At 35.2% G+C, this 242,113-nt stretch overlaps 6 protein-coding genes and 1 long non-coding RNA gene across 9 annotated transcripts; 4 read left to right on the plus strand and 3 right to left on the minus strand.

The window, feature by feature from the left end:
• Window positions 1-11,671: 11,671 nt before the first annotated feature.
• On the minus strand, window positions 11,672-69,567 carry LOC101897448 (probable cyclin-dependent serine/threonine-protein kinase DDB_G0292550). Its single transcript, XM_005179347.4, has 6 exons — window positions 68,055-69,567; window positions 55,929-56,084; window positions 16,760-16,942; window positions 16,605-16,687; window positions 13,459-13,568; window positions 11,672-13,378 (listed from the first exon to the last, which is right to left on the minus strand). Exons 1-6 carry the CDS (start codon window positions 68,741-68,743, stop codon window positions 13,154-13,156), a joined length of 1,446 nt encoding a protein of 481 aa, XP_005179404.1. The 5' UTR covers window positions 68,744-69,567; the 3' UTR covers window positions 11,672-13,153.
• Window positions 69,568-73,137: 3,570 nt separating this feature from the next.
• LOC131800817 (myosin regulatory light chain sqh) lies at window positions 73,138-77,384 on the plus strand. 2 transcript variants are annotated; one of them, XM_059118544.1, is made up of 3 exons: window positions 73,138-73,501; window positions 76,351-76,777; window positions 76,843-77,384. In XM_059118544.1, exons 2-3 carry the CDS (start codon window positions 76,358-76,360, stop codon window positions 76,945-76,947), a joined length of 525 nt encoding a protein of 174 aa, XP_058974527.1. In that variant the 5' UTR covers window positions 73,138-73,501; window positions 76,351-76,357; the 3' UTR covers window positions 76,948-77,384. The 2 variants fall into 2 exon arrangements, with proteins under 2 accessions (XP_058974527.1, XP_058974526.1); XM_059118543.1 differs by lacking the exon at window positions 73,138-73,501 and adding an exon at window positions 76,174-76,205.
• A 2,589-nt stretch (window positions 77,385-79,973) lies between these two features.
• Window positions 79,974-83,439, minus strand: THY (thymosin). 2 transcript variants are annotated; one of them, XM_020035332.2, is made up of 4 exons: window positions 83,272-83,439; window positions 81,472-81,615; window positions 81,296-81,409; window positions 79,974-80,739 (listed from the first exon to the last, which is right to left on the minus strand). In XM_020035332.2, the coding sequence occupies exons 2-4, from the start codon at window positions 81,599-81,601 to the stop codon at window positions 80,600-80,602; spliced, it is 384 nt and encodes a 127-aa protein (XP_019890891.1). In that variant the 5' UTR covers window positions 81,602-81,615; window positions 83,272-83,439; the 3' UTR covers window positions 79,974-80,599. The 2 variants fall into 2 exon arrangements, with proteins under 2 accessions (XP_019890891.1, NP_001289027.1); NM_001302098.1 differs by lacking the exon at window positions 83,272-83,439 and having other exon boundaries at window positions 80,600-80,739; window positions 81,472-81,601.
• A 25,126-nt stretch (window positions 83,440-108,565) lies between these two features.
• On the plus strand, window positions 108,566-112,060 carry LOC131800818 (heat shock protein 60A). Its single transcript, XM_059118545.1, has 3 exons — window positions 108,566-108,730; window positions 110,063-111,619; window positions 111,682-112,060. The coding sequence occupies exons 2-3, from the start codon at window positions 110,063-110,065 to the stop codon at window positions 111,844-111,846; spliced, it is 1,722 nt and encodes a 573-aa protein (XP_058974528.1). The 5' UTR covers window positions 108,566-108,730; the 3' UTR covers window positions 111,847-112,060.
• A 914-nt stretch (window positions 112,061-112,974) lies between these two features.
• On the minus strand, window positions 112,975-115,501 carry LOC101897793 (probable ATP-dependent RNA helicase DDX10). The gene is made up of 2 exons (XM_005179349.4): window positions 115,172-115,501; window positions 112,975-115,112 (listed from the first exon to the last, which is right to left on the minus strand). Exons 1-2 carry the CDS (start codon window positions 115,469-115,471, stop codon window positions 113,031-113,033), a joined length of 2,382 nt encoding a protein of 793 aa, XP_005179406.1. The 5' UTR covers window positions 115,472-115,501; the 3' UTR covers window positions 112,975-113,030.
• Window positions 115,502-116,564: 1,063 nt separating this feature from the next.
• On the plus strand, window positions 116,565-117,265 carry LOC131800750 (uncharacterized). The gene is made up of 2 exons (XR_009341521.1): window positions 116,565-116,842; window positions 116,894-117,265. It is a non-coding gene; the product is annotated as an uncharacterized LOC131800750 (long non-coding RNA).
• Window positions 117,266-122,441: 5,176 nt separating this feature from the next.
• LOC131800819 (syntaxin-binding protein 5-like) lies at window positions 122,442-224,599 on the plus strand. Its single transcript, XM_059118546.1, has 24 exons — window positions 122,442-122,824; window positions 175,168-175,425; window positions 175,714-175,811; window positions 175,905-176,093; window positions 185,292-185,426; window positions 185,497-185,560; window positions 185,627-185,834; window positions 185,908-185,983; window positions 186,045-186,199; window positions 186,308-186,489; window positions 186,590-186,754; window positions 186,817-187,125; window positions 187,198-187,337; window positions 188,879-189,056; window positions 196,303-197,125; window positions 221,036-221,152; window positions 221,226-221,348; window positions 221,442-221,564; window positions 222,865-223,149; window positions 223,202-223,310; window positions 223,476-223,562; window positions 223,682-223,777; window positions 223,914-224,038; window positions 224,125-224,599. Exons 2-24 carry the CDS (start codon window positions 175,303-175,305, stop codon window positions 224,379-224,381), a joined length of 4,167 nt encoding a protein of 1,388 aa, XP_058974529.1. The 5' UTR covers window positions 122,442-122,824; window positions 175,168-175,302; the 3' UTR covers window positions 224,382-224,599.
• The last annotated feature ends 17,514 nt before the right edge of the window (window positions 224,600-242,113 follow it).

Consider the following 242,113-nt stretch of genomic DNA (forward strand, 5'->3'; position numbering starts at 1 on the left):
GTCTTAGAATTTTACGCTGATCAAGATTATATATACTTTGTTGGGTCTAATATTATTATTTCAATGAGTTACAAACGCAATAACGAACTTAATATACTCTCCATACTATGTATGGTGAAGGGTATAACAAGTAAAAAAGCAATAAGTTCGGCCGGGTCGAGCTTTAAATACCCTCCACCATTTGGAACGAATTAGAAAATTTTCAAAAAAAGTGAAATCTATTAAAAATTCTGTTAAAATTCTAAAAATACCGAATTTCGCAAGTTGCCGATATATGGGGGATTTCCATTGAAAAATGTGGCTAAAATCATCAAAATACCGAATATTGGGGATACCGTTATATCGGGGCTATACGATATCGTGGACCTATATAAACAATTCTCTTTTAGGGGCTAAAGTACTCACAAAGAACTTCTTGTATAGAATTTCCGGCAATTCTATTGTAAAATGTGGCTAAAATCATCAAAATACCTAATATCGGGGAGTACTGTTATATGGGGGCTATACGATATCGTCGACCTATATAAACAATTCTCCCTCAGGGGGTAAAGTAATCACGAGGAACTCCTTGTGTAGAATTTCACACAATTCCATTGGAAAATGTGGCTAAAATCATCAAAATACCGAAAATCGGAGGTACCGTTATATGGGAGCTATACGATATCGGTTCTAGAACATTCGTTTACATTTTTGATCACTTTATACTGACGCACTCTCATTCGTCATTCATTTGTGCTTTTTCACATGTACTCAATCGAATACTAATGCGATCGATCAAAGCATGACGTGGGATCACTACTCAGAATTGCACGGTTTCCAATTTTTCTTGGTTTATTCCCCAGGAAAAATGAAATAAAATTCTTGTTGTATTTTGTCAAGCAGTATCGTAAATCAACAACCACAAGCAAAGACCTAAAATGGTAAAGACTAGACAAAATGCATTCTGAGCAAATGGTTTGTAGCCATACTATCTTTAATAACAGGCCATGACAAAGGAATGTTAATATAAAAAAAACACAATTATAGAAAAGACTAACAAAAAAAGTTTGAATAATCCAAAAATTTGGTTTCAAAATTCTATTCCATAGGCCTTCCAAATTATTTGTTTATCGCCTTGGCGGTTAAAATCACTTAACATTTGAAACTATGTTGTTACGATATCATAACAACAGAGGTATTTTCACAGGGTTGCCATATTTTGACTCTATCTTGTCCTATCTTTATACTTCCATGTCTTCAAAGACATATAAGTATAGTCTTGTATGGAGGGTATATTAAGTTGGTTATAGCGATGTCTGTCCGTTTGTGGAAATCACTCTAGCTTCCGAACGAATTAAAGTAGAATGATGAAATTTTACTCAAATGTATATTATGTCTGCAGGACTTTTGATATTGAAAATGGGCCATGTAGTTCCACGTTTTGGTATAGCCCCCATATAACGGTACCGCCCGATATTCGGTATTTAGATTATTTTAACACTATTTACCGGAATTGTTTCAAATTTCGTATTTGAAGTTCGTAATGGATACTACAGCCTTAGACAGAAAATTAGCCATGTAGGTCCACATCTTCGTATAGCAAGAAAATTGTCTGTGCAGGTCCACGTTTTATAACCCCCATGGTACCTCCCTTTATTCGGTATTTTGATGATTTTAGCTACATTATAAACAGTTTTTTTTCAAGTTTCGCATTTGAATATTGTAATAGCTTGTGACAAAAGTTGCCTATGCATGTCCACGCCGTCGAATAGAACCTAATATACGGCTACATTCGGTATTTTTAAGATTTTAACAGAATTTTTAACGGATTTTATTTTTTTTTTAAATTGCCAAATTTGTATCAAATGGTGGAGGGTATTCAAAGTTCGGCACGGGCGAACTTACAGCTTTTTTAATTGTTATTTTTACAAATTTTAATAAAATCCGTTTCAGGACATTTGGAGTCGATCTAGTGATGTCCTTCCGTCTGTCTGTCTGGTTGGTGCGCACAATAATTCTCGAAGGGAGTGTCCGATTTGATCCAAACTTGGTACATCGTAATATTTTTATCAAACTTAGATCGAGTTCGGAGATGGACAATATCGATCAACTCCTTCTAGGTGACCTGTTATTCAACATAGTATAGCCACAAGCCTTTTGCTCAGAATGCATTTTTTCTAGTCTTTACCATTTTAGGTCTTTGATGTCTTTGCCACAAGTGACGTTCAGTGTCGATAAGACCGTCTCATTGTGCTTGTTGTTGTTTCATCGATAACGTTTTCTGTTTTGCCCTTAAAGCCATAGCAGAAGGAATACACGGTACACAGAAGGAATACGGCTGAACTTACAGCTTTTTCAATTGTTATTTTTGCAAATTTTAATAAAATCCGTTTCAGGACATTTGGAGTCGATCTAGTGATGTCCTTCCGTCTGTCTGTTTTTTTGCAAATTTTAATAAAATCCGTTTCAGGACATTTGGAGTCGATCTAGTGATGTCCTTCCATCTGTCTGTCAAATTGGTGCGCACAATAATTCTCGAAGGGAGTGTCCGATTTGATCCAAACTTGGTACATCGTAATATTTTTATCAAACTTAGATCGAGTTCGGTGATGGGCAATATCGATCAACTCCTTCTAGGTGACCTGTTATTCAACATAGTATAGCCACAAGCCTTTTGCTCAGAATGCATTTTTTCTAGTCTTTACCATTTTAGGTCTTTGATGTCTTTGCCACAAGTGACGTTCAGTGTCGATAAGACCGTCTCATTGTGCTTGTTGTTGTTTCATCGATAACGTTTTCTGTTTTGCCCTTAAAGCCATAGCAGAAGGAATACAATTAAATCCAAGCCATATGGCATAACGCACCACCCGTTATTTCCTGTCACGCGTCATCGATAACAAAAACAAGCTCGGTCAGTGTCGATAAGACCGTCTCCTCCTTTTCTTGAATTCTGTTTGTATTGTGGTCGAATCATCGTCATCATCGTCGGGAACTGATACCACAATCTCGCTATCCCAATAACAAACTACTTTTTACTTTCGTTAAAAGTGACAGTGTTATTTGGTACCAGCTATTGGCAGATATGGAGTAAAAAGATATACTTATGCTCTGTTCAGAACCTGCAAGAATCTACTTGTTTTGCATATTTTTATTATGGTAAAATAAATTGTATTGATCGAAAAACGAATGGAAGATAGGACCTAGTGTGTTAGTATATAGTTCTATCAGTAGTAACTTTGTAACAGTAAAATAAGCGACAAACTACCGAGATTATTTCTTTAGGGAATGCATCTGCAACGTATCTTTCAAATGTATAATACTTGTTAAAGAGATTACTGTGTTTCAACAACTGTATCCACCAGTTTTGTTATTCACAAAATTGCAAAGAATTTCGATAATTGTCGCTGGTCGAATTAATATATGCGCCGAATAGTATGCTTCGGATAGTGAACAAACATCGATAGTATAATTTTGTATTTATTAACACGATTTTGAATTTTATTAATGTCAATAGATGGCACCATCATATCTTCAACCAAAAAACATATAATATAATAAGATGGGACGGTGAATTGTAACAATTTGTCAATAGATGGCGGTGGCATACAACAGTCAAACATGCTTAATGTAATAAGATGTGATATTAAATTGTAACAATTTGTCAATAGATGGCGGTATCGTAACGATATCGTGAAATGTTATTTCTTGAGTGAAATTAATTTTTTCAGTCGGTATTCCGACTGTTATATACCCTTAGCATTTGACCATATATTTATGTATTTTTCTTTGTGGCCATAAAATAAATATATATTTATTCTACACTATAAAAGTCATTAGTATTAAAAATGTTAATCGTTTGTGCGCAAGATACCGGAAATAGTGGACAGATGTATTCACACTACATTTCTGGTTGGAAGAAATGTTAAAAAGTACCAAGTTTGAAGAAAATCTGTATCATTATACCCTACAGGCCAAGACGGAGTCAAAATATGGCAACCCTGTGAAAATACCTCTGTTGTTATGACGTCATACAATAGAATTTTGAAACCACATTTTTGGATTTTTCAAACTTTTATTTCTCATTTGTTTTTGTAATTGTGATTTTTATGTTAGCATGCCTCTGTTATTCTGTCATGAGCTGTTTATCTATGTATTGTAAACACAAACCATTTGCTCAAAATGCATTTTGTCCAGTCTCTGATAGTGGTGTCTTTGGGCATTTCCACTTGAGATGAAAATTTCCAAACAATATTTGTAAGAATCGGGTAAAATTTAGATATAGCTCCCATATATATCTCCAAGCGATTTCGGGTTAATTGTGCACCAAATGACCAATATCAGGAAATGTATCTATAATTGTACGAAAAGAGATAGAGATAAAATTCTCAAATTTGACATTTAGATTACTGATATTATCTTTGCTTGAGATTCGGCGGTGGTTTGGAAATCCGTACTTTACTCTTACGAAAAATACTAAATGGTACTAAATTTGGTATTGGGTAAAGGAATTGGACCGGAATGCTTAAATTTGATATTGGAAATGTGTATACCACACGAATATACGAAAAATACTAAGTAGCATGGCACAATTACAGAAGATAGAACAAAGCTTCCCCCCCATGGTACAATAAAAAGGTAAGGTAGAGCTACCAGCTGATTACAGTTTTTTCTAAGTGTGCCTGTCTTCTGCCAATTTTGTGTAAGTATTTATTTAAAGCAATTCACCAGTATTGGCATGGTATTGAAAGATAGAACTGTTTAGATCATATTTTTGAAAGAAGATCTAGGAGTACCATTCATTTTGTCACGCTGTTTAACGGATTATAAAAATGAGCAAAAATATCGAATAAATGAAAACAACTTGTTGCATGCAATTTGACAGGAAGCGGGCATAGCCTCAGGGTTGTATTTCTGTGGTTTTACGAAGCTGTGCTACCGCCTTATTGTACCATGCTACCCCCTAAATACAATTTTTTTATTTTGGTGCCCGTATTCTGACACACAGTTTGTATATGTGTATTTATAGTTTTGAAATTAATGCATATTTTCCACTTTATTATTATATGTATTATTTTGGAATGAAACAATATTGTCCCTCCATCTTGGATTCAATTTTGTGGAGAAAACCCAATATTTCATTCATATTTTGTGGATTTCCCCAATATAGTATAACAAATCCAATATTTAAAAATATTTTTAAGACTATAAGACTCCAGTACAGAGTTGCATTTTCCTTGTTTCCTCGAAGATAAGCAACCTTTCTTATTGAGCCATTCTAAGTAGTACAAATTTTGGTATTAGTTGATGGGATAGTGATTAAATTGTTAAATGTGATATTTATAAAACTGTTGTTAGTTGTTCGAAAAGTACATAATTGAATTCAATTTGGTATTGAGTGAAGGGTCACTGCTGAGACCGTGTAATTTTATATTACGATAAATTTTGGTATTGACCTTATGGATAGAGATGAAATTTTGAAATTTGATATTGAGGTCACCACTGTTGGTTTCTAGGGTTTACATATAGAGACGTTGAAATTGTTTTGGACAGAAAATTTGGAAGTGGGTCCATCCTCCTCTATAAAATTTTAAATTACAGCTTGTGAAAATTTTTTTTGTGTGAAAGGTAAATATTTTGTTCCCATTTTTCATTTCTGTTAAACAGAACAAATTGTGTATTTAGCGTACTATTAGGACATTTTAGTACACTAACTTAGGGAATGAATTATGGTAGAAGAATATAGGTAGACGCGTCGACACATCTGCTGGGACAATGAACTGACAAACCAATTTTGGAATTGAAAATGTTGAATGAAAAATTATTTAAATTTGTAAAAATTGTTGAAAATGCGAATTATAATAGCCTCCGAATGACATATAAAAATCTACTTATCAATGCTCCCGAGCGTTGATGCATTTACCTGTATTCTTCTGCCATGAAATGAATCTTAAACCTTCAAGTGGAATTTTTGCTGACGAAGTAGTGGGCACTTGCTAGTAAAACAAAAAAAAATTTGTAAAATTAAGAGGCGTAAAATTTACCACCACGTCATAAAAAATGTCACCTCACTAGTTAAATTTTTTTATTCTAAAAATGGGTCTGTATTTCTGCATCAAAATCAATTGCATTGCTTTAATCCGAAATATACGTTCAGCCTCGGTAACTGCCGTTTCTGGAGAAATGGATTCAGTGTTGAGGCACAAATAAACAAACTAATAAATATTTTTTATTTTGATGTGAATAAATAGAAAGATTTACTTACTAGCATGGTACAATGAAGAGAAGATAGGTCAACTTTGAAAAAATTGCAAGTATAGAGGTCTACCTGTTTGGCTTGTAATGTCAGAATTAGTATCAAAACAATAAAAAATCAAACAACTTGTTGCATTTATTTTGAGTAAATAATTGAAAAACGCGATAACTGAATGGAAAGTCAACACTTCTTTTCAAAATCATGTACTATATATCTCTAAACGATTATTTCGCTACAAAAACTCTAGATTTTGTCGATGCATACGTTGAAATAAACATTTTGAAAACACACGAATTTGAATATTTTCTGAACAAACTTTTTGTTATTGAAAAGAAAACACATACATAAACAAAAAAAAGTTGACATATTAAGCCAAGAAAATAAAAAAATTAAAATCATATGGTATCATAGCCCTACCTTGATATCATTGTACCTTGCTTACTAGGTCTTGCATATTTGGTTATTTTTTTTTTGGACCAATGCATAACTCGTCGAAATGTCTTTGACATAGACGGGAGTCGAACCGAATCGATTTAACATCAATATTTAAAATTTTGCACCACACAACCTTTTCTTCCTCGTTGTTCGGAAAACCGATATTTTTTCTTGATTAGCACACAAAAAATACACATTTTACTCATATTTCTTATTTCCAATTTTATTGCTTTTCATTTAATTCTTTAAAAGTAAATTTTACAAGGGTTTGTTAAAGAGGAGTTTTGGGTAAAAATGACAGCAAAATGCATTGCTTGCTTTAATCCCGTTTAATAAGTTTTGTTATGCTTACTTGATTTTTAAAAAAATTATATATTTAATTATATTTTAATTATTTGTTGTTGTGTACGCCAGCATATGAATGTTAGAAACGAAAGACATCCGTGGAAAGCATTTCTTCACTTCCTCATCTTCTTGTGTCTGATTTTAGTAGCAATGACCATCCATAGATCTGCAATTTGTCGTAGTACCTCTAACAATTTATCTGAAAAAAGTAATAAGTAAAATAGTATCAGTCGGTTTTGCCGACAGATTTATATCCCAGCCTTGAGTTATGATTATTCTAACTTTTCACGCTTTATGGAGGAGGTTATGAAGCAGTTGGCCAATATTGACCAATTCGTATCTGGCCTAAGACTGATAAAAATATTACAACGTGCCAGATTTGGACTATATCGACTACTTCCTATACTTTACATAAGATATGTGCAAATTTTTGGAAAATGTGGAAATATGCGTGAGGTAACAAATATACAGGACCGGAGTCATCCATATTCATACTTTTTCTAATACAGATTTATATCCAATTTTATGCAAAATCATAAATTACATATTCATATCAGATTTCTGGTTAAGAGAAATATTTAGAAATAGCAAGTTGTATAGAATTACCGACTTTCATCTTCACACCAGACTTGGGTTAATAAAAATATTGTGATGTGCATAATTTGTAGACAATCGGACACTTACATCACATTTTATAAGAGTTATAATTATCCAAAATTTTGACGCTTTGTGGGGGAGGTATTTGATGGCGTGGACCGATATTGTCCATTTTCTCCAATGATCCAGCACTGATATTAGGATTCGCAAAGTTGGAGCGAAAACGGATTATCTTTATCCCATCTCCGAACCCGATCTAAATTTGAAAATAATATTACGATGTACCAAGTTTGGATCAAATCGGATACTTCCTTCGAGAGTTATCGTGCGTACCAGCATTTAAACGCATTTGACAACCCACGCAGAGAATGTTGAATTGTTTTAAATTACACTAAATTTTAGAGTTTTGTCTACCATTAATAGTTTAAATGTTATGGTTAATAGTTCTATCGATATTTTATACTTAAACACATATTCCTTTTTTCACTTCTGACTGCAGTAGAAATAATCTCTTAGAGTTCCCCCGTTTTCGCAGTATACTGTTAAAAGACGTTAAGTTATATTACCCAGGATATTCCTAGGTACTCTGAAACGTTTTTAAATAATACTAAAAAGTGTTTAGATTACGAAAAAAGGTTTCAGCTGGATATATCGGCGTCTGTTGATCCTACTAGTGTTTCAAAATTTCACCTTTATATGGGAGGTATACCAAAGACAATTTCTGACAATTTTTATGATGGGAGGTATATAATGTATTCAGAATCCAAAAGGTAAAATTACATCAAAATCTGTTGAAAATATTTGCCAGAATCTTAAAAATCCGTTAAATCGGGAGTATGGGGGTTATACCAAAAACACATTCAATGTTGACAATATTATATTTTTGGCACATTAAGTTGTTACCCTATCCCGAACAAGAATGTTAAATTTCAGCAAAATGGATTGAAAACAAACCCCTTCAAAGAAGAAAAATCGAGGGCAGGGTTCTACGGGGGCTATATTAAACGGGAGCTGTGGACCCATATTAACATTATTTTGTATAGACATCAGGTATCCATTAAGAACACCAGATGTCAAATTTCAGTGCATTTCAATTAAAAATGTACCTAAAATCTTTAAATTTCTTTAAATCGGAGGTCACCGTAACATGGAGAATATGCCTGAACGTAGACAAATCTTCGCAATTTTATGATTACATTATTTTTTACTCATTATGAACTCATCAGATCGATTAGTTGAAATCGGATGAACAATATATATGGGAGCTATAGCTATATCTGAACCGATTTCAATTAAATTTGGCATACTTATTTTCAGGCCTAAATTGGTTGTATGTGCAAAATTCCATTCCAGAATTTTAACAAAATGATAATGTGTATGTTTAGCGTCCATGCAAAAAAAAAAACTTTTAGTTAACTATTTTAAATGTCATAAAATATTGTAAATGTTATTAAACAACCAACATATTACGATAACTTTCCAAGTAAAAACTACCCAGTGACTTGTTAAACATGTTTATTGGTAAAGTATAATGGAGAAGGATATTTGTACGTTTAAAATTGTTCACTTCGTTTTAAAACAGCTGACCAACGTGTCAAGCTTTTACTGAAAACAATTCCCAATAAGAATTTAAAAACTCAGAGTAATAGCGCGGTTTACAAACAAAATCTTGTACAAATTATGGACTATCGTATACGCCAAATATGGCTCAGACTTGAATTTTATTTGTAATCACAAAAAGCCCAGGTCCAATTTCACATTTCCTTTCTGGCGAATTGTTTAATTAAATCGAGTTAATTTGTACATATTCAATTACATTTCGACCGAAGTGTTTTCAATATCGAATGCGATAATTTGTTCCCTGGTAATTAATAAAATCATAATATGATAGCAAAATTAAAATATTTAATACGCATTTTAAATATTTTTACTGCATTTTTCTTTCAGAAACCGCGTAACATAATAAGTCTGTTTAACAACTCTATAATTTTTTACTGAGTCAATTTTCTCAGTAAGAATTTTTAAACTCTCAGTAATATGAAGTTCACATGGTACATAATTCGTTCTCTATTCCTCGTTCGACACTTAACTATGAACGAATCACTTGATTCTCCACACAAAATGTTGAGAGCGAAAAAGGATTTTTGAACTTCGTTTAACTTAGTAATGTAAATTGCATTGCCAATTCACTCTCACTTTGGTATCGAGAAACGTTTTGTAATAATTTGTTCAAACTATAAACAATTATTGAGTTATTGTACACAGTAATATTGTGTTATTTACATTGTCTTGTGAACAAATTCTGATTTGTACCTCATGAGCCCCTTGCCCATACTTATTTGCCCTAACAATCCCAAAGCTCTTAATAACTATTAGTACAGATGCGACTACTTCAATATTTGATCCTCTCTTTCAATGTGTATTAGAAAAATACACAAATAAAATAAAATAAATTTAGCAACGCGTCATAGATGTAAAAAACAATGACAGGCAGAGGCTCACTCGTAGATTGATGGAACTTCACAGAAGTGAATTCTGGAAACGGTTGCTACACGAACCTTTTTATCGAAAATCAAAATCAGGCAAAGAACCGACCAATTAAAGATAAATTGCAATTGTTTAATGCTGCCTCAAATTCAATAGATTATTTGGAAGTGATCTGGTTTGAAATGAATAATTTGAAAACACCCGATATTTTTATCGCCGTTACATGGTCGTCATTATAGATAGATTTTTTCACCATGTTCATTCTTTCTATGGAAAAAATACATACTCATGTAGGTAAATTGTGTGGAAATATTTGCGAACTGGTTTGAAATATTTTTTATCCTTTGCTTGGAATATTCAGGAACTATTTTTGAATGCCTAAAGTAAAAGAAAATCATCATTCGAATTTTTCATTTTTTTCACGTAATTTAAACAACACCAAAAATATAAAAACTCATTTGAAATTGCGTTTTTCATTCGCATTCATTTTCGTATTGTAATACGAAAACATGATTCCAGTACTCGTAATCATATTGATATGATATTCATAAGTTAAGGGATTTCGTAAGGGCCCCGGACTTAGTAAATCACCATTATGCTAATGGTACAATGATATCAAGGTAGGGCTATGCATGGTACAATGAAGAGAAGGTAGGTCAACTTTGAAAAAATTGCAAGTATAGAGGTCTACCTGTTTGGCTTGTAATGTCAGAATTACTATCAAAACAATAAAAAAGCAAACAACTTGTTGCATTGATTTTGAATAAATAATTTAAAACCGCGAAAACTGAATGAATGGTCAAAATTTCTTTTCAATATCATGTTCTATATATCTATTATGGTTTATTTCGCGACAAAAATTGTAGATTTTGTCGATGCATTCGTTGCAATAAGCATTTTGAAAACACCCGAATTTGAATATTTTCTGAACAATTTTTTATTATTGAAAAGAAGACACACACATAAGCAAATGAAGTTGACATATTAAGCCAGAAAAATAAAAAAAATTAAATCATATGGTAGTTCTGCCCTACCTTGAATTCATTGTACCATGGGGCTATGATACCATATGATTTTAATTTTTTTATTTTCTTGGCTTAATATGTCATCTTTATTTGTTTATGTATGTGGTTTCTTTTCAATAACAAAAAAATTGTTCAGAAAATATTCAAATTCGGGTGTTTTCAAAATGTTTATTTCAACGTATGCATCGACAAAATCTATAGTTTTTGTAGCGAAATAATCCTTTAGAGATATATAGTACATGATTTTGAAAAGAAGTGTCGACCTTTCATCAAGTTATCGCGTTTTCCAATTATTTATTCAAAATAAATGCTACATATTGTTTGATTTTTTATTGTTTTGATACTGATTCTGACAGTACAAGCCAAACAGGTAGACTTGCAATTTTTTCAAAGTTGGCCTACCTTCTCTTCATTGTACCATGATTATGCTATTGCGGAGTTGAAAATCCAATTTACAGCGATTCATCTTCCTTTCCACCGATGCGGAAAATTTGTAAAAATTGTAAACCCTGAACATCGCGTCGCATAGAATAACTAAACATGTGTAATGTGATTTGTGTTTTATCTAGTAGTTTTATGAGTTCTGTTTTCTTTTTATTATTCAAGATTTTTCATACATAACTTAACATAAATTTTGAAATTTACAATATTAAATATTGGATTTTTTGTTTTGTTACATTTCTCTTGGTTTATAATATGCTGTAGCTTTTTTGCTGGCTTGTCTGCTTGTGCTCGTCATAAACATACATACAGTTTGTGTATAAATATGTATGGTTGGGTGGTGATAGTGGTGATGGTGGCTGTGGTAATGGTGGTTATATAAATGTACTATATGTTTTGTTGTTTAATATGCAATATTTCGAATATGAATATACGCACTCGATGTATTGCTTCTACGCAATACATTATGTTTCTACTAATATGTATGTTCTGTTTGCATACATACTTATATTCATATACAGCCGATTTTTTGTATGTTTGCTGTTGATATTTTGATTGTTGGTGGCTTGTTTTGGGTGTGGAAATGATCACTGACTCAAAGAGTTAATATCCTGCTTGCCTCTATGCGCTTAGTCAAGTACATGCAATCATGTTGTGTTGGCGGATATATCCGATTTCGGGTTGCTTATAAGTGTTAGAAGCACATATACTCATACGTATTTTGAGTGCAGGCCTTTGTTACTGTCTGTTACTGTTGGCTTTTAAATGCGAATTTTCTTGAATATTTTGCTACTGCTGTTTTTTATGGACGTCCAGAGGAATGAACGAACAAACAGTTGAAAGACGAGACGTGAAATAAAGGAAAGTATTCTTTAAAAATATTTTAATATAAATACGAGTATATATTTATAAAACAATAGAAAAAAACTACTAACACAGTGTTATTTCGTATGTGTGTACATAGAGACCGATCCATTCCTATTTTAAGTTGTCTATATATAAAAAATTACACAACAGGAGTGATAAGGTCATTGTTTTGGAAATTTGCAAAGGGGGTGGCTAACAAAAAATATCATTGAAAACATTCATTTTAATCGATTCGTACAAAGCACTTGCTCGTTAATACGCACATTGATGCATGTCTGGAACGTACGTATCTGTCTGTCCGTCTGTCGGTCTGTCATCATTAGCTTATGTGTATATAATTCAGCATCGGTTCAAATCGACTTGGGTTTCAGCGTGACTCCGTACTAGTTTGCTGATGTTACTGATTGATTGGCTGTTTTGTTTCTTTACACTACTACATCGGTTACACATTGTTGTCATTCTCATTGAATTGGCTATCGCCGTTGACGTTCTCGCAAAATATAGTATATATAATATATAAATAATAAATATGCTTAGTAAAAAATATATTAGGAATATAATATAATAAAGTTTTGTTTTCTATACATAAACAAATAGGCATGCTAAGAGATGCATCTTTGTCGACTTCAACGATGTCAAACTCATGCATATCATCCGGTCGCTTTTTCATCCCCATCACTATCAACAGCATTGTAAAGTTTTGTCTGCGAAGTGTTGCATTGGTTCATTGGATAATACAACAGCCCTTTTTCTTGTTTTTCTTTTCATCTATGACAACATGACTAGCCGACGTAGGTCCAGGTACCACTTGCTTTGAGACTTGAGCTAGAGATGTAACGCCATTATTTTCCGATGGCTTTGCTGCTCCCCCTCCAGTTGCTGTTGTTGCAGCTGGCTGCACCCTATGAGAACCATTTGTACCATTTTGTGCGGACTGATTTTGCGATACCTATAATCGAGAATGGATAGTGTAAACAATAGTTATTTAGTTTTTCTATTTACAAAGTGATATTGACCACTGATACTTACATTGGATTTTGTTATATCTTCGGTAACTACTATTCCATTGCTAGTACCATTACTCTGTGACTTGCCATTACCTATCGCATGATCTTCTGTGGGTGTTATAGGTTTACCTCCTGCAAATAAACAATGTAGGGTAAATTACTTGAATTTGTTTAACTGTTTGGTTTTATTTTGCACGTCGTCCATCATTGTTGTAAGTAAGACAAAGGGTGCACACGTTTTTTGACCAATTTTGTACAAAAATATAAAATAGTTGGAAATGCAAATTTTACGACAAAACCCACTTAAATTTCATTACTCGTTCTATATATTCTTCTAAGTAAAAAAGCTCATTATCTAATCTAAAATGTACATGTCTCAAAAAATAATTGACAATTATATCTAATACTGATAAAATTACGAATGTCATATTAATGAGAGGTCTTAGATCGGCTAAACTGTTTGTTTTTTTTTTAATCGGTTTAAACTCTTAACCAGCCAAGCTTTAACGCTTGAATTATATGTACATTTAATGTTGGATTTTAGAGAAATATTTTACTTCTGAATTGTGGACTTCTATTTTTATTGTCGTGTATTCCAAAAACTATAAATCCCGGATTATTGTAAAATTTTACAGATTAGTTTCGTTCTTTAATCTGTATCAATGCATCTTATAATACAAAGAAATATGTTCACGAATTAAAGACGAATGTACAAGTAAGAAGTAAGAAAACGTTACGTTTAGTCGGTCGCTTCAACAAGAGGTAAAGAGGTATATTCGAAATATTCGGACCCGATCCACTGAACAGAACGTTAATATGAAGCCTATTTTTGTGTATAGAGAATCCACAGTCAATTTTCTGCTCGTCTTTCTATATATTGTTTCAGATACCAAATTAAAAAAAAAACCTGGAACTGCAGGAAAAAGTGGTCATATGTACACAATGTTTAAGCAGGCGGAGATAGGACCCATTACGAACTATAAATGCCGAATTTGAAACGAATCCTTTCGAAGGTGTAATATCAGGAGACACCGTTACGTGGAAAGTTATACGAAAACATGGACCGATATGTTCCCTTTACTGACAGAATTGATTTTAACCTCCTATCTAAAATCGGTTAAAAAGGTATCTTTTGATTACAGCAGACAGACTGATGCTGATATATATAAACTTTTTAAGGTCAATGATGACTATTTCGAGGAGTTAAAAACGGAATTACGAAGTCAATATACCCTCCATATTATGGCGAAGGGCATAAAAATCTGTCTTTGACTAATCGAATACTCCTATTTTTAGATCTCTTAATCACAGCAATTTAACGATTTATGTCCAAAATACTAACTACTTAGGTACATTTTGTTGTATTGGTGCGAGATTTGGATAATTTTGGGACCGCGGAAGGATTATGAACACTATAGCTTTTAATTTGTACAATTTATGTTGCACACTGTGCATTAATAATTAAGATTACTATTTGTTTATTTGTAGACAAATTTAGTCTATGGAAAATCTAATATGCCAATTTCCATTGGCGACGATGCAAGGATTCAGAAAGCGGACTTGAGTAATTAACAATCGCCATGAGTTTCGAGTGGTTTCTTCCGATTGTTACATACAAATCATATACCATAATGTTGGACGGAGGATAAATATTCCACTCCAAAGCCAATGTGGGGCGAATTAGGACATATTTCCAATATAATTCTTATGGTAAGAATGATTTATTAGGGCAGTTTGTGATGTGTATGACTTCAATTTAATTTCAGACTGATCGCATAAACAAAATGCAGGATTTATTTGATATTGATATTGAGCTTACGAATAAAGTGACATATTTAAGAATAAAAAAGGGCACGGTAACACAAGGAGTTGCATCAGGGAAGACAATGGAAATGACCAAAGAAATACAATTAATTAATTAAAATTAAAATAAAGATATTTTCTTAAGATTATCCTACAAAAACAAGAATAATCTTAATAATAAGGGTTCAGTTTCAATTATTTCTATATGTTTAACAAGCTTAAACCTAAGAATTGTGCTTTTAGGCTAATAACAATAATATTCTCTAATGATTTTTGTATGTTCGGCTCCTAATCAATGTAAAATGAATAGCTAAAACTATGGGCTTGTCTTTTAATGGATAAGATGAGTAGAAACCCATTAAATTCCAATCAAGAAATGTGTATAAGGTAATAAGTCCTCTTCAACAATGGGCACTCCAGTCTACATTCTTTTTATTAATTGACACCACACATACAATATACATAAACACATATGTGTTTGTGAGGGCTGTTTTGTTTTTCTTATTATTTCTGTCATCTAACCAAACCCTAAACCTTTGCAAAATATTAAGCAAATCAAAGGCTATTTTATTGTAAAGGTGACCCACTGTGATACTGCATAAACTATATTAATCAGTTCTACGTGTATTTTGAACCCATTGTAAATCAATGTCATGTCTTGTAAAGGCAACGCATAGTGACATCAGCCAACAAGCTTTAAGAGAACTTTAAGGAATTTGCTTAAATGTTTGTACCATGGACGTCTATATTAAAATGGAAAGATGTGTCGTGTATTGTGTCAACTTATAAATGTTTGTATTTTATTCCGCAGGATTAAAATTATAGAATATCGTCTTACACATCCAATTATCTTTGGGAAATGGTAAATTATATAATGTAAAAAAGGTACGGTCGAGACGACCAAGGATTGGAAAGGCTCGGATATTAATTTGCAAAACAATACTGGCAATTGGTAAAGAAACATATTGACTAGACCTGTCTCAAAGATAATAAAAAGAAATCGAGTGATCTTAAGTGGGTGTTTAATAAAATAACGCATTTTTGTATAAGTATTAGCAAGAATTTATAATTAAAATAGTTTGGGTAAGTGTATAATAGATTATCGGGTTTTTGGGTTAAATATGAATCAAAAATTGCTTTCCATTGGTATTAATTGTTACCAGATATTGAGTAAATTATTTGTTCAAAAAAACTACTACATTGACACTGCGAAACCAACTTGAATTGCTGAGAATTAAATTGGACTTCTTCATAGTTTTGTGTATTAAGATTTAAGCAATGTTAACCAAACGAATTGAAAAAAAAAACAACTAGGAAAGCACCAACACATTTTCTGTGCGACCAAAAATTTAAATTTATACTTACCACTAATCATTTTAACAATTTCATCAGCCTCTCTGGATAAATCGCCACCAGGGCGAAATGGATTATCCCAGCCAGAATCAGTACTGTGAACAAAATATACAAGAATGCTCATTAAATTCACAATTTCCAAAGGCAAACAAAACTGTGAAACATACCTCTGCTGTCTGTCATAACCGGGAATTGGCGATGCTGTCGTCATTATGTCGTCTAAATTACAATTATAGTTACTTAAAGAATTATCTAAATTATCTTCGAATTTCGAAAAATAATCGGGAGGGCAAATTTGTTGTGGTTTACTACTTTGATAAATTGACACTCGCACGATAGAACGTTCCGACCTGGAATGAGAACAAGCGAAACAAGTTATTAATTAGTGGTGGCACAATAGTGAGAACAAAAAAACAGAATACCTAGAACATTTTTTTTATTTTGTATGTATACAAGAAAACATTACATGGAAGGTTTTCTAAAAATAGCACGAGCTTTTATTCAGGACTTGTATCAACATGACGACATTAACTAACATGCACCGTATGCATACATACGCGACGTGTGTCAACTTTATATTTTTAAAACTATTAATGTGTGTTCAAAGGTTTAAAATAGAATAAAAACGTATTAGCGGTAGTCTGTAAAAAATAGTTTTAATAGTTGATATTGTCACAACCACTACCAAAGTGTCTAATATGTTCGCAACTAAACAATTGTAAACAAAATACTCCCATCCACTTAGCCTTACGACTACAGGGTGTATTATACAATTTGATAAGATCGCGTCTCTTTGGAAGAAATCCTTTTCGGGACTTTCGAGTCTATCTAATCCTGTGGGTCTGGTGCTGGTTTAAACTTACTTCCTGGTGCTGGTTTAAATAAAGCTAGATACGGCGCGAGAATGGGCACTCTTAACAAATAAAAAAACAATGTTTCGCCAGGCGGAAATGTTGATAACATATACCATTTGACAATTAACGCTACTAAAAATGTGTCTATAGACGCTGAAGTCTTTAAAATGGCTAAAATGAACAAAATATACAGGGTGATATAAAAAAGCCAAACGCCATAATTTTTACATGTTTTAAATGTTATTGAATAAAAGCAAAAAAACCTCGGAAATAGCATCAAATTTTGGAATAAGCTTAGATTTGTTCGAATTGGTCATCTTTAGCACGAATTATGACTGCGGTATTTTGGCCCATTCCCGGCGAAGCGCTTGCTTGAGGTGATCGAAACTTTGGCATTTTTTAGTGTCTACCTTGCTTTTCAAAATACTCCAGACACAATAGTCCAACGGGTTGGTATCCATGGATTTTGGTGGCCATTGTGCGCTGGAAATAAAGCGAGGAACCTCATTCTGTAACAATTCTTGGGTGGCGCGTGCTGAGTGCGATGGTGCTGAGACCTGTTGGAATGTCCAAGGTCTGTGGCCACAATGTTTGCGTGCCCAAAGCTTTAATACACCCTCCAGAATATTATCGCGATAATATTCGGCATTTATTCTGATGCCACGGTCGGTGGACAACGAATGTTTTCTCATCGGAGGAACCCAAATTCGGCCGTTCACCACTTTCGGCCAAGCGAAGCAACTCTTTGGCTCTTTTGAGTCTATTTTCTTTCTATTGCGTTGTAAGTTCTTGCACTTTTTGGAATTTCAATGGCTTTACCCCGAGCTCATTTTTCAATATTTGCCGAACGGAATATTGCGATATGTTCAGCTCACGAGCCACTACGAAGCGGGTTTCGATCAAGTCGCTTCTTTACTTTTCGAAACATTTCTGCTGATGTTGCTGTTTTCTTCCGTCCACATCCTTGGCGTTGGGCGACGGTACCAGTAACTAGCATGGTGCGTGACACAAAAGATTTATTCACATGTAAATGCTGGAGTGCTCTGACGATAGCCACTTGTGGTTTTTCAGCCAAATATAAAGAAATCACACTATCACGCTTGAATTCCATCACGAATAACTTTTTTTTCTGAAAAATTCACACCAAAATGCTTTTGTGCGCTTGTAAACGATATAATGAGCTGCCACTGGAATGATTTTAACAGCTGTCGGACGAGTGGCTTAGAAATGGCAGCAGTCTAAAGTTGGTTGCAGTTTTTTCATCTCACCCTGTATAATATCGTGAGGTATTATATTTGGGTTATATGAGGGTTATATGAAGTCCTGAATGGAAACCTATTTATACATTTTCTTACCAGTAGGTATGGCAACCGTTTAAATAACATATTTAACAATTTTACTGGACAAATTAGCAAAAAAAAGTTGGTGGTAAAATTTTACAGCATAGAAATATAAAAGGTTTGCACTTGCTTGGGTCATTTAAGGATATCAACAAATTCCAGCTAATAAACAAATCAATATTGTCTCAGACCACAGATTCAGAAAAGAAATATAACAAAAAATGTGTGCAAATTTTTCACTTAGAGGTAGATTTTGGAAGGACTCATGTCGATTTAGAAATTATTCCACACTATTTCCCGTACTTCTAACACAAATGAACAAATTTTTTAATATTATGTCCATTGTAGGGTAATATTTTCTGAGGAGAAGTTTCTTAGTTTGTATTTGGCTGAGATTAAACATTTGTCTTCAAGACCGACTGTAACGTTCGTTTTTGTACTTTATTTTTTTTTTTTTGTAAAGCAAAGTTTCCTAGCCAAAGGATTTAGTCAGCTTTATCATTTATAACAGTCACAATCTGCTCATGTACACAAGGGAAATTTCTTTTCAGTGGAGGTAGCATTCTTGAAGCCAATTTAGGTGAACTTTTATTGAACGCTGCATATTAAGAGGTGATATGATATATTGATTGATTTGATTTTTTATTTTGATATATATTTTTTTGCCGCTAAGATCCCTACCCATAATGTAGTTTCGCCAAGTACCTATGTATGTGTGTCGGCAGCAGGCAAACATAAATGTTGTTTCATCTGCATCCATGTTCATACGCCTATCTTTTGGCCACTGATATGTCCGAAATGATATTGGACCACATAACCAGCAATTGCAGTCAATTCAATCCACTCCAGCCACCTAGTTTGAGTATAGTTTGACCTGTTCTCTGCTTCGCATCATGAGATGCCCGAGCAACCTTGAAAGTACCTGATTTGGCAAAAGCAAAAGTGGGTCAAGTTGAACGAATTTTGAGAAAAAAGTAACAAAACAAACAAAATGTACTCTTCTGTCTGTCGATAAACATAAATAAAGCAACGAGACGACACTTTTTCTTTTTGTTTGGTTGAAAAAAAAACAACGAAAGTGAAAATAATTGTATCCAAGCCGATGTGAACGTGGGCAGACATAATGACAATTTATGAATGCGATTTTGGATATCAAAGAAGAAAAAAACATTGTCATAAAAATTTTCATTTGTGTTTTCATAAGGATATTATTTTCAAAATGATAAATAAAGAAATAAAGATGTAAAAAGGCAGCTTTAATACCCTCCAGCATTTGAAAGGAACTTGAAAAATTTCAAAAAAAATTCCGAAAACTACCACTTAAATGAAAACCGTTATATGGGGACTATACGAAGACGTGGATCTGCATTTCGCAGATTTCGATCAAGTCGCTTCTTTATTTTTCGAACCATTTCTGCTGATGTTGCTGTTTTCTTCCGTCCACTTCCTTCACGTCGGGCTACGCTACCAGTATCACGGAAAATTCTCACCAAAATGCTTTTGTACACTCGTAAACAATATAATGAGCTGTCACTGGAACAATTTTAACAGCTGTCGGACGAGTAGCTTAAAAATGACAACAGTCTGAAGTTGGTTGCAGTTTTTAAACCCTCCACCACACTATGGGGGGTATATTCATTTTGTCATTCCGTTTGTAACTCATCGAAATAATGATCTTAGACCCAACAAAGTATATATATATTCTTGATCAGCGTAAAATTCTGAGTCGATTTAGCCATGTCCGTCTATCTGTCTGTGTGTCTGCTGTCTGTCTGTTGTAATCACGCTATCTTTCGAACAAATTGAGATAGGAGGCTAAAATTTTGCACACATGTTAATTTTGCCAGTAAGCAGGTTAAGTTCGTAAATGGGCCATGTAGGTCCACGTTTTCATACAGCCCCCATATAACGGTACCTCCCTATATTCGGTATTTTGATGATTTTAGCAACATTGTTCTCCGGAATTGTTTCAAATTTAGTATTTGAAGTTCGTAATGGATACTACAGCCTAAGTCAGAAAATTGTCTATACTGGTGCAGGTCTTCGTATAGACCCCATATATCAGTACCTCCCTAAATTCGATATTTTGACGAGTTTAGGTACAATACCCACCGAAATTGTTTGAGATGTCGTATTTGACGTTCGTAATGGATGCTATAGCCTATGACAGAAAATTGTCTATGCTGGTCCAGGTCTTCGACAGCTCCGATTTAAAGGTACCTCCATATACAATATATTGATGATTTTAGCTACGGTTTTTTTATATAATGCAGCTTTCTTGAGCCTTTCCGAAATGTCTACTTTTTTAATTTTTTATATATTGCACATTTACTATCAAAAACTACTACCGAGTCTAGAATATAATATACTAGCTGACCCTGTCCGCGTTGCCGGCCCGTAGTTTTAGTCTATTATGCATATTTGTCAAAGCATAATTATTCAAAGATATGACTGTTATAAGTGTTCATGTACTGGTCGATTAATTTTTAGTTTTTAGTCAAATGAGCAGTAATTTGGAATTTACTGTATTTTGTACACCTCATAATTGAGGGCTGAATGATTTAAGAATAGCGAAAGTTAATTACTTTTTTAAACCCATTAACACCTCAGATTGTGCATTAGAGTTCTCATAAGTCCGCCAAAAGGTGGACTTGTGGGGGTACTATTACATGGAGAAAATTCTAAAATTTGTAGATATGTTGAAATTTTTGTGTACGATTTTCACCCGCCCCAAATACACATTTTTAGCCAAATCCTTTGAAATAAGGTAAAATCAGGAAGTACCTTCATATGGGCACTACTGCGAAACATCGACCTACATTGAAAACTTTCTTCACCCCTTATAATCCAAGATGACAAATAGAGGTTAAATCGAAAATATAGCAGAACAACATAGCATGTCAAACTGAAAAAAATTCACGTGATTTAAATAAGTAAAAATAATTTTATCCATCTCATAATTGAGGGCAGACTGATTTCAGGATAATCAAATATAATTACTATTTTACTCCAATTACCGTAAGATGGGAACTAATTTTATTTGTCATTTAAATTGTAAATTGGAGACGCCATAAAGTCCATATTTTTCATCATAGTATAATTCAATGACGATTCAACAAATATTCGGTCCCGTGCTACTTTCTTATATTTATAATTTGTTCTTGTTTTTTCACAATTTATTTGATTTGGGATGTACATCTATATCTACGTTCCCAACCAATATTCTCTTGGGGGTTACAAATTCAATAGAATACAAAATTTTCTTTTCTGACCACACATTAGATGTGAAAGTGGACTTGGGATACTCCAATGTGGGGACTTTACATGAATAAATTTCTATGTGGCAATTATCTGTACGATGGTTCCTTACGCCAGGGTAGCATAAATACAATTTTTTAGTGGTCAAGACCAATATGGGCCCTACTCCGAGAATTTTCTACTCCCTTAGAAACAAAGATGCCAAATAAGGGCCAAAAATAGAAGAAAATGACGAAGACTCCAAAAATAGCTTAAATCATACAATGGTTATTTATGATCGATATCATATATCATATTGCAGGTCATGAAAAAGCGATTTAAGGTATCTTAAATGTTCGGGAAGAATTTTTGGAAGGATAGAAATCCTTTTCTTACTAAAAGTCCCATTCGCTCTACTATTTTGCACCCTTTATATTTGGTACTTTACTCATTGTAGTCCCAAAAATTTTTTGCATTTTGAGCTCTCATTGGACGAATTATTGTCACATGAAAGAAGTAGGTCCACGCTTTGAAATGAGCCCCATTAGTCTTTTTCGGTCATTTTTGTTTGTTTAAATGTCTGCGCATCTTCCAGCTGAAGCACGATGTAGGCCCTGGAGTTGAAAGGTAGATGTTAGTTACAATCGTATTTCGCACTTATTTCATTTTTTGGTGAAAAATTGTATATAGTGAAAAATTATTCTTTATTTCGTTCACAAAAAATCCACTGAATTCAATATGATAATACAAATTGAAAAAAAAATGACAAAAGAATAATAACAAATTGAAAAAATCTTCAACTTGTTCGCTGATTTTTTACAGGAACTGTTTAAAGATCCTTACAAAGTTTGTCAATAGAATGTACTTTTATTTTAAAATTCAATTCCATTGGACATTTTTTTCGATATTTTCCCGTTTTGAGAATTTTTGTAATGAGATCTCTTTTTTCGTAATTTTTTTTTAGCGATTTTGAAAAGGTTATTATCTTCTAACTTTGGTGTGACCGCGTTAAATTATTTCGATATCATCTATTCCGTTTCGCCACCACATAATTCGGTACTACACTTCCATGTAACCCGCCATCAATTTCAGTTCTCAAGAAATCAGGTCAATTAAATAAATTGATATTAATATTCGAATTCAAATTCAAAAAATCATGCAAAATAAAACGTTACTATTGTACATTTCAAAAGTCAAAATGAAAATGTTAATATATCACATTTTTACGTGATTTTTTTTGTATATTATCCTTTTCGGATAGGAGACAATTCCGAATTTGTATGAATCATTAAAATCAGTTCAGCGGTTCTTAAGTTATAAGCGTAGTAACTAACACAACTTTCATTTATATATATAGATTATTCAAAAATATATTTTCCGTGGGAGAATAAATAATTTAGAAATACACAACTTAAAAATGAACCAGAATAGTGTATATATTTTTATTTAGAGATTTATTATTTAAGGCATGTAACTGATTTGCCTGAAATTGGATGACCACATTTAAGATGCGCTGGGGAAAATATTGAACGGTTGCAGTTACCTCCAGGAACATTTGCTGTCAGAAAACTTTTTGCTAAGCTTCTAATGTCCCGTACGTCTACATGGTGCACTTAAAAACGATTTACAGTTATACGCACAAAGGGTGGACATTTTTAAAACTGCAGATCATCGACAACGTCTAATTTTTTCAGTTTTTTTTAAAACCCCATGGAACATTTTGGGCCACTCTGTACTTTGAGTGAACATAACATTTATTCATCCGATCTTGCTATATGCATGATATTACCATTTTTCGTTTAGTCATACTGATGCCAAATATTGGAGATTGCCATATGGGGGGCCCCCGCCTCAAAAAACGACCAAAGTAGAATAAACATTATTATTTTTCTATTACACAAAGCTTCTACACCTAACAAATGATTTAATAAAATTTATTTGCCCCCCCTGCTGTCAGTGCCTAAATAATATTATGAAAGCATAACAAAACAAAAAAACCAAAAAAAATTTAAACAAACCAAGTTGTTTATTGTACAACCCTCAAACACGTATTTTAATCTAATCGGAATGCAAAATAGTCATAAATTCACATGTTCAACACTTTGAAATATCGCAAATAGTTTTAGACAATTGTTTGTGGGCACCGGAGCGTACAACAGCAGAAATCACGATCGTCCATCGTCGCCGTCGTCGTCATTGGCTTCTGAGTTGAATGCTAAACAAAAAATCCCCAATTTGTTGCACAACCACGAATAAAACCGAGTGGTCGGTCATCAAATGGATCGAAACTGCAAAAGAGGGTACGCTAATGAGTGGGAATAGTGCTTGGGGTGTCGGAGGAGAAATTGCATTGTTCTAATGAACAAATTTCAATTAAATAGTAATTCAATGCAGAGGCATCCAGAACTTTCCCATTGTATGTCACTATGCAGAGGTACAGTTGAGTTTTTAAATACTTTTTTTAACAATAATGATTAATTCGGGTATATATTGAAGAAGAACAAGGAAAATGAGGCCAATTCACTACAAACCGACATTATTTCTCATAATCACGATTTTCGACATTGCTATGAACTTCTTATTAGATTTACCGCATTCTACAACTTTGACCGATACATTCCCTACACCTAATTCATTTTGTAAGATTTGTGATGTATTAAAATGTTTATGATTTTGAGGTGGTAAACACCGGTGACCTCACCGCTGAGTAATATTATCGCATCCACTTGACTTCGAACCTTTTGTCGGACAGGAACCAGAAGGATCAGAGGGATATTATTCTATATTTTGCACATGAGAGAACCGAAATATAACATCTTTCACATATTATTTAATTTTGATTGACGTTATTTGAAGAATATCTGGATTTAGTTTGTATTTGATGTGCGGATGTACCAAACGGTGTGGTGAAAATAATATTAGCATAACAAACATGTTATAGTAAAAAAACATGTCATGTTATTAATTTCAATTACTGTAGATTAAATGGAGCCGGATACCACCTATTCCCGTCCTCACCTACAAAATGACAAGATTTTGAATGATAATACCTCCCTTAATGTGGCAAATAATTTCCGATTTTCCATAACTTCATCTCAATATTTTTGTCTATATTGCAGCTAGAGTGAAAATGGAATATTCTTCGGTATCTTAGATATATCTAATGTAAAACGAATCGATTGCCCGATATAGGCCAAACTTAGCCCGTGATAATATTAATGTCAAACTTAGAACGAGAACGACCATAGTTTCGTTAACTTCCCATTTATCCATTAGCAATTTTGAAATTTTGAAAATGTATCTAATTATACAATCAAAAGGGAGCGATTTAAACTTTTCCGAAAAAAACTGAAGAAAATTAAGTTTTTTTTACACAAGTTATTAACGTCTGAAAACCTGAACAACTAATACAAACAAATCATTATCAGAAAAATATAAATTCTCTAAAAAGCCGAACTTACAACTTGTTACCAATATATTTCTATTAATTTTTCTTGATTTTAAATTCTAGTCTTAAATCAGCCAAAAATCATTTATGCGGCCATATGTGCATCTGAAATGGCCAAATGTGTGTTAAGTTAATGGCAGGTCATGATATACTTTTTCGATGTGTCACATTTTCACAACAACAACAAAAAAAGTGTTGTGAAAATTCTCAAGATTTTTCTTAAACAATCTCTTGTGCCGTCCGCCCTCCGAAACTCATACACGCACACACACACACACACACACAGAAGTGATAGCGCACCTTCATTACTCGATATATTGGTGTAGGTTGATTGTTTCGTCAGTGTCAGTGAAACCTAAGGCAAACCGGGTGGAATAAGTGAAGCAAGTGGATTTAGATAAAAAAGGCATGTAAATACCGAACAATTCGAAATGTCACACTTCTAGCCTGGCCTGTGGGTCATCATTCATTGATATGCCAAAAAACAGACACTTGAACATGCACACTGAACGGACAAGTGTGGCCCGGTTGATGGTGGTACTATTGTGGGGTGGAGGGCGCTGTGAAAAAAGGTTTATTATTATCACGCCTCACTTAAGATGGCTCGAATTGGATTGGGTTTGTTTCGATCCACAGTCTATTAGTTGCAAACAGTATGCAGGTCTGTGTCTTGGAGAAAGAAATTGAAAGCGCTATTTTCAATTCATTCAATGAACTAGTTTTTTTTTTGTTTCAGATGAGCAACAGCGGCATCCTCCACCGACCGCCGTAAAATGACAAGTGAAAATGCCAACACGAATATCCGAATTGGCACGAACAACAGTCAAACAAAAAAAAAAACACACACACACACACACAGAATGAAATGTAGGGAAGTGTAACCAAACAACAAACAAATGGAATATATAAGGCATTGCCTGCAGCAACAAAAAGTCAACAAAATATAGGTATGTATATATCAAAGAGAGGGAAGAACAACAAACACACATCTCACAAATGAAAATGATGCGAAAAATGATGTTTTCCTCTTTCGTAGCCTCCGCATCAGACGTTTTCCGCACACAAAAGCCCCCACAGCCCAGTACAATTTTCCGTTCAAATTTCAAATTTTGGAATGGCACATTTTCCCTTTAGCTGTTCATAGCAAACCACCATCAAACATACGCGCGCATACTCTCTCATTTAAGCTTGTATTTCGTACTTCAAGAGTCGGTGTTACGTTATTCCTCATTGTGAAATGACCTCTCTCACTGACACCACTCACCAGCATTACAGCAGCAACTTGCCACCCAACAGCCAACAAAGTAAAAGTAAACCAACTGGGCCAAAATTGTTATACACCAGGAAAGATACCATCCGTCTTTCATCCAACTGAACCGAAGTAAACCCCCAACGAAACGATTGTTGCATGGCATGCCATTATGAAACGAAAAAAAAGGAGATTTACGGAGCGGAGCAGAACGTGCTCGCGTGCTCTCAATGGAATAAAAGAAATAAGGCGGTGGCAACAACGCCACCACCAACCCAACAATGAGGAAGAAAAGCGATGACAACATTAAGCCAGCAAACAACAGTGTGGGAAATTGACATAATCGCACATAAAACAAAAAAAAACAATAACAAAAGTACCGACATTTTTGCGGAAGTTAAATCGTGGGGTTAACAACAAAAATGTTTAAGATCATTGTTGTCAATGTTATGGAACGACTGACTTTTCCAGCGACCCCAATCCAAATATTTTCGCATCCCCCAACGCCACAAATCACAGACCGACAACAACAGAAAATTTCAAATAAAATTTGCTAGGCTTTACTCAACAGCATCGCAAATAAAATTAATTGGCTGCATATATATATCATCACTCTGTAGGCCATCTAGCTGGTCATGGTCACGACCAGCATGTGGAATAATGGGATTGACCTCTAAAATGGGATTGTAAAAAATGTTTTTTTTTTTTTTTTTTTCAATTATTATTTCTTTATGGGCAAGTAGTTTGATTTCGTTTCTGTTTTTAATTTCGTTTGGCAATGGAAAATATGTTTGAATGAAAACACGCCCTGCTTAAGAAAATGCAATATTGGATTTTACCCTGAATGACATTCAAACAGATTCACTTTATTTCCCAACATTCCAGTGAAAATATTATTACCAAATAATGGGTTTGTTATGTACATTTAGGCACCAACTGCATATTCTGCCGTTATTCAATACTAGGTAACATAACATTTAGTCCTATTGGCTGGTGTATTTATAGGAATATCTCATTGTTTTTCAGTTTAGTTGTCAGTATTTATGGCTGGTACTGGTAATGCGCAGAGGGTATGCAATTGTCATTACTACACCTTTTTCAAATGTAATTCAAATATTTTTGAAACTCAAAAAGACCGTTTGTAATTTGTAATATTTCAATTGTAGTTCGAGATTTCATTTGTAATTCATAAGAGGTCAATTTTGAGAATTCCGTTTGTTATTCATTATAACATTCCATTTTCGTTTCGAGTTATTTAATTTAGAATTCGAATTAATTCATTTTAAATTCGAAACATTTCCTTGCATTGGCTTCATATTGGCATTTTCAAATTTCAAATGGAATTAAAATTGAAATGTTTCGAATTACAAATGGAATTCTCGAATTACAAATGAAATGTTACGTATTACAGGTAAAATGTTTCGAATTACATTTGAATAAGGTGTAGTAGTGCTAAAAGTGACTCATGAGATTACCAAATCTTAACTTCGAATATTTTTGATTACTACTGTAAAACTAAATTTAAGAGTATTCCACACATGATATATCCAATATATTCCATAAATGTGATACGAAAAAACGCCTTCAAGAAAACATATTTTTTCAGTTATTTGGCATTTGCAGTGCTATTTTTACAAGTTCTTATATGGACACCGTTCCGGTACAACAAATATGTTTTGCTACTTTTTACTAGTCTAATTTGGCTTCTCCTCTCTTTTACCAATTTTGCTATTGAAAAGGTACGGGAACCCTACAAATGTGTCAATATTTCATGTTGTTATCTTGAAAACTCTTTGTTTGGACGATAATTTTCTTGACGAGTGACCAAAACTCCTTAAAAATATTTAAAGAACGATTGAGATAATATTACACGCTAAATCAAGTTGATCCTGCACCAATCTTTATGCAAGATGTGCAACGAAAAAATATTTTCCGAGTTATCAACTTTTTACCAGAACTCAAGCCATAACAGCCGATGGTCGCTCTCCGCATGTATTAATTTGTTGCAGTTTTTTTTTATCTCATTATCATAAGTAATTTTCTGTCATAGGCTGTAGTACCGATTCCGAACTTCAAATACGAAATGTAAACTAATTTCGGTGAACTATGTCGTTTATAACATTAAAATACCGAATAAAACGAGGTACCTTTACGAATTTATGATAAAAGAGAAATTATAGTAAAAATTTTCACGAGCTTATTTAAATCAAATGTGATTGCTTCATTTGTGAAGTTTCATCTGAATTGAATTTAGGATTAATTCAACTCAGAGCTGGCAGTGCAATTAATAAAACTAAACAAATCCTGAGCACTGGTTCGTTCCGTTTTGATAAGTGTTTCCTGGATCGCCACTATGTTTATCAGACCTTAGATATTACCTCTTTTACCTATTAAAGTCAATACGCCAATTGAAGTCAAATTTGTGTTTACGTGTTTAATCAGATATTTTTATTGCCACTTAACTTGAATGAAACCATGGCAAATATAGGATGTTGTTATGCTCCCCAAAAACCGAGTGTGTCTTTTTTAAATATGTCGACTTGAACTATGGGTTATAACTCGAAGAAACAAAATAAATGTCCTCTCCCCTGGCGGGGAATTTAACTAAGTAACGGCTACTTTTTTAAATTTTGTGTAAATGACAAAAATTACTTTAATTCAAAATTTTCAAAACATTTCAAATTCCACCAGCAACACAAGTGGTTTATTCACCTACCGTTGAGGCGCACGTTGTAGTTGCAAAAACAACGAAATCCAAATGTGGTTTTAATTAAGTAATTATAGGCTTTAATGAAATAATTAAATTAAGACAATTGAGGTCGGTCGCCAGCTGGAATGCCATTTTCGGTAATGCTTCGAATGATTGCGTTATTTGTTTGTGTTTTATCAGAAAAAGACAAATTATATTTAATAAAAGCCTTAATGAAGGCCGATGGAAGGACATTCTGTGTGTGTGATTCATCATTGTGCCCAGAAGAGGGATGTGGTGGGAGGGTGGATTGGAAGAATTTATTTTCCTTTTTGCTTGAATATTCCTCCATCCATGGTGTGGAATGTGCAAGTGGCGACCTTGAAACTAGTCACGAGCAAAGCAACAAGAATGCGAGAGGGTGCAAATGGAGAAAGAAAGCAATGCACACACATAGCACAATAATGCGGACAAGGACAACAGATAAATTGTATGTTCCGTGTTCTGGTGTCACAACTACAACACAACAACAACGCATGCACACAGACGGTCAAACGAATCGCGTTTTAATTGCTGTAAATCCCACTTTCGCTTTTCTTTAGTGAGGTATGATGAGCCGCAACGAAAGACTTTGGGACAGGTGATGTGTTTGTTTTTGTTTTTACTTTTCACTGTAACGTGTTAATTGCTATCCATTCAGGTGGATTTATTTAAATACTCCACACTGTCGGCATTAGAGTGTCTAATATTGTTACTTCTGCTGCTTTTGGCTTTTGTTGGGATGAGCGAATAAACGGGGAGCGCAATCACGCACACACACACTCTGGATACTCGGAGAGACAAACGTCACGATACCACAACAAAATAACAGAAAGGGGGCATTTGTAGAACAGCGCCGCCACCCGTTAACCAGTCGACTACCACCCAAGGGGTGGCGGGGAGGGGCTCAGGCGGATGAACGAACGGTCGGTCAGGCGCTCGAGTCGCTGTAGTATAGATTGTGAGACGGAGCGTTTTGATTATATTTTTTGCGATGAACTCAGCAGCACGGCACTTAACGCTCACACACAATTGCCTCATCACTTTGCTTACCACGGGCTAGCGGTGGTGGTGGTGGTTAATTCGTTCCAACACAAAATTGAATTCAATTTCTTCCTCATTCTGTGTTCTTCTTCAGTTGGTTATTTGGTTTGATTTGTTGAGTTAATAGAACGCCCAAAAATCAATATTTAAACATTAAAGTAAACACAACTAGATATTGGTACATATATGTACAAAATACCTATGTACCTACATACAAGTGTCAGTAGGTACTTACCTAATTGGCTATATGTACACAAATATTTACCTTTTTACGCTCTTATATAGATGGGTAGGTATACACCAAGTGTGTTTGGCAAGTAGGGAAAGAAAATATTCTTCTTTCACTTGGAAACACTCTTGGATATGGCACACATTATATGTATCTATATAATACACTTTCCTGTATGTATTATGTATATATAGGAAGATTCTAAAAAATGCATCTAGAGAAATTGCGCCTTTTGCAAAATACCCATAAACAAAGATTGCAGTTCCAATTCCACCACCAACAACCTCAACAAAAAAATAAACTCCATTCTCCAACACTTACACTGGATTTGTTGTAGGTGTTCTTTCCGTTTCCTCGAAATATTGAAATAACGGTTAGAGGTACTCTCTCGCTCACAACACACTCAAAGTAGTTTTTTTTTTTGTTTTCAATCGCTTTTCTTTTTTGTTTTTGAAACACACCAAATTTCTTGTTTCGCGAAATTTTATTTCAATTTTCCACAATTTGGAAAATATTTTTTGGGCTTTTCTGTACACAGTGAGTGACGTTTGTTTTCTTTTTCGTTTGTGTGTGGGGTAGGTATTCCTCTTCTTCTGCAAGTCGAAATAAAAAGTATCCGTGTTTCCACCAATAAATTGATTACGAACGACGACAAACAAACGACACAATTGGAAAAAGATGCAGAGATGTGGATGTCAATTTTAATTAACTTTTATTGAATTTTATTTGAACTTCGCCTTAATTGGACAATTTGTGATGTTTGTGACCCGTTCGCGTAAAATACGTGTGTTCATCTATTGTGAAAAATACAAAACTGTATGCTGGCATGCCTGTGTCGTTCATTCGTCGTGATGTTTCGTTCTCCCAAATAACAAAACGGCCGCAGACTTTCATACACACGCGTATAAACGGCCGACATGACTACGGCACAGCCACTCTCCGCTCTACTCAAAAAACAAGCAACTCAATGTTGCCAGACTGTCTACGTAGCGCCACCACCGTGCAAACATTTCGATCCGTTGAACGAAGAGAGGGAACACAATAAATAAGTTAAAAACAAGTATTCGACCGAGAAAAGAGGGTTGCTTAGGGCTCCCTCGTAATGCGCGCGACGTACACACAAAACATTGACCAGCTAGCAGAAAATAATAAAACTATGTTGTGGCATCTATTACTGGCTGTGCGACTTGTCCGTCCATCCATGTATGAACCAACGTACCACTTTTACATTTTGTTTTTGTAAAATGCAACAGGGTGGCAACATAAGGCATGACATCACTTTTTTTGCCACAATACACAAAACCTTTGGGCACACACACTTGCTTACTGATTGTACACTCGCATTCATACTCTGCTAAATTGAAAGTATCTCGAAAAATGTAAATAAAGAGAGAGAGAGAGATGGAGAGAAAACGTAAACAATTCATTGCCACTGAGATAAGAAGTGTTGCCTCCGAGAGCATGAAGAGAGAAAGAACGCCTGTCCAACTATCTAATAAGAATCGCTGTGAATGTCTGTGAGAAAACTGTTATAACCTTCTTGAGATTGAGATACATCTATTATCTAAATAAAGATAATGGCCTGAAGTTGTTTACTTCATGTGCACTCTCTATCTAGCACAGTTACAGCTGCGACTGTTTATGTAGCACATCATACGAGTGCACAGTTTCAGTATCTGAAAAAATAAATAGCCTTACAATTTCTTCTCTCGAAAGAACAAGTTAGAAAGTTAAGTACCCCTTATATTGGGATATACAGAGCTATACAAAGTCGTGACTCCGCTCAGCTTATATGATGTAATTATTGATTTTTCAAATCTAATCATCACACTGAGGTTGTGTTCCAGAACCTGCTATCTAGTGCTAATTTGAAAGTCTTTATCTTGAACACTGTTCCCGCATACCAAAAAAAACATACACACACTACTTCCACTAGGTACATTTGGCAGTGTAAAAGATATGTTGATTTGGAAGTTCAGACATTTATGCAATTTTTTCGTTCTCTCGGAACGAATACAACAATTCCCTCTTTACTAATTTTACCGATAACAAGTACGGGAACACAACAGATATAATATCGTGCCCAAGTTTGACATTTTATTAGAGTTATTATTGAAAGAAACATACTATCGAAGATTGTCATATTTTGAGTGGAATGTACGAGAAGGAGTGTCCCGAAATTGTCCCTTTTTGCACCTTATGCGATACTTTTGAAACAACCGAAACTATCTTCACATTATATGAGAAGGACTGAATGTTTGCTCCCAATTTAAGCGTGATGCGAAGTTTGGACTACGTCAAATACTCGCTTTACATCATATACGGTATTTATATAAATCACTTCGAAAAAATTGTGGACCAGTTGTTAAAGAGAGTGTAGCTATGTGCATTTAATTTTATCGCGAGACCTTAAGAGTGGGGGTTCGAGAAGGAGTGGACCGATTGGTGCATTTTCAAAATTTACCTGTACTCATGTCCAATAACATAGATGGACAGACAAGAGTTACTATATAAGGTGCCGCCCAATTTTCTATATCCATTTAATTGTTCCCATTTTAGAGTTGCAAGTTGCAATTGCAGAAAATGCGAATATCATTGTTTTGAGAGGTCTACATGTGAAACCGGGTAAATCATATATATGAGCTCTCGCCGCCCTGCAAACTTCGATCTTATCCACTTTTTCTGGTGCCTCCCCCACAAAAGATCAATATTTTTGCCTGGCCGCCTTGTCACCTCAGTGGTATGTGCCACATTTAGCATTACTGGTAATGACTCCGACATATTTCCTGCAATACCAGTATCACAAAAAAATGACAATAACATTACCAGTAAGTCGAAAAGTAATGAGTTATTTCTACAAAAATTCACAAGTAAAACTCAAAAAATATAAATTTAGCTGAGCTTAGATGGGATTTAAACCGCGGTCCCCGGAGTGCAGCCAACTAAAAGTTGCCATCTCAACGTTCTGAACCATTAACCGGCCATCCTACAGCAGCACTATAACAGATGTATGTATTGGAAGCAATGTAGTTGAAACAATAAATCATCGCCACTAAAATATGCTTTGCTGTGAAAAACATTTGCTCGTACAACTTGAGTCCAACTTGGATTGTTTCTGGTGTTTAATTCGCATATGCATAATCGCAATTGGTGAGTGTGTGGTAATTTCTCTCCGATACTTCTTTTCACTGCAAACTTCAGATCACTAAGCTCATCTCGAAAGAGAAATAAAAAAATAACTCAATTTTAGCGTACCAAGTAATGGCCACACAGAGTGAACCCGTTCATCTTTAATATAACGCTATTTATAAGTAATTACTATTGTCGAAATGCTATAAGTCCATAATTTGATAATATTTTTTTTTTTTTTGCTGGATGGTGTGTCTGACTTCTCATAAGGAGATCCCTAGTTCAACTTCTACATCTGGCAATTGATGGCGGGTTGGTAAGCACTTACTTCCTATGTCATGTACATGTAAAAGTAAGGGGTTATTATGCAATTTTGGCAATAGTCACTGGTGCAAAAATGTACTCATTTTTTAAAGAGATTTTTTGCTGGGAACTCCTAAAATATGAAATTAGTGATCGATTTCCTTCAAATTTCATATTAATGTTTGTGCCAACATAAGATTATCGCACAAGATAATGGGATATACATATTTTAAAATCTAAGAATATTTTTCTTTTGAAATTTCTTTCTTCTCTAAAAATTTTCATTTCGCATTTCCATAGATCACGAAGTAAGTCTCAGAAATTTATTCGGATGACATTAACTGGTCCTACACAGAAATTTTTTTAAATTGTTAATGCCTGCTAACAAAAAATTGAAAATAAACATTTCCTCAATTAATAGACCACAATGCGAAATAATAATGAAATTAGCATGTTCGAACAAACTTGAATTTACATCAATGTCAAGTATACCGAAAATTACTAATCAATGACTCAAGGTGATCTGGAAGGAAACCGGCTCTTGTTAGCGTAAATACACAAAAATTCCTAATTATCTGAACTGAAGAAATAAGACAAACAAGGCGCAAAAATAAAAAAAAAAAACAAAACAGAAAAAAAAAACAAACTCTGTATGAACATATGTATGTAAATGCTGTTGTGGCAGAACAACCTACTGTACAACTACAGCTGCGAATTTTGCCGCTAATTGAATATTATAATTATGTACAAAAGATTTGTGGCGTGGGAAGAGCATCATTATTACGCAAACAAGTACAATTTGCAAAAAAAAAAAAAAAAACACAAAGATGATAATAAATTTATTGATTCGTGATTTGGTTTAATAAACATCAGGACTGGACAATGACTAAGGCGATCGAAAATAAAAATAATATTGACTGGGCATCAACACATCAAAACACGTTCCAGGCGTTTTTATCTGACGGCCTATGTATTTTGAAAATAAAAAATAGATATCAATGTTTTTATTAACTTATCACTTTTGTAAGAAGTCGATTTGTACATCCTTATGGAATTCACGGCTTTTTGCAAGGGACCAGATCAAAACCTTGACTTTTGACAATATGGTAAAGTCCTGTCGACGAAAGCATAAACCAATACAACATTTGCCAAAATTACACGGCCTGTTAAAAATTTTATGAGTTTAAAATACAAAAACATTAACTGTTTAGGTTATACGCAGGACAGTAGTAAGAGTCAAGCGGTTTTTGACTCAACTGCGACAGCATACCAATTTTTTCACGACTATGACTCCATAATCGTCTCCGAATTAATGATGAAACCCATTGTTCAACATCTACGAATTTTTGCTAATTAAAATATTAAACTAAAAAGTATATCCCAAGTCGGCGTGGAGAGTTTTCCTGACTCTGTCTCAGCAATTCTGGTTAACAAAGTTTGAGGTAGTTGTCCGCATAGGAAATCCATTATTAGTCCAAGATGGGATTCAGACCGTTGTATTAAAGTGCATTTCAGGGTTATTTTTTATCTTACCATAAGTCTGAAGCGCCTATTTATAAGTTGCTTGGTCGCAATGTATAAAATACATACGAATATATCGTGCTCCCCTTTACCGATTTTTTGTTCTTACAAAAATTATATACTATTTCGCAAAATCGGAGAACGTCGGAGCAGATATCTCCTCATTATTGTATTCCAACCAAAGAATGGGTCTATTAGGTACATTTTAAATATACAAAAAAGCATGCTATAAAACAGGGAGTGTTTTACAATGGAGTCGTCACAATAAGTAAGACTACCACCGAAAGCCAATAAATTGGATAAAAATCGCTCTTAAAAAAATAAGACTTGTTGTTTGAAGTACAAGGTGGCGCAAAAGTAATCCTCCTATCAGAAAATGCTATCAATTTTACGATTGGCCTCTAATGTCAGTTCTGTTTTGACAGATGTCAGTTTCTGTTTTGATAAACAATTTTTTAAACAATGTTACGTTACGGTTTCGGTCAGTATAAGATTTGAAGATGTTTTCGTGCCAAGTCCAGATGGTGCATTAGCTGTTAGCTGCTGACCATCAATCTCGTCTAAAATAAGCTCAAGCTATCCTTAAGCCCACCAAGAAGAAGATTATTTTTCATCAAAAATAACCATGAACGATGAGGCCCATTTCCATCTTGGTGGTACGTAAATAAGCAATATTTACGCTCTTAGCGCACTGAACATCCGCGTGTAAGACACGAAGATCCATTACACCTGCTCAAAGTCACTGCATATTTTCGCTGGAGGAGTCATCCGACCTTTGTTTCTTCGACGACGTCGCGGTTGCTGTGAATGGTGAGCGCTACAAAGCAACAATCAACAAGTTCTTCACAACTTGATGAGCTGGGATTGGAAAACATGTGGTTCCAACAGGATGGTGCAACGGCAAACACTGGAAGGATGCATTTTCCGGGCGCCTAGGATCCGGTTTAGACAATTTGCACTGGCCAGTCTGATTTGAACGGGGTTATCTCGTCTTTCAGATCTTAAAGACAATATCCGTCAAGAATGTGAGACCTATCGCCTTAAGTTTTGGCCAAAGCGGCCATTTACATGACTTCATATTCTCGACTTGTAGGTATATTAGACATAGAAGAAGAAGATTGAAGACAATTGAAAATGTTGCATTGGTCTTTTTACTGTTATTCGGACCCGTTTCCAATTCAAGTTAAAATCTTCCTTTATACTTCAAAGGAAGAATTATACTACATCTACATTTAATTGTGAGTCTCTAGACAACGGAAATTTGTATAAAAAAGGTCATAAATTTTTGTTGAGAAGGTCATTTGTTGATGGATACTTGATACACGCATCGACCAGTATGTGACGCGTTTCACCGTTGGTTAAGATTTGCTGGACAAAAAACTTTGGGGACAAACGTCGTTAAAGTCTTTACATAGTTTTGACTATATACAAAGGAATTCCCATAGTTTGAGACATATTTCGCAACATTTAGGATAGAGCTGGATTACATCCAGACTCATTGGTGCAGAAAACTTGTCATAGCGCTCCACCCTTTTAAGTAGCCCCATATTAGTTTTGGTCATGCTTTCCATTTCCAATTTTCGCCAAATTTTGGAATTTTGACTTCTCATTATTAAGAAACCCTACTTATAAAAAATATCAATACACAGGGTGTGATGAAAAAACTGCAACCAAGTTCAGACTGCTGTTATTTATAAGCCAACCGACAGCTGTTAAAATTATTCCAGTGACAGCTCATTACATTGTTTACAAGCGTACAAAAGTATTTTGGTGAGAATTTACCAGAAAAAAGTTATTCGTGATGGAATTCAAGCTTAATAGTGTGTTTTCATTATATATTTAACTGGAAAACCACAAGTGGCTATCGTTAGAGTACTCCAGCATTTAAATGTGAATAAATCTTATGTATCTCGTGGCCGAAAAATGACTCGTGAGCTGAACATATCGCAATATTCCATTCGGCAAATATTGAAAAATGAGCTCGGGTTAAAGCCATTGACATTCAAAAAAGTGCAAGGACTTACACCGCAACAGAAAGAAAATATACTCAAAAGATCTAAAGAGTTGCTTCGCTTGGTCAATAGTGGTGAACTGCCGAATTTGGTTTTCTCCGATGAAAAAAATTCGTTGTCCAGCAGTTTGTAAACAAACAAAATGATCGTGTTTACATGCCAAAGAGGTCAGCTGAAAATGTGCACCTTCGGTTGGCCACCAGAACTCAACCGCCAGTCATGGTGATGGTGTGGGCCGCCACAACAGTCGATGGTCGCTTTAATCGACAGTGTCATCAGAATAAATGCCGAATATTATCGCGAAAATATTCTGGAGGGTGTGTTAGAGCCTTAGGCAGGCAAACATTTTGGCCGCAGACATTGGACATTCCAACAGGACTCAGCACCATCGCACTCAGCACGTTCCACACAAGAATGGGAAGAGAGTTATGGAATGTGTTGTACAAAAAATTCCATCGACCCTATTTTATGTCCATAGCTACCATCTCTCGTATTCCAAAATATTTTTGTGAAATTATGCTTTAAAAAGTAGGGTTACGTTTTTAGGTTTTATTAGCTGACATCACAGCTTAATAAATTAAAAACAAAAAAATAATTTAATTTAAAAAAAGAACGCAATTTTGTCATATCCTAATATTATGTTTATGATTTCATATTGAAAATATTCCAACGTTTTAAATGTCCAACATTCGGCGAAGCTAATCAAGATAAACAAACATTTGTTTGGCTAATGAAACTGGATCCAGTGAGATTTTTTTTTGTTTTTTTGTGAAAATTTTCCTTTGAAATCGGTTGTGCAGTTCTGCAAGCACATACATGTGGATGTACACATATGTAGGTATGTACTGTAATTTGCTGTGCACTTATTGATGGATATTTGTATAGGGAACGTATGATTGATGGAATACTTTTTTCTTAATTGCTCATACGTCACAGTCTCCGCAAAGCCAAATGCTATTGAATTGCTTATCGTTATTTGCTACGATATAAGTTCGTTTATCATTTCAAGCTAATATCGACGAAAATTATTTCATCATCGAACAAATAAGAAAAAAAAAACGTACCAGTTGATGATGAACAAAAAGCAAGACTTTAGTATGAATTTGGCTCGCGTAGGTCGATCAAACTACAATAACAATGACAACCAATTCATGCAATTAACGAATCCAAATGATTTCAATGTGATAACGATTTCGATTAACATTAGACATCATTTATAAAGCAAATACGTCACGTTTCGCTTTCATTTGTTTCAATGAAATGAATTATACAATTTACTAAAATGGAAGAAATATGTCGTGATAGCAAAGGAATTTGCGCATTTGTACGACATAAATGCAGTCAGTCATTAAACAAAAAACAAATAATTTATAATCAGATTGTAGAATAGTGTTCAAATATGTTGGCAAAATCCGCAATGGATTCACAGGTAAATCGAAATGGCATATCAGAACTGAGATTAAAAAAACTGCAACAAATTCAAACGTCCTAATTTTTGCATTTTTTAAAATTTTATTGAATGAAAGCAAAAAATGTCGACAATGGCATCAAATTTTAGAATAAGTTTAGATTTGTTCGAATTGGTCATCTTTGGCACGAATTATGGCCTTCAAACGGCCAATGAAACCGTCACGCGCTGCCCGAATGTAGCTCTGCGGTATTTTGGACCATTCCCGACGAAGCGCTTGCTTGAGGTGATCGACACTTTGGTATTTTTTAGTGGCAACCTAGCTTTCCAAAATACTCCATACACAATAGTCCAACGGATTGGTATCCGGAGATTTTGATGGCCATTGTGCGCTGGAAATGAGGCGAGAAACCTCATTTTGTAACCATTCTTGAGTGGCGCGTGCTGAGTCCTGTTGGAATGTCCAATGTCTGCGGCCAAAATGCTTGCGTGTCCAAGGCTTTAATACACCCTTCAGAATATTTTCGCTATAATATTCGGGATTTATTCTGATGTCGTCGATTAATACGAGCGGAGAGCGACCATCGGCTGTTATGGCAGCCCACGGTATCACCATGACCGGCACTTGAGCTCTGGTGGCCAACCGAAGATGCACATTTTCAGCTGAGCTCTTTGGCAAGTAAACACGATCATTTTGTTTGTTTACATCGAAGAAAATCTACCATGGCATCAGAAAAAAATGCCGAATATTATGGCAAAAATATTCTGGAAGGATTAAAGCCTTGGGCACGCAAACATTGTGTACGCAGACTTTGTTGCAGTTTTTTTATCTCACCCTGTATGATCCATTTTCAAAAGCTCTACGAACCTAAAATACATACATACTTTATTTCATTCCACAGGCGACAGAAGATAGAGGGACGGAAAGGTCACATTGGTATGGTCGTATCGACATTATGCGGTCTAAATGCTTATTTCGAAGAGTTCGAAATGGAATGACAACTAAGTCAAAGAGAGAGATGCAACACATCTATGATGTGGAGTATTTGAATCCAAACGGTAAAAAACTGAGTCCTGACCAATAAGATTCGAAATTATCCTTAAACCTCAACTTTAACCACAAGTCCACAATATCATCGATCTAGCTCAAGAATCCAACGGATGAAATCAGTTAAAGCCAAGCACAATCGAAACGAATGAAGCCTTATTAAAATTCACAGGGCGTACGGAATAAGTAGAAGGAGTGAAAGTGAAAACCATTTTCAAATTTCCTAAAATTCATCAGTAAACCTACAATACACCGAATGTTGACACCATTCCCGACGGGTAGTGTTGCTATTGGTGCTGGCGCTAAATAATAATACTAATGAGCCCAATTAATTATTTATGAATAATTGGTTAATGATATGGGGGTGGGATGGATGGATGGCTGGTTGCGTGTGCCTCGGTATGTTTACGATTGGATAATTCACCAATGAACACACACACACATCAAGTTTTGTTCTTGTTATTGCTTTCCAAGCAATCATGATTGATTTCCACCCCAGCAGAGTGGCAATTTGTTTATGAAGTCGTTCACCAGTTCATTCATCCAATGCATTTCTTTTTATTAATTGTTATATTTATATTCATTGAGTCCTTCATTTACAGTTGTCCGTCCGGCTTCTGTATTTCATCCATTCTTAGCTGGTCAATTGAATTGCGGTGCATTGTAATTTATTAATGCACATATTAATTATTATTTATATTGTTGTTGTTGTTGTTGTCTTTATTTCCATTGTAATAGAGCAGACTAACTGCTGAATGAACCAATTGACTGAATGACAGACCAACCTATAGAACTAGAAACGCGCAATTGAATAATGACAACAGAAAACGGGAGTAGGCCACCAAACGAACACACACTGACCACAGCCAAAGGCATTTCGCTTAGTGCATTTCGTTGCCAGGGGCTGGTAGTGTAGCACAAACGGAGATAACGCCAGCTATGACGACGATGATGATGACTATGACACAATATCGGATATCTCACTATCGCCACGCATTCTGGTCTATGCACTTGTTTACATATGTTCGTATGTATGTGCGTGTGTAAAGAAAGCTTCAATGGGCTGGTATGCCAACATTTAGTGAATGCGAGCGACAAGCATGAAAGCACCCTTAGGCAGTGCTTTAGAAATCCACATGAATTGAAATACTTATGCGGAAGGAAATACTGTCAGAATCTTTTTGGCATTTTGATGAGAAAATCTCTCAGCAATAGGTGATGAATGTTCTAAGTAGCTTGCATACCACGAAGGAACTTTATAAGGGGAAAAGGGTAAATGCAGAACCATGATATAAGTGATATAAAATTACAGAAACAATTTTGGAAGATTTGTAGGCTAAACGCAAAACATGTTTATATCCAATTACAATCGGTTCGGCTAAACAGTTGGGAATGTAAAGCTTCTGAGATACACATACTATATCCATATTAATATATCTTGCCACAATGGTAAACAAATGTCATCTTCAGAAGCTGCTTTGGCTGCCCGAATTGTAACTGCAAGGTGCTCACCATTATGAAGGGAATTTTAATCAACTTGCTATAGCTACATCTAAATTGCAGACGTTTTTCCAGACTTAACTTGATCGCATGATCATTAAATGTGGTGAGATAAAGAACTGCAACAAGTCAAACGTAATATTTTTTACATTTTATTGAATGAAAGCAAAAAATGTCGGAAATAGCATCAAATTTTAGATTTGTTAGAATTGGTCACGAATTATGGCCTTCAAATGGAAAATGAAATGTTGCTCTGCGGTGATCGATACTTTGGTACTTTTTAATGCCAACCTTGCTTTCCAAAATACTGTGGGCTGCAAATGAAGCCAGAAACATCATTTTGCAACCATTCTTGGTTGGCGCGTGCGATGGTGCTGAGTCCTGTTGGAATGTCCAAGTTCTGCGGCCAAAATTTTTGCGTGCCCAAGGCTTTAATACACCCTCCAGAATTATTCGCGATAATATTCGGCATTTGTTCTGATGCCAAGGTCGATTAATACGAGCTGAGAGCGACCATCGACTGTTATGGCGGCCCACACCATCATCGAAGGTGGATATTTTCAGCTGACCTCTTTGGTAAGCAACCTAATCATTTTGTTTGTTTAAAAACTGCTGGACAACGAATGTTTTCTCATCGGAGAAAAACAAATTCGGCAGTTCACCACTTTCGGCCAAGCGAAGAAACTCTTTAGCGCTTTTAAATCTATTTTCTTTCTGTTTCGATGTAAGTTCTTGCACTTTTAGGAATTTCAATGACTTTACCCCGAGCCCATTTTTCAATATTTGCCGAATGGAACATTGCGATATGTGCAGCTCACGAGCCATTTTTCGGCCACGAGACACATAAGATTTATTCAAATTTAAATGCTGTAGTGTTTTAACGATGTGGTATTCCAGCCAAATATAAAGAAGTCACACTATCATGCTTGAATTCCATCACGAACAACTTTTTTTCTTGAAAATTCTCTCCGAAATACTTTTGTACGCTTGTAAACAATATAATGAGCTGTCACTGGAATAATTTTAAGAGCTGTCCGACGAGTGGCTTAGAAATGACAGCAGCCTGAAGTTGGTTGTAGTTTGTTTATCTCACCCTATATATCTAAATCCAAACTGAGAGAGAGAGAGAGAGACATTCAACAAAATGTGGAAGATATATTTTTAGTCTGTATGTGATATCTTGTACCAAATATCATTGTTACGGAGCACTATTACGGCATTGGGGGATTTATGCTTAAAATCAGATGAAACGTTATATGAGTACAATATCCAACCAATATTTTTTTTAATTGGGGAGAGCAATTTTGCAGACTCTTACTGGGAAAAATGTTCTCAACCAAATTTAGTTTTCAACTCACTGCTTGGTTTCGCCTTCATTGAAATTTTCAAAACATGGCGAATACATTTTTGGAGAACAGCTATTTTTTGCTGGATTTTTATCAATGTCGTTCGATAACTTTTTGCAATATTCGTATACGAGAGAGAAAATTCTCTCAGAGGTGTTACCTGAGGTGTTACCTATATACAGAAGATATTGTAGTTATATCTGAACCGATTCAAACCAAATTGAACAGACTAACTTCTAGTATTATTTATTTTATTTTTTTTAACTTAATTCAAGATATGAACAACCCTTTTATAATAATGGTTTGCTTTCGCATTCACTTTCGTATCGTCTAACAATTTTAGAGCGAAATATTCTACGCATTCGGTGCATAATAAACCCTTTAAATAAACAAACGAACTGTGAAAAATCTGATCTTGGTCGGGCTGTAAATGCGGATATAAATATTGATAGACGGACGGTAGGACATGCATTAATCACTTTAGAAAATGATGTGTGTCTATCTAGGTTCTTCAGAATGTTACAAAAAAATACACAGACACTGTTGTACCACAATGTGAGGTTGCTGCGGCTACTTGTTTTGAATGAATGCACTTGCAGAAGCTAACTAAAAAATTCACGAAAACTTAACTAACAATAATAAGTGTTATGAAATACTGCATTTTAGTTCACTAATTGCTTTTTGTATGCCATTCAATATTTGTTCAAAACAAAACTGTTTCATCTTACTTGATTGTTGCTGTTTTTTTTTTTTATTCGCTTGAAAATATTGCTGCCGAACCGCAATTCAGTTTTATTGGACTTCCATGGATTGTTTCGCTTTTCGTTAGAATGAATTTCTAATCAGTTAATTAGACAGAAATGGCAAAAACGACGACATACTTAAGCAGTCAGACAAGTTAGGTTGTAGGTGGTATTGAGTATAAAGTGATTCCACAAAGCGTTTTCTTTTTTTGCTATGACTTGCCCGACAGGGAATGTGGGGAGTAACTGAAAAAAGAAACCAATTTTGCCAAATAGACAGGCACAACGACAGAACTCAATGGAGGGGGAGGGGTGGATCAGAAGAACAAAACAATACCATAAATTCATTTGTGCATATGCGTGAACCTCGCCATCCAACTCCAGTGGCCAGCGAATGTAGGCGACGACCAGCGAGCGAGCCAGGCGACACCATTACTCCACTATTTTCATAATTTGCCTATGCGGTAGGGCAGGGTCGAGAGAGGCACTGCCGCGCCACATAGTATTCTGCTGGTGGCAAATAAATGACAAAAGTATTAACCAACTCCAAGTTGTATGCGAGAGTAAACAGGGCTATCAGCTGACATACAGACGGTGCGCGGTCAGGCAAAATGGAAAACTGAAAGCATGACAGCAACTGCCTGCGATGACATCACTAGCGACAAACAAACACGTCGTCGTAGCTCAACAGCACTGAACTTAACTCAATTTGGCTTGAATTGACTTAGGAGTGAACGTTCGCACATTTCGTATTTCTACGCTGATAGATAGACAGATAAAGTCAGCGTGTTTCAAAAAATATGTACATAAAAAGAAATAAACGATTTTACAAAAATATGTAATACATATTTCCGCGCCTTCCGACCGAACTTCGACGACCAACATGCACACAGACAAGCATAGCTGCCGTCATAAATATCTATTCGCTTTGGTTTTTACCCAGATAGAAAGATAGTTTGTAATCTAAGTAAATGTGTGCTAAACATGAACAAAACGTTACAACGAAAGAGCACAACATATACATATGTCTATACGTTAACATACGCACATACATAGGTCTCGTGTATGGAGAGAAATGATTTGTAGCCTTAATCATTTGTCAAATCATATAAAAAAATGTTTAATAAAAATGAGCAAAAATATAGCACAGCTATTGGAAATATACTTGTGTAGTAAAGCTGTAACTTGGCCGGGCTGAGCTTTTAAAACCCTCCACCATTTGGAACGAATTTGGCAATTTTCAAAAAAAAAACCGTTAAAAATTCTGTTAAAATCTTAAAAATACCGAATGTAGCCATTATATTGGGGTCTATACGACGAAGTGGGCCTGCATAGGCAACTTTTGTTATAAGCCATTACATTATTCAGATGCGAAACTTAAAATTCGGTCAATAATGTAGGGAGGTAATATTATATGGTGGCTATACCAAAACGGGGACCTGCACTAACAATTTCCTGTCATAGGCTGTAGTATCCATTACGAACTTCATATACCAAATTTGAAGCAATTCCAGTGAACAATGTCGCTAAAATCATAAAAATACCAAATATCGGGAGGTATCGTTATATGGGGGCTATACGAAGACGTGGATCGGCACGGACAATTTTCTGTCTTAGGCTGTAGTATCCATTACGAACTTCAAATGCCAAATTTGAAACAATTCCAGTGAATAATGTCGCTAAATTCATCAAAATACCCAATTACGGAAGGTGCCGTTATATGGGGGCTATACGAAAACGTGGACCTGCACAGACAATTTTCTGTCATTACGAACTTCAAATACCAAATTTTAAACATTTCCGGTGAATAATGTGGCTTAAATCACCAAAAATACCGAACATAGGGAGGTACCATTATATGGGGGCTATACCAAAACATGGTCCTACATGGTCCATTTTCAATACCAAGAGTCCTGCAGACATTTGAGTAAAATTTTATCAACCCCCTTTATTTCGTAATTTACTTTCTCGAAACCTTCTCCTCATCCCCATCAAGAGTATATATATTTCTGATCAGCGTACAATTTTAAGTTTGTCTATCTATCTATCCGTCTGCTTGTTGCAATCATGCCAAGTGATACACAAATGTGTATTATTTCATTAGGGTGGTCAAGTTCGTAAATCGGCCACGCAAATCGTCATTTACGCAAATGTCCACACATATCAGTACCGCTGAGTATTTTGAATATATTCCCCATAATTATTTTAAATACCTTCCAATATTCAGTATTTTAGTGGTTTTCTCCGCATTTTTTTAACGTAGTTGTTTGCAATTTGGCATTTTAAGTCCTTAATGAGTACTTTACCAATTTATACAGCCCTCATATCCAGGAACCTTCTGATATTCTGAATTTGAAGATATTCTGAATTGGATTCTTACGGCTTGATCGATCTCCCTTTGTATTGTCCGATTATAGACCCTCATTGAAATTGTCGCCGTGATCGCTTCAGATTTGGATATAGCTCCCATACATATAATTTCGCCCGATTCCACTTTTAATGTACACCAAATTGTTAATATCTGATATAATCGATATTGGCACATACTACCGAATTAAGCATAGAAATTAATGAAATCTTGTTAAAATCTGTTCAGATTTAGGTAACTTGTAACGTAGCCACTACATTTTTCCTTTTCAATAAAAAAAATCTCCATTTTTCAATAAAAAAATCTCCAATGACAATATTTTATTAACAATTTTTTACATTTTTCATTATTCAAATTATAAACCTCTCTAATATCAAAATATGATGAACCACCTTAATATGTGTATCTTCTTCAGCTCATTTTCAAAATAAGGTTCGTAGAAAATTTGTGGTGTTAGTTTACGGCATAAAGAAATAACTTTCAATCACTCTGTATGCCAAGTCATTATTATCAATGCCCGTCAAGTAGAGAGTAGTCGCTTCGTGACAGCAGTCTCAATCGTACTACCTTGTGCCGAAGACAATCGAGACTCTTGATCTGCGATTCGTCGATCAATACAAATAAGATTGAACCAATTATTACCAAGTCATCTATCATCATGCCGTCAACCATCAAGCCTACTCCATAAGCCCGATACATCGAGTTGAATACATCAATTCGATATCAACGAGCCGACTATTTCCTGCATGTGATTGCCACAAAGCCAAAACAAACACACAAACCAAACACAATTCCGTAATGTGTCCTATATTACAATGATATTCGGTACAAGATATGAAATACAGCCTAGAAATTGATTCAGAGTCAGATATGTAATTCCCTCTAATATGATGTTTGATGTATGCATCAAACATATTGCGCTTGTCCAAGTTTGAAGAACCATTTTCCGATTAGAATAAAGTTTATAGCTCCCATTTAAGGCTCAATTTGACGTGACATACAACATCGCACTAGGCATATCTCTAACTATAACCGTAAACGTTATCGAATCTTACCTATATATTTCAATTTTCACAAAACACTTTTAGAACACTATAGTTGCTCGTCCTGAGCCGCCGATACTCATTACTTGGTATGATAAATGTAAGTAAGTAAGTTTATTAATATTCGTAACGAGGTCTCATTGGTCTCATTTCCAAAGTGGATTTCCTACCACCCAGAGATTAACAGTCATAAAGTGCATTTTTTATTTTCATTTATTCACATATAAATAAACGAATTCCTAGAATATGTCCGTAATTTTTCTCAAAAAAAAAAAAAAACACACACACAAGGTTTTGCAACGAACAACACATTTTGTAAAAAACATTAGGTTCGGCCGGGCCGAACTTTTAATACCCTCCATCTTAGGGTAATGGAAACACTAGAACCAATTATGACCCACAAATACCAATTTTTAGACATATTCGTGGGAAAATTTGGCAAAAATCATCAAAATACCTAACATCGGGAGGTACCACTATATAGGGCTATACAAAAGCGTGGACCTATACATACAATATTTCGCCAACGGAGCTAGAACTCATTATGACCAACAAATTCCAATTTTTAGACAAATCCGTGATAAAATGTGACAAAAACCTTCAAAATACCGAATGTCGGAAGATACCGTTATATGGAGGCTATACCAAAGTATGGACCTATACATACAATGTTTCGCCACCGAAGCTAAAACCCATTATGACCAACAAATACCAATTTTTAGACAAATCCATGAAAAAATGTGGCAAAAATCATCAAAATATCGAATATCGGGAGGTACCGTTATAATGGGGGCTATACCAAAGCGTGGACCTATATATGCAAAGTTTCGCCGCACAACAAGGAACCATTATGACCTAAAAATACCAATTTTCAGACAAATCCTTGAAAAAGTGTGGCAAAAACTATCGAAATACGGAATATCGGGATGTACCGTTATATGGGGACTATACCAAAACGTGGACCGATATATCTAATTTTCAATACCAACTATCCTAGACACAATACTGCTAAATTTTGACGCTCTACGTCAAATAATGTGGGCTGTATCGTGATTTCAACAGACAGACGGACGGACATCGCTAGATCGTCTTAGAATTTTATGATGATTATGAATATATATACATTATTTGGTCTACGACGAATATTTAGGGATGTTACAAACGGAATGACAAAGTTAATATACCCTCCCTCCAAGGTGGAGGGCATAAAAATGTACATATATATATAAATAAAGAGATTACAAACAAGTTAGGAAACACAAACTTATTGTCATTTCCAAGAAAATTGCTAAATTTCCGCTCAATATTGTAGAAACAAGCCTATGATAAAAGTGTGGCAAAAGATTTGTTGGAAGTGACTAGCGATGGCTATAATGCCGCCATCACCGACTGACTTCTTGCTGTCACATAGTCAGCAACTATAGCTACAACGAGCAAAGAGCAAAACGACATCAGCAACGACTGCAGACATAAAGACAAACGTAAACAAGTCATAAGTCGTTGGATAATATCGGTCGATTACATGGGACATGAGATGTGATGTCAGCATCCGTTCGTCATTTATGGTGGAAGAGACCAACCAAACAAACGACGTTACATTTCGACGTTGAAAGTATTGAACCTGTTTACAAAGTGAATACTAAATACACATAGCGGCAGCAGCAGCGGCGGCAACAGAGAGGAGCAAACGACAAAACAAAAACAGACAAATGCCAAAGAGAAACAGAAACCTCCCAGGTTCAATGACTGACACAGACGGTTTTTATGAAATTCTACTTGACATGAATGTGTTTGAGTGTCTGTCCGCCGCTTGTCGGTTAGTCTCTGTCGATGTACACTTAGAGAATATGGTTTTTAAATATAAATACCTAGCCATAAACAGTTGAAGATTCTCGTCATTTATTACAACAATTTTCGTGTGAGACTCCCAACAAACGCTTGGTTTTTGATCAATGTTAGGAGGGGGAATAGGCCAGGCCAGCAGGGTGCGAATAAGCCAAAGGTATGGGCCATTTATATGGGAGAAAAAAAAGTGACCAACGCTTAGAGTGGTTCCATTTTATAGAATACAATTGAAGTTTTCTTTATGCCGTTAGATATGTTTGATTTTCCTTATAGGGATCTTAGTTGTTCTGTGAACAAACCAGAAACTGTGTGTGAATTGAGTAGTGCAATACAATTGCAAAATGCCAACTACGAGGGCAGTTCGGAAACTTCTTTGCCTAGCACAAAAAGCGCGGTATAAACTGAAAAAAAAAGTTATGTGTTTTGGAAAGTTCCATCTCTGTTATGAACTCACGTTAAATTTTATTTCGATCCGGCAACTTTTTCATACAGAAACAAGTGTTCAAAAAGAACGCATCCACAATGAAAAAATTAGAAATACATGCTGTCATTAAATATTTACATAAAAAAGGTTTATCGGGACAAGAAATTTATAATGATATGGTAAATGTGTTAGGTGCAAGTGTTCCTTCATATGCAACAGTAAAAAAATGGGTTGCTTAATTTAAACGTGGTCGGAAAAGCATTGGAGATGAACCACGTAGTGAATGCCCAAAAACAGCAACAACAACAGAAATTGCAGTCAAAGTGCTTGACATGGTATTAAATTATCGACGAATAAAAGTGCGTGAAATTGCTAATATCATGGGCATCTCAAATGATCGAGTTCCTTTAATTTTCCATAAAGAACTACAGATGAAAAAGCATTCCGCAAGATGTGTGCCGCATTTGTTGACAGTCGATCAAAAACGCATAAGAATGAACATTTCTCAAGCTTTTTTGGATCGTTGTAAGCGAAATAAAATGGAATTTAAGCGTCGTTTTATAAATGTTGATGAGACGTAGATCCACCACTATACTCCAGAGATAAAAGAATAATCCAAACAATGGACTAAAGCTGGAGGAAATGCCCCAAAGAAGGCAAAACCAATTCAATCGGCTGGTAAGGTTATGGCAAAGGTTTTTTTTGGACTTCAAAGGTATTTTGTTGATTGGCTATCTGCAAAAGGGTGAAACAATAAATTCAGATTACTATTGCAACCTTTTAGATCAATTAAATGCACAAATTCGAGAAAAACATTCTGGCTAACAACACAAAAAAAATATTTTTTCATCAAGACAATTAAAGTACGAGTTGCTTGACCACCCAGCCTATTCTCCTGATTTAGCTCCCAGTGAATGTTACTTGTTCCCACATCTTACAAAATTCCTTGCTGGCAAGCGTTTTACCTCAAATTCTTTTTCAATGATAGGCTAAGAAGTTTCCGAACCGCCCTCGTAGAAGACAAAGAATGGAACGACCGAGATACCTCATGTATCTATATACGTCAAGTCAAAATGGGAATCAAGCTTGTGTTTAAGAGCAAGAATGAGAAAGAATGGATTATAGTCGATCGTGATAGCCTACACCACTATAGTTTAAGATAACATTTCTCAAGATCCAAAACACTCGTTGATTGGCATGAAGGAAGCCTTTAAAGTTTTTCAGATGAATGATTGGACATTTTGGCAAAATCATTCCAAATATCAACGTTTGATGGTAGCTAATACATTAATTTTTTATTTAAGGTTCGGATATTGTTTTAATTACGTACCTCCGTTTAAATCAATCTAACAGGCGAATGTTTATCATACACCCCCAAGTTCAACAAAATTTGCTACAGCGTAAATATTACAACATTCACAATCAGAACTCATTTTCCACGAAGAGGGTTGGACGTGGTATAACGAACAATTCATTTCATTTAGAATGTCCTCCTTCATTATATGGAGGCTATGTAAACTTGATCTTTTCGATTGCAACACCTCGTCGTAACTCGTAGAAAGAGCTTACAATTCTCAAGGTGAATAAATAGATGTTGGCATAGATGTTTGTAAGGCTCCTAAGATGTTTGGTATTGAAAATGGTATCGGTCGGTGAACATTTAGATGTGGCACCATATCCCTATTACCGGTATATTTGGGGGTTTGGTTTCAATTTCCAACCAAAAGAGTTGTAATTTGATATTTTGTTTTCTCAGTGGATCATTTAATTAATGCTCAAAATATATTCAATATAGGTATAGTTCCCATGTAACGGAACTTCCACATTTTAGGGATTTTGAGCCCTAAAAGCGATTTGGCCATAATTAAAGTTTGCATATGTTGGATGGTAATATTAGAATTCGCCCCAGACGATCGGAATGTTATTTTTACTTGTTTCATTCATATTTAAGTTTTTGGTCCACTTGGTTCTTTTCAGGAGATGACGACTTTCCTGACAATTTTATGATATTCAAATTCCCAAAAATATTGAAAAAATGTATATTTAGCTTTTATTTCGGAGATCTGACTGATTACATTAACTAAATTGGCATCAATCCAACGACCAAGAGTACATTTTATCTTGTATATTGCATTTAGAGGGGAACTGTCTTTCAGTATTAGATGAATTTTATGGCATTTCATGCCTTAAATATTATCCTGTTATCGCCCAAAATTAAGCGCTGCTTGTCTGGCATAAACCTTAACATATTGCGGTTATAATTGTAAACTCAGAAGCGAAAGGAACATGAAGAATAATATATATTTTTTCTATACATTTCATTATTTAAATACTTCGCGATCTGCTCCAAAAATTATAGGCTTCTATTTGGATCCTGACTCTGACCTAATGATAAATTTTTAGAGTGACTACAAGGTATCATGGAAGACAAGGGCATTGGACAAACATTTCGAGGTGTTATAAGCTTCAGTGTCAAAAACGGTTGTGCTGTGTGGTATACGAAAGTTGACTTAGTATTGAAAAGTATAAAAATCGAAAGTCGACTTTGGCAGTGCTGGACGTTTCACAATCGATTTTGAGTTGAGTATAGATCTCATTTCGACTTTTCAATACAAATGCTACCATGCTCAATTTATGTGAATGTCGCATATATTTGTATGTCTGTTCTAATAATTATTTTATGTTTGTTTTAAGCAAACGCATACATATATAAATGACACGCTAGTTTACATCATATACTACTGTACATAATAAATACAGATGTGTTGGCTGTTGTTGTCTGTCTGTAAATATGTATGTATTACAAAGTAAAAAAAAATCGTTATTCTTTTTTGGCGACTTTTCACAAAAACAAAAGCGAGAATGACAAAAGCGAGAATGACAAAAGCGAGAATGACAACAAAAATACACAACACAAAATACAATGACCGGGAAATGTAATGAACAGACAGACTGCCAAGCCGAAATAGAACAAGACCACAAAAATAAATGATGTAAAAAAACAAAAAATAAAATTCATCAAAAAAATTACTGGCCAAAAAAATAAAATAAATAATGCGAAACTGGATAATTTCAGTTTGGTACTCCGCACAAAAAAGCAAAGCACATGTACAATTAACTCATATAATTACTTTTGATGTAAAAACAACAAATTCTTTATTAGACTTGATAATAGCGGGTTGGTTGATAGCCCCAAACTAACGACTACCTTCTATTACAGTGTATGGCGGTGGTATCGTAGTACCTGGGTAAGGAACGTGATTAAAATTAACGATTTCAACAAAAGCTAAGCCTATACAACATATCTAATCTGGGCTGATTCATAAACAAAAAAAAACATTTAAATTGTTGAATGAAAATGCCACCACAAAAAAAATAAAAAGACGGAAATAATCAACCAGCCAGCCAGCCAGCCAGCCAGCCAACCAACGATTACAGATTTAGGTGACTACTTTTTGTACACCACAACGCTCCGAATAAGCGATTCATGGGAGGCGACCAAAAACAAAATGATGTAGTTAGCGATTTACAATTCGCACCAGAAAAAACAAATCTGAATTCCAGCTATTGTTTATTTCTTAATCTTTCCATTCGAATGAGGTAAGCAGTTTGTAGAGAAGTGTACAAAAACAAAACAAAAACAGCCAAATACACATTGTCTTTTGTTTCTACATAGAATTCGTAAAACCATTTAAATTTTTGGCTCAGAGCGAATAACAACAACAGATTTCATTACCAAAAAAGGTTGGATTAATAATTTTCATTTCATATGCCAATAGTTTGTTGTTGTTGTTTTCAACCTTGCCAAGCGAGATTTGAACATGGCTTATAAACATGTAGACAATATTGCGTCGCAGTTTTTGGTAATTACTGTTTGTTGTTTTGAGACCACTCCACCGTGCAATTGAGGATATATCAAGGGTGACATTTCGTTAAGGTATCCTCTAAAATATCGTAGATAAGTAATCTTCATAAATTGAATTTGTTGTGTGGGAGGCATCTCAAATACTCAGAAATTGCAGTCATGTTTAAAACATTTGCAACTGCTGTTACTTATTTCAGATATTTTAAGGTTTTTAATATATTCCTATTGCTTTTTGAAATCCATAGTTCTAAATAAAAAAGGAAACAACGAATTGGATAAATTGTTTCAATTGGTTTCAAACATATATCTATAGGATTTTAGATTAGATGGCCAGAATAGTTAGGGACGGAACGACCTTATGCGTCGTCGCTGTCAATGTTGTGCCAGCTACTGGCTGGAGGCTTCTATTCATAGCTTGCATTATCTGGTTGACAACCCTGAAAATTATCGAAGACTACAGATTATGGCCTGAGGGTATTGACATCCGAGAAATATGCGGTTCGAATAGAATGTTTCGAAAGATAAAGGCTAAACCGGCCGCCTTGAGATACACTCATTTTGATTTTGTGGATCTGGGGAATATTTGTCTACCATAAAGGCAGGAGGATGAAAATTTTCAACTCAGAATACAGAATTGAATGGCAGAACCTATTGAACACCATGTATAGATCATAAGCGGCTTCAAAGGCTGGTTGTTATCTACCTAAACCGAAACCTTCCCCAGAACGTTCGAACGACGGAATCTGTAGATTATCCATTGGAATTGGATTTATGTGGGCTAAGGACCTTATGACCGGACCTTGCAGATTTCGGGAAATACTAATTGAGTAATGTGTATTTATAGAGTCCTGGCTATGGAAGCTCGTTCTACAGCATAAGCATTGAAATGTCATTTAGATCAATAGTAAAGCTTATCGACTATCGTATGCTGGAGGATATAATGCTTCCTTAGAGTTCTTCATCTGGAGAGGAAAATTAAAGAAATTATCCATAAAATGTCATTTAGTGTAAAGAAATAGTGTTCAGTTTTACTTGGGGTCATGTAATGAAAAACCAAGATTTATAACCCATTTCTGTGTATCCATAAAAAATGCAAATAAATTATTTGCTTTTTAAGTTTTTTTTTTAACTTACGCAAAAATAAATTGAAAAACTAATTTGGAATGGAGTTGTTTCGCATTCCTTTAGACCCAAGAAAGTGTATATATTATTGATCAGAGTAAAAATCGAAGTCGATTTAGCGATGTCCGCTTATCTGTCTGTTGTATTAACGCTAACTTTCAAACGAATTGAGAATTAATGCTAAAATTTTGCAATTATGTGTATTAAGTTCATAAATGGGCTATGCCGGTCCACAATTTTCGTATAGCTCCCTATAACTGTTTTTGACGATTAAGATCATATTTCCTTACTGAATTGGAGCGGGTTCTAGCTCATGGGACGGAGCTTTATCCACGTTTTATCATAGCTACCATATAACTACACTTCCCCATATTCGGTATTTAATCCACATTTTTAAACGGAATTGTTTAAAATTCGATACTTCCTGTGACAGATCATTGCCTACATAGGTACACGCTTTCCTATGTTTCGGTACTTCTGGTGATTTTACTCACATTTTTTCAGTGGAATCCTCTAAAATTAGGTACACAGCGTTTGTAATGGATTCTGTCTTCTGTGGCAGAAGACTGCTGAGTATCTCAAAATATTTGGTATATTTTAACGGCATTTTTATAACTTTTTTCCAACCGATTTCCTAGGAAAAATGGAAGTGGATCCAATTTGCAATCCCAATTCTTCATGCTTGCCCGACGAAAATTAACCCATTTTTATACCCTAAGCCACATGGCTAGAGAGAGTATACATCATTTGATACGACCAAAACGTGCCTCATCGGAATAACGGTTTTAGACCCTAGGTCTCTTTGGACCAAATCGATCTAGCGATGTCCGTACATCCGTCTGACTGGAGCGCACGATAACTCTCGAATGGAGTATCCGATTTGATCCAAACTTGGTACATCGTAATATTATTGTTAAACTTAGAACGAGTTCGGAGATGGGCAATATCGGTTCACTCCTTCTGGTACCTCCCCCACAAAATGCCAACATTTTCAAAAAAAATAATTTACTGCACAGAAAGGGAAAAGATAATCCGATTGAACCGATACAGATCTGTCGGCAAAACCGACTGATACTATTTTACTTGTTCATTCTAATGCAATGGACCGTATATAATGAATTAAGTTTATATAACCTTTTTCGGGATATTTTTTTTAATTATTACGATTTTGTCGATCCATATTCGTGTAAAGGGAAGTGATGAGCATTGGTATCTCTTTCCGAAACCATGACATTTCCTGCCTCACCCACTGGTAAACATTACCATCTTTCTCCACTGATAAACAAACGCTGATTTTATAAAAACAACAATTATGAGATCAGGCCTGACTGTTTTGCAACAACAAAACAACAAAGTGAATTTGCTTCTGTTTATGAAATGCCCATTTTGATTTAACCTATTTTGAAAACATGTAAAATTCAGGCGGACGATGTCTTTGTGGGCTAATTTTTAAAATTATCTCCCGAGAAATATATTTCTAAACTTTTAAATTCAGAAACAGAAACACCCAAAATCAAAACTTGTACTTACTCTTCTTGAACCTCTATGCCACTGTCATCCATGTTTGCTTTATAGTCTCCTTCTGATCCAAATCCAAAGCTTGGCTCCACATGTTCAGACAATGGCGTTGGTGTCTCAAACACCAATGTCTCAACCATGGAGCCTTTGGAGGAACCAAACGACACTCTGAAAATAAAAATGTAAAAATGTTTTTGGTCAAAGACAAATCGAATATCTTTTATTTGTTTTATATTATTTTTATTGTTTAGGTTTAACTTACATCATAGTTTTTATATATGTGTCTATGAATATCAAAATGAGGATATATAGGATATATCAAAGCTACTTAACACATGAGATATTACATAATGTAATTTACCCATTCCATGGCATTCTCCGGCGAAAAGTTTCCCTACGTCCAACACGTCCATGAGAATTTGAACTGAATATAGGGTGTCATTTTCAGTACGGAAAGGTATTTTCCGAAGGGATAATTTTTTTATCATATTTTGCTAATAGGCATTAAAGCAAATGCGACCGCTTCCAAAATTTATAAAGAGAGACCCCGATATGGAGAGAAATTTCTTATTAAGCACAATGTTTATATATTGTCTTCTAGCTAACCATTTCGTACGGGTCATTCCCTCTGGCTACGTGTTTGAAATCTTCCAAGACTACTGCCTGACTACTGTCCTTCGACAATGGCCGTTGAACCGCGTTACCTCAAAAGTACAGACCACAAGAAATACGCTCGAGTGGGATACGCACAACAGTCGCACTCATATGAAAAGAGCGGTTAAAACTACTTTCCCTTCATATCTACAGGAAAATTTCGGTAGAGGTCCGCGTTTAGGATTAGCCCCTCTTTTTTATACCCTCCACCATACACAGTATGAAGGGTATATTAAGTTCGTCATTTCGTTTGTAACTCATCGAAATAATCATTTTAGACATAACAAATTATGAATATTCTTGATCAGCGTTAAATTCTAAGACGATTTAGCCCTGTCCGTCTGCCCGTCTGTTGTAATCACGCTGGAGTCAAAACGAATAAAGATAGAAAGCTAAAATTTTAAATTCGGTATATTAATGATTTTAGCAACATTTTTCAATGGAATTGTCTAGAAGTTATTTCCAAGCACTTTACTCTCTGGAAGAGAAATATCTATAAAGGTTCAAGATAGTTTTTTTTTTTTTTAATTTCCAAATTCGTTCCAAATGGTGGAACATACTGTTTTTTATTTGTTTTTTTTATCTTATTTAATTTTTTTGGGGTATTTTCAGTGTTAATAATAATAAATGTTGTATAAACAATCGTTTATTTATTTAAAGGAGTTCAAAATGAAATTGATCTCTTTGCTCCTAACACAATTATTATCTGTGTACTTTATTTCCTGAAAGTTCCTTTAATATTCGTTTAGTACAGCGTCAAATTAGCATCTGTTTAAAATCATCCCATTGTGAAAAAGCTGGGACCAAATATATCAACAGAAGATTGATGCCGAATAAAGCATCTATAAATGAAAGCAAAACAACAAACACGGCAAAGAAGTGTATTTTTGGCATGCATTTTTAGTTTGGTCATGCAGAAAATAATTTGAACTTTAGAGAAATGTTTGTACGACCGACCGCCCGACCGATAGACCAATCAACCGACAAACCAACAGACGGTCCAATCATCATCATCATCACCATCATCTTCATCCCAAATAATATGTTATTGTGTAAATAGGTAAAAATAAAAATTGAGTCAAAAAGGCGACGCACGAAATAACGACAAGCCGCCACAGGCATTCACATTCATTTGCAAATGAAATTGAAAACAAGCTGAAAGAAATACACTTTAGTTTGTTGTGGCAGAATTCATGAGCATGATATACAGTATCGGCACATTAAATTATAGAAGTAAGAACCAATAACACAATATGTCGGGTTCTAAATTAACAACGATTACAACTTCTCGACAGAAACTAAAGTGAAAACATGGACGACGGGTGAATACTTATTCCAAGGCGAATATTCAATACTGTGGACTTTTGCAAAACGTTCTTGGTTTAGAAGGTGTGAGTGGCACATGGCAACGATTAAAACCTCGAGGTCTGAACGGTATACAGACATACATACGGTATTCACCAACTCTACAGAAATTCAATTCACTCGGCAGGGCAACCAGAGCCATACGTATCCATTTGTAGTAGCCAAAAAAATAATAAATAGATAAAATTTGTCAAATTATTTTGAACTAAGAATAACTACTTATTTCGAGTGGCATGGCCTTGTTTAAAAAACTGGTAAACAGTCCGATTTGTAATCAGAGTTTTGTTGGATTTGTACATTTAATCAAATTTGTAATATCCTACCCGTTAGGCAAGTTTTGACAGGAAGATTATGTGACAGCCAATAACGGCTATCTTGTGCACCCGCAAGGCCCTTCGAGTAAGATGGACCAACAATTGTACCCAAATTGTGGTAAGCACATGTATCACTTTTAGTACTAGTAATAATGACAACATATGCATTACAAGAGGACCAAATAGAATGACAACTACATAGATAGATATGTAGACCGTCAATGTTACGCAGTGGAAAAATATTCAGTCCTGCTAGAACCCCTCCCTTAGAATCGAAACAAAGTGCCTCCCCACTACACCTGCTCACCATCTACATAAGTCTTACCTGTGCAACGGCATAACAAGCAAAGGAAAAGTAAGTTCGTGAACTTTGAATACCCTCTACCATTTGACAAAAAATGGCAAATGGTCAAAAAAACGTTGAAAAATTCCGAATGTAGTTACCGTTATGTGGAGGCTATACAACGATGTGGACTTGTGCAGACAAGTTTTCTGTCACAGACTGTAGTACTCATTACGAACATACAATACCAAATTTGAAACAATTCCGGCGAATAATGTCGCTAAAATCATTAAAATTCCGAATATAGGGATGTACCGTCATATGGGGGCTATGCGAAAACCTGGACCTGCATATGCAATTTTTTTGTTATAGGCTGTAGTACCCATTATGAACTTCAAATCCAACATTTGAAACATTTCCGGTTAAAATTGTAACACAAATCATCAAAATGCCAAATATCTGGAGGTACGGTTATATGGGTACTTTACCAAAACTTAGACCTATATTGACAGTTCTATGCAAGGATTTTTTTTACATAATGGGAACACATACTGTAAATTTAGAGCAAATTTGAATTAAAATTGTTACTAAAACAACCAAAACCCTTAAATCTGTAACTACAAGCTAGGCTGAATGGTATTCACTCTGTCGCATTCCCAGAAGAGCTGAAGAGCGAGAGCAGTCCCTCTAACGCGAGTTGTTTTGCACAATTAAGATCCGGATAGTGTAGCCGCCTCAATTTGTATTAGACCCGGATTGACAGCAGTGTGCTGAATACCTGCCTAGCATGTGGCACAGTCCCACATGACACGCTGCACCTGATCACTGGCCAACCAAACCTACTCATCAAACCGGTATCATTATGGATCCAAAATATGCCTTCTAGAATTTGGAGTTAGGAGCAAAATCAGGTTGAGGTGAATCAGAAGTACCACGTCAGTAGGGGTTGCTACAACAACAACTACATGCCCTCTGTATTACTACATTGGACATGTAGAGTTCATAAAACAAGTCTCAAAGTCACAAACTTCAAAATTTGAATTGTTTTGGGTTTCAGGTGAAAACAAAGTTGATTATGTACCAGTTTCGCCCAATGCTACGGTATCCGGAATGGATGTTTCTGGGTCACTATTTATTATTTATTTACTTCAAATAAATTGTGTACGAAACATTAAAAATAGAATTATTGATCTAGTCGTTTCATCATTTGTTAACGTTTCTCTGTGTAGATCTTCACCATCAGTCTTCAATCAGCCAAAGCTGATTTTGAACACCGCAGCTTGGATTGTCCAACGCAAATTGGGATCAAGGAGAAAATTTAGATGCACGTGTGTCATATTTTTATAATACTTTAAATACTGCATTCTCAACGTCAGTCCCAGTCTTTAAAGTTAGTCCTGAGAAAGGACCTGCTTGGTCTACTCCTTATCTTAGAAAGTTACGAAATATTAAAAGTAAATTATTTAAAAAGTTGAAAAATGCAAATCTTCGTTAAATTATTCCACATTTTTTTTAAATGCTAATAGTGAGAAAAGATCACTGAAAGTTCAAAGTGTTACTTTAACTATTTATTGAAAATGAGAAGAGACTTTAAGTCAAATCCCAAAATTTTTTACAATTTTTTTAATTCAAAAAGAAGAGTCCGACAATTTCATGGTAGTATGAAGTTTGGTAATAAGGAGGCCTCTACCTCTGTTGAAATAGCAGATACGTTCGCTGATTTCTGAAGAAGAAGAGCTGAAGATTGAGATCTGCCCTTACAAACCCGAGTTGTTTTGCACAATTAAGATCCGGCAGCCTCAATTCGTATTAGACCCGCATTGACAGCATGTGGCGCAGGCCCACACGTTGAATCTGTTTCACTGCCCAGCCAAACCTACTCATCTAACACCTCTGTCGTTATGGATCCAACATATACTGGTTACTTCCTTCTTGAATTTGGAATTAAAAGCAGATCCAGGTTGAGAAGAATCAGAAGTAACACATCTGTTGAATACATGAGGTGTCCAATTACCAATCAGAGGATTGCAAGTACCATGCCTCCATCGAAAGCCAAAGTAAATCAAAACAAAAACTGCAGAATGGTGAAAGATCGCAAATTCAACTCTAGTGTTTCAACGAGGACCGTTTTAACTTATTTTTCGCTCTTGGTTTCCATTACTTACTTCCTATGAAGGCAGGATGCTGTAAGTAGTTACTGGTGCTTCAATGTACGTAATAATTTTGTAATGAGATATTTTGAGAAAAATCATGAGACAAAGGTACCATACCTTATGGAGTGACTGACGAAGAAGAACTTCGGGGATCCTATGGATGACTGGGCCGTGCATGCCAGTTTTTTCAAAACAGGTATATATATTTTAAATTTGAGAACAGATTCAGATCTCCATATTACAACAACTTCCGATTTCCATTCAAGTCTTTGATTTCTTTATGGGTAGCATTTATAAATTTTCTTTACACATATAATTTTAAAACGTAGAACTTTACCGCGAAAATATTTTTGTTACTTTTTTTGTCAAAAAATCAAGTCCTGGAATCCCTTTTCTGTAACATCATTTATTTTAAAAATATATATCCTTGTTCTGTTCCAGTACCTGCAACAATCTACTAGATTTGGATTTTTTTTTTTTTGAATTCTTGCAGGACCTGGTAGAGAGTAATGATTGAACTACTTTTTTGGCGTTAAACTTTATTGATGTTCACAGAAGTGCACCCTATTTTGTAAATAAATATTTAAAAAAAAAGTTCAGAAACTTATAAGTATCTAAAGCACGTCACTCTCTCACCCACTAACATTTTGACATTACCTAGTAAACCCATCCCCTGTTGTTTAAACAGTACAGAAATTCGTAGATCAGCCAAAACGATTTATACTTGAGAAGGAAATTCCAAACTACAATTTTCAACTGTCTAAAACAACAATTAGAATACGAGACCAACAGCTTGGCCATCTGTGATAAGCTCATCCATATGATCAACACCTTTCAAATCCTACGGTCAAAATACCCATTCTCATCAATCAGAACCCTAAATAACCGAATAAACTATCTAAACAACTGTGACTCTGTTGCATTTTTTATGCATGAAGATATTCCATCCTTAAATTACACTATCCATATGCCATTGAGCACCTGTATTCCAAATTTGTCTCGACTTAATGCTTCAAAGAATGATTTAATTTAAGATTCCTACATTAGCCCCAAATGTGTATCGTAAAATCGTTAAAGCACTTTTCCAGATTCGCAAAAGTTTTGCCAATAAATTTACTGTCCAGAGCAATTACGAGAAAAAAAAAACTATTGTCGATTATCATCTTATTCAAACAAACTTTAGAATTGTTAATAAGAATAACTTCGAGCCAGTTGAGAATTTGATTGACTTTTGCAAGGTGTGTAACTGACAAATAGACTTACTCGCATGAACTGGACGGCTCAGACAAAATCAATGAAACCATTTTAATTTATTGTCTTGTGTGACAGTAAGCAAAAGTTTAGCCGTAACGTAGCAGAACGTTGGAAAATATGTATCCAATGTAATTACATTAAAAGCTGCATGCTGCACACAAACACAAACACGCGAATAGCGACAAAAAACGACAAAGAGAAACGATAGCTGTGACAATAATAACTTAAGAATGAAGTAAGATGAAGAAAATCGTGGCGAAACCAAATGTGCAAACCCAATGAAGGTATATATACATACATACATTCACATTCAGGCACATGTTTAAACACAGTAAAATTCTGGACAAATGCCAAAGAGTTTAACGGAGCACCGAAATTGAAATGCACAAACGCACACTTCATCTCTGCCCGCTTTTACATTGCAAACATTTTGTTTAGACACTTTGTCAAATGTGTATCCAAACGGCATCTGACCATCTACCTATACATAAAACTGTGCCTTGATAAATGTTCAACGAGCACCGTCCGCCAAGTAAACCAAAAATAAATGAAATATAAAGTAAACATAGGTGTAGTACAGTACGAAAAGGCTATATGGGAAAATTAATTTCGTAATTTTTTATGAACGCAGTAATTTTAGAATGGAAAAATCTAATCACTGACGCAGCGATCAATTTTTATGGAGTGAATAGGACGTATTTTCAATATAATTTCATAAATGACCAAAACAAACCCATCACGACTGAATCTCAACAATTGGCAAATTAACAATGTCTGCTTTTGGAATACAAAATGTTTGGGTCAATTTGTCAACATTGTTCGCTGTCATTTTTACCACTGTGAAAACATTGGTTGTTAAAAAGATTAGACAGGGCTTTTAAACAGAACGCATTGCGAATTGTTTCTTCTTTAAAAATATCATACCTCACCAAGCGCTTGAAACTCTGATTTTCTAGGTACGACATGTCCGGTTCACGGCAATGCACAGGAGATTTTCTAAATAATCAAACCATGGATTATGCTCGATTTTACTTGAAAAAATCTACATGAGACACCAGTATGTTTACAAGTAATTTACAACTTTTCTCGTCCCAGAATTCTTTGTTTAGATTTCTTGACTTTTTGAATCAATAGAGTTTGTATCATTGTACTATGATCCCAAATTCAAAATTTCCGAACAAAACCTTTTTGCGATCAATTTATATATTGTCAGTAGCTCATTATTTGTGTCCACATTTAACAAAAACCCCTTAAAATAAATATCGCGGGGTTGTCTATTTACATGGAGGTTTCACCAGAATATTGTATGAAGATTTACTATCTACAAAGAATTTTTAATGTCAAATGAATGCTTCAAGTCGAGCATAACATGACACAAGTCTACAACTAAAATTAAAGCTAAATGCTTTGTCAGTTTATTTTCACAAAGAGATCTATGTTCTTTATCTTTAGTTAAAAAGAAGAGTCGATGCACTTTATTTTTACTGCCATATAACATTTTTATTTCTTAAAAATATCACAAAATAGCAACTTGAAATAATTAAAAAAAAAAAAGATACATACTTCGATGTAATTTCGATTTCGACGATCAAAACTATTTTGATTCAGAGCAAATGAAAAATTAGGAATATTACACTTTTGATAACGTTTTTAAAAATGTATTGATGACTTTATTTTTTATTTTTTATGTTTTTTTTTTTTTTTTTTTTTTTTTTTTTTTTGTGAATTGAAAGTAATTAAATATTTTATGACCACTTTGCATATTTAGTAGGGCTTCTTTTATTAATTAAACAAATTTGGCTGTTGGCCAAAGAATTCACATTTGGAACCATTTCTCATTGCGAGCTATCGAACCTTGCTTGAATACTTAAATTCTCTATCCCAGGATCTTTAGTACTTTGCTAGAAACCTTATATCGTCTAGCAAATGCTCAGTAAAGCAGTTTTTAGCTCAATCCGTTCTATTTTGATACCTTGTATATACACCTAAGTCTGTTTTTACACGGTCTTTTTGTACACGGTTTTGATATAACACGGTTTGAAAATTGAATATTTTTAATTTTTTTACACGATTTTATTCCATTTAGCATTATTTGAAATTTTATGTACTTAATTTTTTTTTGTCAAATTTAATTTTTACGAAGTATGTTCATATTACAAAAAAGTATTTATGAAAGAAAAAAGTCTGAAACCATCGATAGTATCAATAGTTTGCGAACACTAGCTTAAAGATTTAAGTGAATTCCCCTTTAGCGCGTACAAACATTTTTTACTGGTCAAAGCAAATGTGAATAGCACAAGCATTATATATTTGATTTAATAAAATAGACATGAATTCTTGTTCTTAAAAATTCTTGGTTTTCACTAATTTTAATAGGTTTTAGAAATTAGGAACAAATCACCCATTAGGAACAAATCACCCATAAAATCAATATCTTTTTTACACGTTTTTTTTTTTACACGGCTTCTTCTGGAACCAATCTACCGTGTAAAAACAGACTTAGGTGTATACAAAATATAGTATGGGAGTTGTAGAAGATAAAAAAAACACATTCTGGAAATGAAAAAAATAGCAATAAATATATGAGTGTTTATAAATGACATGGGCAACGGTTTGAACAATTTTTAGAATATATCATTGTTTTTATTTAGTTGGCATGAGATTTTGGTAATTCGACCGTACAAAACATGTTACTATAGTGGAATAGGTGAGTATTTTTGTACGGCATGTCGGACATTAGGTAAAAAACATAAGAGCATGCATTATCTCGCTCGTGCTGAAAGACTCTCGCTAACAAAAATCAACTGAATGAATTAATTTTTCAACATCAGACAGACAGCATCTTCTAAACTAATATAAAACTGTTTTCATAATTAGTTATAATAATTCTTATTTGCTTGATATAAATGCAGAACACAACTGGGATACGCTGACCTTAGGAGAACTTACCCTATTTAGAATCATTTCGGTTTCTAAATCTTGAGAATATCGTCGCGTTCTTAATATTTGTTTTATATTTTGTTTAGAAGCAACTTTACATTAATCCGAAGCCATCAAATCGAGAAGAAAATGTGTTAGAATCATATTTTATTGTTTTATGTTATGCATATTATTTTTATCTTATGGATTTCAGCATTGTGATCATGTTTCACAGTTCGTTGTTAGAATTTTAGGTGTATGTTGAATATCACCTTTATACAGAGGCAGAGAAATGAATGTTAGAACCATTTCCCCGTTGTAGAACATTGATTAGCACATTGACTCCCCACTATAGAATAGAGAAAGGATTTTTTAATTCCATATCGTCACCTAGGCTACATGTCATATTTACCGGTCAGCTTACTTTCTGGCCACCTACAAAAATACCCTCACTTAATTGAACTGGTCACAACATTAATATATAAATAATATAAACATACAAATTTTCGTAGTCACCTCGTTCAACTAGACCATTATCCAATTATGATAACGTTGCCGGATATACAACTCGTAAATTCACCCAAGCAGGTCCACGTCTTCGCATGGTCCCATATAACGGTTTTCAATTAAGTGGTAGTTTTCGGGTTTTTTTTTTCAAAATTTTCAAGTTTTTTCCAAGTGGTGGAGGATATTAAAAGTTCGGCCCTTAGGTCTCTACTAGAAGTGTTTCCAAAAATTAATTGCAAGTTTTCTACAACTAATTCTAAATTACCCCTAGACTCAGAGAACTTGGATATTCTGCTATTTTTTAGCATGTGGAGAACTTGGAGGCGGGGTCAAGGCCAGTGACTACATATCACCTCAGCTAAACTTGGAATTACTAGTCATCCATGTACCTGACAGGGACATCTGGATTGGAAACAACACACCTTTCAACGGAAACAGAAACATTGAATTGAACTATATATGTTAATTTTTAAGCCTCTCTGAAGGCACAAAATTCATGTACCATTAAATAAATGACAGTTTTGAAGTGTAGAAATGCACTGAAAAAACTAAGCCGTTGAGCCATTAAGCATTGTTGGTTTTCAGGCCATTGCAACAACTCTAGCAATGAATCAATAGATGAATTGACAAGACCTTGAATTTCATCACAAATGGCAAAATGTATTGTCTCTGAAAAAATTTTGCCGGTGCTCTCTGAGAGGAGATCTAAGTCGCTCTTATCCATGGCGAAATTATCACAGGTCACTATAACATAAGGGAAATGATTACCGATTACTGCAGGCTCTGTCTAGTTGAGGAGGAAACTGAACCGGTAGAGCACTTACTTTGTCACTGTCTAACTTTTCTCGGTAGGAACTTTATAGAAAGAAAGACTTACATGTAAATATATGTTTATAAGAATCGTGCGTTATTTATATTTCAAACCATCATCAAAATACCGAATATTGCGACAATGCTTTATCACCGAAGGTAGAATCCATTATGAAGTATGAACATCGAATTCTAAACAATTGTCTTAATAAATGTAATTAATATAATTAAAACTATCAAATATACTTGAATCAAAAGGTACATTTATATGGGCGCTACTCCAAAACATTTTCCTAAATTAAACATCTTTTGCGAATAGCTTTTCTATCCCCTAATAATCCAAGATGGCAAATACTCCCCGGAAATAGCTGAAATCAGGGGATACCTTCATATGAGGGTTTTACCGAAACGGTGACCTATACTTATTATTTTTGGAAGGTTTTCTACTTGCGTGCGCTATAAGCATCACCATAACTTTGAAGATATGAAAGATCCAACAAGCAAATGAATATTCAAAGAAATTTATGGCTCACTAAGGTGCAGTGTCAGGGTTGGGGGGGGGGTTGCAAATTTCAAGGGGTCTTATCATATTACATGTTTGCATTGAATTTACTTTTACCTAAATCTTCAATGTTCTATTGCCATCACTTAACAAGATTGTGTTATCGACCCTTCGGACATTTGGCATGTATATTAATATAATAAATTGGCAGTTTATATTATTAAGCATATAAAATATTTTAATACCGACAGATTAATTTAAAACAAGAAATCATCCATCAATCACTGCAGCACATTCCAGACATATTGACATTTAGAGGGAGTCACAACGGGATCACCGACACTGCAGTTAATACGACGACTCTTCGATTTCCCTTTCAATAACATAATAAAACTACATTAATTGAGAAGTGGATATCAGGTGAAATGGGATGATTTGCAAATCATCAGTCGTCAGCCAGTCCATTGCCAGCAAAACGCGAATCCATTACCGCTGTGGGACAATAGAAAAAGAAGTACAAAAAAGTCGACCAAATAATTTGCTCTGCGCTGCTGTCTTCATGGGAATATATTGGAGACACGATTCGATTCACTGCACTTCCATGACTGTGACATTTAATGCGCCGAAGAAGACGATGAACGGAGTCCCTTTGCACTTTCAAATCAAGCACATTTTGGGCTTCGGAGGAGGGAAAGCAATCGGCAAAGAGAAAGTACAATGGAAGAGAAAACAGTGAATAATATTCATATTCATTTTATATGGAGTGGAACGAACAGATTTTGTTACCAACCATGAATCTTTCCAATCAACCATTGAAGCGGATGCAATGAAATTATTCGAACAGATGGATCTCGTTACAGAGTTCAATTCAATTAAAAGTCCCTATTTTTGGAGAATGCCATAAAAAGGATTAAAGATCGTTCGGCAATAAGGAGAAGACAACTTCCTATATTTATAGCCATTGAAAACTCGACGACAAGGTCAAGAAAGTCGTACTAGTCGTACACACGCACACACCCATCGCACATAATGAATTCCAAAAAGAAATGTACACCCAAATGGGCGACGTAAATGCATTGCATGTCAGTGGGTATGATGTGTGGTTGGTGTTATTGTTGTTGTCATTTGTCGTCATTGTATAATTCTAAGTAGGTCAAAATTGTACAACTATTCTCTTGCCTACACACACGGTACACATTTCGTTGCCATACATTGTAATATGACAATCGTTGGTTGTTTAGTCGGTTGGTCGGGCGATTGCATCCATATCACCCATCCCATCATCCGTCAAACGTTCGTCATTCCAATGACAAGATGTCGACGTCGCAATAAATGGATAGAAAATAGAATTATTTGTGCTTGTTTGTAGGTATTTACCTTTTTAGTCCGACTGTTTTGTTCGAACCCAATTTGCTTAGTTTGGGCTTCTTAGTTGTCATCGATTGCTGGCGGGGATTCTGGGATTCATCTTGCTGTGCAGGTGGCTTTTCAGTAGTATGGGTAACAGTGGTGTGGTGGGAATCTGGACCATCATCCGAAGATGTTCCCTCTACGGAGCTGCAAACATTAACATTGACAACATCGTCGCCACAATTGTTGCCCGCCACATTTACTCCACCGCCACCGCCACCGCCACCTCCTCCACCATCGCCACTACATCTTCTATTGTTAGTGGTGACGTCGGTATTGCTGCTGGTGTTATTGGCATTGTTGTTCAAACTAAAAGAGTTATTGTTGTTGCTGCCATTACTGTTCTGACGCTTCACCCGTACCGGAGATGATGTGTGGTTTGTGTCGTTCAGTAAATGGGTGCGCTCGTCGTCACAGAACTCATGGCCAGATGCCACATTCGCCAGCAGGGCATCCACCTCTGTTGTGTGGGACTCTGTTCCGGCCATGTATTGGGAGTTGAGTCTGAGACTTAGGCTAGAACGAGGTGGAGAAGGCACTGGTTCCCTGTTGGTTATACTACCACCACCATTCTCTGCATCGCCTTCAGTTCGGTTCGACGAACGGCCATTCGCAGCCGATGTTTCCTGGGGAGCAGGTATGACGTATGAGAGCATTAAAGATGCTTTTCACTGTTCGAATTAAATTTTATGAATTTCACGATAATTGGATGGGTTTTCTGATCCGTTCAGTCCTTTTGTTTGGTATTTCTCTCCGAATTCAAAATGAATGCGTATACAATGCAGTCTATGTTGATTTCATATGTTTTTTTTTTATTTTTTCGATGTCACCGACCGGAAGACAGGCAGACAATGGTAACTCGCTTCCGGATTGTCGATTGTTTTATCAAAACTATACTTTTTTCACTAAAATTCGAAATTCGGATTATATTTTTCAAAAACTCAGTCAAGCACAATTAAATCCATGCAGATCTCAGTCTTTTATTTACGTTTCTTACGTCCGCCCTTCTTCGGATTCCTCGCAAATTCTTCTGTTCACTGTCAAAGAAATGCGCACCTTCAAATTTTGACTTATTATTTATTTTTGCCTTTCCTTTTGTTGCATTCACATTCCTCCACTTCACCACTGCCACTCTTCTATCTTTTCTTTTTAGCCAAGTTACCACCGTCTTGCGTTTCTTTGCGTCTTGCGTTTGTTTGTTGTGTATAATAAAAAAAAAGAAAACTTTTCTGTTCGGCGCAATGAATTTTCCCGAGATTTTCGTCGCGTAATTTCAATATGAGTCTTCAATAGGGGAGATTATATAGAATTTAAAAGTTTGTACCACAGAACTGAATATCACAAAAAACATGCAAATTTAAAAACTTGTCAATTAGAATTTGTTTGTTGTGGTGGTGGCGCTCACGACAGTATTGTTGTAAATTGTCTCCTCGACCCACAAACAACAACAAAAATCGTCTCAATTCTAATTGGAAAGCGGTGTTGTCAACTTTAATAAATTGACGTGTAGTGCTGTTCCATTTCCATGTAGTACTGACAATTGAGGCGTTTACTCTGCAAACCAATAGATGTCGCTAGTAAAAATAGAAGATGTGTTCACATTTAAAAATTTATCGTTCAATTTGTTTACATTTTTAATTGATTATCGGCAACATCCATTATCCGGTAACAAAAAGTATATATTTATTTCTACTTGAAAACAACAAGAGCAAATACAACAAAATAATTTACACTTTTTCAATCATTATTTAATTTAAGAGAAAATTTCGAAAAAGGAATAAAACATCAAGTTTTTTTAGATATATGTAAATGTTATCATACCGTCCTCAAAAATGCATATCCAGTATACACTATTTTGATATAAAATTTCACTGCAGGGCAATTATACTTAACATGACGCCAACCTCTAACCACAGCAAAAGGCCGGCTACTTGCAAAAAGTTTAAAGTTTAGAAAACTTAGGTTCGCGTTAACACACATCATAACAATCCCATTACAATTATGGCGATTATGACCGATTTTGGCTTGGACACAATCCCCTTTCCCATTACAATCATAGGGATTATGATCGATTTTTTCTTGGACACAATTCCATTATGGGGGTTATGAAAGAAAAAATCGGGGATTATATGGGGATTATGTCCGAGTTTTTCATGGTAGAATCAAGAAGGTGAAGTCATTTCAAATAAGCATTCCCATCTTTGCATTTTCTGTAACTGAGCTTGTCAAATACAATCGTTCATATGAACTGTCACAACAAAAACAAGATTTGTTTATGTACATTTGTAAACCATTCAAATTTTCAATGAATTCTGTGAAATTAATTGTTTGTAATAAATATTCAAAATGGTTAAAGGTATTACGTAATTGGCTCTTTCCATGATTCGCCAAAAAGTTGTCCCATAAATTGGAAAGTTTCACCGAAGGTCTGCTTTTTTTATCCTGACTAAAACAACATACATTTTTTCAGGGATAAACCAGTACTTCCTTTGACATGGGATCCCGAATACTCCAAAATTTTGAACATACCGCAGCGGATGAAAACTCATGGACAGAAGGGCAGCAACCTAAACAATTATTACAATAAGAAAAACTTGGGGGTTTCACGTAGGTATTTTCACCAGATCTCGATCAGATGTGAAAAGGGACAATGTCGACCCGCTGGATATGAAAAACGGAATTCTGTCCCAAAAATTGTATATGAGTCACATGCTTGGGAACAATAAAAAATTTTCCATTCCGGCCAAAATTTGTTTTTTTTTTTGCAAAGAAAAATTGTTCTCATATTTTCAAATTCAAAATTTACGTTTTTATTTTGAATTTATCTTTGTCAAAATAATTTTTTTTGACAATGAGATTTTGTCAAAAGGAAAATTTTGAAAAAAACCTTCTTAATTCTACCATGGAGTTTTTTTCTTTGGACATAATCCCCATTTCCATTACAATTATGAGGATTATGAAGGAAAAAATGGGTTATAATCCCCATAATTGTAATGGGGTTGTTATGATGTGGGGTTTTAAACAATTTTAACTAATTTGAGTAATTTTTCATTCAACATTTATCCTTTCATAAAAGCTTTGACAGTTTATGGTACGACCATATGTGTTGATGCTGCTACCAGTATTCTTCCACCACACATGACTAGATCATAGTAATCACCCGAATTCAATTGTTTATTGCAAAACACATATACAGTTTCTATATATGTATGCATTTTCTCAATAAATAAAATAATTTTTAATGCATACATGGTATAATTATTACAGGCAAAAGCAAGTCCCAGCTGATTTGACTCTATAGTAATACTGGTGTCAAAGTCGATATGACGTTTTTGTTTACAATGACGTTTTTGATATACAATAGGTATACCCCTTTTTCATATAAAATTTCACTGCAGGGCAATGTGAACATATTTTTTTCCTAATAATAGAAAAAATCCCGGTGTATTTAAGAAAACTACAAAGGCGATGGTTCGGAAACTTTTTTTGCGTTTAAGGTTGCTGTTCCACGTTATATAATGTATTCGTATATTTAATGTTTCCCATGGCTCAAAAAGAAAGGTTGCTCAACTTCAAAGAAACTAGAAAAATGCAAATCTGTGCTGGAGTCTTATGGTGTCAAATAGACTTTAAAATATGCAACAGTAGGCTTTGTTTATTTATTTTTTTTAACAAAATTCTTATATTGGGAAAAAACCGCGAAACAAGAATGTAATTTCGGGGTTATCCCACAAGATGGAATCTAAAATAGTAGGACAATACAGTGATATCGCAAAATTGTACAATTTGTTATCCATTTAGGTCGAAAATTTGCATTTATTTAGCAACCAAATTTGAAATAATTTCAAATTATTGTATTTTTTATTCAAAACAATACACACACATACACAAAATGTGTATATGTTTTGACAGAATAAGGGCACAAAAATAAAAAAAAATATTTGGGGGGTAGCTTTGTTCTACCCATGCCATGATGTTTCCTAAAATTGCAAAATGTAGAATACTTTATGTATGTATGCTGTTTGGTTTCAACTTGAGAGGGATGTTGCCTTTTTCACGATTTTCTAGCGATTGCTTGAAGTGTTGAGAGACTAGGGCCAACAGCTAACAACTATACATTCAGGGGAATGATGTGAAAGCATTAAAAATAAATAGGTCAATAACTATTCTTCTGCATTTTCAATTTAACAATCCAAATACCAATAACGTATATTTTTAAAATTAAAATAATTTATTGAAAATTAATTATTTTGTTTACATTTTTGGACACATAACTCTGGCACTTATATTACGTACAAAAACAAATTTGTATGTGGTTGTTGTTACGATTGTTGTATAGAACGAAGCTACCCCTAAATACTATTTTCTCCCTTTGTACGCTTATTCTGTCAAAACATATACACAGTTTGTATGTGTATGTCAAATAAGACTTTCCATCTCTGCATTTTCTGTAATTTACCTTGTCAAATTTCATTGAATAGAAAAAGGTTCCTATTTTGACAATGAGATGTTGTCAAGGGTAATATTTTGAAAAAATTGTAAACATAATATAGCATGACTTAACCTTCTTAGTTCAACCATGTTCTAGCAGGTCTTGCGGCAGAGCATGTATGAACTTGAAATTTTTTTTGGAAAAAATAGGCTGCTGGGCAAGTCTAGAAGAGAAAGTAAGTAGAGACCTAATACAAATGTGCACCAAAAAGTCGATAACAAAAATCGATTATTTCTCTAATGGATTAGTACAGAATAGAGTAAGTGTCGGCGTCAAGCCGCCACACATATTTTCAGACTCCTCCGTGAATTTTGTCTTCCATACTGGTAGTCACTGTGAAAATATGCGCGCAAAATTGAAATTTATGTTGGAAAAAATAGGCTGCTGGGCAAGTCTAGAAGAGAAAGTAACTAGAGACCTAATACAAATGTGCACCAAAAAGTCGATAACAAAAATCGATTATTTCTCTAATGGATTAGTACAGAATAGAGTAAGTGTCGGCGTCAAGCCGCCACACATATTTTCAGACTCCTCCGTGAATTTTGTCTTCCATACTGGTAGTCACTGTGAAAAAATGCGCGCATAATTAACATTTTTCAATATTCCTCGATATTTTAAAAAATCTGATTTCCAGCTTTATTGTTACTAATTTCTGCTGCATTAAACTTCAACCGCCAACAAGTCGAAATCGCAGCTGTCCATCGCCGATAGCCATACATTTTATGGGACACCGCCGTCGTCGAGGAATCGTTCGGCTTCATTATCTGCTCCACTCCCAGTGCCCTATTCGAATATTATTTAGTACCAATCGGACAAACAAGTCCAACAAATCTTCACCCACAATTAATTAAATAGTTAATAATTAATAGTTGATATTTAATTTTGTTTTTCGATTCTCTTACAAATTTATTACAAATAGCAAGTAAGTAAAATACAATTAAGGAAATAATATAAATTGCAATAAAAGCGTTCTTTGTGCCTTCAAGTATTAAAGTTTTACTGGTGATGTGTAGAGAAAACAGAAAACATAAATAAAGAAGGGTTGCTGCTTATTTAATTAATTGAAAATTATTCATTTCAACAACAGAATAGTGTTAATTTGGAACAAAGGAGTTCTTATGAAATGCGATTTTCAGAAGAAAAAATGATTTATGTTTTATTGGCCATTTGTATATATTCCCGGCATGTTTTTGGATATTCAACTACATATTATATATCCCAGGTTTCGAACGTTATTGCTCATATTGTTTTCACCATATATGGTTTAATCATCGAAATTGTTGAATACGACGACATGTAAGTAATGTTAAACATCTTTTGCGAATACAAAAAAGACGACAGACACAGCTCGAAGCAAAGAAACTGCTCATTGCCAGAGTGCGCCAGTGAATTGAAGTTATGACTCACTGAGCTAAAACGGTTGTATTTGTAACAGGGTCGATCACTTGGATGAGAGTGTGTGTGTGTTCGTGTTTTGTTGACACAGATTGCTGATAATTTTCCGAAAATTGTTTACTATTTTTGGTAAATTCACTTAAATGGTTCTTGGGTGCTATACACCACTAAGTGCAATAGCATTCGGCTTACGTATGCAACCGTAAACAATCGCATACACAGATATGGAAATCGTTTTAGAACTATTTGAAGGCTCTTTCAATACCGTATAACTACTTTGCTTCTGAATAGATCTAAAAAGCGCATTCCGTTTTCGATTTTACATTTTTAAAGAGAATTCAATGAAAATAAAGAAGTGGGTTTACACTAAAAAGCAGAGGCATTACGTTGAACTCACTGACAATACTAAAAATATTAAATTAATTTCCTAATCGCATCTATTAGCATCCATGTTCCTTCTAGATCTAGTAGATACTATCAGTAATTGTACACCGATTTTCATCGCACGAATCATTCAATTGGTGAGCCTCTTAGGAGTCATAAAAAGGATCTCCATTCATCACTTCAACAGTAGGCTTGGAAATATTGGACTGAATAAGATGAAAACAAATGAAACGATGATTACAACATGCGTTGTGTTACCTTTTTATCAGATTGTGGCGTCGTGAAGAATGAATATAGACTCAATCATGCCATTCAATTACAATTTATTTTACATATATTACATTGTATCTGGCAACCGCACTCACAACGCAAAATATCTTATTTTCCTCACAGAGTGTGAGTGCAAGCAGTCGCAGACTGTTAACAGTCTGGTGGGATAGTCATGGATTAAATAACCGAGTGATAATGACTGGCCACCTTAGGGTAAAGGAAAATTTTTATATAAAAGTATGTAAATTCAATCGTATTTCACTTTAAACTTTAGATACCAGTAAGACCGTCTGGATAATGCAGTTAAAATATATCAAAAACCCATACCAAAACGGGAACCTCTATGGACACTTTTATACTTCAAGGATTGTCATCTATCAAATCTTCTAAAATACCAGATTGGAAACAACTATGTGCGTAAATGTGACTAGGATTATCAAAATACCGAATAGCGGTGGGTATCGTTATATGTGCGCTATAGAAAAACGTGACAAATCCGCGAAAAGATGTGGCAAAAATCGTCAAAATACCGTTATATGGGGACTATTCCAAAAAGTTGACCTATACATACAACTTTTCGCCACCGGTGCTAGAACCCATTACGACCAACAACTACCATTTTCTTGACAAATCCGTAAAAAATGTGGAAAAATCGTTAAAACGTGGACCTTTACATATAATGTTTCGCCACCGAAGCTAGAACCCATTATGACCAACAAATACCAATTTTTATACAGATCCTTGAAATAATTTGGCAAAACTAATCAAAATACCGAATATCGGGTGGTACCGTTATATGGGGGCCATACCAAAACGTGGGCCTATACATACAATGTCTCGCCACACGAACTGGAAACCATTATGATCTACAAATACCAATTTTTAGACAAATCCGTGGAAAATGTGGCAAAAATCGTTAAAATACCGAATATCAGGAGTTACCGGTTTATGGGGACTATACCCAAACGTGTACCGATGTATTTCATTTTCAATACCAACCATCCTAGGCACAATACAAATTGTTCTGCTGACGCTCTTCGTCAAATAATGTGGGCTGTATCGTGATTTCAACAGACAGACGGACGGATATCGGTTAATCAGATTAGAATTTTATGCTGATTATGAATATATATACTTTATGTGGTATATGACGAATATTTAGGGATGTTACAAACGGAATGACAAAGTTAATATACCCTCCTTTCCAAAGTGGAGGGTGTAAAAAAAAACAAAATGAATGCTTATTTTTCTCCATTTCATTGCACTCAAGCAAAGGGGCGATAACAATTTTAGTCGACAGTAGCCGCTATAGCTAAATGCTTTCCAATTAACCTCCTACTATGGATTTTTAATTGTTATATCTATGATACTCTAGGTGTAGTCTTTATCTCTATCATATTTTTTATCTGCTAATAGGCGTTCGTGAGATGATCTCATGGAATATGTTTTTCGAATTGCCAGATACTCACCGTTTCGAGCATATCAAACAATGTAGTTGTCCTATTGTGGACCGTTGTGCTAATGGCCGTATTGTTTTTCAAATATTGAAGTAAATATTTGATGTTTCACCAACGTAGGTACGCGTTTCACTCCCATTTGGTTTACTAATTCTATCAATAGAATAGTGTGCTGCAATTTCAGTTACTCTCACATATTAGCCTTCATATTAATTTTCAATATTCAATTTTTAATATGTCGATCTTTTTATAACTATATTTTTAGATCAAACATGTCTTCTCGCAAAACTGCCGGTCGCCGTGCCACAACCAAGAAGCGTGCCCAACGTGCCACTTCTAATGTGTTCGCCATGTTTGACCAAGCTCAAATTGCTGAATTCAAAGAAGCCTTCAACATGATCGACCAAAATCGTGATGGCTTTGTTGAGAAAGAGGATTTACACGATATGCTGGCGTCGCTGGGCAAAAATCCAACGGATGAGTACCTTGAAGCAATGATGAACGAAGCGCCTGGTCCCATTAATTTCACAATGTTCCTAACTTTGTTTGGCGAACGATTACAAGGCACAGATCCAGAAGATGTTATTAAAAATGCCTTTGGTTGTTTCGATGAAGAAAATACTGGTGTAATTCCCGAAGATCGTTTGCGTGAACTTCTCACAACAATGGGAGATCGTTTTACAGACGAAGATGTAGGCTTTATTACTACTTTAGTTCCATATTATATTATGTATTAATTGAATGTCAACATTTTCAGGTCGATGAAATGTATCGTGAAGCTCCAATTAAGGGTGGTCTCTTCGATTATATCGAATTTACCAGAATTCTGAAACATGGTGCCAAAGACAAGGACGAACAATAAGGACAGCATACACGATAAAGACACATTCCCCTCCGTAATGTTATTGTGCTTAACTGTAACACCTACAGTTAAAGTCATAACAATGTCATTACAGAAAATCTCCATTATCATATAAATTCTTTATTTTGTGCCGTTTTATTTAATAATGTTTCTAAATCTGATTCAGTTTCATTAGCATTAGTCCCATGTAAAGGGTCCACTATTCCCCATTGTATATCCGATCAAATATGAAATAACAATATACGATTAACTAACCCTTTTGCAATACACTCGATGATTTGTTGTTATCAGTTTTCTTGGTACTTAACGTTTGCTAATTTTGTGTTTATAGTTTCGAATTGCCATTGCAAACAATCATTAATATCACTTTTATAAGTATTAATATGAACATCATTTTAATTCAATAAATATTTTACATACATTTATAAAATAAAAAATTGTTGTAAACTGAATCGCCGATTATGAGAATGCAATCAAAGGCATAAATATGTAAAGATTTGACAAAATGCATTTTGAGAAAATGGTTTGTGGCTACAATATGTAGAGTAACAGCTTATGACGGAGGCATGTCAATAGTGAAAATACAATTTTAGAGCCACATGGCAAATAAAATAAAAAATGAACCAAAAATATCGACTAAATATTGAATATTGAGTAAAGGCCAAAATCACACAAAATCAAACATTGGTGAACCTGGATACTTCTATGTCTTTGATGCATTAATTCGATCATAAAAAACAAAACTTGTTACTTTTTGAAAGAAGAAAGCCCATTTGTACCCTACAACACTATGTGTTGTCCAAAGAGAGGACATGATTCTCGAGGCAACATAGTCTCTCTCATATTAAATAGGCCGTGGTATACACTAAACGTTAACTTATTACTGTCATAAGTTTGCAACACACCGACCCGCAAAATTGATAAAAGCTTTTCTATATATGTATTTTTTCCAGAACAAAAAAAGATCGCACAGGAGATGAATTCAGGGCTTAGTCTTTTTTGCTGTGAAATCCATGAAAGAGGAAGAAAACACAAAATAATATGTCATGCATCTTAAATTTCGATGTAAAAAATATAGTTTTCTACGTGTTTTTAATTTAAAGGTTTGCCTTACCGTGTCAATTTGTAAATACATATTGAGAAAAACTCAGGTGAAACAGGGTGAAATAAAAAACTGCAACAAAGTCAAACGCCATAATTTTTACATTTTTTTAAATTTTATTTAATTAAAGCAAAAAATGTCGGAAATAGCAACAAATTTTAGAATAAGTTTAGATTTGTTCGAATTGGTCACCTTTGGCACGAATTATGGCCTTCAAACGGCCAATGAAACCGTCACACGGTTCCCGAATGTTACTCTGCAGTATTTTGGCCCACTCCCAGCGAAGCGCTTGCTTGAGGTGATCGACAGCTTGGTATTTTTTAGTGCCAAAATACTCCAGACACAATAGTCCAATGGATTGGTATCCGGAGATTTTGGTGGCCATTGTGTGCTGGAAATGAAGCGAGGAACCTCATTTTGTAACCATTCATGGGTGGCGCGTGTTGAGTGCGATGGTGCTGAGCCTGTTGGAATGTCCAAGGTCTGCGGCCAAAATGTTTGCGTGCCCAAGGCTTTAATACACCCTCCAGAATATTTTCGCGATAATAATTCGCTAATAATTAATACGAGCGGAGAGTGACCATATGGCGACCCACACTATCACCATGGCCGGCGTTTGAGTTCTGGTGGCCAACCGAAGGTGCACATTTTCAGCTGACCTCTTTGGCAAGTACACACGACCATTTTGTTAGTTTACAAACTGCTGCACAACGAATGTTTTCTCATCGGAGAAAACCAAATTCGGCAGTTCACCACTGTCGGCCAAGCGGAGCAACTCTTTAGCTCTTTTGAGTCGATTTTCTTTCTGCTCCCTGTATGTATGTTTTTTCTCTTAGATATACTTTCTCCTAAATTAACGCATTGCATTTGTTATTATTAATTTGAAGTTACAAGACTCTAACACTTACCCTGAAATGTTTTCCAAATTTAATCATTCTACCCTACCTTGTAATTCTTGTACCATGGATACACCTTGCTATAATTATTTCAATAAAGAAAGTGTAACAGGAGGCGAATTCAGGCATTTGTCTTATCTTGCTGTCCAAAATTTCGATTTATGTTTTCAAATGTGTCTGCAAGAATTGGCATATTTCACTTATTAAAGTTTTCAAATTACAGAAAGTGGGTGGAGCCGTTATATGGGGACCATACCAAAATGAGAATCTATATAGACCATTTTCAATGAATCCGGGGTCTATAGGAAAGAGTAAACCTATAAAGAAAAAGAAAAGACTCTAAATACCAAATGTGCGAATTGTGCCTAAAATCATCAAAATACCGAATGCGTGTGCTATTCGAAAACATGGACCGATTTATTTGCAAGAACACAATGCTAATTATTGTGCCAAATTTCAAAACTCTACGTCCAAAGTTGTGTGATTTCAACATATAGACGGTCATGAATATATAACTTTATGAGAACTCCGACGAATGTTTAGACGTGTGGAGGGTCTAAAAAAGTATCAAAATCCAAAGGAAAGTTGAATTAAAGTAAAAAATTTAATTATTTGTAAAATATTGCGGTTAAACTTTTTCGCTGATTTTCGACTATAACCAATTTGGCAGTGTACAACTCAGATGATGTGGTGTTGCAACGCACAAACGATCTATAAATTGCCTGCCCTTAAGTTCAGTTTCATAGTTCGCCATCTTGTCTTGTGTTGTAAATGGATTAAGGTTCTGAGGCAGTGATGTTGTTGTCTAGTAGACCGTACATTGCCAACATCGATTACATATAGTTATTTAAGATCTGACAAATAAAATTATGGAAATTCCTGCATTTATAGGGTTACAGAATCTCATTCCGAATGTGTACAAAAACAGTTTTTATGAAGTGTTCATATTAAGACACAACACAATTTGGCAGTGAAATTTCAATTTTACCATTTCAAAGTCGTATTAGAAAAAATAAAACGCAAATATATTTTTTATGTAAAAATACAAATTTTATTAAAAGCATCTCAACAGGCCCATCGATCGTATTTTACTCCTCGCATGTAATAAGTCCAGTCTTTTATTCTACGATTACCCTTTGGAACATGCGGTTAGAACATGACATGAGGCAGCCATATTTGTGATTGGTGTCCAAGAATGGCATGGAGGAGTTGACAATGTATCATTAACGTGAATTGAAATTGAAGTCACGTACATATTGCAATAAACATCAGTGGCGATTTATGGTCGCTCTCCATGCAAACACTAGCAAGCAGACAAAAGCTACATCTTTAACAGTGAAAAGATGAGGGTGGACACAATGAGAAAAAGACATGCTGTTTTTTTTATAAAATTTTGTATGAAAATGTTATTTGTTTTTCGATATATAAATATGTGTATGTACGCAAATTATAAATGCTTTTACAAAGTAAAGTATGTCTTTCAGTAATATTAGATATTAGGAATGAGTAAAAATACGTCATCCAGTACTGCAGTGTGAGTGGTGAAGTGCTACTGGAACGGCCGTTGAGTTTTGCTACAGCACCTGCGCTGCGGCAATCATCATTTACGCAAGCGCAGATATGACGAATTAATGATGGAGACGACGTTGGTGACTTAACCTCTCTTTTCTTCCTCGATGATCTCCTTGGTTGGCAAGGGATTCTTCTCACATGTCTCGGTATGTTTCAGCTTTTTGGAATCGAAATTCTCAATGCCTGCAATGAAATCGTTCTTCTCCTTTTCTTTTTCGATGGCTAAAAAAAAGAAGAGGTCGAATTAGAAATCTTATGTTTCAAAACAAAAATGCACTAAAATATGATGTGTGTATGTATGAGTGCTTGAACAATAATAATAACATGTCGAATGAAATAGAAAATTTTGCCATTAAAGGAACAGACACCATTCGTTTATGGTTGTTTTTTTAATGGAAATAACAACTACATTCGACAACAAAAACAACGGCTACAGTCGTTGTGTTTCTTGCCAAATTTGGCATTTATTTACGAGATATTTACCAGCCAACACTTAATATGGTAATATCTCCTCACTCAATATTTGTAATTAGTCATTGTAGACTATCGCGGCGACACTCGCCGAGAGCATTGACGCTCCACCAAACATGCCCATTCGATTCGTTTAGATTTAAAATTCAATGATTTGTGCCTAAAATATTGCTTGTTTGTTATAACAACACATACTTTTTGAGGTCAAGAGCATTTTTGCTTTGCATTGGCAGTGTAGTGGCGGCGTCAGAAACAAATTGTCAAACACAAATACAATCCAAATACGTCGTAAGTTTGAAATTCTTACCTTCTTTGTCTGGCAAGGGATTCTTCTCTTGCGTTTCGGTATGTTTCAAGTTGGATGGATTAAAGGACTCAATGCCAGCAAACAAAGACTTTTGAGTCTTTTCAGCGGCTACATCTACAGAAGAAGATTGAACAAAATTAATATTTTGAAATTTTGGCTAAATAATAGTAACTCACCCTCGGCTGTAGGTAAAATGATTTTTTCCTGAGTATTAGCATTCTTCAATTTTTCAGTGTCGAAGCTTTCAAGCTGGCTTTTGAGGTTTTCAGCAACTTTTGGAAGATCTTTAAGAGCAGGTGCAGCCATTTTTATTTATATAACTGAAAAGAAATGTTTGAATAGAAGACAATTGAGCAAATTTTCAAAAGCAAATCCGTGACAACTGAAATGTTTATTTATAGTTTTTGTCGCTTAAACGCAACAATGCAAATGCCTGCTCCTATCCCCATCCTCCTCTTTGGATAATTCGCATAGTCATGCATTCATATACATCATCATGGGTACATATTTACACGTTTAGATTTTCGCTACAAATGATGAGTGACAACGAAGAAAACAACAGTTGTGTATGCAATTAAAATGTGGATAAATGAAGGGAAAATTTAATAAATAAAAGGACGCTTGTTTAGATCAATCAAATCAATTTCAATTCTTCGGTATTTAATTGATGTGTAATATTGCTCTGATTTAAACAAAAAACAACTGTAAACGTGCAGAAAATAACAATGCCCACGCCACTTGCCAATTATAATTGGAATGTGAAAATCTGTCTACTGTATGACATCAACACTTGTCGTTAAATACTGCACCCACAGTTTTCGATTCTGTGATGAAAATTTGAATGCCGACAGTGCTTTTCCAACATTAATGATTAAAATATGATGTTGTACGTTAAACCTAAAAATTATATATATATATAGCGTATCATTACCACAATAATATAGAAAGGTCCCAAATCTTTTTTCATTTGAATCGCCTTCCTGTTGTTTTATATATTAATACAAAGTTAGCGAAATCTACGCGTTGTAACTTCTTTTTAAGATAAGTTTCTGTTTTTTTCTATTTACTGAAATCTGTCATTTCTTATAAAGAGCTGAGAATGCATCTCAAAAAGCTTAACAACTTATGAAGCTTTGTACCTATAAACGTTATATCCTCTTTAGTTGCTACAACATAAAAAAATAATTAAAAATTTAGCGGAAATAAACTAGGTTCAAAAGTAAAAGAGAGAACCCGAAAGGCCGTATATTATTAATTCAATCCGATAAGGAAATATCGTCATCGGAGTCATTGAAATTATGACTGGTTGGCTTAATATTGTTCAATTTATATTTACAATTCAAACTCAACAAATTGCATTCACAGATTTATTTTTTGAAAGTTTTTGGAAAAGAAATTTTATTATTTTTTTGAACTTCCGCCAATGGAACATCAAAAAAGTTATCTAGCAACATTTCGTATTGCTAGAATAATTTTTTACTCGAACCTGAAAACGACATGATTTATTACAATGATGCGTGGTGTCCGACATCATTTTTAAATTCAATGAATAACATATCTGGACTTTCAAAACGCTATATTTTCACTTGTCTCTTAACCTTTGCTATATCTTTGAAAACATTTGTCCACTTTGGTTTCACTTTAAAGCAGCATTGGTATCAGTAAGGTAATAATGCCGCGCCCATGTCTGCCACACTAAGGAACACATACAAGGGTGTGATTCAACATAAACTGCTTGTGGGCACTAAAGATAAAAGGGTGGTCAAATATTTGTTTATAAATTCCAAATATGATATTTAATACATCGCACTCAATGATAATTTTTAAAAATTGCAATGAATCAAATTTCCATTTTCATTCACTGTTAATTTAATATTTCCATACAATACTATTAGTGTTTGACTTAAAATGATAAATCCTGACAGTAACTCCATACAGATCGCCAAAAAAAAAGTTTTTCGATTTGTAACACTTACTTTATTTATTAATTGTTTTATTTGCTGGTTTGTGTATTTTTTCAAAATTATTTTTTTTGTTTTTTTTTTTTTTTGCAATTGCGGGAGGCGCGTCGTTATTATTGAAAATCTTTTTGTGGAATTTTATGTATCCAAAAAATCTAAACGAAACAACAGCTAACCGGCGAATGAACAAAGTATGAAGTCAACCAACGAATGAGCAACTCAACCACATGAAACAAAGAAGAAAGTAATGGTAAATACAAAAACACCACCGAGGCGGCGACAACAACGGGGGAGAAAGAGCAAAAAAGAATAAAATAAAAAAAAACTTCGATGTTTCATACTTTCTTAATCATCTTATCGCCTTTACATATATTTCTCCACTGTCTACCACAAATGTGCTTTAAACACATTATTACAGACATATATATGTGCGTCTACATATATACTGGGAGCATGTATAGTCACAGCTCGTTACTCCTCCTCCGCCTTCGCCACCACAACCAACAACCTCCCATAATATGCATTTCGGTTATGACAAAATTGAAATACAGTCGAAATCCATGTATCTTCTACAAAATATTATGATTCATGGTATGTACAAAAACATAACGAACATGTGAAAGACTTGGGCTTTTGGTGTTGTTGTTGTTGTTTTAAATACACATTGTTCTCAAGTCCTCCACAACAGGGCAGTTTATTTTAGGAATAAGGAGTTTCGATTGAGCACTCAAGAAACAAAGAGGGTGTGGAGGAATAAAAGTGAATGAATATTTATGTATTGTATGTAGGTATACAGGAAATAGAGTACTGCTCCCCCTTTATAAGGGAGCATGCCTTAAACAAACCAGCACACTTACACACCCGCAATGCCACTAGGGAATCTCCTCCTCAAAACATTACAAAAGTAATATTTAAAATTTGCAACTAAATGGTATTTATATATTGGGATTGTTATTAGAGAACAATATTGTTTCCCAATAATAAATAAAATGAATATTTACATTGATTATCGCTCATTTGTTACTTGGACAAAGAATGATTGAAACCATCGAACGGATATTCAATATATTACCTCCTTCGCATAATAAATGAAGAGTGTTGAAAAATGGAAAGTATTGCTTTATGCATTCTTAATATGTGCCGGTAAAAATTCTCTTATATACAGTGTATGTAGACACAACAAGCCACTGAGGTAGATAATACAACTGCCCATGTATACCCATACATATTTGTACATACATATTTATAGTGAATGTTGCAACAACATTGCCGGTCGCAGAAACGCCACAGCGACCAATGTCAAGGGAACACAAACAGAATGGGGTTGATGTTGTGACCATAACCACCGCCCAACGGCTAAAAATCAACATAATAACGTTCTGTAAATGAAATTTAAACAAGGACGCGAGATGTTGCTGTTGGTTATTTGCTACAGCACTTTCTTGATGAAATGTTCTAAAGTGAAATGAGCGATTATTCATATTAATTTTTTTTATATTTACAAAAATGGAGTAGTACATAAAAAAATATTAACTATTGTTTTCAAACATATGTGTTTTTATCCTACATATCTAAATGGGATTTTTTTCGTCAAATAAATCATATGTTATGTGACTAATAACAGTGTTCTCAAATCTAATAAAGAAAACTAGATCAAACAAAAACACAATATTTAAAAATATATTGTGGTTTTAAGGCATAATTTTCAAATTAATCATAATGATACGCCAACAAATGAAATATATCAATGACACTCTTTTTCATTGTTCTATTTTATATAGCCATGGTCATTTAAACAACAACTTCAGACCCATATCCAAACTCTTTGAAATTAGAAATCGGAAACAACAAAATGAAGAACCGAAAAAATCAATCTTTCCTAAAATGTCAACGACTCTTTATCTTTTATTATTTAAGAAGACGACTCACACGGTGATTGGAATGACAAAATTTATTCTTTGTTATAATAAACAAATTTAGCATTCTCGAAACATTTTTTAAATTTAATACAACATTTATTGGTCAAAACTTTGAAATCTTCTATATGTTGGTTCTATATGTAAATGACTTTTAAAATTCGATTCCAAGTTAAATAAACTATATTTAGAAATTTAATTTGGATTAAGACGGACTTTTGTCTCGAGAATAATTAGTTCGTAGCAGGAGAAACGTGAAAAATTACATACGAATAGATTCCCCGTGAATTATGCATTCCGATTTTTTTCTTTTCGAATGTGAAAAATGTCAATGACGTCACAAATCTAAAAACATATTTTAGTGTTTAAAAGCCAGCAGGGAATATATTTCTTTAAAATTCCGCAAATAAGTGGAGTAAGTACATCAGAAGCTTGAAGTCATGGCTAGGCATATTTTGTGACATTTCATAAAGGGATAACAGAGCCGCACTAAAATCCTGCCGTCATTTCCCCTTATAATTTGACATTAATATGCCTAGCCAAGACTTCAAGCTTTTTATGTACTTCCACCCTCATAGCATCGGGTTATAATATCACTGAAATAATCTGAACACCGTTTCAGAAATTAATGAAAATACACAAGAAAACCAAATATGCGAACTATTTACGACATTCGTGACCATTCTCAATATACCCTCAAATCATTCCCACAATGACAAAGAACACGACCCGACCCGAATTCTCCTCTTTAATCCCCATACAGTTGACAAATTTCTACAAATATTGATATCAGTATTTCTTATCGAATATGAAGACACATCCAGAAAAGTCTTTGTTCATTAGCTTCGCCCAAATGCAAAAAAAATAGCCTTCCTTTATTATTTACCTGTTTAGGTAGCAAATGCAATGTTGGACTTTTATGTTGTTGAGAATTTTGAATATCAACTGGGTACACATGTTTATCTAATCAATGGCTATATTATTTAGCAATTGATTAAATATACAATTGATTCATTTAACTTACGAAGCGCAATTGCAGTAATAAGAAGCGTCTAAAAATAACGATGAATAAGAGTATGACTATTACATGTTGTTCTATAATCTCCTTACGTGTAGTCCATAAGAAAATAATTGGGTTACTCGTACTATCTAAAAAATAGAGATTTCCCTGTGCTGGCAAAAACAACTTTAAAATTATAAAAAAAAATATTTTTGTGTCTCCGTTGCATTCTGATAAAAATTATTATTTTGGAAAAATTAAAAGAAATGGATAAGTAGATATAAAAATGTTCACCATTATTTATTACTTCCACTTCCTAGTTTTTAAACAAGCTATCGGTTGTTAGCTACAACTACTCACAAATCATCAGAAGTATACATCCGTTGTAAAAATACATCAACGTTGAAAACTTCGGAAATGAAGTGAAATAAAATAAAGACAAGATATATTAAACATTCTATGTACACGATTTGAATTTTTAAATATTTTTATGCAAATTTGCCCATGCACAACAAAAATGTTTTAACAAGCATTGCATTTGTTGTTGTACATTTCCTTAGACAGGGTGTTTTGTTGGGCAACTGCATGTGCTTGTATGCCGCTGAAGTATAGGTACATACATACAATACAGCCACATTGCCGGTAAGTTGTGCATCGATCTCCACCCCCGATATATTCTTCGCTGTTGCCTTTTACTAGCCAGACGTCCGTCATGAATTTAACGGAAAAAATATTTCTTTGTCTTAATTGCAGTGACTAATTTCTGTTAACAATCACCACCACCGCGTCCCCGCCTCCCACCTCCATCACCGCAAACAATGTCCAATTTTAAACCATATATAGAATGCATTGGACACTGACGTCGACTCTCCCTGTGATTAATAAAATCGAACTAAATACTTTTTTTTTATCGCAAACGTTATTTGTCCGCATACATCATGCTGTATGCATGTAAATACAAACATAAATATGTACATACATACGTGGTGGTGATACATCTGTATACATTTAGATTTAATGGTTGCGATATTATTGATGATTCAGACTGATTTCCCTCCAAGTCGTTTTGTTTTGTAAGTTCTTCTTCATATCTTTATTCATTTGTCGTCTTCCAGATTAAAGACCTCAAATGATAATGGAGTTTTATTTTGCACAACCACGCCCATTGCGAAGTAAAACAAAAAAATATATATTATTGAAACAGGTGTATGTAATGGATACGAATAACGTTCCTTTTATTCTACTTCCAACGAAATACGCCTGTTGTTGTCTACCATTGACTGACTAGCCGGCCCACATCTATTTGTTCATTTCTTACTGAGCGTCGTCTATTGGTATGCCATGGCAAAATACTTGTTAGAATCCATATCTCGGATTTTCTTTTGTATGTATGTACGTATGTCATCCTAACAGTAGACAGCGAATGCTGCATCTGTGTTTTTTACTAGTCATAGACATTTTGCGGATGCACAAAAATCACTTTTCGGACCACAGCACACATACAAACAACCAAAAAGAAAAAAACGTTACAAGTCTAACTGTTACTGTCTATCTAATTGGAATCTGCTGTACGAGAAGATTTGCTGTTAAAAATTTCTCCACTTGGAATTGTAGCAACAATATCCATCCAGCCAGCAGCTAGCAAAATCTCTTCTCAACAATAGCAGCAGCGTCATACAAGCAGCAACATTTCCACAACAACAACAAGATTATAACAGCAAAATGGCACGAAGAATGTAAAAGAAACCAGTTGGAAATGTACACATACATTTTTAACATTTTTCTTCTCTATTACTTCTTTTTTGCAATTATCTTCATTTAAACCCATTCTCCAAGCTCACACTACTTTATGACACAGAATTGAAACCGAGAAATGTTTGCCGGGTCTTGTAAAATCTCACATATTTATATCTATATACTACTACGAAATAATTTCACTCGGTAAATATACATTGGAAATAATAATTCGCAACAACCGTTGCGCCTTTTAAGTCCAATTTTTTTTTAAATAAAGAAAATATTTCTTACCTTTTTTTGTAATAAATATAGAGAGATACCGTGACACTCCTTTTCGCACGACGTTTTAAATTATATTGAGCATCGACGATACGATACGATGTTCATACAGTTCCGATCTCAAACAATTCAAACTATAGTCAAGTTACCGACTACTGATTACTTAAATCCTGTGCGCTAACCTAATACATGACGTGTCGCACCACTAAAATAAAGCTGGTATAGCGTTGTATTAAAAACCCAGAACAAGGTCAATGCAGGAAATGTTGATAAAAAGTGGTTATTTGTGGAATCAGTTTCAAATTCATATTTAAATAGATGTATTCTTTATGCATAATAATAACATTAATTAATGTAATGTTTAACGCCAAAGCTGTTATATATATTTGCACTGCTGCGAAAATTAACTTACTTAACTAATTTCTGTCAAAGTTTTGAATATGACCCAAAAATAGGCCTTAAGCCCGTTCCTATATATTTCCTTTGTAGTTCAGTTTTGTTCTCACCCACTTTAGGAAAAGTGAAGGATAAAGTTTACATTACCGGGTTTTCATTATTACATCTTTCCGTTAAAATAAATAAATTTTTTACAGAGATATGGCAAGTTTTTTATTGTAAGTAACTGGCAGTCATTGACTTTTTTTTAACAATGCCATCTTCATTTTAGTTTAAAAATAATAAACAAGACGAATTTGTAATTAATTCCATGAAATAAATTTATACAGGCATGTCATGGGAACGAATTTCGTACGAAACTCTTCCGTATTTAGCTTCTTCAGAAAACAAAAAACGCAATTTTTTCGGTTTGAAACAACTTTTCTTTTTGCAAGTGAAATTGTATTTTTATGGACACTTGTAACTTTAAAAAACTTGAAAGCCACTTTTATCTTCAAACAAAAATTATTCATATGTGAAAACCAAACAATGTGGTATTACGAATAATAAACTGAAGCAAAGAAAAAAAAAACAACAAAAAGAACACTCAAAAAAGAATTTTGTGCAAAAATGTAAGTATCTTAAAATATGTGAAATATGTATTATGGTATGCTGTTTAATCATTTAATCATTAATTAATATTTTGGGGGCAGGCATAGGCATTCAACAAATATGTGCTCAGTGAAGTTAAGGAATCAATTCCAATGTTTCTTATTGCACAAACAACTCTTTTAAACAGAATATTTTGCACAATTTACACTTCTACAATGTTTTCTAATCATGTGTTTTGTTTTGATTCCTCATTCGTACTTTCATTCCCCTAATGTTACCATATTGAGTATATAATGTTGCCTTATTTACAGCGAATCGTACGAAATCTGAGAAGCTAAAACAAAAACGAACGATTTTGAATTACGGAATTCAAACCATTACGATACGATTTTGTAACAAGCCCGATAATTGAGTTCTTCAATATAAAATAAACGATTTGCGTTATCCATTTTTTATTTAAATAAATTTGGCCGTTATTGCCAAAATATCAATATAAGATATGGCAACATGAATTCAGTAAACTTCATGTTAAAAGATGATGGGAAGATGGTCTGACCCAGGGTACAATGATATCAAGGTAGGGCTATGATACCATATGATTTTAATTTTTTTATTTTCTTGGCTTAATATGTCATATTTATTTGTTTATGTATGTGTTTTCTTTTCAATAACAAAAAAATTGTTCAGAAAACATTCAAATTCGGGTGTTTTCAAAGTGTTTATTTCAACGCATGCATCGACAAAATCTAGAGTTTTTGTAGCAAAATAATCCTTTAGAGATATATAGTACATGATTTTGAAAAGAAGTGTTGACCTTTCATTCAGTTATCGCGTTTTTTAATTATTTATTCAAAATAAATGCAACAAGTTGTTTTTGTTTTTTTTATTGTTTTGATATTAATTCTGACATTACAAGCCAAACAGGTAGACCTCTATACTTGCAATTTTTTCAAAGTTGAGCTACCTTCTCTTCACTGTACCATGGTACCAGGGATGTAATAACGAAAACGATTTATGTGTCCGACAACACCATTTTTTATTTATCATTTATTTATTTTTTAAAATGGAATCATGGTAGAACTAAGAAGGTAAAGTCATGTAATCATAAGTTTACATTTTTTTCAAATTTGACAATATCTTATTGTCAAAATCTATATTCATAAATCCATTGTATACACACTAATTCAGAGATGGAACTGTTTGTTATGCATTGAAATTTGACAAGGTAAATTACAGAAAATGTGGAGTTGGCAAAGCTAAATCGAAATGAGGTTACCTTTTTTCATTGTACCATGGATGTAATAACAAGCCTATGTGTTTTGAGATAAAAAATATTGCAACTGTTTCTTTGTCTTAGTTTAGTTTAGTTTAGTTTTAAGATATCTGTTTTCAAACAATTTTAATTGGTTATAACCATGGTACAATGAAGAGAAGGTAGGTCAACTTTGAAAAAATTGCAAGTATGGAGGTCTACCTGTTTGGCTTGTAATGTCAGAATTACTATCAAAACAATAAAAAAATCAAACAACTTGTTGCATTTACTTTGAATAAATAATTGAAAACCGCGAAAACTGAATGAAAAGTCAACACTTCTTTTCAAAACCAGGTTCTATATATCTCTAAAGGATTATTTTGCTACAAAAACTCTAGATTTTGTCGATGCATACGATGAAATAAACATTTTGAAAACATCCGAATTTGAATGTTTTTTGAACAATTTTTTTGTTATTGAAAAGAAAACTCATACATAAACAAATAAAGATGACATATTAAGCCAAGAAAATAAAAAAATTGAAATCATATGGTATCATAGCCCTACCTTGATATCATTGTACCATGGTTATAACCAAGGTGTGTTTATAAGGTTATGCATCAGCTACAACCATGGCAGAAGAATACAGGTAGATGCATCAACACTTGGGAGCACTGATATGTCAAAAAATTTTAAATTTTTTTTTTAAATTTTCAAATATGAGTAGATTTTTAAATGTTTTCTTATACGACGTCATTAGGAGGTTATTATAATTCGAGTTTTTTAACAATTTTTGCAAATTTAAATAATTTTTCATTCAACATTTTCAATTCCAAAATTGGTTTGACAGTTCATTGTCCCAGCAGCTGTGTCGATGCGTCTACCTATATTCTTCTACCATGGCTACAACAAATAACATATCACAATAACAACATTATTGTTATAGAAACTAAATTGCCATATTGACAATTAGTGAACAACATATGATCAAAATATTATACAACCAAAAGCTAGCCATAAGTGGGTCCTTTGACAATGAAATCCCGTAAAAAAACTCTACCGAGAAAAAATATTTAAAGGGTCATTTTAAATATTGCCTTATACAATCCCAAAATAGATGTGAAATCAAAGGAATCTGTAATAACTTTGCTCTGGAATAACAAGCCAGTGGGCCACCATCACGTAAACAAACCAAATAAAATTATCCGAGCAAAACTACGATCCAGGTCACTCAGCGTATGGGCTAAATGAAGTGATGTAATATAATTGACATGGTAAAATAGTTTATTTGAGATCCTATATATGTCTTAAAACCACATAAAATTGCAATATAGCTGTATATCTTAAATTATGACGATAACATTCATTTTTATGACGTGATCAACGTAGTCATTGTAACTTGATATGCTTGACTCTACTCTGAAACATTAAATTAAATCAAGGATTCTGGGTCCAAATGTCCTAAATCTTCCACTACCAGCCTTTTTAATACTTCAGGTAATGCTAATGCTGTAATAAGAATTTTCTATGAGCTCCCTTTTTAGACAATTCAATGCCGCATATTTGACTCCAACCTTTCTCCTATATTTGTCCTTTGGGATAGAAAAAAGGTCCATTTCCACAAACTTCTTTCTTTTTGCATATAACACACTTTCACATTTTGATTAGTTGAATATGAATGCAAGTTACTGTGTTGATGTCAAACAAGTAAAAAAGCTGTAAGTTCGGCCGGGACGAACTTTTAATACCCTCCACCATTTGGTACAAATTTTGGCAATTTCCAAAAAAAAAAAAAAAATAAAAACCGTTAAAAATTTTGTTAAAATCTTAAAAATACCGAATGCTTATACGACGACGTGGACCTGCATAGGCAACTTTTTTATATGTTATTACAATATTTAAATGCGAAACTTGAAGAAAAATCTGTTTATAATGTAGCGTTATATGGGGGCTATACGAAGACGTGGACCTGCGCAGACAATTTTCTGGCATGGGCTGAAGTATCCATTACGAACTTCACACGCGAAATTTGGAACAATCCCGGTAAATAATGTCGCTAAAATCATCAAAATACCGAATATCGGGGGTACGGTATATGGGGGCTATACGAATACGTGGACCTACATGGCCCATTTTTGTTTTATGCTGCAGTATCTATTACGAACTTCAAATACCAAATTTGCAACGATTCCGTTAAATAATGTTGCTAAAATCATCAAAATACCGAATATGGGGGCTATATGAAGACGTGGACCCATGGTACAATGAATTCAAGGTAGGGCAGAACTACCATATGATTTAATTTTTTTATTTTTCTGGCTTAATATGTCAACTTCATTTGCTTATGTGTGTGTCTTCTTTTCAATAATAAAAAATTGTTCAGAAAATATTCAAATTCGGGTGTTTTCAAAATGCTTATTGCAACGAATGCATCGACAAAATCTACAGTTTTTGTCGCGAAATAAACCATAAGAGATATATAGAACATGATTTTGAAAAGAAATTTTGACCATTCATTCAGTTTTCGCGGTTTTAAATTATTTATTCAAAACCAATGCAACAAGTTGTTTGCTTTTTTATTGTTTTGATAGTAATTCTGACATTACAAGCCAAACAGGTAGACCTCTATACTTGCAATTTTTTCAAAGTTGACCTACCTTCTCTTCATTGTACCATGCGTGGACCTACGTGGCTCATTTTTTGACTAAGGGGGAAATATTCATTACGAACTTCAAATACCAAATTTGAAACGATTCCGGTAAACAATGTCGCTAAAATCATCAAAATACCGAATATCGGGGGGTACCGTTATATGGGGGCTACACGAAGACGTGGACCTGCACAGATAATTTTCTGTCTTAGGCTGTAGTATCCGTTACGAAATTCAAATGCCAAATTTGAAACAATTCCGGTGAATAATGTCGCTAAAATCATTAAAATACCGAATATCGGGGGGTACCGTTATATGGGGGCTACACGAAGACGTGGACCTGCACAGATAATTTTCTGTCTTATGCTAGGAACACAATTGGAGCGAACGACGAATTTCGCCCTACGCGGCGACAAAATGAGCCGCGAAAATTCGTCGTATGGAACACAATACCGACGAAATTATAAAACAGCTGATGAAGTTGTTTACTTTTTGCTCATTTGTTGACTACAATGAAAATTATACAAGAACTCATAATTCTTTATAATTTCAGTTATGTCCATCTTTTCTATTATAAATTCACTGATATCCATCTTCACTCAGGCGCAAGTGCACAAATAAATAAACAAATTATTTATGTTTTTTTTATACGAATAACAGATAGTAGAGTGACCATAACAAATTTTTAAGTAAAAAGTAACTTTATTTACTAAAACACATAAAATTCGTACAAGTATGGCCACCTTGTACTGTTTTGTCGCCGTTCGCCGGCGTATGAAATAGAAATAAAGCTAATTGAGTTCGCGGCGACCGACGAAATTTTCGCCGGCGCCGTGATTGTGTGCACTTCCATATACACATATGGTTTTTATTTTTGACGACGAACATACGCCGCGAAAAAATTCGTCGTTCGCTCCAATTGTGTTCCTAGCATTAGGCTGTAGTATCCGTTACGAAATTCAAATGCCAAATTTGAAACAATTCCGGTGAATAATGTCGCTAAAATCATCAAAATACCGAATATCGGGAGGTACCGTTATATGGGGCTATATGATAACTTGGACCTACATGGCCCATTTACGAACTTAACCTGCCTACGGGAAAAATATGTGTGCAAAATTTTAGCCTTCTATCTCAATTTGTTCGAAAGATAGCGTGATTACAACAGACAGACAGACGAACAGACAGACAGACAGACACACAGACAGACAGACGGACATGGCTAAATCGTCTTAGAATTTTACGCTGATCAAGAATATATATACTTTGTTGGGTCTGGCATGAGTATTTCGAGGAGTTGCAAACGGAATGACAAAATTAATATACCCTCCATAGTATGGTGGAGGGTATAAAAAAATGAGTATCGAAGATAGGTCCGCTATAAGTAGGATAGGACCATATATAACGAAACTTTCAAATGTTAGATATTTTGGGAATCTCTCCCTGCAAAATTTTGTGAAGTCCACTTATAACGGTACTTTTTAATTCTATGTATTTTGAGGGTTTTAGTCAGAGTTTTTTTACAAACTCATTATTTGATATTTTGTTTCTCAGTTGCTGTTTTGTTGGTCTCAGTGGATCTGCCAATATAAAACCAGCCTTTAACATAGGTCTCTGCAGAGTACAATGGGGTTACATCGCCAAAAACAGAGATAAATTTAAATGAAAGCATTTCGTTGCTTCCATTCACTTGTTTTCTTTTCGATGTTCATCAGTAAAAAGAACAATCAGTAAAAAAGAACAAACCCTTTCTTAAGAATGAAGACAAAAAGGATACATATTTTTATGAAAAAGGAGTAATAATAAAAGGTAGTCGCATCGAAACAGCTGCCGGGACAATGACCTTTCAAACAAATGTCCGATTCCCCACTAATAATGGGATAAAAACTCAAGAGAACCGCAAACGCAAGAACAACAGAACAGAAAACTAGACTAATCTAAATTCAACGCAAAAACAGTTGAAAACTCTTCACCATTTTTTTTAAATAAAACAAAAACGGTAAAAAGGATACAAGTTTTTTGTTGATTATGGAAGATGACATTCCATACTAAAATACAAAAAATATTTTAGAACCTTCTTGATATTATTATTTTTTCAACTCCCCTCATACACACCATTATTTATAAAAATCTGTTGCGCTATATTCGATGTAATCTGAAAAGAGATTGAAAAAAATTTAAATTTATAAGTATATAAAAAATTCTTATGTTACCATGAAAATTGGAATTTGTTGGAAATTTGAAATACATAAAATAAATAATATAATAACGAAATAACACATACCATATTTATAAATTGCTAGAAAAAATTATATAAATTGCCAGACTTTTCCACTTAAATTTTGGGGCGCGTACAAATTTTCAATTATGGTCGATTCCGTGGTTTTGGATTTTGATGGATTGTTAGATAGGTTCCCATAGTACCTATGTACTAAGACTGCTTATTTTGGATCTGCTAAAACAAAGTGAGTAACCAGTTCGGTTCACTATGTGAATATATGATTTTGAATGTTGGTGACGATAGTATTTGTTTGTTTACAATTTCAAATGTACTGGGTGAATAAAGTTGCAAAGTTCTTTGATATTTTTGGTGCGTACAGTTTTTTTAGAATATCTAATAAGTTGTTATAATCGTTGAAAAAATGATAACCACTTCTCAGGTGGTCATATTTCTTGCATACAAATATTGAATGATTTTCCGTTTCAGGTACACTGCAAACTGTGCAGGGACTGGTGTTTGCAGCTTTAATTTGGTGAAGGTAAACTTTTGAATATGTGTGACCAGACAGCAAGCGAATAACTAATTTTATTTCTCCAGGTTCTAAGGACCATGCCAGTGCCTTTTGGGAGGCGATGAAAACATTTGCGCAAAGTGATGTAACGCCCAAAAGTCATGCTTTCGTTTTTGGGGTACATTATTATTTTAAATACCATTTTTACTTACTTATGTTATATACATCAACTATGAATTATATTTTTTTTGTTTGAAAATGAATTAAAATATTTAAGTTATGAATTAAACTAATAGCTACTCAGGGTCATGTAATTTAAATGTATTTGAATATTAACGGTCACACAGGTCCCCTAGTAGAAAGAAGTATACTTAAAATACAACATTGGAACCCCTGGTGGCAAATGGCGGAACTACGAAAAACTGTCAGATTGGGATCAGCTGCTGTCATGAGAAAACAACAATCGTTGTCCAGCCAAAAAGGTATAAAAGGAGACGCATTTCACACAATCGGGATCAGTCTTCTGTTGATGGCTGGTAAGTCAAGAGTGATTGGGAGGAAGAAAAGGCGCGCAACCTTGGTTGAATTGAGTCTTAGTAAGCCAAACAATAAGCCTTGACTATTTGTGGTGACTGGACTGAACGCAGGGTCAAGTGAGGGTTGTAGCAATACTCCCTATTCTTCGGGCTGCGTTGACGGCGACTGAACGCAGGGTCAAGTGAGGGTTGTAGCAATACTCCCTATTCTTCGGGCTGCGTTGACGGCGACTGAACGCAGGGTCAAGTGAGGGTTGTAGCAATACTCCCTATTCTTCGGGCTGCGTTGACGGCGACTGAACGCAGGGTCAAGTGAGGGTTGTAGCAATACTCCCTATTCTTCGGGCTGCGTTGACGGCGACTGAACGCAGGGTCAAGTGAGGGTTGTAGCAATACTCCCTATTCTTCGGGCTGCGTTGACGGCGACTGAACGCAGGGTCAAGTGAGGGTTGTAGCAATACTCCCTATTCTTCGGGCTGCGTTGACGGCGACTGACGTACTCATCGGGCTGCTGCTGTGCCAAAGCTGCCGCCACCCGATTCGTCGTGCGCGTATTCATCAGGCCGCCGCTGTGCCAAGCTGCCGCCACTACTACTCGCTGCTGACGTATTCATCGGGCCGCCGCTGTGCCAAAGCCGCCGCCACCCTATTCGTCGCTCGCCTATTCATCGGGCCGCCGCTGTGCCAAGCTGCCGCCACTACTACTCGCTGCTGACGTATTCATCGGGCCGCCGCTGTGCCAAAGCCGCCGCCACCCTATTCGTCGCTCGCCTATTCATCGGGCCGCCGCTGTGCCAAGCTGCCACCACTACTATTCGTCGCTCGCCTATTCATCGGGCCGCCGCTGTGCCAAAGCCGCCGCCACACTATTCGTCGCTCGCCTATTCATCGGGCCGCCGCTGTGCCAAAGCCGCCGCCACCCTATTCGTCGCTCGCCTATTCATCGGGCCGCCGCTGTGCCAAGCTGCCGCCACTACTATTCGTCGCTCGCCTATTCAACGGGCCGACGCTGTGCCAAAGCCGCCGCCACCCTATTCGTCGCTCGCCTATTCATCGGGCCGCCGCTGTGCCAAGCTGCCGCCACTCTATTCGTCGCTCGCCTATTCATCGGGCCGCCGCTGTGCCAAGCTGCCACCACTGCTACCCGTTTATTAACATTTCGACTGAACTTTGTGATTTAGTGTTCTTCGTAAAACGTTCTGAACGTGATTTTATTGTGTTTAGTGTAGTGTTTAGTGTTATTTAAGGAAATAAATTTATAACGTTTTAAGAAAATATTTTTGCTTCGCTCTCTCTCTCTCTTTATGTCCTAACAAATAAATTTTTGTGACGACTCTGGCCCCCGCTGAACCTACCCCAGTTTCAAAGTGAAAACACGTCGTCACAATGGCGCCCGAGCAGGGACTATAAAAGAGAGAAAGAATAAATAAATGAGTGAACAATAATTAGACAAATACAGATGAAAACCCAGTGAAAAAAAAAACAGTTAAAAAAAAAAAAACTGAAACAAGTAAAAATAATAAAAAAAAAAAAAAAAAAAAAAAAAAATGTCAAACGAAAAGACAATGTTGAAGGTCTCCTGGGCCTATATGCTAAAGCAAGAAGACTTGGTAACATATCTTACTGAATTCAATCTTGATCCAGTTGGAAAAGTGGACGATCTCCGAAAAAGATGGGCTAAATTTCTCCACAACGACCATGAAGCCGATGTATACAGACGGCTTATAGAGTTGCAGAACAAACATGAAAGTACCAGTCCGACCAAATCGCCGACATTGCGAGCCGTCACAAAACAACCCCTTATAACCGTAACACCGTGTGGAGCAGAAGCAATAGTATTATCCCCAATAAAAACAGAGTACGCCCTTCCCCACATTTCCGCGGAAAGGTCACATGGAGAGTCAAGCACAGGGGTAACAAACGATCAAAAAGTACAGAAGATGTCGCCAACAAACCCCGAATATGGATTTCAAAAAGATTCTCCGCCCAAGCCATCCAATAATTCGTCGTTACTCGTAATTCTCGACCAAATCCGAAAATGGAATATTACTTTTGAAAATGGAATGGACCCTATTGGATTCGTAGAACGCGTAGAAGAAATGGCTGAAATGTACATCGTGGAATTGAATCAAATAATTAAAGTAATGCCAGAGTTGTTACGAGGTAAAGCTTTAATCTGGCTAAGGAACAACAACCGACACTGGACTACCTGGAACGAATTTAAGAGTGATTTTCTGAAATTCTTTTTGCCACCGAGATACTTTGAGAAATTGGAGGATGAAATTAGGAGAAGGATACAGCGTAATAAGGAGCCGTTTAAGGAATATGTACTCTCTATACAGCATCTTATGCAGCACACCAATATGACCGAAGAACAAAAATTGGAACGAATTTTTAGAAACGCGCATTCGGATTATCAATGGTACATTCGCCGTAAAGACTTTACCACACTTTCGGAATTGATCTCCTTGGCAGACGAACTCGAAAGCATACCAAATAATTCTCGGTCAGAACAGCCTCGAAATCAACAAAACTATAATCGACGTGCGGACAACTCTAGAAATAACCTGTATTGCACCAATCAAGGTGACCAAGTGCTAAACGAAAGCTCATCCAATCCAGAAACGCAGCAGGATGAACCCCCGGCAAAGAAGAGTAACCAGAATATTACCTCATTGCAATGTGAAGAATATCGCCTTACTGCAACTGTCTTAATAGAGGGGAAAGCTATTAAAGCAACTGTCGACACGGGTGCCACTAGCTGTTTTATAAAAAGAGAATTTGCGGAAAAAATCAAGAAAAGGTTTACTTATTCACGGCATGAGGCAAATGTTATCCTCGCAGACGGCACCACGGTGAACATCACAAGATCAACAGTGTTACCTGTTACATTTGGAAACCAAAGCTCAGATGTTACATTTCTCATCATGCCGCAATTCAAGGAAAACATCATATTGGGATTGGAATTTCTAAAACAGTTCCACACGACCATTCACTGCGCCGGTATAAGTGTCAAATTAAGTAAGCCAACCACATCAACGGAGCATTGTACCGTGGCTATAGGAGAGGAAACCCCATCAAAAGAGGTAATAGATACAATGACAGCTACGAATAATGTATCCCCCAGACCTAAATTCTTAAACGATGAATTGAGTAAAACGCAATGTGAGATCGTTGAAAATTTTCTGGCACAGGAACTCCCTAAGTTCCAACAATTAAATGGCCTATCGTCAATAGCTGAACATAAGATTGTAATGACCGACGATCGACCCATTAAATTAAGATATGCTCCGCGAAATCCTGCAATGCAAGCCGTGATTAATGCCGAAGTGAGAAAGCTCGAAGAACGAGGATGTATAGAGCCGTCTACAAGCCCATACTGTTTCCCCATCACATTAGTCAGAAAGAAAAATGGGAATTGGAGAACTTGTATGGATTTTCGCCAATTGAATAAACGTTCTGTTCCAGATGCCTACCCTTTACCCCGCATCGACACAATACTGAATCGACTACGGGATGCCAAATACGTGAGTAGCCTGGACCTTAAAGACGGATATTGGCAAATACCTATGGCGAAGGAGAGCAGAAAATACACGGCCTTTGCGGTAGCTGGTAAAGGTCTATATCAGTGGAAAGTGATGCCTTTCGGTTTGCATTCAGCACCGGCAACCTTCCAACGGGCATTAGATAGTGTGATTGGGCCTGAAATGGACCCCCACGCTTTTGCATACCTTGACGATATCATCGTCATTGGAAAAACGTTTGAGGAACACTTGCGGAACTTGAGAGAAGTGTTCAGAAGATTGCGATCAGCTAACCTGAGAATAAACATTGAGAAATGCGAATTTTTCAGAAAAGAAACGAAGTATGTAGGCCATGTTGTGAGTAGCGAGGGAATAAAGACGGATCCAGATAAAGTTGCCGCAATAGTGGAAATGAAACCTCCAACATCGGTAAAGGAGGTACGAAGATTTCTTGGAGTAGCATCTTGGTACCGAAGATTTGTCCCACAGTTTGCAACAATTTCACAACCATTGACTAGTCTTCTTAAAAAGGGAAAACATTGGAAATGGGGTCCCGAACAACAAGAAGCATTCTCAGACCTAAAAGCAAAGTTAACTGAAGCCCCCGTTCTGGCTTGTCCGGATTTCACAAAGACGTTCATATTGCAAACTGATGCCAGCAACTATGGCCTTGGAGCAGTTCTAACACAGGAGTTAGATAACGTGGAACGTGTCATAGCCTACGCCAGCAGACATTTAAAACAGGCTGAAAAGAACTACTCAGCGACTGAAAAGGAATGTCTAGCCATACTGTGGGGCATCAGACACATGAGACCCTATTTAGAGGGTTACCAGTTTATAGTTATTACCGATCATTTGGCCCTAAAATGGTTAAATTCTATTGAAAGCCCTACAGGTCGACTCGCACGTTGGGCTCTCGAGCTACAGCAATATAATTTTTTGATCAGATACCGTAGAGGAAAACAGAACGTTGTGGCGGATGCGCTTTCGAGAACACCTTTGGAAACGTTAGACCTAGCCACAGTAAAATATGACACCAGTCCGTGCCCATGGCTAGAAAAGTTGAAGGAAACCATAACCAAGAATCCGAAGAAGTATCCAGACTATACAATCATTGAGGGAAATGTTTATCGACATTTTCCCAAGCAAATAAACGATGAAGATTGCACACCATGGAAGCTGTGTGTGCCCACCGGATCAAGGATTCAGGTCCTTAGAGAAAATCATGACAGTGTCACCGGAGGTCATTTGGGAGTGCGAAAGACTAGCAACAAGGTGGCGAACCGATATTTTTGGCCTGGTATGTTCCAGGACATCAAACGTTATGTCCAGCAGTGCGAATGTTGCCAAAAATATAAGGTCAGCCAACAGAAACCAGCAGGGGAAATGTTGATAAGAATCCCGGAGGAACCATGGGCCACTATTTGTGCGGACTTCGTAGGACCCCTACCGCGATCTAAGCACGGTAACTCAATGCTACTCGTTATTATGGATAGATTCTCAAAATGGACGGAGTTGGTTCCATTGCGGAAGGCTACGACAGAGGGATTAATAAAGGCATGCAGAGAAAGAATTATTTCTAGATATGGGGTTCCAAAAATATTGATAACCGATAACGGAACCCAATTCACTAGCAACCAATTCGAAAAATTCCTAGCAGAAATGGGTATAAAGCATCAACTTACGGCTCCTTACACCCCGCAAGAGAACCCTACTGAAAGGACAAATCGGACAGTGAAAACAATGATAGCACAAGTTTCGAAACAACATAATACATGGGACGATATGCTGCCCGAAATAATGTTAGCCATAAACACTAGTGCATCAGAATCCACTGGATATTCGCCGGCATACCTGACACAAGGAAGAGAACCGCGACTGCCCCAGGCATTATATGATCAGCTCACAACAGGAACTGGTGCTAGAATAGTCTTACCAGAAGACCGTGCCCAGGAGTTGAAAGAAATATTTAAGATAGTGCGTCGAAACTTGGCAAAAGCATCTCAAAACCAGCGGAGACAGTACAACCTTAGACGACGAGTTTGGAAACCAAAGATTGGGGAGCAAGTTCTAGTTCGTCTACATCCTCAGTCGAAGGCCGTCGAAAATTTCGCCGCCAAACTAGCGCCCAAATACGGAGGGCCGTTTGTCGTACAAAAATTCCAATCTCCAGTAATCGTTGTAGTCCGAGGAAAAGGCAACATCACCCGCGTCGCGCACTTAAGTGAAATTAAGCCTTTTTATGAAGAACAAAATTAAATTGTAGACATAGTAGTAGAATGTTGATTGTAGTTCCACTTACGTTTATGTGATGCCATTTCATTATAATTTCTTATTTTATTTTTAGACATTAAATTGACAATACCCAAACTAATCAGTGTCCTAATATAAGCCCATACTGCAAAGACCATCGCAATTCTCAAAATTTCAACATCACGATGGAGCAAGATAACACATTTCTCGAACTGCCAAATTATCCCGAAAACCTACAAATCCGTATCGAGAAGTTTAAAAACAATTGGAAAAAGGGACACAAACTGAAGCGAATTGTTAAACAAGATGGCAAGCAGTACCGCATAATAATATCAGCAGACGGGGTAGTGAAGGTATCTCTCCGAACTTCTGCAATTGGTCTCTAACATACCTTCCTATTCGACCGAGATATAGTCGAACCAAAGTGCCCATGTCGGAGAAATAAAAGGTTACATAACACCCTAGGGCTTCCTGGCTATTGAAACCCAATAGCAATAGAGAAAGCAAATCAAGGAATCAAAAATCAGAGGGAGGAAGAGATGCCATGTAACGCCCAAAAGTCATGCTTTCGTTTTTGGGGTACATTATTATTTTAAATACCATTTTTACTTACTTATGTTATATACATCAACTATGAATTATATTTTTTTTGTTTGAAAATGAATTAAAATATTTAAGTTATGAATTAAACTAATAGCTACTCAGGGTCATGTAATTTAAATGTATTTGAATATTAACGGTCACACAGGTCCCCTAGTAGAAAGAAGTATACTTAAAATACAACATTGGAACCCCTGGTGGCAAATGGCGGAACTACGAAAAACTGTCAGATTGGGATCAGCTGCTGTCATGAGAAAACAACAATCGTTGTCCAGCCAAAAAGGTATAAAAGGAGACGCATTTCACACAATCGGGATCAGTCTTCTGTTGATGGCTGGTAAGTCAAGAGTGATTGGGAGGAAGAAAAGGCGCGCAACCTTGGTTGAATTGAGTCTTAGTAAGCCAAACAATAAGCCTTGACTATTTGTGGTGACTGGACTGAACGCAGGGTCAAGTGAGGGTTGTAGCAATACTCCCTATTCTTCGGGCTGCGTTGACGGCGACTGAACGCAGGGTCAAGTGAGGGTTGTAGCAATACTCCCTATTCTTCGGGCTGCGTTGACGGCGACTGAACGCAGGGTCAAGTGAGGGTTGTAGCAATACTCCCTATTCTTCGGGCTGCGTTGACGGCGACTGAACGCAGGGTCAAGTGAGGGTTGTAGCAATACTCCCTATTCTTCGGGCTGCGTTGACGGCGACTGAACGCAGGGTCAAGTGAGGGTTGTAGCAATACTCCCTATTCTTCGGGCTGCGTTGACGGCGACTGAACGCAGGGTCAAGTGAGGGTTGTAGCAATACTCCCTATTCTTCGGGCTGCGTTGACGGCGACTGACGTACTCATCGGGCTGCTGCTGTGCCAAAGCTGCCGCCACCCGATTCGTCGTGCGCGTATTCATCAGGCCGCCGCTGTGCCAAGCTGCCGCCACTACTACTCGCTGCTGACGTATTCATCGGGCCGCCGCTGTGCCAAAGCCGCCGCCACCCTATTCGTTGCTCGCCTATTCATCGGGCCGCCGCTGTGCCAAGCTGCCGCCACTACTATTCGTCGCTCGCCTATTCATCGGGCCGCCGCTGTGCCAAAGCCGCCGCCACACTATTCGTCGCTCGCCTATTCATCGGGCCGCCGCTGTGCCAAAGCCGCCGCCACCCTATTCGTCGCTCGCCTATTCATCGGGCCGCCGCTGTGCCAAGCTGCCGCCACTACTATTCGTCGCTCGCCTATTCAACGGGCCGACGCTGTGCCAAAGCCGCCGCCACCCTATTCGTCGCTCGCCTATTCATCGGGCCGCCGCTGTGCCAAGCTGCCGCCACTCTATTCGTCGCTCGCCTATTCATCGGGCCGCCGCTGTGCCAAGCTGCCACCACTGCTACCCGTTTATTAACATTTCGACTGAACTTTGTGATTTAGTGTTCTTCGTAAAACGTTCTGAACGTGATTTTATTGTGTTTAGTGTAGTGTTTAGTGTTATTTAAGGAAATAAATTTATAACGTTTTAAGAAAATATTTTTGCTTCGCTCTCTCTCTCTCTTTATGTCCTAACAAATAAATTTTTGTGACGACTCTGGCCCCCGCTGAACCTACCCCAGTTTCAAAGTGAAAACACGTCGTCACAGTGAGTGCCTTTTGAAATAGATAGCAATTTGTATTTGCTAACCCATTCATCCCACAGGGTATCGTAAATTGCTGCATAAGCATCTTTTACAGCTAGATTGGATGGAATAATGCACCCATCATCGGCGGCTTGCTTAGCGAAGTAATCAGCAAGTTCGCTTGAGGAGATTTTCTTTTTATGCATTTTAAATTCAGCAATTCAGCTGCGCTTTTGCCAGACATTTTCCATTGTTGTTGGTTGGCAACACCACATGACAACATTGGCTAAAAAACAAATTGCTGCAAATTATTATATATATTATGAAAAGTATATCTTAATCGTATAATATGAAAAAGATGGGACATTTCATTGTTAGTTTGATTCAAAAGATGGCGTTGGTAGAAGTAAAAAATGTTATGCCACCATATTGTGACATAAGCATTACCGACACTTTTTTTAAGATTTTATGTACAGGAAACAGATTTTTGAGACCATGTATATCGTATCTGATGCTTTTCTTCGCATGCATGTTTCTGTAATAATTTCAATGCATTATTTGCCTGATCGAAACGATATACATTTTCTTTATGGTTGAAATATATATGGGAGTTATAGCTACACATTAAACGATTTTCAACAAATTTTATATACTTGCTTCTAGTCTAAATTCATCCTATTTAGGCTAATGTTACAAATTTTGTGAACAATGTACTTGAAATTGGACGAAGATATATGGCAGCTATATTCTAATCTAACTAGATTTTTTTAAGCTGCCAAAGGAAATCGGTAACTTTAAAACTCAATATTTTGATTTAAAAAAGAAGTAAAAGTTGGCAACATTGGTATCTATCGGTATTTTATGTGCGTATTTCATCAATGAAATAAAATGGATGTATATGGCAAAAATTAACTTTTTATACTATTAAAAGAATTAGCGCAATATAGTATTACTTTCGTAAGCTTATTATTATTTTTAAGCTTATAGAATAATAAAATAATAAAACCCAACCTATTGACAAGATTCTGATTGAGAATGACAAGTTGGCAATGTTAACTTTAAAGCCCATCCTTTTTCTCAGAATTTAAAAAACAAAATCACAACATAAGTTAGTGATATTTGTGTGTTTTCTCTATAATTTAAATATTCAATTATTTTTATACCCTCCACCTTGGAAAGGAGGGTATATTAACTTTGTCATTCCTTTTGTAACATCCTTAAATATTCGTCGTAGACCCCATAAAGTATATATATTCATAATCAGCATAACATTCTAAGTCGATTTAACGATGTCCGTCTGTCTGTCTGTTGAAATCACGATACAGCCCACATTATTTGAGATATATCAGTCCATGTTCTGGTATAGTCCCCATACAACGGTACCTCCCGATATTCGGTAATTTGATTATGCCACGGATTTGTCTAAAATTGGTATCTGTTGGTCATAATGGGTTCCAGCTCCGGTGGCGAAACATAGCATGTTTGCCACATTTTTCACTGATTTGTCTAAAAATTGGTATTTGTGGTTCATAATGGGTCCTAGTTCGTGTGGCGAAACAATGTATGTATAGGTCCGCGTTTTGATATAGTCCCCATATAACGGTACCTCCCAATATTCGGTATTTTGATGATTTTTGACACATTTTTTTCAAGAATTTCTCTGAAAATTGGTAGTTGTAGGTCATAATAGGTCCCAGTTTGTGTGGCGAGTCATTGTAATTAAAGGTCCACGTTTTGGTATGGCCACCATATAACGGAACCTCCCGATATTCGGTAATTTGATGAATTTTGCCACATTTTTTCACGGATTTGTCTGAAAATTGGTATTTGTAAGTCATAATGGGTGCTAGCTCCTTTGGCGAAACATTGCATTTTAATGGTTTTTGCCTCATTTCTTCTAATGTTTCCTTTATCCTAAAGTGGAGGGTATCAAAAGTTTGGCCCGGCCGAATTTAATGTTTTTTTTACTTGTTTATTTTTCAAGCCCTCTGGCGAAAGTGTTTCTATATTTTTTTTTTGATATTTGGTGTACCCAAGGGGACGGAAAATTGTACCTTTAAACATAAATGAATGGATAATAACGGTAATCAGGAAGCAGTTGAAAAATAATTAAAAAATACAAAAAAAATCTGGTAAACGATAAATATACATTTTAATGTTTTGCCTGTTTTGGGAAAAATTATTTTCGAGAGATGGCTGAAATTTGCATTTACATATATATTTCGCTAGAATTATTAACAACAATATCTGAATTAGCCCTTTCAGGGGTGTGTACGCTGGAATAAAAGAGGATTTTATTCATTAGGTTCCATATCCACACTTTTGACATAAATGTAAAAATTATATACACTAAAAATGTTTTACAGTCAAAAATAAATGTTTTTAGAAATGGATATATCGAAAATTAGAGCAGATTTCGGAAAACTGACCACAAATTCTGCAGTGCATACCGAAACCCTTGCGATATTTCAAAGGAAATCTGGTAATAATTTAGAATTTTTATACTCTCATCCTTATGCCGAATGAAATGTATACATCATTTCATATCATCAAAACAACGATTTTAGGACCAAATCTGTTTCAGGACATTTAGAGTCGCACGATAACTCTCCAAGGGAGCATCCGATTTGGTCCAAACTTTGTACATCGTAATATTATTATCAAACTTAGATCGAGTTCGGAGATGGGCAATATCGGTCCACTGCTTCTGGTTTCTCCACAAAAGGTCAGAAAATTATTTGCCTCTCAGAACAAGAAAGGATTTTGTTCAAACTTTTCACATTTTAATATTTGTATCTGTGCTAGGTCAGTTTCGCACCTGTAAATGGATAATAAGACCGAATACTTCCAGTACCTCCACTTATAAAAATGGGAACTAAGAATCCAATTGACTTAACATTTGAAGTTCAAATTTCACAAATCTACATATTTTTTTCTAACACAAGAAGGTGCGATGTATCGGTCCCCTCCTTTTGGTACCTCCGCCACAGAGGGTGACAACATTCAATACATTTATCTCTTATAACTTTGGAAAAAAATATAACAATTCTTTTGAAACTATGTATATCCATGGCACAATTACAGAAGGTAGGACAAAGCTACTCCCTAAATACATTTTTCATACCCTCCACCATACATAGTATGGAGGGTATATTAAGTTCGTCATTCCGTTTGTAACTCATCGAAATAATCATTTTAGACCCAACAAAGTATATATATTCAGCGTAAAATTATAAGACGATTTAGCCATGTCCGTCTGTTGTAATCACGCTACAGTCAAAACGAATAAAGATAGGAAGCTAAAATTTTGCACAGATCTCCCTTTTGTCTGCAGGCAGGTCAAGTTCGAAGATGGGCTATAACGGTCCACGATATCGTATAGCCCCCATATAACGGTACCCCCCGATATTCGGTATTTTGATTATTTTAGCCACATTATTTAATGGAATTGTCTGAAATTCCACAAAATGATTTCCTTGTGAGTACTTAACCCCCTGAAAGAGAATTGTCTATATAGGTCCACGATATCATATATCCCCCATATACAGTACCCCCCGATATTCGGTATTTTGATGATTTTAGCCACATTTTTCAACGGAATTTTCTGAAATTCCACACAAGAAGTTCCTTGCGAGTACTTTATCCCCTGGAAGATAATTATCGCTATAGGTTCACGGTATCGTATCGTATATATAGGGGCACCAAAAGAAAAAATGTATTTAAGGGTAGCTTTGTTCTACCTTCTGTAATTTTGCCATGGGTTATTACATCTTTCGATAGATAAAAAAATTATCTTGTCGGACACATAAATCGTTTTTCATTATTACAAGTTTCATTTAAGTATGAACTGCCCAATAAGCACCATCTTCCCTTAACCTTTTTAAGTGAAGTTTACTGAATTCATGTTGCCATATTTTATATTTATAATATGGCAATAACATCAAAATTTATTTAAATAAAGAAAGGATAACGCGAATCGTTTATTTTACATTGAAGAACTGAAAAAAAGATTTATTTCACGAAATAAATTACAAATTCGTTTTGTTTATTGTGTTTAAACTGAAATGAAGATGCCATTGTGAACAAAATGCAGTGACTATCGTTACTTTGCAAAAAGCTTGCCATATCTCTGTAAAAAAAATCAGGTCTGATTGCAGAATTGTACTAAAAGTCGATTAATCGGAAATCGAGTTTACTATCCCTAGTCTGCGGTATTTAATATTCTTGGGATTCATTCGATGTGGTCAGATTGTTCTCGCTGGTCTTTCAAATCGTTGCGTGGTTGAATACGAGTGCACGTTTTTTTTTTAACACCGTGTGTTGCAGTGCTGTCCAAGACAAAAAGTAATTTGGAACAAAAAAGAACTGAATTAAACTTTTTCTGTGACATCTACACTACATTTTACAAAGAAAGAAAAGTGAGTAAAATATCCAAATTAATAAAAATTACAAACTTTAAATGTGATTACATAATAATTTCGAAGGAGTTGGGGTACGCGATTATCAAGAGTCGAGTTCTAGAAAGTTCATGGCCCTATCGGATCTCTATGCAGGCTGTCATATTTTTTTTTTTTATAAAAGAGGTGTCGTTTGTTATAGTAGGCACTGCAGTTATCAATGCAAACCTTATAGAAAATGAAAGTATATTAATTTCATTTAAAAAAGCCGGTCTGGAATTTTTAGTCTTAGTTGCGATATATTTCATCATCTCTGACTGAACTCTAGCCATCCCATGCGTATTTGAAGACTGATTTGTCCTCTCCATTTACAAAAGTGTCGGCATAAACTTCTCACGTTATGTAAACTTCTGGATTCCACCATCACTATGCAAGCAGCAATACGTACAGTACATATAGTAATCATCATAAAGGCCGGTCGAGAGGGTGTGCGTTTGACTACGTGTGTGCGTGTATACTGGCTAGTATTATATTGTGTACCAATCAATATTAAATGAATTATATAAACGTTAGGAATCTTCAGTGAGCCCTGGAACTTCAGAAAGAATTAAAATTGTATTGTCTTATTTGACTGTGGTTATCTTCATGTAGGCTATTCTTTGAATTCACAATGTTGAGCATAACAACTCAAATTCGTTAACACATCACGACACATTGCCCTGTACTCGACGTTATCAGAGAACACATGGTCTACATATGTATTAATTTAGGAATGTAAATGAAAAGATTTTAAACGAATGTTATTACTTTGACCTTAAAAGGGAGATCTACCACTTAGGAATTAATAAGTTGGCGTTAAAAATCAACAATTGACCGACAAGAGATTTCATGCGCGATATTTTGAACATTTTCCCTCTCAGACCATATAATTAGGGTAGGTCGGTCGTTCGTCACATTTTTTCTATTTATATAAAGATAAGTCATGTTTTTAATAAGATGATCTCGAAGATTCCAGATTTCACAAAAGAAACGTAAAATTTATTGATAACACTATTATTACCTTTGTTCACGCTATTCAGATCGTCCTTCTGTTACAAATACAAAATAAAATTCGAAAAAGAAAATAAACAATGCGTCCACGCATATACACTTGTTCACTTCCCTGTAATTTTCTTTGGCAGTAACCCATGCAAGTGTCTTGTTAGTAATTTAATTTCTTCTAACATTCATACAAATAATTGTATTCTTGCAAAAAGTTAAGTCAATTGTATGTTCAAAGGCCGGATTACAACGTAGATAGATTGCTTTTCACTTTTATTAATGACGAACACTCTTCTATATTAACTCTTGCAGATGTTCCGCTTACCCGTAGCTTTAGCCCGCTCGAACATCGCCCGCCAATTGGCTGTTCGTGGTTATGCCAAGGATGTCAAATTCGGACCTGAAGTCCGTGCTTTGATGTTGCAAGGTGTAGATGTACTTGCCGACGCTGTCGCTGTTACTATGGGTCCCAAGGGCCGCAACGTAATCATTGAACAATCATGGGGCTCCCCCAAGATTACCAAAGATGGCGTCACCGTTGCCAAGTCTATTGAATTGAAAGACAAATTCCAAAACATTGGTGCCAAATTGGTCCAGGATGTTGCCAATAACACGAATGAAGAAGCTGGTGATGGTACAACCACTGCCACAGTTTTGGCTCGTGCTATTGCTAAGGAAGGTTTCGAGAAGATCTCCAAAGGTGCGAATCCCGTGGAAATCCGTCGTGGTGTTATGTTGGCCGTTGAAACTGTCAAGGACAACTTGAAAGCCATGTCCCGTCCAGTCAGCACTCCAGAAGAAATTGCCCAAGTTGCCACCATCTCCGCAAACGGTGACAAAGCTGTTGGTAATTTGATCAGCGAGGCTATGAAAAAGGTTGGTCGCGATGGTGTCATTACTGTCAAAGACGGCAAAACTTTGACCGATGAATTGGAAGTCATCGAAGGTATGAAGTTTGACAGAGGATATATTTCTCCCTACTTCATCAACTCCTCCAAGGGAGCTAAAGTTGAATTCCAAGACGCTTTGCTTTTGTTGTCCGAAAAGAAAATCTCATCTGTTCAAAGCATAATCCCCGCTCTCGAATTAGCCAACCAACAACGCAAGCCCTTGGTCATTATTGCTGAGGATATCGATGGTGAAGCTTTGAGCACATTGGTTGTGAATCGTTTGAAGATTGGTCTGCAAGTCGCTGCTGTCAAGGCTCCCGGATTTGGTGATAACCGCAAATCGACCCTCACTGACATGGCCATTGCCTCTGGTGGTATTGTCTTCGGCGATGATGCCAATTTGGTGAAATTGGAGGATGTCACCATGGCCGATTTGGGCAAGGTTGGTGAAGTTGTTATAACTAAGGACGACACCTTGCTGTTGAAGGGCAAGGGCAAGAAGGAAGACGTTGATCGCCGCGTAGATCAAATTAAAGACCAAATTGCTGAGACCACCTCTGAATACGAAAAAGAAAAGTTGCAAGAACGTTTGGCGCGCTTGGCCTCAGGTGTCGCCTTGTTGCGCGTCGGTGGATCCAGTGAAGTTGAAGTAAATGAGAAGAAGGATCGTGTCCACGATGCCTTGAACGCTACCCGTGCTGCCGTTGAAGAAGGTATTGTCCCCGGTGGTGGCACCGCTCTCTTGCGCTGCATTGCCAAATTGGAAGGACTTAAGGGCCAAAACGAAGACCAAAACATGGGCATTCAAATCGTTCGTAGCGCCTTGCGTATGCCATGCATGACAATCGCCAAGAACGCTGGTGTTGATGCTGCCATGGTTGTTGCTAAGGTAGAAAGCCAAGAAGGTGACTTCGGCTATGATGCATTGAAGGGTGAATATGGTAACTTGATTGAAAAGGGTATCATCGATCCTACAAAGGTATGTAGTTTTATGCAACACTATTGATGCTATTGGTATTAACATTTTTATTTCATTTTCAGGTTGTGCGTACCGCAATCACAGATGCCTCTGGCGTTGCTTCACTTTTGACTACCGCTGAAGCCGTAGTAACAGAGTTGCCCAAGGAAGATGCTCCAGCTGGCATGGGCGGCATGGGTGGTATGGGCGGCATGGGAGGCATGGGCGGTATGGGTGGCATGATGTAAATAAATGTTACGCAGTTCTAATTCCTCCTTCAGCTTTTTTATCTTGTAATAATTTGTACGTAGTACAACTACTTATAATTTAATTTTTAATTTTAACATTTATATATTAATAATTAAAATATGTTTTAATGGTTATTTCTATTTTTACATGTTATATATGTAAATGAATACAAATCCAAATACAGTTTAATTCGTGTTAGTTGTAAAAATGAAATGAAGGAAATAAGTGTTTTCTTTTTCGAGTTACTATACTAGTGAAAATTGTAGCATATGTTTATTTCAGAGTCGGAGTACTTTTATTGGATATTTTGTTCTTGCTTCAGTACGGAATACGTGAAGTTTTGACGTCCTGGGTCCGTAAAACTTGAGTTGCTCATCATTCAATGTAGAATAGTAAAAACGGGGCTATGGAAAGCTAAAATTTATGGTATTCTGTTGTCTAGAGGTAGGAAATATTCCTGCAGGAAGTTTTCGTTATATATCTAAAATATGTTCCGTCGCTCTTGCTTTTATGTGTGTCACGCTAAAATCATGTTATCCTAATCGGGAATTGGTTACTTCAACACGATAAATGCATGTTATCCGTCACATCCATAGGGATTTAAGGGGAAATCGTCGATAACGAACTTGAACACCGTGCATCAACAGATAGTAAATAGCTAAATATGAAATAACTTCCTAAACGCGTGCAGAGTATCCCAATTTAATGTCGATGTTGTGTGCGTTTAGACCAGTACTCAGCCGAAATTGACATCGGTTTGCTAATTGATGCTTTGTCTTGGGTATTTGATCAAAGTGCAATCCATAAACATTTTGGTAGGTGTGCCATATATTTCTCGACACCTAGATAGAACGTACTGCTCCTGGTAATGTAAATATATTCAACTGTCCCTCCGCATTCACTATTCCGAACTTACTTGATTCTTTTAGTAATGAAACAATAACAACACAGAATCCAAGGCCATAATGGGGGGAACCAAGAAGACATTTTGGGGCTGCTAGCACCGCCATTTAAATTTACTGCTGTCAGGCTGTATCATTTAATTGCTATCTAAAACAAAGGTCAAATTCTGTCAGAATCGAAGGCGATTTGTAAAGAACTATTAGTGTTTTAAATTAAACGCTGTATTCGTTTTAGTAACAAAATATATTTATTAGGAACCCCACCCAAAGAATATAGATCATTAAGAGTTGGCCAACAGTTGAGCTGCTATAATTTCTGCATCATCAAGAGTAAGTTTTGATGTTACGTTCGATTTTTTCTTTACTGGTTCGGAGAAATCTTCGTCGCTTTCCTGCGTATCGCTATCTTCACTGGTGTCACTGCTACGTGCATGCTTTCTATAAAGTTTTGTTTGTTTTACAGATGACATATCCGCGTCAGAATCGGCGTTCTGATTGTTCTTGTAGACTTTTGAAGGATCGGGAAGCCAAGATAAATCAACGGAATTGTCACTTTCATCACCATCGCCATCATCATCATAGTCAACGCCTTCATCTGCGTCAGATCCTTGTTGTTCTTCTTCATCTTTTTTCTTCAGCTTTTCCTTGAGCTTTTTATGTCTTTGCTTGACAAGTGAACGGAATCGTTGTTTGTCGAATTTATCTTCTTCTTGTAAAAGCTGCTTGGCCATTTCAATATCAATACCACCCATTTCACCAAGTTTACTTTCGTATTCCTTGGCAAGTTCGGATTGTAACTGTTTGCGTGGATCGGCAATTTCATGACCCTCTTCGTCGAACTTGACCTTTTCATTGACTTTTAGATTTTTCTTAAGAGCTTTTTTGGCCAGAGCTGCTTTGGTAATGAGTTTTTCTTTTTTCCTCAAAACGGGTGGAGGAAGTTCCTCATCATCATCGTTTCCGCTCGTTTGTTGTTGGTTGTCGCCTTTGATATCATGATTTGCCCTTTTTATTTTGATAAAATCATCTCCATCAGAATCTGAATCACTTTCGGATGCCTTAAATAAAACGTCGTTTGAAGGTTTGTTCTCATTCTTTGTCCTTTCCTCGTCGTCAGTGTCAGATTCGCTTTGAGTCCCTGTTTCATTCGCCTTTTTCTGTTTCTTCAAATAACGATCTAGGAAACGTACTCGTGGTGTCACAACTAGACCCAGTGATTTGGCATATGCATCGAAATCCAGTGACATAACATTAAATACTTTCTTATTCTTCATTAGGAACACCGATTTTATGTACGCCACAAAGGCCCGTTGGGCCGAAGCTTTTAATTCTGTATTTTGAGCTAGGTATGCCTCAATTTTTGCTCGCGGTGAAAAAAGTTTCTTTGGATCGATTAAAATTTTACGTACTGAAATTGATTTTTTACCGAGTTCCTCTATCATGCCTTCCTCTTCAGATGGCAAAAGAACCAGCAGGGATTCCCCACGAGTTTTGTTACGCGCCGATCGTCCGGCACGATGTATATACTGGGTTACATCCTCGGGACAGTCCAATTGCACTACCCAGTTGACAGATGGAAAATCTAGGCCTCGCGAAGCTATATCGGTGGCAAACAAAACAACATTGCTTTTCTTCACAAAGTCATTGTATATGGCAATCCTACGGTCTTGGTGGAGGGTTCCATACAAAGCGAGCAGGCTGGTACCCGGCCTCAGTTTACAGAAGATTTCAAATATAAACTTAACTTGTTTACAACTCGAGAGGAAAACAATTATCTTCTGTTTTAGATGATTCTTAATAAATGACCATAGCATTGTGATTTTGTCTTCTAGAGAAACCACGACATAATTCTGTTGCAGAAGATCCGGCACAACTTTCGGGATAACGCTGCTTCCTTCCTGCTTTGCTTGCGGTTGGCCAACAAAAACTGGATTTTTTAGATTAAGGCGCGCCAAATCCTTAACTGAACTTGTTTGCGTGGCGGAGAAGAGCAATGTCTGTCGGTCAGGTGGAAAATTTTCGATTATGGCATTCAATGTTTGTTCGAAGCCCATGTCAAGGCACCTGTCCGCTTCGTCCAACACTAAAACTTCCATAGTAGATGCATTAAACAGCGGATTCTCGTCCATATGTTGTAGGAGACGTCCAGGGGTACAGATTAAGATGTTGCATTGATCCATTCGTGAACGTTCGAACTTTAAGTTCTTACCACCGATAATCAATCCAGCTGAGAAGTCGTGGTGTTTTCCCACCTTCTTTAACGTTTCGAAAATTTGATAAGCTAACTCCCTAGTCGGTGATATAATAATAGCGGCAACTCCGTCTGAGCGACTCCATTTGGCCACATATAAATGTTCCAGCACCTGTTGATGAAAAAATTAGCAATCTAAAATGGAGTAAAATTATACCAAAGTCGACTTGCCGGAATTAAAAATGCCAATGTTTTACCACTGCCTGTTATCGCTGCTCCCAGAACATCTCTACCTTGGAGAGCTGGTGCAATGCTCAAACGTTGAATCTCGGAGGGCTCGGTAAACTTGGCATCGTTCAAGCCCTTGATCGTCTTTTTTGAAAGCGGGAATTCACTGAAGCGTTTAATGGCTGAAACATCCTTTGACGACAGCTCATCGTACTGGGCCTTCAAACTCTGAATTTCACTGTCCAATAAATCTCTTTGAGAAATTGGTTTCGTTTTCTTTGGAAACGCACGTTTTTCTTTCATATCGAATGTGTGTATTGTGATACTGTGTCGGTCCGAAATGAACAAGTCCAAACTAATTTATTCTTTGGAATGAACTATCGGAATTAGATGCAAACCTTCTGTTCATCTAGTTCATTCACTTGATCTTGTTAATTTAGTTCCAATCATGGCTCAATAGGAAACTAGGAAGTGCAAATCTGTACGGAAGTCTATAGTGTGAAACATGGTACAATAAAAAGGTATGGTAGAGCTACCAGCTGATTACAATTTTTTTTAAGTGTGCCCGACTTCTGCCATTTTTGTAAATGTATTTATTGTTTTGAAAAATAAAAACCAAATATTTTCAAAATCAATGAATGGAAGAAGCTTAAATTGCGGGGCGCTCACTAATGATATTAACCAGATTTGCCACGGAATCGAAAGATTGAAAACTTAGGATCATATTTTTGAGAAAATATCCAGACATTTCATTCATCTTTCGAGCTATTTGACTCATTTTAAAAATGAACAAAAAATATCAAATAAATGAAAACAACAGTTGGATATAATTTTGAATTATTCTGACAGGAAGCGGGCATAGCCTCAGGGCTGTATTTCTGTAGTTTTACGAAGCTGTTCTACCTCCTTATTGTACCATGGTGTGAAATAGACTTTTAAACATGCAACAAGTGGTTTTGTTTATTTTACATTTTTTCACAACTTTAATACATTTGGGGGAAAACCACAAGACATGAATTCGATATTGGGGTTTTTCCACAAAAATGAATCCAAGATAGAAGGAGAATATTGTTTTACCCTAAAATTATACATTTTGTTGCTTGTAAATGTGGAAAATATGCATTTCTGTTGTCTCTAAAGTTAAAATACGTTCAATTTTTTTCTTTTTGATTCGAAACATTGTTTTGTGGGTAGGTTTGTTCTACTTTCTGTAATTGTGCCATGGTACAGGAACAAAAATGTTGACATTATGAAGGTTTAGTGTATTTAATAAGGTGTAATTGACAATTATATGGTTTTTAATTTTTTTTATTTTTGTTTGTGAATAACATTATCAAATATATGTTTTCACATTGCCTTGCTTTGAACGTTACTTTTTCCCATTAAATATTATATATTTATTTATTTTTTTAAATCAACACCCTAACTTGCATTCATCTTCTACTTATCAAAATTCGAAAGTGTATTTTATGCAAAAAGAAAGAAGGTTGCGGAAATGGGACCTTTTTTACTGTCCTTTTTTTGCTGTGACCAATGTAGGGAGACACATGGCTCAATAAGAAAGATTGTTTAACAAAATTGAAAAAATGTATTTAGGGGGTAGCTTTGTTCTACCTTCTGTAATTGTGCCATGGAGACAAGCTTCAGTTCGGTTAAATTACAAATTGAAGAGCGGTATGTGTATGATATGTAACCATAAAGATTTTATTCATATTACTTATTAAGGCGGAGCAAGGAAATTCCGTTGAACGAAGGAATTATTAAGGCATCTATAAATCTTATGAAGCAATCAGAAGATGAAAAAATTGTACTATTGCCATGGACGAAAGAAATGTATGAATATGATGCTGACGGTTGTATCATAGTAGTTCTTGCAAGTGGAATAAGGAAGTCGTGGAAACAACCAATTTTTTTAATCAGTTTGTCCAATGACGTAGGTTATACTATAATAACTGCATAATGCAGGACATGGGACATTCAAACAGAAAATTGTTAAAATTCATTTATAGTTTTTGTTGTTTGGTTTAAATTTGTATTAATAAAACGTTGTGTAAGAGTTGTCTATTTTAAAAAATAATAATTTTACGCACCAACATATCCAATAATACAAACAGCATTAGCATCACCAGTGGTAGATTTAAGATGGAATGAATATGTATACCCCTACATCTAGGAAATTTCGACCCAACTTAATTAAGAATTCTTGATTTAGTAACATTTTCTCCTAGTATGTAGATTTAAGCATATCAAGTCACTATGGTTACGTTGATCACGCCATAAAAACGAATGTTATCGTCATAATTTAATATAGAGTTATATTGCAAATTTATTTGATTTTAAAATACAGATAGTTATTTAAACAATGTGTACAATTTAGGTAATGTCTCTTAAGATATAGGATCTCAAATGAACTACTTCACCACCTCAATTATATTCCATCGCTTCATTTTGATGGCAGCCCACTGGCTAGTTATTCTAGAGAAATTTTATGACAGGTTTCATTGATTTAATACCTTTTTCGGGATTGTATACGGCAATATTTAAAATGGCCCGTTAAACATTTTCTCTCCCATTGGCGGCATCATATGTTTTAAATACCTTTTGTGTGGTTATACAATTACAGAAATGCACCTACTCGGAAGTCAAAACGACCACTTGCATTCCATAAGGACTTTCGAAGGTCCAGCGTCGAAATCACTTAGACATTTTGTTAATCCTAACTACGTTTTAAAAGTGCTGTTGTGCCATTATTGGTCATTATTTGTTCCAATTTGTTTACCTAAACTTTTGTTTTGTTATTTGTTTTTCATTCAAACTAATTGTTAATATGACAATTTGCATAATACACCTTGGTTCGGCTCATGGCATATGGTCTGTTTCAGAACTGTAAGAATGTATAAATGTTTACTACGATAAGCTGTTTTTATTTTATGCTACCGAAAAAATTGCAAACCCAGTACATTCTTGCAGTTTTCTAGGAACAGAGCAATTGTATCTATATTAAAAGTTGTGAAATAACTGACTGAGGATCGACGTCCAGGCGAAACGGGTCAGTCTACTTATTCTAGAAAAAATTAGACCATGGTTTAATAATGAGGTAAAAAAGCTAAAAGTACAGAAATACAGCCCTGAGATTCATTCAAAATTGTATGTAACAAGTTGTTTTCATTTGTTTGATAAGTTCCTTATATCTGAAATAAGACAAATGGGAACAACTCTAGTTTAGTAAAAACTCTTCGATTTTTTTGAATTTTTTTTTCAGAGGTAGGTTATTTTACCCTGATTCCGGGCAACTTTTTTTTTTCTTAGGGGACGGACACGGTGCCCCATATTTTTGACTCAAAAGTCCGGGTTCAAGACCAGGGCTGGACCCGGATCCACTTACTCGATATAGACAATATAGGCATCATTTGAAAGCTTTTTTGGTTGATACCCATAATGGGCAATTTTTCGAAATATTGGGGGTTTTTTAAAAGATCCGGGACCAAAAAAATCGATAATTTGACTATAACTTCCGAACATTTAAAATGACCCCATCATGTGATCACTTGTTGGATAGGTATTTTCATAAGCTTTCCAACGGGTCAAAAATCTGGGAATCAGGGTAAAAATACCTACTATACCTTTTAATGCGCGCGTCGCAAATTACTTTGGTTTCAATCATTGATTTTCAAAATATTTTGTTTTTATTTTTCAAAACAATAAATACATAAAAAATGGCAGAAGTCAGGCACTCTTAAAAAATTGTAATCGGCTTGTAGCTATCTTACCTTTTTAATGTACCATGAGAGCAACTGATTTCGGATAACGCCCATTAAACAGGTAATATAAGTCACAATGAAAAACTACAATTGAAATTAAAAAATCTCATACTGTCAAAATGTCTGTTTTCGTTTCAGCTAGTTTGTCAAATAATAAAACATGTATTTTAATTATTTAAAAATAAAATTATTCTAGATTTTATAACTTCTAAACTCATATCAAAATCTACATTACAGTACACAGAATTAAAGTCAACACACATTTTACTAAGAGGTTCGCGCATTGAATAATTCATGCGGTAAAATCGGTATATAATAATTGGTAGCATCTACTAGATCCAAACCTAACATTAATTCTAATATATGAGATTAGGAAATCTGAAGGTATATTACCATTTTTAGTACACACATGAAGTTAAACATAATACGTCTGCTTTTAAGTGAAGGCAATCTAATTAATTTTAGTCTGCTAGCATAAGAAGGCAAAACAAAATTACTATTCCAATGTAATTAGCAGAAATTGTTTTTGCACGGATTCTATTTTATCTGAGTATATTGCATATTGAGGATCCCATACAACAGAACCGTATTCTAAAATATGTTAACAAGGGACTAGGCCTTTCCAGGCCAGGGAGTAGATTCTTGTTCTATGAAAATATGAAATGAAAAATATTCCCCGTATAAAATTTTTCATTTGTCATTTCTTTCCTTTATAAAAGTTTTAATTTCACATTTTTACAGAACAAGAATTGAGGCCCAGATACCACAAAATTTGTTTTTTACTATTTTTTTAAAAAAAATATGTCGTTATTACAATAAAACATGGTACAATTCTATGCAAAACAGTAGATCTAGACTAATCTTCTAAATCGAATATTGTTATTTATCAAACAAAATATATTTTCACATCTGAATGACAAGGTGAATATTTTACAAAATTAAGAAATAATCTTTTAATTTAAAACCTAGATGACATTACATTAATGAATATTATTATCAATGGAAGCAACATTTTCAGAGGTACTGTGAAGGATAGAAATGCAAATGTATCTGCGTACTCGATATTTTACAACAATGATATTTTCTCAAGAAAATCGTGCTGATAAAGCCTAAATTTAGGAAAATTTGTTAAAAACCCGCTCTTCTCGAAACTCAACCTATAAGCTGGAATCAAAATGTATCACCCCTATTGAAGTCGTAAATCCGATCTGCAGATTGTTGATAGCTGAGTACAAGATTAAGAACTTTGCTATTTTTGCGATTGATGCATCCGTATTAAGTTTTTTTAACTGCACATTTTTGTTTATTTTAATTTTATTTCACATCGTATTGTTTGGGGAGCTGGAGGACGGAAGAACAAGATTCTGAATTTTACTGAACGGTCTCTTAAATTCCAACCTAAAGGCCGTATTTTTACGTCACTGTTACTAACAATTTGGACATTTCATGGTATATTAACACTCATTGTGTTCCACATTCGAATTATTGTTGAAAATTATTCGTATATGTCTGTTCATTAATGTTTTAATCATGATAGACTCTAGCTTGCATTATTTCCCATCAATACTTTAAACCATGATTCAAACATTACATATTTACTAACAACAAATGCAACGAGTTGTTTTGTTAATTGACATTTTTCTAAAAATATTTTTATTTAAGAAAAAAAAAAAAAAAAAATAGTGAAAAATAAATTAGACTTCACGTATTTTTAACGGATGATTAGGTTTTTTTCATACCAAGCAAAATGTATCTTCCCCAGAAGCTGTAAATATGAATTTTTAATTTCAACAGAATTTAAAAGTCTTCGGAATTATTTTGTATATTATTCAAAACAATATTAAAATATATACGCATAAAAAACTGTGCGTGTGCTTTGCCATTACAAGATTAATTCGGCCGGGCCTAACTTATAAAACCCTCCACCATTTGGAAGGAAATGGAAAAAAATTGTAATTGGAAAAAATCAAAAAAAAAAAAAAAAAAAAAAAAAACGAAAACTACAACCTAAATGAAAACCGTTATATAGGGACTATACGAAGACGTAGACTTGGACCTGGACCTTTTTTTGTCATAGGCTGTAATACCCATTACGAACTTCAAATACGAAATTTGAAATAATTTCGGTAAATAATGTCGCAAAAATCATGAAAATACCGAATATCGGGAGGTACCGTTATATGGGGGCTATACGAAGGCGTGAACTTGCATACACAAATTTTTGTCATAGGCAGTAGTACCCATTACGAACTTCAAATACGAAAATTGAAATAATTTCGGTAAATAATGTCGCAAAAATCATGAAAATACCGAGTATCTTAAGGTACCGTCATGTGGGGACTATACGAAGACGTGGACCTGCATACGAAATTTTTTTGCCATAAGTTGTAGTACCCATTAAGATCTTTCAATACGAAATTTAAAACTATTCCGGTGAATAATGTTGCTAAAATCATGAAAATACCGAATATCGGGAGATACCGTTATAGGGGGATATACGAAGGCGTGAACTTGCATACACAAATTTTTGTCATAGGCAGTAGTACCCATTACGAACTTCAAATACGAAATTTGAAATAATTCCGGTAAATAATGTTTCTAAAATCAATGAAAATACCGAATATCGGAAGGTACGGTTATATGGGGGCTGTACAAAAACGTTAACCGACATGGCTCATTTACGATCTTAACCTGTCTAATGGTAAACTATGCATGTATGCAAAATTTTAGCCTTCTATCTCAATTCGAAAGATAGCGTAATTACAACAGACAGACGGACAGACAGACAGACGGACATCGCTAGATCGTATTAGAATTTTACGCTGATTCAGAATATATATACTTTGTAGGGTCTATTATGAATATTTCGAGGAGTCACAAACGGAATGACAAAGTTAATATACCCTCCAAAAAATGGCGGAGGGTATAAAAATGTATTCAGGTTATTTCTATGCCCTACATTGGAACTTATTGTACTATGCTTCAAACTATGGAGAAAATTCCTCATTTAATTATATTACAATCCTGTTTTACATAGAAGACATTTCAGTAGGATTTCCTGTTTTTGTTCTTCTTTTGGTTTTAAGTAGTCTTAATAAAAAAAATTATGTAATAAGAGCTATACAATTGATTCATAAAACCGTACATGATTATAAGTATTATTCATAAACACCCACCTGTATAATTTGTTGAAATCACATCATTTATAAATTTAAAGTAACGAAATTCAATATGCGCTTCATTTGTATTTTAATAAAAAGTAAAGATTTCCATTTAATTTGAAAAAGAAAAAATACATTTCATTTTAAAAGGTGTAATTTAAGATAGAAAATGATTTGTTTCGTTTGGAAAAGTTTCATTTTGTTTAGAAAATATGTCATTAGGAAATATGTTTTATTTCCTTTGGAAAACTTTTTATAAAAGATTTAATTTGATTTGGAAATTCTATGTAAAAGTTTAAGTAAGCTTTTCATTTTGTGTTTCAAAAAAACGTTATCATTAAAACAACCTAGTCAGCCTCGGTGTGTGGTCAGCCCAGTCGGCCTTTATGCTTTGCACCTCATTTACCGAACACTCTTTGGTCTCTATTCGTATTCACATAGTTTGGAACGCTTTTAAATTCTGCTTTTGTTTTCTTAGTTATTTTTCGTGATATCATCTTGAAGCAATGTAAAATAGTTCTCCATGTAATAAATATATCTGACAAACTGTTGAGATGCCAATACTGTTGGCATATTGTGTCCGAAAAAATATTAAATATTTTAGAAATCAATTTTTGTAATTGTTGTGTTTATTTTTTTGAAAGATACTAAGAAGTGAGGAATAAATAAAACAAAATATTGACATTTCGAGCGCTTTGGAGAAATTGGAGGAGGAAAACCCGAAATTGAAACAGGTGGGTGCACATATAGATAAAAAGAGTTTCTAATCGAACTTCTTTTTAGGCCGCAATATTGATACAAATAGAGAATCCAAAAAATATGTTCGGCAAATAAGCTTTTGTTTGTGTGCTTGGGTGTCTAAGCGATGTCTCATCAATTCAGTGTTTCTTTTTTGTGCTATTATTAACCAACTTGAGAAATTGTAATCAGCTGTTTTGTTGTCGTTGTAAGCGTACAGTGGATGCTAGCTTTGAACGACGAGTTCGCTACAGTCATTGAACGGGAGCGTTAACAAAAACTATCGCAAAAACTTTGTTTTAGTTTTTTAATAGTTGGACATTGTTGCTCTGATTATGTAGTTGGATATTTTTGATCTGACCATGGCTATTCACTTATCTAACCGAAAAGTGAACAACTCTAGATTAGCAAAAACTCTTCTATTTCTTCTTCTCTTCTATTTCTTCCAGATTTGGGGAAACTATTTATTGTACCCGCCACTACACTGTGGTACAGGCTATTATGCCTTTTGTAACGTAAAAAAAGGAAACGAGATCAATCATACTTTCTTTTGATGATCCGCATATAATCACATTCACAGTCGATTTATGCATGTGCGTCGATCCATGTATAAGAAATATATTGTTGAAAATCTATACAGATGTAGTTATATCTCCTATATATGTGTTTCATCCGATTTAACAATTAAGTCCACCACAGACATAATATGTAGCCTACAACAATGGTTTTCCTCACAAGATATCAGATGCAGCCGAGAAATACTCCTGACAATGTGTGACGAAATCGTTTCAGATTTGTATGTATATCCCATATATATATCAGTGTCATTGCACTCCCAAATAGTTTTGATTTAATAATTGAGGACATAGTCAAGTTTAGTGGAAATTGATTAAGATGCAGCTTTCGTTTGTTGTTGTTGTTGTAGCAGTAGTACATGTGTGTGTTTGTGTTCTGCTAATCTGGTTCCAGCTCCAGGTTTAGAAATTCGGCTACTTTAACGGGCTGTAGCCAGAGATCCTCTGGAGTGAGTTGGGTAGGTTTGGCTGAGCAATTAAAAAGGTGTAGCGTATTGTGCGGGCCTGTATCACACGCCGGGCAGGCGTCACGCACATCTTCATCAATTCGTGCCCAATACGAATTGAGGCGACTACACCATCCTGAACGTAATTGCGCCAAAACTACCCTGGTTTGTCTAGGCAGCTGACGTTCTTCGGCTGCAATGGATGGGGGGTGGACTCCGAGGACGGCATTCACTTTATAACTGCTAATAGCATCCGCGACTGCATCGGTGTGAATGCCACTCAGACCTGCCTGATAGGCTTCTTGATCTAGAGGCTCTCTCTTGTAGCGCTGGACCTCCCTCTCTAGATCATGTATGTCCTTCCTGACACGCCTGGGTGGGGGAGAGTTATCCACCATATGATGGTTGGGATGGCTCTCACGGTAACACCCAAGCAGGTACTGCAACGAAAGCATATGATTATGCTGACGTAAGGGAAGGACTTTCGCCTCCTCATGTAGATGGTCCACTGGTGTCATGAGGAGGCACCCTGTCGCAGTTCTCAGGGCAGCGTTCTGGCAGGTCTGGATATTCTTCCACTGCGTAGCACTAGTATTCGACCTATCGCGTTATAAGAGGTCAACAAGGTTTCTTTGTCCGCACCCCAAGAGCTGCCGGCTAGCGCCTTGAGGCCCTTGTTCCTACTTTTCATCTTATCGCAGATAGCTGTGGCTTGCGCGGACGACTTGAACATGCTGTCGAACGTTACCCCAAGAATCTTGGGGTAGTTCGTGGTCGGTATTAAATTCCCCTCGACCTGAACATACAGCTGTGTTCTCATCTCCGCAGACCATGTGGTAAAGAGTGTGGCCGTTGATTTCGTGGCGGATATTTTCATATTCCTCGCGTGGAAGTATGCGGCAAGCTCCGCGAGATAGGGGTTCAACCTTTCGCATATGTCATCGACCACTGGACCCGACGCCATGATCGTACAATCATCCGCATACGTTACGATCTCAATGCCGTCTGGAGGGCGAGGAATTCCGGAAAGGTAGAGGTTAAACAGTTCCGGAGATATCACCCCGCCTTGGGGAACTCCCTGTTTCACTCTACGGGCTTTGGACTTCTTGTTCCGGAATTCCACGTACGACTGGCGTCCACACATATAGTTAATTATCCAACGTTTCAAACTTGGCCGGAGGGTAGTTCTCTGTACGTCCTCAAACAGTGTGGCATGATTGACCGTATCAAATGCCTTTGATAGGTCAAGGGCTACCAACACTGTTCTGTCACACGGCCTGTTCTGGTTTAGTCCTCTACTAATATGTGTGGAAATGGCGTGTAATGCTGTTGTGGTACTATGTTGTGGACGGAATCCATGCTGGTGGTTGGCAACTGCATAGCTTCCTCTAATGCTGGGGAGGAGTAAAGCCTCAAGAGTCTTTGCTACTGGCGACAAAAGCGAAATCGGCCTGTACGATTCGCCTTTACTGGCATCCTTGCCTGGCTTCAGTAGCGGGACCACCCGGCCCATTTTCCAGGTTTCGGGCACTATGTGGGTGGCTAGCGACAAATTGAGAACTTTCGTTAAGTACTCGACTCCCGGCGTATCCAGCTGCTTCAACATTACCATTGAGATTCCGTCCGGGCCCAACGCTTTGGATGACTTAGCGTTACGGATGACATTTGCAACATCACCCATCGTAAACTGTGGTGGTTCCTCCTCGGCGGGAAGAGATCTGATACGACGTAGTACTCTTCGCTTCGCCCTATCACTCTCGGGGTGCTCGACAAATTGTCGGTTAAAATATTCCGCGCACCTCTTCGGATCAGTCACCGTTACGTCGTTAAAAGTGACTGAGGTCCTATCATCCTTTTTTCCAGGGTTCGAGAGCGACTTAACCGTTACCCACAGCTTACTCATATCGGTTCCAATGTTGCAGCACTTCAGATGGTCTAGCCACTTTTTCCTCTTATGCTCCTGTACCAACCGGTTGACTTCCACTGTCAAATCACTGATTCTAGGATCAGTAGGGTTGGTACGACGGAGATCATCACGCTCGTTTGCTAATCCCGCTGCCTCTGCTGGGAAGTTTGGTCTTATCTCGGATATTCGACCAGCAGGTATATAGCGAGCGGCTGCAGCTCTGATGATGTTTCGGAAAATCCTTTCTGCTACCCGAACATCAGAAGGGTTGGTCAGTTCTCTGAAGCGGCGGTTGGTGAATTCTCTGAACTCTGGCCAGTGAGCTTTCCCATGGTTAAGGAAAGTGCGGCGTTCAGAGGTTATGAAATCGGGCGACCTGCTTATGGAGACGATTATCGGGAGATGGTCTGAGCCAAGAGAAATGACGGGTTGCCAAGTCACGTCATTTATCAGACCGGGTGACACTATGGTTAAATCTGGCGAACTGTGACACTCTCCTCTTATTCGGGTGGGGGCATCCTCGTTAACCGTGCAGAATGTGGAGCAGTCAATCTGCTCTGCCAGCGCTGATCCCCTCTGGTCATTACCTAGGACGGAATGCCACAACTCATGGTGGGCATTAAAATCCCCTAGTACCAGGCGGTTATTGCCTACCAATAATGGGCTAATATCAGGCAAATAACGCGGTTCACAGCTATTAATCGGCGGGATATACACATTAAGCACCTCTACCTCGGCAGTTCCACACTTGACTGCTACCCCCATACATTCCATGTATGGGTCACTAGAGACTAGCTCAAGCGAGATAGGTCTGTACTGAACAGAATGGTGTAACAGGAACGCTAATCCCCCACCTCCACTTCTGGTGCGATCCTTCCTTAGTACGTTGTAACCATAACAACGTTGTAGGCTGCAATTTTCATTCAGCTTGGTTTCCTGCACCGCTGCGATCTTAATATTCCTCCGACTCATAAATTCCACTATCTCATCTATTTTGCCTCGAAGTCCGTTGCAATTGAATTGCAAGAATGATGCACAATCCGGAGTTGGAACAGCAACATGTGGCGTTAGGTGCTGCGGTGTTGGTTGCTGTTCTGGAGACTGCGGTGGAGTGCCATACTCCGACGACGTCTCTGACGAGGACGACGAAGAAGAGGACTCGCTGGGGACTACGTTACTGCAGCATGTCGCAACATAATCCCTTTCGCTGTAGTCTCGCAAACGCCTTAATCCGGAACAGTTCTTGAAGTGCACCCACTCTCTGCATCCATTACATCGCACCGAGACAGATCTGTGGTGGATGACGTTCTGACAAACCGAGCAGAACCAAGGTCCGGGGTTTTCCTCAATCCCGGGGTTTTCCTCATAAAATCCGGAGCAGGCATTCCGGGATATGCTGCTCCCAATGCAGAAAAATAAACAAACACAAACATGTACATACTGGGTTGGCAGCCGCTGGCCGAAACTGGAATCTTGTTGTTTCGGGTCAATCCGGTATCGTAGAACCCGCTGCCGTGGGATTGTTCGTTTGTTAGTTTTATCCGACTTCAATTTAAACCTGCTCTAAAGTTGTAATACGCAATTAATACTTAATTTGCTACTATAACTATTTATTTGTTACAGGTGATTCCTAACTCATTTTCTTATAAAAGTCTTGATTTCATGTTTACAAAGAAAATTTTCAAAAAAAAAAAATTGATCCCTAGTTCTGCTTAATCGATTTCCAAAATCATTTGAAAGTATATACGTTATGTGGCGTTTCCACTGCACTTGATTCGCTCTCTATTCGTTGTTTGACCCTTAACTATGAAAAAACTACCTAATTCTTCACACAAAATTTCCTGAGCGAACACTCATATTTGTACGTTGTTCAAATCAAATCACTCTCAGAACAACGAAAAAATATGTCCCATCCCTAACAAATGAGAGCATTTATCGAAAAAATAAATTATTACATTTAAAAATTAAAAATAGAAAAATTTGATGAAATTTTAAAAATTTTTGGGAAGACTGAAAATTATGAATGAAAACTACAATGTTGAATGGCGTATGTACATTCAAACGAAAGTAAATTTTGTTTTCTCTCTCATTCGAGGTACGCATTTTGTCCACGAGTTAAAATTTCTACAGAAAACGCAAACAAAAGAGGCAACATTTTCAAAATGTTTCTATCGGCAGAAAAAATGTTTGACAAGTGTCTCTCCAGCAGAATTTAAAAATGGAAAAACACAAAAATGTGTTCAAAATGTCAACATTTACACAAAAAGTTGAAATCGTGAATGAAAATTGTAAAATTAATGATATAATAAATCTTTGGGAAGAAAACAATAATTTCTTATATTCATATTAGTGAGAATTTCATGTATTTTCATATAAATTACCATTAAAATCAACAAACAAAATTTTTGAAAAAAAAGGAATTATTTTACTATTAATTACGAATCGTGCCATATGAACGGGTTAATTCTTGTACCTAATTCTGAGAGCGAACAACTTGATTGAAAGTGCATTGAGAACATAGCATTATTCATAAATTTGAATTCACACGACTCTAGCATTCGAATTGTGTTTTTCAAATGTAATCAATCTGCCCCACCTTGTAATGATTGTACCATGATTGTTTTTGTTTAATTTTATATTCCTTTTTTTTGAAATACTTATTTGGATTCTAAGTAAAGCCCCAGCATGTGGGTGAGCCTCTTGTTTTGTAAAAATCTCGTTCAATAATGCATTGATAAATCATGACGAAATGAAAAGTCCTTGGAGATGATGGATACTTTTAAAGTCTATATAAATATAAAACGCGTCGTCTTCGAAATCTCATGATTGACATCTGACTAAGCAAATACAGCGAACCAATCCCTTTTGTAGTATGCTTTGGGAAATGCAATTTGTGAAATTAATTTGCAGATATTCTATAATTGAGGCATCGTGTATCATTAAAAACCAAACAACGCAATTTACGCGGTGTTCCATACCTTTAGAATAGCAAATACTATGGTATCCCGAACAAACAAGCCAAACACTGTTCTATTAATAGACAATGCACGATCGACACAAAACGAGACAAAACCAACTTACATGGTTATGCTACTTCGTTCAGGTTGAACGAAAGCATAACAAGTGGAGAAATATGTAAATGTTTATAAGTCTTTGGTTCCTCTTCTATTGAGCTTACGATCTCGTCCTTGGGTAAAAAATGTTTTTTTTGTCATAGAAGATATTTTTAAATAACTTCTGGGGAGAATATCCCAGACAAAAAACAAGGGAACTGATGAGGATTGGTGGCTCTTTCCGAAACCTAGGTATTCCCTGCCTTACCCCCTGGTAAATATTACCATCGTTCTCCACTAATAAACAAACGTTGTTTTTATTAAAACAACAATAAAGGGATAAAGCCTGACCATTTTACAACAACCAAATACTATGGTATCCTGAACAAACAAGCCAGACACTGTTCTATAAAAATTTACGTTTCAAAATTTAGATTTCTGTTCCTTATAATATACCGTAAACCCTATGTTTGCTAGAACTAAACGTTTGTTTCGTGATTTCTATTGCCCAATACTGTAGGTTGACAGCGCCATCTTAATATTAGATATAGGTTGGATTGTGGCTTTGCTACAATAATGAATTCAGCGTTTAACAAAAGATTTTTAGATCTTACTGAATAAGGAAAACTTTGAAAATTATTGCCCGCAAAGCCAAACAAGCGCAAGCTGAATCCATTGAATCAAAATTTCTCATCCAATATCGATCAAAATTGATTTAAATATGTCAATTTAATCGTGATTTTATTGAAATTTTCGGTAAAAACTACAGTGGTGCAATAATTTCCAAGGTAGGACCATGGTACAATGATATCAAGGTAGGGCTATGATACCATATGATTTTAATTTTTTTATTTTCTTGGCTTAATATGTCATCTTTATTTGTTTATGTATGTGTTTTCCTTTCAATAACAAAAAAAATTGTTCAAAAAATATTCAAATTCGGATGTTTTCAAAATGTTTATTTCAACGTATGCATCGACAAAATCTAGAGTTTTTGTAGTGAAATAATCCTTTAGAGATATATAGTACATGATTTTGGAAAGAAGTGTTGACCTTTCATTCAGTTATCGCGGTTTTCAATTATTTATTCAAAATAAATGCAACAAGTTGTTTGATTTTTTATTGTTTTGATACTAATTCTGACATTACAAGCCAAACAGGTAGACCTCTATACTTGCAATTTTTTCAAAGTTGACCTACCTTCTCTTCATTGTACCATGGTCCTACCCACCGCGAAAACTGAATGAAAGGTCAACACTTCTTTTCAAAACCAGGTTCTATATATCTCTAAAGGATTATTTCGCTACAAAAACTCTAGATTTTGTCGATGCATACGATGAAATAAACATTTTGAAAACATCCGAATTTAAATGTTTTCTGAAAAATTTTTTTGTTATTGAAAAGAAAACACATACATAAACAAATAAAGATGACATATTAAGCCAAGAAAATAAAAAAATTGAAAACATATGGTATCATAGCCCTACCTTGATATCATTGTACCATGGGTAGGACCAAGTCCTATATAAGGTCGGACAAAAAAACTACTTTTGATAACAATTTGACAATGAACTTAGCAGCTTTTGGACTACTCTAATTTGTCTCTTTTTGAATTTCAAATCACAATTATGCATTTTGACAGCAAATGTATGATCTGTTCGAGTACTTGCAAGAATCTACTATTTTTGGAATTTTCTAGGGAAAATCGGTTATCGTAGTAAAAACTTTTACATTCAAGCAAATCTGTAACAGACTAAAGGTGTAAGTATATAAGTAGCTTGATGTCATGGCTAGGCATATTTTGTGACATTTAATGAAGGGATTACAGAGCCGCACTAAAATCCTGCCGTCGTTTCCATTATAATTTGACATTGATATGCCTAGCCATGACTTCAAGCTTTTTATGTACTTGCACCTTAAAGTCTTCGCATGACATATTTGTGATATGTCATAAAGGGATGCCAGAGCCACATTCGTCGTTTCCCTTCATAATTTGACATTAATACGCCTAGCCATGATGCCAAGCTACTTACATATGTAACCTCACCATAATTGTTTGGAATAATAAACCAAATAATTTTGAAAATTTTTAAATTTTGTTGGAATTTGATTTCATATTTAAATCTTTTGGGGATAATAAATGTTTTCTTTTTGGTTTTAAAAATGAATTGTAATCGTATTAAAACTCCATATTGTATAAAATCCGCCAAGTTAAATTCAAAATTTCAGTTGGAACAGAAGCATTTCCCTTTGTGAGTTTAACATGAGACCTTTAATTTTTACCTGGCCATCTGATGAGCGGGAAAGATAACCAAGTTCGACTAGACCATTTTATTCCGAATACTCTTGAACACAAATTAGAAACTTAAATTGCGCTTTTCTTTTGTGTCTATTCATATGTTGGCAATGGCATGGCATTTTCATGTCCAACAATATTTCCAGATTGAGCCCTTGAAGACACATTTACCACATACATTAATGGAAGTAGTCCCTAGCTACCATAAATATCAATGAGAAGAATCTATTATCTATATTCAATAAACACCAGCAGTATGAAAAACTAGGGCCCCCAAAAAGTGAAAACAAATCACGACTTCATTATCATTGCCTTTCTATGGCCAGTGTCCGACGTCTTTTCTGTACACATTAACGTTGAACAAAACAAACCTCCTCCTGTATTCAACCGTAAATTTATGTCATTCTTTTTATGCGAATATTACATTGAATTGACCATAAACAAAAGCCTATAAATACCAACAGAGGAGTGCTTTTGGTCTGGTCGCCGTCAAGTCTGGCAAAATAAATGATCCCAAAGATGCTAGCTGCCTTCCACATCTCAGAGAGGTAAAAATCTAGAGTGTATGGTTACACATATTGCGTCGTTTGTACATAAATACGTTCATAGTTGGCGATGACAAAGAAGAATTGGAAGCAATAGACATAAATATAATGGAAAAAGATTATCCCAATGGCTCCAATCACAAGAACACATAAATGAGCCTCACAAGATATTTTTAATAAAGCGACATTCACAAGCAAAACAAACACGCCGATTTGAACTACTACAACAACAAAAACAACCAACATCTGCAAAAGGTGATTAGGTCAAAACTGCAAACTTTGTAGACTATTTTTTTGAGCAATAAGTAGCTACGGCTCCGCGAAAGAATAACTTCATAGTTTGAGCCAGCGGCCACCACTTCTGCGTATATGTGTTCGTGTTGTTAATTTTATGCTTCGGTGAAATCATATTCCGGAATGTCTACACCTAATTAATTTTTTTACCTGCCAGGATTTACAAAAATCTTCGACGACGGTTCTGTTTTGTTTGTCAAAAAATCATTCGAACGAATTGAGATAGAAGGCTAAAATTTTGCACACATATTTATTTTGCCAGTATGCAGGTTAAGTTCGTAAATGGGCCATGTAGGTCCACGCTTTCATATAGCCCCCATATATCAGTACCTCCCGGTATTCGGTATTTTGATTATTTTAGGGATATTATTAACTGGAATTGTTTCAAATTTAGTATTTGAAGTTCGTAATGTATACTACAGCCTATGACAGAAAATTGTCTGCCTCCATATATCAATACCTCCCTATATTGGGTATTTTAACGATTTTAGGTACAATACTCACCGAAATTGTTTGAGATGTCGTATTTGAAGTTCGTAATGGATGCTACAGCCTGTGACAGAAAATTCTCTATGCAGGTCTTCGAATTGCTCTGATATAACGGTTCCTCCCTATATACGGTGTTTTGATGATTTTAGCTACATTACTCACCGTTTATTTCAAGTTTCGAATTTGAATGACAAACAATGCCTATGTAGGTCCACATCGTATAGACCACAATAAAACGGCTATATTCGGTATTTTAAAGAGAATTTGTAACAGATTTTATTTTTTGAATTATAACCGATTCCTAGGTAAACTAGATGAGATAGTTGGTTTTATGAATCTGAGAAACATTTTGGCCGTTGCGGTTTAGGTATTGAGGAAGGACCGCACAAGATAACTGTGAACAGAATCATTTCGCAAACGTGTTTACATCAGTGTTGACAGAGCAAATTGATTTTGTCTTATTTTTCACAGTAATTTCTCTTGGAACAGATAGCCCGATTTCTTAACCCCTTAACCTTACTGGACCATGAGTCTGACGAGCTCTGAAGTGAACTGACAGTTGAAGTCAACCGGTTGATACATGAGCATAAAAGAAAAAAGTGGCTGGACCAATGTTGCAACACTAGAGCCGACATGACAAAGCTGTGAGTAGTGGATAAATCGCTCTCGAATCCTGGGAAAAAGGATGATAGGATATCAGCCACTTTTAACGGCGTAACTGTGACTGATCCTTAACCCAAAGCCAATTTCTTGATATATTATAAGCCGTATAGCATAAGATGATATAGCTTGTTATCCTGTTCTAGACAATTTGTCAGAGACCCCATATAAAAACATTCGATTCGATAACTATGATACAATTAATTCAAGATGAATTCTCTGCAAATTAACTTATCAAATTTAACTTCGTTGAAAACAGGATCCAATCTCTGATTTTTGTATATACAATATATGAATATGGATGGATATCGTATAGCCCCCAGATAACGGTACCTCCTGATATTCGGTATTTCGATAGTTTTAGCCAAATGTTTCTTAAAAGTTATACCTAATTTGGTATTTAGAGTTTGCAATGGATTTCCCTGCTGTGACACAACATTGTCTATATAGGTTCAAGTTTTCTTGTAGTCTCCATGTAGTAGTACCTTCGTAAATTCGATATTTTGAATTTTCACAATTTCTATTGTATTTGTTTAAAATTTAGTATTTAGAATTTAGGTGTTACAACACTGGCTCACGGTTTCCACATGCGAAGGAGTGGGCCAATATACCCTATTTCGTATCTGAACCAAATCTAGTATAAATATTGAAAAGTTTGAAAAGCATCGTTAACTTGTTTCCCTAGTTATGAGAGACATAAGCATTGTAAATTGTGAACCTTTGTAGGGGAGGTACCAGAAGGAGTTGGCCGTAATCTATTATCTTCACACCAGATCTTGTATTGGTATAAATATTAGAATGTGCAAAGTTCGGAAGGAATCTGATGCTTATTTCGCATTTTATGAGATATATAATTCAAATCACTTCTTCTGGTAAAGAAGTGATGGACCGATATGTTCCATCTTCACACCAGGTTTTGTGTTGATAGAAATAAAGCTAACAAGCACACAAGCAACTGCACTAGCTTGTGTTTGATAGTTTTTGTTACGTTTGCAATTGGTTTGCAACACACACATACAAACACAACTATTTGCCCGGCAAGAGTAGATCTGCTCGAATTTGAACAAATTTTTCTGCCACTCAAAAACGAAGGAAACATGCTCACGAGTGACATCGAAAAAATGAGTTTGCTCATATTTTTTTCTACTCCCGGGAGCGCACTCGCTCGACTTTGTGTGAGTTTCACTCTTTAAGCGAAATCAAGCAAGTTTTTCGGAGATCTGCTGAATTTCAGAATGAATCAGATGCTTATTTCACATTTTATGAGAGTTTGGGTTATTCAAAATTTTGACCGGTTCTGCGAGAGGTACTTGGGGTGTGGGCATATACATTCCATCTTCACACCAGGTCTTGTGTTGGTTGAAATATTGAAATATGTGAAGTTAAGAATAAATTGAATGCTTAGTTCGGTCAAAAGGGTGGTCTTATATGTTCCATCACCACACCATATATCGTTTTAGGGATGTGTGCAATTTTAGGAGAATTGTATGCTCAATTTGCGTTTTATGATCGGTTTGGTTATGAATAAAATAAACATTGAGATATCCGAGTTTTAACGGAAGCGGATGTTAATTTCATGTTTTACAAGTTTCATTGCTATTCAAAATTTTGACTAGTTGTAGGGGAGGTACATGGGTACTTCCTTCGAGAGTTATCGTGGACACCATCCAGACAGACATACGAACGGGCGAACAACCCTAGATCAATTCCAAATGTCCTTAAAGGGATTTGGTCCAAAGAGACCAAGGGTCTCAAATGATATATAAAATAAAAATAATAAAAATAATAAATAATAAAAATAATAAATAATAAAAATAATAAATAATAAAAATAATAAAAACATGCTATATAGTTATGGAATTGACTTTAAAATAAGTCGAAAATGAGTTACAATTTGGAAAATGATATTACCTCTTTAATTCGGCCATTATATCTCCCATCATAAAATTCTTTTCAGAATGTGTTAATATTTTAATTTTCCAACAAATATTTCCCGCTTCAAAAGTATAATGTTTTTTTTTGTATACTCTGTATGAAAACTCCAATAAAATGGGCCCATAAAAGAGAAATCGGAAAATGATTTAAGAATAAAACTCAGGAATATTATATTCGAAGGTGGCCAACAGCTAGATGGTCTTGTATGTATGTACGTATGCTAGTATGTATGTATGAAAAACACATAAAACTCTGCCACAAAATACGCAGTCACTGAACGCACAGAACGTCCACTTCGCTTTATTTGTATTCAATAAACACATCGTGTCTGGCATGAATTTTTATGGGAAGGAGGGACATAAAATTTGGTACGGGTTGAAGGGGAAGTGTAAAATATAAAACATTGTCAATAAAGTAACACTGAAAGCGTTATTAAGATAATTGATTAGATAAGTGTCAGTATAAAACAAAGAGGGGTCTTTAATTCGTCCGTCCTTCGTCTCTATCTCCATCTCCATCGCCGTCTTTCTCTCGCTCTCACTCTCATCGGTACTCCGAGTTGGTGGCCAAATGACATGGAACAATGTCAGCGTTTCTTTATGCTGCCAGCACGTGACAAATCAATCAGAAACCCCTGTTGCTTGAATGGATATCGCGTGTCTCGTTTCCCCGGAATGGCGAGGACATGCCGTGCCCTCTTTGTTTTTGTTAACAATATTGGATTAACAAAGTCTGCTTGATAAGGTTGTTGGCATTTCTGTTATATTTTTATTAACCTCAAATTTGTAAACAGAAAGATACTCCTCCGCGATAAGACATGCAGGAAAATCGACGGTGGCAATGGCTGCAAGCAACAAGTTAATGGCATTTTAATTGAAAGGAAGGAAGTTTTCGATTACGAATTTCAATATAAGAAAAAAAAAAAAACACAATCTTATAGAATTTTGTATTGGGCGCAATTAATGCACACCTATTTACATATATAGTATATGACATATACAGGGATACAGATATACATATAGATATACAGGGTGTAATGAAAAAACTGCAACCAACTTCGGACTGCTGTCATTTTTAAGCCACTCATCCGACATCTGTTAAAATTATTCTAGTGACAGCTCAATATATTGCCTAGAAGCGTACAAAAGCATTTTGTTGAGAATTTTTCAGAAACGAAATGCTATTATTCATAAAATATATTTGTAGTAGCATTTTACAATATATATTTTATGAAGAATCGCATTTCGTTTAAGTTCAAAAATTGTTGGGCGCGCTTAAAAGTTTGCTACAAAAGTGTCAATTATAAAATGTGAGAAAATCACTCTACAAAAAATAATAAATTATTTGAAGCACCTTAAAGTATGTTATAACAATGTTTAACATAAATGTACAAAATGTTGATTTACACATGTCTCTAGCATAATGTTATTATATATGTTCTGAATTTTAGGAAAATGTTTCAAATTGTCCACAAAAACTCCAATGTTTGTGTAAGCATGTTTTTTCCTTTGGGGTGCTTTAAAGGGTGGTTTAACCTTCCCCTTTTGGACTTCAAAGATTGTCTCTTCGTCTTTAAGAAAACTCACTTTTAATCTATATCTATAAAAGAGGAAATTGTTTGTATGTTTGTTTGTAATTTATGGACTTGAAAACCGCTGAATAGATTTTGCTGAAAATTTCCATATATATGCTGCAACATCGCCTGAAAGTAACATAGGCTATATACATTTTTGAATTTCCACTTGGAACTGGAGATATAGCATCAGAATCGGAGGTACCTCCCAAAAATTTAGATTTTATATGCACATATCTATTGATTGGTTGAAGATACAGTCTCCAAATTTGGAATACGTAACGGAATTTGGAACAAAAATAAGTTTGCCAAATTATATTGTAATCGGTTCAGATTTGGATATAGCTCCCATATATATTTTCGACCGATTTCGTTCATTTGATGCCTCAAACACAATATGAATGTTCGATTCCAATGAAATTTGGAATGTGTGACGGGATTTAATCCGAAAATAAATTTGTCAAATTATATTGAAATCGGTTCAGATTTAAATAAAGCTCCCATATATATTTTCGGCCGATTTCAAGCATTTGATGCACCAAACACGCTATGTATCCCCAATTTCAATGAAATTTGAAACGTGTGATAGATTTTATCTAAAAAATTGATTTCCCAAATTATATTGAAATCGGTTCAGATTTGGATATAGCTCCCATATACATTTTCGGCCGATTTCATGTATTTGGTGGACCAAACACGACATGTATTTCCAATTGTAATGAAATTTAAAATAAGTAACGGAAGTGGGAGCCAAAATGAATTTGTCAAATTAAATTGAAATCGGTTCAGATTTGGATATAGCTCCCATATATATTTTCGACCGATTTCATGTATTTGATGCACCAAACACGCTATGTATCTCTAATTTCAATGAAATTTGGAATGTGTAGCGGAAATTAAAACAAATATACATTTGTCAAATTATATTAAAATCGGTTCAGAATTGGATATAGCTCCCATATATATTTTCCGCCGATTTCACATATTTGATGCACAAAACACGATACGTATTTCCGATTCCAACGAAATTCGGCATGAGTGGCTAAATTTGGTACAAAAATTAATTTGACAAATTAAATTCAAATACGCTCAGATGTGATTATAGCTCCCAAATATATACTCAGCCGATTTCACATATTTGATGCACCCAAAGCGAGAGAGACAAAATCTGGCACCAGCAAAAATTGCCAAATTATATTGAAATCAGTTGAGGTTTGGATATAGCTAACATATATATTTCGGCCGATTTCATACATATTATGCACCAAACACAATATATATGACCGATTCCAATGAAATTCAGAATGTGTGGTGGAAGTTGGTTATAATAATAAATGTGATAAATTAATTGGAAATTAGTTAAGATTTGGATATAGCTCCCATATATATATTCTCGGCCGATTTCACATATTTGACGCACCAATTTCAATGAATTATGAAAGGTGTGGCGGAGTTTTGTGTAAAAGTAATTTTTTTAAAATTATATTTAAATCGGATCAGATTGGGATATGATTTTAATAAGAACCATTGACCCACAACGCCTTAGGCTAACACTAAAAAATAACACAACAATTTATTTGAAATACGCTTATTACGGCGAAGTATGTTGCTATCTCGAATTCACTAATCGCGATAGAAAAACCACTCTACTTAAAAAAATTGTAGTTTCCTGCACGCTTGGTATTTGCTATGAAATAAATAAATCCAAAGGACAAACCCTTCGTGTATGCATGTCATGTTACTGCTTTTGTAATGATTTTGTTCATTAACGCATTAAATTAGTGCAATATATATATTTTTTTAATTTTTAAATTTGTTTTTCTTTATCCAACATATATTCGTAAATAAAATTTTGAATGCATATAAAATCAAAAGGGGTAGCGAAGCTCACCGGGTTCAGCTAGTCATATATAAATTTGTATTCCCTGCCTTACCCCCTGGTAAACATTACCATCGTTCTCCACTAATAAACAAACGTTGTTTTTATAAAAACAACAATAAAGGGATTAAGCCTGACCATTTTGCAACAATAAAATACTGTGGTATCCCGAACAAACAAGCCAACACTGCTCTATGTTGTATAAGTAAAGGCTAACGTCGAAAAACACCCAATAAATTTCGGTTCTGCTTCTTCGGAGTAAAGATTTTTTATTCTGTTTAGTTATAACGGCTACGTTACGGCAGTATTTAAACTCTCTACTCTCGTCGTATATAAAGACGAGACAGTTGTCGAAAAGGATCCCCCCAAGTTGTCTGTACAGGCTTGAATATTATCATCAATGAATATTCTTTTTCCCGTGAAGTTTCCTCATTTTGATCGGTTGCGATTTCCTTATGGCCGCCCGTAAAGAATTTCTTCTGAAGATTTACTTCCGGTCGAAAATAGGCAAATATTGTCATTATGTACTGTCTTGTGGTCATCTATAAAGCCTGAATATTTCCTTATAGGCATGGCATGATCCGCTGCCAAATTTCTTCCAGTTGTCCACAAATGTTTCCTTCTTACCACTTATAAAGACTTTCTTAAGGTTATCCGTAGAAACTTCCTTCCATCCCATTTGAAAAAAAAAATGGCAACACCATTCCAGCCCTAGAAAAGTCCTCAAATGTGCGGTTTTGCACCAATCCGGGGATTTGGGAGATTACAATTGATTTTATTTTTTTTATATTTCGTCTAAAATGTCACTCTCCAATTGTAATTTAATTAGTGGCCAGCACCTTACAAACACAATGGCAAAAGTAGACTCTACCACACGTACGATTAGTGTGCGTGTATGTGTCTATGGCGATATGTAGGTTATGGGAAACGATACCATTGTCAATATATTCAGGCGTACGGTATGGCACTCAATAAAGGTGTGACAAAAAAAAAAAAAAAAGAAAGAAACGCCCAGACTTAAAATCAAAGTAATACACATTGTCGACATTTGGTTGACATGTCCTTGTCTGTTGCCCCTTCTTTCTTTGTTCGATCCGATAGCAAAGTATTTTTCATTTGCACAGCTTGTCAATAGGCATTCATGGAAATGTTACTAAGGATGGATGAGAATAGCCACCTCCTTCTTAATTGATAGTCTTCTAATTTGTTTCATTTCATAATGATTACTCTGTACACAATAATTGTGTGAAATGGGAAAGATTCTTAGAGATATTTGTTGGCTCAGGGTCCCCTTTTAAAAATGGTGTTCGCTAGTTGAAAACAACAGCTTTAAATAAAAATATGCAACAAAATCTTCAACATCCTCCCAAATATCGTTTTCGAATAATTCTGAGTTTTTTGTTTAAGTCACTTAACCAAGCTGTTGTTGAGGTATCCTCCGTCTATACATTAATTCGTCTATGGTTTTCCGTTTCTTTACTTGCTGGCCAAAAGTTGTTCACTCAGGGAGAATTTCAGAATTCTCTCTTTTGCTATTAAAAATTAAATCAATCGATTGAATGCATAACTCATCGTAATTTATCATCGCTTGTAAACCTTGCAAAAACAAAACTCCTTGCTGCCATATTAGCGAGAAATTCAAGAGCCACCGAGCTATATACTGCCCATGGAGCGTATGACTTATATTGTTCTAAGAAAAAAATAAAAGAAAACACGTATACGCTTCTTGCGAATATTGAATTTGAATAAACATACGTCGGCTCAGAATTAAATTTTCCTGATCACAACCCCATTTCTTTTATTTCTATATGGAATTTAATTGGATTTTTGGCTATAGCCAAATTTGTTGAACTCAATTTCAAAACAAAATTATTTAAAAACAAGTAAAAAAGCAGTAATTTCGGTCGGGCCGAACTTTGAATACCCTCCACCATTTGGAACGAAATAGAAAATTTTCAAAAAAATAAAATTCTTTTAAAATCGTTAAAATATCTAATATAGGAAGGTGCCGATATATGGGGGATATACGATATTGTGGACCTATAAAGACAAATCTATGTCTGCGTGTAAAGTACTCACAAGGAGCTCCTTGTGTGGATTTTCAGATAATTCCATTGCAAAAAGTGATTAAAATCATCAAAATACCGAATATAGGGGAGTACCGTTATATGGGGGATATACGATATTGTGGACCTATATAGACAATTCCGTTTCAGGGGTAAAGGACAATTCCGTTTCGATTGGAAAATGTGGCTAAAATCATCAAAATACCGAATATCTCGGGGTACCGTTATAAGGGAGCTATACGTTGACGTTAACCTATATAGAGAATTCTCTGTCGGGGGTAAAGTGCTCACAAAGAACCCCTTGTGTACAAAGAACCCCTTGTGACCATTCCGTTGAAAAATATGGCTAAAAACATCAAAATACCGAATGTCGGGGGTACCGTTATATGAGGGTTATACGATATCGTGGACCTATATAGACAATTCTTTGAGGTATAAAGTACCCACAAGGAACTCCTTGTGTGGATTTTCAGACAATTCCGATGAAAAAATGTGGGTAAAATCATAAAAATACCGAATATCGGGGGATACCGTTATATGCGGGATATACGATATCGTGGACCTGTATAGACAATTCTCTCTCAGGGGGTAAAGTACTCACAAGGAACTACTTATGTGGATTTTAAGACAATTCCATTGAAAAATGTGGCTAACATCATCAAAATACCGAATATCGGGGGGTACAGTTATATGGAGGATATACGATATCGTGGACCTATGTAGACATTACTTTTTGAGGGGGTAAAATGCCCACAAGGGACTCCTTTTGTGGGATTTCAGACAATTCCATTGAAAAATGTGGCTAAAATCTTCAAAATACCGAATACCGTGGGGGTACCGTTATATGGGGGCTATACGATAATGTGGACCTATATAGATAATTCTCTGCCGAGGTATAAAGTACCCACAAGGAACTCCTTGTGTGGATTTTCCGACAATTCCGTTGAAAAATGTGGGTAAAATCATCAAAATACCGAATATCGGGGGGTACCGTTATATGGGGGATGTACGATATCGTGGACCTGTATAGACAATTCTCTCTCAGGGGGTAAAGTACTCGCAAGGAACTACTTGTGTGGATTTTCAGACAATTACATTGAAAAATGTGGCTAACATCATCAAAATACCGAATATCGGGGGTACCGTTATATGGGGGCTATACGATATCGTGGACCGATATAGCCCATCTTCGAACTTGACCTGCCTGCAGACAAAATAGAGATCTGTGCAAAATTTTAGCTTCCTATCCTATCGTTTAGACTGTAGCGTGATTACAACAGACGGACGGACAGGGCTAAATCGTCTTAGAATTTTACGCTGATCAAGAATATATATACTTTGTCGGGTCTAAAATGATTATTTCGATGAGTTACAAACGGAATGACGAACTTAATATACCCTTCATACTTTTTTTGGTGGAGGGTATAAAAAGATACGTCAATTAATTGCAGCCCCAAAAAAAAAAATGCAAATATTGAAGAAGTAAGTATGGTATGTATTATTAAAACTAGGGAATCCAAAAACAAATTGTTTAAAATGTTGTTGGATGGCTATTTTTTCTTTTTTTTTTTTAGAAAAATACGTACTATTTGCTCATTTCGAATTTTTTAATTCGATTTAATATTCACCAAGAAAAAAATAAATGCCACTACATGAAAAGAATCGGAAGCTCATTTTACACTTTACTAGGTTTATGGTTATTCAAATTTTTGACCCGTTGTGTGAGAGGAACCAGAAGGAGAGATCCGATCTACCGTACCTCGTGCGATATTTGAAGATATTCGGCCGTTTATTTCGCATTTTATAAGCGTTGGGATAATTCAAAATATTAACCCTTTGTGGGGGAGGTACTAGAAGGATTATGACGATATTGTCCATTTTCACACCTGATCTAGCACTGACACAAATATTGGATTTCCAAAGTTGAAACAAAATCGTATGGGATAAATTGTATTCTTTGAAAATTTTGACCTTTCCAATTTCTTTGTTGATTCTAGTCAACATAGCTGGATTTCTTTCAAATAGAAAGCGAACGATGCCTTTTTTGATTGTCTTACAAACCATAAATATTAAAACAATCAAAACCCCTCATAATATCGAAACATTAAAGAAGGAACCAGAAGTTTGTCTTTGGTCTTTCTTTCTTTAACAATGACCGAACCGATTTTATGAAATAAAAATTAAAGAAATGAAAAAAAAAATTGTGAAAACGTCTGTAATCGTTCAAAAGTTACAGAATTTTGACAAGAATTGAGGCCCAGGGAAAATCAATTTTGAGCTACTGTGGGTCGATGGGAAGAAAAAAATTGCAATGTTTTATCATCTTTTCTCTTATTTCAGTATACCCTGTCTTACCTGCAATCACCTGCAATGTATTAGTTATACTATAGTGGCTACAGAGGACAAATAACATATAATTCGGCCTAAATGTGCCTCATCGAAACAACGAGTTCATACATTGAACGAAATACAATTCAGGACATTTGAAGGCAATCTAGCTAGGGATTTTTAGCATTTTTCAACTAAATTGGTTTGTAATTTGGTAAATAGTATTTTTTCGAATATAAAATCGCCTTACGAAAAATTGGGACATGGTAAATTAAATTCTGAACCCCCGCAAGTCCAGTCAATTCATTTATACAAATTTAACATTCACAGGTAGCGTATACGTATTCGCATTTTCTATGGACAACATAATTCATACGCTCCATAGGCAGTACATAGCACGGTGCTTCTTTACCCTCACTCAAACGATTCAAGCGATCATGAATTGCGATCCGATGGATTGGATGATATAAAACCTTTATTCCCGTAAAATTTGTACACGTTTCTGCTCTTTACATAAAAAGTAAGTTTTTTTTTGCTATGGGTTCCCCCCGATATGGTGATTGGCGCGGTTTAAATTTGAAATCGGATGGAATATTTATTTATGTAGGAGCTAATCTTAATCTGAATTGATGTTCACTAAATTTCTTGGCTGCAGAATATCATTAATTCGTGCGAAATTTGAAAATTGGAATGATACAAAATTGATTCGAATTGGACAAACAAAACATTATCGGAATCTGAAGAAATTATATAGGGTGAGATAAAAAAAAACTGCTACAAAATCAAACGCCATAATTTTAACATTTTTTAAATTTTATTGAATGAAAGCAAAAAATGTCGGAAATATCATCAAATTTTAGAATAAGTTTAGAGATGTTGGAATTGGTCACCTTTAGCACGAATTACGGCCTTCATTCAATTACTGCCAATGAAACCGTCAAACGCTGCCCTAATGTTGCTCTGTGGTGTTTTCACCCATTTCCGGCGAAGCGCTTGCTTGAGGTGATCGACAGTTTGGTATTTTTTAGTGCTAACCTTGCTTTCTAAAGGTCTGCGGCCAAAATGTTTGCGTGTCCAAGGCTTTAATACACTCTCCAGAATATTTTCGCGATAATATTGGGCATTTATTCTGATGCCACGGTCGATTAATACGAGCGGAGAGCGACCATCGGCTTTAATGGCGGCCCGTTTTCAGCTGACCTCTTTGGCAAGTAAACACGATCATTTTCTTTGTTTACAAACTGCTGGACAATGGATGGCAGTTCACCACTTTCGGCCTAGCGAAGCAACTCTTAAGCTCTGTTGAGTCTATTTTCTTTCTGTTGCGGTGTAAGTTCTTGCACTCTTTGGAATTTCAATGGCTTTACCCCGAGCTCCTTTTTCAATATATCACTTATTTACTCATTGATTTACGCCAGTATCACGGTAACGAGCGATAGTACGAGACACAAAAGATTTATTCACATTTAAATGCTGGAGTGCTCTAACAATAGCCACTTGTGGTTTTCCAGCCAAATATAAAGAAATCAATGACTTCTGTCTACAGAAGACTAATCAATGGTTCCATAAATGTCTTTCGAAAAATTCTTTGTGGAAATTAAGGAGTTCTACCTTTTTATATGATAAAGTACTGAAAGGGTATTGTTGTTCTGGATTTCTCGGCCCTTCTCAGAATATGATTAATGTCCTAATTACATTTTTTTCTAAGTCCGCCGATGATTTAGTCATTCAGTGGGGAAGCCATGAATGAGCGTGAGTAATTCTTATCTTGACAAGTGTATTTAATTTTAAAAGCTCCTCGCAAATAAACATTAACTTATCGCGTGAATTTAGACACAAATTGTCCCTGTCCCTGTGGTATCGAAATTACAATGTGTCGAACTTAGATTGGATTCTAAGTGATACTTATTACCAACTTAGCCTAACCTACAAATCTTTCGTTAAACCACTGTGTGTGGTTTTGGTTTACTTCGCAGCAGGAAAAAAACAGATTTGTGGGAGAAACTTTTGTTTGTTTGGCAAACCCCACACTCCCCAATTTGCTTCCAAGTCAATCATCATTACATATAGAATAGCAGTGATGAAACACTTGTATTGCATGAGATGAGGAGCGGGGAGGGGGTTTTAGTGGTGGTGGTTGGACGCCAAACTATGGCACATACTCAAAGTGACTCAACAGTGTTTTAAGTAAACGCCAAGTCCGCCTATTAAGCAAGTTATTAAATCTTCACATATCTCTATCGGTTGTAGAGCGTTTTGAGATTAAAAAAACAACAACTACACACACACACACATACATACACACACTCACATTTCCACACACAAACCAATGCGTCATCATTGAGATTTGAGAGAAATGTCCGAATCTTTGCCACTAGGCTGGGATGAGATGAAGTTTTGGATTAGATGTCAATAAAATAAAATACTGGTTGAATGCGACGAGAGCTAAAAACGTTCGTCGCTAGTAAGCGTTCGTTGTGTGTACATGTGTGTTGGTTGGTATGAGGAGAAGGGAAGAAAAGACTCCTAGTCCCTTTTGATTTTCTTTAATTTGTTGTGGTCTTAAGACTCCAAGTAAGAAAGCCAAATACAATAACTTTCGCTAAAATATAATGGCATCGTATACCTTCGAGTGATTTACGATTACGTTGACGTGCTAAATGTCAATCGTTCGTATCACACTTACCTAAACACACATACGCACACGTTCATATTTAGGTTTCGGTGCCTCTTCTTGTGTGTGTGTACATTTACGTGAGTACAGTAAATACTCAGAGAAACTGAAAGAGCCGTGAAACAGAGTTGCCAATGTTAACAAAAAATATTGATTAAAAAAGTTTCTAAGACAATAAAATTAGTCTGATACTTCGTCACCTCTGGGCACGGTGAGACTGTCAAATAACCGAGAATGGTTTAGCCATTCAAACCATGAAAAAAATCAAGCAGAGCACTTCAGTCATGTTCGTCGTCGATGACTGGTCCGCGGACATGTGTTTTTTTTAAATCATTAATTTGAAGAGTACCCCGCATAAAATATCTTCCTGGCGAGGAAGATATAGAAATGTTAAAAATACTATCCGACGGAACTTCCATGCGCCCATGCAGTCTCTACATGTCGATAATAATCCGCATCGTTGCTGAAATCGTGGAAATGGGCAGGGTTTTCGCACAACTGGAGCTACAAACCAATTTCAGCATTTTCTACTGGTCTGGTCTGTACGATTAGTCACCTGGGGTACAAATATCCTGCCCATTTTCCAGATTATGGATCGATCGATGTTGCTATCGATATCCACATGAGCATTGCTATTCATTTGCCAATAATCAGCATGGATATCAACTCACATATCAGTAAATACATGCCAAAATGCAAACCGATATGGAAAATTTGTCGTAGGAAACAGAACTCCAAGTCTTGATGGTTTCAGTCCCGATTTCTAATGTTCCAGTTTCAACAGAATGGATTGTAGTGGCTGCAATTTGATATTCGGAAATTATTACAGGTTTTGGAATCTCATCCCCCAATTATTGGCATTTTGAACGTTCTAGTCACATTCTTCCCCTTAACATATTCGTTGCGGAGCCATTTGATTTTGTATTTATTTAATGTTTCACGTCCACAAATTATGCCCCGCTGATTTGAAAATGCTGTGAAAATGTTAATAAATCTTTTGTGTCTCGTACCATCGCTCCTTACCGAGATACTGGTAGCGTAGTCCGACATCATAGAAGTGGACGGAAGAAAACAGCAAATTCAGCAGAAATGGTTCGAAAAGTAAAGAAACGACTTGATCGAAACCCGCGCCGTAGTTGCCGAAAAATGGCTCGTGGGCTGAACATATCGCAATATTCCATTCGGCAAATATTAAAAAATGAGCTCGGGGTAAAGCCATTGAAATTCCAAAAAGTGCAAGAACTTACACCACAACAGAAAGAAACTAGACTCATAAGAGCTAAAGAGTTGCTTCGTTTGGCTGAAGGTGGTGAACTGCCGGATTTGGTTTTCTCCGATGAAAAAAACATTTTTTGTCCAGCAGTTTGTAAACAAACAAAATGATCAGCTGAAAATGTGCACCTTCGGTTGGCCACCACAACTCAGGCGCCGGCCATGGTGATGGTGTGGGCCGCCATAACAGCCGATGGTCGCTCTCCGTTCGTATTAATCGACCGTGGCACCATCACACTCAGCACGCGCCACCCAAGAATGGTAACAAAATGATGTTCCTTGCTTCATTTTCAGCGCACAATGGCCACCAAAATCTCCGGATACCAATCTGTTGGACCATTATGTCTGGAGTATTTTGAAAAGCAAGGTTAGCACTAAAAAATACCAAGGTGTCGATCACCTCATTGGCCGTTTGAAGGCCATACTTCGTGCCAATGGTGACCAATTCGAACAAATCTAAACTTATTCTAAAATTTGATGCTATTGATGCTATTTCCGACATTTTTTGCTTTCAACAAATTAAAAAAAAATGTCAAACTCGGGTTGTGTGACTTTGTTGCAGTTTTTTTTATCTCACCCTGTATATCCACCCATTGACTTAACTTCATATCACTCTTTATTACAGAGGGCAATGGTCTTCAAAACGAAACTGACTGAATATCATGATTTCATCCAGGTGAAGGGAATTGTCACTTGGATTTCAGATATGACGACTTGGGTGGAAAGCAAGCTCGATAAGTGTCGAGCATTCACAAGTGAGAATGAGAATCAAACTCACTTCTTGCCTTTCCCCAAAATCATTTTTTTAAAGTAAGAGCTCACCGTGATCTTAAGCAAACATCTAATTGATTGATTATTATTAGAACAATAACAAAATCAACATTTACCGTTTTATTTTGTATATTTTTTTAAGCACGAATGTTGTCTAGTGTTCAAATTATTGAAAGAAATAAATAGATACTAAATACATTAACATTGATTTGTTGGTGAGATAAATTGGACATCATGGCTGATTAATATTTATATCCTATATGACACTATCTATTGCAGTATTTTGGAGTTAATTTTTAATGGTGAAGGAAAATTAAAAGTCCACTGTGGCCGAACTTATAGCCCCTTCGAAATTAGCTGTGAATTCAAGCTGTGGAAATTTTATGTTTTTGGTCGGAAAACCGCCCAACGGCAACTAAATGTGCGACAAAGAGTACAAAAATGAGAATATCTTCACATTGCCGTGCGAGAGAATCTCGGAGAATTGTGAGAGTTCGGGTGACATTTTAATAGGCCAAATGTGGTGTACATATTATAAGTAGTATACAACAAAAGTGGTCAACATTTAGTTTTATATTATCCTTTCAAGTCTGCGGATGTAATAGTATTTAAAAGAGAAGAACAACGCACAAAACTTATACCTTTATCCCTATACAAGAAAAAAAAAAGAACAAAAAAAAAACCTAAAAAATTACACACACCTAACAAACGAACTAACTCACATTCACATTTGAATTGAAATCTGCAAAAAGGAACATAATTGAATTGAAAATTGTTGAGAAAATAATTCACAAAAAAATAAAATACTAATCACAGTGCAGTGCAGTGCAGTGTAGTTTTGTATTGAATATAAAACGGAACGAAAAAGTGAAAAAGAACAAATATGACAATATTCAAACGTTGAAAGAACGAGATCCCTGGCTGTTTCTTCAGTATTCCTGTTAATTTTTTTTTCTACTTTTTCCTCAAATGAATTTGTGATGATGAGGCTGGTGGAGACGATGATAAATGACTGCTGCATATTTTGTGGCAAATAACAACAGCAAAAATTGATGATAATAAAATAATATTAATAATAAATTACATAACAAGCCAGTGAATACTCAAAACGAAATTGAAAGATCAAAGCCGTGATTGGTGGCCATTACAAGAAAATTCGTATCAATTCAATGTACGTACGTATGTATGTGTGTATGTGTATGTGGATGTCTGCCTGAGTATAGCATCAGCAGCAGTAGTAGTACATGTAATATGCGTTTTTTTTTTCAAAAATAGTATTGAATAGAAACAAGGACCAAATGTTTAAACAATATGTATATTTATTAAAAATAATCGCAAGATATGTGTATGTGTGTGTGCGTTAGTACTTATTTAGTTTGCTATTTTCTTTCCAAAGTCTAAATGTGTATAATTTAATTTTATACTATTGCCCTCTATTTGCTGCTCCTCTGGATACATAGAAGATTTCTTTCTTTCTATCTGTTTTTTTTGCAATTTTGCATTGTCAATGTCGGGGAGGAGATGTATAATCAAAGCTTACTCACCACCACATGCATTGTGTGGGGACGGACCACTGAGTGGATTCAAGTGTCAGAATGTATTTCGAGTGTTGCTGGAAACACTACTGAACCAAAAAAAAAAAAAAAACAACCACTATGGGAATTTCATTTGTTTGTCACAGCATGCTCTCTTTGAACTCCTCTCTCTCTCTCTCTCTCTTTCTGACTCTTTTTTGTAATATAACCTCTCTTTTCTATGTATCATTCTCTCAAATACTCCATGCCTCCTTGCTCTCCCCATTCGAAGGTATGCATTTTTGTATTCACCGCTCCATATGAAAAAGTATCCACCAGGGATGGCAATAAAATGTCACAATAACAATTTACTTTTTTCTTTGGGTACTCTTCATGTTTGCGCAAACCCACAGTATCGTTGTGGATTGTGGTGCGAGGACCACGTCTTATTTTTCTATGCCTAGGTTAAGATTTGTGTTGCGCCAATTTCCACGTCTGTTGTCAGTCAATCCAATATGTTAACCTCATTTGAATTCATTAGCGATTGTAATTGCACAGATTAATATATTTGTAATGTGGCCCAATATGACTAAGCCAGACATTAGTTCCAATAAACGCTGTTACATGTAGATGTCATGAATACATGTGTATCTGTAATTAGTAGGTATATAACTTGTTATTAGACACTTCTTTTTTTTTGTAAATATATACCCATTTCATTCGATGTTTATGCTATGTACTTTTTTTGGTAACATGTTTTAAATAATTGTTCTGTTCCACAACCTGCGAGAATCTACATTCTTGCACTTCTGGAACAGGGAAAATACTAGTGTGTTTTGTAAAAATGTTTATTTAAATATTAGAAAAAAATATATATTTTACATTTTCTTACAATTTTTCAAATCGGAGTTTTCAGAGCACATTTTTGGCTTTTCGTGCCTTGTTAATTTGTGCCTCATTTGTGTTATGGAAACGCTCTTTAAATCTTCTGTGTGATCCGTAGATGATATTTATTGTTGAGCCAAAAGTCAATTATTTATATTCATTATTAATCCCTTTTGGCTATGGCGACCTATATTTGGCTTATACACCCTGAATATTCTGGATATATAAAGGCTAAAGCTTTACCACTTTTATAAAAATATGAGAACTACATTTTCTAGCCAAAGTTATTACCATTTTAATTACTGTTCAACAAAAATATTTGCATGTTGTTTGGACTATATATACGTATATACTGCTAGTAGAGGCTTTATATTTGTATAATATGCATTACTTGAATATAAAAACTCGGTCCACAATGGTTTAAAGCGATAGTTCATAAAAAGTGATGGTAACAATTACCCTTAAGTGTCAATTTTAAAGTCAAACTTTAGCAGCTAAAGGTGTCATCATTTTTCTCAAGTCAAGCATATTTACAATAGCGTGTTTGACCTTTCTTTTCCATTCACTGAAAGCTTTATTAATAACATCATTAATAATTCAATCAATGGTTAAAGTTGAATCAACTAAGTGAGTAATGGGCGCAATTAAATCCTCCAACGCAAAGTCATTATTCAGTTATTTTAAAATTCTCTGAAGAATTTTTTCTTCATTATTTTGATCATCTATGCTCTCATTGATATGAGCTAGGTAGGATTGAGACGTATTGCTACAGATGATATGTGTAACTAGATACGATACAAAATATGCCCTTTCGAAATTGGGGATAGATGTCGTAAATGTATATTTAGACGAAAGGCAGTACCATATAATGTTCAGATTTGAAATTTAATGCAAATAGAAATCAGGTACGAAGAAGAATTATGTCGGGTCACTGCAAATGGAAAATATTTTGAAACCTGTCTCCTATGTCTCATACATAATGTTGGGTATACCCGATTTAGACAGAATTTTGTATAAGACATTTAGTAAACTTCAATCAAGTTTAAGCAGGTCTATCTCGGTATCTTCCGCAATTTGTAGTACCCCCCATAAAATTGTTTAAAATTGCAAATACTATATTAAACGAATGGAGAAAAGTATATAGTTTTCAGATTTGATCTTGATTGTTCATATCTTTACAGACATGTAGTGAAATTTGACAAAAAACTCAAATAAAACAAGAAAAAAACATTAAGTGCGTACTTGTAATACCATCAATAGGTAAAGAAAACATTAGAACCCATTATGACCCACAAATACCAATTTTTAGACATATTCGTGGGAAAATGTGGCAAAAATCATCAAAATACAGAATATCGGAAGGTACCGCTATATGGAGCTATACAAAAACGTGGACCTACACATACAATGTTTCGCCAACGGAGCTATAACCAATTAGGACCCACAAATACCAATTTTTAGACATATGCGCGAAGAAATGTGGCAAAAACTATCAAAATACCGAATACCGTTATGTGGGGGCTATACCAAAACGTGGACTTATACAAGACTGTTCATTGTCCAGCTGTTTGCCCAATTACAACAAGGTTACGTTGTCGGTTGATGGAAGTTCACCGTTGTCTGGTATTATTGTTTTGCAGAGGTCAAGAAGTGTTTGTTTATTTTTTCGGAATGATAACAAACATTCGTAACTGTGCCTTAGGCTTGTTTTTGGCAGGTATTTTATTACCCTTGAATCCGACTCGTTTGTTTAACGAGCCGAACGTCCACAATTCGCTAATGGAAGGGTCAATATAGAGGATAGTACGAACATATCCCTAAAATGTTTTAAATTTCATGTCGAAAAATTTGTCCAAAAGACCACTTTGTTGCATCGCTTGTGGGTTAAGATTTTCGACAGAATTATTTTTAAAAACGCTTAAAAAGAAAACAGTAGGAACACTAGTGAGGGCGACCATGTGCAAAACGGCGGGCGCTTCCTTCGTGTTGATCTTGAATATCCGTGAAGGATAAAAAGGGGGCTAATGGATGTACAGAGAGTGAGAGAGAGAGTGCATACGAAGTTCCAGAATTGTAAACTTTTCTTGAGGAAATGCAATATATGTGGACTACAACGGTCTTAGATTCAACAATTGAATCTCCGAATGTTTGAAATATTCTAGTTTCTTGCCTCTTTTTGTCTGAATGATATCTGCCTGCCGGCTTAATTCAGGATTGTTTGGAAAATAATAACACTGTCTAAATAATCATTGCATCATTTTGAGTACCAATGGAATTCTTGGAGAAATTGAGCTGTATTACACTTTTTTGATTGTTCCTCAATGTAGCTTTTTCGACATAAACTATACTACAGAATCATACCGATTTATTTATTTCAGATTGAAGGGTTTCTACACGAATCCTTACCAGCTACGTACTTTTTATACCCTCCGCCTTAGAAAGGGGGGGGGGGGTGTATTAATTTGTTTTATTCCGTTTGTAATAACTCTACATATTCGTCATAGACCCCATAAAGTATATAAGATATATATTCATGATCAGCATAAAATTCTAAGTCGATTTGACGATGTCTGTCTGTCAGTCAGTCTGTCTGTTGAAATCACGATACCACTCACATTATTTGACATAGAGCTTTAAAATGTGGCACAGTAGTAGTAGGATGGTTGGTATTGAAAATGGGATAGACCCCATATAACGGTACCTCCCGATATTCGGTATTTTGATAGTTTTACATATTTCCAAACAATTTGTCTAAAAATTGGTTTCAGTTCCAGTGGCGGAACATTGTACATATAGATCCACGATTTTTCACGATATTTTGATGAGTTTTGCCACATTTTCCACGGGTTTGTAGTTCGTAATGGGTATTATATCCGGTGATAGAACATTGAAAATCTAGGTCCATGTTTTCCTATAGCGCACATATAACGATACCCACCGATATTCAATATTTTAATGGTTTAACCACACTTTTCCACGGATTTGTCTAAAAATTTGTACTTGTAGTTCGGTATGGGTTCTAGGTACCTTCAGGTATTGGGTATTTTGATGATTTTTGCCGAATTATTCAATGAATTTGTCTAAAAAAGGTATTTGTAGTTCGTAATGGGTTCTAGCTTCGATGGAGGAACATTGTATACATAGGTCACGATATTCGGTATTTTGATGGTTTTTAGCCACATTTTTCCACGGATTTCTCTTAAAATTGGTATTTGTAGTTCATAGTGGGTTTTAGCTCCGATCGCAGAACATTAAGGTCCACGTTTTCCTGTAGCGCACATATAACGGTTCCTTCGGATATTCGGTATTTTGACGAATAAAGCCACTAATAGATTTGTGTGAAATTTTGTATTTGTACTTCATAATGGGTTCTGCACGCGGTTTCAAAACATTGTCCGCATTGATCCTAGTCATCCACGAAATTATGTAAAATTTGGTATTTAAGACTCTCAATAGATTACAATCGTTGTAGTATAAATGGTCTCCAACCATTCTCCTACCGATCTTACTGGAGTTTGTAGTTTAAAGTGGAACACGTTTGAATCCAGGTACTTTTGCATAAAAATGTTTTCTTTACCCAATGGTGGAAAGTATTAGAAGTTCAGCACGGCCGAACTTAATGTTTTTTTACTTGTAAATTTGAAGATATTATCGCCAGGAGGTATGATATTATGTTTTAAACAAAGAAAGTATAGAGTATAGATAAGAGAATTTCTTAAAAAATAATCGGCATTTTTTCCTCTAATGTGGATTTTTCCTGGGAATGGGAGGAAATGCGTAAAGCAAAAAATAATACAAATGTCACAGCATATTTCTCACTCAAAGGAACCCGTTACATTCCAAAGCTGCGAATTTCGAAATGTGGACGTTACTCATCGCCATTTTCGCAAAGGGATAATTTTGTATTGTTTTTTTGCAACGACATGGAAATGTCCACTTAACAAAACTAATCTCTTGATTGTCCTTTTTTAGCTCGCTTATCATTGGCAATGTGCCAAATAAAATACTCTATTTTATTACGTTGCTTCTCGATATTTGGTCAATTGTTAATGTGTCTTCATCTTCCTTCGTTTTAATAAAACATTATGCCAAATAAATTACTTATAATATTCTCTTTTATCCCTCTTAATTTTATGCTTTCATTAGGCAATAAAAGTTGGTAGGATATATTAAAAATATTGCGAAAATGTTTTGCTCTGGCTGTTCTGGTTGTCCGGTTCAGTGTTGTTTGTAAGGGTGAGATAAAAAAACTGCAACAAAGTCAAACGCCATAATTTTGACATTTTTTTTTAATTTTATTGAATGAAAGCAGAAAATGTCGGAAATAGCATCACATTTTAGAATAAGTTCAGATTTGTTCGAATTGGTCACCTTTGCCACGAATTGTGGCCTTCAAACGGCCAATGAAACCGTTATACGCTGCCCGAATGTTGCTCTGCGGTGTTTTGACCCGTTTCCGGCGAAGCACTTGGAAGCGAGGAACCTCATATTGTAACCATTCTTGGGTGGCGTATGTTGGTGCTGAGTCCTGTTGGAATGTCCAAGGACTGCGGCCAAAATGTTTGAGTGACCAAGGCATTAATACACCCTCCAGAATATTTTCGCGATAATATTCGGCATTTATTCTGATTGGATTTTGATGAATATCGGGTTCAGACAAAAATGCCTCCGTATACCTCACATCTATTTTTTCCTTTCGGCTTTAAATTATGGCTATAATCATAGTTGGTTCTCCATAAAAGGTCCAAAGGTTCTCCATAAAAACAATTATTTGTTATGGGTAGCTCTACTAAATATGTAGTGTAGGGTGTCATAAAATCGGCTCCATCTGATTTTTGGCCTATCTTCGCTGGTTTGCTATTATTTTTATTTTTTCTAACGTCAAATTTACATTTGACTACTTAGCTTATTAATGCTTTTTGTGCTGTCGAATTTCAATTTTTCTAACCATACGCCAATATGCAGCTATGAGTGATGCAGGTAATCCGAAAGTACTGTACAGTCACCATCCCAAGCTGATGGGTATAGAAAAAAGTACACATTTACATTTGGTACATTTGAAAGGGAAAACGGGTACGAACATTTTTCGTAAGGTTTCTCATCATTTACACTCATCATGCGCATCGTCGTTCCATATAAGAGTACAGAGAGAAAGAAAGAGAGAGAGCGCAAGAAAGAGCAATTGTATGGTTAATTTTATTAATACTCAAACTTGAATACCTATGCATACACGCACACCACTCATAGACGAACGATTCGTTCACCATTCGTAACGGGCTCCTGCCATCAACGACAACCACGAAGACGACAACACATACACAAATGATTCGACGGATCCTTAGATTATTTGCAAAACAAGACCATTAAGAAAATGGCTGTGAAAACAGTTAAAACCGAAACGTTACGGAGAAAAACACAAATATTGTGAATAAAAATTAAAATTAATTGAAAAAGAAGACTCTTCGATTCGATTCCGCAAAAAAATCCTTTCCAGTGATAACCCAGTTCGGCGGATGAACAACAAAAACTTAAAAAAAAAGAAACACGCACATCGTACGCAATATCCCGTCTTGTGGTGTAACATATCTATCCATTGAATGTGAAAAAAGAACGACTTCATTTTTTTTCCGAAACACAAACATACTTACATCTGTGTGTGTATAATAATAATGCAAAATATACGCGCAAAAATGTGTTAACAACGCAAATACCCACACACAACTAATCAAAGAAAACGTACAATGTGCAACAAATAAAACGGAACAATTAAATGCAGAAAAGGATATGCCGAAGATTTTCCTTAAAGTAAGTCACATTCTCAAAAGAAAAACACAAATGGTAAAAAAAGTTAGGATTGAAAACTGCCTTTAAATGCGCAACCATACATATGTATATATGTATCAATGCATGACGTACGACAAATGTTAACTCAATCATTTCTAGTTCTTAGGAACCACATTCCCCCCCTCCATCACCAGCACGAACATTTTTTTCAGCCGTGGCAAGAGGAGCAGCAGCAGCAGCAGCAACAACAACAACATGCTGCTCATTACTAAGTTCTTGTTTGTTTGGTTGATTGTTTTTTGTTTCCAACATTCACCACACTTGTTCCACAACAAAGTTTGCTCAACTCATCCCTGCTTGGTGTGAGCGACCGAGGAACATATTCTCTCCTGTTCAGTTTTTCCCACCTCCACATCCGACGAGATGTTTCCGTTTGCTGTTCGAAATTGCCATTCCTTTGTAGCCACAGCATCGTCAAACAACTTCTTCTCCTCTTCGAAGCTTTGTCATTTTGTTATGGATTCACAAAGGAAAATCGTCATCATCATCATCAACATCAATGGAAACCCCAGAAAGAAAACCAAGAAGAACAAAAACAAACTAAGAGAAAATAAACAACAATGACGCTATGCATGATGTTGCTTATGAGGCTGAGGCTGAGGCTGATGCTGGTGATGGTGAAAAGTTGGCTGTATCCTACCATCACCACCCCCTTCATACTTAATGTAACGTCGACGTTTAACAACGATTCTCTGCATCCCGTTTTAATCGTGTTGCTGTTGTTGTTGTTGTTGTAATAAGAAAATCGTGTCAGTGGGAGGTGCCGAGAATACCAATGTATTTTCGCTTGTGCTTCCATATGATGAAGTATTGCTTCGATATCTGTATGTTCGTATGTAACTTCGTTAATTGCCAACGAAACAGAAAGTAACAACAATCATCAATGGCTGATGAGGAGAAACAACACAACAAAACAAATGTGCCCAACACTCCCAACCTCCCCACCCACTCTTTTCTAACCATCATTAGGTGTGTGTGTGTGCTCCTTAATGTCTTCTTCGTCTTCTACTTCCTATGATTGTAGCAGGAGCTCTGGATCATAATTAATTGAATCACATCCTATTAACATCCCCTACGAGCCGCTTAATTAATTATATAATTTGAAATTGATTTCTTAGTTAAACAAAGTGCTGCTTCCTTTGTTTGCTGACAGTTGTGCCAATGGCGGCAATCGGCCTCGGTGGGTAAACACAGTGGTCGACTTTGTCAATATAGTCAGAAATTAAATGAAATTAAGTCTATTACAGAAACAAACAAACAAAGGTGTGACGATATACTGTTGGCATGGCAAAACTTAGCATGTGTTAAAATACATCATACATACATTGACTGCGATGCAGTCAAAATACATCCTTAAATTAGTGAAACTTCAAAAATTCCAACAAAAGTAAATTTTTGGGCAAGAGCTAAGTCCGTATAGAAATTCCGTTCTTTGGTTTGCATTGTATGGGAGACTTGACTTATATGGGAGAGAGAAAGCGATAAAAATATTTCTTTACACCCGATCAATCAGATTTTTGTAGAGAGGTCAAAGAGGTCAGTTGGTTAAAAGTTATGACGAAAAAGTATTTCAAAATAGGGCCATGTTTTGACCTATACAGGTATAGTCTGATTTCAAGTATTTTGTAGGTTAGAGCTATATTTTTCGAAGATTTTTTTTCAGGGCACAGATTTGCTTGTTTTCACTTTGGAGTGAAATTTGCTCGTGAGCGATATTGCTCGAAGAGTAGAGTTTAATACGGAGTTTACTCTTCACACGATTGTTTTTCAAGCGAGCGCTAGAGTTGGATTCGAATCGCTCGAAATGGAGCGAGAGTTTGCTCCAAGAGTGGAATCGAGCGTAAACAATATTTTGTTAGCTAATTAGTGTGTGCGTGAACTGTGAATTGTGGACGAGGGGGTGATCGTGTATAAGATCAATGAAGGCCTGAACAAAGTCTCCAAATTATTACATTTCTTTGTGCACTTTTATGCCGCTTTTACACAGAAAATCTTCATTTGCGCTAACCGTAATAACATAGGCCAATTAAAGGACCCTCCCTTTCAATCCAACTGGCAACCAAATGTCATGTCAAAATGCATTGTTGTGCAAATTGCAGTATAAGAAAAACCACAGCAACATACATAAAACAAATAAGCAAAGGCTGTGATATCCTACAACACTACAATAAGTTGGAAGCCCCCCTGCACAGATGTTATCCTTAGGTTTTTAGGCATTTGCCCAATTTAAGTGTTGTAAAGTATTCAAAACAATTTCACACGAAAGTTGTGTTACATTTTACAGCTAAATATAATTCAATGGTCATCTAAAATGCTGGACTTCTTCCCTGTCCTTAACTTTTTTCTCATGAAAAATTCCGTGTCGATTGGTTTTCAGTTGCGACCTATAGAGCGACTGCAAAATCAGGAAAATCTTAATTTCTTGGTTCATGTACATATTCAAAAACAGGAGGTTTTAATTCTGACCTTAACCCTACCTCCATGCTAAATTTCGCGAGGATCGGACGATAATATAATACCCTCAACACATAGTGTTGCGGTGTGGTGTGGAAATTTTGAAAATGTACAATTCAAAATTGTAAGTCAAATTGAAAAAATCCATGCGATAAAAAATATGACAAAAATTGAAAAAATTTAACAAAAAGTATTCATATTTGTATTGTCATATTTTTCTCCGATGGCAAGAAGCCATTCCGAATTGGTGAGCATTGTCAAAATCAAACTCGCTGTTCTCGACTTATAGCGGAATAACTAAAATAAATTTCTTTACATATACATTGTATCTATTTTGCTACATATCCGACCTTTTGGCTATCAGTATCAATATAATGGTCAGATTTGGCCGGGATTAAAAATATTCGCGGGGAAATTTTCGTATTTTTGACATAAAAGGTATGGTTTATTTTACCCGCTAAATATTGTCCGATGACCAAACAAAATAGTAGGCTTCTGCTCTATGCTAAATTCGGCGTCGATTGGTCTGTAATTGCGACCTGCAGAGGAGCTGCAAAATCAGGAAGTTTTTCTGTTTTTGGTCCATTTCAATCCCTAAATATTTTGGGTTCATCTCGTGAGGATCGGGCCATAATTGCGATCTGTAGCTTGATTACAATTAAACATGGACAGACGGACGGACGCACATACAGGGTGAGATAAAAAAAACTGCAACACAGTCAAACGCAAAAAATGTCGGAAATAGCATAAAAGATGAGATTTTGGTGGCCATTGTGTGCTGGAAATGAAGCGAGGAACTTCCTTTTGTAACCATTTTTGAGTGGCGCGTCCTGAGTGCCATGGTGCTGAGTTCTGTTGGAATGTCCAAAGTCTGGGGCCATAATGTTTGCGTGCCCAAGGCTTTAATTTACCCTCCAGAATATTTTCGCTATAATATTCGGCATTTATTCTGAGGGGAAACCAAATTCGGCAGTTCACCACTTTCGGGAAAGCGAAGCAACTCATTAGTTCTTTTGGGTCTATTTTCTTTCATTCCGTCCACTTCCTTGACGCCGGGCTACGCTACCAGTATCACGGTGGTGGCACGAGACACAAAAGATTTATTCACATTTAAATGCTGGAATGCTCTAACGATAATTTTTGAATAACTATCTAACAAGTTACCATTTCGAGGACTACATCCTAGATGCAAACCAATTTATTACTCCAAACTTCATCTTGATTTCAATATACAGGCAGACAGACTGATATCTTTAAAATTGAATTGAAAATTGTATGCTGGTGCTGAATATATATCCTTTCCGACAAATATTTGAAGATGTTTATAAAAAAAAAAATTGGTAAAATTTTTCGAACATTTTGGTAGACAATTTTTCACTTAGTGATAAACATGATTATTTGTACACAAAGTTTTCCTACAAACGATCGATAAGTTCCCGCAACTAGATAAGGAGCTAGTTCGTTCGATCGAACTAGATTGGCACAACTCTATTGCCAAAAATTGGATAACAAATATACCCCGCTATATGAGTATTGATTTTGTTCCATTCTTGTAGACAATCTTATGATCTTGTCTTATTGTTAAAAATATTGACCTCTGCCCCTGAATAACTTTGTTGCACACATGGGATCGATGGGTACTTTTAGCATTTTCATTTTAATGGTAAACTCTAGCTCTGAATCAAAATGCAGCCCTGTGGAATTTTGGGCAATTGTCAAATATCTATTTTAAGTGGAAGATGGTACAGAAATACTTCTAATTTAAATATGGTCATGGTACAGATTTGCCATGGAATTAAAAGATTGAACATTTAGGATCATATTTTTGAGAGAACGTCCAGGCATTTCATTCATCTTTCGCGCTATTTGACACATTTAAAAAATGAACAAAAAAAATCAAGTAAATGAAAAGAACTTGTTGCATATAATTTTGAATAATTCTGACATGAAGCGTGCATAGCCTCAGGGCATAGCATAGCCTTATTGTACCATGGATAAATGCATGCCACTTTATACACACTTTAAGAAATAATGAGGGAGGTTCCATGTAAAGGTGTTGTTATTTTACCAACCAAAAACAAAGCAAATGGTTTGTCTCTGCAATACATAGAGTAACAGCTCATGGCAGGGGCATGTCAAAATAAAAAATACAATTTCAGAAACGAATGACAGACAAATAAAAGTTTGAAAAATCCAAAAATGTGGTTTCCAAATTTTATTCTATAGACCTTTCCAAAATTTTACATATTGCCTTAGCGGTTTAAATTATTTAACATTGGTAACTATGTTGTTATGATATCATAACAACATAGGTATTTTCACAGGGTTGCCATATTTTTACTCTGTCTTGTCATATCTTTATACTTCTATGTCTTTGTAAAAAGTACCATAAAACAGTATCGGCCAATTTTAACTATATCGATGACTTACAGCGTTACCAAAATTCGACGTTTTTCCCCACCCATGCTAAACACATGTATTTATATGCCCAGATTTAGACCAGGCGAGTTTTCTTGCTACCATTTTTATAGTTCTCCTCAGCTAACCGCTTGCATTAATGCAAGGCATTCATTTGGTTTCAGCCATTTTGTATTTTATCATTGCTTTTCTGTCATTGTTATTTATAATTAACCCCCCACCCCCACCATAGTATGGAGGGTATTTTTGGTTTGTCATTCCGTTTGGAATATCTCGAAATATACATTTTAGATCCCACAAAGTATATATATTCTTGATCAGCATAAAATTCTATGTCGATTTTGCAATGTCCGTCCCTCTGCGCGTCCGCCCGTCTGTGGAAATCACTCTAGCTTCCGAACGAAATGAGGCAGGTTAAAATTGTACTCAAATATACAGTATGTCTGCAGAACTTTTGTTATTGAAAATGGGCCATGTAGGTCCACGTTTTGGTATAGCCCCCATATAATGGTACCTCCATATTTTCGGTATTTTGGCGATTCAAGCGACATTATTCACCGGAAATGTTTCAAATTTGGTGTTTGAAGTTCGTAACGAATACTATAGCCTATGACAGAAAATTGTCCGTTCAGGTCCACGATTTCTTATAGCCCTCATATAACGTTACCTCCCGATATTCGTTATTTTGATGATTTTATCGACCTTATTCACCGGAATTGTTCCAAATTTAGTATTTCCAGTTCGTAATGGATACTACAGCCTGTAACAGAAAATTGTCTGCGCAAGTCCACGTTTTGGTATAGTGTTTTTATGATTTTAGCTGTATTATTCACCCATTTTATTTCAAGTTTCGCATTTGAATATTGCAATGGCTTATGACAAAAGTTGCCTATACAGGTCCACGTCGTCGTATGGACCCTAATATGACGGCTACATTCGGTATTTTTAAGATTTTAACAGAATTTTTGACGGATTTTATTTTTTCTAATTGCCAAATTCGCTCCATATGGTGGAGGGTATTCAAAGTTCGGCCCGGCAGAACTTACAGCTTTTTTAGTTGCCAGATAATGTCCGGTATGAGCAATTTTTTGGCATTTCCCTTCTCCTTACCTCTCTCTCTCTCTCTTACAAACACAGACAAGTATTTGGGTAATACGGACGTACAAAACGTTTTACCATGATGAGGATGTTGAACATTTGTGTACGCCACGTCGACTTTTAGGTAACTCTGTTAAAGTTTAGATCAGGGTTGGGTAGTCGAATAATTTTCTTGGAGTCGAATAACTCAATTTTATTTCTTAAATTAAACCATCATTGGAAATAAATGAGCGGTCGATCTTTCGCGCTCTCTATTCCATAATTACACAGACCAATTTCTTAAGAAATGTTTACCCCAATTTGATCAGATAAAGTAAAATAAAGAGGAGAATATCCGTATGTTATGGTCAGATAATATTCCGAGCAATTCAATGACCTGTCATATTTTGACTTGTTCAAGCCTCCATAGCATCGATTTCAAGAAAACTTATAGCACCCTCTTTCACGGTTCAATGTGGGCTAGTTATTTCCATTTTTTTACCCTTTTCAAATAATTGTTAATCTTCGTTTGTGAGTCATGCTGTAGGAAATTCCTCGTTTCCTTACCTTTTTGAACTGTAGACAGTCTTGAATGGTGTATTCCACCATGTACATCGCATAAAAAGAGGTTCTTTTCTTCCACCAAAAATAGAAATCATTATTTCTTCTCTTCTCAAAGGATTATGGCGCATCCCACCCCAAACTGGCCTTGCTGCTCGAATAAAATGTGTTTTTTTCATTTTTCTTTTTTTTTTTTTTCGTTTAAATCACCAAACTGGGATTCATTTTATGGGCCATGGTATGCCATAATTTTTGCTACATTTTATTAAACATTCAGATTAAAGCTTTTGTTTTTTTGTATAATCCTTTGAATGCTACGTGAGTGAGCATAATACCTTTCAGCATAGGTTTGTGTGTGCGTGCGTGTGTATGTCTGTTTGCGTTCGGCCGTGATTTTGTGATTCATGGGCCGCTCAACATTGTTTTGGGTAGCTGTTAAAGGAACAAAACAAAACAAAACAGATTTTCAAAGAACGTTTATATTTGTATTTTGCTTGCCTAAGATGTATTGCAAAAATACACAAAAAAAAAAAAAAAATAACATCAACTCTTTTGTGCCCAGTTCCATATTAAATTATGAAGAAAAAAAAATGAAGACAAAGTACTGCATAGGGTGTATACGTGTGTATGTGTGTGTGTGAGTCTGTTTGGTTGGTGGTGTCTGGCATACACCACACACTTGTGGCCTATATGTAGTGTAAGTGTAAGTTGTTGTTGTCTAACCAACTTCCATACATGCAGATAGTATGGATGTATGTGTGCCTGCACGGTCCTATCAAACAAAAGAAACACTCAAATCCTTTAAGAACTGCGGAATGTACATCAGTTTTAATCCTCGGGCAACTTTCGCTCCCACAGTTGGTTTGACGATGGCGTTGGCAAATGGCATTCCAACAAAGATTTTATTTTCTCCTTTGCCAGCCTAAATATGCCTCGTTTTAATCACATTCACGTAATATGGGTCTAAGTATATGTGACTTTGAGCGTGTGTGTGTGTGTGTGTGTTAGAGTTTTTTGTTCGTATGTGAGGGAGTGTTTATATTGCCATTATACATGCAAATCTAACATCGTATATTTTTTGTACAAACCTCGCAGTTGCCTAAAGGGAAGCGTACTGTGAATACTTTTCACTTGTGCGTTGTATTACGGGCGACAGGCCGTCGGACGGACGGACCGACCAACCATCCATCCATCTAGCCATGCTACACCTTTAATGCATATGAGGCCATGGGCGGATAATTACTTCAGTTCTCACACCTCGCCGCCATCTGCTTCGAAGTTTGCTTTACTTTGAACATTGAAGGCTTGTTCACATGTTTGTTGGCAGACATCCTCCTGCAGCCATGGTTGTTGCTTGTGTTTGTGTTTTTGCATGTCACTGAACAGAATTTCTTTTTTCCTGATTTCCACTTGCGAAAAATCGATTAAAATTTAAACAACTGCAATAACATTAGCAGAAACAATAAAACGACAACATCGATACCAATACCAACAGCATTAATGACGAAAAACGAGAGAGTGTGTGTGTGAGTGAAACTTTTGTGTGTGTGTGTGTGTGTGTGTGTGTGCTAGAGCAGGAACAACAAGTACATTTGTTTCGTCAGTCGTTATTGTGTCCGTTAAGAAATTAAATTCATTTGATTCGTTTTGATAAGTGCGCAAGGAATGGAGGGCGGTAGGCATCAGGTCTTTGTTGTTGTTGTTATTAGATTTGATTAAACGTCGAGAAGGCTATTTGCCATGACATGCAATTTTCTCAACAATTTTTTGGTGTATATTTTGAATAGTGTGTGGAGGAACCGAAGAAGACACTTGTCATCTTTTTTCTTATTTTTTGTAAAAGAAGTCAGTCATTCCTTCAGTTGATTTTGAGTTTTTTTATAAGCCATGTATTTGTAATTAAAAATTGTAGCCAATTTCCCTTAGATTTTACATAAAAACATATTAGGGATATGTTATGAATATAAATCATATTAATGATTTCTTTATTATTTTCAATAACTCAATAACTTACAAGGACCCAAAAGGAAAACAAAATTGGAAAAAGAAAAATCGTGTATAGAAGAAAATTGGACAGCACCGGTTTTAATAAGTTAAGATTTAGAGATTCCATCATAATTTCATAATTCGAATGATTTCACTTCTCAACAACAAATGCCTTTGAATTCGGTTTGAAAATATTTTCAAAATCTTTAAAATATCATAAAGTGGGCGGCATTATTCTATTGGTGCTTTACCAAAACCTTGAACTTCATAGACAATTTTCTAATACAGGGACTGCTTTCTACTGCGAGTCCAAAAACCAAAAAAAATGTGAAATGTAAATACTGAGTACCTGGAGGTACCATTAGAATTTTAAACAAATACGTAAGAGAACGTGGCTTAAATCTTCAAAATATCGAACATTGGGGGATATTGTTATCCCTGCTGTACGGAAACGTGGACCGATATGATTCATTCAGGAATATGTTGCAGACTCCAACATATGTGGCTTCTGTGTCAATTCGTTCAAATATTCGAGACTTTGTAAAGACAGGCCTCTTGTGTGTTTTTGCTGATGATGTTGTGCTGTTAATTACTGTCAACTGAATGGGAGCTTATGCAGAGTGCACTTACAAAGCTATCGCGATGGGCAAGCAGTAATGGCTTAGGGGTCAACCCAACAAAGACAGAGTTGGTTCTGTTCACACGTAAGCTCCAGCCAGATCAATTCATTCCACCTGTGCTGGAAAGCTCTCTTCTGAAGCCAAATATTTAAGCACAATTTAGGACTGTCAACTAAGATGAAACAAAACGTTGCGGAACGAATAAAGATAGGCAGTATTGCACTCCACACCTGCAAAAAAACTCAAAAAGGAAGAGCTGGGGAATCTCTCGTGCTAACATACACTGGATGTATAAAACTGTGCTGTAGCCCATCCTTTCCTATGGAAGACTTGTCTGTTAAAACGTATTAAATTACCGGGTAAATAGCTCAAAACTCCCAAGCGTATAAGGAGCAGCTTAAATTCTAATCTCAGGCGCAACAAGAATTACACCTCTATCAGCCTTAAAATTGATGCTAAAAATCGCGATAAGGCTGTCCGAGCAGAATATGCTGCATACTCCATTAAAGGATCATGCCAGGTTGCTGGTTGAATTAAATTTCAATCCTCATGAACGCAACAACGATTACATATCTCCAACCATTAGGTTTGACAAAATTCAGATACTGATTCCAAGCAGGGATGAGTGGAACGGTCCCAACCTACCTCTAATCCATTTGCAGATATATACAGACAGATCAAAGAGGGAAGAAGGTGCGAATGGGGTCGGAGTCGTCTGTGAGCAAAATGGAATGGCATGAAAACGACAGAATTGATTAAAACTATGGCGGATGAAATAACTGAACCGGTGACTGTTCATGTGGATATTCAAGCGGCTCTTAAAGCTATTGAATCTTCAAACAATCAATTCCGATGCAGTCTGGGAATCTGAACACTAATATCCGGCCTTGCTGGGTATTTTGTCATTATTGAAGGAAATGAATAAGACAATGAATTGGCAAGGATGGACTCGCAGTCTAGATACCTTGAAGTCGTCGACACGTTAAAACCCCTCATTTTAACAGAGCATCAGAACTACTCTTTAGAGAAAGTAGAAATGAGCTGGTACAACGAACCACGTTGCAAGGTATCGAAACAAATATGGCCAGATGTCTACTCGTGTAGAACTCGGTCTCTATTAAACATGAATAATTCAACGTTACGAATAACTATAGCAAAATCCGATCAAGAAGATCCAAATGGGATAACTCTAACGTCGAATACTGCAGGCTGTGTGAGGATGAGGTAGAGAATGAAACGATCGAAAACCTTTTTCCTCTGTCCTTGATTGAGAAAAGAAAACCGACCGAATGGTTTGGTTGTTGATTCAATTCTGATTTTATTTAAAATATGTTTCTTAAGTTCTACAAAAACTAATCTAAGTTAACCACACAATTATTCATATCTATTCTAATATTGAATGGAGAACATTGCAGGGCTGCTTGACATTTCATTCAAGTGGTCTTGTGCATCTACTGAGCGCATCGATATCTGTGCGTGTGGGTCATAACCTTTATTATCTCACACATTATCGTATGCGTCAGCGCACAAGATCACTAAATTGTTCACATGTGGTATTTTATGGCGGCTGGGAAATATGTAATTTCCGAATATTTATTATTTATTGCTAGATTTTTCCCAGCGCCTTAACCGCACTCAAAAGTATGTACAAAGTATTTTGTACAGTCCTGCTCTATCAAGTGAAAGACTATGAACTCTTCGTCATCTATAATTTCGAAAAAAGGCTTTATTGGCTTTGTTGCCGGAGTTCAAACACAAATCTATTCGACGCTTTTCTCCATCATTTCTAATACTCTTCAAAGATCTATGACCTTTCATCTTTCTCAAGGTATATCCATTCCTCCTTTTCTGGAGGACCGAATGGTCACATATCCTCTAATCTAACCTAACTTATCGTGATTAAAAATATACAAGAACATTAAACATTAAATTTTCTTAAAAACTTACCCTGATCAAGAATGTATAACTCCACCATGGGAAGAATGGTATTTTAAATTTATCATTCCGTTTGTAACACCTCCAAATATTCATCGGAGACCCCATAAAAATGATATTCATAATGATGTCGGTTTGCATTCCTCATTTCCAGTAGAAATCATGCTACACTAGATTGCTACTGGAAATGAGCTATATCGGTCCACATCTACGCATACCACCAATATTCAGTCAAATCAGCTATTATTTGATATTACTCTCTCTCAGTGGATAGGTTACCTCGTCTTATAAAAATATCCGGTATTGGTCCATCAACATATTGGTATAGCCTCCATATACCGGTACCTCTCCTTATTCGGTATTCTGATTTTAGACACAACTGTAACGCGATTGTTTGAATTGAGTATTTTGAGTTAAAAATGGATTTTTTCTCCGGTGTCGTTTATGTTTTCCTTATATCCTTCCTAAAAATTAACATTTCTGTGGCACATTTATGTTTATACCCTCCGCCATGTTGTACCCTACCAAGTATGTATATATTGCTGATAATCATAAAATTCTAAGTGGATTTATCTGTTGTATTAATGCTATCTTTTGAACGAATTGAAATAGAAGGCTAAAATTTTGCACACATATGTATTTTGTCAGTATGCAGGTTTCAGGTTTCAACAAAACTGACTAAATGAAAGGATATGCAATGTCTCTAAGAAAATTCGGCCGGAGCCGAAATCAAATTTGGAGAAATCAAACCTGAAATTTGTGGTGGGATTAATTACAGATCACTGAAACATAGGGACCATGGCTTTTAAGCGCGGTGACAACAACTCTGATTACAGTCTTTGCCAAGACGTGGACGAAACTGAACAGGTAGAGCCTTTGCTTTGCCACTATCCAACCTTTTTCGGTGTGGACTTATGGATAAGCACATTCTGCAGGATTTGCTTATAGTTAGTCAGAAGACTTTAGTGGCTAAAGAGGACACTTTTGTCTCTTTGTGGATTACACATCATTTTTATCTTTTTCCGTCCGAACACAATAGACCAACAGGTCTCCCAGTGGAAGTGTTGTTATAAGGCAATCCTAACCTAACATCAAAGCAAAAATGGTATTTCCTAAAATACTATAACCCGATATTTTTATGTGTAAAGTATTTCTTTGGAGGGTATAAAAAATTCGAGATAAGCGAACATTACGCGTTTTTACGTGTTCTAATACACCTATTTTCTTTTCAAAGTTCCGCTGTCACAGGCAGCGGGAGGTCTGTTTCTTGTGATTTTGGAAAATTTAAATTGAATTTTGTTGTAGAGTGTTATGCCACTTTACGTGTCAGAAACAAGGTATGACAGGTGTTAGTTTACATCTGTTTTCACACCCTTAATTGTTAAATTAGAAATTGCTATTAGCTAATAAATCACAGCTTGATATTCGGTTTCTAATAAGTTGTAAATACATACCTTGTTTTCCCTCCTAATTTGAATGCTAACTCATGCCACCCACACCCACACCCACACACACCTACAAATATGATAACTAAAACATCTAATTTGTTAATAGACACTATGTCTTTAAAAGATATATTATTTTTTCTACCAAATAACTTTGTTGTAATTTATAAATTATATCCAACGAATCGTTGGATGGTCGGTGGTGTGGTGATTAAATATAAAAGCCGAAAGCGTAAATACATGAACGTGATTTGATTTGAGCTTTGCTCCCTCACTTTTTATTTCCCGTAGGCATAACAGTACTCATGTATCTGCTTATTCTATTTTCAGTTTGCTTTTCTTTAATCCCTTTAGGGAATATAGGGATGGATCATAGCCGACGGCATAAAACACTGTCGGCGCGAGCAATCATTTATCCGTCATTTTGAATATGAACCAGACTTTGTTCAAAAGTGAAAATAATTTAAGTAGCCCAATTATTTATTGTGGCAGTTGTGGCCTAGTCAGGGGAATCCAATTTACCTATTAATAAATTGTCTGGGGCGTGTGAGATTTGAAAAAAAAAAACAACTGAATTAATTTCCCTAAACTATTAATTACATGTTAAATATTTTCAAATATATTCTTGCTATGTACAGCAAATTAGTCGAAACCATTGAGTTACCTTAAATGTCATATATACTCACACAATAACCAGCTTTGGTGTGGACATAGCAAAACCCTCTTGAAAACCATACAATTAGTTTAGAGTATACCACTTACCAACAGCCGTCAGCTACTAACTAAATACTTGGAGATTATCTTAAGAAGGGATGGCAAATAAAAATTTAGTATTCCGCTTTAATTATTCCGTTACTTGTCGTTTTGCCTGAGGTTACCAATAGAAAAAAACTCCAAATCTACTTTAACTTCAACATTTACAAATTGCCAAGAGGCAATTATTTCAACTAACGTTGTTTTCATACCCTCCACCATACATCCACATACAATTTAGTAAGCTAAAATGTTCATAGATCTGTCTTTTATCTTAAGGCAGGTCGAGTTCGAATAAAACTATACAACTATTTTGATGATTTTAGCTAAATTCTTCAATGGAATTGTCTGAAAATCCACACAAGGAGTTCCTTCTAAGCATTTTACCCTCTTGAAAAGAATTTTCTACATGGAAATAGTTGAAATTAGCGGATGCCTTCATATAAGGGTTATACCAAAGCTTGGTCCTATACTTATAATTATTTGAAATAATGTTTTGTTCTTTCTAACATTTAAGGGATTAAAAAGGGGCTATATCACAATGCAGTCCAACCTGAAACATATTTTGTACAAATGATTCTTTATGTAACCCATTGGACTGCATCAATTTAAAACTCTATCTTAACTTTTGCGGAGTATAGAGGAAAATATTTGAGGCCCTTTGTGTATGTTTAAGCTATATAAAATTGACCCTAAAAACGTTTGACCCGGGAACCTCCTCTTTTGGGATTTTTATCTACCAACCGAAAAATTTCCCAACCTCATGATTGTCTAGGTCGCAGAGTAATTACTGACGATAGCACATAGTCCCCGTATGACGTTACCTATGATTTAAGGTTACGGGTTCGTTTAAGGGTTCGGAAGAAATTTCCGATGATATGAATCCTTTTCTTACTATGTTTTCAATTCGCTTCACTACTTTGTATAATACGCATATTGCATTTCTTCTTCATATTCGTTAGTTCACTGATTGCAGTACCAATGAATTTTGCATTGGATGGTTTATTTTTTTGGAGTTTTCGACCTCAGGATCGATAGTAATTGCTAAATAGAAATCCTGGAAATAGGACTTTAATTTAATTATCATAAATAAGGTGTCATCGGACCCCATAAATTATGTTAAAAAGTAGAAATATTTGTCAATTAAATTATGTTACAATTTTTACCGAATGAACTTAATTTGACATTTAATGTTTTGAGTATTGTGAAATCAATACCGGTAATAACTATTTAAAAGCACGTTGAGATTTTAATTGTTTTGATGCAAATTGAACATTTTGTTATGGCAACCATATAACGGCATGTACACCAAATATGCAAAATTTCTCGGGTTTTTTCAATAAGAATTTTCAATTCCAAAAGGCATTCTGAGACAATTCTACACAAAATTCCATATCCAATTTTTCTAGAGACTTTTCTCAAAATTGTCTTTCTTGAAAACGTTTCCAATGTAATTACAAATAACTAAATGAAAATATGAGTTAAATCGGCCCAGTCATCCTCAACTGAAGTTTTACTATGCTTTTTTAATTTTTTTTCATATAGATCTAAAAAAGTGGGTGTGGGCAGCTCCTCTGACCCACACAGATACCTAAGCTTGGAGGGAGAGCAAGATTACGTTGTATACTAACTGTGGAACAGATATCTTCATTATTTTGGCAAATATTAGGATTTTAGGCAAATCGAAAAATGGACGTAAAATTGGGCGTGGTCACTTATTTATTGCATAAAAACCAAACTCGTGGTGGGACGAACATTAAAAAAATATCCCAATCGTTCCAGCCGTTCTCAACTCAATTACCAATGAACAACAATTGGCTTTCATATATATAGATTAGAAGTATGCGTGGTCAGTTCCTCAGCCCCAAATAAATCTCTAGTGTTGAAGGAAAAGTCAACAGTATCTCGTGTAATAATTTTCAAATCGATATCTTCCGTATCTGGCAAATATAAAGATTTTAGATAAATCAAAATAGTGGGCGTGGTCAATATTTTTTTCTTTAAAAAACCAACTCGGTGTTTGACGAACGTTTGTTCAAAAAATCGTATATATCGTATATATATATATATATATATATATATATATATAGAAGAAGATATGTTATATTTTTTAGAAAATGTTAAAATGTGCGTGAGGTACCAAATTTAGTCGACCGAAGTATTCCATTATTTCATGCTTCATCTAATACAAACAAAAGTATTAGTATGGACAAAATTACAAGGAAATCGAACATTTAAATTCCAGAACAACATTAAATTCCATATTCATCTCAGGTTTCTGGTTGAGAGAAATATTTAGATATAGCAAGTTGTAAAGAATCGCTGATTTGTTTCGCAAATTATGACAGACTAGCTGGCCCGGTCCGCGTTGCCGGCCCGTAGTTTTTGTCTATTATGCATATATTCCCAAGAATAATTATTCACAGATATGACTGATATAAGTGTTCACGTACAGGTCGATATAAAGTGTTTTAAAATACCTGTACCCATTTTTAACCAGTGGGCTTCAATATTTAAACCGTGGGCTTCAACTGTGTGGATGTGCTATACAAATCTATTAAAAAGTATATATCAATCTTATCGCCATATAAGGGATCAAATTAATTTTTAATATGGTAAAAATCGTAGCAAAATCTTCCAGTCAAATGAGCAGTAATTTGGAATTTGCTGTATTTTGTATACTACATAATTGAGGGCTGAATGATTTAAGAATAGCCAAAGTTAATTACTTTTTTAAACCCATTAGCAACTTAGATTGTACATTAGAGTCCTCATAAGTCCCCCTAACCATGTCAGTCTGTTTGTCCGCCAAAAGGTGGACTTGAGAGGGTATTATAACATGGATAAAAATTCTAAAATTTGTAGATATGTTGAAATTTTAGTGTAAGATTTTCACCCCCCTAATACGCATTATTAGCCAAATTCTTTGAAATGTGGTTAAATTAGGAGGTACCTTCTTTATATGGGCACTACTCCGAAACATCGACCTACATTGAAAACTTTCTTCTACCCCTTATAATCCAAGATGACAAATAGAGGCCAAATCAAAAATATAGCAGAACAATATAGCATGTCATAGCATTTCGCGTGACTTAAATAAGTAAAAATAGTTTTATCCACCTCATAATTGAGGGCAGAATGATAAGATGGGAATTAATTTTATTTGCCATTTAAATTGTAAGTTGGAGACCCCTTAAAGTCCATATTTTCATCATAGGATAATTCAATGATGATTAAACAAATATTCGGTCCCGTGCTACTTTCTTATATTTGTAATTTGTTCATGTTTCCACAATTTATTTCATATGGATGCACATCCCAAATCTACGTTCCCAACCAATATTCTCTTGGGGGTTACAAATTCAATAGAATACAAAATTTTCTTTTCTGATCACACATTAGATGTGAAAGTGGACTTGGGGATACTCCAATGTGGGGACTTTACTTAAATAAATTCCTATGTGGCAATTATCTGTATGATGGTTCCCTACCCCAGGGTGGCATAACTACAATTTTTTAGCCAAATCAATTGATGAATGTGGTCAATACCAATATGGGCCCTATTCTGAAAATTTCAAATTTTATGCGAAGAGGTTATCTACCCCCTTAGAAACAAAAATGTCAAATAAGGGCCAAAAAATGAAAAAAGTGGCCGGCCAAGACCCCAAAAATAACTTAAATCATAGATGGTTATATAAATATGAAATCGGGTTGTTCCCTTATCCATGAGTTATGATCGATATAAAGACCTGCAAAAGTGATTTTAGGTATTTTGAATGTTTGTTAAGAATTTCTGGAAGGATATAAAACCTTTTCTTACTAAAAGTCCCATTCGCTCTACTATTTTGCACCTTTTATTTCAATATTGGTATATTACTTATTATTCTCCCAAAGAATTTTGCATTTTGAGCTCTCATTGGACGGATCATTGTCACGCTTTGAAATGAGCCCCATTAAGCTTTTTCGGTCATTTTTGTTTGTTTAAACGTGTTCGCATCTTCCAGCTAACCCACGATGTAGGCCCTGGAGTTGAAAGGTAGATGTCAGTTAACATCCTATTTCGCACTTATTCAATTTTTTTAGTGAAAAATTGTTCTTTATTTTGTTCACAAAAAAAATTGACAAAAAAAGAATAACAAATTGAAAAAGTCTTCAACTTTTTCGCTGATTTTTTACAGCAAATGTTTTAAGATCCTTCCTTACAAAGTTCGTCAATAGAATGAACTATTACTTTAAAATTCGATTCCATTGAAAATGTTTTTTTGATTTTTGCAATGAGATCTCTTTTTCATGATTTTTCAGCGATTTAGAAAAAGTCTTTATCTTTTTTGGTGTGACCGCGTTAAATTATTTCGATATCATCTATTCCGTTTCGCCACCACATAATTCGCTACTACACTTCCATGTAACCCGCCATCAATTTCAGTTCTCAAGAAATCAAGTCAATTAAATAAATTGGTATAAATATTCGAATTCAAAAATAAAATATAAAAAACACTACAAATGTACATTAGAAAAAAGTAAGTCAAAATGGAAAAAAATCATGCAAAATAAAACATTACTATTGTACATTTGAAAAGTCAAAATGAAAATGTTAATATATCACATTTTTACGCGATTTTTTTGGATATTATCCTTTTCGGAGAGTAGACAACTCCGAATTTGTGTGAATCGTTAAAATTAATCCAGCGGTTATTAAGTTATAAGCGTAGTAACTAACACAACTTACATTTATATATATAGATAAAAGTATTGAAAATTGTGACCCTTTGTGGGTGACGTACCAGAAAGGGTTCACGTCAGATCTTGTGTTAGCAAAAATGTTTGTATATGTGAAATTTGAAAAGATTTGGATGCTCATTTCGATGTATTTTGTTTTTCAAAATTTCACAGCAGATCTTGTGTTAGTAAAAATAATGGCATGTGTGAAATTTGATGAGAATTGAATTTTTATTTTGGATTTATATGATCGTTTTGGTTATACAACATTTTGAACCTTTTTGGGGGAGGTACCAGAAGGAATGGTTCGATCACTACCATAAAGATGGTAGTGATCTGATAGAAATATTGAGATTTGCCAAGTCTGAATAAAATCGGATTTTCAGGAGCTTCATGGATATTCAAAGTTTTGACCCTTTGTGGGGGAGGTACTAGAGGGAGGGGCCAATATATTCCATCTTCATTCTACACCTTGAGTTAATAAAAATATTGTGATATGTGTAATTTGAAGACAATCGGACTCTTGAATCACATTTTATAAGAGTTATAATTATTCAAAATCTTGACCCTTTGTGGGGGAAGTACCTGATGGAGTGGACCCATATTGTCCATTTTCGCTAGATCTACTCCAAATGTCCTGAAACGGATTTTGTCTAGAGACCTAGGCTCTAAAACCGTTCTTTCGATGAACACGTTTTGGCCGTATCAAAAAATCGATAAAAACAGTTATTATATTGTAAGGACCCTATTCTGTAACTTTTTAACGATTTCCTCATTCCTCTTTTATTTTACAAAAGAATCATTTGTTTATTTTGTTTTTGTGACAATAACAAGATTATTTAATAGTTACAGAATAGGTTTACAGAGTTCAGTTATTTCAACACACCATTGTTTTGTTTGCCTCATGGATGAATTAAACTGGCGATCTTTCGACGAATATAAATCGTCGTTTAACGATTTGTATCAACGTCGGCAAACTCGTCAGACTTCCAGTTTTTGGTTTGTTTGCTGTCGGATATGTACACTCTGTGTCTCCATTACATATTACTTGGTATGTTGAAAGTAAGTTATTTTGTAGTGTAGTTTTTTTTTAACAACTCATAAATTGTTAGCTTGCCGTTAACGGAGAGCGTGTATATTTGTCATTTTGTATGACCTACTGATAATGATACCATGTTCGTTATTTGCAATGCTGAAAATGACACATGTCGGTACACAATTTTCCTGGGTAATCTCAGTTCACTGCGATATAAGTGTCACTGCTAAAGCTCACCAATACAAAAAATCGTCTTTCTATAATTTCACAATATTAAAAATTGTCTTCGTCGATTTATTTATCATTTTGTTTCCCCCTTTATATTTTCAGGGACAAATGGATTACTTGTTGTAAGATTGGTGACGAAGCTACTATCAAAATTGAGAGCAACCAAATAAGAAGACAGCAGCAACAAAAATTCCTTTACACAGCATATTTTCTACAACCGCATTCTATATGTAAAAAATGAAAAAGTTCACATTCAGAGGTGTTCTTGATGGATTTCGAAATACGGTTCAGCCACAAACAGCACGACAAGAGCAGGAGATTCATGAAACACTACGACCAGAACATTTTGCGGTTAAGAAGGTAGGAGAGCTGCGAACGGTTTGTGTTCAAAGTGAAAATATAAACAAAGTCACATATGTATGTATGTATGTGTGTGAGAAAAGCGATACTCCAATCAAATTGGCTATAGTTGGCGTTTGTTTTATTTGGTAGTGTTTCGAACTAGGCTATCATAAGACACACGCGGCTATGGCCGATTTTAAGACAACCAACGTTTTTTGTGTTTGTTTTGCATAATCGTTTTTGTTTTATCTTTCAAAATCTTTATTAATTATTAATTTATTATATTTTTAAATTTCAATCGATTAGACCTTTCGTCATGGATTTCCTTATTCCCCATCGGCATTCGCATTTGATCCTGTACAACGGCTGTTAGTCATTGGCGACAAATCGGGCAGTCTAAGATTGTACGTAGAGCCTTAATTATGCGATTGCTAAGATTCCATTTACTTATGTATTTTTTCTTTTATTTTCGGTTTTGTTTTGATTATTTTACGAAGATTGGGACGTCCTGGTGTGGATACCCATGTTAGTCATGAAGGCGAATCTGCTTGCGCCGTCATTTTATCCGAATTTATTGTCAACGATGGCAAACTGGTAACTGTGACCGCTGACGATACAATACATTTGTGGAATATACGCCAAAAAGTACCTCAAGTCATACAAAGTTTAAAATTTCAACGAGAAAGGTAAGAGGAAAAATTCACATTGACATTTATGATTGTATTTTCATTTTTTCGTGATTAATTTTTGAGAGATGTGGTATGGAAACCGAAATCCGCTCTTGTCACAAAACTATAAACACAAATATTAAGTACTATTTCATATTCAACTGATCCTTCAAAATTTCGGTCTTGAGAAAGTAGGATGGAGTGTGATGTTTGAGCTTCCTCTGTCTGTATCGAATACAAAATATCTATACATCCAACATTGCAATGATAGGGTAGTTTAGATAGCCAGGAGATGCTTTTAGCAATCGTTAGGGCCTCTATCTCCAATTTATCACCTCGGCTTCATAATCAAATAGTCTACAGTGATCAGGATGACATTTTTTACAATTTTCAGGTAGGGTACCCGTGCTGCTTTTCGTCAATATGCCTACCGCTATTCTTATGTCTGACCTGGTAATTGATAGTAGGGAGCAGATTTTTCTTCTTTTTCTTCGGGTTTCAAGTGTCATCTCCTACCAGCTTTTTTGATGAGAGTCTTTTCGAAGCAACTGCCACAATAGCTTATCGGTGGTTTGAGAGGCTTATCAATCGGTAGATCAATCGACTGGGCTAATCATCAGCCATTTAATATTTATTTGCTATGTCTTAAGACCCAATGATACTCGTCAAACCCACATTATAGACTTGTAAAAGTGACGGGTCACCTCGTTGCAGTTTCCAGCTAACAATTAAAAACTTCTTCGTCACCTGTTAGGCAACGTAATTTGAAACATTTTATTTATAATCTATATATATAAAAATCAATTGTGGTTCGTTGGTAATGGAATCAGTTGAGAACGGCTGGGCCGATTTGCATAATTTTTTGTAAAAACGTTCATCATACCCCGAGTTAGGTTTTTAAAGAAAAAAATATTGACCGCGCCCACTTTTACGCCCACTATCTTGATTTATCTAAAACCTTTATATTTGCCAGATAATGAAGATATCTGTTTGAAAATTATTGCACGAGATACTGTTGACTTTCCATCCAACCCTATGGATTTATTTGGGGGCTGAGGAACTGACCTCGCATACTTCTAATCTATCTATATATATCAAATAAAGTTGTGTTAATTGCTACGCTTATAAGATCAGCGGTTATCTTATTTTAACGATTCACACAAAATCGGAATTGTATATTGGAAGAAATAGATAAAATCCAAAAAGAAAATCGCGTAAAAATGACTTTTTAGGTGTACAATAGTAATGTTTTATTTTGCATGATTTTTTCCATTTTGACTTACTATTTCGAAATGTACATTTGTAGTGTTTTTTTTTTTTTTTTTTTTTTTTTTTTTGAATTGAATTGAATTCTAATATGTTGTGTAGTCTTTTTGGGTAGTATAAAGCGAATTATAAAGTGGCAGACCTAAATAGATGATGTCAAAATAATTTAACGTGGTCAAACCAAAGTTAAAAGATAATTACTTTTTTCAAAATTGCTAAAAAATTAAAAAAGAGCCTATTGCATTGCAAAAACTCTAAAATCGGGAAAAAATAAAGAACATTTTTTCAATGGAATCAAATTTCAAAATAATAGTAAGGACTAAACTTCGTAAGGACCTTTAAACATTCGCTGTAAAAAACCTGCGAACAAATTTGTTTTGAAGTTTTTTTTTTTCAATTTGTTTATTAGTTACTATGCTTATAACTCAAGAACGTTTTGACGGATTTTGACAATTCATACAACTTCGGAATGGAATCTTGGGAAAAAAATTGCGTAAAATATGCCAATAAAAAAAAAAAACCGACAAAACGTTATGGGGCTCATTTCAAAACGTGGACCTACCTACTTCTTTCACATGACAATAATCCGTCCAATGAGAACTCAATATGCAAAATTCATTGGGACTGCAATCAGTGAAATACCGTATATAAAGGGCGCAAAAAAGACGAGGAAAAGGATTTCTATTCTTCGACAAATTCTTCCTAAACTTTCACGATACCTTAAATCACTTTTGCAGTTCATGATATGGGTCATAACCCCCGGATAAAGATACAACCCGATTTCAAATTGCGGCAAATGTTGGTAATTTGGGAAGAAACCATCCATGTGAAAACTGATCACGTTTTGTATAACCATCATATGATTTAAGGAACCGGACATTTGTTTAATCGTCTTTGAATTATACTCTGATAAAAGATATGGAAATTATGGGGTCTCCAACGCGCAATATCACTGACAAATAATTCATATTACTTTAAAAACAAGTAAAAAAATTAAGTTCGGGCGGGCAGAATTATTACTATCATCCGTCTGAGGGTAAATGAAACATTTTTATATAAAAGTATCTAAATTCAAGCGTGTTTCTCTTTAAACTTCATATACCAGACTGTTTGGATAATGCAGTTAACTTATCAAAAAACCATAAAGTGAATGAGGCCGTTATATGGCGCCATACCAACAGGGGAAACTCTGTGGACAATTTTATACGGATACGGATTTATAAGGATTGTCATCTATCAAACCTTCTAAAATATCAAATTTGAAACAATTATACGCGTTAATGTGTGGATTATCAACATACCCAATATAGGTATATAGGTATAGGTGTTAGACAAATCCGAGGAGAAATGTGGCAAAAATCGTCAAAATACCGAATTTCGAGAGATGCTGTTATATGGGGACTATACCAAAACGTGAACCGATAGATCACTTTCAATACCAACCATCCTATACACAATACAAATTTTTCAGCTAAATTTTGACGCTATACGTCAAATAATGTGGGCTGTGTCGTAATTTAAACAAACAGACATACAGACGGACAAATCGACTTAGAATTCTATGCTGATTATGAATATATATGCATATTTAATGAGGTCTATGACGAACATTTAGTGATGTTACAAATGGAATGAAAAGTTAATACACCCTCCTTTCCAAGGTGGATGATATAATAGCATTAAAGACTAAAATTACGGACCGGCAACGCGGATCGGGTTAGCTAGTTATATTTATAATTCAAGAATTCCCTTTGAAATTCGTAACATTTCAACCGTAACTCAAGAATTCAATTTGGAATTCCAATCATTCAAAAGAAATTCTCGAATTACAATAAATATTGTTCTAAATCTTAGTATTCGCTAACAACGGACGGAGTAATTACATTATATGGGACTAAGAAGATCTGTTTGTTCTGCCCCAATTGCGGTTGACTAACGACTTGAAGACTTTGCTTCGAAACTGGCCACTAGGTTGTATTGGTGTAATTAGTTGTTGGAATTCTTTTTTCAGCGTTTCAAATGTCCACTTGTATTCTCATCGCATTCCATCCCTTCAAATATTTTTTATAGACTCGGTGACGAAAACTTTACTTAAAAGCGATTGCTGATAGGAATGTGATATCGCTTTCTAATATAACAATAAATAAAGAAACTGTTCCACTTGTGAATGACTACCAGGCGTGTCACTTTCGACACTACTAAAAGTTACTTTAGCGATGGAACTGGAGAAATGGTTTTGTGAAAAACATGATTTGTCCGACTTTTATCTTCCTTGAAGTCATGTAGTAGTGATGACATATTGATAGAAACATAAGATGATAACAAAACCATTTATATTGAAAATTGCCAATTATCGTTAATATTTGCAGGGATCTGGTAAATAAAAATGAATTGAATCTCTTTCTTTGGCGAGTATGTATATTCTTATATTGGCTGATATGATCAGTAGCTTAAGAAGTAAAGACGAGTAATTTTTGTCATCTTTCGTTCAACGTTTTGTTAGCTTTATTCCGTTTAACCTTAGAATTGTTGTCTCAACAGGAATTAAAGAAAATCTCGTCCTAGAGCTGTGAGTCATCTTTGCTCTAATGTTGGCTTTAATCTTTTTCAATTGCCACAAGTGAGAACATATCTGGTACAAATATATATTTTCTTCAAAATATTTGAGTCTTTACAAGGCGAGTCTTTACAAGTTTCTAAGGCTAGATGTTTGCCTTAGAAACATGTAAAGACTCACCTTCTCTATTACACCGAATATGTAGAGTTTTACAGATATTTTATATTTGCTTCTCTATTGGCAATGTCTGTATCGACGCCAAAAGTCAGAATAAAAAACCCTTTTAGGTAAATTATGCCCAACAAATTCCGTTGGTCCGAAATAGTAAAAGCAACTACCTACAAATGTAGAACAGGATCTAATTTAATGCTAAGTGTCCTTATTAAAGCGCCAACAAGGCGAGACAAAAACGAAGCTAATTATTTCGTAAGGATACCGAAATTTTAGCTAACATTTCATGTTATTTTTTGTTGGTTATTAGGTAAGCATTGGGGCGTTGTGATATAATTGATATTTCTTATACGATTGCTTATTTCACGACCACAGCCAATGGCAATGTGAACTTTGCAACCTTTTTTAAGATACAACAAAGATTGAACGTAATTACATATTAATGACCTATAGGCGACCACCAGGAGGGTGTATGTTCCAAATACAAATATTCGTAACCGAGAGACTTACTACGCATATTTGTCATTGAGAAACGTCACAACGTCGTCATATTTGATGTTAATTGTTTTACCCTGCGATAATAAGTTGGGGCGTAATATAAAAATTATTATAACTTGGGAGGGCTTGTTTACATGGAAACTACTTGTAAATAAACAAAAGAGAAGACATAATAAACCTCCATAACCCACCATTCTCGCAATGGTAAACGTTTTGTGTTTCTGTGCGTAAAAATGTGTGACATTGTGTTCTACAAATATGTTCTAGTTTGTGCACATGTTCATTAATCCACTAATTGAATGGTAGTCTACGACAGTTGAAGACAGGAATTTTCAAAATTTAAATGCTGTTCTAAGACATGATTTTTCCCAACACTACTTAAAATACAGTTTAACCAGTTTAAATAAAACAACTTTTGATTCTAATTATAATTCTGTTCTTGAGTCGATTGAATCGCCATTTTCCCGTTCTTAAAAGGGAAACTACTAGTTAAGCATGCACAAAAGGAAACACTTTTTATATATTTTTCCAAAATTTAATAATGTGATACTACATTTTTGGACAAGATTCGTACGAAAGTAACAACATAAAAGGGACTATTGTATTACCATTTTCTATCATGCATACGTATACCCCATGTATATATATATATCATATTTATATACATGGAGTAAAGGTATCGTACGAATCTTGTCCGAAAATGTAGTGTCACATTATTAAATTTTTGAAAACAAAAAAATTTACTGGCGTTACAAATATTATTTAGAAATAAGAAAATATATATAAAGTTTTAAAAGTATAATTTTGCGGACCCAGTCTTTCTGAGCAAGGAGTCAATATCTACAAAGTTAAAAAAAAACAAGTGAACAATTTTCTTATCTGACCGCAGACCGTTTATGTAAATATACTTTGACTTTTGTTATGATAATTCAAACTGTTGACCCTTTATGGGGGAGGTTCTGAGGGAGTGGGTCAATGTTGTTTATGTCGCATTTGACATGAGTTTGATATAAATATTACGTCGCGCCGATAAATTTCAAATTTACATTTGACCTCTGGTTGAGAGAAATATTTGGATATACCAAGAATGCTTATTTCGCATTTTATGAGCGTTTTGATATTCAAACATTTGTAAGGGAGATATTTTATGAGAGTTTCGTTACTCAAAATTTTGACCGGTTGTAGGGTAGGTATCAGTAGGACTGGTTCGTTTTATGTGTTCTTCATACCAGAGATTGCGTTGGTAGCAATAGTGATATGTTCGAAATTTCTAAGACAATACGATTCTCATTTTCACGTTTTATAAAAATTATAATTATTCAAAATTTTGATCCTTTGTGGAGGAGGTACTTGATGAAGTGATATTGTTAGTTTTCGCACCTGCAGTTTGCACAAAATTAGGTTATTATACTATAAGGTAAATTATTTTCCTTGAAAAAATTGATTTTTTGTGTGGGAGCTTGACAATAACATTATGATGTACCATGTTTGGCAAAAAATTGGATACTTCCTTCAATTGAGCGCACCAGCTAGAGAGACAGGCGGACGGACACCCCTAGGTTGGCCCTAGGTTCTAAAACCGCAATTTCGATAAATGATATGTACCCTCTGTAGCCATATGGCCAAATGGAAAACCAAACACGTACACTTAATTGATAAAATAGGTTTCATGTGTACAAAGTAGGATGCTCAAAAACTTGTTTATATGCCAGAGAAGACAACGAAATTATAATTATTGTTGTTAAGCTTTCGCAAACATAGAACTCGAAATTGCAATCGAATTGAATAATCGGACTAAACTATTTCCTTATTATAGTAATACCTTGGCTCCTCTCCTCGAGGCCAGTAACTAAGTTCAAGATTCTGGAGACCATTGAAATGCCTCATGGACCCGGATCAACAGTGATGTGCAGAACATCTGTCCAGCTTGTGGCACAGGACCACATGACACGTTGCACCTTTTTCGCTGTCCAGCCAAACCTACTCACCAGTCTTCTTGTGGATTCAAACCGTACAGGTTGCATGCTATTTGAGACTGGACTAAAAGGCAGAATCTGATTGAGAAGAGTCAGATCGAACACAGCAGTATGAGCTGCTACAATAACAACAACAAAGTATTAAAATCATTCGTCTAAGGATTAAATTAAATACTTGGCATTTCACGGGAACTCTGAACCGATATGACCCATATTTAATATCAAAGATTCCAAAACGATTCTTAATGTTTTTGTCAAATTTCAAAGATCTATATCAAATGCTGGAAACCCTTTAGTAATTCGGATCCACTAACTAGTGCCATCGCCCAAATTAATTTCTCCACTCTGAGATTGTTCTACAGCGTAACATATAAAAGTGAAACATAGCTGAGTTTTTTTTTTTTTTTTTTGCCCATTAAAAGACATTTAAGGATTCATGACTTTCGCTAAAAAACACAGTAGTCAAAAACGTTACAACTGTTGCTAAATTAAAAATCGCGACACATACGAAAAATTAAGTTCAGTTTTAAATTTAAACATAAATAACTAAGAATAGAATTGACCAAATAATGAAATAATTGCAAAAAAAGTCAACAGTGTTCTCTGCTCTTTTTCTGTAAAAAAAACCAATGAGCTTCGATCATTTATTACGGGAGAATAACGGTTTTCGTCAGTGAGTGTCTTCCAACGCGTGTGATAGTGCTTGTTTGTAAAGAAAAAATTAGTGGTGGCGTCAACTTAATAATCGATTTAAGTAAACTAAATTTAATACTTTTGGAATCAGAAATATTTTATAATAGTAAATAACAGTCTAAAGATCATTTTATAATTAAAAAATATACAAATCAAGCATTTTTCTGTATTATTATTTAATGCCGACATTAGGAACAGAAAAAAAGAGATTTGCCAGTAGTCGGCAGGGGGAGCCGATTACTAGAAAAATATCATTTTTGACCAATTTCACCAAAATTTGAGGAAAGTATTAAAAAATAATCCAAAAACTACTCAAATAAAAAAATGGTTTTGAGTTGGCAGTTGCTTTTATTTGTGCTTTTTGACCAACTTTTCAAAATTAAGTAGGTTTTTTAAATCAGCTATTTGACGTTTTAGATAGCGGTGGCATTTTTGAAAAAAAAAAAAAATGTTGGCTATTTAAAGAAAAAGATCAATTCACAAATTCCAAATATAAGGAAGGTACTTTTTTATTTAATCAAATTTTTATTTTAATTGAAAATCCATACGTTACTGAATGTAATTATAATTCAATAAAACACTATTTAACCAGTAAAGTAAGTCTTAAAGTCGGGCGGGCCGACTTTATGATACCCTACACCACTTTGCTTAGTTAGTAAAGCTCCGCATAACAATAAAAAGTTCATACACGCTATGATTATAATTTAAAGTTCAAAGGACTAAATATGCCGAAGCATTTGTATCTTTTAAATTCTGGCTTGTGCAAAATTAATTTGAAATCAGATAAAGATATATATGGGAGCTATATCCAAATCTGAACCGATCTTGATAAAATTTGGCATATTTTCTGAGCTGTATTTGATATATTTCCCTGAATATCGTTGTTATGGACTGCATATTACGGATGCGGAGGACAAAAATAACAAATCGGATGAACAATATATATGGGAGCTATTTGACAAGCTAGCTTCTGGGCTCAATTCGGTCGTAAGTACAAAATTTCATCCCATTTGTGCAAATATTAGACGTTTGGTACACAATAAAATGTATATATATCCAAATCTGAACCGATCTCGATAAAATTTAGCAAATGTATTTCTGAGCTGCATTTGATATATTTCCCAAAATATTGTTGTTACAGAGTGCATATTACGGCTGCGGAGGACAAAAATAACAAATTGGATGAACAATATATATGGGAGCTATAGCTATATCTGAACCGATTTCGATAAAATTTGGCATACTTATTTTCAGGCCTAATCTGGTTGTATGTGCCAAATTCCATACCATTCAGCCTGATATTACACGTTTGGTGCACAATAAAAGGCAAATCGGACGAAGATAGGGTTTGCCCTTGGGCCAAACAAATGATTTGTGCAAAATTTCATCTGGATAGGACAATAAATGCGAACTGTACTTTGTTTACAAAAATACATGGACAGACGGACGGACGGAATCGACTCAGAATGTGATTCTATGCAGATCATCAAAAGGAACTATGGGTCTATCTCGTTACCACCTTGTGGTGTAGGGTATAAAAACGAAATTAATTTCAAATTCTGGATTAAACTGTGAATTATTAATATAGCATTGTTTTATACTATTTGAAATAAAAACATATAAAAATATATTTATAAAAATATACAAAATAATATTTTTTTTACTGAAATACCATATGCCGACTACTGGCAAAAAACTACTGTTTTAGTAAAATTGAAAATGTTGCCAATTTAATAAAAAAAATTCAATGTTTGTTTATTATTTCGAAAACTAAACAAAATTTGGAATCTGAACAACTTTATTTTTTAGCAGTTGAAAGATTTCATTCAGAATGTTGAAAGATTGAAAAATCGAAAATCTTAAAAGTGCTGACTTCTGGTACACTTACCCTATATGGCGAAAAAAGTCTTCTGAATTGTGTTAAATTGAATTGTGTTAAACTCATTGACATATGACCTTTTGTAATATTGACTCAACTGATTATTATTCCTTCTCATTTCCGAAATTATTTCGATTATCTATTGATTTTATAAAACTTTTCTCGTATTCTTACAGAGTAACATGCATTCACTTAGCAGTGGCAAGCAAATGGTTGTATGTCGGCACAGAAAAAGGCAACATTCATGTGGTCAATATAGACACATTTGCCCTTAGCGGTTATGTTATTAATTGGAACAAAGCAATTGAATTGTACGTGTAAATTGTGCAGCAAAAGAAAATCGGTTCTAAAATCTTTGTTTTCGATTTATCTTCATTTCAGGGGTAGAGCTACTCATCCTGGTGCTGTGATTGCATTATGTGATAATCCAATAGATGCAAATAAGGTCAGTTAATTTTATGGCGATTTTTGTTAATTTGGTCATAATGGCTTGCTTTGGAATATTTTTCAGTTATTACTTGCATACGAATGCGGTTTGCTGGTCCTGTGGGATTTGAAGGGCAAATGTGCCGAAATACGATGGGTTTCTTCGGATCCAGTCAAGTCAATAGCATGGCATTATGAAGGAAAATACTTTGTATCCTCGCATAAAGATGGTTCCATATGTTCATGGCCCATGAGGCCGACACCAAAACCTCAGTCTTTAGTATATCCTCATGGTAAGTCTCTTATTCATTTGCTGTTCTAATCCGTTCTTATCATTCTCTTCTCTTTCATATCATTCTCTTTTAGCCAAAACATCCAGGGAGGGTACAATAGAAAAATGCAATCCCATTTTCAAAGTTGATTTGAAAGCCTCTCAATCTGGGTAAGACATCATTTTCATTTGAGTTCATCTAAGAGAAATTCCACCAACATATTTCTTACAGAGAAACCTTTACGATTTTTTCGGGTGGCATGCCAACGGAGAAGGGAGCAAAATCGAACTGTATCACTGTTATGGTGGGGAAAACCACCACCGTTTTAGAAATGGAACATGCTGTTGTTGATTTTATAACTCTTTGTGAAAACCCTTGGACGAGTGGTAAGTGCCAGTAGAGACGACCTGTGGTCTTTGCTAGTGTGTATGTGTCATTGTTAAAGATGTTAACTTGTTTGTTTGTCTTTTTCCGTATTTTTTTTGCTTCAACAGAAACACAAGAACCATATGCGATAGCAGTACTCCTGCAGTATGATTTAGTATTAATAGACTTACTTACACCCGGTTTTCCATGTTTCGAATCGCCTTATCCCATGGACTTACACGAATCACCTGTTACATATTGCACTTACTTAACTGATTGCCCCTCGGATTTGGTTCCTGCTTTTTACTCTGTTAGTAGGCTTGCAATTAATATCCATAGTTGCAATATCCGATTTATATTCAGTGTTCCGAGTGTGTAAATATTTTTGTTTGTACGTGTGTGTGTTTTAGGTTGGCCGTACTACGACATCCAAAAAAACTGGTTTCTCCGAAAGGGAATGGCCTGTATCAGGTGGAGAATGGTCGCCAGCGTCTTGTAGTTATGCCGAAATAGTCATAACAGGTCATCAAGATGGCACCTTAAAATTTTGGGATTCTGGTGCGGGCTCATTACAGGTAACTCATTACTATAATTCAAAAGCTTTGATAAACAACGCTACTAACTGTAAATGTTTTAGATTTTGTATAAATTAAAAACGGCAAAAATATTTGAAAAATCCAAATCCATACAAACGGACAGCAGTACAGAACATCCCCTGGCCATTCAACTGATTCACCTTTGTTCAGTGTCAAGACGTTTGTGCGTTGCCGGTGCTATGGGCCAAGTAATTTTATTTAAATTTCGCAAAGTTGAAACGACTTCAGAAGTGCTGGTTCTGGAGATTCCAATACTCTTTGAGAACTTTGACGATATTTATGGTACTAGTCCTGAATGTGATTTTATACCACATCAAGTTCAAAAAACCGAATCTAGTGAATCCGATAAGGTAACATTTAAAGAATGAGTTGTCAGGATTGTTAATTCCATATATGTGTGTGTATTTTTCTATATCTTTCAGACGGATAGCTTATTACGTGTAAAATCAGGAGCACAAAGGAAACCTCCTGGGTTTCAGTCACAATTAGTCTGTTTGACAACCGGCCCAAATAAAAGAACTGTTCAAGTGACTTCATTATGCATCAGTTCCGCATACGGATTGTAAGTATTGAATTTTGAAATAATTACGAAGCATTGGAAATTTTTCGAGGGCAAGAGAGATCAGGAACTGCCACACTGAGAAGTACAGACATTTTATATAAAATTACGGATCCACTTACCCGATATAGACAATCCACTAACCCGATATTAACAACATCTGTTAAATTTAGAACAACTTTAGTTCGCGTAGCCGGTTAAACGTACCCAGAAGAGAATATCTCTCTGGACTCAAAGAAGGTATTAGCACAAATTGTAACATTTTGTAAAGGTAAGAGTGTCAGTAATAATTTGGCATCAATTTGGTTTATCCCCCATAATGGGCTATTTTTCGACTTTTTGGGGGTTTTATAAAAAATCCGGGTCCAAGAAATCGATCATTTGACTATAATTTCCGAACCGTGACCACTTACCCCATCATGTGACCACTTGTTGGATAAGCTTTCCAACGATACCTATATTGTCTATATCGGGTAATTGGATCCGGTTAGAGTCGGGGTTTTGAATCCGAAATTTAGGGTCAAAAGTCTGCGGTCCCGGGTCCGTCCCTCCAAAAAAATAGTTTCCCGGGATCAGAGAAAAAATGTCTACCACTGGAAAAAATGTCAAAAAAAATTAGAGAGTTTTTACTAAACTGGAGTTAAGCCAACTCCTTATATTAACATACATCAACATAAAAACAGCCTTTAACAAAGTTGAACTAAATACATAATAAAAATTATGAAAAAAATTATAACAATCATCGCTAATCATTACCTGTGTTCAATCGAGCGAATATGGCAACTACAAGCATAGATAAGGATATAAAAGAAAAAATAAATAAAGTTATTCTATGAAAAACAAACAACCATTGAAATAACTAAAAATAAAAATAACAAATAATAACCCGCAATCAGCAACTCAATAAACAGAAAAATTTTTCACAACACCTCTTCGATTCGAGGCGGTCGTTTCACAAGAAAGATATGTCGTCAACTAAAGACAAAAGTCTTGGAAACGGCAATTGAGCAAGCTTTTCATTTAAGGGACAATTAACATTCTTAGTAATACTGTAAAGCAGGCGACATCTGCCAAGAACATACCAAAAATACCTTATAACAAACTGCGAGACACGATTACTACGGCACATTTTTTTCTGAATTATAGTTGCAATTGTGTAGTGAAGTGAAAATGTCTATATATCTTTTTTTGGAATATACGAGTAATGGTTACCAGGCAAGCTACTCCTCCAAAGTCCGTCGGACAAACTCTACCTGCGTGTGAGTAATAACGTCGTTGTGTCATTCCAGTTAATTGTTTTATAAGAATACCTTCTTGAGAAATTCTACAGAAACCTTTTTATGTGCAAGCCTCTTGGCTTGATATAACATGTTTTTCAAATGTCAGATCGTAAATCTCTTCTAAGTTACTCAGATAATTTGTAAGAAATATGTTCATTAAATTATGCTCATTTTAATGAATTTTGCTCACAGATTCTCCGAACGAGCTAAGTGAACTCGTGTTTTTTAACGCTCTTAATAATGTATTTTATTTATTTTTTCTAGAATGGCTTACGGCACAGAATACGGACTTGTAATAATAGATATTATACAGAAAGTCTGTTTACTGAGCATTGCTTGTCCTGACCTATATGGTGCTCATGATCCCTATTCCCGTACACCAAAAAGTCCCAAACGCATTGAAACAAAAGACGATCAAAGTCGTTCGCCTAGCTCCGATCAGGTAAGCCAGACATATCTTTTTTCTTTTCTTAATTGTGATTTTGTGTAAAATTGATGCTGTTTAAATCGAAAAAAAAAAAAATAATAACTACTATTATAATTATTTTTATTATTACTATTACTTCAAATGTTATTATTTGTGTTTTCAATACCAATATTATATACATATATTTCTTAAATTTTCTAAATTCTAAATTGCATTCTGTAGTTCTTTAAGGCAGCATTTAAAATGAAAAAAAAAAAAAAACAAAAGCATTTGTAATACTTTAGTTTATTGAATTTGCTTCTTTGTGCGTATTAACATTTTTTTAGTTATTTACCTACTTACATATGCATATATCTCCTCCTTTGTTTGTTTTCCGCTATGATTTAGTTTGTTTAGTATTATTGAAAAATTGGTAGATACTTAGAATTGAATTGGTAACTTATTTATGATTTTTTTAACATGTAACTTTTCCTCGACATTTTTCTTCCTTTCCGATTGGAATGTTTTTTTTATATTTTGTTTTTATATTTATGTTTGTTAATGTCATATTTTCCATTCAATATTTAAAGTGGAAGTGCATAGTCCCTCCTTAGTCCAAGAGAAACCAAACACAACATTTCGAAATGTAGAAAATAATAAATGTGCCCTTTTATTTCCGCAAAGTAATTGAAAATGTAAACCTCCATTACTGCAATATTGCTAAACCTAATACACAGATGCAAATGTGTATGCCTGCTTAATCTTAGCAGTTGTTATAAATGTGGCTTGAATAACCTAATTCTGCTGAACCAATGATATATGAACCATTTGATGTACACACCCACATATACAACGCTGATGTATGTTACCGTTTTTTTTTTTTTCAAATATGAGGTACATCATCGATTGTGTCCATAATTCCCTAATCGAAAATAACCCGCTTAGCCCTAGCCTAATTAAGAAGACACTCCCACACAGAAGTGGGTTGTAAGCAGTTGAACTTTGTTTTAAAGTTAAATGCATTTGTTGAGCTACTGCGCCCCTCCCAATCCCCCATCCACAATCGTTATAATTGTATTGTTTAGGGCATATTTGATATAGATTAACAATAATTAACATCTCTACATTTGTAATTGTTGTAGTACTATGTGTTTGTGAGCCGAAAACAACCCGCATGAATTTACTTAATATTTCCAAGCACAAACCCCTAAAGAAAATACTTTTCTCAAAAACCCCAAGTAACAAAAATCCCGTCCTTAAAACAAACTAAAAATATTTTGTTGTTGCACCATCGAGAAATGATCACTTCACCTTCTATTCTATTTCTTCTTCTTCTTTGAAGACTATCCTCTTATTCTACTCACTTACTTCACTTCTCTATCAGTCTATTTTCCATTCTACTTATTCTAATTCTGTTCAAATCTACCTCTTAACGGAGATGTAAATACATAGATATCAATTTGAACTACTAACCATCACCTGTGAAATCTGTTTTTTTTTTGTTATTAAAACTCTTTTAGTGCCTTGAATGAATTCTTTGGAGAAAATGATCCTTGTGATATTCACGCGATTCGTGGCAATAAAATGTATGAATACATACATAGATAATATTAAAAGTAGCCAGCGGCCACTTCATGTCACAAAAAGTGTTTCATATTACATAGTTATGAATCAGGCTTTGAAGTTGTCTTTTTATTTAAAGGGGGGTTCCGTCAGTTATTCGTTTTATTAGACGCAACGTATCTACGTTCGAACGTCCAGAAGATATAAGGTATATCCCCCTTTTCGTACAACATTGGTCACGTAAATAGAAATGCTTGATCTCTTCTAAATCTAATGCTTCAAACAACACAGGATTTATCCCATGATTCTAAATAAAGCTGTTTTAAAATGATATGAGATATGGAGTTTTTCTTCACGAACTCCATCCAAGTTAAGTTAGAGTATTGTGGCTTTTGAGTTTCGAGTGACTGGAATGAGAATGACTTATATTTTGCCCCAGCTTATATTAATCCTAATATGTTGAGAAATGTAATTTTGGCGCTGCCTTCGGTGCCAGTAAACACTGACATATAATTTTTTTTTGAAATAGTGGTTACTTTGGGTATTGTAGCTGTGCATCCACGGTGTAGTCAGCGTGTCGTCCTTAGCCATTTTCGTATTCTAACTAACTGAAGAATGACCGGGCAGAATTTGCTTACCAGTAGCCTCTGTTCCACTCTGATAAGAGTTGGACAGTGGCAGAATTTGGAAGTCATGGCTTTTATGTTGCAGTGTCCTGTAATTAGGCCTACCACAAGCTTCAAGTCCAGCTTCGTCATGGATATGAGTGACCTTGTTCTCCTTTCAGAGTTCACCAGCCAAATCTTTTTGGAGACATTATATCCCCTTCCAGTTAGCCAGTTCTGTTAAAATCTCCCACGATAGTGCTTATGCAGTACTTGGAAGAATTGGCATAAGGGTGGCTTCACTGGGAGCTCCAATTCTTCCAAGTACTGCACTCTACATCTACTGTACTCTAGATCTACTGACTCAGATCCGCGTCTGGCCAATTCATCGGCCGATTCATTGCCAGATATGTTGCAGTGTCCAGGGACCCAACAGAGTGAGGGGCACAGTATATAATAATTTTGTACAGATGTACTTGTGCACAAAGATAGGAGGGATGACTGTTAGTAGCGTAAGTGACCGTAATATATTTTGTAGGTTGTTTTTGACATGACTTTGCGGTCAGGTCCCACTAACGGCAAAATGTATTACATTTTTGATCATAGCCGCTACCAGACCACATTGCGTGTATGTGGGAATGGGTCTAATCAGCTAATGTGTCATTTTCAAACCCCATTTGGAGCATATTGTCCTCGTTCATTTGTGAGCGTCTGTCTCTTATGTAGGATTATTAGCGTTAGGACTTATTCTTGTCTTGCTAGATGTGTGTGATTTTTAGAGAATTTTTATTTAACAGAGGATCTATTTTAACTCTCCTATTTTAAGTATCTATTTGTTAAGGAGAGCACAGGACTGCTCTCATGTTCCGTTCTATGGCTCACTGCTTATCTGCCATCTGTTTCTTTGCTATTTACACGAAGGTACATGTTCCATTTGATATTGTATCAAAATTTCATGTTGAAATCTTGAAACTTTTTGATGGAGCGACAAGACTCAATAGAACATCAAATCATGTTTGATCTTGAAAAAATAATCATGCTATAAATATTTCAGATTTCAATGCAATGCATATTTTACCATTTCAATGCAAGTAATAATTTTTTCTTCAAAACATTAAATCAAGTTTTTGAATGAATGAGCGTTATTTCTGAGACAACAATTGTAGACACATATGAACCAACTCTTGCAAAGGTAGATTGCAGGAGAACATGCATGAAGAGTTATTATAGCGAATAAATAATATTTTTCATGACAACATTAAACCATATGATTTTTGTTACAAGAAAACAGGAATTTATGTTATTGTATAATTTTTCCATATGCCATTTCGGTTACCTTAAATGTCCAAAAGGAAGTTTACGGATATCGGACAGCAGCCCCTTTTTGGGGCGGGGAGGTGTGTAAATGATCAAATTAACATCTAAATAGATACAAGTCGTATAAGTTACGACATCAATTATACAATCACGTATTCCACGAATATTTTAAGGTGACTTATTTCTAAAATGAAATAAAAATAAAATATTAAAATTCCTTGTTTTTTTTTTTTTTTTTTTTTTAATCTTCAATTGATAGCTCCTTGTGTGATGGAAAAAAATGAAGGATTTTCTCTATTTGATTATAATTGAGATTTCATTTGTGTTTCCCGTGATCATTCTCGAAACACATTTTTAAACAGCACTGAGATACTAAATAGTTCGAACATTGGTAGTTGGTCTAGTAGTTCAAATCTCGAATTCAATATCTTTAAATCTTCTCTATATCTGTTGATACCAAAAGCTCTTAATTCTCTCATAGGGGTTTTGATCTTATGCTTTATTCCAAATTAAAAAAAAAATGAAAAATATGGAGGAGGTATGAAAAATCTCCAATTATTTTATAATCGGCTAAATTATGATAAATCTAAAAAACACATTTAACATTTCCTGTGGGCCACATAAGAATATTAAACCTAAGCAAATAAACTATAATTACAACAAATGAATGGTTATTAACAAATACAAGTGACATAACAGGAACAACAACTAATATAGGCACTCATTATTTCATTTGCATTCAAAATAAACCAACGACAACAACAACAACAAACAACCCCACATCTAACAACGGGACCTTCGTTATTCGTAGCATGGTAATAAACTAACTGAAGTGAAAACAAAACAAAAAAACGAAACGAAACGAAACAATAACAACACAACAATAAAAAAAATCCAAAAACAATAAAACGTAATCCTTATTTTAATTATTTAGTGCACGGAAGATAATTTTGTAATTTGGTCTTGTTTCAGTGTGAGCGAACGTTTTTCATTATTCCAACTAAAGTGTTTAAATACCTTAAGTTATCCCCCACATAATAATAAAATATTTTTATAAAATAAATTCCAATTCAAAAAAAAAAAAAAAAATAATAATAAATAAATAACTACCACCACTACCACTACTACTAATTTAAATGCGACAAATGTTTGTTTAGCACAATCTCCAGCCAATTGAGTTTATTCCATAAGTATCGTCACTGTGTATGTGTGCCATGAAGTTTAAAAATGACGGAGGTGTGATAAATTTGTTTCCTTTTAAGATGGACAGTAAAAGAGAGTTTAAGAAAACGAACGCAAAGTGTATTTTGATAAAACAATATGTCCTTCGTCTAAAAATTGTTTTTTAAATTTGTATATCGGAATATGGATCTCAAAGTCTAGGTTTGAATAAAAGACCTACCCACTTAGGTAGTAAGGTATTTTAATTACAAATTCACCATAATGGGAATCTAATGAGTTGCTTTTTGTTGGAATCTGAATTATTTTTTTTTTAATCTCAAAAAGAAGAATCTGAAATTTTAAGCTCTCTTTTTTAGGCAACTTTGCCTTTGACCATTTGAGACGGAGGTTTTAATAATCCCTTAAAAGAATTTGTTTATTTTTGTTGTCCACAAACAAATAATGACAGCATTGTATGTTTAGCATACCAGAACGACACAAAATAATGAGTTTTTACTATTTCGTTATTAAATAAAGAGAATAAAAAACAACTTTAAAAGATACTGTCGGTGACAATTCAGTAGTTATCGATTTCTGAGTTTTGCAAATATTCTGGAATTTTATGGAACTATAAACTTCCATCTTCCCTTTCATTTTATCATTCCTAAATAGGGATCTAAATACACTGAAATTTACAGAATTTTTTTTTTCAACGAAAAGAACAACAACTTCTCCTCATATTCCGGAACTCCCTATAAAATCTTTCTAATGACTTCAATTTAAGTGACTTTGTTCACAATGTTGTGCATTTTTAATATACTACGATTTTGAAATATTCCCTATTTTTAACTCACAAAAACGTAATTTTGAAAAATATCTAAAAAACTAATTTCATTTGATAGTATTATTATATTTTGGTGCAATTTAGTTCTTACGAGCCTTGCTGTTGCAAACTTTCTTTGAAGGCGAACATTTTAAGACAAATTCATTGTTTGCTACCTACCAGGGTATGTATGATGTACTATTTTCAGTACTTTCCAAGACCACATGATACAAAAAAGTATAGTTTTACTATGGCCATAGACTAATGAATATACAGACAACGGAAAGTTAATTGGTCTCTATTGCAGGTGGCCCTCAGTCGACCTACTAGAAAACACATTTCAATATTTTCAATAATTTTACTTGGTTATTTCCGTATTTTTTTATACTCTCCACATTGAAAAGGAGGGTATATTAAATTTGTTATCCCGTTTGTAGCATCCCTAAATATTCGTCATAGACTCCATAAAGTACATATATATTTATTGATCAGCATAAAATTCTAAGTCGATTTAACGATGTCCGTCCGAGTGCCTGTTGAATTTACGGTACATCCCACATTATTTCACGTAGAGCTTTAAAATTTGGCAGAATGATTTGTATTGTGCCTAAGATGATTGGTATTGAAAATGATATATATCGGTCCACGTTTTGGTATAGCCGCCATATAACGGTACCTACCGATATTCGGTATTATAATGATTTCCGCCACATTTTTCCACGGATTTGTCTAAAAATTAGTATTTGTAGTTCATAATGGATTCTAGCTCCAGTGGCCGAACATTGAATATTTAGGTTACCCTTTTTCTATAGCGCACGTATAACGATAGCCACCGTTATACGGTGTTTTGATAATCCTAGCCACATTTACCCACGAAACTCTATCAAATTTGATATTTAAGAAGATTTAGTATATGACAATCCTTGAAGTATAAAATTGTGTATGGAGGTTCCCGTTTTGGTACGGTCCCCATATAATGGGCTCATCCACTTTATGGTTTTTTTGAGTTTATCAGCGTTAACCAATTATAGTGGAACACATTTGAATTCAGATACTCTTATATAAAAATGTTTTCTCTGCCCAATAGTGGAGGGCATTAAAAGTTTGGCTCGGCCGAACTTAATAGTTTTGACTTGTTCGATATTCTATTGTGGAACAGTTTTCAAACATCCTACAGTTCGTGACATTTTTAACATTTAGGAATTGAGTGACTTCCATATTCTCACTCATACCCGTGAAACGACATAGACGACATCTGCTAATTCGAATTTTTTCGATGAGAAGTGGTGAGAGCATTCCTTCGTCTATATTTTCATTAGTCTATGGCATGACTACATTGTCCAGAAGATAGGAACTCTCTTTCTCTTTCCAATGATGGTTAACAAATTTGATACATTTTTTTTTTGAATTTTTCATCGCACACAGATTTAAGTAAACAACTCAAAAAAGCTGGAGAGTGTATGTAGCGACAATATATATTTATATATATATATATATATATTTTATTTGTTTTCAATCGAATCGTATTGATCGGTATGTTGGTTCTGTATATTGTGATAAACATATGCATTTGGGAATGAACTAAATATAACGATAGGCAACTTAATTCAACCAAAACTAAAACCCAAACATTTAAAGTCGAACCGAATCTACATAGTAGGGAGTTGAATGTGTAACTGTGACTACTACTAGTACTACCTACTACTACTACTACTACATCTCTATATATATTTATGTGTATGTGTGTGTGTTTTGGGAAACCATTTTGAACGTGTTCTATTTTAATTTGTCCAATAATTGAAACTCGATTTAGCTTCACGACACCACTAGCCCTGACAGCCCATCTATCGAGTACATAGCCGAGGCAAACGAATCGAATGCCGAACAATCGAATCCATCATCTCGGCCCGCTTCACCGGAGGAGGAAAGAGGTGCAGTTGGTGGTGGAAGTGGTGGCGGCTTCATGTTTGCAAAAAGTCCGATTCGGGACGAAACGTCAATTCCACCCAAGGACCTTCCCGACAGGCGAAAGTCGATGTCTTGGAAGACCTTCAATTTGAAACGTCAATTATCCAAAGTCAATATGAAAATTGGTCTAAACATGAGCAATGAGAGTGAAACGGTCCCAAAGAGCTCCTCTGTCTTCTACACCCAAACGGAATGCTCGGCAGAAAATAGCGACGAATCTCCACCCAAAGACCCGATTGCAGTGGGTGTCGAGTGCAGAGAAAGCATGACAGAGAGTAGCATGGCCGAAGTGACCGATACTGCCGCAGAGAGTGTGAATGTTGGCGAGCTCGAACGAGCCAACAGTAGCGATACACCACCGCCGCCATCTTTGCCTAGCAAGCGTGTAGATTTTGCCAATGATGCTGATGGTGGTCAGCAGAATACAAGGCCCAATAATCTGCCAATTACGACTAGCGGTGGCGGCGAGTCAGCAAATATGGCGCCACCGACTCGACCACCGCGCCAGAAACTCAAAGAGAAACGGGATCAGCGTTTGCTCTCAGTTCCGAATATTAAATATCAGGTGCGCGAAGCTCGCCTACGTACAAATCGTAACGATTCATCGCCGTCGCTTGGTAGTGGTGGTGGCGCTAGTGGTAGTGGAACCGCCGTTACCAAGAAAACCCGTAAGTATATGAAATTTTGCTCAACCACAATCGAACACCAAAAACAACAACAATTTCTACTTGTCTCTGTTTGTGTGCGTCTGTGTATATGTGCGTTTTCTCCAAGCACGCCCTAATACTACGCGCAATGTTGAAGATCATACCAATTCAACCAGATCCTATTGCGACAATGATCAGACATGATATTTGTTCGGTCGCTCGCTCGCTCTATATCTATCTCTCTTCATCTCACTCTGTCTCTCACGTATACTTGGTCTGTGTGTAATCTTGTCGTCGCATGGCACAATTCCGTACCTTCTCCTTCAACATGGTACGCATAACTATTCATGGTGGGTGGGTGAGTCCGCAAACTGGGCAACCATGAAATCTATAGCTCTCCTTCGATTGATTTGAAAAAAAAAAGAAGAAAAACAAAACTAATCCTGTAAGGAATTGCTTGCGACAAATACGTCACCATAGACAGTACAAAAAGGAACACACATAGTTTGCGGTTATATGTGTTTGTAATGTTGTGTATAGCATTTGTATGTAAAACCGGCAGCTGATTGGACTTGTCATTGGTATATGTCGCACTCTAGTCCACCCATGTTTCCACGCTCCCATGCATCTTGCATCCCCCCTGCTGTATAACTATACTCGTGCGTGTACACCTTTCACTTCCCAATCCCTTAGACATTTGAAAATCTAATTAAGGATCCATATCTAACTATTGCGTCATCATCATTCCATTCTCTACACAACTCAACTCATCGCTCACTCATATCGACACATTTTCATGGACTAAACATGTCTGCATCTATTTAATATTTTTTGTGGCTAATAACTGATGAATTGTCGTTTTTGGGATTCAAAGGGGGTGCTAACGAATCATAGATTATAAGTCATGTTGTTAACACAAAATGTGTGTGTGTGTGGGGTTTGAATGTCGTCCGTATATTAAACCTAAAAAAGTTGTATTGTTTATACACCTTTTTCGGTTGTAATTCGAATAAATTTTGATTTAATTCGTAACATTTCATTTGTAATTCGAAAATTCCAATTGTAATTCGAATTATTTCATTTGTAATTTGAATTATTTCATTTGTAATTTGAATTGTCCCAATTGTAATTCAAATTATTTAAATTTTTTTTTTGATTTTTAAATGGAACAACTCGAATTACAATTGTAATAATTCGAATTTCAAATGGAATAATTCGAATTACAACTGAAATAATTGGAATTCTTGGATTTCAGCTGAAAAAATTCGAATTACATCTGTAAAAAATGTAGTATATAGCGGTATTATTTATAGGTAGTATATACATATATACTACATCAATCATAACTTATTTTCATAATGCTGATTATTTTTAGTATATGCTTGGTTTGTTCAGGAGAGAAATTCCCCAACATACTAAAAATTCTGCCGTGTAAATAAATTGTGTTCGATCTGTCCAATTTGGTAAACTAAAACTCGAACATTAATTTAAATTGACACGCATTTACATATCTCAAAAGTCTACAGTTAACAGGGTGAGAAAAAAACTGCAACAAACTCAAACGCCATCATTTTTAATTTTTTTTAGATTTATTGAATGCAATCAAAAAATATCGGAAAAAATTATAATTTTAGAATAAGTTTAGAAATGATTGAATTGGTCACATTTGATACCTATTAGGGACTTCAAACGACCAATGAAACCGTCACACGCTGCCGAATGTTGCTCTGCGGCATTTTGGCCCATTCTCGGCAAAGCGCCTGCTTGAAGTGATCTACACATTGGTATTTTTTAGTGCCAACCTTGCTTTCCAAAATACTCCAAATACAATAGTCCAACGGATTGGAATCCGGAGATTTTGTGCGCTGGAAATGAAGCGAGGAACCTCATTTTGTAACCATTCCTGGTGGCGCGTGCTGAGTGCGATGGTGCTGAGTCCTGTTGGAATGTCCAAGGACTGCGGCCAAAATGTTTTCGTGCCCAAGGCTTTAATACACCCTCCAGAATATTTTCGCGATAATTTTCGGCATTTATTGTGAGCGGAGAGCGACCATCGGCTGATATGGTGGCCCACACCATCATCATGGCCGTCGCTTGAGTTCTGGCGGCCAACCGAAGGTGCACATTTTCAGCTGACCTCTTTGGCAAGTATTTTTTTTGTTTACAAACTGCTGAACAACGAATGTTTTCTCATCGGAGAAAACCAAATTCGGCAGTTCACCACTTTCGGCCAAGCGAAGCAACTCTTAAGCTCTGTTGAGTCTATTTTCTTTCTGTTGCGGTGTAAGTTCTTGCCCTTTTCGAATTTCAATGGCTTTACCCCGAGCTAATTTTTCAATATTTGCCGAATGAAATATTGCGATATGTTTAGCTCACGGGCCATTTTTCGTCTGACAGAAGTCCAAAGTTGGTTGCAGTTTTTTCATCTCACCCTGTATATTTGATTGAATATGTGTGTGTGTTTTTTTACAATATCGGAACAGTTTAAAACTTAAACTGTTTCTATAGATGATGCATAACATAGGATGTGATGTGGCTATAGGTCTTCTACAATCAAAAAAATCTTATTGAAATCCCCATTAAAATGTCTATATTAATCGAAATCATAAGATCTGTCGCAGCAAGATGGGGTCCTGCAATATAAAATAACTATTCTTCGATATGACTCCTTGACTATTTACGATTTGCTAGTATCTCGTTTTTATCATTGCCTGGAAGGCTAAAATCTTCATTAGCTCATCCAGTCTAGGAAATGTACAAACATTAAGTTTTCTTCAAGACTGTTGAACAATGCCGAGCTCTATGTTCCCAGCTGTCATTCCTATTCTGTATAACGCTCTCTTTATGAATGTATGTCATTAGAGGTGTCTATAGGCCATATCGGCCATAGCCGGTACTTCTATGGGTCAGTCGAAACATGCAGAAGCCCCATGCCAGTGTTCATCTTCATAATCGTCGATAACAGGAGAGGATAAAACACTATCGTCGGCAAGGTCAAAGTCATGAATATAAATCTTGCGAGACATATTTATGACTAGTCGAAAAAAATGTAGTCGGGTTTTTTAATTGATTGCTCTCTTTAAGTTTGTCAAATGTCACTGATCCGACGAAATATAAAGCATTGCCTTGGCGCCAAGGATAGTCCCATCCGCTGGTGACATTGAATTAAGAATTCGGAACCCTGTAGTCTTATTTTCTGAATTACAAATTAGATTTGATGCATATGTAATGTACATAAATGTAGGTATCTAGTTATGTCTTTGTCAAATGTCTTTCTTTGTCTCTATGAATGTCTTGCGTAATCAAGAATTCGATATAAGACAAGTTTTGTTTATAGGACCAACGATGTGTATATTCCTTATTGTTCCAGTTGATTTAGAAATAGGGTCGAATACGGCTCCAACAGGCCCCATTAAATTATAAAAATTTGAATCACAGGGAGTGTGCTGTTGTAACCATATTCGACCATATCTATAATTATTTTTTTTTTTTTTTGTTTTGTCCAAATGACGAGAGGTATTAGTTAGTTAACCTTCGTATTATATATTACAGAATGCATTATTTTAGTTTTGTTTGGCCCTATTTATAATTCAGTCGAAATGAACATCATTGGAACCGATCTCAATTGGAAGTAAATTGAAAAATCTCTTGATGTAGATACGATTTAATGGCAATTTTAACAACACTTTTGTTTCTATTTTCCATTTTCCAAAGCTGTGCAATGCTGAAGCCGAACCGTCCAGTTGTTGTTTTTGTGCACATTTGAGGAAATGTTTTGTTGGTGGTAATAACCAAATTATCTTACAAAAATGAAACATAAACATGAACATAACTAACGTCCCGTCTACCTCGATACACCTAACCAAAAGTCGTATTACATTAAAAACAAGAACACACACATAAACACCCATAGATCCACTACAGGTACTTTTCGATACCCATAATACCATACCAATAATGATCCCTCAATATATATATTGTCGTTAGTCGTCACCTTGAAGTTAAAATTAAACTAAAAAAAAATAATAATAAACAGTCACAAAATATTATTTTCAATAATGGCTCTGTTCCAGAACCTGCAAGAATCTACTAGATTGGGATTTTTTTTGCGATATCATAAAGGAAAAATCGGTTGTCGTAGTAAAAAGTGTTACATTCTTGCAGTTCTGGAACAGACCGAAATATAGCCTATAAACTTATGTATGTACGTATTAATAGTAAATATTTGAAAATATGAAACAATTAGTTTAAATTATAAAATAATTGCACCCAAAAGGGTGCAAACTATCTCTCACCCATAGGGTTCAATGTTATACACCCACCCCCAACTTCCGCAAAAGCACAATATGATTAAATGTTGTAGTTACTTGCCACACCCAACCCAACCTCCATTTAAATCCAGGCGAACTGCAACGGAATATAATCACTTGAAAATGAACCAAAAGTAAATTTAGAAGCCATTTAGTGCTAGTCCAATACTAACCTAGTTGCGGCCACACTGACGAGTTTATGTTGCACTCACAACTCCACAATGTTCAATATCCAAGCACAAGGCACTATAGGTAGCGTTGGTGTGTTTTTTTGTCTCTGAACAAAGTACAGAAGAAAACTTGAAGAGGAATATCTTAAGATCGTGCCAAAAAAAAACGTATTTGGTTTACATACTTTAAAACAGGAAAATTACGCATATTCTGCTTTCTTGAGAAATTTTCTGGTAGTGATGGTTCAAAATCCATTCAATTTGCTAATAACCTTACATACGTGTATTATTATTGCCCATGTTTAATGCACTTTTGTCCTATGATGTTCTAAAATTACCATTCAATTAATTTCATTCTTCTGCAATATTAAGTTTGTCTGGTTACAATTGGTTTTTGGGAATGAAAGCGATTCGAGAGAGAATTTTGACAGTTATTTTGCTGAGAGTTAGAGTTAGTTAGTTAGTTTCTTGCGACACTTCTTGTTCCTACATTCAGCTATTTATTTGATCTCCAATGATTTATTAGTGTCCAAGAGCAATTTGTTTTTCGTTTTTTTTTAGAGCAAAATGAGAAATTCATTTTAGAACAGTGTTGGCTTGTTTGTTCGGGATACCACATCGTTTTGTTGTTGCAAAATGGTCAGGCTTAATCCCATTATTGTTGTTTTTATAAAAACAACAATAATGTGATTTAGCCTGACCTCTTTTCAACGACGAAATACATTTTATTTATTTATCTCTGTTTAAATCCAGTGGAAATGTCTGTTTACATTTTTAAGTTTTCTCTAAAAAGAGAATACAGCTTACGAACTCTTGGAGAAAGAAAATGCTGGATAATTCTTGCAGGAAAAATAACCAGAACAGACCCGTTCGCAATGTCTATATGAAAATGTTCATTGAATCGAAGAGGCCCTTCACAATTAAATTCCTTCAAAATGCGGGTTCAATAATTTAATAGGTAAGCGAAAGTTTAGACGAATATAGATCTTAACCGTTCTATTCGACTCCTACCATTATGTCACATTTGGAATACAATACATGAGTTGTGGCTATAGGTAATCTATTCTCGGCTCACCATATTAAGTTTTAAGGCCAGTGATTTTTTCATATTTTAAAATAAACACCTTTGTAGCAGACTTTTAATCGCGACAAAAAAAAAAAAAAACGAAACGGTATAACTTATATTATGTTTACTGTACAAGGTTATATAATATAAATATACTATATTTATATGAAGCGTCTTAAAATATATTTTCAAAACATATTTTCATAATATACATATAGAAAAAGTTGATTTACATACTACTCTTAACATTATGTGTATGCTAGTCTTAAGGGCGGAGTACCACTGTTATCCAGTCATAATCATCGGCTCACCATGTAAATTGTTAGAAATTATGATTTTCTCTCGGAACCAACATTAAAACTTTTATGGCAAAGGAAAACTACTCCCTTTTCCTCTTTCATCAAAAGCACAACCATTTAAAATTTTAATAAGCTTTCAGCCTTAAAAATTTTCCCAAGTACCAATTAAGTCCGGATTACACAATATGTTACTCATATGTGAACTGACTCTATAATATTTGATATTTTACATTTTTATAGCATACTTTGAGGAGCTCTCAGCAATTTTAAAACCTAAAAATAACGCTGTACTATGTTAACTCTGTACTGTACATTTATGTAAATACATTAGCATTGTATTTATTCTACATTTTTAGTATATTTTTTAAACTATGCTATAAAGCGTTAACTTTTAGATTAAGATTAAGAAAATGCTACAGATAATTGTGGACAAAGTCAAATAATATATGACTCTAGCATCATGTGTAATCTAGCCTTAAACCACGGTCCGGAACATGGAAACTTTCTACAAACATATCATGAAGTTAATAATTAATTGGATCGATTGCTCGTTTTTCTTTTGTGTAACTTTGCATCAAAAAAAAAAATAATAATAATGTGATTGTCGTTTTTTAATGTTCCGAACTTTGGGTCCATGACAACAAAGTGAGCGTGAATTTCCATGACTAGACAATGTGCAAAAATATTTTGTAGCTAAAACCTGGGCCAAATATTAAAATCCTTAATGAATGTTCATTTTCAAAGAAAAAATACAAATTAATTACCAAAACATTCAATCACTATTTCTGTAAAATTGATCTGCATATTCCAAATTGGATTTGATATTTGAAATATGTACAGGGTGAGGTAAAAAAAAAAACTGCAACAAAGTCAAATGCCATATTTTTACATTTTTTTAAATTTTATTTTATTTAAATGTCGGAAACAGCATCAAATTTTAGAATAAGTTTAGATTTGTTCGAATTGGTCACCTTTGGCACGAATTATGGCCTTTAAACGGACAATGAAATCGTCACTCGCTGCCCGAATGTTGTTCTGCGGTATTTTGGCCCATTCCCGGCTAAGCGCTTGCTTGAGGTAATCGACACTTTGGTATTTCTTCTCATCGGAGAAAACCAAATTCGGCAGTTCACCACTTTAGGCCAAGTGAAGTTTTGGCACTTTTTGAAATTTCAATGGCTTTACTCCGAGCTCGTTTTTCAGTATTTGACTAATGGTATATTGCGATATGTTCAGCTCACGAGCCATTTTTCGGCCACTGCGACGCGGGTTTCGATCAAGTCCCTTTTTTACTTGTCGAACCATTTCTACTGATGTTCTGATTTCTTCCTTCCACTTCCTTGCCGTGGGGCTACGCTACAAGAATCACGGTAACGAGCGATGGTACGAGACACAAAAGATTTATTCAAATTTAAATGCTGGAGTGCTCTAACGATAGCCACTTGTGGTTTTCCAGCCAAACATAAAAAAATCACACTATCACGCTTAAATTCCATCAGGAATATTTTTTTTTCTGGAAAATTCTCACCAATATGCTTTTGTACCCTTGTAAACAATATAATGACTGTCACTGCAATAATTTTAAGAGCTGTCGGACGAGTGACTTAGAAATAACAGCGGTCTGAAGTTAGTTGCAGTTTTTTCATCTCACCCTGTAGCTATTGGTTATTCAAAACCCAGACCCGCGCTCACTATAATTTTAAAACTTAAAATAAATAATTTTATATCTATATACTATATAAAATACTTTCTCTATAAGTATGGTATACTTATACTATATAAATATGCATTAACCCTATATTATTAGACGTTTCTTTTTGGTTTAAAAACGTCTAAAAATATGCTATAATAAAAATGTTAAAGATAATCATGAAAAAAGTATCATTACACATCATATGTAATCGGGCATTAACAAAGAAAGCTCAACTGACTATCACTTTTGCTTTCAAAATACATTATTGTGATTTGATTCGAATTGTGTGCGATGTCAAAAATTATCTTCTTTTGGGGAAATAATGGCTGACAAATTTGCATTTTTTATTTGGGGCAAGCAAACCAATTTGTTTTGCAAATTTTACTGTTTTATTGGCGACAGTTGTGAATTTTATTGATTGTGGCAAAAAAAGACATAATCACCCTTATTACGGCTGGCGTAGTCGTACCGAAAATTGCAAGTTGATGCGTCGTAACGACTAATTGGTATTATGTGTGTCGTATGCGAGAAATTACAACTCTGTATGAAATTCTGTTACAATTTCCGTACCACAAGACGCGTTCTTATTCGACAAACACTGCAAAATTAGTCGTTAGAGATTTTGTTGCCGACACCACACAAAAGTTTATCCAAATTGACATTACAAAAGAATAAGTAATATACAAAATGGATTTTAAGAAGAAGTATGTATCAACATTACAAAAATATTTGTATGTACGTCTTTTTCTAGATTTATAGTCAGAACAAAGAAACAATTTGACGAAATGATCCAGATCTTGCCAGTTAATCGAAATTTGTCTAGAGGTTACAGCAATGGCTTGAAAAAAATTAACATCAAGGAAGAATGGTGCAAAACTCAATATCCTAGGACCGCCGGTTCGAACAGTCGAGGACTGGATAAAAGTCTGGACCGACCTCAAATTCAAATTGAGGAAAAAGCTAGTTCATACCAAGGTAGAATGTCGTGCTACAGATGGAAGCCCCTTCAAGCAGTTCATTTTAAGCGACACGGAGGAAGCAGCATCACGTTACAATTAGAGACAATTGTAAATGCAGGGAAAAAAAACAATTGGAATTCAACAGCGTCCAACACCTGGTGATCTGGAGACTGAGGAGGAACTATTTGGAGGGTTTGAAATCAGTGAAGACAAAGAAAACCACAATCCCTGCACACTGACTTTTCCAAGGGTAAACAGACTACACCGAAATACGCAACAGAAGCAGGATGTGGTCATCCAGGATGTCTGTACGCTTCCCTCAAAAAATAACCCGCATTATTTTTCGCCTCAATTTTAAATCATTTTGAATATCTTCATCCTCAGTTAAAAAATTGCCAGGACTTAACATATTTCAATATTTAATTAAACAAATAATCGTTTTACTTCAACCATTTCAACTGACGCTTTTATTTCTTTTAACCGGGTAGCTCGTAAATTCAAAAAATGTGTATTATTCCAGAGCACCCTGCTTTTTCATATCTATTACAAAAAAGACGTAGTCGAAAATTGTAGATAATACCAAAAATTTCTAGTTACGACAACGCCTACGACTACGTCTACGACACTTGAACGCCTACGACAACGCCAACCATAATAAGGGTGAATATTTGGTGAGCTACAATCTAAGCCCGAGGGAGATTTGTGTATGCAATTAAATTTGTCCTGATCCAGGAAGAATAGAGCCTCTCTTCTACTGTTTTTGTTTTTTTTTTTTTTTCTAATTACGTTTGTAAATATGGATTGTATTGAACCACCCACTTAGCCACTATTACCAACACAATCACCAACTCCACCTGTCTATCTATTTCTATGCGAAATTATTGATTTGTCTGCGAGTCTCTCTCTCTCTGTCTATCTCTATCACTGTGCATTGTCGTCTCATGAATATGATACCATTTTTTGTTTTCTTTTTCAATTAGTTATCTCAAAGGAATATTTTTTTATTTTGGATTTCCTTATAATTTTGTAATAAAAAAATATATGTTTTAAAATTAATTGAAAATCAAATTAAGGAGATATAAAAAGAAATTTGTTTGTAAAAATGTTCTCAGTTGCTATTCTAATTTTTGTTCAATTTGTTACATATTTATTTTTTTTAATGTGTTCCTACCTTGTTTGTGTATTCGTATGTACATATGTATGTAATGATTATGTTTAAGCACAACCCAACAAACCAAACCAAATACGTTAACTATTTATCTTTTGTATGTATGTAAGTACTACAATGCAAAACTACAAGAACAAGAACAACAACAAGAAATGTTACTGCTACCAGCCTGATTGATTGATTGATTCATTGATACACCGTGCAAAATGTTTTTGTATAAAATTCAATTAGACTTGCTGCAGACTCAAATTATCCTGCTACTGGACTCTTGAAATATTTATTTGCTGTCTTAAATTAAATAAATTACAGATATCAAATCCAAGAAAACGTTCAATTCAAACTCAAAATGCTGCTGCACTACGTCTTCTTTTCGGTTCGATTTATTTCTTATTTTGCAAAATTTTATTCTACTCTCTCTCGCTCTCGCTCTCGGTTTTGATTTTTGTTCTCTTCACCTTTGGTTCGATCTTCAGTTGTTTTTTCTTCGTTTCTATAATTTGCCGCTACATCCTTGGTTCACATTCAACTCTGATTTTCATAATGGGCATGCCCCTTTTGATGTTGATTTCCTCTGCATCACAACTCAAGCGATGTTAATTTGTTACCTCAATCAGTTTTTATTTTTCAGTTGATCTTTTTTCTCTCTGTGTGTGTGTGCATTTCAATCAATGTCAATGTATGTATGTTTGTGTGTGCCTGTGTGTGAGAGTATGCAATCGAACACATATGTACATGCAATATTTTTGTTTTTTTTTTATTGAAACCCCAATTGAAAAGCAAAACAACAAAGCAGTTGACAGCAAAGAGCTTACAATCAAGGAACAAACTGTATAGAATGTTCCGAACCTATTCAATTGTATTATGTTTTAGTACTTTTTGTGTTGAGCCACCCTAGTGTACATATGTATAACGAAAATTACTCATTACTGTTATGGCCATTTGTTTGTTTGTTTGAATTGATATTTATCCCAGATCAATGGAGCCACCAGTACAGCACCTGCCACCAGTGCATGCGGAAGCGCTACCAAAGCACCGTTCTCTGGTAGTCCCAACAACCATCACATTCGTTACGAGACAAATCCTTCGGCTAACGATGAGTCTTCGACTGGTGCTGCTTCGTCCAGCGGCGGTAACAAAGCCCACTTCACCGAACAGGCTTCCACGTCGTCGACGTCATTTGATTATGCCGCTGATGGGCAGGCAGCCGCCGGATCATCCAGTGGCATTTACGTTGGGGAAACAGGTGCGCAACACTTTTTTAAGCTTTTTGAGAACATCAGCAACAAGAAAATCCACCCGAAAAAAAAAAAACAATTAAAAGAACACACCAATACAATACAGTGCAGTGCAATCAACATCTCAGCAGAAAGAGTTAAAAAAATAATAACAAATACAAAAAAAAAAAACATACTCTCTACATATACTTGCATACATACAAGCAAACATTCTAAAGGATGCCATTCTGACCATATATTCAGTAGGGTTCGATAGGGTTTTGTCGAATTGTCAGTCAGTCAATTGAAGATGCTTATGAAGTTGAATATCTAGAACAATACGTACTATGTGCGTGCATAGGTACGACGATTGCCACTTACTTTCCGTTTAGAAGAGATAAACTCTTGGAAAAATTAAGCAGGCAAAGTCATTTCAATTAAGCAGGTTCCCATCTCTGTACATTCTGTTCTGATTGACCTTGTCAAATTTCACCGCATAGAAAACAGGTTCCCATCCCTGATACTTTGACAATGAAAGTATTCAAAATAATAATTTTGAAAAAAAAAGTAAACATATGATTGCATGACTTTACCTTCTTAATTCTACCATGGATAAACATTTGCCCACTAATTTCCAAGTGTCCTTCCAAGTCGATTCTGATGCTCGGAATTGTGCTCTTTATGATTTTGCGATCAGGCACAGTTGTTTCAACGAGGCGACTTTGAGTTCATAGGCGACATAAATTTAATTCTATTGCAATTTAAGCATTTCATTTGATATTCCAAAACGTTTATTTAATGTTTGAGCATTTCAAACAATTCCTAAAAATTATATAATTTTTTTTATTTAAATCAAATCTTTTTTATTATATTTGTCGTGAGAAATTTGAATTTGTTTCTGTTTGGATTTTAAGTTTTTAGATAATTGTAAGCCGCTGGTTTTCATTTTGCTATGACGACACGAAAATAAATTCGAAAGAAATCCTAGATCTCCTTGGGCGAAATTAGTTTTCGAAAATACTTCCGAAATACTTCAAACTTGTTAGATTTTAACATTTTTAACTTCGATTAAAAATATCGAAAATAAATACAAGTCTCCTATTCATGGATGACCATATGACCTAATGTAGTTCAAACTTGACACTTCGTAACATTTAGATTAAACTGGCATACTCCATTTTGAACCTCACCCACAAATGGATAATATTTTGAATAATAATTACTTTCTTAAAGTAGAAAATCAATGTTTCTTCAAAAATTTCAAATCACAATAATATTGTAAATATTTGAATTGATTGAAAATGGTATATCGCTCCATACTTTTTTGTTCCACCTCACAAAATTTGAAAAATTTTTAAAAAAAAGTTTATCGACTTTCAAAAAAAGTTTATCCAGAACACATGCCCAATAATAGTTCAGGATCGATTATGAAAAATGTTGATCCACTGCTTCTCGTACATACTCCCAAAAGTAAAAATGTTGAATAATAACTGTACTAAGATGTGATATCAGTTTCCGATTTTCTTCAAATTCTCATATCCCAATTAGAAAGACCTCGCGTGCAAATGTGATTTTTCGAGTCACTCCTGCTTCCGGTATCTTAGCCATAAATATCATAAATACAAATCATAGTTTTCATAAAATGCAATATTATTTCCCTGTCCTTTTCAAACTTTTTGTACTAACATTTGATGCAATGTAAAGTTAGGATTTATAGGTCCATATATTTTGGTACATTTTCCAAAAGAGGTATGCATACACAAGTGGTCAAGTGATGATGGCTTATATCTGAACGAACGCCGAGTGAAACTTTCCGTTTTTTTTTTTTTTTTTTCAATAAAATATAAGTTAAAAACTTGGAAACACACCAAAGTGGCTGGTATTCTATCAAATTCCATTTCACATCGTCATAAAAGCGATCCTAAAAACACTTTGAACAATAAATATGAAATGACAAATGGAATGTTACAAATTGCAAATGAAATCATTTTTAGGTGGTCCCCTGAATTCGACATAAATTGTCCCCTTACGTATGCCCTACTATACGTTACTGTTATAGAAGTGCATTTCTGCAGCACTGGCTAATGAATTGGAATCAAATCAAATGTAGAAAAATGAATGAAAATAGTGCAAATATTTTTAAGTTTCAATACAGCCTGAGTTTTTACAAACACCCACGAACATTTTGTGATAATTTCTCATTTGACACCTGGCGAATCGCTTAGACGAAAAACCTGTAATAGAATATTTTCATTGGATACGATTGAAAAATAAGCGTATCTTTGGTTGTTATTTTGTTGCACAGTGTTCATACTTTATTAAATAGTGACAAGTCCAAAATATATTTAAATTTAACAATTGTTTGTTCTGTCGTCATCTACGTGACTGTGATTGTCATCATTTGTTTGTTTTTGTAAATAAATAATTTCGTCAAAATTTTTCTCCGCATTGATATTTTTCAAATGCGACGTTTTCGGTTTCAAGTCTTCTTTCGATGTTTTTATAAAAAAAATAATTAATTCCAGGTTTGCTTCAGAAAAATATGTTATGCAACATTTTATAAAGCAAAAATCAGCGAACCAGAAGTCGGCATTAATGCTATTATTTTGTACTCGATTGCATTTTTCTGGTAACACGTCTTACCTTATTTCTCTTCAATTTTGCCTTTAAATAGCACTACACCTTTTTTCTGCTGTAATTCGAATTATTTGTGATATAATTCGTAAAATTTCATTTGTAATTCGAATTATTTTAGTTGTAATTCGAGAATTCCAATTATAATTCGAATTTTTCCATTTGTATTTCGAATTATTCCCTTTTTAAGTAGAATTATTACATTTGTAATTCGAATTATTTCAGTTGTAAATCGAATGACTCCAATTGTAAATCGAATGATTCATTTGTAATTCGATTTATTCCATTTGAAATAGGTGAGATTTCTTTTTGTTTTATTGTATATTATATATTTTATAATACTTATTCTGTTATTTTAATTCCATGTATTTCATATATTACTGGCTATATTTTTATATTTATTTTTTTTTAAGGTTTAGCCTTAAAATATAAACATAAAAAAATTATATTTATTTATACTAAAAATACAAACATTAAAAATGTTATCCACCTTAATATAATTTGTAAATTTTTTGTTAATATTCCGAATTTCAAATGGATTCATTCGAATTACAATTGAAATAATTCGAATTACAAATGGAGATTGACTTTTCAAACTACAATTAAAATGTTTCGAATTACATTTGAAAAAGGTGTAGTATTTCGGGTATGGGATCAGATTTGAAGTGAAATATTGTAAAAATAGAAGTCTTTTGCAGGTCCGAGCTATGGTATTTTGATCTCCCCACAATAGTATCTCTAGAGTCAATTGTAAATTCACTCTGAGAGAACTACCTTGCCCAGAAAGTACAGAGGGAAAAACTAGCAAGAATGCCTAGTTTTCATGGCATTGTTTTCAAATTAACCTGCACATATTGTACAAAGAGTAATGTAGTAAAATATCTACCGATCCAATCAGTATTCATAAACTAATAAGAGGACATTCAACATTTATGTTAAAAAAATGTCAGACTTTTGCTAAAGATCGCTACAACTCAACGGAACTTTGAGGAAGACCCATACGAATGGAGCTAACTATATCCGATAATAACAACCTCCAATTAACACAAATGCTAGTTTTTGTAAAAACGGGAAATGTCATTTCTAAAGAGTATTATTTTTATGAGTATTGTTACCCTACACCACAAGGTGGTCAGGGTATTATGTCTTTGTGCATTTGTTTGTATCAGGCAAAAGGAAACGAGATAGACCCATAGTTTCCTTTGGTGATCTGCATAGTCCGTCTGTCCATGTATTTTTGTAAACAAAGTACAGGTCGCATTTATCGATCGATTCCGATGAAATTTTGCACAAATAATTTGTTTGACCCAAGGACGAACCCCTTTGGAATTTAGAGATAATCGGTAAAAATTTAGATATAGCTCCCATATATATCTTCGTCCGATATGCCTTTTATTGTGCACCAAACGTGTAATATCAGCCAAAATAATATGGAATTTCGCACATACGACCAAATTAGGCCTGAAAATAAGTATACCACATTTGATAGAAATCGAGATGGGAGCTATATCTCCCATTTGTATTGTTCATTCGATTTGTTATTTTTGTACCCCGCAGCCGTAATATGCACACTGTAGTAATGATATTCGGGGAAATATACCAAATACAACTCCGAAATACCTTTGCTAAATTTTATCGAGATCGGTTTAGATTTGGATATAGCACCCATATATATCTCCGATTTGCCTTTTATTGTGCACCAAACGTGTAATTTTACCCCATATGAGATGGCATTTGGTATTTACGCCAAATTCGGTGTAGTATGTCAAATTTGATCGAAATCGGTTCAGATATAGCTGTAGCTCCCATTTATATTGTTCATCCGATTCCTTATTTTTGTCCTCCGCAGCCGTAATATGCACTCTGTAGTAATGATATTCGGGGAAATATATTAAATACAGCTCAGAAATGCCTTTGCCAAATTTTATCGAGATCGGTTCAGATTTGGATATAGCTCCCGTATATATCTTTATCCGATTTCAAGTTAATTGTGCACCAAATGGATAATACAAGCCCGAATTGAAAAGGCACAAATCGATTCAGAGGAAGATATACCTCTAAATTATTATTAGACTAATAGTGAAATTTGGTGGAAAATATTTGCTCTTTGACACTTTCTGTCTAAAATTAAGTTTTATGTTGCTGTCATTTCCAAATCGAAAAAAGACCGAAGAAAAATCTATCAAAAGAATATGATTTTTTTTATAACATTGATAGTGTATAATGGTATATAATGCCAATAGAAATTACATTTCTTTGACGACTCATAGTAGCATTTGATGAAGAATATTTTTGGCTTTGACGTCATCGTTTTAAAATGATGTTTTGTAGGACAATTTTACATAAACTCATGTCAAGTACAACTCTAAACGCAAAATGTGATTTTAATATTTATAAATCCTGTAGAACAGATAAGTAAACGACGCATAATAGTGAATAAATTCTTAGATTGTTTATAAGTTTGGTTTGAGGATTAGAATAAATACCAACGTTATTTTAGTTTACATTACTTCTTTGATTAGTCATTTATGGAGTTTGCGATCGTCCTACCGGATTTAAAACAAATTACTTTACAACGGCACTTGTTTTTGTTATCTTATTAAGTTATTCTCTTTAATGAGAAGAGAACAATATTGCTGTCCTTTTAAAATCGGAAGAAAGTTAGAAATATTAATTTAAAATGATGATTTTCATATATTCTCATAACTTTGGTATTTATCGTTAGGTACGGCCATTTGAAGTGCCTCAACGAAATAGCGGTTTTGGGCCCTATGTCTCTTTTGATGGATTCCGAATGTTTGGAGTCAATCTGGCCATCTCCATCCATCCGTCCTATCTATCTGGCTGGTGTGCACGATATTTTCCAAAGGGAGTATCCGGATTGGTCCAAACTAGGTTCATCACGACAATATCGGACCACTCCTTGTTATACCACCACGCATAATAACAAAATTGGGAATTGTATTAACTTTTATGTCAAGGTGTAAAATCAGTGCCAGTGTTGAATTCAAATCCGTTCATCCTAATATTTTTTAGTGTAGGGATATATATATATGGATGTGTCGAAAATACCACGAATGGTTCGGTAGAAACTGGTGTAATGATGGGGTGAAACGTTGTGCCCAAAAGTCGTGAATTTTGTAAGAATATATTTTAAGGATTTCCTGGCAAAAAAAAAACATTGAGTGTAAAATTATTTTGGAACTTCGTAGCCAAAAAGAAAAATATTTTCTCATGAACAAAATAATGGATTTATTGTGCATCCTTTCCTTACCATATATGTTTCAACAATAGTTCCTGAACGAATGAGACATGAGACATTTCGGCATTCCAGTAAGCAAGTCCTCTTCCCACAAAAATTAAGTCTACAATTCGATATGGCCCTAATTTTAGGGTTCCTCCCGAATTTTAAGGGTCTCAAAGGAGTCCATACATCCCCCTTCAAGTCGACAAATAAGTAAAAAGACGTTTGTTCTATTTTTAGAATGTACCTTTCATTTTATAACAATCCGCCCGCTACTGTTATTGAACTCGCATTCTTCTGATTTATAATTAATCACACTAGCCATTGTAACGATCATTGAGGGTCAAGGTCAAGCCTTGAATCTTCATCAACAAGCCTTCGTATTTTATTATGGTTTTCTTTTTTTTGCAATGCCGAACTCATGACCTGTAGTTATTCAGTAGAACGCCGACACTCTCTGCTGACGTTATTTATTATATGGTAATGTGAAAAGTAAGTTATTTTGTTTTTGAATAACTCATAGTTTTCAATGCCGAAGGCAATTTGCTGATATTCAACCTCTCGAAGGTTCCATTTACGAATTTCCAACTGAATTGGAAAGTTCGAATTGAATTAAAATCTACGTTCTACGAAAACGTTTCAAAATCGGCCAAAGTTTTGACATTAGCCCCATGTAGCGGTACAAACGGTTTGAGGAGTTTTTGAAGGACTTGACTATATTTTCAACAGTTATTCCGTAGATAACAAACTTTCCACTTCTCTGTTGGAGGCAAAATGGTTTCTCAGCTATATTAGAATTCACCTCTGTTTATGTTTTACCATATAATCATGTAAACATATATTAAATCTGGTGAATTTAATTTCGTTGAATGAATTAGATTTTGTATGGAGAGTCGAGTCTAAGTTATTAAAATGTACCTGGGAATGGACTTCACAGCCCTGATTGTATCTAAGCAACAATAAAGACGTTTTCCCAAAGACCTTAGTCGGATAACATACCTCCTTATTGGCGTGCAGAATAAAAGTTTCACTTTGAGTTTGGTGTTGTAAAGAACACAACAACATGACATTGCCTTCACTGTGGGTTGTATCGTCTCGGTGTGTTTTTCTGCATCACGAAACATAATGTGATGGACAACGAACTTATTCTGCACAGTCTTGTTACCAAGTACGATTTATTATCGATACATCAAATATATATGCTAAAAACTCCCAGAAATTTAATATTCTCCCTTCTTCAGGAACACTTTCACTTGGGAAGGTTTTCATTCTTTTGGAAATGAAAACATGTATTTTACCGACCTAAACGACCATTATATATCATCTTCATCAAAAAACCCCCATTTAGTTATGTGCATTCAACAAATACATTTACATACATTTATATATATATATTTTTTCGTTTGGTTACGTTTGTTGACATATGTTTTCGAATCGATTCGATGATCAGTGATCGGCTATTTATGATATGTATGATTTGTAGTGTTGCCGTCCCATCAATATAGACCATACAAATAAGGCTTCTTATATAAACAAAATTGTTGATGATTGGCATTTAACCGGCCGCCCTCCATTATAGTATGGGGTTAGGTATAATAACAAAAAAACAAAACAACAAAGTTGTAAGAAAATAACTGCTATTTTATTTAAATATTTAAAATAAGTTGATCTAAGTTTTTTTTTATTGAAACTGCTATTTCTATTGTTAATTTACATCTATTGTTATTATTATTATTATTGTTATATGATACTTGGTCATGATATTAGGTCCGTTTGCGAAAATTTACTTTTTTCATAATATTTTGTAATCATTTCTTTAAAAAACGTAAGTAATACTCGTTTCCTACTATTCTACTCCTAGTTATTATTTCGCTAAGAACATATAAAACATACATACATACGTCCATACATGTATACATACATATAATGCATACGACAAAACATACTCTATGAACACATATATACGTCCGGAAATACGAAAATGACACACCCCCCCTTCTCCCACAATGGACTCATAAATTGATTTGAATTCCCTTTTCGTCTTTATTTGAATGTTTAATTTTATTATTTTATTTTCAGTTCAATACCAGGGTCGTCCCTCAAATAGAATACTTAAAAAATTAAAGCAAAAAAATAAAAATTGTTTAAAGTTTTTGGTGATTTTTCAAACATATTTTGAAAAAAAAAATCAAATAATGTTGATAATTTCTCAGCAGAAAGTTTGACTTCCTACAACGTTCAGTGCCATTGGTATACTATTGACTGCGTTGTGGGCATAAAAAATGATTTATGTTGATTTGAATGGAAACACCTGATGCTCGAATATGAATCATTTTCTCTCTACTTGTCGGCATAACCACACAAAACATCGTCGTACACAAATATTTTGGGTCAATATTCTAAATAACTCTTTAATTCATATATGAAGTAGCTAGGTCTGAGGTCTCTTTTTCAGAAACGTAGGATTAGAATAATGTGTATTTGATGACAGTCTTCCTAAGAGCTGTTGTTTTTATTTTTTTTCGCGTGAAGTAGAATTCAGCTCTAATTGAGAAGAAAAGTAAATTAAGTTGGCCAAAATAAAAATTGTTGCCAAAAGTTTCGATACGGGATTGGATTGGATTGGATTGTTCGAATTGGCCACTTTTGGCACGAATTATGGCCTTCAAAGAAAAAATGAAACCGTCACATGCTGCCCGAATGTTGCACTGCGGTATTTTGGCCATTCCCGGCGCTTCCCTGAGGTGATCCACACTTTAGTATTTTTTAGTGCCAACCTTACTCCAGACACAATAGTCCGACGGAGATTTTGGTGGCGATTGTGCGCTGAAAATGAAGCGAGGAACCTCATCTTGTAACTATTCTTGGGTGGCGCGTGCTGATTCCTGTTGGAATGTCCAAGGCCTGCGGCCAAAATGTTTGCGTGTCCAAGGCTTAATACACCCTCCAGAATATTTTCGCGATAATATTCGGTATTTATTTTGATGCCACGGTCGATTAATACGAGCGGAGAGCGACCATCGGCTATTATGGCGGCCCACACCATCACCATGGCCGGCGCTTGAGTTCTGGTGGCAAACCGAAGGTGCGCCCTATCAGCTGACCTCTTTGGCAAGTAAACAAGATCATTTTGTTTGTTTACAAACTGCTGGACAACGAACGTTTTCTTATTGGAGAAAACCAAATTCGGCAATTCACCACTTTCGGCCAAGCGAAGCAACTCTTTAGCTCTTTTGAGTCTATTTTCCTTCAACATCAAAATTAACTTTTTTTGTGGAAAGTTCACACCAAAATGCTTTTGTACGCTTGTAAACAATATAATGAGCTGCCACTGTAATAATTTTAACTGCTGTCGGACGAGTGGCTTAGGAATGACAGCAGTCTGAAATTGGTTGCAGGAACAATAGATGGTATAGCGTTCATATAACGGTACCAACGGCACTTTATGTAATTTGCAAGACCTTAACTACATTCTCCAACAGATTTCACTGATATTTGCAGTTTAAAATAGAACTCGTTCGAATATTAAATCCAGATACTTATATTTTTAAATGTTTTTCCTACCTCATGGTTGAGCGGTAATATTTGCCTATCGGATAAGTTTGTTCAAAACCACGTTATGCGGAGAATGGAAATAAAATCTATTCTTCGAACTGCCGAAGACAACATTTGATTAAAATTCAAAGATTAATTAAAAAAAGATGAGATAATGACGGGTCTATCAAGTAGTTAAAAGGTTGACCTTTAGAGGTCAACAATAATGGGATTATGCCTGAACATTTTGCAACAACAAAATTCTATGGTATCCCGAAAAAAACATGCCAACACTGTTCTATTAATAGACACGGCACGGTTATGCTACTCCGTTCATGTAAAACTAAAGCATAATAAGTAGAGAAATATGAAAATGTTTATAAGCGCGGTTGTAAGATTTAGAAGATTTTCCAAAAGAATTTTAGTTTTGTGTAACTCTTTGGTTCCTCCTCTATTGAGCTTATGATCTCGTCACTCGGGTAAAAAAAGTTTTTTGTCAATGGAGTTATTTTTAAAATAACTTCCCAGACAAAAAACAAGGGAACTGATGAGGATGGGTGGCTCTTTCCGAAACCTAGGTAAACATTATCGTCGTTCTCCACTAATAAACAAACATTGTTTTTATAAAAAAACAACAATAAAGGGATTAAGCCTGACCATTTTGCAACAACGGAATTATAAATAATTTTAATTATTAATCTCTTTTAAGTTTGCAGCCAAAATAGATGTATCTCGAATAGAGCCACTAGTAGTGGATATAAAAACTCTTGTTAAATTTTATTAATTCCCACAGAGTTAATTTTTGGTGGAGAGCCTAGGGTTTAACATAAAGTTCTTATGTGTGCCAATAAAATGTTATTTCTGGGTCAAAGGTCAACATTTTTTATTTGATCTCGCTAAAGGTAAACATGAGCACATTAAACCCAAATTCTTAAAGAAAAATAGTTAAGGATATCACAATATCCTTCCTATTTACCTTTCCGGCTGCGTATCTAATATAAAAACGTATGACCTATTTGTCTAAGGCAATCAAAAGGCTTCGTTCACTTTCTATTCAAATGAAATTCAGTTTGGATTCCAATAACACTGTGTTTCTGCGTTCTATTCGAATGCTGACTAGAAACGACAGCTTGAAACGGAGATATTTTTTCAGGCAAATAGGTTTCAGTAAAAACATTTACTCGAAATCAAATGTCAAATTCAGTCACATGCTTTGAGATGTCGAGTGGTACAAAAAACCGCGAGATTAACACAAACCTTTTAAGAAAATTTGCAAAATCGTAATCTATAAGCCAAAGTATAATTGTTGGTGCACAAAAGGAAATAACGCAATTTTATTTCTCATTTATGTTGAGAAATGTTTCTGTTTATTTTGGCAATTGGATATCATTTCTTTTTATCAGTGCTGTAAAAATACACTCTCAATTTAGTAGAATTATGGAGGATATTATGGATATTCATGGTAGAAATACAAGGTAGCCCTATCAGACCAGCTGTAGGTAACTTGATATGTCAAACAAATTGTTGTAATTCGAATTCGCCTACATATACACAAGGAGAAAAACGAACGTAAATAATTATTTTTTGGAATTGCAAATTTTGAGGCATTGTATGGTTTGTAAAAGAACGTATATTGGAGGACAAGCTAAGTCCAATACCTTCCTTAAGTTCACATTTTTATAAATGCATTCATGAGTGTAGCCACGAGAAACACACATAAAAACAATCATTCCATTTATCAATATTTAGAGGCAGTTAGTAAAAATGTAGTTTTTTCCGATTTCCTACTATTCACCATTATAAGATTTCTTCTCTATCCTTCAAAATTGAAATTGCATTAAAAAATAAACTCATTCAAAGGATTATTTTCCTGTTCAATATTTTTCTTGATTAAAAAGTCTATCGTCATTACCCTCATGCAAACCAATTTGAGATAGAAAGAACCATTATAGTATGCGGAATGGACATTTATTGGTAATGTTGAGGGCTAAAGTAAATCATAACAGTAAAGTAAATCATACACTGAAGAAGCTATTAACAAACCCACGAATTGAGATCTGGAAATATTTAAAACATATTCTGTTATTTAAGAACCGGAGTTATTTTAAAAATAGCTACAATTTGATATTCTTTAGACTTCACGAATTGAGATCCGGAAATTTTCTTCAAAAGTCACGATTCTAGACCCGGAAAGGTTCTTGACTAGAAATCTTTAATGCTTTCAAAATCCAGAAAGTTTTGTAGAAAATCCACATATTATTAAATTTCAATGAACCAAACCGAAATTATTCAATGTCTCAAAATAAAATGTTCTGATTGGTGCAAAACGATTCTATTCTATTTGTCAATTGAATTCGCCTTGCTTACAATTTTGACACATCAAGTTTCCAGAAAAGTTGCTTTGTTGTAATTTTCGCCTATCTTGCTACCTGTTGTTTCTACCATAGCCATATCCTATACAAGGTCGGCCAATAAACCCTACTGACAACTAAATTTGTTGTTAAAAGACATATTGCGATTTGACATTCAAAGAGAGTCAAATCACAATAATGCAAAAACTACTAAGTTTATTGTCAAAAGTTGTCTTCTTGGCCGACCTTATGTAGATCTTGAAAGAAACCCAACTTAAGTCGACATCGAGTGACTGCATTCGTTTCGTTTTTATTTTCGATCGCCTTAGAAAAGCTGAACGACAAAAAATCCTAGGCAAACATGTACCTATTTACAATAACACACTTTTTAATCACTAAAGGAGTCCAACCAAACAAACAAATACTAATACGTATGTGAAATGACCAGTAGATGTGTCTTATCCGTCTATCTGACTTTAAGGGACATTTGACAAACGTGTGTGTAATACTAAAATTTCTTAAAGTATTACATTTCGAGTGTTTAAAGGAATCTATGTTCTTATTATCCTATTCCGTAAAACGTTAAATTAATTTCATTTGAACTATGTTCTCAATGAACTTCTAACAAATATATTGTTAGACATTAGTTCACGCGGCGACATGAATCGATTTTGTAATTGAATAATATTTATTAGCGAAACTGGTTCGTCCAAAATGACGTAAATTTTTTGTTTTAAATTACATTAATTACAGAATTAAGATCTTCGTTATTTCAGCGAATCTTTGCCGTTTTAGGGCTGAGAAAAAAAGAATTCCGCCGAAACACATCATCTGAAATGTTATGCTATACCACGAATGTAGATGGTTTTGTTCGTATAAGGTTTGATTAGAATGATGACAATTCATTATGTCTGCTTGCATTGCATTATTGTACACTTTAAACACCTACCTAATCGATCGATCACCCAATCAATCGTTATCTCGCTCTCTGTCTCTCCCATTATGGCTGAAACCACATTCTTTGTAGTCACCCACTTTTCCATTTCCATTAATTTCATTTTTCAATACACGAAACCCGACTCTCTTCTCACACACACCACTTCACCATGTTACTAACTCTACTCCTCTCCCAACAACTACTTATTGTACCGCTCTCACTCACATATCCATGCATTTACTTCACATTTTAGTCCATCTTTGATAGTACTTTGATCATCGTTTCACACACATACCAATATAATGTCTTGACTTAATGTGTGATTTTTGCTAATCTTTAATGATATTTACAGAAAAAGTGGACGGATCGTTCTCAAGATCCAGATCTTCGTCGATGTCGAGCATAGACATGTCTTCCGCAGAATCAGTCACCTGTTTGGCATTCATTGAGAGTTACAACAAGAGGAATGGTACGCAATCAATTCTAACTAATTTTATTTCCTTCAATTCTAATGAATTTTTTGTTTTTGTTGTCCTTTGAAGACATGCTATCGGTAGTGCCAACTTTGTGGGTTGGCACTAGTTTTGGTTCCATACTAACGCTGGTCGTTTCCATGCCAGAACGCGAAGTAAGAAAATCTCAGCCAGTTTTGGTCACAATTAACGGTATGTTTTGCTGCTATGTTATTATTGTTAATATTATTATTGCTATAGTTTTTTATTATTGCAATTTGTGACATTTCCGTTTGAAAATTATAGGCGGTCCAGTTTTACGTCTTAAAGGCGCAATAACATCAATGTCATTTTTGGATGCTTTTGGCTCAATAATACCATTCTCTTCTGAACCGTGGCGGGATGACAGTAGGGATGCCAAAAAGGAACGTAAGTATTGTATTTTCCTTACAGTGTGAAAAGTATTGATAAAGAATACCCAAACTATTTTTTTACATTTCACGATGATATAAGGTATACCAAGTTATTTTGCAACACGCTACAAACCCAATTGAAACACGTCCACCACCTTGCGAACTCTATATTCCGAAATTGGACCGTTCTATGCAAGGGTGGGAACATAAACTGCCAATTCATAGCAAATTCGGATTAAAATCGTGACTAAAAAAAACAAAAAAAAAACACTTATATGGGGACTTATATACATAGCCCATTTTCGATATCAAAATTCCTGCATATCTAAAACACATCTGCGTAAAATTTTATCGACCTACTTCATATCGTTCCGAAGCAAGAGTGATTTCCACAAACGGATGCGCCTCCTAAAACCGGCGTAGAATTTTATGCTGATTAAGAATATATATATTTTTGCGGGATATAAAATATACATTCAGAGTAGTTACAAATGGAATGCCAAACTCAATATATCCTCCATAAAAATATTCTGTTACAGATATCGAATCTTCCATTACAAAATGATGAATTTCCTAACCCATTGTCAACCCGTAATTTTTACAATGGCATGGCTAAATAAATATGTAGAGGGGTTTTGGGTATAGGACTTTTGTCATTTTCTTACTGGTTTTGTATTTAGTTTGTTCTTTTTTACTGATTATGAAATCAAAATTGAACATTGAAAAATGGTCCATACATAATAGCAGACCTATCTTCATAAAATTTACCAGTGAGGGATTTTGTCAGCTCTGAACTGAAAATGTCAAGTAACTCATGATTGAGTTTTAAATTGTGGTCGAAATCTTCAAAATAACGGAAATTAGGAGGCATGGTAACATGGGGCCAATTCAAAATAGTGGAGCAATCTTAAAAAAATTTGCAAGGTGCGATTATATCGACTCAGAATTCTAAAAGTCAAGTTATACATGATTTGGCTTAAAATTGTGGTCAAAACATTCAAATAACGAAAATAAGGAAGTAACGTTATGTGGGCGCCATATAGCGCCACATATCCGACATGTCCCATTTTAATACCCAACATACTAGTAGTAATATAGATGTCTGAGCTCCATTTTTGAAGATCTCACCCCAGGATTAGATTCCGGCTCTGGCATCCCTTAATGATATGTAACAAAATATGCCATGCGAAGACTTCAAGCTGCTTATGTACCCACACCTTAAGTTACATGTTGATTGATTCTTCTTTTGTAGATATTTATCGATTGTTTTATGTTTTTCGTTCTTTTTCTTTTTCATGTACACACACCACATACAGGAACGCCAACAAAAAGTAGCAGTCGGACAAGTCCAACATTTACACCTACAACTGCCAATACAATATCAAATACATCTGGTGGTAATGTGAGTTCCAGTGCCAGTAGCAGTGGTATTAGTGGAAGCGTTAGCACCGGCCTAGATACCATAGCTGATAGACAATATATCGTAATTGCAAGCGAGAAACAAACCAAAGTCTTCGATATTGCAAATCAATGTTGTGTTAATCGCATACAATTTTCGGAAATGGATTTTGCGGTTAAAGCAAAAACTATCACAATGAAAGGTTAGACCTAGACACGACTGCGTTACATACATACTAATCCTACCATTTTCAGATGGAACTTGCCTAGCAACCTATCTTTCAAATGGCCATCTAATGGTTCATAGTCTTCCTAGTCTAAAGTTGTTAATGGATACCGAGTTCTTACCACTTATGGACTTAAGGTGAGTCTCATTGACGACATACATACATATTTTAGATTTAAATTTGTATGTGTTGCTACCAACCGTCATCTAGTTACATCTAACTCTCTCTCTCTCCTGTGAAATTAGAATAGAAATATTTGTAACTGACATATCGCTTGTTCTCATTTCTCTTCATTCGCATAGTTTTCAAACCAAATGCAAACAGGGAATTGTGGATCCAATGCTTTCCATATGGGGTCAACAAATCATTGTTCACGAAGATATAACACAGTATGTGTTATACATTTGTTCACTAACCTATTCACTGATGTTACTAATTTCAAATTATTGTTGTTTTGGTCTATCTTTTGCATTTTTTTTTTTGTTTTTGTCTGTTCTCTCCCTTTTAGAATATCAAAAATATTTTGCTTCAGCAATAAAGGTCATGGTCTGTACATGGCATCACCCACCGAAATACAAAAGTTTACAATATCGTCAGAGTTTTGGTAAGTGCACCGAATCGATCACGTCTTTTATGTATATTTTTGAGATTACAAGAAATCGGTATCCGCATAATATCCCACATGCAGCATTCATATTTCCAATTGAAAAATACATAACACATGTCTCGTTTCCGTTTAGTCAATTTATTTTAGATATGATGGGATCATTGTACACGGTTCAAGAGATGCCAGAGCAACCAAAAGAAAGTTTCTTTAAAGGATTGTTTGGAGGCGGCGCTAAGAGTTTGGACAGAGAAGAATTATGTAAGAAGGAACCCAAATAGTTTGATAAATTGTGATTGTATTCTAATTGTTTTAATTTTATATTTATTTCCCCCATCTCATCATAGTTGGAGAACAAAGTGGGAAGGCGAATCGTTCTATTGCTAAACACATTCCGGGCCCAACACTCGAACAATTAAATCAGAGAGCTTCGACAGCTGCATCTGAAATCAGTCGCGCCCATTTATTGGCAATGGAACGCGGCGAAAAACTTAATATGCTAGAAGAGCGTGCCGAACGCATGGCCAATCAAGCTCAAGATTTCAGCGGCACAGCGCATTCATTAATGCTTAAATACAAGGATAAAAAGTGGTATCAGTTGTAAAATATCTATTACAGGAGCCAATTCTACCACAGTTATTGTAATATTGCTTTTGTAACAACAACAACAACAAACACTTTCTACTACATTAAAGTACACTTATTTAATTTCTGTTTTCAAATCGTCATGTTATTTATATATTAAAAAGTAAAATATATTAAACTACAAGAAAAATGTTTTTAATAAAATATAGACCAATAAAACGTGTTACAGATTTACAATGTTTTGTATATTTTATTGGTTAATTTAGGCGATTAGAAGATCTTGCTCGAAATGTTTTATAGCGCTGATATAGGTATGCATTGGCCGACACCTGTCCTAGGGCCGCTTGGCAAGCGAGGTAGAGTTTTTTAATAATGTTATCAACGACTGTTGCAAGGTAGATCTAACAGGTAACCGCATCGGCGAATTGCTACAACAAAGCAACTTGTGTGGTCCCCTCAAATGTCAAAATTGGCATCTAAGGCGAAAAACATAGATTCGCCATGACATTTAAAGGTTGCGGCAAATTTGTTTCAACCAATCAGAAACGAGGTGTTTGTTTACATTTTATTTTGTGTGCCTCTCGTCGTAAACGAACGTCGCAATAAAAGTTTTTATTGTAAAACAAATAAGAGTAAAATAAATATTAATTGTAGTATTGCGATATTTTTTAAACCAAGAAAGTTTTCCGGAACTGCAAATAACAAGAGTCGAATTCTTGAATCTTAGATGTTGAGGCTAACTTAATTCTTAAAGCTGCACTCCATTCTAACCTCCTTCCTTCATTTTCTTTTAATTTTTTTTACTGGTTTCACTCTTAACTTGCTCTTAAATTATTTGAAATATTATAAAAAGGTACTTTTAGGGAAGACAACATAAACAAATTTGTTGTTGCATTCATTTAGGGCGAATTCTCCATTACAACAATTTGTTTTGACATTTAATGGTGCCGTCAGCTGGGCTGATGCGATTACCTAGTACAGCTACCTTGGACTGTTGGATGTGCATATAACCGATAGAAACGTAAGGTTATCTACTTCCCAATTATCGATGATACAATCGGACATCTAATGTTACCATGAAAATTATATTGGTGTTGATAACACTTTACAAAATTACAGTGGAGCCAGATTCTGTGATTAGATATCGAATAGTTTCGATCGAAATCATCAAATTGCACCCGACCGCCGACTGATGTATACCCTCAGCCACGAACCATTTATTTGAATATATTTTGACTAGCGTTATAATTATTCAAATTGTTTACCAAAGGAGTGGGCCAATGTTGTCCATTTCATATCTGACCTAAGTCTCATATAAATGTGCCACATTTGGGCTATATCGACTACTTGATTCACCTTTACATGAGAAATGTAGTAATTTTTGGAAAATTAAGAAATGTGCGCGAGGTACCAAATATAGTGGGCCGAAGTATTTCACTTCATATAATACTGAAAAAAATATGGGGATGAGCATCTAACTTTTCTTTACAAGTTTATGCGAATAATTAATCAACATTTAAACCTTTTTGTGGGGGAGGTACCAAAGGATTGAGCCGCAAATTATAAGATATATAAATATTGAATATCATGTCCCTTTGTGGTGGAGTTACCAAAAAGGGTTGGGTCAATATCTATCATCTTCATACCAGGGGCCAAATCGCCGCATTCGTCATCGAGTTCTGTTTCGTATAGAGAAACATTTCGATCGTTGCAAATTTTTGGATCACGGCATTCGATCGCAATTTATTTCGTCTACTACTTTTTTTACATTGCTGTAAACATATGGTAATAAGAAATTGGAAGCGAAAGAGAACTTCAAAATAAGTTTTTGGGATCAAATATGTTATTTCTGAGAAATTTATATTGTTTCTGTGTGTACATGTGTACAAATGTATTATGAATACAAGCGTTTTATACCCTACACCACAAGGTGGTCAGGGTATTATGTCTTTGTGCATTTGTTTGTAACAGGCAGAAGGAAACGAGATAGACTCTTAGTTCCTTTTGATGATCTGCATAGAATCACATTCTGAGTCGATTTATGCATGTCCGTCCGTCCGTCTGTCCATGTATTTTTGTAAACAAAGTACAGGTCGCATTTATTGCCCGATCCAGATGAAATTTTGCAAAGATCTTTTGTTTGGCCCAAGGACGAACCCTATTGAAATTGGAGATAATCGGTCAAAATTTAGATATAGCTCCCATATATATCTTCGTCCGATTTGCTTTTTTATTGTTCATCCGATTTGTTATTTTTGTCCACCGCCGCCGTAATATGCACTATGCAACAACAATATTTGGGGAAATATATCAAATACAACTCAGAAATACATTTGCTAAATTTTATCGAGATCGGTTCAGATTTGGGTATAGCTCCCATATATAACTTCGTCCGATTTACATTTGATTGTGCACCAAACGTCTAATATTTGTCCAAATCGGATGAAATTTGGCACTTTCGACCGAATTGATTCTAGAAGCTAGTATGTCAAATTTGGTGAAGATAGGTTCAGATATAGCTATAGCTCCCATATATAGTGTTCATCCGATTTGTCATATTTGTTACCCACAGACGTAATATGAGCTCCATAACAACGATATTCAGGGACATATATCAAATACAGCTCAGAAATATATTTGCTAAATTTTATCGAGATCGGTTCCGATTTGGATGTAGCTCCCATATATATATTCAAATTAATTGAGCACCAAATGGGCAATATAATTCCGAATTTAAAAGATACGAATGCTTCGGCATATTTAGCCCCTGAACTTTAAACTATAATTATAATCATAGCGTGTATGATTGAATTCTCCCATAAAAACTTTTGTTATGCTATTAAATTAGCAAAGTGGTGTAGGGTATCATAAAGTCGGCTCCGCCCGACTTTAAGACTTTCTTTACTGGTTTTTTTTTTGTTTTTTGTTTTCCTCGTCTTCGGACTCAGAGCATGAGTATAAAGTGGCATTAACATTACCTGAAGTGGTGTAAGTAATTCTATTTAAAATTGAATAAAACTGACACTTTCACCAACTTCTTGTTTCTTTTTGCTTGCGTTTTTTCCGCACAAACATCACTACATACTTTGTTTTCGATAACAATTCGATAACGACTGCGGTGATCCGCGTAAACTACATTACGATGCTGAAGTACTCGATTTCGAATGCGGTGATTTGGCCCCAGATCTTGTGTTAATAGAAATATTGGAAAAAGTAATATTTAAAATGCATTATTCCACAACTAACTACAAATTGTTTGAAAAGTCATCGTCCAGTTGTTATTGCCACCTCTTACATGCAGAATAACAAAGAGAAGTGTATTGGTTTTTAAAGAGCAGGAGACGTTGTAAATTGTGTTTTCGTGATGTTAATCAAACTTACAACTTAGTTATTAGAAGAGAGGAGCTAAACTCAGGTGATTCGACTGCATTGTAATATTAGTGTCAAACTCCATATGATGTTTTGTGTCTTAGCTTCCTTTTTTGATACCTATCAGAGTTATTGCAAAGCCAACGTATTTTCGTGGCTTGCCATGCGACCCATGATAGTTAAAGCAGGGCCAACGTCGCTCGTTGCTTTTGCTATTCGACCCACAATAGACATTAAATTTTTAAAGCGGTGTCAAATGCACCCTTAATCGAAAGATTCATATTTCCTTTGAGAATAACAATAAGAATTATACTTACTTTTCAAACGTACTCGCGCCAAATACACCCTATGTAGAAAAATTAATTTTGAGTAGCTAGACTTAAGTTGATTTGAAAATAAAAGACAGAGTTAATTTCACCACGCAAACGTAAAGATTATTTTATTTCAATTATCTTTCTTTTTTTACAACGTTACAACCATGGTACAATGATATCAAGGTGGGGCTATGATACCATATGATTTTAATTTTTTTATTTTCTTGGCTTAATATATCTTCTTTATTTGTTTATGTATGTGTTTTCTTTTCAATAGCAAAAAGTTTGTTCAGAAAATATTCAAATTCGGGTGTTTTCAAAATGTTTATTTCAACGTATGCATCGACAAAATCTAGAGTTTTTGTAACGACATAATCGTTTAGAGATATATAGTACATGATTTTGAAAAGAAGTGTTGACTTTTCATTCAGTTTTCGCGGTTTTAAATTATTTATTCAAAATCAATGCAACAAGTTGTTTGCTTTTTTATTGTTTTGATAGTAATTCTAACATTACAAGCCAAACAGGTAGACCTCTATACTTGCAATTTTTTCAAAGTTGACCTACCTTCTCTTCATTGTACCATGGTTACAACAATCAAGTGTATACAGTACACTCTAGTTACACTCCAATATAAAACTGTCTCGTTTTTTTACATTATTCAAATTCTGAACATTGTTAGCTAAAATAAATATTGCGATGCAGTGTTTTCGGACCTCTATCAGATTCTGTAAGACTACGCAAATTATTATATTATTAGATCAAAGTATACAACGTTAAATAAGCAACTTTATAAGAATTATATAAATAACATATAAAGAAATTTGGTATGTAATCCGAAATCATTTTATGGTTTTATTATAATAAAACGCCAATCTAATGTGTCTCCAAGAATTTGCGCCGATGATGGTCCAAGTATTTCAAATGCATTTGCATACTTTTTTAAAAACAACATATTCGGATAAATCACCTACTGAGGATTATCAATGTCCAGAGCAATTCCTGAATTTCCCTTAATGCATCTTCCGTCTCTTGACGTTGAAACAATTTTAAAAAGTATGAAAAATATCTCTTCTCCTGTGCCAGATGCAATTCCTGTGTGTATTCTAAAATACTGTGCCGACAATCTTGCTGTCCCGCTTTTCCTTATGTTTACTAAATCTATGTCAACCGGCCATTTCCCTTTAAGTTGGTAGTATGCAGATGGTTAAATTTGGGTCTTCTGTTTCAAATAAAATGTATGTAAAATCTGGTGCAAGGAATCAGATCCTTCAGTTACCAAACAATTATATACCTCTTTTGTTCGCTGCATATTATTCATTCAAAATCAATTGAATTCGTACAAAAACAATTCATTCTGTTTTCCCTCATAAGCCGTGATCCAATCACCACAATCTCTACCGTCATACGAATTCAGATTGAGTATAATAAAATAAAAGTCGCCGTGTCTTGCTCAACGTAACATTCCTCTTAAATGTTATTCAAGGTAAAATAATATCAGATTTTATATTGAATACAGGGTGAGATAAAAAACTGCAACCAACATTAAACTGCTGTCATTTCTAAGCCACTCGTCCGACAGCTGTTAAAATTATTCCAGTGACAACTCATTATATTGTTTGCAAGCGTACAAAAAGCATTTTGATTTTACAGAAAAAAGTTATTCGTGATGGAACTGAAGCGTGATAGTGTGATTTCTTTATATTTGACTGGAAAACCACAAGTGGCTATCGTTAGAGCACTCCAGCAATTAAATGTGAATAAATCTTTTGTGTATCGTACCATCGCTCGTTACCGTGATAATGGTAGCGTAGCCCGACGTCAAGGAAGTGGACGGAAGAAAACAGCAACATCAGGAGAAATGATTCGAAAAGTAAAGAAGCGACTTGATCGAAATCCGCGTCGAAGTGGCCGAAAAATGGCTCGTAAGCTGAACATATCGCAATATTCCATTCGGCAAATATTGAAAAACGAGTTCGGTGTGAAACCATTGAAATTCCAAAAAGTGCAAGAACTTACACCGCAACAGAAAGAAAATAGACTCATAATAGCTAAAGAGGTGCTCCGCTTGGCCGAAGGTGGTGAACTGTCGAATTTGGGTTTCTCCGGCGAGAAAACGTTCGCTGCCCAGCAGTTTGTAAACAAACAAAATGATCGTGTTAACTTGCCAAAGAGGTCAGCTGAAAATGTGCATCTTCGGTTGGCCACCAGAACCCAAGCGCCGACCATGGTGATGGTGTGGGCCACCATAACAGCCAATTGTCGCTCTCCGCTCGTATTAATCGACCAATGCATCAGAATAAATGGCCAATATTATCGCGAAAATATATTAAAGCCTTAGGCACGCAAACATTTTTGCGGCAGATTTTGGACATTCCAATAGGACTCAGCACGCGCCACCCAAGAATAGTTACAAAATGAGGTTCCTCGCTTCATTTCCAGCGCATAATGGCCACCAAAATCTACGGATACCAATCCGTTGGACTATTGTGTTTGGAGTATTTTGGAAAGCAAGATTGGCACTAAAAAAAACCAAAGTGTCGATCACCTCAAGCAAGCGCTTCGCCGGGAATGGGCCAAAATACCGTAGAGCAACATTCGGGCAGGGTGTGACGGTTTCATTGCCGTTTGAAGACCATAAGTTCGTGCCAAAGGTAACCAATTCGAACAAATCTAAACTTATTCTAAAATTTGATGCTATTTCCGACATTTTTTGCTTTCATTCAATAAAATTTAAAAAAAAAGTAAAAATTATGGCGTTTGACTTGGTTGTAGTTTTTCTTATCTCACCCTTTATAATTTTAATAAAGGTCCCTTTTAGACTACCTCGAAACAATCAGGTTCTACAAATAAAATATTTTTCTTCGAACTATGCGAATAACAAACCAATTCGACGGCATTTTCTCGAATTTACCATCTCTTCGATTTGTCTGAAAATCGTAACACCGTAAAAAGAAAAATAATATTACAATTGAATGCTTAGTATTATGTCATAGAAAAAATTGTAAATATTAGTAGTTTATAGTCTGTAAGGATCTTTGTAATCTATAAACTTAAAAAAAAATGTATACACTGGTGGCCAAAACTAAAGCAACTGAAATTACAGGGAGAATGAATGCCATGTAACTTTTTTAAAAATTAAGAAAATGAGAAACTTTTTCTAGTTTTAAATTAGGCACTTTATTCATTTTTTAAAAACTTAAACAAAAAACCAAAATTAATTTTTGGATAAAAAATAATGTATGGTAAAGTCAATTAACCCGACTTTGGCCTGGACAAAACAAAAGCAAATCTGTTGTACATTCATATGATCCCTACAATGTCAGTTGTTTTTACTGTAATATTTATCGCTTTTTACTTCCTTCAACAATTTCGCTTGTCATAAACCATTTTTGAGAAGTTTTCCTACAATAACACGTGTTTGTTTTCGTTTTTTGAGTACTGCCCAAAAAAGTTTAAAAATGGCTAGAAGCAAATGCAGTACATGAATAAAACAGCAAATTATCAGTGACTATGAAAACAAGCTATCGCAGAAAATGATTTCCGAGAAATAGTTCATAAATATTTCTGCGATTTCTCGTATACTAAGTCGGTTTTATGCAACTGGATTAGTAGTAACAGTTATAACGGATAAAGGTCGTGAAAAACTTCAGCCCATACTGATCAACAAATTGTCAGAGAAATAAAAAAACAGCCATTTGAATGGATGAGAGAATTTTCATTGGATATAAGCTCGAGATCAGTACGTAGACGAGTAGTGGTAGCTGGTCTGCACGTCCATAAGCCATCAAAAAAGCAATTTATATCGAAAAAAATCGGAAAGCCTTTCGAAGACGATAATATTAATTGGAATCCAGCTAAATGGAAAAACATCTTATTCTGGGATGAGTCTACGTTTAATAATAATGGCTCAGACATGAAAAAAATTACGGTGAGAAGACCAAAAAATGAAAGACTCAAGCCGTAGTGTTGCAAAGGTACAATGAAGCATGAGGGAGGGTCAAAAATGGTGTGACGCTGTTTTCCTTTCTATGGACTTGGGCCTATCCATGAAATAAGGGAAGTTTTGGATCGGTTTGTTTACAAATATGTTTTGGATATCACGTTGTTCCCTTTCCCTATCAAAAATAATGGTTATGCTATCGACTAGCTGGCTGGCCAGGCAGCCAATGACTTAACCCAGCAAACATTTTTTCCGAATTCGGAAAATAACTCTGCACAAGTTTCCGATTCTGATGTCGAATTCGGAACGAACTCGGAACAAAATTGTGTGAGATTGCCCAAGATTCTGAAAGTTTTTTTAAAAAAAAAAAAATATCGGAAAGAGCATTAGAGTTTCGTGATGAATTCGATAAGAATGCGCAAAAGAGAAGAGGAAAATTCGGAGAAATATTGAATGTTTGATACGAAATTCGGAACAAACTCTGAATTTATTCTACATTTATATATATATATATATATATATATATATATATATATATATATATATATATATATATATATATATATATATATATATATATATATGTTGACCTTCCCTCCTACCCTAAGTATTTGTTTAGGGGCTGAGGAACTGACCACGCATACTTTTTAATCTATCTATACATCTATATATAAATGAAAGTTGTGTTAGTTACTACGCTTATAACTTAAGAACCGCTGAACTGATTTTAATGATTCATACAAATTCGGAATTGTCTCTTATCCAAATAGGATAATATCCAAACAAATTGCGTAAAAATGTGATATATTAACACTTTCATTTTGACTTTTGAAATTTACAATAGTAATGTTTTATTTTGCATGATTTTTTCCATTTTGACTTACTTTTTTCTGATGTACATTTGTAGTGTTTTTTATATTTTATTTTTGAATTCAAATATTAATACCAATTTATTTAATTGACTTGATTTCTTGAGAACTGAAATTGATGGCGGGTTACATGGAAGTGTAGTACCGAATTATGTGGTGGCGAAACGGAATAGATGATGCCGAAATAATTTAATGTGGTCACACCAAAGTTAAAAGATAATTACTTTTTCAAAATCGTTAAAAAAAATCCCGAAAAAAGAGATCTCATTGCAACAATTCTCAAAACGGGAAAATATCGAAAAAAAATTCCAATGGAATTGAATTTTAAAGTAAAAGTACATTCTATTGACAAACTTTGTAAGGATCTTTAAACAGTTGCTGTAAAAAATTAGCGAACAGGTTGAAGATTTTTTCAATTTGTTATTCTTCTTTTGTCAATTTTTTTCAATTTGTATTATCACATTGAATTCAGTGGATTTTTTGTGAACAAAATAAAGAATAATTTTTCAGTATATACAAATTTTCACCAAAAAAATTAAATACGTGCGAAATACGATGGTAACTGACATCTACCTTTCAACTCCAGGGCCTACATCGTGCTTCAGCTGGAAGATGCGCAGACATTCAAACAAATAAAAATGACATAATAAGACTAATGGGGCTTATTTCAAAGCGTGGCCCTACTTCTTTCATGTGACAATAATCCGTCCAATGAGAGCTCAAAATGCAAAAACTTTTGGGAGTACAATCAGTAAAATACCAAATATAAAGGGTGCAAAATAGTAGAGCGAATGGGATTTCTATTCTTCCAAAAATTCTTCCTGAACATTTAAGATACCTTAAATCGCCATTGCAGGTCATGATATCGATCATAAATAATGATATCGATATGATTTAAGCCATTTTTGGAGTCTTCGCCACTTTCTTCTATTTTTGGCCCTATTTGGCATCTTTGTTTCTAAGGGGGTAGAGAACCTCTTCGCATAAGATTTTCGGAGTAGGGCCCATATTGTTCTTGACCATTAAAAAATTGTATTTATGCTACCCTGGGGTAAAGAACCATCGTACAGATAATTGCCACATATAAATTTATTCATGTAAAGTCCCCACATTGGAGTATCCCCAAGTCCACTTTCACATCTAATGTGTGGTCAGAAAAGAAAAATTTGTATTCTATTGAATTTGTAACCCCCAAGAGAATATTGGTTGGGAACGTAGATTTGGGATATACATCTATATGAAATAAATTGTGAAAACATGAACAAATTACAAATATAAGAAAGTAGCACGGGACCGAATATTTGTTGAATCGTCATTGAATTATACTATGATGAAAAATATGGACTTTATGGGGTCTCCAAATTACAATTTAAATGACAAATAAAATTAGTTCCCATATTACGGTAATGGGTGTAAAATAGTAATTACATTTGACTATTCTGAAATCAGTCTGACCTCAATTATGAGGTGGATAAAACTATTTTTACTTATTTAAATAACGTGATTTTTTTTTCAGTTTGACATGCTATGTTGTTCTGCTATATTTTCGATTTGGCCTCTATTTGTCATCTTGGATTATAAGGGGTGAAGAAAGTTTTCAATGTAGGTCGATGTTTCGCATTTTACCATATTTCAAAGGATTTGGCTAAAAATGTGTATTTGGGGGTGAAAATCTTACACAAAAATTTCAACATATCTACAAATTTTAGAATTTTCTCCATGTAATAGTACCCCCTCAAGTTCACCTTTTGGCGGACAAACAGACCGACATAGTTAGTTGTTTGTTGGTAACGGAATCAGTTGAAAAGGGCTGGACCGATTTGCATAATTTTTTGTACAAACGTTCGTCATACCCCGAGTTAGGTTTTTAAAGAAAAAAATATTGACCACGCCTCCTTTTACGCCCACTATTACGATTTATCTAAAATCTTTATATTTGCCAAAATAGTGAAGATATCGGTTTGAGAATTATTACACGAGATGCTGTTGGCTTTCCATCCAACCCTAAATACTTATTTAGGGGCTGAGGAACGCGCCTACTTTTAAATCTATCTCTCTATATGTAAAAGAAAGTTGTGCGATTTAGACAAATTCGGAATTGCCTTTTGGCAGAAAAGAATAAAATCCAAAAAAATCGCGTAAAAATGTGAAATTTGAACATTTTCATTTTGACTTTTAAAATGTACAATAGTAATGTTTTATATTGCATATTTTTTTCCATTTTGACTTACTATTTTCGAATGTACATTTGTAGTGTTTTTTTTTTTTTGAATTCTAATATGGTGTGTAGGTTTTTTTGGGTAATATAAAGCCACAACGGATAAAACTGTTATTTATAGATTTTATGTATTTATTCGTAATACCCAATTAATACATGAAATCTATAAATAACAATTTTATCCGTTGTCGCTTTATATAAAAATGCTAAAATCGGGAAAAATCGACAATTGTTCAATGGAATCGAATTTCAAAATAATAGTACATTCTACCGACAAACTTCGTAAGGACCTTTAAAAATTTGCCGCAAAAAAAATCATCGAACCAGTTGAAGATTCTTTTTCTTTTTTCTATATTGAAGTGTACATTTTTTTATTGGTTTGAATTCTGAATAAATAATATTAAAAATGAAATGAGGGCGCAATACGATGTTAAATGCTTTCTACTCCAGGACCTACATCGTGCTTCAGCTGGAAGATGCGAACACACTTAAACAAACAAAAATGACCGAAGAAGCGTTATCGCGTTAATTTCAAAAAGTGGACCTGCTTCTTTCATATGACAATAAATTGTCAAATGAGAACACAAAATGCAAAATACATTGGGACTGCAATCAGCCAAATACCGACTATAAAGAACGCAAAATAGAAATTCTACCTAAACATTCAAGATACCTTTAATCGCTTTGGCAGGTCATGATATGGGTCATAACCCCTGATAACGGAACAACCCGATTTCAAGTATATTCTACATTTTAACCATATTTTTCGTACTAATTTCAGCTTATGTTGATATTTTAAGAAGAAACCATCTATTTGTATGGTCTATTATAAATATTTCGAAGATATATATATATATATACGTGTTTCTGTCTGTTGTAATCGAACGAATTGAGGTAGAAGGCTAAAACTTTGCATACATGCATAGATTACCCGTAGGCAGGTTAAGTTCGTAAATGGGTATTTTTATGATTTTAGCGACGGTATTTACTGGAATTATTTCCAATTGCATAATTAAAGTTCGTAATGGGTACTACATCCTATGACAAAAACTTTTCTATGCAGGTCCACGTCTTCGTATAGCTTCCATATAACGGTAGCTCCCGATATTCGGTATTTTGATGATTTCAGCAACATTATTCACCGGAATCGTTTCAAGTTTGGTATTTGAAGTTCGTAACAGATACTATAGCATGTGACAGAAAATTGTCAGTGCAGGTCCACGTCTTCGTATAGCCCTCATAAAACGGTAGCTCCCGATATTCGGTATTTTGATGACTTCAGCAACATTATTCACCGAAATCGTTTCAAAATTCGTATTGGGAGATCTTAATGGTTAGTACAACCTATGGGAAAAAAATTCGTATGCAGATGCACGTCTTCGTATAGCCCCTATATAACGATACCTCCCGATATTCGGTACTTTCATGATTTTAGCGACATTATTTACCGGAATTATTTCAAATTTCGTATTTGAAGTTCGTAATGGGTGCTACAGCCTATGACAAAAATTGTTGTATGCAGGTTCACGTCTTCGTATAGCCCCTATATGACGGAACCTCCGAATACTCGGTATTTTTATAATTGGTGCGACATTATTCATCGGAATTGTAACAAATTTCTGATTTAAAGTTCGGAATGGGTACTACAGACTATGACAAAAAAAAATCGTAACCAAAAAAATCGTATGGTCTCCATAAAATAATTTTCATTAAAGTGGTAGTTTCCGGATTTTATTTGAAAATGTTCAAGTTCCTCCCAAATGTAGGAGGGCATAGCTGCCTAGCTGCTATTTTACTTGTTTTTGTTTCAATTTTGTTGGCAGCCCTGGATAGGACCTAAAACGACGTCATAGTGACTGATCCGAGAGCGATATATATAGAAACGAAGAGTACTACGACCACAGCTTACAATGGGTGATGTTCCCGAAGCTTGAAAAGTGGGCCGCTACAGACGTAAGGCAAGGATGCCACAAAAGGCGAGTCATACAGGCCGCTTTCGCTCTTGTCGTCAGTAGCGAAGACTATTACATTAGAGGATGCTATCGAATTGGCAGTCATCAAAATTGATTCCGTCCACAACATAGTGCAACCACAGCATTGCACGCCACACAGATTAGTAGAGGACTAAACCAGAACAAGCCGTGGCATAAAACAGTCAACCACGCCACATGCGGATGTCGACAAAACTGCCCTCCCGCTAATTTTGAAACGTTGGACGCCAGTAGTATGTGGAATTCCGGAACAAGCAGTCCAAACCCCGTAGAGTGAAACAGAAAGATCCCCAAGATGGGTGATATGTCCAGAACTGTTTAACCACATTCTCCAGGCGGCATTGAGAGGATGGTTGTACTATCATGGCGTCATGTCCGGTCGTTGAGAACATATGTAAAAGGCTGAACACCATGCGAGGAATATGAAAATATTCGCTACTAAGTCAACGGCCACACCATTTACCATATTTACAGCCAAATTTGCAGTTTGAGACATTTAATTCCTAGATCCTAGGGGTAACTTTCGACAGCATGTCCAAGTCGTTTGTGCAAGCCACAGGTGCTAGCCGGAAGCACTTTGGGCGCGCACAAGGAGACCTGGATGACCTATTATTATGCGATGGCTCGGTAAGCTATGCGGTTACAGTGCGGTCTGCAAATGCGCAGTGGGAGAGTATCTAAAACTCCGTACGCTGCCCTCCGAACAGCCACAGATTGCCTCCTCATGACACTAGTGGACCCTCTACTTCTGTTCGTACAGAAGACTCCCCCTCTTAGGCTTGGCAGAAAGTTCTCACACGATCTAAAGAAGTAGATCCAACGCTATAAGAGAGAGAGCCTCTTGATAAAGAAGCCTATCAGGCAGGTTTGAGTGACATTCATACTGGTACAGTCACAGATGTCACTACTGACTATAATGTGAATGTCATCCTTGGAGTCCACCCACGTCCAATGCTATTGAAGAACGTCGACATGGAGAAAACAGAGTAATTATGGTCCAAAATCTACCCGACAGTTGAAAAGATGCATCGTATCGTGCGGGCCTGTATCGCACCCTGAACGTTCCCCACGTCTTCATCAATTTCGTAAAAATCGGTTCATTGATTTCGCAGATAAAACGTATTTTCAAAAGTGTGTGATTTGTTTTACGAAGTTGATTAACTAAGAAGAGAAAAGATAATTGGTTTTGAAAAATATACGAGGTCGCTTCTTTCGCTCCCTAAAAAGGGATACACTTTGTAAACATAGTCAACGTTGTTTTATCTGCATATTTTGAAAATACAACCTTTTTTTAAATCAAAGGTTGGTTGGTTCCTTTCAAAGGTTGGTTGGTTCTTCTTCTTCTTAAATATATACTCTTATATTGATTTACAAGACGATCCTTTAGCATCTATATTTTTAAAAATGAGGACGTGAATGAGTTCCTTGGACTGAATCCAAATGCACAAATCTTATAGCCCTTCGCCTTGAAATATCCCTTTACAAAATATATAGAAGATAGATGAATAAGATTAAAATATGTGCTAAAGCATGGTCCGACTTTTACACTAAATGCTGTTTAATTTTGGGTGGATGGACCTTCTCCCTTCTTTTTAAAGAAAGACTAAAAGACCTTATTGTTCACAGTTATTGCAAAATTATTTTATTTCACTACTTTTCTTGATTTGCTCATTAAATTTCTTGCACACTAACACATACACAAATGAAAACACATGTAGATAAGTACGACTGAAATGACCAGTAATATATATCAATCTCAATATTTTTTTACATATTTGGTTTTGAATTGATATTTTTAAAACCGAACACGAAAAAATACAACAAACCAAACATGGAAAAAATATTGAAAAAATGTTCGAATGTTTCATCATCTTCCACACATGCCCTGCATATGCTGTTAGCTGCACATCCTATCTTAAACTTGTAGGCCCAGGTGTCCAGTAAGGATGCCCGTTAACCCACTAATCTCTTTCCCTACGCCATCGTTGTTTCATACGAATAAATGGCCGTTTTTGCCCATGTCTTTAACTCTGAGCCGTGTTGAGAATAGTTGTTAATTGGATTTATACGTTTCAATCAGAGACCGGCTTTGAATCACCGCAACTCCATAGTGCATGGGATAATTTCATAAACAAATCATGGTTTTAACTAATCCAATTTCTGTTAAGCATAACCGAATGAGAATGACTAAGCATGTGTCATTGGATTACATTTTTATGTTGTCAAACACTTGGTTTGTTTCATTTGTAAATGTGGATGATCTACGAACTACTATTATCATAAGCCATTACCATATTAAAATTCGAAACTTGAAATAAACAGTGAATGATGTAGCTAAAATCATCAAATTACCGTACATAGGGAGGTACCGTTATATCGGAGCTATACGAAGACCTGGACCTGCATAGATAATTTTCTGTCACATGCTGTAGCTTCTATTACTAACTTCAAATACGACATCTCAAACAATTTCGGTGAGTATTGTGTCTAAAATCCTTAAAATACCGAATATAGGGAGGTACTGATATATGGGGCCTATACGAAGACGTGGACCTGCATAGACAATTTTCTGTCACAGACTGTAGTTCCCATTACGAACTCTAAATGCGTAATTTGAAACTACTACGGTGAATAATGACGCTAAAATCATCAAAATACCCAATATTGGGAGGTACCGTTATATGGGGGCTATACGAAGACGTGGACCTGCACACACAATTTTCTGTCTTAGGCTGTAGTATTCATTTCGAACTTCAAATGCCAAATTTGAAACAATTCCGGTGAATAATATCGCTGAAATCATAAGAATACCGAATATAGGGAGGGAGGTACCGTTATATGGGGGCTATACGAAGACGTGGCCCGGCACACACAATTTTCTGTCTTAGGCTGTTGTATCCATTTCGAACTTCAAATACCAAATTTGAAACAATTCCGGCGAATGATGTTGCTAAAATCATCAAAATACCGAATATAGGGAGGTACCGTTATATGGGGACTATACGAAGACGTGGACCTGCACACACAATTTTCTGTCTTAGGCTGTAGTATTCATTTCGAACTTCAAATGCCAAATTTGAAACAATTCCGGTAAATAATGTCGCTTAAATAATCAAAATACCGAATATCGGGAGGTACCGTTATATGGGGGCTATATGAAAACTTGGACCTACATAGCCCATTTACGAACTTAATCTGCCTACTGACAAAATAAACATATGTGCACAATTTTAGCCGTCTATATCAATTGGTTCGCAAGATAGCGTGATTATGACAGACAGATAGACAGACTGACATGGCTAAATCGCCTTAGAATTTTACGCTGATCAAGAATATATATACTTTGTTGGGTCTGACATGAGTATTTCGAGGAGTTACGAACGAAATGACAAAATGAATATACCCTCTATATTATGGTGGAGGATATAAAAATTAGTTGATTACACCCGGTTGTATGGAAGGTACTACTACGCAAAAATGCGGGGTGTATTTTTGATGGCATGTCACGTGGTCTTTATTTATCCACTCGTCCGCCGACCTGAGACTTTAATTCCCCAGATTTTTGACTCGAATGCCCGGGTTCAAGACCCGGGATAGACCCAGACCCACTTACCCGATATAGGCAATATAGGTATCGTTTGCTTATGAAAATACCTATCCAACAAACAAGTGGTCAAATGATGGGGCCGAAGGCCGGCTACTTACAACAACTGTTAAATATAGAAAACTAGTTCGCGTAGCAGGTTGAACATATCCAGAAGAGAATATCTCTGGACCCAGAAAAGGTATTAGCACAAATTGTAGCATTTTGGAAAGGTTAGAGTGTCAGCTATAATTTGGCCCCCATAATGTGCCCTTTTCCGACTTTTTTGGGTGTTTCATAAAAAATTCGGATTTTGTGAACAACAAAGAAGTGTTCCAACTTTTTTTTTTAAACCGTCGATGTAGCTTCTATGCCTTACCGTAATACAATTTTTGAATCGAAGCGACGGCGATGGCGACTTTCACATATCGTCAACGACAACCGTAATCGGGCCGATTATAACGTCATCTGCATAGCAGACTGGTTCAGATCCTTTGTTGGTTAAAGTCCTTAAAAGACTGTTAATGGAGAGGCCATAAAACCCCTCCCTGTGGCGTTCCTTGACCAACTTTGTCCCTTATGTTAACGTCATATAGCCCACAACTTATCCATTGATTCCTTAGCATATGGTTTATCCAATCCTTGAGAGCCCGATCAACCTAGAAATTGTCAAAGGATTGGATGAGTGTATCTGTGACCTTATTGAAAGTGCCTTCGATATCAATGCATACTGCCAGTGCATACTTCTTTTTATCGAAGGTGCTCTCGATGTGGTATACAACCTCATGTAATGCGGTTTCCACTGAACGTCCTTTGACGTACCCATGCTGTTAACATTAATTATATTTTATTTATTATATTATATTCAAGCATATCGTTTGCAATCCTGCGCTTAATCATGGTATCGGTCGGTAGGACCATGGTACAATAAGGAGATTGAACAGCTTCGTAAAACTACAGTAGTACAGCCCAGACGCTATGCCCGCTTTCTGTCAGAATCATTCAAAACTTTATGCAACAAGTTGTTTTTCATTTATTTAATATTATTACATATTTTTAAAATGGGTGAAATAGCGCGATATATTTAAGAAATATTTGGGTTTCTTTCCAAAATGTGAATTAAACTGCTCAATCCCTCAACTCCAAGTCACAACTTATTAATAGCTCTAATGCGCGCCCCAGTCAGTGATTTTGAAAATATTTTGTTTTCCTTTTTCAAAACAATGAATGCACGCACAAAATTGGGAGAAAAAATTGTAATCAGCTGGTGGCTGTACCTTACCTTTTTGTACCTTGGGTAGGACGTAAATATTGCGTAACTCGCCTTACCAGGTTTGGGTATAAAAACTACCCGCGCCTCCTGCCAGGATTTTGGGGTACACGCAAATTTTAGGCACCCGTTGAAAATACCGGCTAAGTTGGACGAAATGTAGTCACTTCCTTTTGCAGCAGAACCGGGAAGAC

This window comes from Musca domestica, unplaced genomic scaffold, assembly GCF_030504385.1.
Source record: "Musca domestica strain aabys unplaced genomic scaffold, Musca_domestica.polishedcontigs.V.1.1 13, whole genome shotgun sequence".
In the NCBI taxonomy this organism is placed as follows: Eukaryota; Metazoa; Arthropoda; class Insecta; order Diptera; family Muscidae; genus Musca; species Musca domestica.

What these genes read in the sequence shown, in the direction of transcription:
- LOC101897448 (XM_005179347.4), bottom strand. Translation starts at nt 68,743, where the DNA reads ATGCTCTCATACGTCATACCTGCTCCCCAGGAAACATCGGCTGCGAAT. An exon ending in GGCATAGAGGTTCAAGAAGA is followed by an intron (nt 16,943 to 55,928) that starts GTAAGTACAAGT and finishes TTCTCATTCCAG; the next exon opens with GTCGGAACGTTCTATCGTGC. An exon ending in AAGATATAACAAAATCCAAT is followed by an intron (nt 13,379 to 13,458) that starts GTAAGTATCAGT and finishes TCTCGATTATAG; the next exon opens with GTATCGCAAAATCAGTCCGC.
- LOC131800817 (XM_059118543.1), top strand. An exon ending in ATCGTTTTACAGACGAAGAT is followed by an intron (nt 76,778 to 76,842) that starts GTAGGCTTTATT and finishes CAACATTTTCAG; the next exon opens with GTCGATGAAATGTATCGTGA.
- THY (XM_020035332.2), bottom strand. Translation starts at nt 81,601, where the DNA reads ATGGCTGCACCTGCTCTTAAAGATCTTCCAAAAGTTGCTGAAAACCTC. An exon ending in CATTTTACCTACAGCCGAGG is followed by an intron (nt 81,410 to 81,471) that starts GTGAGTTACTAT and finishes CTTCTTCTGTAG; the next exon opens with ATGTAGCCGCTGAAAAGACT. An exon ending in TCCCTTGCCAGACAAAGAAG is followed by an intron (nt 80,740 to 81,295) that starts GTAAGAATTTCA and finishes TCTTTTTTTTAG; the next exon opens with CCATCGAAAAAGAAAAGGAG.
- LOC131800818 (XM_059118545.1), top strand. Translation starts at nt 110,063, where the DNA reads ATGTTCCGCTTACCCGTAGCTTTAGCCCGCTCGAACATCGCCCGCCAA. An exon ending in GTATCATCGATCCTACAAAG is followed by an intron (nt 111,620 to 111,681) that starts GTATGTAGTTTT and finishes TTTCATTTTCAG; the next exon opens with GTTGTGCGTACCGCAATCAC.
- LOC101897793 (XM_005179349.4), bottom strand. Translation starts at nt 115,471, where the DNA reads ATGAAAGAAAAACGTGCGTTTCCAAAGAAAACGAAACCAATTTCTCAA. An exon ending in CATTGGCATTTTTAATTCCG is followed by an intron (nt 115,113 to 115,171) that starts GCAAGTCGACTT and finishes TTTCATCAACAG; the next exon opens with GTGCTGGAACATTTATATGT.
- LOC131800819 (XM_059118546.1), top strand. Translation starts at nt 175,303, where the DNA reads ATGAAAAAGTTCACATTCAGAGGTGTTCTTGATGGATTTCGAAATACG. An exon ending in TGGTTCCTGCTTTTTACTCT is followed by an intron (nt 186,490 to 186,589) that starts GTTAGTAGGCTT and finishes TGTGTGTTTTAG; the next exon opens with GTTGGCCGTACTACGACATC. An exon ending in AATCTAGTGAATCCGATAAG is followed by an intron (nt 187,126 to 187,197) that starts GTAACATTTAAA and finishes TATATCTTTCAG; the next exon opens with ACGGATAGCTTATTACGTGT.